This window comes from Mesoplodon densirostris, chromosome X (assembly GCF_025265405.1).
Source record: "Mesoplodon densirostris isolate mMesDen1 chromosome X, mMesDen1 primary haplotype, whole genome shotgun sequence".
Lineage (NCBI taxonomy): Eukaryota > Metazoa > Chordata > Mammalia > Artiodactyla > Ziphiidae > Mesoplodon > Mesoplodon densirostris.
This window is the reverse complement of record NC_082681.1, coordinates 15,356,302-15,594,417: the sequence shown is the minus strand read 5'-3', so window position 1 is coordinate 15,594,417 and position 238,116 is coordinate 15,356,302. Positions and strand designations below refer to the sequence as shown.

The 238,116-nt window shown below is 40.0% G+C and overlaps 2 protein-coding genes and 2 pseudogenes across 4 annotated transcripts; 2 read left to right on the top strand and 2 right to left on the bottom strand.

Annotated features, from left to right (window-relative positions):
- Nucleotides 1–22,002: 22,002 nt before the first annotated feature.
- Nucleotides 22,003–196,190, bottom strand: ATP11C (ATPase phospholipid transporting 11C). Of its 3 annotated transcripts, none has more exons than XM_060086703.1 (29): nt 196,019–196,190; nt 115,676–115,795; nt 108,143–108,232; nt 107,294–107,374; nt 105,380–105,487; nt 95,862–95,990; nt 93,965–94,068; nt 91,777–91,827; nt 90,722–90,786; nt 90,306–90,387; nt 89,255–89,405; nt 88,497–88,694; nt 83,342–83,503; nt 82,199–82,350; nt 80,916–80,987; nt 78,956–79,029; nt 77,158–77,261; nt 76,510–76,691; nt 74,900–75,163; nt 70,158–70,332; nt 64,800–64,902; nt 63,173–63,318; nt 58,389–58,448; nt 46,283–46,410; nt 41,925–42,060; nt 39,671–39,736; nt 36,982–37,085; nt 33,462–33,615; nt 22,003–24,529 (listed from the first exon to the last, which is right to left on the bottom strand). In XM_060086703.1, exons 1-29 carry the CDS (start codon nt 196,043–196,045, stop codon nt 24,467–24,469), a joined length of 3,351 nt encoding a protein of 1,116 aa, XP_059942686.1. In that variant the 5' UTR covers nt 196,046–196,190; the 3' UTR covers nt 22,003–24,466. The 3 variants fall into 3 exon arrangements, with proteins under 3 accessions (XP_059942686.1, XP_059942685.1, XP_059942687.1); XM_060086702.1 differs by lacking the exon at nt 196,019–196,190 and adding an exon at nt 122,439–122,508; XM_060086704.1 differs by lacking the exon at nt 115,676–115,795.
- Nucleotides 152,823–152,935, top strand: LOC132482814 (U6atac minor spliceosomal RNA; annotated as a pseudogene).
- On the top strand, nt 170,514–171,666 carry LOC132482239 (26S proteasome non-ATPase regulatory subunit 4-like; annotated as a pseudogene).
- Nucleotides 196,191–196,641: 451 nt separating the features above from the next.
- Nucleotides 196,642–233,477, bottom strand: CXHXorf66 (chromosome X CXorf66 homolog). The gene is given in 8 exon segments (XM_060086386.1): nt 196,642–196,892; nt 197,182–197,379; nt 197,493–197,585; nt 230,341–230,566; nt 230,824–231,179; nt 231,182–231,444; nt 232,495–232,648; nt 233,351–233,477. Coding segments are annotated over 8 exon segments (1,629 nt in total). The 5' UTR covers nt 233,439–233,477.
- Nucleotides 233,478–238,116: the final 4,639 nt, after the last annotated feature.

Genomic DNA, 238,116 nt, shown 5'->3' with positions numbered 1-238,116 from the left:
TGTTGATGGACACTTAGGCTGCTTCCATATCTTGTATAAGCCTTTGAATTGTATAGTTTAAATGGGCAAATGGTAGGTATTTTAATTTTATCTCAATAAAGCTGTTAAAAGTAATATCCTTAACATGTAAAGAGTATTTATAAATTAATAAGAAAATGCAATGGAAATGGTCAAAAGATAGGAAGAGATAACTCTAAAAAAATTTTAAACCTAATATATACATATGCATGTATATGTATATATAAATATTTTCCTTCAGTTTTTTTTTTTTTTTTTTTTTTGCAGTACGGGGGCCTCTCACTGTTGTGGCCTCTCCCGTTGCGGAGCACAGGCTCCGGATGCACAGGCTCAGCGGCCATGGCTCATGGACCCAGCCGCTCTGCAGCATGCGGGATCTTCCCAGACCAGGCCACGAACCCGTGTCCCATGCATCAGCAGGCGGACTCTCAACCACTGCACCACCAGGGAAGCCCCTTTCCTTCAATATTTATAAAAATAAATCAAAAGAATCTCAAAATATCATTTTTCACTTATAAAATTGGCAAAGACTTTTTAAATACTCAATATCAGTTAATGTGATGAGCCAAGCAGTTTCATGCACTGCTGGAGTGTAAGTTGGTACAGTCTTTCTGGAAAGCAGTTTGGCAGTCAATACTGAGAACCTAAAAATGCACATATCCTTTGACTCAGCAAATCTCCTAGGAGTTTCCCCTACAGAAATAGAGATTTTGGCAAAGATTTATGTACAAGGATGTTTTCTACAGCATTATTTATTATAGTCCCAAATTGTAAGCAACCTACATTTCAAATAATAGCAGGATTAATAAATGATGATACATTCCAAAATAGATTATTAAGCATTTATCAAAAATGACATTCCCTTGTGATGGAACTGTTGTGTATCTTGATTGTATCAATGTCAATATCCTGGTTGTGATATTGTGCAATACTTTTACAAGATGTTGTCATTGGGGGAAACTGGGTGAAGAGTATATGAGATCCCTCTGTATCATTTCTTACAACTGCTTATAGATCTATAATCATCTTCAAATAAAAAGGCTAATTTTTTCAAAGTGACATTCTTGAAGAATTTTTAAGACCATGAGAAAACGTTCATGATCATATGGTGATTGGGTTATCTGTATGCAAGATGAATATGCAGTATAATCTCAACTACATGCCATCTATAAGAATTGAAAAAATGTTGGAAGAAACAGAGTGGATAGGTGATAGATAGGTAGAGAGATAGACAGATAGATAGATGATAGATAGATTGATAGATAGATAGATAGATGATAGATAGATAGATCGATAGAGATAAATGATAGGAAGATAGACAGCCAGCCAGGCAAACTGATAAGAGAGAGAAGACTGGGCTTACATGAGCTCCTTCTATGTCATCCATAGGGTGGTGGATTCCACAGCCATTAGAAATGTTACCTCCTCTGTGAAGCTTGGCCACAGTCCCTGAGCCAGACCCCTTCTCTCATGTTCCTTTGTCCTATCCCCCTCATACTGATTCTCATCATATGTTGTAATTGCTTGCAGCTCTGTCATCTAGATAGGTTCTGAGGTCTTCGAGGACAGGGAAATGTCTTATTAAGCACTGTCTTCCAGTGCCTGGAATATAGTTGGCACTTGAAATATGGGTTAATTGAAGGGGGGAATAAAGTAATAATTGATGAACAGTAGTCTTTTAATTTTACTGTGGACCCTTATTTGAAAGAACAGTAACCTCAGGGTTTCTTAGGGCTGAAGAAGAAAATACAACAAACTACTATATATAAAATAGATAAGCAACAAAAATATACTGTATAGCACTGAGAATTATGCCCATTATCTTGTAATAACCTATAATGGAGTATAATCTGCAAAAATACTGAATCACTATGCTGTACACTTGGAACTAACACAGTATTATAAATCAACTATAAAAAACAATAAAAAAGAAGAAATGCAGAGCTCTCAGTCTTCCCCAATTTGAAGAGCACATTCAGATTCACCTACATGGAAATGCTCTATGTGCAATCTTTGGGGGCCTTGCCACAGGTCATACAATGTAACATCTTTGGAAATAAGGTCCTTGGTGTTTCATTAATGTCCTTGAATGAAGTCCAAGCCTTATAACAAATTCCTTTCTCTAGTAACAGTGATGTGATAAGGTTTCATCCCATTTTCCTGAATCCATAAATCTCATCTATCCTAGGCAGAACAGAGGGGATTTGAGTAACAGGAATATTATTTGATCATAGTAAATTAAGCATAGGTTTTTTGTTTTTGCTTTTGTTTTGTCTGCGTCGGGTCTCTTACTTGTGGCATGCGGGATCTTCGTTGAGGCATTGGAGATCTTTTGTTGCGATGTGCAGGCTTCTCTCTAGTTGTGGCATGCGGGTTCCAGAGTGCGTGGGCTCTGTAGTTTGTGGCACGCAGGCTCTCTAGTTGAAGCACACGAGCTCCATAGTTGTGGCGTGCGGGCTTAGTTGTCTGTGGCATGTGGGATCTTAGTTCCCTGACCAGGGATGGAACCAGCGTCCCCTGCATTGTAAGGCAGACTCTTTACCACTGGGCCACCAGAGAAGTCCCTAGGCATAGGTTTTGAGAAACCAGAATCTCTGAAATGTTGGAAGTGGAAGAGGACAATACAATTAAAAGGTATCTTTATTTGCTCCTTATTACCTTTGATTTTGAGAGGTTCTGAATAATTCAGGAAGTCTATTGACGTGTGAGGATTACCAAATGAAAACTCATTTGTAGATTAGGAATAATAGCCACCATGCAATTTGTATAGATTAGATATGATTATATTATATAAAGGACTGTATCAAGTTTCACAGTGTGCCAGGTTCTTTGCCATGTTTGTAGCGGGTATCTGCCATTTTGGCCTGCTTAGCACCTGTGTACTTCAGTATTCCTCTGCAGAATCGTCCTTGCCCCCCACTTTAAATCCATGTGGCGCACGCAAAACTGCCAGTAACTGCACCCTCACCACCCCCATTCCAGGGTGGGAAGGTGACCCAGGCCTAGCAAATCAGTGTATTCTGTCCCTGCTTGGCCACGGTGATAGGATTAAACCAATGAGACACTATCCCAGGGCTTTCTGGAACCAGTGAAAGGGAGAGTAACTCTTTGCTGGGATTGTTAGTTATAAGGGTGAGGTAAGCCTGGGGCTGCAGAGAGAGCCTGCACTCACACAGATCAATACATTTTCTTTTGTGCTTGAACCTGTTTGCAGTTGGATTTCTATCATTTGCAACCAAAGAACCCCAATAAATACATCATGATTAATGTAACATTTAATCTCATTTAATTCTGGGTTAGCATTATGGAACATTCTGTATGTATGTATAAACGCAGAAAAGCATGATAAATACAGAAGCGTCCCTTTGACACCCAGAGCTCAAAGATATTAATAAACTAATTGATCTGAGCCCAGGCCCTACCAGGCATTGACTTAAAGTTTATCCCTTCTCAGGAAATTCCACAGAAATCTTTTCATTTTTTATCATTTAAAAACATTTTCATTGGGACTTCCCTGGTGGTGCAGTGGTTAAGAATCCGCCTGCAAGGGCTTCCCTGGTGGCGCAGTGGTTGAGAGTCCACCTGCCGATGCAGGGGACATGGGTTTGTGCCCCGGTCCGGGAGGATCCCACATGCCGCTGAGCAGCTGGGCCCGTGAGCCATGGCCGCTGAGCCTGTGCATCCGGAGCCTGTGCTCCACAATGGGAGAGGTCACAACAGTGAGAGGCCCATGTACCACAACAACAACAAAAAAAGCTAATTGTTTATACACTGTAAGATTCAAGTCATTATTATAATCTATAAACGATAACAGTATACTATGAAAAAGGAATAATCAGAGTAGATAAAAGCTCTTAGAGTGGAAAATGACTGGCAAAATTTTGAAAATTCCATAAAAGGGCCAATTTCAGACTACTAACTCGATGTCACTGAGTGCCAAGTTGGGAAGAGAGGTGCAGAGTCGGTTTTCACAGGCTGGTCTGAGCCGGTTCCTGGGCACCAGATGGGTGCAAGGGGGCTGATGCGTTAGCAGCTGTGATGTGCCACTCAGATCCTCCTTCAGGAGGGAAGGATTTATTCTCCCATCTGTTGAAAATGGTGCCGGCTAAATGTCTTCCACTGTCAGCACCCTGCAGCAATTGCCCCAGCTGAAAAGAGCCACCTAAGCCAAGGTCATGGCCCCTGACAATGGCAACCCCCATCCAATGACTGAATAGCATGGGGTATCAAGATCCAGCTCTCTTGCTCCAAATAGGAACCACTCTGACAAATGATCCCATCTCCAAAACTTACCGGAGTGCTGGATGAGGCTTCTGTTCAGGATACTTTACCAGTTGACTTCTGCCCAATCTATCTTCCTTCTCTTCCCTACTCTTCCACAGGAGTTAATCTCAGTAACACATCTTAACGAGCCTCCTGTATCTATTTTCTTTCTGAAGTCATCAGATGACAGTAAAGAGGAGAAGTGGGGGTAGGAATTCCTCCTCCTCCTCACTATTTTTAGAGTGGAAAACTGGGTTTCTAGGAAAGTACAGTGTGGGATTGCCTGGAAGTGTTGAGTGAAAGAAAAGAGACATAGAGAATGAATTCAGGAGACCCAACATCCCACAGAAGCCCAAGAAAGAAAGAGGAGAGAAAATGCAGAGGGGCTATTTCAAAGAAATCATAAAAGCAATAGAAGAAAAATTTCCTAGAACCGAAAAACACAAGTATTTATATTAAAAGGGCCCATTGAATGCAAACCAAGATGATTTTTTAAAAAAGAAGTACACTGACACACACCCTTATGAATTTTTAAGGACAACAGGGATATGAAAAAGAACCTAAATATTTCCAGAGTGGAAAAACATAAATCCCTTACAAAGGAATAAAAGTCAAAATGGCATAGAACTTCTCAGTAGCAATACTGGACTCTAGAAACTACTGGAAAAATACATTCAAAATTATGAGGGGAGTGACTTCCCTGGTGGTCCAGTGGGTAAGAATCCATGCTCGCAATGCAGGGGGCCCAGGTTCGATCCCTGGTCGGGGAACTAGATCCTGTATGCATGCTGCAACTAAGAATCCGCATGCAGCAACTAAGACCTGACGCAGCCTAAATAAATAAATATTTAAACCAAAATTTTTTTTAATTATGAGAGAAAATATTTTTCAACTTAGAATTCTTTACTGAGCCAAAATCTCAGACAAATACAAAGATAGACTAAAGATATTTTTCAGACATGCAAAGAATAATATTTTAAAAGCTTGTTACCCATAAACGTTTCTTAGGAAGTTACTAGAGAATGTATTCCCCCCAAATGAAGAAGTAAATCAATAAAGAGGAAGACAAGGAATCTAGGAGATATTGATCCAATCCAGGAGCACAAACAAAAGAAATTCTAGAAAGAGAGATGTGCAGGGAGCCTGGAGAACAACCAGCTCAGGCGGGATAAGAACAGAGGGCTCTGAGAGGGCGCTGCTCCATCTCTTTCTACCTCTGTCTAACCAACTTCAGTAAGCCTTTATCAGGGCCTTTTTGATCCACCGAAAGAGGCTTTAAGAACTCTGTACCTCAAAGAAAGAATTCTCGTCTCCAATGCTTCACTCTTAGAAGGCTCCCAGGCTCCTTACACAAATAGATCCACTCCTTCTCCAGAAACTTCCTCCCTCCACAAATCAATACTATAGAACAAGAATTAAAAGGTCGGGTTTCCCTGGTGGCGCAGTGGTTGAGAGTCCACCTGCTGATGCAGGGGACACGGGTTCGTGCCCCGGTCCGGGAGGGTCCCACATGCCGTGGAGCGGCTGGGCCAGTGAGCCATGGCCACTGGGCCTGTGTGTCTGGAGCCTGTGCTCCACAATGGGAGAGGCCACAACAGTGAGAGGCCTGCATATCGCAAAACAAACAAACAAACAAAAGAATTAAAAGGTCAAGTTTTGCCTCAATAGACACCACTGCAAAAAAATGTGAGAAAGGTCGTCATATTCTTTTAGAAAATTCTTAAGACCTTCTGTTTTTCTTTACTTCCCAAGTCTATGCTTGCCAGCCACCTTCTGGGGACCAAAGTGGTTTCCAGGCATTTTGGTCCTGGGAAAACGTTGTGCTTAAAATGAACTAGACACAAATAGTGGAAAGGTCTTTTCCCCACTGAAAATGAATAATTTAGTGTTCAAATTTACAAGCCAATCTTGCATAAGTCCAGGTAGCATGAGGCACTTTCTCATGTCCTAATCACTATAGGGCTCAGAGTCTGAGACCCTTGGATTCCATAGGGACTCCCCCCCACCAAAATACAGCTATCCCAAGAAGGCCAACCACAAAGAGCCAGCAGACAAGATCTGGTGCACTAGTAATCCCAGCTTTACTACTGGTGAAGTCCCAATCCAGAACTGGGAAATTCTTTTTTTTTTTTTTTTTTACATCTTTATTGGAGTATAATTGCTTTACAATGGTGTGTTAGTTTCTGCTTTATAACAAAGTGAATCAGTTATACATATACATATGTTCCCATATATCTTCCCTCTTGCATCTCCCTCCCTCCCACCCTCCCTAGCCCACCCCTCTAGGTGGTCACAAAGCACCGAGCTGATCTCCCTGTTCTATGCGGCTGCTTCCCACTAGCTATTTATTTTACGTTTGGTAGTGTATATATGTCCATGCCACTCTGGGAAAACTGGACAGGTACATGTAAAAGTATGAGATTAGGTCACTCCCTAACACCATCCACAAAAATAAGCTTAAAATGGATTAAAAACCTAAATGTAAGGCCAGAAACTATCAAACTCTTAGAGGAAAACATAGGCAGAACACTATGACATAAATCACAGCAAGATCCTTTTGGACCCACCTCCTAGAGAAATGGAAATAAAAGCAAAAATAAACAAATGGGACCTAATGAAACTTCAAAGCTTTTGCACAGCAAAGGAAACCATAAACAAGACCAAAAGACAACCCTCAGAATGGGAGAAAATATTTGCAAACGAAGCAACTGACAAAGGATTAATCTCCAAAATTTAAAATCAGCTCATGCAGCTCAATAAGAAAAAAACAAACCACCCAATGCAGAACTGGGAAATTCTTGCCTGCCTTTCCTTGAGGTCCCAAATTATTTTAGGAGACCCCTGAAGAGTAGACAAAGAACTGGCAGAGAACTCTGAAGCAGGTTATCTCAGTCTGCATGTATGAATACACCTTAACAAGAGCTGCAGTCACTCAAGAGCTGTGTCCTGCAATCACTGGCTCTAGAACTGAGGGATTCTGGAGAAAGGAGTGGGAATGACTGGCTACGGTGGATACTCTCTTAATAGGAATATTCCAGGATGGACCCACTCATGCCTAAAACCATTTCTTGTATTTGTCTAAGGCAAAGAAATCCTTATCACAAATGTTGGTCCTTAAGACAGTCGCTGCTCATTCTCTGCTTCCTCAGCCAAAAGGAACCACAGGACATCACAGCCTGTCCCTCCGCCTAGATCTTAACTTCAGATTAAACATGAATAGTTGGAAAAATGTTTCAAAACCAACCTGCTGACAGCAACTACAAATGTAGAATAGCCTTGAATTGGAGCAGTAGAACTCAGAAAACTATTTTATAAACTATACACTGTATCACAGTAAAGGCAGGGGACCTACAATTATTTTATCTACAAGGACAATGCTGGGGAAATGGAGCTTCTACTAGAATTAGCCTGCCAGGTTCAAAGCCAAATATTTGTGTGTGTGTGTGTTGATTAGATTTTTTCTTTTTCTTTTTTTAAAATTGAAGTATAATTGATTTACAATGTGTTAGTTTCTGGTGTACAGCAAAGTGATTCAGTTTTATTTATGTATATATATATACACACATATATATTTTTTTCATATTCTTTTGCATTATAGTTTATTACAACATATGAAATATAGTTCCCTGTGTTATATAGTAAGTCTTTGCTGCTTACCTATATTATATATAGTAGTGTGTATCTGCCAATCCCAAATTCCTAATTTATCCCTCCCTGCCCTTCCCCTTTGTTAACCATAAGTTCGTTTTCTATGTCTGTGGATCTATTTCTGTTTTGTAAATAAGTTCATTTGTACTATTTTTTTAAGATTCCACATATAAGTGATATCATATTATATCTGTCTTTCTCTTTCTGACTTACTTCACTTAGTGTGATAATCTCTAGGCCCATCCATGTTGGTGCAGATGGCATTATTTCCTTCTTTTCTATGGCTGAGTAATATTCCATTGTGTATATATACCACATATTCTTTATACATTCATCTGTCAATTGGACATTTAGGTTGTTTCCATGTCTTGGCTATTGTAAAGTGCTGCTGTGAACACTGGGGTGCATGTATCTTTTCGAATTAGAGTTTTCATCTTTTCCAGATATATGCCCAGGAGTGCGATCACTGGATCATACAGCAACTCTATTTTTAGTTTTTAAGGAACATCCATACTGTTCTCCATAGTGGCTGCACCAATTTACATTCCTACCAACAATGCAGGAGGGTTCCCTTTCTCCACACCCTCTCCAGCATTTATGATTTGTGGATTTTTTTTTTTTTTCTTTTTGCGGTATGTGGGCCTCTCACTGTTGTGGCCTCTCCCGTTGCGGAGCACAGGCTCCGGATGCGCAGGCCCAGCGGCCATGGCTCACGGGCCCAGCCGCTCCGCGGCATATGGGATCCTCCCAGACCGGGGCACGAACCCGTATCCCCTGCATCGGCAGGCAGACTCTTAACCACTGCGCCACCAGGGAGGCCCTGATTTGTGGATTTTTTGATGATGGCCATTCTGACGGGTGTGAGGTGATACCTCATTGTAGTTTTCATTTGCATTTCTCTAGCAATATTGAGCATCTTTTCATGTGCCTATTGGCCATCTATATATCTTCTTTGGACAAATGTCTATTTAGGTCTTCTGCCTTTTTTTTTTTTTTTTTTTTTTTTTTTTTGCGGTAAGCCGGCCTCTCACTGCCGCAGCCTCTCCCGCTGCGGAGCACAGGCTCCGGACGCGCAGGCCCAGCGCCCACGGCCCACAGGCCCAGCCACTCCACGGCACGTGGAATCCTCCCGGACTGGGCCAGGAACCTGTGTCCCCTGCATCGGCAGGCGGACTCTCAACCACTGCACCACCAGGGAAGCCCTCTGCCCATTTTTTGATTGGGTTGGTGGTTTGTTTGTTGTGGAGCTGTATGAATTGTCTAATTTGGAAATTAAGCCCTTGTCAGTTGCATCATTTGCAAATATTTTCTCCCAGTCCTTATGTTGTCTTTCCATTTTGTTTATGGTTTCCTTTGCTGTGCAAAAGCTTGTAAGTTTGATTAGGTCCCATTTGTTTATTTTTGCTTTTATTTCCATTGCCTTGGGAGACTGACCTAAGAAAACATTGGTACAATTTATGTCAGAGAATGTTTTGCCTATGTTCTCTTCTAGGATTTTTATGGTGTCATGTCTTATATTTAAGCCATTTTGAGTTTATTTTTGTGTAGGGTGTGAAGGTGTGTTCTACCTTAATTGATTTACATGCGGCTGTCCAGCGTTCCCAACACCACTTGCTGAAGAGACTGTCTTTTCTCCATTGTATATTCTTGCCTCCTTTGTCGAAGATTAATTGACCATAGGTGTGTGAGTTTATTTCTGGGCCCTCTATTCTGTTCCATTGATCATATGTCTGTTTTTGTGCCAGTAACACACTGCTTTGATTACTGTAGCTTTGTAGTATTGTCTGAAGTCTGGGAGGGTTATGCCTCCAACTTTGTTCTTTTTCTTCAGGATTGCTTTGGCAATTCTAGGTCTTTTGTGATTCCATATAAATTTTAGGATTATTTGTTCTAGTTCTGTGAAAAATGTCATGGGTAATTTGATAGGGATTGCATTAAATCTGTAGATTGCTTTGGGTAGGATGGCCACTTTAACAATTTAATTCTTCCAATCCAGGAGCATGAGATATCTTTCCATTTCTTTAAATCATCTTCAGTTTCCTTTATCAATGTTTTATAGTTCTCAGCGTTTAAGTCTTCCACCTCCTTGCTTGGGTTTATTCCTAAGAATTTTATTTCTTGATGTGATTTTAAAAGGGATTTTTTTTAACGTTCCCTTTCTGATATTTCATTGTTAGTGTAAAGAAATCAAAGCAAAATATTTTTGTTCAAAATATACAGGGGGCTGGAGCAGCAGATCTTTAAGGTACTTCCCAATCTTAAGATTATACATATCCCTAAAGGCTTATTAAAATAGTACTACCCTTACTTGGTTCTTTATTCTTTTCTATATTATCTATGTATTTGAAGATGGACATATATTTAATTTATAATAAGAAATATAAAAAATATTTTTAAATAGACAACAAAATTAGACTCAAGTGATCCTTTTAAAACTTAAGCCAGATCATCTCACTCTGGTCATAGTGCTCCAAACTTCCATGTCAATTAGAATAAAATCCAATGTCCTTACCATGGCTACAAGGTTCTACATCATCTTCTCCCTCCCTACATCTCTAATTTCAACTCTTACCACTCTCCCTCCATTTTGGTCACACCAATCTCCTGGCAGTACCTCCAGTATGCCATGTAAGCTGCTATCTCAGCGTCTGTGCATTTGCTGTTCCCAGTGCCAGGATAACCCTCATAAGTTCATCCATACATCTCTCTCTTGCTTATTTCAATTCTCTGCTCAAATGTCACCATGTCAGAGAGAACCTCTTTCACTACCATATCTAAAGTAGCATGCTGTCATTCTCTGAACACTTGCATTGATTACATGCTCATTAAAACTTCCTTTGTAATGTAAAAAAATGCCTGACATAATGGTAAGTGGACACAGAGAAAAAAAATACTTGCAAAATATGTGACAAAATGTACGTTTTCCTAATATGCAAAGAGTTCTTACAAGTAAGGAAAAAAAAGATGAGCAACTGAATAGGAAAATGGGCAAAGGAAATGTAATTGCCAAAAGAAGAAATACAAACACCTACGTGTTTAAAATACTTAAACTCACACAAAAGCAAAGAAAAGCAAATACTACCAAGAATAAAGCACTATTTTCCCTCTAAACCAATGGTTGACAAACTCCTTCTGTAAAGATCTAGATAGTAGAAGTTTCCATGTTGTGGGCCACATACAGCATACAGTATCTGTCACATAGTCTTCAACGTCTTTTTTGTTTTTGGCCGTGCCACGGGGCATGCACGATCTTAGTTCCCAGACCAGGGATCAAACCTGTGCCCTCTGCAGTGGGAGCAAGGAGTCCTAAGCACTGAACCACCAGGGAATTCCCCACATCAGGATTTTAAATGTGCACATCCTTTGCCCCAGGAATTCCCCATCTTTGATTTTATACCAGAAGTTAATGCGGTAAGTGTGCAAATATTTTGGTTGAGAGTGCATTGACACGTCATTCACAGTAGCAGGCAGGAGGAGGAAAAGGAGAGAGCTAAATAGCCATTAAGCAGGCAATGGTAAAATAATCCATGTACATGAAATCAATAAAATAATGTGAAAAGGTCTTCATGGCTTTTTTTGTTTAAAAAAATATATATATATACATACACACACATAAAATAGTGTGTATATCATGGTTCAATTTATACAAAATTATACAAACATATGTGTGTGTGTGTGTGTTTGCATAGAGAGATAGTCTGAAGAATATGGTTAACAGGAGTGTGGTGGGATATTACATGACATACTATTAGGTATTGCTTAATTTTAACAATGTATCATCATTTTAATCAGAAAAAATAAAACTCTTATTAAATTAGGAAAACATCAGGTCAACCCAAATGGATTTTTGCCTGAAATGAGATAATCTTCTAAAATTATCTTTCCAAAATTATTCTTACAATACAATCATGGTAGATATTTTTCTCCATTTGAACAAAGAGTTTTATTGGCTTCTTGGTTTGTTTCTTGTGCTGAAAGTACAAAGTCACTCATTAATTTGTCATCTTATAAATATTCTTTTAGGATATCTAGGATCATGCATTTAAATTTTTGTCACCTCTTTTTCTCAGACTCACAATGAACATTCACTGGCATTGTAGTATCGTATTCTCAAACCAGGCCACAGAGAATGGAACTAGAACAGCACCACACTGCCTGCTGCCGTATGGAAGCTGGGGAAGGGTAGAGAGAAGATGGACGGTGAGAGGCACTCAAAGTGCATCACTCACATCACTCTGTAATTTGCAGGCAAGCTGTCCTCAGTTACTGTATCATGTAAGCTTGCTGTGTTTGAAAATAAACGTGTAAATGAACAGAAATATCACAGCTCTGGTGTTCTGCATAGCACTTCAGTTGCACCATGTTTTGCACAAATGAGCAGCTTTTATGGATCCACATGTGTATTTCAGTATTCAAATAGAAAGGCTTCACTGACAGAGTTAAAATAGGACTTCAGATTAAAGCTCTAACCTCAGAAATGGGACACTTTTATTCTTGGAGAATAACTGTTTGATTTATTTGTTATTTTTTTGTGTTTGCTTTTTTTAATTATTATGAGAGTATACATGCTCATTGTGGAAGATTTGCAAACTATGGAAAAGCATAAAAAAAACAGGAAAGCAAAACACAGCCTTAATGACATCATCTGGGGGCCACCATGGTTAATTTTATGACATTCCCCCAGTCATTTTGAGATCATACTGTTTTTTAATTAATTAATTAATTTATTTATTAACATGTTCATTGGAGTATAATTGCTTTACAATGGTGTGTTAGTTTCTGCTCTATAACAAAGTGAATCAGCTATATGTATACATGTATCCCCATATCCCCTCCCTCTTGCGTCTCCCTCCCTCCCACCCTCTAGGTGGTCACAAAGCACTGAGCTGATCTCCCCGTGCTATGCGGCTGCTTCCCACTAGCTATCTATTTTACGTCTGGCAGTGTATATATGTCCATGCCACTCTCTCACTTTGTCACAGCTTACCCTTCCCCCTCCCATATCCTCAAGTCCATTCTCTAGTAGGTCTGTGTTTTTATTCTGGTCTTGCCCCTAGGTTCTTTAGGGCCATTTTGTTTTTTAGATTCCATATGTATGTGTTAGCACACGGTATTTGTTTTTCGCTTTCTGACTTACTTCACTCTGTATGACAGACGCTAGGTCCATCCACCTCACTACAAAATAACTCAGTTTCATTCCTTTTTATGGCTGAGTAGCATTCCATTTTATATATATATGCCACATCTTCTTTATCCATTCATCTGTTGATGGACACTTAGGTTGCTTCCATGTCCTGGCTATTGTAAATAGAGTTGCAATGAACATTTTGGTACATGACACTTTTTGAATTATGGTTTTCTCAGGGTATATGCCCAGTAGTGGGATTGCTGGGTCATATGGTAGTTCTATTTTTAGTTTTTTAAGGAACCTCCATACTGTTCTCCATAGTGGCTGTATCAATTTACATTCCTACCAACAGTGCAAGAGGGTTCCCTGTTCTCCACACCCTCTCCAGCATTTATTGTTTGTAGATTTTTAAATGATGGCCGTTCTGACTGCTGGGAGTTGAAACCTCATTGTAGTTTTGATTTGCACTTCTCTAATGATTAGTGATGTTGAGCGTCCTTTCATGTGTTTGTTGGCAATATGTATGTCTTCTTTGGAGAAATGTCTACTTAGGTCTTCTGCCCATTTTTGGATTGGGTTGTTTGTTTTTTTGATATTGAGCTGCATGAGCTACTTGTAAATTTTGGAGATTAATCCTTTGTCAGTTGCTTCGTTTGCACATATTTTCTCCCATTCTGAGGGCTGTCTTTTTGTCTTGTTTATGGTTTCCTTTACTGTGCAAAAGCTTTTAAGTTTCATTAGGTCCCATTTGTTTATTTTTGTTTTTATTTCCATTTCTCCAGGAGGTGGGTCAAAAAGGATCTTGCTGTGATTTATGTCAAAGAGTGTTCTTCCTGTGTTTTTCTCTAAGAGTTTTATAGTGTCTGGGCTTACATTTAGGTCTTTAATCCATTTTGAGTTTATTTTTGTCTCTGGTGTTAGGAAGTGTTCTAATTTCATTCTTTTACATGTAGCTGTCCAGTTTTCCCAGCACCATTTATTGAAGAGGCAGTCTTCTCTCAAGTCCATTCTCTACGTCCATTCTCTACGTCTGTATCTTTATTCCTGTCCTGCCCCTAGGTTCTTCAGAACCATGATCATACTGTTTATAATTTTGAATATTTTTTTTACTAAGCTTTAAAGCATACTCATTTCCCACTGGCAACAGTTTTTTAAGTGTGAAAAAATATGTCTTGGCTTTCAATATCAAACTAGTCATGAAATAAGGTTAACAAGTTACATTTGCACAACATGTTCTTTCATACCTCTATCATGAAAAATTCCAAATAGATAAAATTGCATTTTAAATATCACGAGGATAATCAAAGTGAAAAAGAAACCCCACTGAGATCTAAACATTGGATTAGACACTGTTTTCAGTCACATGGTCAGAAGATTTCTGATAATCAAAAGGAGGGTCATTGTTACTCACAGCCCTTGATGACACTTCAGTGATTGACAAAAAAGTTAAAATTGCTATTTAAATTTTATATACAGGCCAACTTTAAGGCATGAAAAGAAAACAAGATAAAAATCTGTCATCCCTTTCTGGTTCCAAAATTATTCAATAGAACAGATAATTTAAATGTCAGAAAAAGGCTTTTCAAAGGCTTCCAGAAATATTGACAAATTACATAAAGAATTTTCGCCTAATATTTTTGTCATTTAAGAGGTATTCTTACTTTATTAAAAAACACTTTCTGGGGCTTCCCTGGTGGCACAGTGGTTGAGAATCTGCCTGCCAGTGCAAGGGGCACGGGTTCAAGCCCTGGTCTGGGAAGATCCCACATGCCATGGAGCAACTAGACCCGTGAGCCACAACTACTGAGCCTGCGCGTCTGGAGCCTGTGCTCCGCAACAAGAGAGGCCGCAACAGTGAGAGGCCCACGCACCGCGATGAAGAGTGGTCCCTGCTCACCGCAACTAGAGAAAGCCCTCACACAGAAACGAGGACCCAACGCAGCCAAAAATAATAAATAAACAAACAAAACAAACAAACAAAAAAACACTTTCTGAAGTCTTCACATCAATTTTACCTGTTAAACAATAGTACTATTCAATTAAAATTCAAAGCAAATTTATATTTAGATTTCAATAGTACATGTTCATCCTTAAAGGTTATAATTTGTTTTAAATAGCACAACCATCTGTCCTGTGATGGCTCACATGAGTTTAATTATTGGAGAAGTCTGAGTGGAAGTTCTCCCACGAATACACATCCTGCTGAACTGTACTAAAAACATGAGATCTGACTCTGACATTAAAAAAAATTATTTATTTTACTTATTTTTTATTTTTGGTTGTGTTGGGTCTTCGTTGCTGCACGTGGACATTCTCTAGTTGCGGCAAGCAGGGGCTACTGTTCGTTGCGGTGCGTGGGCTTCTCATTGCGGTGCCTTCTCTTGTTGTGGAGCACGGGCTCTAGGCACGTGGGCTTCAGTAGTTGTGGAACGTGGGATCCGTAGTTGTGGCTCGCGGGCTCTAGAGAGCAGGCTCAGTAGTTGTGGCGCACTGGCTTAGTTGCTCCGCGGCATGTGGGATCTTCCAGGACCAGGGCTCAAACCCGTGTCCCCTGCATTGGCAGGTGGATTCTTAACCACTGCGCCACCAGGGAAGCCCTACATGTTATAATTTAAAAAGAAACCAGTGCGGGAAGTTAAGAGGTAGAGAGTAGATGTGGACCTATACACATAGCAAAACTAATAGCTGGCCTTCCCTGGTGGTGCAGTGGTTAAGAGTCTGCCTGCCGATGCAGAGGACACGGGTTCGTGCCCCGGTGTGGGAAGATCCCACATGCCGCGGAGTGGCTGGGCCCGTGAGCCATGGCCACTGAGCATGCACGTCCGGAGCCTGTGCTCTGCAACGGGAGAGGCCACAACAGTGAGAGGCCCGCGTACCACAAAAACAAAACAAAACAAAACAAAAGATACTAATAGCTGATGGTGAGAGCTTCAAGGGAGGTGCCAGGACTATAGAAAGAAATCCGATATCCTCTTAAAGCCATGCAATGCGGAGGCGCACAAACGTGGGAACCATGGCACTTCTTGCCCAGCACTGTGCTGGAACTCCAGAAATGACCCAGTGTCATCAGGAGAAGGTGATATGGTATCCGGTGCCTCTGCATATGGAGGCAGAGAAGAGTGCAGCACATTGTAAAAAGATTTCCACTAAGGAAAAAGTTTTGATGCTTAAATGAGTGACTTGCTGTTATCTGGAAAATCTAATTATGTAGAAACTGACAGTGCAGGATGAAAGAGCTAATGCTTAAAAACAATGTGAAAGGCAGCTGTTAAGGAAATGTAGCAAATGCAGGGGGAGGCGTTGAACAAATACATTTGAAAACTAAATTCAATTTCTAACCCTGTCTAGTCCCCCTCCTGCCAGGATGCCTAAATAAATGAATGAGTGAGCAAATGAATGAATGAATGCAAATTGTCCTTCCATGGGTCCCCCTCCTCAGGGCTGTTCTATGGTTCTTGGAGCTAATGCTGTGTCAAGGTGTTGGAGATGGACAAGGGCACCTTTCTGGTCCTCAGTCATCATCCACACTTATACCCGAGAGGTCCATCATCCCAATCTACATAGTGTCTCCTACAGCCAGAAGCTCTCCTGGCTCTTGCCATGTGGAGGCTTGGAAGTCTCTGCCAAGGCTGGCTGGCTAGGATCCTGCCTGCCTAGAGGCACCCGGCTGTTGTCCTCTCTGTTCCTGCTGTAGGTGCTGTTCTGCAGAAGAACATAGGTTCTGCCTGCTCTTTGCACTCAAAGGCCCCTTCGTCATTTGTCCTCCCCAAGACACTCTCTGCCCATGACTCCCCTTTGCCCTCTTCTCTGCAAACCTTCTACATTCTTCTTAATGATCTGCCTTTGCAACACAGCCAAAAGCTGTGCAGGCAGTTTTACGTTTTTCTGGTACTATATACTTCTTAAGGTAATGAGCTGGCTATCTGTTTGAATATAGAGAAGTTAAAGGGGAAAATGCAAAGAACACTCCTCCCCCATCTTGTCATCTCTCTCTCTCTCTCTCTCTCTCTCTCTCTCTCTCTCTCTCTCTCTCTCTCTCTCTCTCTCTCTCTCTCCTTGGGAGTTCAAGCCAGTTGAGAAATAGGCTCAGGCATCAATCAGACAGATAAAATGCACTTGCTCATTTATGATGTGTTTGTTAAATAGCATCTATGGTTCCAGAATTGCTCTAGGCATTAAGAACACAAAAGTGCCTGAAGCAGACGAAATAGCCATCTATTATTTGCAAAGTTGCATTTTAAAACTTGGCTTAGCTTGCAGCGGAAATGACATCCCTGAATTGAATTTATCCACTGTAGTCAAACACTTCAGTGGCTGAAAAACTGAAACCATCCCTCCACCCTTCCAGTATGGTTCCCTGTCCCCAGTGAGCTCACTGCACAGAAGATCCAGGGATGGAGAAAAGAACACCAGCAGACTCGAAGCTGGCAGCTCTAAAAGAGAAGGGGCAGAGCAGGCTGAAACACACACACGTGTGTGCATGCACACACATGGAATAAACCCTTCTCCAGGCTCACCCATTAGTACTTCAGTGGGTGGAGAGAGGGGCAGAAACCTCGTTCCACATGCTGCAGGGTGAGAGTTCCTATCTTATGGGTGGAGGCAGGAACATGAAGAGGGAAAATTATTCCCTTTGCGATTAATATTGCAGATTTTATCCAGACCCTTGTGAATTTTAAATTTTGAATATGATGTAGGTGAATTTATCTAGATATGCTTACTCCTTCATTTTGCTCTAGTGTTTAAGCTTGTGCCTATTATTACTAATTGAGAAGACTGTATTATACAAGGGCCTTCTACTTCCATTAAGCTATGCATCCATAAAAGTTATCATCTGTATGTATCACACTAAATATATTACAGAAGTGAGTTCAGATTAGATGCATTGCTCGCATTTCCCAGCTCTGCTCTATTCTGTGATGATGGGGAGTGACTCCCTTCAAGCTGTTTCCCAAGATGGCTGGCTTCCACCTGGGTCCAGCCAGTGACAGGTACTGGCTGGAGGCTTGGGGGCAGGCGGGAGAAGCCAGGGTGTTTGTACCTCAGGTTGCATCTTTAACAGTGGCTGAGTCTGCTGTTGTTCCAGCCACAGGTAGGTCCACCATGATTCCTGTTTCTGCCAAGTGACCAGGCCATAGCATCCAAGATCACCACCTTCTCTTTGTCCCCTCAGCCTGAGTGGTTCTGGCCTCCTACTCTTTCTAATCTCTGGGCTGCTTTACAAAGAGCCCCAGTTGGGTTTGCCCCTCTGCCATCACATGTGTAATCAATTCCCTGTTTTAAGTTCCCTCCATTTTAAATACACGGAATGGTCTCTGTTGTCTACTTTGGAGTTTAAGGCTTTTGCCTTGAAAACTGTCTTCATTTACATCCTTCTCAGATCATGAAAATGAACTCCATCAACTGAGTGGGGAGGAAAGAGTGTTCCATGGAAAACTGGTGTCCGACGATTTGTTATTAGGTGGTCTATGCAAAAAGGTTTCCTTGGTCCAGTGTTTGGAACATAGTGGGTTAAAAGAAGTCAAATGGGTTTAATATTAGATCTCTCATAGAGTTTAATGTTTGCCTTGTAACTTAGGGCAATCATACACAGGACTTCCCAAAGTTAGTTAACCAGGGAACCCCCTTTTTCAAGGACTTTCTAATAACATTTCCCAGGACTCTTAATGCTTCATACAACCCAGTTTGGGAAATACTAAATGACAATCATCTCAGCCAGACTTTTGCTAGGAGTGGGGTAAAATAATTTGAGATGGAGATTGCCGGCAACATTCCCACATTCCTACTTTAAGCGATGCACATATTTTATTAGATACCAGGTGGCTAGCCTGATGCCTCATTATTAAATTGAAGGAGCTTATTTGTATTCTCACTCAGATGGGGGGAAGCTGGGTTAGGAGGATAAAACTTGCCTCGGGAACCACCTGAAAAACGTGAGGGAAACCTAGTTCAACATCAAATTAGATGGAAGGGAAAACCTGGGCCTAGGGCATTCTGAGGGCACCCACCTCAACCTTAAAGGCATTGGCATGAGTCTCATTCATGGTTTGATCTGGGGTAGACCGACGCATCCAGATGAACCTATAGGAAAAATGACTGCAGAAAGATTGTCTTTTAAATGATTGTAGACTCCAGCAGGACATGCTTTAGGAATCCTAGACAAACTGCAGTGCGGTGTAGGGGGAAACACGTGGATCAGACCTAGGTTCAGTCCTGAGGGACCAGGGACAAGATAATTAACTTATCTAAGCCCCAGTTTCTTTTTCTTTTTTTGTTCGTTTACTTTTTTTTTTGGCCACATGGCATGTGGGATCTTAGTTCTCTGACTAGGGATCGAACCCGTGCCCCCTGCAGTGGAAGCACAGAGTCTGAACCACTGGACTGCCAGGGAAGTCCTGAGCCCCAGTTTCTTTAAGAATCTGGAATTTAATGATCTCTACATAGAGCTGTTGTGAAGACTAAATGAGGTATGCGAAAGCATTCTGTAAAGTGCTATGCAGATATTTGTTAATAAATTATACTTTAGTCTTCTATAGTCAGCTCAATTTAATGCCCTCTCCCATTAATATCTGTATGCTTCATTATGTTTTAGCTTTATTTTTCAAATTATAATTTTGAAATAATTTCAGACTTAAGCTGCAAAAATAGTACAAAGAATTCCCACATACTCTCCACTCAGATCCCCCCCAAATATAATCACAGCACAATTTCAAAAATCAGGAAATTAACACTGATATAACCTATATACCACAGTCAAACTTCATCAATTACCCCACTAATGTCCAATTTCTGGTCCAGGATCCAACTGAGGGCCATAGGCTGCACTTGTTATGTCGTCTTCATTTCCTTGATCTGGGAATTTCTGGGTCTTTGTCTTTAATCATGTTAATAATTTTGAAGATTACAAGCCAGTTAAAGTGTAGAATATCCCTCAGCTTGGATCTGTCTGATGCTGTCTCATAGCTGACATTAACATTTTGCATTAATGTTGTGATTATTTATTCAGGCCATCAAAGGTGATATAATGATGGAAATGCAGTGTCCTGGTTAAGTGCCTGGACCCTAGTCAGAAGAACTGGGTTTAAATTCTGGTTCTACCAGACTGCGTGACCTTGGCTGGTGACTCAGTTTCCTTATCTGTCAGATGGAGAAATGTTAATACCTATTCCATAGGGTTGTCGGGATTATTAAAGGAGTGAATATACGTAAAGTTATTGGAACAGTGCCTGGCACATAGTAAATGCTATCTAAGTGTTAGCTTATATGAGGAGTTGGGATTTTAGTGGCTTTACTGGTAGGAAATATGTCCTAACAAATTGATGAAGAGATCAAAGAAGCAGCAGGCATTTTAGCTATGAACATCCATTGCCCCTCTCCACCCAAAGAGCCAGGGCCAAAGACCTTTGGCTAGCAGGCATTCTGCTCCACCAAGAGGTGTGCTGTTCTTTCAGCCAGAGGCCTGCTCATAGCACTTGCTCCTAAGCCCATGAGATGAGGACTTGCTTGGTCCACAATAGGTCCACGTACTAGGAACTGAGGCCACATTTCCTTACCCGTCAGTTGCTGGGAAATACGTGTCAAATTAATTAAAAAATGTTGTGAAATAATTAAGCCCCGCATTTTCCTGACAACTATTCCCAGAACTCGGGCTTTCAGGCTTCATTAGTATGCATCCAGCACTTCAGCTGCGGACACATTCACTGAATAACCATAGTGATAACCTCAGCCCCTAACCTTTGCATGTGCTTCTTGTTGAAGGGGCCAAACCACTCAGCCCCTCACAATACTTACTTTATTGGCCAATCCTGGGCAGACTCCACAGTGAGGCAGCATCTTAATAGGCTGGATGGGGGAAGGGAAGAAACCTGAACAGACTAATTCCAAGAAGGTAGAAAGAATCTAAGACATATCTATGAAAATTTGGTAAATGACAACTATTCATTAAAAATGTCAAAGCAACAGCAAAACCCCTTAACAGAAAAATAGCAATGCATTCAGCTGACTAGCAAATGACATTTCACAAAGCAATTATGATCTTTTACCTCATTTGATCACCCTTCACCCCCAAGACACCATTTTATAGGCGAGAAGAAAGAGGACTGAGAGGGAAATGGCTCCAAGTGGCAAAGCTGAAACTTAACTCAGGTCTTACCTCCAAATATAGCACATTTCCCACTTTACAACAAAAAAAAGAGGAAATGCTCTAAATGTAGGTCAAAGACTAACAGGATTAAAAGACTACAAAAATATAGAGACTGAAGTGTAAAAACATAATGAAACCAGCTACAGTGGAGACTTTAGTTTCTTAGAAGTCAAGGAGGGCAGGGTTTTTCAAGGAAAAGGACTTTCACAAGGCCTTAGATGCAGGCTGAGCAACGACACAGGGAAGGAAGGGTGATGGGGAGGGGGAAGAGAGGTGTAGGGGAAGGGGGGCGAGGGACAGAAAGGTGTACACACACACCTTTGGTGTAAACACACACACCTTTGGTGTAAACACACACTATTGTAAAATCCCTGTATCTTTGGGTACTTAAGAATCAAATGATTTCAATGGGATGCAGACACGTACCATATATCGTACAACCTCCAATGAGTGAGCACTGCCAAGCACACAGCAGACTTTGAACACATATTTGCTGATTTGGCTGGACTTTTACGTATGCAGCAACCAGTTACAGCCTTATTCAAAACTCCCACAAATATCGGAAACTCCCCAAATTAGGTATTGCCCTCAAGTGCTAGTTGAATGTATGCAGAAATGGCCAGTCTTTTGTGAGTTGTACAGGCAAAGAGGAAATTAGAAACTTATTGCCCATCACCAAATTGCTTCCATATTACTTTTACGTCAGACAGACCTTCCCAAAAAAGAGGCTAAAAATATCAATCATATCATACCAAAGTTTATTGATTACATCAAACAAAATTTCTGTAATGAAAAAGGCAAGTTGCATTCATAAAAGATGGCATTCACATTCATTATAGAAAGCAAAAACGATGTAAAAAATTGCTGAAGTGAAAAATGTAATATTGCAGTCCCATTTTGCAAGCTGAAAAATGATTTCGTCAACACTTGCATAAAATCTGCATTTATATACTGCACGTTATTAAAAAATTCCATCACTAAATTATTATGGATTTTGCAAATTTAGGCTTGTATTTTATACTGTTGCTGGTGTAAATGTGGTAGATATGGAATTTATGTTTTCAGTTTCGTAGGTAACATCCTCAAACAGTGGAGAACAGCTGTGAAAACTACTAGGACATTTTGTAGTTCGAAATTATTCAAATGATGGGTATATGATCCTATTATTACATTTTACCCCTTTCTCTGACACAAAATAAGGTGGTTAGATTGTAGTGGTAGGAATACTGGATGGCTTACTTCAAGTTATTCCATCTGCTAACCCCACGCTAACCAATTTTTTTGCTCACTAATAAAATATCTTTCAAAAAATAAAGTCAGGTCCCTCTCAAGGATCTTGGCCATGATATTACACATCATTGCCATCGCGAATTTGAGCTGCAGTGTAATGTGTAGCTTATTAGACACAACTCTAAATCCCCCTCGTCTTTCTTCCAGGATGCAAGGAATTTTACATGTCACCAGTTATATTTCCACTACCCTAGATATTCTGATTATGTCAAATCTCCATGGTCTGCATTAAACAAGCCTCTCTAATTAAGGTCGGCTCTTCGTATTCACAGTCCTTATAATTCTTATGTAAAACAACAATAACAATACAGCAACAACTATAAAAACAAGAACAACAACAAAACATCGAAAACTCTCCTGGGTCTGATTTTTTAGCTCTTTGGAATAGGTAAAGAATATATTGACTTGGTTTTCAGCAGACTGCCACAAATACTAGGCTACTAGAACACAGCACATTTAGGAAGGTGTGATGGCACCTAACAAAATACTCAAAAATAATACTGATAGATGAGAACAAATGAAATAATGAAAAAGGGTCAGTAATGATGGAATGGTTTCTGACAACTGAAATTATGTCCTTTCTAAAATTTAAGAAAAATTACACCTTAACATTAACACAAAATATAAATGGAAGAATCAAATGTGCCATATGGACTTTATAAATACACTGGTATAGATTAAATCTAATACTTCCTTCTCCAAATCAAGGTACAATATAAACACTAATAATAGTACAGGCATGCCAGGAAGACAACCAAGAATGGAAACTGGTAAGAAAATACCTTTTAAAAGACCATTTCAATTTAGTAGTCACTTATATCCAAAAAAAGCGTGTGTTTAATTTTAACATTTAATAAAGACACACCACATTTATATGTCTTAGGTGAACTCCTTAGGAGGTTAAAACCTCCCTCTAGTCCAGTAAGTCAAGGACTTTACCAAGGTGAATCTCGTGGTTTAGAGTTAGACCATTACTCTAGCCAAGTTTACTAAGAGAGACAACATTCATGTTCAGAGTCATGCTATGGACCCTTCCTCCTCCCAAATCGGCAAGTTAAAAAAAAAAAAAAAGTGCTGCATATATGCACAGATGCAACCTCTTTCAAATAAAAACCGTTAACAGTTTGAAATTAAGCTATTCTTCCTTCCTCTCCACAAAAAAAATGATAAAAGACTGATGTTCAGAATGGCCTTTATTTTTATGTAACTGTGGTTTTGCCCATCTTGCCTCAGATCCCAGTAAAACTAATATTGGAAAAATCTATTATATCTTAACTATTTTGAGGAGCTACTGATTGGAAATGCTTTCTTTTCAAATCTAGTAGCCTTACACTCATTAAGTGTAATCCAGAAGAACAAAAATAAATAATTTCTTTTGATTTTTGCAAAAATACCCAGGGTTAACATTCTTTCCACCTTTCAAGTTATTTTTTGGCAAGGATATTCTATCAAGACAAAATTAGCATGTGGGTGAACAGAAAGGATTAACTACTATCTGATGGACTGATTTAGTCCTCTTATATTTTCAAGTATTCCTTTCATATGTTGAAAAAAAATAATTTAACATTATCATTCAGCAGGAACAAGAAATGTGACCCAAATTGCCTATTTCTTCTGCCAGGCAAAAAAAGTAATATTAGCAAAATCTATTCATTCCCATTGCATGACTTCTACTTTATACTATTGTATTTAAATCCAGTCAGAGTTCATGGGTTAAAAGAGCACCCATTGGTAGTTATTTTATTCTATCTAAAGCCAGAAATTCTAAATATTCTTGCTTTCAACCTTCATATAATTCATAACTTAGAGCTTTGGCCATAACGGCTACTTACAATAACTGTAAATGCTTAAGAGAGTCATTTGGTATCTTAGTGGACATTTACTCTGAACCTTAGACATAAGATAGTGGTTTAGTTTGTTGCATATCAAGTATCCTGAGATGATAACTTTTTGTAGTTGCTTCTTCATGCTTTCTTTTAGCTGTAACCACTGTCAATATGCTTGTAGGACAATAACATAGGCAGTTCAAGATTCGGATTCTGAAAGATTTAAAATACACAGAGTTAAAAGTTTTATCTTAATAATAATGTAAAACCATCTGTTCAGCATTTTCAAAAATAAATCAAGTAGTAAATTTTGTTATGAGAATAAAACAATTGTTTTAACAAAGCTGCCAAGTTTTATTCACATGCAGGGGAAAAAAAGTGACACAATAACCAATTTTGAATCCTTTATTCATTTGTCAGCTGAATAGATTCAGACTTGTTTTTTGCTTTTGGATTGCTCCAGGGTTCTTTTAAGAACTTTTACCACTAGGACAGCAGAGGCGTAGCTCACTAAGATCCCTTCTAGTCTGTGAGGGACAGAAGGGACATGAAAACAGGGACATTTTATTTAACTTTCTATCTCTAGCACCTAGCCCAGTGTCTGGCGCACAGCAGATGCTCAGGACATGTTGAATGAATGCATCAACTGTTTTTTGGTTGTGTTAATTATGACAAAGTCTGAAGACACACTCTTTTGAAAGACTGTTATGAAAGTACTTTTCCTTTACTTAAAGAAACATGTTTCCTCTCTATAATATTGAAGTTAGTTTTCTTTTTGGTAGATCATGTATCCATGAGTCAACTGACTCCTGTTTTTCTTATTCATCATCTTTTTAGAAAAGAAACCACAGAAATCTCCCTAAGAAATCTGTAGATTCTTCTTTGTCCTCTAAACACTATCACATGCTGTGATCAGGATGGGGCATGATAGGGCAACTGATCAGTGAGTATAAATCAGGTATGTGGAGAAGTGGAAGTCCTATGTCAAGGGAGTCAACCTAACCCTTGATTCTCCACTCAAAAATCCAACTTTTTAAAACCTGAGTAGTGGAGGGCCTTAAGGGGTGTACTATTTTCTCCCCCTTTAGGTGCACCTTCCTTGTCATACTTGGACTAGAAGTTCTTTAGAATACCTTCCATTCCTTTTGATGTTCCATTTTCTCATATTAGTTCTTCAGGTAGCAGGGTCAGGGTGACCCTAACCAAAATAAGGTTGCCATTCACATCGAGAACTTATAAAAGGAGTCAGGCAGTTCCCTTATCAACCACGGGACAAACTCGGTGGCTAAACTAATTGCCAAATATTTTCCTTGGAGAAGAAATAATGTCACATGAAAATATATTCCTAGAAGAAATAACTACATTAAAAATAAAACAATTGTCTTTTGAAAAAAACTTCCTCAGTTGTGTTAGGCATTGTAGGAGTTAAGGCCCTGGAGAGACCAAAAGCAGTAGCGGTGTCTGCTACCCAGCCTAGTCTCCCAAACCACAGACCAAGCTAAGGCAAGCAATCCTGGGGGATACAAAATTCACTGGAAACAGTATAGCTAAAATGTATCACACAGCTTAGGGCAAGGCTATCTGGAACAAAATAGTCAAAGACTTTGAAGGCCACTGGGAAGCAGATTCATTACTGAGGGACAACAAAAGCAGGTGAGTCACTCCAAATGCGTAAAAGGATGTATGTAGACCGAGACAAAATGAATTGGCTTCCAAAATAACACTGCAGATGCAGACTGTGATGAACAGTAGGAGATAGAAGAACCAATGGATTCAATCCATTAGCTCAATTTTTATTCTTTGCTGGAGGGTAGGGAAGTCGATAGATGATGAAAAAATGGGCCTATGAGGTGGACTCACAATTGTTAGCATCACAGTGAACTGACCTGCAATTGTCATTCATGATGATCATTAATTTTTATGTGGGCATGAAAGACAGCCCTGCCCTAAGCCATATAGAGTTGTTTCCAAGCTGACAAGCTTGTAAACCTCATTCATGAATTATTCTACATTCCCATGGATCGATAAAAGACCTTTAAAGGTCTAGGGTGACAGAGGCCCCTGAAGTGGGAAACAGAGTACACGCAGAGGAGTCATTCTGAGTTCAAGGATTCCTCCCATGGAATATCAATTCCTTCCAAATCTTTTTTTGGGGGGGTAAATGAAACAATGTTATAAAATTAATTTACTCACTTTTGGAAAAATTAATTATGAAGCATTCTATATGATTAGGCTAGCATCCCCCTGAATGGCTAGGAAAGGTTTTACCTCTGAAAGTTGAAACATTTAGCTTGAATAAAACTTGACACTACAAAAAGTGATTAGAGTAGATTGGTTCATTAACATATACTTGGGGATCAGACATTTACAAGGACATTAAATATATACCTGGAAGCACAGACACAGCACATGGAAGTACAAACACATTGAATTATTTTCACATAATTCCCAAAAGAACATGCAGTGCTGAAACTGACTTGATATTATACAGATGCAATTTTGGAATATTTATTTTCAATTTTTCCAAATCATCTTTTAAAATCAAAATTATATTTCCTAATCAGTATTAACAAGCATTTTCACGTGATGCCATGACAACATGCCCCTTATAAATTAAATATACTGTATTGCCCTTCAGTTCTGGAAAATGCCTAAATTTTTATTTGGGGGCTTAGCAAATTTAAAATATGTATTCCTCCATATTCCAAGTAGTGCATCTTTATATTTTTTCAAAGAATAGTATAAAGTTCACCACACCAACAGCAGAGAAAATTTAGAGAGTGATATTTTCATTTTTTCTTTATAATGCTGTTAATCTGTTTCTTTAAAGCCAGCCTGCTTGTTTAGCACTAGGTACCTGTTACAATATATTAGATTCGTCTGAGAATGTTCGTAAAAGAAGAGGTCTGACTGAAGGTCTGGTGGATAATGAGTCAGATGCCTTTTTACAGCTCAGATTTCTCTGTAATAGCGAGGTAAAGATACTTAAAGCATTTGAAGATTGGTTAACCTACCTGGCGATAAAAATGTAGGAAGAAAAAAATAATTTCCTACAGACTACTCCTCTGGCCAAAAGTACAAATGATTACACTACAGCAAATGCATAACATTTAAATGAATACATTTAAAGACCTAAGTCTCCAACTCGAGTTGAATTGTTTTCATGGTAGAAGAATACAGACATTAGTAGTACGTGGCAAACTTGGGTTTTTGAAATGACGCTGGTTAAGTTATGCGGTTGATGAAGTCAATATGGTTCGATTAGTAAACCTTACCATCCTTTTGGTGAACACCTCTGAGAGTTGTGCCGGTACTGTGAGTGTACTGAACAAAGAGAAATTTGTGCAAAACATTCCTGTCTTAGTGAATAGACTAGCTGTAACACACTGTGGCTTCTACTGCGACCAGGAACCAATGGGACTACAGACCTACAGTCCAAGTTTTTGAAAATCACTTTCTCTCCAGTGTGACAATTTGAGAAGGTGAACAAATGATTAAAGGAAAATGACAAAATATTCTTAGGTATCAATAGAAGATGTAAAGATGAGTCATGAGAATTTTTCATAAAGAATCAGAAAATGATGTCAAGCAAATGAGAATGCAAGCAAGTTGGTACATTAAGAAAGGAAATCACCTTATTCACTCCAAGAGAAACTGTGATTGCTGGAAGTTTGAGAAAGCATGAAGATAGTAGATGTTCCTGAGGAAGGGAGGCGTTTCGTTACCTTGTTCACAATTGCACAAAAGGTGGAAAATTGCAGTAGAAAAAAGAGAAATGCAGAAACCAAAAAGAAAAAAAAAGTAAATATTCTCTGAAATGTAAGACATTTAAAAAGAAACGTTGAGAATTCGAAGTTGAAATGACGTTAGTTTTGAAGACGTTACTTTCTGAAGTAAAAGTAGAGTTAGAGTTAGGAATAGTCTATTATATGAGCAAACTACTATTTCTCTGTATAGCAATTAAATTTTTTTTTCTTAATGGAAAATTGACTATTTTGAATAAAGTAATTTAAAAATATGTTTCTCATTGAAATAAAGCTCATCTCTAATCATTAACTTAGTAGCTTACACTGTTCAAAATCCACTGGTCAGAGAGCTAGGCTGAGGGTCCATCACCAGTCTATACTGAAGTAACTGTCTCCCCTATCCAATTGCATAGATGGAATATGAAGGGACTGACTGCCCTTGGGCAGTTCCAGGTTAAAAACCTAATCAAAACTAACATAATGGAAAAACTGTTGGTGAAACCACACTTCAGTGCCGTTTACCTTTGAACCAATCTTTAACTTCCTTTATTCTAACATAATTTGATCAGTTTCCTCCTTTTCTCCTATAGAGACTCTTTAAAAGCGTTGGCTGAAGAGCTATGAATTTTTCCTTTAAAACACTTAGAAAAAGTAAAAATCGATAACTTACAAGTTTAATCAGAAAACCTAAGAGGTTAGTTTTGTTTTCTCTTATTCTGTGCCTGAAGCTATAGGCTAATTTATAGACTTGGTTTTGGTATTGCTCAAGCAAAACAGAAGATGAGTGGTCAACTATGCGGACGAGCTTAATGATTCTGCTAATCAAGATTACCCATATTATCTCCTTAGCAGCTAATGGAAATACGCTTACAAAAAGAAACCAGCTAAAGTAACACATATATCTAACAGAGTCTAATAAACATTTATACTTCTAAAGGCAAATATTTTTATTTATTCATATATATTTTAACATAACTACATTTTTTCCTGTTCACATTTTACCTTAAATACAGTTGGTGACATGTTGGTAACATGCAAATTACCAATTGATAAAGCTAGAGAAATAAATATTTCGTTTTTGAGAAAAAAATTTTAAATTGCTCGGTCTTCTATTTTGTGGGCAAAAACCTTGCAACAAGATTAACATGATACCAAATCACCCACCCTGTGTTTAAAATACAAGCCCATCTATTTAAGACTGTAACTGAAACACATTTTGGTGTGCTCAAAACCTTGTTCCCAATGGTCAGAGATAAAAGTATTTCTAAGAAGTAGAAATTTTAGGGGTTAATAGGTTACTTTATAAAGGAAAACAAAAGAAATATGAAAGTACAGAAGGCAGCAGAGAGCATGGAAAGAGTAAAGCAATAAAAAAAATTGATACAGCTAGCAATTGGTTGGGGGAGGGTGAGAAGGATGGGAGATAACTACAACAGTATGAAATTTCCACATTCCTTTGCAGTCATCTAGAGAGCTTTGACTCTGGCTCAATTAGCAGTTTGTCAAAGAGGCCAATGCATAAAGGTCCACCTCAACCGCCACGATGTTAGGATTCAACTTTATATTTGTCTAATTTAGATGACAGGACTGTTACCCTTAGAACTCTTGGTTCTATGTGACACTGTCAGGATTGCAATAGTAATCATCACTGTCACCGTTGTTATTATAAGGATAAATTGTATTCTCCAAAGTGCTTTCTCTGGGAATTTTGCTCAGACACCTGACATTCTTCCTTTTCCTGTCTTCCACTCTGAAAGAGCTCCCTGCATAATGGAATGTTTCCTCTTGTTTGTGCAGACCTCACATGCAAGGTATGGACATGTTGCTGGGTCCATTCTCATTAGATTATAGTGTTTCCATGTCTACTAGGCAAAGTCAAGCCTCCTTTAGATCATGGTGGTTTACACGGGAAAACTTTACATAAAGATATGTGGAAAATTCCTCCGCTGGAAATGGGAACTGGTATTTACCAGTTGGCCAGAAGGTCCAGGTGTATTTCATTGATTAATAGACAGCCCAAGAAATGTGCTTAAGAGGGGACACAGCTTTTTGAAATACCAAAATCCTACACTTTAAATTTCCTTTAAAGTGTTATCTGCTGTACCACTGTTCAGTGCTCCATGACAGTTTCATCATATGCTTGTCAGCACCATGGCAATGAGGCTTTGTCAGTTTATAAGCTAAAGAAAAGTCCTATGATCCTTAATGATGGGACTTTAGCTCAAGAATTAACTACATTGCTGAAAAAAAGGGTGTGGAAATATTTACCCCTGAGTTAAATGAGTGGGGGAACCTATTTTCAAAGAAAGAATTCTTTCTAATGCTAATTCATGACAGAACTCAGCTGTGGTGGAGGCTTCTGGAGGTAGTGACTTGGACCTTGAAATAGCTCAGCTGTTACAAGCCATAGTATTGAATCTACTGTTCTGTTTATACCTGCTTACAGAAGTGTTCCAAATAAGTCCCCTTTATAACTCAACTAGAGTGAGAGCTCCTTGTGAGAGGGAGCTATATCTGATTCTTCTCTGAATGATCAACACCTAGCACAGCAGCTAGCTTACAGTGGACACTCGGGCAATGTGTGCTGAATTGAATAGAATTCAACAGAAGGCTGCTTCTATAATTGTTAAATGTAAATGGTTTAGCTTCTTTCTCAAATGCCATAGACATTTTCTCTATCCACTGCTGAGTTCCCTTCTTAAAGCAGCTGCCAAGACTCACAGGAGGATAGCACTGGCAGTCTACTTACCACAGGCATTTCTGGCTCTACATGCAAAGGATCCCTAGCTTACTGGTTGAAGTCAGGGTGATCTTCTACCTCTAGCTCGGGACACACATTTTGTCCCATTAGTGATCCTGTCAGGTATGAGGCTGACCCAGTGTAAAAGAGTCCTTTGCGTTTCTTTACAATGAGGCCAATGTCTTAGCAAGGGATATTGAACAAAGTAGGAAGTCACCCAGGATGCCAGACTGTTGGTCATTAAAATACTCTTTTCTCCTTTATCTTAGAAGAGGCCTCTGCCTCTTTGATGTGGCCAACTAGAGCCTTGTGTAAATAGATGTGACTTACCAGAGTAGTCATGGCTGCCATGTTTCAGTTGGCCTTTATGCATTCATATGCACTACTTTGCTCTTGCATTTTCTCACAAGGGGAAAAAAAGAAAAAAGAAAAAAGAAAAAAAAAAAGGCAGTGCTGCTGAGTGCCCACAATGTTTTGTCTCATCTGCAAGTCTCACAATCCCATAGAGTCTGAAAAACCATTTAGCCTTTCAGACTCCGGATATAAAGAGAGATGTTCATCAGCAGGTGGCTCAACACATGTTCACTGGTTCAATGATGATAGGAATAAATGAATGAATGAGTGAACGAATGAAGGTGATTATGGAAATTCTCCTGGTTGTTCTAGCATATCAGCATGCCAAGCTACAGTACAGACACTGGAATTCCTCCTATCATGGACATAATCCATGGTAAAACAAATCTCATGCTGAACCCTGGAAACATTCTACACTGCTAAGTAAAAAGGGCTGCAGTCCCAGAACTCCATGCTTTCGTTCAACAGAAGTTTGGAATCCGTTGTTTGCGTGGAAAGAAAATGTTCTAAGTCTTTATCTGTGACTACCTTGTAGCATCCCTTCATTTAATGGCCATTTAACTTATATAAAAACATTTAAAATATTTAGTAGCCATTTAATTGATATAAAAGTCACCTCCAGCCAGTGTCTAATTTTTTTTAAAGGGCTTAAGGAAGAGGATAAGATGATATGTTTGAAGGTTTTGATTTCTGAGATTTTTGTCTCATCTTTACAGCATGAAGCTGGGTGTGAGCCATTATTTAGCATGAGCTCCATTACCCCAAATAAGGAAAACATCGAGGAACTCCTCAAAGTGTACTCCCAAATAAGGAGTCCTAACTAGACAAATCTCTATTACAACAAGGCACCAAAAGATTTCTTACTGTGACACTTTCTGTTTGGCTTCATGCAAATTGCCACTTGAGCCATTCTGGGAGGAACCTATTTTATCCCTGTTCAACTGGTATTAAAGGTATAATCAGACAAGTAAATGCCACTTTTCCATTCTAAGACTAAACACCAGGCTGGAGGGAGTTAGTGGGGGGTCTACGGGAATGATTAGAGAGAGATTAAGGCGGTCTTAGGTTAACGTTACTGTGTGCAGTTCCAGCCATAAGGCATGCAGAAGCAGGGAGTTAAGGCCAGTTCTGACCACCTAACTATACAGTGATTGGGCCGTGTATACCAAGAATCAATATGGCTTATGCCACTGATAATCTACTGCTTTTGAGTGGGGCTGATACTGACTTGTATCATGAAGCTCCTCTCTTATACATCTAATCACTGAAGATTTTCCCACTATAATCATTTTAGTTCCCTATTCTGCATGATGCCAACCACTGGAATCAATCAATAGGAAAAAAAATCAAGGCAAACCAGTTTTGTGGCTAAAATGGTTGGCAAATTTAATGAAATAGATCAGGTAGATATAGCTTAGTCTACTTCTTGAAAATATTGCCTTGGAGGGGCTACAAGATCTAATTGGTGTCAATATGATCGAAACAGGGTTTTGTTTGGCAAAATGAGCTAGTGTTGGTAGGAATATGACATATTTAATTAACCTGTTGGTCAAAATTTGCCAGAAGATTTATTTTCAAGGCTAATCTATCCCTTTCAGTTTAAAGGCTTTTTCAGAAAGGCTCAAAAGATATCAGACAATGCAGGGCCAAGCGATTAGGCTGACAGAGGGTAATAACTTCTCATTCCTGCAAAAAATTTACCATATAAGCAGCAAAAATAAAAACACACTCATAAAACAATCTTGAATTTTTACAAGTGTGTTCAAGAGGGGAAGGATGTAGAAACCACATCCAGGGAATTCTCTTTTGGTTCAAATATACTGCTGGACAGACAGGGCTAGAAGCAACACAGAGATTAAGCAGCACTATAATTAAAGAAGGGGAAAGGTTTGAAAGAGGCAAATTGGGATTATCAACTGAAAAAAAAAATCTGCAAACAACCCATGGGGAAATTTCTAAGGTTAAAGCTGGAATGTTGGTGTGGAAATTCCCAGTGTGAAAATTCTAGGTTAAATTAAAAAAAATCATTTTTTCTGTTTAAAATTCCATATGGAGCATATGAGATACTCCATATGGATTGCTAAAGGTCACATAGAACACTATTAAGGAATCTACTTACCACCTGCATTGGATAACGAAGTTTTTTACTATACTTTTTATGCAGAAGATGAAATTAAGTGATGAACCTGTAAGGAGGGGTTTAACATGCTGTAACTAATGCAATTCTCTAAATAAAGTTTTTAGTTCACGGCAGATATTGAAGCCCCTTCCAAAAATCAGGTGGTAATATAAACTTAGTTCTTACCCTGGCACTTCTTCTTCTTACATTCTTTAATACTATCAGGAGAATCTCAGGGAAAAGGCTGATAAATATTAGAAGAACTATGGCCAACCATGTGGATACAGAAGACAGCATTTGAGCAAATACAAAATACATTCTCTGTTGTTTGAGAAAAGGCCTAGAGTGGAAAGAAAATACATAATGGAAAAACAAATCAGTTCCTGTTATATGAAACAGTAGTATAACTGAAACTTTTGTAATTAAAAGGAATCTTCATTATGTACATTAATAAAAATAATTTTCTTTAGGACGACCCAGAAGTAGTAAACTGATTTCATTTACTAAATGTTTGGAAAGAAAAGGAATGATAATCAAAGGGGAAAAAAGATGCTAAAATGCATTTGACTTGAAAACAACTAAGCGATCAATTTTAAAGCTGCCAACTGGAGAATACTTATTTGCGTTAGAAAATGCTGGAGGGCTTCCCTGGTGGTGCAGTGGTTAAGAATCCGCCTGCCAATGCATGGGACACGGGTTTGAGCCCTGGTCCGGGAAGATCCCACATGCTGCAGAGCAACTAAGCCTGTGCGCCACAACTACTGAGCCTGTGCTATAGAGCCCGTGAGCCACAACTACTGAGCCCATGCGCCACAACTACTGAAACCCACGCGCCACAACTACTGAAGCCCACGCGCCTAGAGCCCATGCTCCGTAACAAGAGAAGCCACTGCAATGGGAAGTCCACGTGCCGCAATGAAGAGTAGCCCCCGCTCGCCACAACTAGAGAAAGCCCGCGCAGCAGCAACAAAGACCCAATGAAACCTAAAATAAATAAAATAAAATAAAATAAAATAATAATAAAAAGAAAATGCTGGAGCTTCAGAGATATTCACGAGAAATGATGATTAATTTTTATGCTAACAAACATTTTACTTCCTTGGCTGTTTTTTTTAATATAAGAAAGGATTTCTGGTCTACATTTGGAAATTTAAAAGACATTTTTATTATCACACCCCACCCCACCCCCCACCCACAAAACCCCTATGTAAACATAACAAGGACTGTAGAGATTTTCTCTCTCAAATGGGAGGAATCTACCATTCTCATCCACAAATATATATTGAGTACGAGTGTGTGCCAAGTAGGTTGACAGAAGAATATTGCTAATCACACATTAAGCCTCGTGGTCGAGAAATCCAGGAGAACGCCTCATTCTGCAGGGTTCAGTCATCCACTGAACTGTTAGGCAACCACTGAGAAATCCAGCCAGTTTCCCTTCCCTGCTGGGGCTGAACCACAGAGAGCCTCACTAGGCTAGGATGAATGTTGTCTGAAGCTGACGGGGAGGAAGTGCAAAGCAGCTGCTCAAGGTTGGGGTATACATCAGACTGTCCTTGGATGAGGAGCCTTAGGTAGATAAGTGGTTGGTGCCATTTAGTAGATCACAAATAGTGCTCACTGAAGATAAACTGGTTTCTCATTTAAACATTCATGTTTGTGCACTCTCATGTAACATGATAAAATCAAGCTCGTGGCTCTACACAGATGAGGACTAGACTGTGGAATATATGTGGAATAGACTGTGAGCACAATAGTGAGGTGGAGAAACTTATGAGGTCCAGGCTGAACAAGTTTTCTAGGGTTCCTACCATAAAGAAAATATTTCTACAGAGCTCTATTCCCACTCTAATTCAGAAGGGCACCCTGACTAATCTCCTAGGCCGTTAACTGAGGCACAATAAGGGTCCAGCAGACAACTGACAGCTAGTCGTCACAGGGTATTCTTTTGCACAGTACCCTCTCTGTGATTAAAAGCTCCACATTTTTCTTTTTGATTTTGATGGCATCTATGGAGTTTTGCAGAGGAGCAGTAAAAAACAAAAATTATTATTCCTGGATTGGGTTTGGGGATCAGAAATCATCATTCTCACTGCCCATCCCCAAAGAGGGGTGAGTCACAATGCCTCAGGGTTGAGCATGTCTGGATATTAGCTGCAATCAGCATTCAGCTGAAGTATTACAGTTTCTAGTCACATTTTCTTGGTCGCTTTATAATATAAATTTTATATTCTTGTAGTAGCTCAACTCAGACAGGTCTACTTAAGGATAGCACTATAGGCAACAAAATAAAACGGATTTATTAACATTTCATTTTTAGTAACCATCTCTAATGAATAGAAACAGGTGTGACAATATCTTAAATCATTTAAAGGATTTATTTTAATCAATAAGGAATAGTCTGGAAAGAATGAGAAATTTTAGTTTCCTAGAAACATTTCATTCTTGTGGAAATTCTGCATAATTAGTTCAGATACTGATTACATAGGTTCCTAGACAGAATTATGACCTTACAATTGTGTACTACATTTGGTTAATCAACTTTGATTCATTTGTATATTATTAAAGAAAACAGACTTCCTTCAGCTTCATTGCTTCAATAATTACTTATATAGGTGTCAAATAAATGCTGTAATTATACTTTCTGGAGCTGCTGCTTCCATAAGTGATTAGGTTGTCCATATTTTTATTTCTTGAGGCCTTTATTTTAAAAAGCTTTCCAAAACGGTAAGAGTTTCTTGTAATTAAGTCTCAAGGGACATAAACATGGTCCCCACATCTCTGTGATAATATGGACTGTTTTGTACGTATGATTTTGCTCAAACCAGTGAAAATATGTATTCCTAGAATCTTACCCTATGGCTAACTCTAGTTCTGGTCTCTGCTGCTGGCATCCTTGTCAGGGGAAGTCACCAATTAATGAAAACAACTGTGATATTAAAAAACAAAATATAGGCCTCTGGGAGTAAGGAAAGGAGATGAAAATCTAACTTATTTTAATTCCTTATAACTCTCCCAATCACAGCTTATGTGCCCCTCACTGGACTCTAGTCTCCTTGAGGCAGGGGTACAGTCTATTCATTTCTGTATCCCATAGAGTGCCTCACACAAAACGGATTCTGAATAAACATCTACTGAACCAAGATGAACAGAATGAACTTTAAATGCAAGCTGTAAAGTCTACCTTTACCTCCCCCAAAACAATGGGATGGTGATTTCAAATATAACCCTCTGAGTATTAAGTGATATATATTCTATCTCTTGAGCACATCTGTAGTGACAAGAAGGAGAGTAATATCCCATAAAGAGAGAACAGGGTCCAAATGGATAATACTGTATCTACTGGCCACTATATTGTGTAGAAACTTCACAAGATGAGTATTTCTACTGGAAATCACATGGGAGGTCATGCTAGAAATTAGTTTCATTTCACAGAGAGATGTTTACACACCTTCAGGTCAGAAGGTTTGGACAGGGGCTACCAGAAGGGAGGTCTTTTGAGTAACTCATGCAGTCTATATACTTGCATTTGAAATCTTACCTGAAATAGCAGCATTACTGGCTAGAAGTAACTTCCAGTCCATTAATATTGAAGACTTGCCATCTTATATAATCAAAACTTTAAAAGTATAATTAATGTTTGCATATACAATGTACCTATATATGTATTTTGTTATTTACATATTAAACACGTACAGTAGCTTACCATATAATTCCTCCCCAGAAGAATGAGAAAAATACATAAAACGCTAAAGAACCCCAAATCACAAAGTGGTTTATCCATGTCCAGAAACGAGTATCCAAGGCGAGCTGAAAGGATACAACACAAGAGATTTCATGATGAGTACAAACTGTACCAGGCCGTATCTGATGGTATTTGACAACTTATACACAATATGATACCTGTGGGAGGATCTAGCTTGGTCCAGGCAACCAGAAGAGAATGGCACTAGAAGAACAGAACCCAGACTTTTCAAAGAGCTCTGCCCTCAGGCATTTAGACTCTAGGAGAACAGGCATGGAGGTGTGGTCAAGCAAGTACAGCTGCAGATGCCTCACTACTGAAGGAAGGGCAAGGAATGAGGTAATGGTAACATCCCAGAGACTGGAGCCCCGTGTCCTTGAGTGGTGGTGGTCAGGGAGCTGACGGCAAAAGGAGAAGGCCTGGCTGGTGAGGCAGGTATACTGAAAAGCAGGAGGTGAGGGAGAGAGTAGCTAGGAAGAGAAGACAAACTACACAAAGGAGTCGTGAGAGCTCAAACACAACAGATGAGGGTTACTAAATGCAAAGGCAACTAGCTCTACACATCAGGCATCATGGAGCCATGGATTGTGGGTCTATGTAGTGTGCAATTTTTCAATTGCAAAATCCGTATCTACTCCATTAAATTAATAACATTTTCAGTTGCCTTAGATTTTAATCCTCTCATGTTTCTTCCAGGGCTGCTTGTTTCTTCAGATTGTGGCACCTGGGATTTTCAAATGCAATCTAAAAATAAAAAGTATGGTCCACTCTGCTTGCTTAGAATTTCTGGGTCACATGGCCTAATATCCAGGGCATTTAATTTTTGAAGAGGAGGTGGTGTTTGTTTTGTTACTTGCTGTGACACCCTGCTCCTCAGCAATCTGTTAACATTTGCTCACTTATAAACAAGTTATTGATAACATTGTCTTGAATTCCCATCCTCCGGCTGCTAGGGAACATGCCACAGTAATACCCATGCAAAGAAGAGGGAGTGGATGGATTTTTTTTTTAATTGGAGTATAATTGTTTCACAATGGTGTGTTAGTTTCTGCTTTATAACAAAGTGAATCAGTTATACATATACATATGTTCCCATATCTCTTCCCTCTTGCATCTCCCTCCCTCCCACCCTCCCTAGCCCACCCCTCTAGATGGTCACAGAGCACCAAGCTGATCTCCCTGTGCTATGCGGCTGCTTCCCACTAGCTATCTACCTTACGTTTGGTAGTGTATATATGTCCATGCCTCTCTCTCGCTTTGTCACAGCTTACCCTTCCCCCTCCCCATATCCTCAAGTCCATTCTCAAGTAGGTCTGTGTCTTTATTCCTGTTATACCCCTAGGTTCTTCATGACATTTTTTTTTTGAGGGACAGGTGAAAGTTGCTGCAACAAGGCCAACTTTAGCTATGAAGGGTGCTTGGAAGCCCTGGGGCCATATGCAAGGCCAGGGGTAAAAAAGGGTGGGGAGGATTCCCTTTCAAATTATGATCCTATGAGACAAAATAGTAAATAACAACTAGCATCTATTATACTGAGCACATTCTATGTGCCAGACCCCATTCTAACTGCTTTATATATATTCACTAATTGACTTCTCACAAAAAAAATCCTAAGGGATGTGGGTGGTACTTTTATCTCCATTTTATAGAAGAGGAAATGTAAGTACTGAGAAACGAGGTCACTTGCCCAAGGACATCCAGATAGTAAGTGGCTAAACTGAGATGAATTGTAACATTTTCTTTTGCAGTCCTAAAATATTACTGAAATAGCAGATGAATAATGCAAACATGTTAGTTGTATTCGGTACAAGAAATGAAGCAGGTATAAAAATTCAGAGGGGAAATGATTAGAGGTCCTTTGTCAATTATACTTCTGAATTCTAATTCTGGCCACTGGGCATACTGGAATTCATTTAAAGGTACTCATTCTTTTTTTTTTTTAAAGGTACTCATTCTTGAACCCCATGTGAGGTGTTTATTACTGGAATGATCAAAATAATTTTGATTATACCTTCAACTATAAGGGAGTCCCAACTCATGAACATCAAGGGTAGTATTCAGCACACAGCATTATTACACGGCTGCACGTTAATGCCAATGATTTTGCCAAAACTGCCTTTGTTGTATGTTACCTGCTGTATATTCTTATGCATTTCATCACAAATATGCATAAATTTCAATGATGAATACATTATAAAAAACGTCATCACTACCAAGCTCTTTTGCACACATATCTTGCTCATGGACACCTATATTCAACTGTCTTAAGTACCCAAATTCCTTTAAGGACTGGCATTCTTAAACAGATATATAGCTTTAAAAAATATTCAAGTACTTAACATGGAAACACACACATACACACAGCCCATTTATATACCACTTAACATCTCAAAAATAGCAGGAAAGAAGGAACAGATTTCCACTATAAGTATGGTATATTAAAAAAAAAGAGGATAGGCAATATACTGGAAAAAATGGATCACAAATAGTATATAAATGTCCAAATCTCTAATATCACACATAACTTTAGTAAGCATTCAGACTTGAATAACAACTCGCAGTAAAAATAAAGATTAGAAGACAAAAAAGATATGACCAGAAAGTATTACAAAAATGGTGTTAAACATATTTGAATAAATAAAAATCTAACCTTCAGAGTTACGGTGAATACTAAGACTGTAAAAACAATGGTTCCAAAAGTCCAGTTTCCATATACCTGAAAAACATTCAACAATTACATGTACCATGAATACACAATTGCTTAAAATAATAAACAGCCAAGTTTAATCTTGAGTATAACTGCCAAAGATTTTTGTATAAATTGTTTAGGGAATTATCTGCTCAAAAGATCAGGCCAAAATGCTGGCTTTTACTGTGAGCCTAAATTTTCTTGGAGAGGTACACCACATGCGTGGTTGGTAGTGTTTATTTCGTGATTCCATGAAGCATAAAACAGGGAACACACTGGTGTGATACAGGCAGGAAAAACCCTATTCCACTAACAGTAACGTTCATAAAAACAACTCATTTGGATGGCTCCTATATCTAAAGAGTTTGATTTGGGCTTTTCCTATAATATAGATCTAAAGATCTCTATGTATAAATAAAGACTAATTTGCAGACAAATGAACTCACATTTTAAAAATAGAGTATATGATGACAGAGGGTAACTAGACTTACTGTGGTGACCATTCAGTACATAAAAATATCGAATCCTTATGTTATATACCTGAAACTAATATAATGCTATATGTCAATTATATCTCAATAAAAAAACAAATAAAATAGAGTCTAATTTTGTGGCTGTAAATATTAGAGCTGTCAGCATGTGCACATCAAAGAAAAGCAGATACCATGTATATAAACCCAAACGATGGCAATGAATGGCACGTATGCTTACCAAACGCTGTCAAGATCTGAATGCATAACATTAAAACAGAAAATGAAATGTAAAAGGTTTTAAAAAAATAAAAAACAAAAATTAAGGTTAAGAGCAAAAAAAGGATTTGATCAAATTGTACATGGTGTTATATTTAATTGCTGATAGTGGTCCATATACTTATTGTAATTTTAGCAAACAATATACAATAAAATCTAATTCATTTGGACTTCATGAACTCAAAATGAGTGATGACTTGGATACAGGGTTTGTTGAGGCTCCCCATGTACCACCAGTAGACTTTGCTGAGCAAATGAACCATGTCAATAGAGTTGCAGGAGGGTACAGTCAGTTCTATATAATTTATGTGGCAAATAAATACAAAATAAAAAGTTGGAGTTACAGAATCAGTCATAAAGCTGAAGGGACCTGAGAAATCATAAAATCGAATTTCTTCTTCTTACTGTTGGGCAAAGGTGACTTGGAAAACTGAAGGGACTGGCCCGAGGATGCACCGAGAGATTTAGTAGGGCCGTCTCCCTGGCAAATGCTACATGTGCCTACTCTGAAGTACTAGGTCTGTATTTCCTCAACAGTTACTCAGTGATTAATAATTTTAATGGATTCATACTAAACTGATTTCTGTTAGTCCAAATTAGAGAGGTTCTAACTGTAGTACCAAATTTCAAAGTATCATTCAAATTCACTGAGCCTATCACTTCTGTAACAGATGTTGACTGTCTCAGTTCTAGACATAGTCAGTGTACTCAGTAAAGTCTTTTTGAACCTTTGCTTTGCTTCATATGATTATAACCAATGAATGACCATAAAAGAGGAAGCCCAGAAATAGCAAAGAACATAGTGAACGCAGCATGCAAGGTGGTGGGTTTGATTTTCCACTGTGTGGCTGCCAGAAGACCTCACCCCATTGGCAATTCTCTCCTAGAGCACAGCCAGGGCAAAATCACCCCAATGCAGGTGCTGACCTATGTAGTCGCTGGCTGGGAAGACACTGGCAGGATCTGTGTAGCCTTTCTGGAAAACACTATGCTCCCATGTGGAAAGGAAGGAGGAAGAGAAGGGAATTCCCTAATTATTGGGCAAATACTGCAAACATACGGCAGCTACCCCCTTCCACTCTAAGCACGGAAGGCCACTATGAGTAAGAACTGAGTAGGGACAGATATTGCTTTTAAAACAGGAAAAGACTTGCTCACGTCAAAGTGTACGGGTCCAAAGTCTGAAATCCCAAGAACTCTGTTCATCTAGTAAAATTACAGCCAAGTTAAGCTTCCAGAGGTTTGCACATAAGCTGTTTAGTTAGCCATGCATGCAGGAAGTGATTTCTCACTTCAACACTTCTATTGTTCTAAGGACATTGTGAGAACTAAATACCCATACCTTTAGAAAAATAATTTGCAAAATGATTACAGCTAGAGTATGTGTATGATAGATCCAATGCCTATGGAAAAAAACTTAAGCCATGCTTGTAATACCGAAAGATGTAATGATGTTTTTTTTTTACCTTTGCATTTTCTTCTAAGGATGAAGTCTGAAAAAGAAAATAAGTCCCAAAGAAGAACACTGTTCCTTCAAATGCAGCCAGAAATGTCCAATATAAGAAGGGGCCCAACTGCAGCATGGCATTTCCAGAAATTTTCCTATTGAGAAATAGGAAAAAACACAAGTTAATGAATCTCTGTAGGCTGTTTATTTAAAGATACAGTGAAACGCCAAAGGTGCGCATGGGGTTTGACCCTTTTAGAATGAAGGGAGCTGTCCCTAAGGGGACTGGTAAGCTTTTGATAAAAGCCCAGACCGAGCTGCAGGTTTGTCTTTGTGCAATCACCTCCTGTCTGAGGTGTTGCAGTAAACTGTCAAAGTGCTTCTAAGTTAAAATTCTGGCCGCTGACAATAATAATATCATCAATAATAATTAGCTCTCATTTACTGAGTACTTATTATATGCTTATAAAAGTGGGTTAAGAGTTTTACATTGTCCATTTTTGTATACACAAAACCCACATGAAATAGATATTCTTATCACTACCATTTACAAATAATGAGCCTCACAAAGGTGTATCATAATGGTTTCCAAACTTTGATGCACATTAGAATCACCAGGGGATCTTTAAAAACATTGATGCCTGGCTCCCACCCTCATTCTGATTTAACTGGCATGAGGTGTAACCTGGGCAACCAGGATAATTTAAAAACTCCCCAGGTAATTCTAATGTGCAGTAAAGTTTGGGAACCACTAGTACAGCAGTATGCCAGAGTTCACTCAGTTAGTAAGGGACAGAGCTAGTATACAATCCTAGACTGATTTGACTTTAAATCACATGCTCTCAACCAAGCTACCATGGCTTTGCAACTATTTTAAAATATTTAGTTTAATCAAGATTTCTGCCTGGGAATTTAACCTTTCTTAGGTCTTGGGGTATCCTTTATATTTTTAAAATTGAGTCAAATAACATGTTCGAAGCTGTACAGTCATGCTTTGATAAATGGCAGGTGGCCAGATCAAAAGTTTAACATCTGGCAAAAATAGCACAGTCTTCTGGGTACAAGTCAGAATGTTGAAGAAGGCTAACAACTCTAATGGGGCAAAAGGAAGATGGGTCTGTGCATGGAATTCTTTTAGCTTCTATTTCAAATCCCTCTTAACATTTATCAAAAGGTATGTAATCACTCAAATAGCACACCTGTTGCCAATACTACCAAGAATGTCACTGGGCTGTAATGAATAAGAAAGACCTTTGTGATGTAAATACAACTGATCCTTGTTCAGTTGGTATGGAGTGCTGTAGGGTTTCCTGAAAAAATAGCAATTATGCAACTTTTACCTACTAGGATTTCCAGGTGCACACAGAAATCAGCAATGTAGGGGGATGCATAAAGCAATACGCTGCTGTATGCCTTGGATAAATTGCAGGGGGAAAGAGGTAGCTGCTTCCCAGAAACAAGCTCTCCCCACAGCCAGTAAGTCATGTTCCCAAGGCAACTGGGAGCCACAGGGAAGGCACCTCCCTTAAAGATCCTTGCAAGGAGGGCCCAGCAACTGCCAGCCAATGAGTCTTTTGAGAGTCACTGACTTGGGCTGAGGCAGGAAGTGGTTCCTGTCTTTCAAGCCAGTCACTGGATTTACATTACATGCCGTGGGAAGAAAGGAAGGGGAGTCATGGTGTGTTGGGTTATAGTTGAGGTTTTCTAGCTGCGCTCAGGTGAATGATGAACCTGTTGTTAACTCAGAATATGACAGCCAACGTGAGGGGCAACACGAGGGAGTGAAGATTGTGGGGGGAGCAGTTGACCAGCAGCACAGGCCTGAGCACCTCCATACAATGGGAGGCAGTAGATGTACCAGGACCTTTCTTTTGCCTTTTAAAGTTGTAGAAGAAACAGACTATGCCTCTACCCTCTAGAAAAGAACTACAGTTTACTTTTCAAATTTCTCTCAAAAAATATGAAAAGATCCAATTATGTCACATTTCACCTCAAAACTTTTGGTAAACGCCTGTGTCACTAAGTCCCCGAAGGTGATATCTATAATATGCTACACAAGGCCACAAGTAACATTAAGTGGTACAAATGCAGAGAGAGACACATATGAAGGCTAGAGCTTCACGTTTACAAAGGAATGCTCAGAGTAACAGAGCAATCTCCAATACAGTGACAGGCTGAGAGCACAGTCTCATCAGAGTGGGCAGGCAGGCAGCTGCATTGTGGGCTGGGTGATAGGTATGCCATGGCTTTCATTTCTCCATCGTATGTGGCAAGTATGCCCTCTATGCAAAATTGCTTAAAAATTCATGACCTACACCTGCATGCGGTAACTAAAACTTCATGGAAACCCTTAAGAATTTGTACTCAACAGCTTGCTTCAAGTTTTCAACATTCTTAATGTATGAAAGTGCTCAGCATAGCCCTGAAGTTATGTGGAGAAGGGTGTTAGAATAATAAGATTAATAGCTACCATCTATTGAAAACTTACTAGGTGCCAGGCACCACTGTAAGTTTTTACATGTAGTCACTCATTTAATCCTCCCCCAAAACATTGTGATTGGATCTATTGTTACTGAAGAGGAAACTGAGGCCCATCTCAGTCAAGTAACCTGAGCAAGGCTACAGAGTCAGTGGCAGAGCTGGGATCAGAGTGCAGGCGATTAGCTAGAGCTCTCGGTGGGACTGAACGGGAGGCATTCTGCTCACTGCCACCCAAACCCCCCTTCAACCAGAGTAACTGCACTACTGGTCTTCACTTTAGTTGTTGTCTGAAAACAGAATACTGCTACTCAATCTTTGAAAACCACCAGCCTGTGGAAAAGAGCACAGGGCCGGTCATCAGGAGGATAGAAATCTGATCTTGCTCTGGCCTCTTGTTACACACTGTGTCCTTAGGCAAGTCATTTCCAGGCCCTGGGTCCTCATTTTTTAAAAAAAAAGGTGTGAGAGCTGATGCTCTGGAAGATTTCTACCAAGATTTCTACGATTCCCCTTTAGATCTAACAATACCCTTTGCAAGAAATACAGGGAAAAGCAGAGTATGTTACTGCCATGATGAGGCAATCAGCAAACTCTAGATTGGGGGAAATGCTACAAGATAAATTATCTGGTTCATTAACAAATAAGTTGCCAATTTAACCTACAGATTAAGAGAGTCTCAAGAAGCATATTAACCAACTGCAGTATATGGGCCTTATATACTCTTTCAAAAACAAGCATGCTATAAAAAGAAATTGAGTCAACTGGAAAAATTTGAGCATTGACTGGATATTTGATGATATCATGGACTTGTTAAATTTTTAGGTATGATAGTGTACTGTTATAACAGTACATGTAAAAGATACATGTTGAAATAACTATTTTATATAGTTTGATATTTGCTTCAAAATAAGTCCCTGATAGAGAAGACAAGGTTATTAATGAAGCAGGATTGGCCCTGAATTGATAATTGTTGAAGTTGAGTGGTAAGGACAGGGAAGTTTACTATATAAATAGTATTTTTGCTACACTCTTTGCATGTTTCAAATTTTTTATAATAAATACCTTTAAAATGACAACTAATTTTATAAACCTGGTTAAGTCTAACAATTCCTAGATGTGAGTTTCATGAGTCATACTGGTTAAAGACATCCCTTAAATTTGTGCACCTTCACTTCGCACCAATGAATCACACCCAAGTCTCTCTATTGCACTTGCTACCCACTATTTAGCAACGCTTACAACCTGCTGTAAATTAATATCTTTATCTTTAGCTGTAAGCTTCACTTATAAAAATCCAATTTAATCAAAGGTTAAGAAACTGGGGCTACTGCCAAGTCCCCCACCCATAGAGAAGAGCATATATTTCCAACTAACACAAAATGAATATAATGGCTTGATGACTTAATTGTTTTCTTCAACAATGCCATTTTAGAATGCGGCTAACAAAGCACTCGGGAGGCTATATTTCAGGGGCAGTTTACATGAGAAAGCCTAACATAACATCATCAGTTCAACCCATTACAGGGAGGGATCAATATTCTAAAGCACGAGAGATCCTTGTGTGGCCCTTCTTGGGAGAGGTGGGGGGCGGTGGGTAGTTAAACTATTGTGTCTCCATCTAAGACTAGAACTCTATGACAATGTAGGCAAAGTTTTAGGAATTACTGATTTTGAACTAAATAATTCATACCCATTCAACTACAGGACATATATCAATACCTAGGAAATACATCATTTTCCAGCTGGATGGTTTGGTTTAAGTAGCTAAAAATTCAGAACAGAACCATGTAATCAAACTAGGAGGGCAGTTCTGTGTCCTTCCTACCTGTAGATAAAATGAAATCCACAATTTTGAAAGTCTGGGGCGGGGGGTTAACTTACATATGTTCAACTTACATATATAATCGGGGATCTGAGGTCAGAGTGTCAATGTTGATGTGCTGTTCCAGTAGACTGTAGGCCAGGATGGGCAAGGATGTGAAGCAGATATTGTACATTGTAAGGTAAGCGGCATCATACAGTGGCTGTAATGACAAACCACAGAAGAGAAAGGTAATGTAACAATCATCTGCAAGAGGATATTTAAGTGTTTAGAAAAAATCACAAGCTAAAACAAGACAGTTTCCTTTCACACCTTTTGTGGCAGCAAAGGAGGTTTTGTAAATAAGGTCACTCTAACTGACCACTATAGAAAAGAAACTAACATACTGTAAGGCATATTAAAATACCCTCCCTTTTAAAATATGATCTTATTCAGAATGTTTACAAGCTATAAGCTCTATTTCTCTTTTTTTAATATATATGCTTTTCTTTTTATTAATTAGTACAAGTAAATTTATATATAAGTATGTGTAAAGGAGAAACTCTTTTTTAACATCTTTATTGGAGTATAATTGCTTTACAATGGTGTGTTAGTTGCTGCTGTATAACAAAGTGAATCAGCTATACGTATACATATATCCCCATATCTCCTCCCTCTTGCGTCTCCCTCCCACCCTCCCTATCCCACCCTCCCTTATCCCACCCCTGTAGGTGGTCGCAAAGCACTGAGCTGATCTCCCTGTTCTATGTGGCTGATAAGCTCCATTTCTAATGGATATTAACTAAGAACTTTTCAAAAGATTTTCAGCGAATGAAGACCAATTAAGTATAAGACAGAAACCCCTTAGGGAAACTAAATATAAGCAGTGGCCAGCCTGTGTCAGTTTTTTGGGTTAATATTTTACATGGTTTTAAATATCACTATCACCTCCTCCAGAGTATATTTATGATATTGAATGTGGCCATTTACTAAGGATTAAATAAATATTCACAAAAATAAAAGCTAAATATATTCACATGGTCATGACTCTTTCTGGTCCTGAATTCCCTAGGCTCCAGACCAAAATTTCCAACTTCCTGCTGGTTGTCCCACAGGACAACCTGCAATTCAAAACGTCTAAAACCAAACTCATTAACTTTCCCTTTAAATCTACTTCCTCCCATGTCCCCTACCTCAGTGAGTGGCCCCACAATGTTTTCAACCCCAGTATCTACCCTGGTGCCTGGTACCCCTTAGGTGCTCAAGAAATCTTTTGAAATGAGTGATTCTCTTCCTACCTCACTAGCCCTTCCTTCTCAGGCGCCTCTTCTCCCTGAGCCCTCTGTGTTGGAGTGTTCCAGCACTCGGTGTTTGGAACTTTATTTATGCTCGCTCTCTAGGTGATCTCATTTAGTCCTGTGGTTTTAATATAACCCATTCACTGAAAATTCCCATATCTAGCCTAAACCTGTCCCATATATCCAACTGCCCACTTGATATCTCCTCTTGGGTGTCTAGCATATTTCAAACTTACATCCAAGACTGAATTCCTGACCTGCCCTCACCTCAAACCTGCTCCTCCTGAAGTCTTCCACATCTCAGGAAAGGGCAACAAAATCTTTTTGATCAACCAGAACCGAAATCTTGGATTCATCCTTGACTCTTCTCTTTTTCACAAGCCACATCCAATCTATTAAGCACCATTTACTAGCTCCACTTTCAAATACATTCAGAACCACATCACTTCTTAGCCCCTCCACTGTGACCACTCTGCAAGCCTTTAATTGGTCTCCCGGCTTCTCCCCTTGACCTGCAGTCTATTCTCAACACAATGGCCCAAGTAGCTCTACTGGAAAATAAGTCAAATCAAATCATTGTTTTGTTCAAACTCTCCAGTGGATTCCTTTATCTCTGAAAGTAAAGAAGCTCCTACAATGGTGGGGATATAAAGTCCTACTCCTCGATCCAGCTTCTTACCTGTCTGTTACCTTCTTAGTGAGACCAACCTTGATTTACCTTGCCACTTCCTCTCTCTTGAACACATTCCCCCCAATCCTGTGCCCCCCCCATAGTACTAATCACCTTTTAACTTACATGATAAATTTATTATGTTTACTGCCTCTCTCTTCACACTAGAATTTAAGCTCTATTTATTGATTGATAGCTGTAGCTTGAGAAAAAGCAAAGCAGCCCCTGACATTCAAGAGCTGGCCCGGCACTCACAGCTAGGCACTGGAGCTCTGTGGAACATGAACAATTTCGCAGAACAGCAACATCAAACAAGGCCACTGTGTGACCTCGATGTATTGAGACAAAAACACTCTGCAATCACGTTTGAACACAGACAGAATATAAATATTGTCCAAATCACAACAATGACCAACATCTACATTCTGGCTGATTTGGGTGACTATTGCCTCTTGACCAATGACATGTTGGCTTCCTGGATAAGATTTACTAACATGCTTAGTCATAAAATTACCCCCATCTGCTAACGGCACCCAGCAAGGCCCTACTCCTTAAACCCTTCCACAAATCACCTAACTCAAGCCCAAATCTTACAAGACTTTTCTAACACTCGCTTCCTAAGAGGCCCTACTGTTCCTCATGGTGTACACTCTTGTTGCATTGAGTAATGAACCTAATGTGATCAGCTACAAGTGTTTTACTGGCTTTGACAATCTGGAACTCCTAGAACAGAGCTTGGCATGCAGAAAGCATTCAGTAAATATTGGATGAATGAATGACTAGAGACTGGAAGCTAAAACATATTTGTAAAGGACTGATCTGATATTGTAAATATTCCTTTATTGAAAAAAATATTAAGGTTTTTATAATGAACCTTGTTTTGAAGCTAATACTTATTGAGTTTAGTATTTTCTACACAGTGCTAGATGTTGTCATGCAACCACCATCTGTGACCTGAATAAATAATATTGCATAGTCACATGTATTTTTCACATATATAAAGTGTTTTTTGATTAATAAAATGCATTTAAATGTGACACAAATTGGACTTCCCTGGTGGCCCAGTGGTTAAGAATCTGTCTGCCAATGCAGGGGACACGGGTTCGAGCCCTGGTCTGGGAAGATCCCATGTGCTACGGAGCAACTAAGCCCGTGCACCACAACTACTGAGCCTGCGCTCTAGAGCCCGTGCGCCACAACTACTGAGCCTACAAGCCACAACTACTGAAGCCCGCACGCCTAGAGCCTGTGCTCCACAACAAGAGAAGCCACTGCAATGAGAAGCCCGCGCACCACAATAAAGAGTAGCCCCCGCTTGTGGCAACTAGAGAAAGCCCACACACAGCAATGAAGACCCAATGCAGCCAAAAATAAAATAAATAAAATAAACTTATAAAAACAAAACAAAACAGGTTTAGTTGATAATACTGTTTCTTGTTATACCTGTTATAAAGGGTATCTTTTCATGCAGAAGAAAGTCCAGTACTAACCTAGGCTTTGCTAAACAAAGAGTTGCTTTTTGCTTAAATAATCTGCATCCTGGTCCCATTTCTACATTCTCCATAGCTCACTCTCCAAGTACCAGAGTTGCAGAGAACACCTGAAGTAGACCTGAAGTGAAAAAGGCTGACTACCTATATGTATTCCACAAATATTTGCAATAAAGTTCTCTACATTCAGCACAAGGCCAAAGTGAAAACTAAAGGTATGTACAATACATCACTACCTCAGAGAGACCTTCCTTTTACGTGGTATACTTTTTCTAAGATGTTTGCCTAGCTCCTTCCCTCACCTCCTCTAAATCTCTGCCCAAATGTCACCTCATCAGAGAGAGCTTTCCAGGTCAGTTTGTCTAAAACAGCAGCTCTCTTCCCCAGTCACATTCTATCCATTTATTATGCTTTTTGTTCTCCTTCAGAGCATATATCAGTACCCAACATAATATGTTTGTCTGTCTGATTGCTGTCTGTCTCTCCCCCTATCACTCACCGTACCCACAAGCTCTATGCGGTAAAGAGTTTTGATCACTGTTATATCCCCGGCACTTAGCCTGGCACACAGTAGGCACTCAAGAAGTATTTGTTAAATGAATGAATGTACCAGTTGAGCAACTGAAGAAGGCAAACATCAAGTCCTGTGGGAACCTAAGCAGACCCCCAGACCCCCAACAGCCCAGGGTTTTATAGGGAATAAGTACTTTCTTTCCTCATACAACTTGTGCTTGGTAAACATGGTTTAAAAAGCTAACTTCCCTTCATCACTTTGCTACAAAATTTGAAAATGTCCCTTTAAACTTGCATTCATCATCCAAGGAAGTGAGGAATTACAAACATTTTGATCAATAGTAATCTGAATGTTCAAGAAAAGTAGATTCATCAGAGTTTATAAAACTCTCTGTTACCAATACTGTTAGCTTTGCATACAAGAAGGCTGATAGTACTTTCTACAGTCGGTAGATGATTAATTCATAAAGGGATCGGCTTAACTGGCATCATGGGGCTTATGACATGGCACTGATGTAAGAGACAGCATACCAAATGGCAAAGAGGCAAGTTCAAGAGAAAGAAAGCAGGGACTTCCCTGGTGGTCCAGTGGCTAAGACTCTACGCTCCCAATACAGGGGGCCCGGGTTTGATCCCTGGTCAGGGAACTAGATTCCACATGCTGCAACTAAGAGTTCAGATGCTGCAACTAAAGATCCTGCATGCCACAACTAAGACCCGGTGCTGCCAAACAAACAAACAAATAAATAAATAGAGTCACTTCCCATTGAGAAGAATACATTATCTTAAAAATACTGCCAAGAGGGCTTTCCTGGTGGCACAGTGGTTGAGAGTCCGCCTGCCAATGCAGGGGACACGGGTTTGTGCCCCGAACCGGGAAGATCCCACATGTCGTGGAGCGGCTAGGCCCGTGAGCCATGGCTGCTGAGCCTGCGCATCCAGAGCCTGTGCTCCGCAAGGGGAGAGGCCAGAACAGTGAGAGGCCCGCCTACAGCAAAAACAAACAAACAAACAAACAAACAAACAAAACTGCCAAGAAATTAGGAAAAAATCACTTCCTATCATGAGGAATGGAACGTGCCTTGAAATTGAGAAAATCAGTCTCTAATAGCTGTGATGATGTTACCAGCAGCTCATTTGGTAAAAATCACTGAATTGCTCATAGATTAAGTACAAAATTTCTGAGTCATTGAGCATTATAGCTCCTTTACGTAGCTATACTTCCACTAGAAGCAATGCAAAATACAGTTCAGCTGTTAAAACAAACCTACAAACATGCCTGCCCATCCCCCACTTATGTATCAAGTTAACATATAGCATATTCTATATGTGAAAAATGTTCAGAAAACTACAGAGGGCTAAAAGTGTAGAATTGCTTAACTAATCCAAGGCTTTATCCAGGAATCACAGCTTCTTTGCTAGCTTAAACATCAATGTTTTTCTAGAGAATCAACCTGAGAAAATGCAAAGGTATGAGATTTTATTTGATGAAATAATAAACTATAACATTTTTGGATTATTGGAAGACATTGTGTACACTAACAAAAATAAAAAAAATACTTTTTAATGGATCTCAATTCCAACAGGACATACCAAATAACTTTCAAAAATAAAATAATAATAAGACCATTACTAAAGCACAGATATAAAATTTTGCTATTGTCAAAAACCAGGCCTAGAAGATCAACTGTTGAACTAAGAAAAAAAAAACCCTTTTACGTTGGGCATACCTCTCTAATCTCTACAATCCAATACATAAAAGGTAATTAATAGCAAATATAAACTACATTACAGAGATTGGTTCAAGATGGTGAACTGGAAGGATGTGCTCTCACTCCCTCTTGCAAGAGCACCGGAATCACAACTAACTGCTGAACAATCGTCAACAGGAAGACACTGGAACTCACCAAAAAACGATACCCCACATCCAAAGACAAAGGAGAAGCCGCAATGAGACGGCAGGAGGGGGTGCAATCACAATAAAATCAAATCCCATAACCGCTTGGTGGGTGACACAAACTGGAGAACAATTATACCAAAGAAGTCCACCCACTGGAGTGAAGGTTCTGAGCCCCACGTCAGGCTTCCCAACTTGGGGGTCCGGTAATGGGAGGAGGAATTCCTAGAGAATCAGACTTTGAAGGCTAGCAGGATTTGATTGCAGGACTTTGACAGGACTGGGGGAAACAGAGACTCCACTCTTGGCGGGCACACACAAAGTAGTGTGCACATCAGGACCCAGGGGAAGGAGCAGTGACCCCTAGGAGACTGAACTAGACCTAACTGCTAGTGTTGGAGGGTTTCCTGCAGAGGTGGGGGGTGGCTGTGTTTCACCGTGAGGACAAGGACACTGGCAGCAGAAGTTCTGGGAAGTACTCCTTGGCATGAGCCCTCCCAGAGGCCACCATTAGCCCCACCAAAGAGCAAAGAGCCTGGTAGGCTCCAGTGCTGGGTCGCCCCAGGCTAAACAACCAAACAGGGAGGGAACCCAGCCCCACCCATCAGCAGACAAGCAGATTAAAGTTTTACTGAGCTCTGCCCACCAGAGCAACACCCAGCTCTACCCACCACCAGTCCCTCCCATCAGGAAGCTTGCACAAGCCTCTTAGATAACCTCATCCACCAGAGGGCAGACAGCAGAAGCAAGAACTACAATCCTGCAGCCTGTGGAACAAAAACCGCATTCACAGAAAGAGAGGCAAGATGAAAACGCAGAGGGCTATGTACCAGATGAAGGACCAAGATAAAACCCCAGAAAAACAACTAAATGAAGTGGAGATAGGCAACCTTCCAGAAAAAGAATTCAGAATAATTATAGTGAAGATGATCCAGGGCCTCAGAAAAAGAATGGAGGCAAAGATCAGGAAGATGCAATAAATATTTAACAAAGACATAGAAGAATTAAAGAACAAACAAACAGAGATGAACAATACAATAAATGAAATGAAAACTCACTAGAAGGAATCAATAGCAGAATAACTGAGGCAGAAGAACGGATAAGTGACCTGGAAGACAGAATGGTGGAATTCACTGCTGTGGAACAGAATAAAGAAAAAAGAATGAAAATAAATGAAGACAGCCTAAGAGACCTCTGGGACAACATTAAACGCAACAACATTTGCATTATAGGGGTCCCAGAAGGAGAAGAGAGAGAGAAAGGACCCAAGAAAATATTTGAAGAGATTATAGCCAAAAACTTCCCTAATATGGGAAAGGAAATAGCCACCCAAGTCCAGGAAGTGCAGAGACTCCAATATAGGATAAACCCAAGGAGAAACATGCCAAAACACAGAGTAATCAAATTGGCAAAAATTAAAGAGAAAGAAAAATTATTCAAAGCAGCAAGGGAAAAATGACAAATAACATACAAGGGAACTCCCATGAGGTGAACAGCTGATTTCTCAGCAGAAACTCTACAAGCCAGAAGGGAGTGGCATGATATACTTAAAGCGATGAAAGGGAAGAACCTACAACCAAGATTACTCTACCCTGCAAGGATCTCATTCAGATTCTATAGAGAAATCAAAAGCTTTACAGACAAGCAAAAGCTGAGAGAATTCAGCACCACCAAACCAGCTCTACAAAAAATGGTAAAGGAACTTCTCTAAGTGGGAAACAGAAGAGAAGAAAAGGACCTACAAAAACAAACCCAAAACAATTAAGAAAATGGTCATAGGAACATACAAATTGATAATTACCTTAAACGTGAATGGATTAAATGCTCCAACCAAAAGACAGAGGCTTGATGAATGGATACAAAAACAAGACTCATATATATGCTGTCTACAAGAGACCCACTTCAGACCTAGGGACACATACAGACTGAAAGTGAGGGGATGGAAAAAGATATGCCATGCAAATGGAAATCAAAAGAAATCTGGAGTAGCAATACTCATAGCAGATAAAATAGACTTTAAAATAAAGAATGTTACAAGAGACAAGGAAGGGCACTACATAATGATCAAGGGATCAATCCAACAAGAAGATATAACAATTATAAATATATATGCACCCAACAAAGGAGCACCTCAGTACATAAGGCAACTGCTAACAGCTATAAAAGAGGAAATTGACAGTAACACAATAATAGTGGGGGACTTTAACACCTCACTTACACCAATGGACAGATCATCCAAACAGAAAATTAATAAGGAAACACAAGCTTTAAATGACACAATAGACCAGATAGGTTTAATTGATATTTATAGGACATTCCATCCAAAAACAGCAGATTACACTTTCTTCTCAAGTGCACATGGAACATTCACCAGGATAGATCACATCTTGGGTCAAAAATCAAGCCTCAGTAAATTTAAGAAAATTGAAATCATTTCAAGCATCTTTTCTGACCACAATGCTATGAGATTAGAAATGAAGTACAGGGAAAAAAACGTAAAAAACACAAACACATGGAGGCTAAACAATACGTTACTAAATAACCAAGAGATCACTGAAGAAATCAAAGAGGAAATTAAAAACTACCTAGAGACAAATGACAATGAAAACACGACAGTCCAAAGCCTATGGGATGCAGCAAAAGCAGTTCTAAGAGGGAATTTTATAGCTATACAAGCCTACCTCAAGAAACAAGAAAAACCTCAAGTAAACAATCTAACCTTACGCTTAACGGAACTAGAGAAAGAAGAACAAACAAAACCCAAAGTTAGCAGAAGGAAAGAAATCATAAAGATCAGAGCAGAAATACATGAAATAGAAACAAAGGAAACAATAGCAAAGAGCAATAAAACCGAAGGTGGGTTCTTTGAGAAGATAAACAAAATTGATAAACCTTTAGCTAGACTCATCAAGAAAAAGAGGGAGAGGACTCAAATCAATAAAATTAGAAATGAAAAAGGAGAAGTTACAACAGTCACCGCAGAAATAAAGCATCCTAAGAGACTACTACAGGCAACTCTATGCCAATAAAATGGACAATCTGGAAGAAATGGACAAATTCTTAGAAAGGTATAACCTTCCAAGGCTGAACCAGGAAGAAATAGAAAATATGAACAGACCAATCACAAGTAATGAAACTCTGATTAAAAATGTGCCAACAAACAAAAGCCCAGGACCAGATGGCTTCACGGGCGAATTCTATCAAATATTTAGAGAAGAGCTAACACCCATCCTTCTCACACTCTTCCAAAAAATTGAAGAGGAGGGAACACTCCCAAACTCATTCTATGAGGCCACCATCACCCTGATACCAAAACCAGACAAAGATACTACAAAACAAGAAAATTACAGACCAATATCACTGATGAATATAGATGCAGAAATCCTCAACAAAATACTAGCAAACAGAATCCAACAACACATTAAAAGGATCATATACCGTGATCAAGTGGGATTTATCACAGGGTTGCAAGGATTCTTCAGTACATGCAAATCAATCAATGTGATACACCATATTAACAAATTGAAGAATAAAAACCATATGATCATCTCAACAGATGCAGAAAAAGCTTTTGACAAAATGCAACACCCATTTATGATAAAAACTCTCCAAAAAGTGGGCACAGAGGGAACCTACCTCAACATAATAAAGGCCATATACAACAAACACACAGCAAACCTCATTCTCAATGGTGAAAAGCCAAATGCATTTCCTCTAAGATCAGGAACAAGACAAGGATGTCCACTCTTGCCACTATTATTCAACATAGTTTTGGAAGTCCTAGCCACGGCAATCAGAGAAGAAAAAGAAATAAAAGGAATACAAATTGGAAAAGAAGTAAAACTGTCACTGCTTGCAGGTGACATGATACTATACATAGAGAATCCTAATGATGCTACCAGAAAACTACTGGAGCTAATCAATGAATTTCATAAAGTTGCAGGATACAAAATTGATGCACAGAAATCTCTTGCATTCCTATACACTAACAATGAAAGATCACAAAGAGAAATTAAGGAAACAATCAAATTCACCATTGCAACAAAAAGAATAAAATACTGAGGAGGAAACCTACCTAAGGAGGTAAAAGACCTGTACTCAGAAAACTATAAGACACTCATGAAAGAAATCAAAGATGACACAAACAGATGGAGAGACATATCATGTTCTTGGATTGGAAGGATCAACATTGTGAAAATGACTATAGTACTCAAAGCAATCTACAGATCCAATGCAATACCTATCAAATTACCAGTGGCATTTTCTACAGAACTGGAAGAAAAAAATCTTAAAATTTGTATGGAGACAAAAAAGACCCTGAACAGCCAAAGCAGTCTTGACGGAAAAAAGCAGAGCTGGAGGAATCAGACTCCCTGACTTCAGACTATACTACAAAGCTACAGTAATCAGGGCCTTCCCTGGTGGTGCAGTGGTTACGAATCTGCCTGTCAATGCAGGGGACATGGGTTCGAGCCCTGGTCCGGGAAGATCCCACATGCCGCGGAGCAACTAAGCCCATCCACCACAACTACTAGGCCTGCGCTCTAGAGCCCGCGAGCCACAACTACTGAAGCCTGTGCACCTAGAGCCCATGCTCCACAATAAGAGAAGCCACCACAGTGAGAAGCCTGCGCACCTCAATGAAGAGTAGCCCCTGTTCACCACAACTAGAGAAAGCCCGCACGCAGCAACGAAGACCCAACACAGCCAAAAATAAATTAAAAAATAAAATAAAATAAATTAAATTCATTAAAAAAAGCTACAGTAATCAAGACAATATGGCACTGGCACAAAAACAGAAATAGATCAATGGAACAGGATAGAAAGCCCAGAGATAAACCCATGCACCTATGGTCAACTAATCTATGATAAAGGAGGCAAGGATATACAATGGAGAAAAGACAGTGTCTTCAATAAGTGGTGCTGGGAAAACTGGACAGTTACATGTAAAAGAATGAAACTGGAACACTCCCTAACACCATACACAAAAATAAACTCAAAATGAATTAAAGACCTAAATGTAAGATCGGACATTGTAAAACTCTTAGAGGAAAACACAGGAAGAACACTCTTTGACATAAATCACAGCAAGATCTTTTTTGATCCACCTCCTAGAGTAATGGAAATAATAACAAAAATAAACAAATGGGGCCTAATGAAACTTAAAACCTTTTGCACAGCAAAGGAAACTACAAACAAGATGAAAAGAACTCTCAGAATGGGAGAAATTATTTCCAAACGAATCAACTGACAAAGGATTAATCTCCAAAATACATAAACAGCTCAGGCAGCTCAATATTAAAAAAAGAAACAACCCAACCAAAAAATAGGCAGAAGACCTAAATAGACATTTCTCCAAAGAAGACATACAGATGACCATGAAGCACTTGAAAAGCTGCTCAACATCACTAATTATTAGAGAAATGCAAATCAAAACGATAATCAGGTACCACCTCATACCGGTTAGAATGGGCATCATCAGAAAACCTACAAACAACAAATGTTAGAGAGGGTGTGGAGAAAAGGGAACCCTCTTGCACTGTTGGTGGGAATGTAAATTGATACAGCCACTATGGAGAACAGTATGGAGGTTCCTTAAAATACTAAAAATAGAAATACCATACAACCCAGCAATCCCAGTACTGGGCATATACCCAGAGAAAACCATAATTCAAAAAAAAAAGGACCCCAATGTTCATTGCAGCACTATTTACAGTAACCAGTTCATGGAAGCAACGTAAATGCCCAATGACAGACAAATGGATAAAGAAGATGTGGTACGTATATACAATGGAATATTACTCAGCCATAAAAAGGAACGAAATGAGTCATTTGTAGAGATGTGGATGGACCTAGAGGCTGTCATACAGAGTGAAGTAAGTCAGAAAGAGAAAAACAAATATCATACATTAATGCATATATGTGGAATCTAGAGAAATGGTATGGATGGACTGGTTTGCAAGGCAGAAATAGAGACATAGATGCAGAGAACTAACATATGGACACCAAGGGCGGAAAGTCGCGGGGGGGGTGGTCGTGGTGGTGGGATGAATTGGGAGAGTGGGATTGACATATATGCACTAATATGTATAAAATAGATAACTAATAAGAACCTGATGTATAAAAAATAAAAAATAATTTTAAAAAACCCCTAACATTTCTGTGGAAACTATTATATGTATGTATTGCTGAATTACCTTGCTCTACACCAGAAACTAACACAACCTTGTAAATCAACTATACTTCAATAAAATAAATTTAAACAAAACAACAACAACAACAACAAAAACAAACAGAAAAACTACATTACAGGAAATACCTAGGGAAACAAACCTGTTGTGAGAATCCACAGAAGAACTGGTACAAAAATTGTGGCAAAATGAAACAAAGGTTCTGGAAAAAAAAATGAAGAAAAGGGTTAATGCTTTTCACTTGATCAACTTTCTAAAGTAAAACAGGAAACTCTACTCCAGATAGTCTACAGGCAGTCCTAAGTCCTTCTAATGTCACAATGCAATAAACTTCTACTCCAGAGTTGTAAGGAAACAATTCAAAACAAACCATTACATTCATATTAATACCAACTTTTGCCCTACCAAGGCAGAAGAGGACCTCAGTTACTTTATGAGACCCTCTTGCTATTCTTCTAGGGAAGAAATGAGCTCATATAATATGAACACCTAATGCTACTGCACCTTAAATGCCAAGTGGGTTTGCAAAATCATCACAAAGTAGACTGACATAAAGCCGTAAGTCTATATTTAAAAGTCAATTAATGCCAGGGGCTTCCCTGGTGGCGCAGTGGTTGAGAGTCCGCCTGCCGATGCAGGGTATACGGGTTCGTGCCCCGGTCTGGGAAGATCCCACATGCCGCGGAGAGGCTGGGCCCGTGAGCCATGGCCGCTGGGCCTGTGCGTCCGGAGCCTGTGCTCCGCAACGGGAGAGGCCACAACAGTGAGAGTCCCGCGTACAGCAAAAAAAAAAAAAAAAAAAAAGTCAATTAATGCCAATAAGTAGTCAGGAAATTATAGTGTACGTTGACACGAACAAGTATCAACTAATGCTTTACTGCCTCATCAAACAATTAACTGCTATTATTGATCACCTACTATATGTAAAGATGACGCTGTGGGTGATACAAAAAACAAGACTTCTTACTTCTAAGGGATTTATCATTTAACTGGGAGAACACTAAAAACAAACATATTAAAAAAATACAAGCTGAGAATTCATAAGGCAGTAAAAGCCACTAGGTAAGATGATAAATACTAAAATTAACGTCTTCAGGCAAAACCACCAGAACTAATATTTTCAAATGAGTGCTGTCCTTCAATACAGGCTGTGACTGTATTTCAGCGCTGCTGTCACTTGTTCATGGTGTCTCTGGATTTCTCTTAGGGCAGCACCTTCAATAGCTCTATTTTTTTTTTAATAAATACATTTATTTATTTTTGGCTGCGTTGGGTCTTCATTGCTGCGCACGGGCTTTCTCTAGTTATGGCGAGCGGGGGCTACTCTTTGTTGCGGTCCATGGCCTTCTCATTGCAGCGGCTTCTCTTGTTGTGGAGCACAGGCTCTAGGGCATGCAGGCTTCAGTAGCTGTGGCACGTGGGCTCAGTAGTTGTGGCTTGTGGGCTCCGGAGCGCAGGCTCAGTAGTTGTGGCGCATGGGCTTAGCTGTTCCACGACATGTGGGATCTTCCTGGACCAGGGCTTGAACCCGTGTCCCCTTCATTGGTAGGCAGATTCTTAACCACTGCACCACCAGGGAAGTCCCCAATAGCCCATTTTTGAATCATGTCAAAAAACCAGTCTCTTTCCTCCTCTCACACATTCTCACTTAGCTAATTTACAAGGCTGGGAGACTTGAGGCTGTTTTAAAAATCCAATGGATCATTAAAGCATGAACAACTGCAGCAGCTGAGGATATTTAGGTAAATATACACTGCAGGCTCTGGAGGACATTTCTACAGAAAACTGCTACATGTATTTTGAATAAGGCCTACAGCACCAGAGTGTTGGAGCTCCCAAGGTTATCACCTGGAAGGGCAACACTCATTCGAATGTATCAGTTCTGGCAGAATACAAAATACTGTCTGTAGCCTTTCTAGAGTCATACTTTATGTATATAAAAGAAGTGTTCTGAGGTTGGAAGAGGCAGTGCTTGGTGTGGATTATGGGGCTGCTTTGGGGGAAGGGGAGGTCTGACCCTCCCATTAGAATAACAGTTCCATGAAAACAGGGACTTCGCCTGTCTTATTCCATTATGAATTCTCAAGTGCCTGAAACAATTCTTGGCACATGGTAACACATTCAAACATATTTGTTGATCGAATGAATAAAGAAGTTAGACTTTGAACTAGGTGTTACAGATGAATAGGATATGGTGATAGCAGGAACCAAGGTAAGGCCATATGTATTTTAAACATATAAGGTAGGGCACGGTCAGACTGTGGGGTGCCTTAAAAGCCAGACTAACTCTTAAGACAATGGAGAGTGGAGTTTCTGGAGGACAAGTTGAAAAGTGGTATTTTCTAAACATTAACCTGGCTCAATTATGCAAGGAGGAGCGAATGGAGAAATAGAAAGCAGGAAGACCTGTCAGGGCAGTACTCCAGGGGTGGGCAACAACTTGAAGATGCAATGGCAAGATAAGAGTAAGGCAGCCAAAGAGGGTCAAAGGTATTAGAAATCATCTTGGGACAAAAGGCAGCACTAAAACAGGAATATTGCTAAGTCAGTAACTAAGATGATAATGGGCATAGAAATCCTAATGAGGACAGAATCCCCTAAACTGGGAACCAGGATATGTAAATTACTGACCACTGGTAAATATTAGCCATTTTAATGCTTGTTTTGTTTTTCTTAACAGAGCATTCCTTCCATCTGGTGGCAGTTGCTTGAATTGCAGGCCAAAATCTTAAAGAGGGAAACCAAGCTTCTGGAATAGGATCAGATTGCTAGGCAGATCTGTATGGCAAATCTTCACAGGCTCTTCTACTAAGGGGAGGTAAGAGAGAATAACCATCCATCCCCTCATGGGGCTGTTAAGTTACTGAGTCCAAGGCCCCACAAACCTTAACTATATAAATAACATAACCACACTGAAATGGTGGAAAAGGAGAAAAAAAAAGTAATTTTGGAAACAGTGTTTTGACTACATTCTCTAAGACTAAAGACAAAAACTAAAGACAAAAAGTGCTCACAAATATATTTCTCAAGTTAGATCTGTTTCTCACAGGAGTATGAGTAGCAATTCTGGAACTACTTGAAGTGTACTTGAGGAGTTAGCAAATAAATAAACACAATGAGGATGAGAACCAGGTTTCTCACCACTGAAGAAAGGAGTTACTAAATGGAAAAGGGAAAGGTTACAATGAACCTTGTGCTGCTGGATTTAATCAAAGGTATCTGTATAAACTGAGTTCAAGTATTGAGTTTATATAGATACCTTTAATTTCAGCCCAACAACTTCAGCTCAGTAGCGATGAGCACAACTAGCACCCAGATCTTGATTTCTAAATACCATTTGCGAATAATGGAAAGGAATAAGTGATCCTTGCAGAAAACTCTGAATCCAGGACTGGGGCAGGAAAAATACAAGAGGAGCCTAGAACATCATGTGGTACCAGAAAATAAACAAGACTTCAAAAAAGGTTAGGGCCGGGGGAGGGGGAAGGGGTGGGGAGGGAGGAATGGGGAGTTGCTACTCAATGGGTATACAGTTTTAGTTATGCAAGACAAGTAAGTACTAGAGATCTGTTGTACTTAACAATACTGTACCATACACTTAATAATCTGTTAAGTGCATAGAGCTCATGTTAAGTGTTATCACAATAAAATAAAAATTTAAAAATGATGGGGACATGGTGAAAGGAAACAGGCGCCAAATCTGTGACAATTTGAGTAACAGAATGAACAATGATAGTAATGAATTTCAACATAGAATAAAATATCTAGTTTAGCAGGAGAATGCTCTTTTCAAATGAAACTACACAGAGCAAAACTGAGGGGTCTTGAGACCCTCAGAACACCATCTGAACCAGCTTATCAAAGCTGACATTATCATGAGACATATTGACAACATGTGCCTTGGGATATGATGCATTCAGCAGGTTGCAATAGTGCTTCTGTGGTAATTGTGCCCAAATGCAAAACCTGAGTCTAATAACAGGCAAACATTAGACAAACCCAAATTGAGGGACATTCTACAAACTAACTGGCCAGCATTCTTCAAACATGTTAAGATCATTAGGACAAAAAAGACAGGAACTATCCTTGGTTAAAGAAGACTAAGGAGATCATGATCCTTAAATGCAACCATGAGCCTGAAATGGACCACAAAAAGAAAACCTGTGGGACCATTAGCAAAATTCCAGTACAGTATATAGACTAGTTAATAATGGGCCAATTAATATCAATTTACTGATCTTGGTAACTATGTTGTGGGTTATCTGAGGTGTTAACAGTTGGCAAAGCTGGGCAAAGAGTATATGAGGTTTCACTAATTTTGAAACTTTTAAAAAGTATGAAATTATCTCAAAACAAAAAGTGAAAAAAACTTTAAAAAACTGTATACAATAAAACATAGGACAGGAGATCAAGTTCTGGTACACGTCTAAAACAGGCAAACCTAATGCGTATGTTGCATAAATTATATCTAAATTTATATGCTATATGCCATATATGTTACTATATATCACAGAGTAATGTAAATCAGATTAGTTGTTTGGTGCAGGGGTGGAGAAGACTGGAAAGGAGCACAAGTAAACTTTCTGGGGTGATAGAAATGGTCTATATCTGGTTTGGGTGGTAGCCACATGGATGCATACATTTGTCAAAATTGAACTGTAAACATTTAATGGGTACATTGTACTGTATTTAAACTATACTTTAAGAAAGTTGACTTAAACATTTTCATCTCAAATCTCTTGCATTAAAAGGAATTTCTGGTTTCTGATTCGTTAAATAGACTGCCTCTGTTTTGCTGACCACAAATTTCAGTACTAAGACAGTAAAAGAAACATGAAAAAAGAAGGAAAAAAAACCCTACAACCAAGCTGAGCCAATGCTGGGTTAAATAGTCATAAGTTAAATCACAAGTATTTCATCACATACCTTATAGAAGAAATACTGTACAAGGTGTGCTATTCTTACATAATATAGGTGTCCGTGAGCCAACAGCAGTTTCTTTAAATGTTTAAACTTTGGGACAGAATAATCACTATTCCTGGCTGCTTGGCGACCTTCTTTGCCTTTGATACCTAAAAAAAGAAAAATCTCTATAGGGTGAGTATTTTTATAGAATAAGTAACCACCTGACTTGTTACTTTCGTATTTTTTACTTGCTTACATGTATAGTTCAGTTGAATAGTTTAGATTTGTTTTCTTAAGCAAAAAGTGCTTTCAACAGTGACAGTGAGACTTACCAATAAAAAGTAAAATTATGTTTAATTGACAATTACCTATTTATAACAAAACATAAAATAATTAATAGAATCATTATTTTAATCATTATAAGGCAAAAATTATCCTGAGGAAAAAGTTAAATCTGAAAATTATTTTAAAGGTACTTAGTAAGTGATTAATTATGCATGACACCAGACTAGGTGCCATATTAAAGCAACTCAGAGACCTGGGGATTATGGTCTAAGAGCTCAAACCTGAAGAGTTATAATGAGATGGTTAAGTCCTTATACTGAATGATACTGAGTAGTGGTTGGCAAACACTTAGTCCTGTCCAAAATGTTCATAAGACAGTTGGTTCACACCAAAGATCTTTGAAATTTGGTCCTGTCCAAAATGTCAAGACATTTGGACTATAAGACAGTTGGTCCATGCCAAAAGGTCTTTGAAATCTGGTCCTGTCCAAAATGTCCACGAGCGTATTTGGTCCATGCCAAATGGTTTTGGACAGGACCAAATTTCAAGGACCTTTTGCATGGACCAAATGTGTTATGGACGTTTTAGACAAGACCAAATGTCCTGCAAGGCTGAGTAGCAGCCCAAGTATTCCATAAGCTCAAGCAGCTTTAGGCCATTTCCACAGTCAATAACCAATGAGTTGAACTACAGTTCCACACTAAGTAGGGTTACTTGCAAATGGAAAGAATTTGGGAATCCAAACTGTGGTACAATAATCCCCAAGATACTATTTCCATTATTTCTCACCCACCAAAAAACCACTTGCTGGGGTGGTGTTAGGATTGCCTCCCAGCAGCCTGACAGGGGAGGAAAGGGTGCAGGTTTTAGAGAAGCTGTTGTTGCATGCCGACATGTAAATTCACAACTACAGCCCAAACCGCCATGCAGAGATATTGCCATGTGGAAAATCAGCCAGCCAATTATCGTTTCTTAGTCCCAAACAGTTAAGGATCTCAAAAGATATAGTGCAGCAACATAAGCAGGCGATCTGGCCAGGGGCGAAAAATCAATAAAATTTCATGCATGCTGCCAAAGTGACAGCTAAATGATCAACTGCATGGCTAGTAGGTTTGGGAAATTCACTTTACTTGGCTAATATAATAATATCCTCCAACTCTGTATTGCTACATTCCCACCATGGGTAGGACTCTAGCATGGACATATTCTATGATCCGATGAGGACCTTCTTTTGATTAACAATGATCATTCCCAAATTCGGATTCAAGATGAGCAACCAAAACAATCTCTAGAATAATAAGACCACTCTACCTAAAAGCAATACTGATACCTTACAGCTGCCATCTCATTAGATGTTTCTTACCTATGCCCACATGGGATTCCAAGATCATACTAACATCATTGGCACCATCACCTATCGACAGTGTTATTGGGCTGCCTTTTAAATTCTTCACCATTCTCACAATCTAAACATTAAATACAAAAGAGGTATAGAAAAGGTCAAAGCAGAATGTGAGATTGTACTACATTGTGGGTATTTGCCTCATTCACACTTGTAAATGGAGGCCTTCAAACAGAAAGGTAGCTTGTGCATATAAGTACAACCAGTCTTGAATTCTCAGGGGCAGAAGAACGCAGCTTTTCAAAATGTAATACTGGCGCCCACTTGTTTCTGGTTTTGCGAATGTATGAACTGTCAAAAACCATGCCTCATACCTACATTAGAGGTCAGCACGCTTCCCTCTTTTGTCATTGCTTCCTGTGTCCTTTCAGATCACGTACTGAATGAGAGAAAGTGGAGACCAGAGAGCCGATTTGGGGAAACATGCAAAAAGTAGGCAGTGAGAGAACCATGTTTTTGGTTACCGCTCCCTCTCTCCTCCCTGCTGACACTCCCACCTCCCCTCGGTGCATGCCAACCCTTATTTCCATCTAGCTGTCGACTAAACTTTACTAAATCACCCAGTGCCCAATATGATATGATATGATCTCGCATACAGGTAGCTGCATTTCAAAAGGGGGCACCTTAAAGGTGATGAGCTTTGCAGAAAGATGCCTGAGATATGTGTATAAATCCTGTCATTATTCCCTGAGTGTCTCTTAAAGATGTGTCGATGGCACAGTGCAGCTCAATGCTGTGTTCATGGTAAGTATTGAATAAAAGAAATGTTCTCCTGGCAGAGTTACTTGTGGGAAGAGTATTGGGTAAGCAGCTGTCCTCCCACCGTATGTTTTAGATAATGACTGCTTTATGTGTCAACCCTCAAAACCCCTTGGAATCTAGCAGCTTTTAAAAAGCTTATGTAATTCAGTAGTTAAATAATGCCTTGCAAAAATTTTGTACCCACAATGGCTTTCACCAGGTAACATAAATAAAATCCATTTTCACATAACTGATTAAAAATAATTTATACGAGGCAAAACCACCCTGCAGTCTTTTCTTTAAACAAAATTCAGTCAGGTTTTAGTTGTATAAAACAACATACCAAAAAAAACCCACGTCTAATCCATTTGACACAAAAATGATGTTACTGTGAAATGCCAGCTTTCTCCCAATCCTTCACCTCAACTTGGTTCTTTTTAAAAACTTTATAAGAGTGTCAGAAATAATCTGTGAGTCATCCACAAAAGTAAACTTGTGTTTAATAGGCTACAATACTGGTTAAACTAATTGCACTTGTTATACTGTATGCAGTAATGATTTAAACCACAAGGAAGAAAAATCCAGCCAGGAAAGGTCTAGGGAAGGCAATAAAATTATCAAGGGTGACAGTTTCTGCATGAAAATATAGATTTAAAAGGATGAAAGCTTGTCCTTGTGGAAAGATAAAAGGATATATTGTCATGGACCATAAAACCATGAAAGATCTAGGTAGATAAACATGGGAGTTTTTTTTTTACTGAGTCCCAGGTCACCTGGATTAAGAACTTCTCTTCAATCTCTAGATAGCTTCACAAAAAAGAAATCAATTTACCAAAAACTATTTATTGATCAACTATAACTACATGCAATACAATGTTCAAAAGCAAAGTGCAAATATCCAGAAAGGATATACTGCTTGGTCTCACACCTCAAGAAGCATATAATGGGGAATGGATACAATAATATCAGATAATCAGATTAACAATACAAGATAACGATACACAATACCTATGCAAGGGAATATATAACACTGTCATCTAAGTTGTCCACATAAGAAGGCCCGTGATGTCAGAGAAGGGAGAGGACACTACATGCCAGAATGATCAGAAATGATTTTATAGAACAAAGGGTGGTTTGATCTAAACCATAAAAGACTGGTAAATGTGCATGGATGGGGAAAAGGGGGTTGGAGCAGTATCCCACGGAAAGGGAAGAGCACAGAATGTTCTAAGGCACACAGCCAGTTAAGTACAGTATATGCTTAGAAAACAGATCTGGTTTGACCAGACCAATGAGTTTTTATACAGGTGACATGGATAGGTATATATGGGGCCACATCAACAGGGAGCGATATTATGAAAGTGGCAACAGGGTGCAGGAGAAATGGGAAGAAAAGGCCAGACTGCAGGCAAAGAGAGAAGTTAGTCCACATGGAGTTCAATGAGCTGTTTAAGTCCTGTACCTGGAAGGTAATGGAAAGAAAGACATGGGAAAGACAGTGTACTAGAAAATGGACAGAATTTGGTGACTGAGACCACACGGAAGGGTAAAGCATGGGGGACGTCAAGGTTTTGAATCTAAAGGCCTAGAAGTGTAGTGAGCTCAGTAATAGATGTAAAGGGACTTCCCTGGTGGCACAGTGGTCAAGAATCCGCCTGCCAATGCAGGGTACACGGGTTCGAGCCCTGGTCTGGGAAGACCCCACATGCTGTGGAGCAGCTAAGCCTGTGCTCCACAGCTACTGAGCCTGTGCTCTGGAGCCCGCAAGCCACAAGTACTGAGCCCGCAGACCTAGAGCCCATGCTCCGCAACAAGAGAAGCCACCGCAATGAGAAGCCTGTGTGCAGCAATGGAGACCCAACGCAGCCAAAAAAAAAAAAAGGCAAGGAAAATGACAATTTGGGCTCTAGAGAAGGCTGAATTGAGGTGACAATGACACACCCAAGAACATGTGCCCAGTAAGCAACTGGAGAAGTAAAGTAGAACTCCAAAGATTGGGATTGGAGAACTGACTTGAAAATCACCTATGTGGGGACTGCCCTGGTGGTCCAGTGGTAAAGAATCCGCCTTCCAATGCAGGGGATGCGGGTTCGATCCCTAGTCAGGGAACTAAGATCCTATATGCGGGCTTCCCTGGTGGTGCAGTGGTTGAGAGTCCGCCTGCCGATGCAGGGGACGCGGGTTCGTGCCCCGATCCGGGAAGATCCCGCGTGCCACGGAGAGGCTGGGCCCGTGAGCCATGGCCGCTGAGCCTGCGCATCCGGAGCCTGTGCTCCGCAAGGGGAGGGGCCACAACAGTGAGAGGCCCGCATACCGGGAAAAAAAAAAAAAAGATCCTATATGCCGCGGGACAATTAAGCCCACACGCCACAATTACTGAGCTCGCACACCTCAACGAGAGAGAGAAAACCCACAAGCCACAAGGAAAGGTCCTGCATGCCTCAACAAAGATCCCGTGTGTGGCAACTAAGACCCAATGCAGCCCCCCAAAAAATCAATCAATCAATCAAATAAATATTAAAAAAAGAAAATCCCCTATGTGGCCATGACAGATGAGTAGGTGATATCCTGGAAGAGGTGATGATAGCGAGGGAAATAAAACAGACTAAGGACTGAACCACAGGGGGCTCCATAGTCTGGGTGGGAGAAGCAGCACAGTGTTAGGAGTTCAGATACTGTCCTGGGCAGTGGAGAAGTCAGAACCCAGGTGAGCAATTTGAGCAGCAGACAATGAATACAGGAGGAAAAGAAAGGGAAAGAGGTATTGCCTTTGACTAAAGGGACAGATTTCTATGGATACTGTTCTGATAGGATCTGCTTCCCCAGCTGGGGCTAACCAAGGCTCTTAAGGTTGAAGAAAAGAAGAGCACCTGATTGTGGTGGAAATTGAAAGTGAGAAGAAGGTAGACAATGCCTTAAATTAGGATGAGCTGTGTGCTCGTGCATGCGTGCATGCATGTGCGAGGTAGGGGGCAGGGTGTGTGAAGGAGAAGGCAAAGACACAGCGCCATCCGCTAGGTCTAGAGCAAGCAGCTGAGGGACGGGAAGAAGCAAGACCAACACATAGAAAAGAATACAGTGTCTGCAGAAGTGAAAAGGTGTGTACCTGAGATTCTAAGGTTCCCGAGACTCAGTGAGTACAAGGAAGCAAGGTGAAGGTTGCCCCTGCATTGGGTTTTATTAGGAGTAAAAGTTTTGTTAGGCCAAGAGGAATTCAGAGGGAATTCCAGATGAGGAAATTATATGAGGGAAGCTTTAGAAGTTGGTGTGAGCATGGCACGTGGAAGGGACACAAAGGGGGAACAACCAACAGGAGTGGATGATTCTCGCTGGACGTGAGAGTGATGGTGGACACAAAATGTGTACAGACACATTGAAAGGGTCGACAGGGGTGGCCCTGAGTACCATATTGAGTCATCTGCCCTTCATCCTAAGGGACTAGGAAACTACTGAAAGGTTCTGAGCGAGAATATATGATGGGAGAAGTACTGTTTTAACAAGATCAATTTGGGAGTATGGGGAAAGAGATGGAATGGGGAAGGGCGAAAGCAAGGAGACTAATGAGAAGATTAAATCAAATAGCCTGTGTGTAAAGTCCTAAGGGCTTGCTTGCACTAAGATGGAGATAAAAAGTTTAACAAGGTGGCACCACAATGAGAGCTATGACAAAAGGTAGGATCAGTAGGACATGTGACTATATATGGAGTGAGTGAGAAGAAGAGGATCAAAGGCAGTTTGGAGACTTAGGGAGGCAAAGAAAAATGTCACTGGTAACAGGAATAATAAAGACAAGGGATAAAACAAACTGGCCTGAAGGAGAAAATTATAATATCTGTCTTGGATACTAGAATTTAATGTTACAATGGGGAATCCATATAGAGCCGTCTAGCAGGCAGCTAGAAATATGAGACTTAACAAAGAGGAAAAGTCAGGACGAGATATATCATCAATGGAAGTCATAGAAATGGATGTGCTTATCCAGAGAGATAGGATGTAAGTGAAGAGCAGAGGGAAGACATAGCCCCCCCAAAAAAACTGACAGTTAGGGAGAAGACACAGGATGAAACAAAATAAAAAGACACTAGGTTGCCAAGAAGGGAATAAAAAGGACCGTGGAGCATCACAGAAACCAAGGGAGGAGAGTTTAAAGGAGGACATAATTGGCAGTGTCAACTGCAGCCGAGATATGAGGGAAAAACGAAAGACAACACAACGGGTTCAGCAAGGAGGTCACTGCTCTCCTCCAGGAGATGCAGCAGAGTAAGGTGAGAAGATAGAATGCGTGGGGCTAATGGAATAGTGGAGCCAGGAGCCGGGGGATGAAGGCAGCAGGCACCAAGCACTCATTAGAGAAGTTTGCAAGGTGAGGAATTAGACAGCCAGCTTGAGGAGACAAAAAGGTGAAGCACAGGTTTAATTCAAATCGGTGGGAAGACTTCTGAGTTGGACCACATAGAGGAAGAATCCAGGGAAAATATAATAAGGTACTCAGGGCTCTTTGAAGAAAATTAAAAGTGAACATTTGCACATATGTGTACAGAAGTACCCAGAATGGAACATTAACTAACATCCAGTTACCTGGGCTTTCTGTAACGGTGCCATCCGACAGCAGAGCACTGCAGTGCACTTCATACAGATTTGTAGGAAAATGCTTTTGTAATTATTAGAACCAGAGTCTTGACTAGAATTTAATATGAGAGACAACGTGGAGCCATCAATGATTAATCCATATTCCTGATGTTCTGTCCATGCTCTGAAAAAGAAAAACAATGCTATATTTGACTCTACTATACATTGCTATTTAGGAACTTTAAAAAACCACTCAGAGGAGCGTTATCATCAATCTGGTTCCTGGACGTGTAAATTCTAAAGAAGCAACCGACTCTGTTAATGGCACAACAGACACTTTCTATCACATCTTTGAGACTCAAGCTGCCCATATCGATGGCACTAAGTTGTAAATATAAAAATAATGGACTTCCAGCAGCCAGTCTCCATATAAGAAACTCAAGGTGAATTTTGGAAATTACAGTTCCATCAAACTCTGATATGAAGACAAATCATCAGTCAATCTGAAAACTACTTAACAATGCAGGGAAAAGACAAAATGGCTTTGGGGTATACAAATCACAGAAGATATTCTTAATATCTCTGCCCGAATGACAAAACCTATCAATAGACCTGGCTTCTCAAATATGATGGACTACTAAAAAGACATAGTGTTCATTAAAGAATAGCATACAATAATGATATATGTTCCTTAAATAAGTATCATTTTATACGAGACTAGTGGTTTTCAACCATAGCCTTCCCATGAGAGTCACCTGGGCAGCTTGAAAAAAAGCCCATGTCTTAGGTTTATCCACAGACAAATTAAATCAGGGTATCTTGGCAGGGCTTGGTTACATATAGGCATGTTTTAAAAGGCTCCATAGGTAATTCTCATGTATAGCCAGGATGAAGTAGTATTAGTTGCCAGGAAAGACAAATATAACAGGTGCTGGACTTCCCTGGTGGCGCAGTGGTTAGGAATCCGCCTGCCAATGCAGGGGACATGGGTTCAAGCCCTGGTCTGGGAAGATCCCACATGCCGTGGAGCAACTAAGCCCGTGCACCACAACTACTGAGCCCGCACGCCTAGAGCCCTGTTCTGCAACAAGAGAAGCCACCGCGATGAGAAGCCTGCACAACGCAACCAAGAGTAGCCCCGCTCACCACAACTAGAGAAAGCCTGCGTGCAGCAACGAAGACCCAACGTAGTCAAAAATAAAATATAAATAAATAAATAAATAAATATATATATATATATATATATATATATATATATATATATAAATATATAACAGGTGCCAAGTATTTAAGAAAAACATATGAGGGAAAACTCACAACTGAAAAAATTCTACCAATTAACATTTTAATTTTCTTTTGCAATTAACCAAAAAAACACAGATTAATCAATTTCTGCTCAGGAAATCTTGGGTGCCATTTGAGAACCGCTGCAGTAGACGTATTAAACATAGCAGGATCTCATCATTACACAATAGATTCATTTGTCTAATTTTATGCTCCTCAAAGCTTAATGTTTAAAGGAATCTTGTTAAAATTCCTGGGAATCTTGTTAAAGTACACATTCTGATTCAGTAGTTTTTGGGTGGGACATGAGATTTTGCATTTCTAACAAGCTTCTGGTGATAATGGAGCTGCTGTTCTATGGACTATGAGTAGTGAGAGCCCAATATGCCTCTTCCTTCCTTCCTTTCATATTCTGCTTCATGATATTATGAGCATGTTTTATTCACCAATTAAAAAGATATCGGGCTTCCCTGGTGGTGCAGTGGTTAAGAATCTGCCTGCCAATGCAGGGGACACGGGTTCGAGCCCTGGTCCGGGAAGATCCCACATGCGGGGAAGCAACTAAGCCCGTGAGCCACAACTACTGAGCCTGCACTCTAGAGCCCACACACCACATCTACTGAAGCCCGTGTGCTCTAGAGCCTGTGCTCCGCAACGAGAGAAGCCACCGCAATGAGAAGCCCACACTCACTGAAACTAGAGAAAGCCGTGCACAGCAGTGAAGATCCAACACAGCCAAAAATAATAATAAATAAATAAAAATAAATTAATTTTAAAAAAAGTTTATATATGCGAAAAAAAAGATATCAATCATGCATTCTCCTTTGCTCCCCTATTCACAGAGCTGACAATCAGCAGAAAACAGTGGCTCAATCATCAATCAAGCAATATTTGGTCTCTAACTAGGCCATGTAGAAGAATGGAAAGAATTATTAACTAATCTTTCTTTGGAGAATAGAAAATCTCCTTGGGGTAACAGAGGCACACATGAGAGAATATACCCAACCAAACATGATATTAAATGGTTAATATCTGAAAAGAATGGATACATGTATATGTATAACTGAATCACTTTGTTGTACACCTGAAACTAACACAACGTTGTTAATCAACTATACTCCAATATAAAGTAAAAATTTTTTAAAAAAGGTTAATATCCAGTGATTGGGACAATAAATACACACCAGGAAAGAACAATGGTTTCTTTGTGAGGTATGATATCTGAAATGGAACTTAAAAGACAGGACAGAAAGAGGTGAAGAAAAGAGGGAATGTATGTGTGGTGCACTAGGAAAATAAGCTGAAAAGGTCACCTGGGGCCTTTGGTACGACCTGATCCTGTGGGTAACAGAGATCCACTAAAGGTTTCTGAGCAGGGCTGTGACATGGGCAGTACTTTATACCTAAGGACCACTCATCTGGCAGGGGAGCTTACGTGCTTTGAGGCACGAGTTACTAGGAATCTGATGTGGAGCACCAGTGGAGAGAGTGGGGACATGGGTAAGGCTTGGTGGCTGATTTGAAGTGGAAGGGACAAAGGAGCAGAAGCTGGCAAAAGGGATTCTGTGTCTGATGCTTGTGTAACTTGGGGAAAGATGAGTCAGGAAGAGGGAATGTTGAGTCAGGAAGAGGGAATGTTGAGATGGTGAGTTCAGTTTTCCATAAGCCCTGGCTTTTACAAAAGTGCCCAAGGGCTCCTGAATGGTGCTATGGACTGAACTGTGTCCCCCCTTAAGTCCCATGTTGAAGCCCTAACCCTCAATGTGATGATATTTGGAAATGGGGCCTCTGGGAGATAAGTTTAGATGAAGTCATGAGAGTGGGGCCCTTATGATGGGATGATGGGATTAATGTCCTTATAAAAAGAGGAAGAGACACCAGAGCTTCCTCTCTCTCTGCCAAGTAAGGACACAGCAAGAGGGCAGCTTTCTGCAAGCCAGGATGGGGGACCTCACCAGAACTCGGCCATGTTGGCACCCTGATCCCAGACTTCTGGTCTCCAGAAATGTGAGAAATAAGTTCCTACTGTTTAAGCCACCTGGTCTCTTGTATTTCGTTATGGTAGCCTGAGCAGACTAAGATAAATGCAAGTAAAACACATGTAATCTGGACTGCCTTTATAAGTACCATTTGGTTAAAGGAAGGAAACATTTATCATAGGCAATTAATAAAAACCTGTTTACTCTCACTGATGTCCAAGTAACAGAAGAACAACAGCTGTTTTAAAATTGGCCATAGCCTCATGAATGTGGGCTATTCATTTTTAAAGTCAGTTTAAACACTAGTGATGAGGACACAGATAGAGCATAGTTGTTAAAAGCATGGGCTCTGGAATTGGGTAGACTTGTTCTACACCTTATTAACTGTGTTATCTCGAATAAGTCACTTCATCTCTCTGAGCCTTAGTTTCCCTATTTCTAACATGAAGAAAATGAGACTGTGTTACTGGGTTGCTGTGAAGATTAAATGAGAATAATTTAAAGTGCTTAATGTTGTTCCTGGAAAAAAGAGGGCACTTAAGAATTGTGAAATAATATTATCTACGGGTCTTTGGATTTATTGCAGACACATCCTGTGGCATTCCAGAAGAGGAAATTGATTTGCTTATGGCCAAGGTAAATTCCAGTAATTGGTTTAGACAAAGCTAGGCCTTGGTCAATGTCAAGTGTAGGAAAATGTAACTCTGGGTATTGAATTATTGTGGATCAGTGGCTTTCCTTGAGAACCTTAGAGTCTACAGGTGCTTCCTAAGCAGCTTGTTGAAAGCAGTCAAGTGGCCATGCTATCAAGTATTTGGTCTCCTTTGGAGCACTGGGGCATGAAAATTCACACAGAAAATGGCTCCAGGACCTCGACCTGCATGGAAACTGTTTTAGAGACTGATTTTATTACATTCAATTTAAGAGACCATGAAAAGGAATATTTTTTCTTAACATGGACCAGGACAGAGTATCAGTGATAAGTACCCAGACCCTAAGTATTTAGAAAATGAACCACTTTTCTAAAGCTTGAGAAGGGCAGGGTTTTCTTTTAAATGAAAGAAGAGGTGGAAAGTGCCAAATAATCTCAAATGGGCCATTAGCCAAGTCCTCAGGAAAGGTTCTAACTTACAAGGATAAAGCACCTGCAAACAAAGACTGATAGGGCCTCCCTGGTGGCGCAGTGGTTGAGAGTCCGCCTGCCGATGCAGGGGATACGGGTTCGTGCCCCGGTCTGGGAGGATCCCATATGCCGCGGAGCGGCTGGGCCCGTGAGCCATGGCCGCTGGGCCTGCGCATCCGGAGCCTGTGCCCCGCAACGGGAGAGGCCACGGCAGTGAGAGGCCCGCATACCGGAAAAACAAACAAACAAACAAACAAAAAAAAACAAAGACTGATAAATTACAGAAAACGGAGCCTTCTGCATAAGCAGCTGTGATTTACATCTGTACCAATGCCTAAATATAACAAATTGATGTACTTTCTTACTTTTTAAGGCTTCTAGTACTTTTAGGAAATTCATGCAGCAACTTTTTACGATATTCAATCAACAACTCATGTAATCGATCTTCTTTCCGTTCGCTTTCTTGGATGGTTTTGGTGGTCAGTTCCAAGAGCTCGGTGCTGGTTTGGAAAAGGCGGCAAGCATAGCAGGTAGATTTGGCTGTCTCCATCTTGTCCCCAGTAAGCACCCAGACTTTCAGACCTGCTGCGTGCAGGGCTTCAATGGTCTCAGCGGCTTGATCTTGCAGCCTGGAAACACAAAGGAAACCTTTTTATCTTTGAAAATTCCTGACACAGATTCTAAAAGAAAGCTTGTTAAAGAGAATATCCTTGGTAGATAGATAGTGGGAAGCAGCCGCAGAGCACAGGGAGATCAGCTCGGTGCTTTGTGACTGCCTGGAGGGGTGGGATGGGGAGGGTGGGAGGGAGGGAGATGCATGAGGGAAGGGATGTGGGAACAGATGTATATGTATGACTGATTCACTTTGTTATAAAGCAGAAACTAATAAAAAAAAAGAAAAATAGGGGGAAAATTCAGAAAAAGGTGAATTAAATGATAGGGTTTTTTTTCCCCTAAAAAAAAAAAAAGAGAATATCCTTATAATTCATAGCAATTCTGGAGTCCTGACATATTTTAACAGTTGTTTTTCTTATATATCCTCTACCATTTCTGAGCATACTCTTTCTGGCATAGTTTTACTTATTAAAGTGCATTTCAAACAATGAGGTTTGGAAAGTTTATGTTTTCTCACTATACAAATACTTAACATGGTTCAAAACAGAAAGGGCCAGACACAGTCTAATGAAATACTGAAGGAAGTTAGCAAATCCCCATCCCTGAGGAGCTGGAAGTTTAGGAAAGCCAACCATTCTGAAGGAGATTTTAAGCATTATTCTGAAAGGCAAGGGTAGAAGAAGAGTGATACTTTGCATTCCTTTTGGTCAGAGAATAACAATGAAATTAGACTAAATGAATTATATTAGAACTTTAATACCTTCCAATGAATATATGTTTATAACTTCATGTTTGGGTTAAGCCTCACAATTTGCATTCATAGCTTCTAGAAAACTCCTAAAATAGAATCTAAAACTTATTTTTTCAAGATCAATTCTGGAGCCCTATAATCATGCCCGGCAGAGCTCAGCCTGTATGGTTAGAGCAAATTATTTTAAAGTATGCAAAAATATGCTCTAGTCTGTTAAACCAGGTTACAATGAGCTCTCATGTTGTTTGCTCAACCTTGAATTTCCCTTCTGCTCATCTGTCTTTCAAAATTGTACCCATTCTACCAAGCACCAACTCAAATGGTGTCTCTAGCACAAAGCTTCCTATGCACAGTAAGACTACTTCATAAATACCTGCATAAATGAAGGGATGGCTTAGTAAGTACTCAAAAGACCTTAGAGATGACAGATTCATTCTTCTAAGTCACAAATATTTAACTTAAAAATTATTCCCACAAACAGTTCAAAATCTGATGTACAGACAAAGCTGAATCAAAGATTTCAAAACTTGAGAATGAATTACCAATCTGGACAGATACCACCCTAAATGACTGGTCATTAAAATAACAAGAATATCATTTTCTAATTACTTGTCTTCCACTGCAGTGGCTCCAATTAAATTCATGTTTGTCTCAATCTCATCAAAAACCTTTTCCATTTTTTCTTCTCTGTCTTGTAAGGCCATTTTTGCCTCTATGAGCTGTCTGTTAATTCTTTCATAATCATCTGGAGCAATTTCTTTGAAGGCTACACAAAGTGTCCGATACCCATCCTAGAAGCAAGGTAGGAGATCTCTAGTTATCCAAATAATGAATAAAAACAAACAAAACACACTCTTTAAATACTCTTGCTTTACCACACAGAAGAGAAATTCTGACTAATTTCCTTTTTAGTTAAAAAAGGGGGAAAAAAGAGAAAGAACAGATTGCATTGGGTTAACATTCAATTAGGTTCGGAATAACAAATTAATAGCTCTTGGGGTTAAAAAAACAAACAAAAAGCAGAACATAAAGCAAAGATTCTTGAAAAGTCTTCAAAGGGTGCAAATTCTGAACAGAAACTTACTCCAGGATTTTTTATATTAAAATAAGGAAAATAATATTACAAAATCCCCAAATATAAAAATAGGCCATAAAAATAAGCTAAAATTCATTTAAACAGTCCTTTAAATAGCAATCCATAGACGTAGTCATCTCTAGCATTTCTCTATCTACTGGGGGGAGGGAGTGTAGGCTCACCATTGCATTACGTTCCACATGGACTTTAGTTAGCTCAATTTCATGATTTTGCACCCTGGGGAAAACTGCTGAGTCGGCTCCTTTACAAAAGAGAAGTATGTCTCCTAAAATAAAGAATCAGAGTACTTGACTTACTTACAATAGGGATTTTAATAGTACATAACTATTAAGGTGGCCTCTCCCACCCAGCAGCTGTGTATCCTGAGCCTGCCTTGGAATGTTCATCCAAATGGAAGCAGACATCTTGACCTTTACTCTGTCAGGACAACGTTCACCACCTCTTGGGACCAATATGGACATAACTAATATCTCAGCGTTTACAACATGCACCTCTGTTAAAAGAAACTTCCATCAAGTGAATCACAGAAGACGGTGCTTGTGTCAAGGAGCTGCATCTGAATTCTCTTTGAAGATGTTGTCAACCATGGTCTAAAGTTCACATGTGGCATCTACAGATGTCAAGGATCAAACTCAAGCTCAAACAAGATAAAATCATTTTGAAAGACTATACACATTAGCTTTTAAAACAGTAGCTTGAAGGTTTTCACCAGAAACTGGAGAGTAGCTCTGTAGAATGCTAGTACAACTACAGCTTTATACCAGTCCATGCACCCAGGAAAGTAGACAGTACCATTAAGAAGGACACTCTGACCTTATAAGGCAAAGTGCTAAGTTCAAAAAGTTAAAAAAGGGTAGCTCTGAGGTCAAGGCCCTTGATAGACCACTTCCTCAGACATCTTACCATCTGCACTAGAACATGGACGTGCATGTGTACAGGTAAGAACAGCAAGTATTCCAAATGTTAGGTGTTTTTTAAAAAAATTTCTCTCACATAGCCATAATGTGTTTAAAAGTCATAAAACAAATTCCACATTCACATATAATGAAATCAGCATCGTGACTTTGCAGTCACACCACAAAGTATGAATAAGGTAGGATATATTCCCTGAAGGGTCCGTCTAAATCTTCCCCTTCTCATATTAAGACATTTTCAACAGATTTAATACTAAAAAGTAAATTACCAGGAAATAAATCAAGGATATTTTGGAAAACCACCTGGAGACAGACAGACAGACAGAGAGACAGACACACACACACACACACACACACAGAGGAATATGAGAGCCCACAAACGAAGCAGGAATGCTACCCATGGGTCTTGCTGAATCTGAGCAGAAGGCATCCCAGTCACCATGGCTCCTCCCAAGAACATTGGGGAACCCTGAAATGATGGTACTGTTTCCCCTGCAAAGGGCAAGCTTCTTTACTGTGTTAAACAAACAGCCCAGGGTGCTAGAGTAAAATCACATGCCCTTTCCCAGCAGTCAGGCCCTTAGTCATCTCTAGTTTACCTGCTTCCAGGAAGTGTAAAGCAGTGGGGAATTAGGAAGGTCAGAGAGGGATAACCAGCAACTCTTTACACTCATAGATTCTACTGCTAGTAGTCTCATACCATCTAGTTGTAGTGGGCTGCTGCAGGTAGACATTGGTGGTGATTGGTTAGTACCCTGAACTGTGAAAAAGTCACCCTTTCAGTTCCTCTTTGGACATCCAAGACTGAGGGGTAGAGTTCACTTTCCAAGAAAATGCATATATTGTCATACCGGGGGTTCTGCCACTGACAATTTGACAAACTGAACATGTGCTTATATAAATACATTAAGGCATATACAAAAGCTTTGCACGACTTTCGGTAATCATACACTACTACGTGAAATGCTTTTCTCTCTTGAAGTAGTTGATCAACATACAAATCTACAAATGGAAAAAGAAAAAGTCAAGTTTTAAAAATGCATACCTGATTGAGTCTTCACAACTACACTCATACGACGGCGGACAGAATCGAAGTTTAAGGTGTGAAGAAGTTCATACCTTTAATAGAAAAAAAAAAGAGAAAAGTGAAATATGTAGACCAAGATAAAACACAACAGAAACATCTTAAGTTAACAGAGCTCTCCTCTTTGGATAAGGGTTGCTAGTTGTGGGCACAACGGGTGCTTTCCATTGTGTCTTTGGAATTTCTCTGCACTTAGAACATGCTGTCAGAGGATACCAGTGTTGGTTAAGGGTTATCTATATCTTCTCATTATATAACTTAAAATAGTAAGGAGAGACTGACTGCATAGAAATGAGGAACAAAGAGCTGTCCTGCGAAGCTGTATATGGGGAGGGTCTAGAAATAGTCTCACCCTGCCAAGTATTTTAATCATCTATGGAGTGCCTACTATGTGTCAGGCACAGTGACTGACGCTGAAGAAGAGACACACATCTTCCCTTAAGGCGCTTACCAAATGATAAGGGAGACAGAGGGTAATGAGATGACTACCCCCTAGTCTTCCAAATACTGAAACAAAGGAACACACAGGGGAGATGTGGGAGCACAGACAGAAGGCATCTGAAGGAAGGCTTCCTGGAAGAGGTGGTGCCTGAGCTGTGTTTTGCAGGAGTGACACGATGAAGAAAGGATATCATGGCATCTGAGTATAGAGAAGAGCATGTGCAAAGGCACAGCAACATGAGAGCACGTGGCCCATGGGGGGACTTACAGTAGTTCACTTAAGGCTTGAGATCTAGTTGATAGGGGAGTAGCAAGAGAGGTAGGCAGGGGCTGGGACCTGAGAACATTGTGGGTCATTTCAGAGATTTGGGATTTCATCCTAAGGGCAATAGGAATCCACTGAAGGGTATGAACAGTGGATTGACATGATCATATTTGTGTGTAAATGGCTAAGCTATTCACCAGATGAAAGGATGAAGAAGAAGAAAGTTTCTAAGACTTATTAGAAAAAAATGTGAGGAAATAATTTCTTGAAAATAAATAACTTGTATACAAGTATTTACTACAAAGCTTCTCTTTGATGGGAATGAGTGGGTCATTGGCTTTGGGATGTGTACATATAAGACATCTACGTGTAGCACAGTATCTCATTTGTTGTTGGCCAGATGGGGGCACTGTTGTGAACCGGCTAGAATCTGGACTTTGACAATGACTTGGGGCTCCTGGCAGTCAGGCCTAAGAGCCTTCTTCTGGTTCCTCTGGCTCTTGAACATTCCTTCCCAAAGGGGCATATTCCCTAAGCACATCTACATATGTTACATGTTTCTGAGATGGGTCTTACGAGATGCTAGGGGTCAGAATGGAAGTCAGACAATTACATTTCAAGTTCATATAAAGAATTCAAATTAATCCCAGGGGCTAATTAAAATCCGTTATTAAGCCAAGGTGGTTTTGTTTGTTGGGGTCTCTGTAGTGAAGAAAAACAAACAAAAAAAAAGAAATGTGGAGCTACGGCTGCATCAGTGTACTTGCCCTGAGGCTCACACCCAAGCATCTAAAACAAGAGAAAGCTTCTGACTCCAAAGCTGCCATGTCTGGCAGGGCTTGCAATCCCAGAATGATTGGTTGGGTTCTGGACAGCAGAAGGTTTCATGCCTGTTCACTGATTTTTCTTGGAGCATGTGTTGGAGACCTGAAATGGCATCTAAAATTCAGAAAAGTCCAGGCAGACGCTCATTCAGGCTACTGGACCCATATGTGAACAGAATTGGAATCATTTACACCTCAAATGCTAGTTTCTGCCATTCTATGAAAAATGTCTTCTCCTACTCCAAATACATTTACATAAAGCTCTGAACTGGGAGAGCAGAGTCCTACATTTATAGATGCAATCAGTTCCCTTTGCTGCCCTTCCTAAATCCATCTAAGGTGGACTGTGGGGTTAAGAAGCGACAATCATCAAACATACAGTGCTACTTACTCTTCTATTTCTTTTCTTTGGTTCTCTACTCTCATATGACCATTCCGCATTCCTACAAACGTGAACCCATACCTGCGAAACACAATAAAAAAGACCTTTGTGTATCTTTAAAGAATAATTAATTTCCTCTTGCACTGGCATTATTCATACTTGTTTATTGTTTTCTTCTTTTTCATAAGATCTCAATCTATAACTTTACTTCCTTTTACTCACTGAGATGTTAACACAGAGCAAGTCAATGCCCAGTCACAAATTGTAACCAAGAAAGAGGCAATCTGTGATTCCAGTTCTGTAGCTAACACATGGGGTGACTTTTATCCACTTAATTAGCTTGGGCTTCATGGATAAAACAGGACTTTCAGTTACCAAATGATATCAAAATTGCTGGAAGCACTTCAGCAAGAACATGTGTTGTGCAAAAAGTGGCCATTATTATCGGATTTCCAAACTATAATATGAATATTTGGACTTCTGGCTGGAATGCATAAATAGTAATGCAAGTTACATCTATGCATTGCTATTTTTTTTTTGGTCTTAACTGGTTAGGTTTGGGAATTTTTTTCAAACTTTCAGATAAAGTAGCTTGGCTCCTTATTAAAGAATGAGGATACTTATAAGATAAGGTAATTGAAGCAAATAAGAGAAGGAACAAAATAACTCCTGTTCTCCTGTGATTTCACTTTCTCAGGAGAAGTACAAGAACTGTTTAATTTTTTTTTTTTTTTTTTTCGGTACGCGGGCCTCTCACTGTTGTGGCCTCTCCCGTTGCAGAGCACAGGCTCCGGACGCGCAGGCTCAGCGGCCATGGCTCACAGGCCCAGCCGCTCTGCGGCATGTGGGATCCTCCCGGATTGGGGCACGAACCCATGTCCCCTGCATCGGCAGGCGGACTCTCAACCACTGTGCCACCAGGGGAGCCCTGTTTAATTTTTTTTTACTCTTCAAAAATGTTAATGTATTTTTCTACAACTTATTTCTGGGTTTTAAAACAGCATTACTGAGGTATAACTGATAGAGAACTGCGAATACCTAATGTGTGCACTTTGATGAGTTTGGACACATGAATACATCTGTGATACCATCACCACAATCAAGGTAGAGACATATCCCAACATTTCTCAGGCTCTTTGTGTCCCCTTTGCTTTTTTGTTGTTTGTGGTAAGAACATTTAACATATGAGATCTACTCTCTTAACAAATTTTGAAGTAAAAATACCATATTGTTAACTATAGGCAGAACTGTACCTCTCGAAATTATTCATCTAGCATAACGTACATGCTTACCTTTTAGCTCCTTTGACCAAAGCTATTTCATCTGGTGAAGAGGACATATAGGTTAATTCAGCTGATTCTGTAACTCCATCAACAGCATCGTTTGTTCTAATTTCTACAGTATGACATAAACACAAGGCACGCAGGAAGAGCTCTTCTCGATTCTATTGAACAGTAACAGAAAAATGATTATATTAGTTTCACTGTGAACACTTGGTAACTAGTCAATGAACAGAGAAAGCTTATTAATGTGAGAAAATGTTATAACCTCCAGCAAACTGAGTAGCAAAAATTTATAAATTCATAACACTCAAATGAACTACATGTTCTCCTGGTCCCTACCAACATGGTTGGTTCTCAGCTAACACACCCTAGGGGCTATGCTAACTCATTCAGGTTACTGTAGTGCCACCTAATACCAAAGCAGTGACATCTCCATGGCCTAAAAGAGTTCATTCAGGGCTTCCCTGGTGGCACAGTGGTTGAGAATCTGCCTGCCAATGCAGGGGACACGGGTTCGAGCCCTGGTCTGGGAAGATCCCACATGCCGCGGAGCAACTAGGCCCATGTGCCACAACTACTGAGCCTGTGTGTCTGGAGCCTGTGCTCTGCAACAAGAGAGGCCATGACAGTGAGAGGCCTGCGCACCACGATGAAGAGTAACCCCGCTCACCGCAGCTAGAGAAGGCCCACGCACAGAAACGAAGACCCAACACAGACAAAATAAATAAATAAATAAATTGATTAATTAAAAAAAAAGAGTTCATTCAATTCTAATTCACAATCTGGCAATAGCTCAGGTTCAGGGAGACTCTGGTTCATTTCATGCCTAGACACTGCTGGGACTTGAATGATTTCAATAGACATCATTCTTGGAGCAGCTCATATTTTTAAAGATAAAGCACCAAAAATTATGATCACACAGTCAAGTGAAAGTTTTACCCAAATGCCATGTTTCATAATGCTCTCTTATAAATTCTACTTGTTTACAAATTCTGGAGTTGTCCATAAAATAAGAAAGGTGAAGTTGAAAGAACAAACAGATGGTTATTCAAAAGTCTATGTCATGTGCCCAAATCCTTAATTTCTACTATGCTAACACATGCCTATATAAATTGATTTCTCAAGGTAAAATGGTAACGCAGAAAATGCCACCTTATCTGCTTTGTCAAAATATGGTAAGGGTCCATCAGTTTGAGAGAGTCCATCAGCCTCCTGAGTTACACCTTTATACTTATGCCCATCTATGCAGCATTCAATGAATTCCATGCTATTTTCAGTGAGTGTTCCAGTCTTATCAGTAAATACATAATCCACCTAAAAACAAGAACACAAACATATGCATTCTTTCTTCAATGTGATTAATTTTCTATAAGGAATAACTAAAAGGATATTCTCATATCCATAGAAATCACCTTTTCTAAAAACTTGTCAAATGTCAGGTAATTACAGAAGCAATATTATCAAATGAATGATAAATGAGGAAGTATTTTTAAAGATACTGAAATAGTATCACATGTCTAAGGTAGACTTACTTAAATGTAGGAGATTAATAGGCAGGAAAAATGCGGCTATTTTATCAAACTAAGACCCCTTCAACTTAACACCGACCTGTTTTGATATAAAGAAGTTAACATAAGAAAAGTCAATTTTCCAAGTGGGAAACAATTTACTGACCATTATTTCTCTCCCTCTCTCTCTCTGACACACTGACACATGCGTGCGTGCACGCGCGCGCACGCACACACACACACACACACACACACACAGAGAAAACATATTGGATAGGAACTTAAACTAACTGGGATGTAACAAAACCTTTCTTTGAAAAGTAAAATTTTCTATAAATATACTGGATTGAAGTAAAATGCATTATGTCATAGAATGTATATAGGAGTTACAGAATATAGACAGATGGGGAAATAATGTTACTTAATTAGACACAGTAAGTCAACGATGATCAAAAATATAAATGAAATTTCTTCCACATACTATGTATATTTTCAGATACTCCTCCAAAAAATTTCCAAATTAAAAAAAGGAGCAGAGTTTATAATGATAGGTTAAAGTATAATATAAGCATACTTTCATAAATAATGGAAAAAATAGGCTATGAAATAAATTTCCCATGTAAAATAAGCCATTTTGAGCATTTTCATTTTATTTCAGTTTTTATCTCTTCTATTTATAACATCTGGCTTTTGGAAACCCACAATTTTATCCTCCTTTTTGGCAATTTATACTTAAATAGTTAAAATTATGGGCTGACAGGAACAAACGTAAGTACAAGATTAAGGTTTTTATTATGTAAGGGAGAAAGAGATGAACTGCAGCAGTAGTTGCTTTCTAATTATTTTTCAAAGCATTTCACGGTAGCAGCACTGGCACAAATATAGCATTCCAATCTTCTCTTTATTTTCCTGTTAGCCAGCCAAGTTTGAATTCTCTCTTTAAATTAATCCAAGTGGTATTATTCCTGTATCATTTAGATTTTTCCAGTTAAAATGAAATTCTTTGGGGCTTTTTTTCTGATCAAAATTATTAACCTTCATTTTCCCCCGAAGGTTGTCCTATGTTGTTGCAGCTCCTGCACTTGGATGAGCTTTAATCCATTTTGAAATCTTTTATAGATGACAAAGGTAATAGCTTTAAAAAATAAAGTGCAGGGACTTCCCTGGTGGCACAGTGGTTGAGAATCTGCCTGCCAATGCAGGGAATACGGGTTCGATCCCTGGTCCGGGAAGATCCCACATGCCGCGGAGCAACTAAGCCCGTGTGTCTCAACTACTGAGCCTGCGCACCTAGAGCCTGAGAGCCACAACTATTGAGCCCACGTGCCACAACTACTGAAGCCTGTGCGCCTAGAGCCCATGCTCCGCAACAAGAGAAGCCACCACAATGAGAAGCCCGTGCACCGCAACGAAGAGTAGCCCCTGCTCGCCACAACTAGAGAAAGCCTGCGCGCAGCAATGAAGACCCGACGCGGCCATAAATAAATAAATGAATGAATGAATGTGTATTTAAATAAAGTGTTTGCCTATATATAACAGTTTGTGCACTATGGATCTGTGTACAATTAATCTCACAGGTATAGGCCAACAAACTATACCCTGATAGAGTAATTATCAAACTGTAGTCTGCCTCACACTCACTAGGAGGGTGCTTGTTAAAATTCAGATCACTGGGCTTTATCCCCAGAGTTTCTCATTCAGTAGCTCTGGGGTGGGGTTAGATAATGTGCACTTCTAATAAGTTCCCAGGTGATGCTGGTCCTGAGATCATGCTTTGAGAACCACTGATCTAATATATGCCCTATACTCAGAACAAGGGGAGGAGAGGATTGGCTATTATTAAAAAGTATTCTCATATTTAAAGGAGAGTGAGGGCCGATGAGTCAGAGGCTACTGCTTGCCTCTGACTCTCAACAGCCTCTTCCTCTTTAGTGGTAGGTTTGAGCCAGTTGCAGGAAAGGCTCTTCTCTATCAGCAAGCTCAAAGCCATCAATTTATGGATAGAAAGCCTAAAGTAAGATAGCTGTTCAGAATAGAAAGAGCCCTAAAATAAAGGTTGATCACATGAAATCACCTAGTTTACAGGTCAAAATTGGTCAAAAAATTTCATATTGTTTAACCTAGTGAAGAACTTGGACTGGAGTTGTGGCTCCACCACCTACTAAATTTATGACCTTGGAAAAATCTCCTCATCTCTCTGAACATTAAATATTAGCCTTAAATAATCAAACTGTTGCACAAGGCTATAAAGATTACTAAACATGTTTGTAAGTGTTATACAGATGTAGATTGTCATTGCTGTTGACTTGACCAAAATCACACAGTACTAGACTCTTTCCATCATTCCACATTCCCTGATTTTTCTGATTATCATCACATTGCTATAGTTAGGGTATGATGTGTATGTTTCCCTAACTACACGTTGAACAACTCAAGGGTTTCTTGCTTACTTCATAATAGTAACCCCAATACCAAGAACATATCTTAGATAACACAGAAGTTTAATACATAACCACTGGATTGAATTACTGGAATCACACTATATACTCTGACACACCACTGGGCATAGCTGCGAGACTGGGAGGGGATATGAAGGAGGAGGCTATCCCCACCATTTTTTCAAAGTTGAAACCATTTGGCTGTCAAAAGGACTGATGTCTGATCATAAAAGACCCCATTCTTTTCCAATTGAACTGAGCAGTCTACTTCTTTTTGTTTCTCAAGTCAAAGACCAACACTGTCCTAAACATATCTTCCTATTTTTTTTTAATACCAATGTGGGTCACTTTGGAAGAGGTTAAGCAAGTGTTTGCAATGGTATTGATCGAAACTAACTGACACTGCTTTTAAGTAACATAAAAGCCCTATAGATTTTAAACTATGACTCATCAAGGAGGAAACTGGTTACACTTAATTTCGTGTATACTGGTCCATGAATGCTAAATGTCCTAAGAAACCATTTCAAGACTTCTTTGCATTTTCATTTAGGTAGTTTCTACACATGTAAGCTGATCATGATGGCAAATTGTTTTTACACTGTACAAACTGAAGTGGTGGTCTGGTTATTACCTTATAACTGACTAAATGACAGTCACATCCAGAAAAGCAGGTTTTGGCGGGGGAAAGAAGTGGTGGCTGAAATGAAAACTGTAGTTTCTTTTCACTGATCAAACTGACTACATCATTACCCAAAGCTCTACTTTACGTTCTGCAGTGTAAGTAAGTCTAGATGATAGGAACAAGACTATGTTCCCATAGGTAAGATGGAATCTGCTGAGGTGGAGATCTGGCCTGGATATCCTGCCTGTCTCTGGTGAGAATTAGGTGCCACATGTAGAATAATGGCTGTTCTATTTGCAGTAGCCTGGGACTAGCCATGTTCACCCTTGGGTACCTTAATCCATATAGCCAGGCACTGGATTTAGAATAGGCAGATCTAGTCAACTAAATCAGCTGTCAGGGATAAGTTCACCAGAGGTGGCTTATAACTCATTTTTTTTTTCCCATGCAAAAAAGCTGCAGATTGATACCTTTTGTTGGGACTAGAGTAGTTCTACTCAGCTTTCCCTGGATGAAAACTTCTGATTTAAAAAGGCTAAGGTCAGCTGTGGCAGCTGAAGTGACCTACAAAAGAAACTTCTGGGAACAATATGTAAGGGAAAAGCATTCGTTCATTCATTGCTTATTCTATCCTTAGTGACTCAGTATCTCTGTGGAATGCAGATGCCACAGTCTGGGATCCTGGAGTCCTAGAGTCAGGTTTCAACATAATGATATCTGGAGAGTCCTTTCACCCTTGTGACTGTAGTTGTCAAGAGGGTACTCTGGTTTAGTCAAAGGCTGTGTAAAGAACAGAAATACAGAGTGGGGGTGGAGGGGGACTGAATTCAGGAGGAGAGTCTTCAGGCACAGGCGCAAATCGTCACCATTCAAAACGAGTGTGAGGCCCTATTCCAGCCATACAGTTCCATTAACTGAATTTGCATCTCCCAGTTACAGAAATGATATTTCCACAGTCTTGACATTCTAAATATCAAGAGAATTAAATGCAAGCCAAAAAAATCCCCTCAGCTTGTAAAGATCATTACATGACACACAGTAAATTCAGACAAAGGGAAAAACTTTTCTCAATACTGATAAGAAAAGCACCAAAGAAGTCATCACTTGAAGAATTACAGCTAGACTGCACTGCATTTGAAAGCAACCTGGGTTAGCAGCGAGGTCAAAGCCTGGACTACCTTGGTATATGAAGCAAAAAGCATTTAGAGGAGTGCATGCCCTCACATTTCCCCTTCATTTAAATTCTTGCACTGGAATAAACAACTCTGCTTTCTAGGTCTATATTCCATCTGATCAGAAATGTACAAAGAAAATGTCCATAGGACAACTCTGGTCAATTTTGTTTATGGAACAAAATGCATTTATAAAATAGCTTTATTTCCACTGCCCCATAGTCTATCCCTAAATGATTATAGATGGTGATGAAGACTACATGTTTCCTGTTCCAAAGCAACAGCCCATAATCTAACAACACCACCAGGTGAGTTTTAAAGAGAATTTCCGTAACATTCAAATTTAATACATAAATTGGTGTACTTTCAACACACTGATTTCAAAATGCCAGCAAAATAATTGACGTTATAGTTATGAAAACATCACTTGCCTTCGTTACATGCCTGCATAAAGGAATTTTTGTTGAATCACATTTCCAAATGTGAAATGGTCACATACATTGGTAATCCAGACTACAAGAAATAAGTTACTATGTTAACTTATTTTAAGTAAAAATAAGTTCTAACCTGACCAAGTTCTTCATTAAGGTCTGATGTGTTAACCAGGGCTCCTTCATTGATTTCTTCATCATAAAAGTCCTTATCCCATGAAATGAAGAAGGAGCCCAAGAATTTTTGCATTTCTACTGTGACATACATGGAGACAGGAATGATAAAGTTGAACAGAACCATAAATGACAGGAAGTCGGTAAACATTTTCAAAACCTAAACAAAAGAAATAGTTCATGCTGATTATATGCACAGTTCCATCAAGCAAGTGTAATATAAACTTTCTATCTTTTAATTTCAACGCTGAAAGCACTGCTCTTTCCAACGACACTATATCATTGGTAAACATTTTCACAGTACATGAAAACAACGTTTACAACACCCTGAATTTTGTCACTATTCTTCAGTGAATGTACCTTGACTTAACACTTTTCACTTCCTTAAGTTCTCTGCTTCTCTCACCCCCAAGTATGAATGTAGGCACCCATTATGTTCCTATCATGATATATCACAAACAAGCTCATAATATATTAACATGCCAGACCTTCTTGCCCAATTGCTTAAAACTCTTAACCAAAGAGTTAAAAACAAGGATAGATGCCTAGGGTTAAAACAAAAAAATTCTAACATTTCTTAAACAGTTAATGGCTTGGGGCTACCATACAACCAAGAGAAAACCCAAATACCAAAGGTATCATTATCTGAGCAACATTTCAATAAAGGGTGTCTCTGTTACAGTGTGCTAGGGTTAACATTTTCAGCATAAAACAAATTACCTTCAAAGTCTCCCGCTCTTTCTGGGTCTTTTGGTTATACCAAGGTTCATCGTTATATGGGGTACTTTGCCAAACATACTTTAGGGTAGTGCATACTGCAGCTTTGGTCAGTAAGATAAATAAATACACAATCAGGAAGGCATTAATGGATCTGAAAAATAAGACATTATGGATTTAAAAACCATTTAATTACTTAAGATATCAACCAGGTATAAACTAAACTGTTCAGTTTTCTAAAGCTTCTCCTGTGTACAATGTGTAACCATAGCACAGACCTGTATGGATGAACCCGTTATCACTGCTAACGCATTATTCTTGAGTGGTAAAATGGAAAAGCCATCCCTAGCCCCAACCCAAAGTGCAATGGCTCAACACACCTTTAGTAAGGATCCTATAAAGTGACAGAACACACACACACACACAATTACCTACTCCATCCTTATAGAAGGAGTAGATTGTTTCCATTTCCCTGAATCCTAAAGGTTTGGAATAGAGGGTAGAGGAGCAAATATGAAATTTGCAAACTTAGTGTGGATACTTTTAGTCTGAAAGTAGAGCTATGGAGAGGGTGTCACTGATATACTGGATATCCACGCCAACAGGAGAGTGAGGTCTGTGCCAGCGGCGACTGGCTTGAAGGTGTGTGTCATGTACCACTTAAGTATCTGCCAGGAGACTATTATCTGTGTTGTACAACCTCCTTACATATAGCAACAAGGGGACCCCAAACCATTATCCAGCAGCAAAAGAGAATAAATTTCAACTAAACCCTGCCCTTGAATAGCTAAGTGAGCTTAGGTAAATCACTTATCATCTCTACGACTATTTCTCTATAAAGTGAACAGGCTAACAGGAATTACTCTGAGTTGCTCAGAGGATTAAACCAAATCAGACATACAAATCACTGAGCAGTTTCTGGAACACAAAAAGTACTCAAAATGGTAGCACCATTACAATTTATGTTGTTTTTGCTTATGGTTGTTATTTACAGTTACTGAGAAGTAACAATTTCAGTTCAATAACAACTAAAGAAATTGTGGTGTACACTAACTTTTCAACAGCAGAACGTTTCTGAGATTTCCCTTGGTAGTTCAATGCCATTTTGGTTTCCATTCCAGTGTAAACAGCAACTCCTAAGGAATAAGAATATGATGAAAATTAGGTTTCAAATGAGATTGCCAACCCAACTCCCCACCCAGTTGGATCTACCAATTTTTTCACTCTATAAAAGTAGGAATTCTAAACTCTCTTCTATTCACCAGTTGCTATATCATTTATAGTATAATTTTAATTCTACATAGTTTGTCATAGTTTTCAAGTTAGTTTACCATCTTATAAATTCCAAACACCTAAAAATAGGCTTAGATTAAATAGAATTAAATGCCATGTTCAATTTTTAACTGCACTCTTTAGGCACAGGCTTTAAAAGACATATTTCTAGTAAGTATATCTTAAAAAAACACTCACCATATATCTTCCTGGTATTTTTTAGTGTAGCTCCTTTCAACAAGAGATTTTCAGGTCCCAAAGACCTAAACAAAAAATGAACACAACTTATCCAAACAGCCCAACAAATAGCACCATCAACTTTGGTGACATATTTTGCCTAACATACATCTATCTCCAAAAGGTTCAGAATGTATCTGTTTACTTATATCATATGCTTACTAACACAGGACCAGCTGAAAGATATTTCCCTCTGAAGTTACTTGAGGGTACAGCACAGATGGAAGCACACACAGTACAGGAGTAGCCAGCGACACACAGAGGTAAAGAGATGCATAGAGATAAAAGGATTATGAGTCACAGACAGCAAGACAAGAACGGGACAGAACAGCAGACATCAAGAAACAGAAAGGAAAGGTGACAGTAAAAGGCTGGGAAAGCAAATGTCAAGGTGGGAAAGACACACTGCCATATTTATAGAGAGTAAACACGCCTTTTGGGGGATCATTGGACACCCGGTGTTTCTTTAACCTCCTTTTGAGTACTGGCTATAAAGGCCAAGTGGAAAAGTTGAGATAATTAACTGGATGATAGAAGAGGGAAGAAAACACCCCTTCTTCCGTGAACTGTTACATTATAAATGATTAAACTTTTCATTTTACTTAAGTCCAGCTAATTCTCCCAGCATTTTATCTCCTGCCTAGTCCCTAAATTACTGTCCCTTAACACACTGTTCTCCAAATATACTTCCAATATTGTCAGGCACTGCACAGCCAAGGACAATAAATACAGTGCTTAGAACATATTTGGGATTATTGGTCAAAGTGTCTGGAGCTCTACAATTTTAGAAACCCTCAGCATCACTTCCAACACCACCCCCCTACCAGGACACACACACTCTGAGCTGCTACCAATCACAAGGTCAGCTACTTAAGACCCATTAGTGGCTAGTTACTCCAGGGTTATTCACCTTTACATCCCTTTCTATAGAGGAAAGTATTCAACTATTTTAATGGGCTTAAAAGAGAAACATTGCTCCCCCCCAAAAGGACAGATTAAAGGAATTATAAACTAACCTGGCAACAGCTTCAAGATTATTACTATAGATACTGATTCGGCCAACAAACCTGCAAAAAGAACATAATAGCACACGTGTCTTCTATATCTAGATAAAATCTATTTACCCCCAATATGGGAATGAATCAAAATACAAAAAATGCAAGAAGAGATAAGACAATGAACTACGAAAGCCTATTGTCTTTCTTTTTAAAAAAAGTTAAGTTGAACCAATATGGTATGTAACATTTTCAACTAATTTTAAAAATATTATGGATAATAAGAATGTAAACAAAGATTCTAAATTGATTTTCAAGATGTACTTGGCACCGTGCATGCACACATTACCCCTCTCATCTATACTCCATATAAATAATTGGTTTCTATTTCACATTCATGTGAAGAAAGGTTTCTGGTGCTAAAACAACTTTTAAAACCATTAGTTCAGTAGTTCTTTCACTTGAGCATGCATCAGAATTACTGGTGGGCTTCTTAAACCACAGATTTCTGGGCCCCATCCCCAAGCTTATGGTTCAGTTAAGAATGTGAATCTGTATTTCCAACAAGTTCCCAGGCGATGCTGATGCTGCTGGCCTGGGATCACCGTTTGGGAACCACCGGCATTAGGGAACACTTGGTCACCATCTTGGAAATTTCCAAACTGTCTTGCAGCTGATCTGAATACTGAGCTTGATCTGACCAAGTGAGCAGATATATGGCTATGCATATGGTAATCTACATTTCTGAAAAATAGGGTAAAAAGCTCTAAATCCTCCTTAACAAGAATGTTATGAGTATTTTATAACTTACATTAGAATTTTTTCAGAAAAATTGATTATTACTAAATACACAAAATATGAGGGTCTGCTCATTTCATTCATCATGTATTAATTGCACCATTACTATGCTTGCTAATAAGCAAGAAAAATGTGTTCCTTGCCCTAAAACAGACAATCAGGCAATTACAATGTGAGTGATGACCACTAGGGTGGTGGAAGTACAAGGTATTCTGAAGTCACATACCAAGGGTACTCAATCTAGTCTAAAGAAATTAGGAATAACCTTCCCTCACTAAAAATCTCCTTCATATTTAAGGTAACTGAAATTTAGGAGTTACCCTATAAATATGCAAGGATGTATATTATTGTCTAACTCAGGCAAAATCAGTCATTCCCTTTTCTGTGATTCTATGGGCCTTTTACATCTCACTGTACTGTAAGCCTAGCTTTACTGTTTTATCCCCTTTGCAAACTGTGAGTTCCCTAAAGGCAGGGAACAGCTATTTTGCTTTGTGATTCTAAGTTCCTACTATCAAGGTGGATACAGAAGAAGAAGGGAAAAAGGAAAGAAGGAATGATGGGAAGGAGGGAGGGTATTATTCATGTAGTAGGATGAATACTTTGTTTTTCCACTACTGGGCACTGTTGTAAGCCACATCCTGCCATTTGGTCCCCTATTATGACCAACAGCATTCATTAACCAGATGGCTGGCATGAGTGATGGATGCCATCTGTAAAGGTGGAATAGAATATAATTAATTGGCCCACTTGGGGATAAAACCTATTATTCTATCCTCATTAACACCATGCTCTAATCAACCAAAGTAACCAGTCTTAAAAATCAAATGCCAAATTTTTTGACAACCCACAATGACTGTGAATGAGTAAGTCTACTCCAGAAAGCCTAACTATAGCAAAATAGAGGAAATCACACCATTTCACTGCTCCCTCAACTTAACTGTTTACTTTGGACAAGAAACAGCCTATATACAATACTCAGTTCAACATGATCCTCATAAAAAAGGACAAAGTGCCTACTAATTGCATGGCTCCATATCTCCTTCTCTCTTTAATGTTGGATGACACATAAAGTGGTTTATTTTTGTTTTAATTAACTCTGGCTAATGCATGAGTTTGATAGATCAGCCTTACGGGATTACATAATCTTAAAATGTGATGGACGGCCATGTCTACAAATAACAATAATAAAAGAAAAACCACAAGTAAGATGCCTGGGCCCACAATGATTTGTCTTAGGCTGGTAGTGAACAAGGCTGATTTGATTCATTTGCCTGCCAGAAGGAAGGAACAGCTCATAAAAACACAAATGCAAGGAGGCTGGTAAATGGTGGGTGTTTCTTTGCAATACTGGTGGCAAAGAGAAGCAAAGCAATCAGACAGCAGTAAAATGAAACCAGGTAATTCTTACTTGTAGAGGTCAGGTTGAGGCTGTTCACATTCAATTGCTGCTCTGAGGGTATCAATGGATTCGGCTGTACACAGTTCAATGGTGTCACGTACCGCATAATGTGTCTAGATGAAAGCAGAAGAAAAAGCAAAAACAGCCCCCCCAAAAAAAGTGTAATCGTATACCCACCTGATTTCATGAACACTCTATGTTTTTAGTAAGAGGCTTTGGCAGAATGATACAAATATTGATGCACATTTCCAACTAAATAAACTTGATGGTATTACTCTTAAAATATATTACAAATAATTAGAAAGATAACTCTGCTACAAGGGGATTTCCAAGATAATGAGAAAACTAAAAGCTTTTCTTGATACTGACAGCAGAGAGAATTCCATTTGCAGCATGCATATAATTAACTGAAAACCCCATGAAAAATTTAATGCATTTTTTCCTCCTATTTATAGAACTGAGACCTATTATTTTGCTCACCACAGTGTATGGTGATGTTAACATACACCTAAGAATTGAACATAATAACCCTTTTGGTCATAAGAATGCTAACATTTTTGCTAACAGAAAGAAAAAATTCATCAATAGTTTCCATTATACAAACAGCAAAATTAATGATCTTGAAAATGCTTCGAGTGGCTACAATTTATGTAAGGAGCTGGGAGATGATGTGTCTTGCCTTAGTCAGACAGTTAGAATATTCTACTAATGTATATTATGTACTTACTTGATTGACCCAGAACTCAAGGCAAGCTCCAATGAACCCATTTATAAATCATCAAAGAAGGGCTGATGCAGATTCAAAGACTGCACCACTTATGCTGAAGGGAAAGCTGTTGCACAGTCTTCGGAGAATATTATGGATCTGCCTCAGCTACATTTAAAACTATCTCCTGACTTGGAAAACCTATGTACTTTTAGCTGATTTATCAGATCAACTTAATTGGAAAATGAAACCACTTGCAAGTTTTCTGCCTCTAAACAACTTTTTCCCTATTAGGAAATCTTTAGGTAGATTTCTCGATTTTTATCTTGACATTCCCTCAAATACAACTTTGTTTTTCAATAGTTTAAATGGGACTAGTTCATCACCATGCCCCTGAAGAAAAAAATTAGTTATCTAACAGGCATTTAAGTTCCTTTCCCACATACTGAGTCCTGGTCCTCAACCCCAGATGGAATAAACAAGCAGAGAAAAGCCCTCAAGGATACACACAGAGGTGAGCACATTAGTATTCTTCCTTAAAGGCAGCATACAGAGGATACATGTTCATGCCCTGTGGCGCTCTGGATGATAGCCAAGAACTGACAGTGCCGGAAAGTACCAGGGACGTAACTTATCCTCCAGTTTGAACAAATTTACTCTAACACATTTATAATTCTTCCTAGTTGAAATAAAGCAAATATTTGCCAAACTACACCCTAAGGTATTTTTTAAAAGTAATCAAACCATTCCAGGTTAGATTTTCTATATGCCAGGAATAATCATTTTTTTCAAGAAGATAGTCATCACTTTAAAAATAAAAACAGATCAAACTGTAAGGTTAGAGTACCTTAGGGTGAAGTTATTTTCATAGTTATATAGTTTCAGCCTAAGACTACTTTCATTTTTAAAAGCCTAAATAAAATATTGAATGGGTTAGTGACAATATGAAATGCAAACAGTGCTATCAAAAATGTGGTGGCTTTTATTTGGGGTGTGGATTTCCTCACCCAACACCACCCTTTCCCTCAAAGTTGAGTATTTGCTAGAAGTTCAAAGACAGTTATATAAAAGCTGTCTTCAAATACAAAACTTACACAAACAGGAAAAAATAAGATAAAAGATTAGGGGGCAGTGGGATGGAGTATTGTATGATTAACTATCCTGAGCTCAAATGTTTAGGCAAGGTTTAATCTCCATTACCTTGCAATTGGATTCCCCGTCAAGACTTGCAGTAGTAACATAACAGGTTCCATCAATTGTGCAGGATGATAGAAGAATAAGATCACAGGGAAAGGTTTCATCTGCCTGTACTTCTACTACATCACCGACCTAGCATAGAGAGAAAAATAAATATAAATATTCTTAATTCCAAACAAAGCGTTCATTATACCTCAAACTAAAGTCAAAACAGTAGCAAAAGACCTCTCCTCCTCTATGGCTTAGACTGCCTCAGCATCCTATACCATGTGAAAGGTGATGAAGGAATATCACTCAACATTCAGAATCCTCTTTAAGGTTACAATGACTTAGGATGCTTTTAGATTACCTTAGTATTGAACTTTAATCTCTAACAAATGATTTCAGCACCCAGGGACCCTTTTGTTCTCTGTTGTTTCTGGCATTGGTGTTTGATAAGAGAATGGCCATTATCATGTCATGAATGAATCAAGAAAATCTACACATCTTAACTTGAGCACTTCAGGAACACTGGTCAGCCACACTCCCACTCTGCATCATAGATAACTATTTCAAAATGCTTTGCCTTCCAAGTGATAACAGCTATTATTTTGGGGTCACAGTGCTCAGAAAATCTCGCTTAATTAGAGAGGTGTTTATGTTACCCATAACATTTGGAAAAAACTTTTTTCAAATAGGTCATTTTCCAACAATTCATCTGCTATGAGCAAGTACCCAAAGCTCAAGTAGAGGAAAAACATGAGAGAAGAAACCACGAACCATGTCTAGCGCATAATTTAATAATGTAGGAAATAAATCATGATGATTAAAACGCAGATCTTCACTACTTGACTTTATGTCCCAGCTCTGCCACTTAACTATATGACCTTAGGTTAAGTGTCTTTGATGACTGCAACTACCTCATAGGATTGGCTGGAGTATGAAATGAGGATACAGGTAAAGTGTTTCGTAAAGTGCCTAGCATATATTCACCCTCTGGTAGTTGCTAATTATAATTATTACTAATACCCTACAACTGCTTTACTTCCAACTTATGAATAGTCATAAATTTTTTTTAGAAGGAGGTAGGAAATTATCCAGCCTAGTGCATTCCAACGTTTTCCATGTCGTGGCACACACAGAAAATGTGTGTACAGCACTTCCAGATAAAGGGAGGAGGCTGCTGGTGACAGAAGACAACCCACTTTAGGAGATAGTCACAATATCTGGCTCACCAACTCTGGCACACTGGTTGTGAAATGCTGAACTAACAAATGACACACCTGCCTTCCAATTGCTACACACAATTTGGCAGATGAAGATGAGGATTTCAAGATCTATTCAGGAACAATTTTATTTTCTTTGCCAGTCTTAATCAGTAGCCAAGAGCAACAGCATAAATAATGGAACTAATTTGTAAGTAATATTTTATTTTCTTGGATCTTTCCTTCCTCACATACACAAACACTTCTGTTGCTTATACAAAGCCACAACCTATGCTTAAATACACAGAAGAAAAATAACAAACAAAATCTTAAAGCATCTTAGAAGAAGGAAACACTCATTAAAGAACGGAACATGATTGTCAGGCACTGATAAATAAAAACCACAAACAGAATTTCTTCTACAACATTGATAATGATTCGCTCAGATATGAAAAGATCCCTGCACCTGGAGTGCAAGTTAAGGCTGGTAAGATGGACAGGGGCCAGATCACAAAAGTCTTGACAGATCAGGGTCAGGGGTTTAGGCCTCACCCTGAAGGCAAGGGGAGACTGGGAAAGGACTTTTAAAGAAAGGGAACAACATGGTCCACTTAGACAACCAACTCTAGAGTTGTTTCCACTTAGCATGTACAAAGCCACAAGAGAACATCACTATCCCTTGTCATAAATATTAGAAATAGCCAGATAATCAACAGAATCATATTTTTTGGAGTTCATCAGAGAGCTGAGGTTGCAGGGCAACCAAATGAACTGAATTTCAAGGGTGAAAAGTCCCTCTGAGGAGAGAGAGGAGAAATAAACTGTTTCACAATTGATGAAGCACAGGAGGAAGAGACGACTGCCATAAATGTGCCTAGGATGAAAATAACTAGATTTTGAACCAACTGTAAAAGGCTTGGTAGGGGCCAACGTGACAGTTTCAAATCTCTGCAAGCCTGAGAGAAAAGAGGAGACCATAAGCACATATCAGTTCTTCTCTATAGGCATCCACTGAGTGCTCATGAGAAAGCATGAGGACAGGAGGCCTAAAAGAGCCTTCCTCACTGGTACAGGCATACAGGTTGTGAATGACCGCTGTGGAGGAACAGACATAAAATATGCTACAACTGTGGACCCTTCTCTCATATGAGGTAAAAGCCATCTGTGCCTAAGAGAAAGGCAAGAAACCCTCCCGGGCACAGTCTCAGGGTAACGTAACTACTGCTAGTGGGGAGATAGAATCAAAGCCATCTGCTGCTGGGGATGGGACAGGAAACCCCCTCATATTGAGGACCTAGCACTGACAAAAAGGAGAGTACTGAGAAAGTTCCACCCTGAAGGCAAGGGTGCCTAAAACCTGCCTAATACTGAGATGGAGTAGGAGAACCAAGAAACCAGTCTGTTCCCACCAGGAACCCCAAGAAAGAGGAATCTACCACTGGGGGAGGAGAAAGGGCGTAGAGAGAGGCATTCACTGTGTCTCAGGAATGCAGGACCTGCTGAAAGCAGAGAATGGAACAGGAACACTGAGAAAACCCCTGTGGCAGCCCAGCACTGCAGGCATTTAAAGTCCAGTGGTGTACTGAAAGCATCAACAGCTACAGCAAAATCCAAAGCCAGCCAACTCCTTACCAGACTGACTCAACCCCCAACACTGATGGGCTGGCTGACAGAATAGGTGTGCCCACTACAGACCACAAATACAGGTTACCTGCCTCGGTCTCCAGCATTCTTTCACATGCACTGCCCAAAACTCAATTAAAAAAAAAAAACGAGATGCACAAAACCAAGACAAAAATGAACCATCATCAAAAGATAAAGGTGTCAATAGGACCAGCCTCAGAAATACTCAGATTTTGGGGCTTCCCTGGTGGCGCAGTGGTTAAGAATCCGCCTGCTGATGCAGGGGACACGGGTTCGAGCCCTGGTCTGAGAAGATCCCACATGCCGCGGAGCAACTAAGCCTGTGTGCCACAACTACTGAGCCTGCACTCTAGAGCCCGTGAGCCACAACTATTGAGTCCACGTGCCACAACTACTGAAGCCTGCATGCCTAGAGCCCGTGCTCCACAACAAGAGAAGCCACCGCAATGAGAAGCCCGCACACCGCAACAAAGAGTAGACCCCGCTTGCCGCAACTAGACAAAGCCTGCGTGCAGCAACAAAGACCCAACACAGCCAAAAATCAATAAATAAAATAAATTAAAAAAAAGAAATACTCAGATTTTGGAATTATGAAACAGGGATAGAAAAATAGCTATGATTAAGATATTAAACTATTTACTGGAAAAGGTAGACAACATACACATGCAGATGAGGAATTTGGGCATAAATACGGAAACTCCCAAAAAAAGGCAATTGGAAAAGTTAGAAATGAAAAACATGATATCAGAGGTAAGAATTTCCTTCAATGGGCTTATAAGCATACTGGATACAAAGGAAATAATCAGTAAACCTGAAGAAACTCTTCCAATATTTCTAATGCCAAAACCCATACTCTTTCCCTTACAAATATCTGTGTTTGTCCATTGGAACTCCTCAAGGCCTGTTTCTCTTCTTTATGTTTTATGTGATTCCATCCAAATTTCTATATCCACCTAAAACATCTCTGAGCTCCAGCCTTGACAATTCCATCGGGCTAATAGGAATCTCAAAATTAACATGGCCTGGGACTTCCCTGGTGGTCCAGTGGTTAAGACTCTGTGCTCGCAATGCAGGGGGGCCAGGATAGATCCATGGTCAGGGAACTAGATCCCGCATGCCACAACGAAGATCCTGCACGTGGCAATGAAGATCCCGCATGCCGCAATTAAGACCCAGCGCAGACAAACCAACAAACAAATAAATATTAAAAAAAAATTAACATGGCCCAAGCTGAATTCCTGATTTCCCTTCATCCCCACCTTTTCCCCCAAACCTATTCTTCTCCAGCTTATTTAATAGCAACAGCATTTTTAAAAAATTAATTAATTAATTATTTGGGCTGTGTTGGGTCTTCGTTGCTGCACGCGGGCTTTCTTTAGTTGCGTCGAGTGCGGGCTGCTTTTTCTTGTGGCGCACAGGCTTCTCACTGCGGTGGCTTTGCTTGTTGCGGAGCACGGGCTCTAGGAGCACAGGCTTCAGTAGTTGTGGCATGCGGGCTCTGTAGCTCAGGCTCAGTAGTTGTGGCATGCGGGCTCTATAGCTCAGGCTCGGTAGTTGTGGCACACGGGCTTTGTAGCTCTGCGGCATGTGGGATCTTCCCGGACCAGGGCTCGAACCCATGTCCCCTGCATTGGCAGGCGGATTTCTTAACCACCGCGCCACCAGGGAAGCCCCTAGCACCAGCATTTTGTTTAATAGCACTATTTAATGCACCTAGTTGCTCAGCCCAAAATCAAGGAGGCTATCTTTATTCTATTTTGCTCTTTTTCTCTCTCCTTACATGGAATGCACCAGTAAATCCACACTTTACCTCCGAAAACCATCCTGAATACATACATTTATTTTGATCACAAGACAGGAGGGACAAAGTTGTGCTTACGAGCATGGATGCCATACCCAGACTTGCTTCAATTCAAATCCCAGCTTTCCCACTTACTAGTTGTGGACAAGTTTCTTAACCACCTTATGCCTCAGTTTCATCATTTGTAAAGAGGGGATAACAAAAGTACCTATTTCATAGGACTGCTGTAAAGTAAGGATTAAATGAGTTAATAGAATGTAAAACGGAGTGCCTGGCATATTTATGTAACATATAAATGTTAACAACTATTTTTACTGTTATTATCTCTTCTACTATCATTCTAATATAAGCTCTTATCATCATTTGCTTATACTACGGCAGTAGCCACCTAACAGGTTTCCCTCATTCTACTTTTGCTCATGCCTCTACTGTGCTCACTCTCCAGAGTTGTCTTTTCTTAAAAAGTAAGATCAGGGCTTCCCTGGTGGCGCAGTGGTTGAGAGTCCGCCTGCCGATGCAGGGGACACAGGTTCGTGCCCCGGTCCGGGAAGATCCCACATGCCGCGGAGCGGCTGGGCCCGTGAGCCATGGCCGCTGAGCCTGTGCGTCCGGAGCCTGTGCTCCACAACAGGAGAGGCCACAGCAGTGAGAGGCCCGCGTACCGCAAAAAAAAAAAAAAAAAAAAAAAGTAAGATCAAGTCACCCCCTAGCTTTGAAAAACCCTTCAAAAAATTCCCAATGCACTGAGGATACAGAATAAGTCACTCTCCTGCTTAACAAGAGTCCCCACACTCCCCAGCCAAGCAATCAAACACTTGGACACTTTTAGTTCATAGGCATCTCTTTCCACACACAAATACTCCAGAAAGGGCTCAATCAAACAGCATTTCACACAACAGCACCAACTGATGTAATTCAGATTATACCTGGTTGAGGTCAGCCTCAAGGAAAAGTAGCCTGGTGAGGAAAGGTGGAAGATGGGGGTCCTTCTAAGGCAGTGAGGGTGACAGCAAAAACAGAAAGAGGAAAGGAGAGAAAAGGAGAGTTGTGGGAGACTTTTACTTGCTTTGCAATTTTACTTCGTGCCCTGGGAGCAACAGGTTTAATGCTATGAATCATTTATGCTGCCTTTGGTTCTTATGTGAACAAAAAGCTGAGTTTCTACGACTGGTCTTGAAACTTCAGATCCTAACCACTCTAATTCATCACAAGGTCCTCCCCTCTGGGATGCAGAGAACAGAGAAAAGAAAAAAAGAGTGGAAGAAAGACATTTTATGGCAAACTTGGGTAACCCTCCCACTCTGTAGCCTTCCTCCCATCATTCCTATAAGAAGATGCAAGACAATTTACTTATTGCTGGGGATATGGACAACTTGTGCCTGGAATTCCGGATATTTAATAAATAATTCAGCAATGATAATACTTGATAAAAGTATAGGGAGGAGAGTATCATTTTGTATGAATTCATACCACAGCCCTGAATCATTCTGGAATGGTATTTTCACCTACCTTCTTCTCTTTCTGTTCCATATATCTTGCTCCCTTGTTCTGGAGGATTTGATTTCCATTAGGTTCTATAATTTAATCCATATTCATATAGAAACATTCTTTTAAAAAAATACAAAATTGACAAACAATTTTGGAAGACTAACAAATTAGAAGATTAACAAAACTGACAAACCCTTAGCTAGACTAAGAAAAAAAGAGAGACGCAAACAGCTAATGAAAGAGAAGACATCACAACTGATGGCAGAGAAATAAAAAGGATTATAAGAGACTACTACAATTATACGCCAACAGATATATACCTAGAAACATACAACCTACTAAAACTGAATCACGAAGAAATAAAAAATCTGAGTAGATCCAAAACTAATGAGAAGATTGAAGCAGGAATCAAAAACAGAAGAAAAGCCCAGGCAAAAACAGAAGGAAAGCCCAGGATCAGATGACTTCACTGGAGAATTCTACCAAGCATTTAAAGAAGAAATAACAATCCTTTCCAATTCTTCTAAAGAATCAAAGAGGGGGGAACAACCCCAAACTTATTCTATGAGGCCAGCATTTCCCTGATACCATCACCAGAAAAAGACACTACAAGAAAACTACAGACCAATTTCCTCAACGAATACTGATACAAAAAATCTTAAAATACTACCAAATCAAAATCAACAGCACATTAAAATGATCATACACCATGACCAAATGGGATTTATCATTGGGATCCAAGGATATATATATGAATATCAATCAATGTAATGCTACACATAAACAGCGCGTTGCATGATCCTCTCAGTCAATGCAGGAAAGGCATTTGGCGTAATTCAACACCCTTTCATGGGCTTTCCTGGTGGCACAGTGGTTAAGGATCCGCCTGCCAATGCAGGGGACACGGTTCGAGCCCTGGTCCAGGAAGATCCCACATGCCATGGAGCAACTAAGCCCGTGCACCACAACTACTGAGCTTGCGCTCTAGAGCCCACGTGCCACAACTACTTAAGCCAGTGAGTCACAACTACTGAAGCCCGTGCGCCTAGAGCCCGTGCTCCACAGCAAGAGAAGCTACCACAATGAGAAGCCCGTGCGCAGCAACAAAGACCCAATGCAGCCAAAAATAAATAAATAAGTAAATAAATATTTTTTAATTGGTTAAGATGGTAAGTATTATGTGTTTTTTATCCCAATAACACAATAAGATAAAAATAAATAAATAATACCTTAAGACTAGGATAAAATATTTGGAAAAGACCCATCTGATAAAGGACTGTTATCCAAAATATACCAAAAAACCCCAAAAAAACTATTAAAACTCAACAATATGAAAATGAACAATCTGATAAAAAAATGGGCAAAAGACCTAATAGATACCTCATTAAAGAAGATATTCAAATGGCAAGTAAGCATATGAAAATATGTTCAACACCATGTGTCATTAGGGAATTGCAAATTAAGACAAAAATGAGATACCACTATACACCCATCAGAATGGCCAACGTCCAGAACACTGACAACGAATGCTTGCCAGGATATGGAGTAACAGAACTCTCATTCACTGTTTATGGGAATGCAAAATGGGTAGCTATGTTGGAGACAGCCTGGAAGCTTCTTATGAACTAAACATACTCTTGCCATATGATCCAGTAATCACACTACTTGGTGTTAACCAAAATGAACTGAAATCTTACGTCCACACAAAAACCTGCATGTGGATGTTTACAGCAGTTTTATTTGTAATTGCCAAAACATGGAAGTACCCAAGATGTCCTTCAGTAAGTGAATGGATAAATAAACTGGTACATCTAGACAATTAAATATTATTTAGTACAAAAAGAAATGAGCTATCAGCTACTAGGAAGCAGCCGCATAGCACAGGGAGACCAGCTCGGTGCTTTGTGACCACCTAGAGGGGTGGGAGGGAGGGAGACGCAAGAGGGAAGAGATATGGGAACATATGTATATGTATAACTGATTCACTTTGTTATAAAGCAGAAACTAACACACCATTGTAAAGCAATTATACTCCAATAAAGATGTTAAAAAAATAAATAAATAAAAATAATAATTTGGACAAAAAAAAAAGAAATGAGCTATCAAGCCATGAAAAGATGGAGGAAACTTAAATGCATATTACTAAGTGAAAGAAGCCAATTTGAAAAAGCTACATACTGTATGATTTTCACTACATGACACTATGAAAAAAGGCAAAACTATGGAGACAGTAGAAAGAAGAGTGGTGACCCGGGTTAGGAAGGAGGGATAAATAGGCAGAGCACAAAGGATGGTTAGGGCAGTGAAATGATTCTGTGTGATACTATAGTGTTTAGGTCATTATACATTTGTTCAGACTCACTGAATATGTAACACCAAGAGTGAACCCTAATCTAAACTATGGACTTTGGGTTATAATGATGAGCCACTAGAGATTCATTGATTATAACAAATATGCCACTCTGGTGGGGGATAATGATTATGAGGAAGGTTGCACCTGTGTGGAGAAAGGGGTGTATGTCAACTCCATAATTTCTGTTCAATTTTGCTGTGAACTTAAAACTGCTCTAAAAAGTAAAGCTTACTATTAATTAAAATAAAATCTGTTGGGAACAAAAAATATTATTTGATGTGGGCAAGTCTAAAATTTTATCGACAGGACTCATTGGATAATACGAAACAATGATTAATTTGGATAAAAATTAAACTGCCTGAGATATTAAAAAATAACAATACCTTAGAACTATCATACGTTGCTGGTGGAATATAAAATGGTATATAGCTGCTGTGGAAAACAGTTTGGTGGTTCATGAAAAAGTTAACCATAGAGTCACCACATGACCTAGCAATTCTACTCCTACGTATATACCCAAAAGTATGGAAAACAGGTGTTCAAACAAAAACCTGTACATGAATATTCATACTACCAATATTCCTAATAGGCAAAAGGTAGAAAAAACCTAAAATGTCCATCAACTGATGAATGGATAAACAAAATATGGTATAGCTATATGATGGAGTATTATTCAATCATCAAAAGGAATGAAGTACGGCTACATGCCACAACATGAATGAACCTCAAGAACATAACAGTAAGTGACAGAAGCCAGACATAAAGGCCACATAGTGTATGATTCCATTTATATGAAATATCTAGAATAGGTAAACCCACAGAGACAGAAAGGAGATTAGTGGTTGCCAGAGCCTGGGTGAGGGAGGAATGCAGCATGACTACTTAATGGCTATGGGGGTTTCCCTTTCCAGGTGGTGAAAATGTTCTGGAACTAGACAGTATTGATGGTTGCACAGCACTGTGAATGTACGAAATGCCACTGAATTATACATTTTAAAATGATGTGTTCTTACTGTAATTTTAAAAAAGAATGAACTACAAAACTTAATACCTTGATTTTTTCACTCTCTTTTCTCACTCGCTTTGCATTTTCAATAATGTAAACAGTGCTCTTGTTGACTTCATTGTCAGCTCTGTGCCTCAGCCAATCTTCATATCCCTAGAAGGATAAAAATAAGGACATAGTCAAGCTCACATAATGAAGTAAAATTGTTAATAAATTTCTATAACCCCCTCTATGAGTCACCAGCAGGTATTTATACTTACAGTATTAATTTCAACTCAGAATGCTAAAGAGACAACACTGTAAATTTTTGCAGCAAAAACTAAGATATGCTTTCAAAATACCCCCTATAGCTTTATTGCTTTAAAAGGTTCCTGCACTCTATAGATAAGTATTAAAAAAAACACAGGCATTCTTCAATTGTGAAGGACTATGATTTATTTTTCTAATTCTGCTCTTATTCAACTTAATGTTCATTTTTTCCACTCTTTAATTTGAAAAAAGTGTTATTTTCTTATAGACCGAGTCACTTAAATATGTTCATGTATAGTAGACCATTGGAGTGATCATCTCTGAGGAAATATAATTCCTCCCCAGGGACAGAAAATAGAAAAGGCAAGGAGGATTATTTTGGAACAGTATCTATCTAAAACTGTTGTTTTAGAGAACGATGGTTAAACTTCTCCACTGACTTGATGACAAAAGAAAATACAAATTGTTGTTCATTTTTTAGAGTTAGAAGTGATCAGAGTTCATTTTCCTTTGGGTTTCCTTTGGTCTAGAGTAAATTTAAGCCAAAAGAACTAAGGATGGAGGACGTTCATTTGTTTTAGCATGATCTCCTTTTTTTTACATCACTTTGCTTTCTTTCTTTATAATAATGAGTTTACCTTTTCAAATCTAACTGTGTGAAAAATCTCTTGATCGCCTTCCCCTTTTTTTCTCAGCTGCTATATATCCATTCCTCTTCTGTCCTTCTTTATGGCAATGCTAGGCTATCACTTCATATGTGATGTCAGTGAGGAAAGAAAGGCCCCAACATGAACTAGTACTGGGAGTAAACTGAATCAGTAAGAGCTTTTGAAAACCATACAGGCTATTCTTGGAACCAGCAATTCTATGATGTTAAAGAAAATAATCCTAACAGCCTAAGGAAATAACATTCCAAAAGTCTTTATTTAGCAACCAAACACTTGATAAAATATTCTTGCAGTTCCTGGTAAGCAAGATAGAAGACCAGATAAACCCAAGAGGAAAGATAACCATGTTCCCAATATTGTTAAGCAAACAGTTTGGAAGTTTTGGGGGAGACTTTTTAAAGTACTTTTGATAAGTACTGTCTAAAAGTATCCTTGTAATCTGTCAGGTCCTATGGACTCTCCGATTACATGATAAACATTGCTAATCCACCCCTTCACCTCCAGTTTCCTGTTTCCATTTTCTATTTCATCTGGAATTTTTCAAAGGCACTATCATAAACTGTGACAGGTATGAACTTTGACAAGAACAAAAGCCTCTTCTACCCACGACCCCCTTTGGCAGCATCAGGAAAGACAACAAATTAAAGTAAGAAACTCAAGTATGCTCTTGAGTTCTTTGCTATAGGCAGCAATTTAAAAAGTCCACAAGAATGGGAATTTTTCAGACAGATATAGCACAATGAAAAATGTAATGCACATTAAAAATTCACCTCACACTTCCCCACTGAGCTGCACCTTCTACTTACTCTCCTTTTAGGGTTATATTCCCGCCCCCCGCCAACCACACACAAATAGGAAGAAAGGAGCAAATAAATTAAAGATGCACCTTACAATAATTTTCATGTGTTTTCAATAAGACCAAAATATAAACTAAATTCATCAAGGATACCCACTCGATATAAATGTGAAAAAGAACCTTTGACAATGAAATTCAAATCAGACAGGACTGAAATGCAAGTATAATTGTAAATTAGAAATTTACCTGTTTGATGGCTGTAACAGTTATAACAAAGAAAAGTGGAAGTCCACTGGTAACTGGGCTAGTTGGTGTGTCTACTGTGACCTAGGTAAAGAAATTAAATTGAAAGTAAAATGAAAATAAGCCATTAACATATGTAGCACTTACATGCTACAAACATTTCAGACAGAAATGCAGACGAAACATATTCCGGTAGCAGGGTGAATGTTAACTTTCATTAAAACAAAAGCAATCCACATAGCTGTAAGTTTAAGAAAATAGTTCTAAATTTAGGCTTAGTTTTCATCCCGGCTTGAACTAACCCCTTGATTGAAATACATCCATTCATTTACCATCTATTTGTTGAGCACCATTCTGTCACCCTCATGCTATTATCAGCCAGGATCTAGAGATGCTGCTTTATTTTAAACAAGATGGAGAAAAGTCCCTGCCCTCGTAGAGCTGGCAGCTTACAGTGAAAACCAGATATTAAAACAAGTGAGACACTGAGGTTTGAAGAGTAAATAGAAGTTAACTAGATGGAAGGGAGGGCCTTCCAGGTGCAGTGAAGGGTGTATGGAAAGTCTCTATGGTAGGAGGGCATGTGACACCTGTAAGAAAATAAAGGAAGCCAGTGGCAAAAGAGCATGTGGTATGAGATGCAGACTAGCCTAGATGTTTTACTAGAGTTATCTAGTAAAAGAGCTATTTTAGAAATATGTAAAATCATATATATCTTAAAATATAATATTAGTATTTTAACAAGTCTTATTATAATAAGCCCTGAAACAACTTTTTAATCACAGGACATTTTAAGGTTAGAAATGGATTGAAACTTGGTTAAGGAAATTAAGTTTCTAATGGAGCTCTTACCTGTACAAGGAAAATGATGAGAAAATAAAAATTTGCAATTCTTCTAAACTGTTCAAACAGATTCTTTGGGAGGAAATTCCAAAGTGTATACTGTAAGGGGAGAAGAAAAAAAAAGATTATTAGAAAGGAAACTTGAAAAATATTAATAATAATGACTCATGATTCCAAATTATCACAACACTTTGAAAGCATGTTAAAACCCAAACCTCATACATATAAATAAGCGTGTACTTAGAGGTAGAGTATATAAACATTCTTTTCAGGAGTGAAGTTTTCACTTGGATCATTCCAATTGGGCCATCTAGTCCCACAGCTTTGCTTTCCCCAACCCGATCTAAATTATGTTACCTTTTATCTGCTCTCATATCATCCTATACTTCCCTGATAACACTCGTTTCAGTGAATAATTATATGTGGGCGTAATTTAATTAAAGTTCCTCCCTCAATAGGCAATGAGATCTATAAGGGCAAATCTCATCTGTCTTTTTATTACTTTTTCTCCAACACCTAGCACAATGCCTGACATAAAGTAGACAATAAATTAGTTGGATGAGTGAATGTACTAATTTAATTAATTCCTTTGGCTGAGCTAACCTCTGGAATCTTGATCATCATCACAAGTATAATTCTGTCCCTATCACCGCTTCCCACCTCTGTGACAGCAGAGGTGTACACATAACCTTGGGTCATAGAGGGCTTTCATTTTAATCAACAACACACCAACCTGTGCTTTGGTAACTGGTAATAGGAAAAGGTTTCAATGCTAAATTGTACATGGGCAGGTGGAGAAAACTCTTGGGCCAACTGTCAAATCACAAAGACCTTCTTTCTCACTGATACCTTAAGCTCAAGGACTAGGTAATTTTAAAATCACCAGAAGCTGGATTTTCTAGATGTCTTAATAAAGAAGACCAGAAACCAGAAAGAAAGGTTTCTTAGCCTAGATCTAAATTTATACTTGAATGGTCTCCATATGTGAGAAAATGTCCATTATATTAGGTAGGGTGACTGAAAAAGCCAAAGTTGTAGAGCATGATACGACAGATGGGGATTTACTACTGACCTCTCTTTAAAAGGTGTATGGGCTCAAGGTTCCGCTAACCTAGAAGGTTCTTCCCCCAGGGTTCACAGAAGTACCTCAGGGAAGCCCATTCACAATGAAGTGCATAGGGCTTCCCTGGTGGTGCAGTGGTTGGGAGTCCGCCTGCCGATGCAGGAGACGTGGGTTCGTGCCCCGGTCTGGGAGGATCCCACGTGCCGCAGAGCGGCTGGGCCCCTGAGCCATGGCCGCTGAGCCTGCGCGTCCGGAGCCTGTGCTCCGCGACGGGAGGGGCCGCGACAGTGAGAGGCCCGCGTACCACAAAAAAACAAAACAAAACAAAAAAAACAAAATGAAATGCATAATTGTGTGTGGATGTGTATCACTTGGGAGAAGAGAGCCCACAGTTTTCAGGTTCCCAAGGCAGCTTGTGACCAAAAATAAAAGGGATCAAAACCACAGATCCAGTCACTCTGAAGCTGCAGTAGTTCAGATCAGCACTTAACTGTCCTGATAACTGAAGGTCTATTTTCTAAAACAACAAACTAAACTCCAAAAGGCTAACAGCTGAGCTTCTAGTTTGCTGACCTTCTGTTCCTTAAGTAAAGGGTTTTTAATTAAACAAACAAACATTAGGGACTGTTAAGAGTCCTCTGTGGGGTGTTAACACATTGAAAGGGAACATTTTTTGTTGCTGTTTCCAGGTCTCCACTGTTTGTTTACCTGTGTTTCACTAAATGAACTGCTTCCTTGAGGAACTCTGGTTATTCTCTTTATAGGAAACTATTGCAACATGCCCTCTTCTTTCCTATATCAGGTCATGAACTGCTAAGAGGTCAGAGAGCATATCATACATATCATAAGATCACTTCCCTTCTGTGCCTACAACAGTGTGCAGCATGTAGAAGGCATACAAGAAATTTTGATTAAAACCTGTGTTTTGGCATTTCCTCCACTGCTCTAACTAAAAAGCAAATTCAACTTCTCTTTATTATAATACAAATGCAATATAGCATACATTATTTCAATGCAGTTTTCTAGTAAAACTAGAACTAGATTATGCTCACAAGAGTCATCCCACTTGGTGTGCAGTGCATTTCAGTTCAATTCAGCAAGCACCTACTGTGTGCCAGGCAGTGGTCCAGATAACAAAGATTTTAGCAGGTACAATAAAGGTCAAGATATGGCTTTTCTACCCAGAAGGAATTTATGTTATAGCCAAAAAGACAATCATGTATTCACTCAATTTAATGTGGTAAATGTCATAAAACTAGCATGAGCAAAATGCTATGGGGATACAGTAGAAGCTATGATTTTTTTCCTACCCAAGAGAAGCCTGAGAAGGCTTCAAAGAGCAGGTGACTTCTGAACTGAGCCTTGAAAGATTAGAGGGAGTTTACGTGGTAAATAACCCAGTGCAAGAAGGCACAGAGCCATGTAAAAGGAGACTGAATCCATGATCCTTTCTCTGTCCCTCAAATCTAGTTCTCTTTCAGGATGACCTATTTCAGTGAATGACAAGGACATCTACTCAGCCATGTTATTCAGATAGTTGGAAGATACCTTTAACCATCGGTTACAAGAAATTCCTTACCAGTCCTGCCATTTTTGCTTCCTATATATCTCTGGGACATCTTTCCGTATTTGCTACCACCGCTGTCCAAGCCATCATCGCTTACCTGGATTACTGCACTGGCCTCCTAAATGGACTCCTTGCCTCCACTTTTGTTCCCTTCCATTCCATTTTCCACAAAGCAATGAGAATGACCTTTTCAAAATGTGGTTCTGTTCACATGACCTCTCCCTGCCTAAAAGCTTCATTTATTTCCCACTGTTTGTGAGATAAAGAATGAACTTTAGTCTAGATGCAGACTAAGAAAAGAGTTTTCTAATTAGAACTGAAATTGAATTAAAGCCACATTAATACCAAGTTATTCAAATTGCCTTGTTTACCTAAAAAGTGGACTCTCAGACTTAGTCAGTTGCTACAAACCAAAAACAATGTTAACTCAGGAATAAGATGTTTACAGCATTTGTTTCATATACAATGATGAAAATGGAGATTTTTTTGGTCATAAGTCAGTTCTTGCTCAGAGAAGTAAGTGGATTTCTATACTATCTTAATGTGCAACCATAAACTTAAAAAGCAACCGTGACATTTAGAACATGTTTTAAAAGTTTCTACAGAAAAATGCCAGCTTTCCAAGTATATGCAATGCATTTTTCATCTTCTGTATAGTGAATTAAATAATTGGTACACAAATGTGGCCTCTGATGTGACAAAACTGTGGGTCACCCCTCACATATCTATCACCTAATTTAATTTGAAATCAAAACCATATAACTTTGATAAATAACTTTCCTAATTTAAAGGAGGGAGTAGGAAATGAACCTCAGTTTTGAAAGTCTATTAAATTGAAAAATTTAAACAAAAGGAGGCTTTAGAACATTACTTGTTTGTACCCAAAGTCCAAACATTTTCCAATTTAGCCTTAAAAATGCTGATGGGGAAGCTAATGCTCCAAATAACTTGTTCTAATATTTCTGTGTATCACGAGAAAACAGGGGAGCAGCTAAAAAATGAAGTAGTAACTATTGAAAATAACAGAGTTAACAACCAGTTGCGAAGGGGCTAGCAGAAGGAGCACTGACTTTTCTAACTACTGGGATTTGGATGTGATGGAACAAAATCACTAAACTTGAAGATTAGTTGTAAATAAGCAGCCGGTTGTAAATAAGCAGAGCTGTAGCTTGAATAACTGTTCACTTTGCTAAATGACTGTATCCACTTTATTATCAACTCTCCTTGATGTAGGCATTACATCCAATTTTGAGCATCACAGCAGTCTACTTCCATTTTCATTACCAATGTCAAGCAGAACTTTCTCATTTTTAAAGTATCACTCTTTCTACCATAAATTTAGAACAGCAAAAGGAGTTACCAAGAGTACTTACTGCATTAGGATTTTAGCTAAAAAGGCACCTTCAGGGAGTTCGATAAGATGCAAAGACATATCTAATAAATTCTACTGAAGGTTCTGACTTTTAAAATGAGGGAAAATGCTAGTGTAATTTTAGGCTTGAAACTTTAAGACATTCTTTCACATAGGAGTAAGTTTAACCTTGGGCATAGCTTCAAACAGTTGGGTGGAGCTCCCTGATTCTTATCTCACTGAAGGGGCTTCAAGATGAGGCTCAGGATTTTTAAAGGAAAAAAAAAATGTAGAACAGAGAAATATGATGGAAGCTAAAGATCTTAAAGATCTAGCTCCTTTTGCTACAGAAGGGGATTTCCAAGTTTTGTACCAGCCATAAAATTCTGATGATTCCCAAAGTCCCTGAAGGGTGTTCTAAAGTAGGAAGGCCAAAGAGAGCAAGTTTTTCTAAAGAAAGTGTTTGTGTTCCCAAAAGAAGAAAAGGACACTCATTTAATAAGTAAATAAAAACAAATTTTTATCAAAGTGTTTTTATCTTCAGTGTTCCTTGTATTAACAGGACTTATTCCCAATGATATTACATTACTGTTGTCATTTGTAGACAAACAAAGAAAAAGCACCCAATTAAGAGAAAGTTATTTTTATTACTGAATGGTTTAGAAAGGAAATCAGCACTTGCTACATAGTTGGAAGGCAGCTAACATATTCTATAAATTACACATTTCCTCGATTAAAAGATTCTGGTGCAAATACAATCAGCCAAAGGGCAATGTGAGGAAGAGAAAGTCAAATTATGAAACTCTTTTTCTCTCCAGACTGGACCTGAAGGCCTCTTTTCAAGAGACATCACTCCACACATTTGAACACAGGAGACTGAGGAAATCAATAGTACTGCTCAGGACAGCAGTAATAATAATAATAATCACAGAAACATAAATAACAATAGCACCTACCATCTACTGAGTTGTTACTACATGCCAAGCACAGTGCTTAAATGCTTTCTGTGGATTACTTTACTTCAGTCTTATCACAATCCTATGAGCTAAGTAGTTAATACCCCCATTTTCCAGATAAGAAAATTGGGACACAGGAAGGTTATATGACTCAGTTTAACTTCAAACCCAGGTCTTCTGTCTGTAAGGGTGAAGCTCTTTACCACTACACTATAGGCTGTTTTCTTATAACTATTCATTGTACTAAAATTTCATTCTTTTTGTGAAGTTAGTATACTGTCAATTCCTCTTTTTCTGCTCTAGAGCTGTTATGAAAAATAGATCAGTTAATAAGCAGTTAACTAGACAAACTGTAAATATAAAATATTTACAGAGAAAAAAAGAGATGTGTTAGTCGATCAATGTAGAAACGTTCACTTCTTTATTCTGGTTTCTAAAACTCATACATATATACTGTATATGCAGATCTGTTTAGAAATAATTTATATTTGCCCATGAATTCCTGACTATTGAAAAAAATATGCTATTGCATTGTTTTGCATATTGGCAAAACTGAAGTTAAATAAAATATGAAAAATATTCTATTCTATTAAATATTCTACTAAACAAAAAGAGTTGAGAATTAACTGCGTCTTCTATGTTCTTTTAATATGTAAAAATTCATGGTATATTACAACAAATAAATTATCACTAGGTTCAGTGAAAAGTCACTTTACTATCAGTGTGTCACTTTACCATCTTCCCCATAAAACACTATAGGAAACAATAATCCCCTAGAAAGTATTTTATATTTCACTTGATACAAAAGGAGAGAGAAAACCGAGGGAGGAGCTCAAATTGCAAAACGACGTGAAAACAGCTCTTTATTCAGAGCCACTAGACCTTATAAAGCAGTTCTGCCCCTGGCTTTATCACTAACTCTGCTTCGTGACCACGTCACTAACTTAATTTCTGTGGGTTTGCTTTCTCCATCTGTAAAATCAGCGAGTTGAACAAGAGGATCTCTTATGTTGTTTCAGTTCTATAAGTCTATGATTCTGAGCCAAAGGATTACTATTGATTGTTTTCTTGAATACTACAGGGTGAGTCACAATTTTCAGTAAAAGAACTATTCACTATCTTGGGCACAGGTATGGAAACTTCTAGCTGAGGAAAAATTTCTGCCATAAGGTTAAAGATTAACAGGAAACAGACATTTTATCCAAATACACTCAGAGTGTTCTATAGCCCAATAGATCTGCTCATTAGGCAATATAGTTTTCATTCATTCTGTCCGCATTTTACATGTTACTCTCCCAGCTAAGCATAAAGTGTCTGTATTTTTTTTTAACATCTTTATTGGAGTATAACTGCTTTACAATGGTGTGTTCGTTTCTGCTGTATAACAAAGTGAATCAGCTATACATATACATGTATCCCCATATCTCCTCCCTCTTGAGCCTCCCTCCCACCCTCCCTATCCCACCCCTCTAGGTGGTCACAAAGCACCAAGCTGATCTCCCTGTGCTATGCAGATGCTTCCTACTAGCTATCTATTTTACATTTGGTAGTGTATATATGCCCATGCCACTCTCTCACTTCGTCCCAGTTTACCCTTCCCCCTCCCCATGTCTGTATTATATCACTACCCAAAGAGAAATCGCATGTACGTTTGAAAACCAAAATGTTAACTTTGCAAAGGAAGGGCATAATTTTGTGTTTCAGGTCCTCGGTGTTTGCCAACATGCAGTGAACCAACTGTCACCAACATGTGAGATCTACCTTACCAAGCTGCATTAGGAAGTGAGGAAAATTATCAAGATCTGTGCCATGCTATAAGAGATAGCAGTGGGCCAGCAATCTAGCACCTAGCACCTAACCTAGTCAGTCAAAGGTAAAGATAAGCAAACTAATACTTGTAGAATGATGACTACTGGATACTAGGATCTATAAAGAACGCTGTCACATAAGCTCTATTTCACTAATGAGGACATTCAGACTGAGAGATTAATTTGGCCAAAGTCGCACAGCTAGTAATGATCAGGCCAGGATTTAAACAGGTCTTCAGACTTTCAGGCCACTCCTTTTAGTATTACACAGTGCTAAAGTAAGATGATTATTCAAATGGTAACACAGCTACAGTGACTGAACCCTTAACTGTTTAAGCAGTGTACAGAACAGAATGTACCCGTTGGGACCCAGGAGTGTACTTGAGAAGCTCTGCAATGGAATAGAAAGAGACACAAATGTCATTCTAAGATAACACCCTCCAGAAGAATGTAAGTTATTTACAACCCAGTCCGTCCACTTAAGGGCAATTCAGAAAGCTCTGGGCAAGTAAATAATTCCACTTTTAGCACACTTTAAGACTTAAAGTCATACATATAATCAACAGGCAATGTGAATCATAGTGGAGGGCAAGTAAATGATCTTTCAGCTGTAACAAGACATAGTGATGCTTTTAAAAAAACTGCCTTTTGGTGGAATAATTACCACAGTTCGTCTATGATTGGTATAAGTGCACATCCAGGTATGCACATATAAATGTATCAGCTTCCAGCAAATATAAAAATAAGTTTTATCCGGCTCACGATATGAACACCTATTGAGTTAAAAAACAACTTACCTTAGATGAGACTATTCTATTATCACAAAATTTTTGTGCAATGTATGCTTCTGTTTCTGAAACTGGATGATTGCCAACAAATACTGTGCGTGTACCAACTCGTTTCTCTTCTCCAGCACACTGACCAAGAGAAAGAGGAAAAGTCAGTTTTTCATCACATTTCTCCATGCTTCTACCAAGCTCAGAATTCTTGTCTTAACATGTTTGGCTATTGTCTACAGAGAGAGAGTAGTAGGGGGAGAGGAGAAAACCTTGTTAGGAAATTCAAACTCCACTAAGCTCTTAGTTACTGACTTAGTGAAGATTATTAGTAAAAGTTTTGTTTGAGCCAACTGCTCTGAGGCCAGCATTGCAATTCTAAATGTTTAAATTGAAGTAAGTGTCCTAGAGAAACAGTATTTTTACTGCCAATCATTTTTCTTTCATCCACAGAGTCTCAACCATCACTATCACAGCAACATACTAACTTAGGAAAGGTCAGATTGGGAATATTTATTTTATTATACAACAACTATTGAGGACAACATTTGTCAATTTCCTTACTAGACAGCAGAATGCTCTAAACACAAAATAAAGGCTTACAAATACACAGGAATATACTGAATAGAATGGCTGCCTCTATTAATGGAATGATCAACTATTTCTACAAAGAAAAGTTGTAATTCTTTGGCTTTACAAGGAAAGACATTCTTCTGTGATCTCTCAGAGCCTACTATCAAAAAGTCCCATTTCACACAATGCAGCTCTAATGCCCCTTTTATATTTTTAAAAAAGAGGTTCACTGAATCTAGAAGTCGCAGGGTTGAGCTCCATTTTTACCTCACCCTTTTATTTCACTGAGGCTTCACTGTTTCCTTATCTTAAATCAGGATAATATACCTTCTTATATAAATCTGGGATAATCTCTTTTGATGGTACTATTTTATCATGTTTGAGACAACCATTTTTTTAAGTAAAAGGAAGTATGATAAAAACCAATATTCACTTACATATTTCCATTATTTTAAAAAAATAGATAATTATAATTTCCAACCTAAAATGTTTTAAAGTATGTAGCCACAAAGATTTCCCTTCAATGATATATTTAAAGGTCAAAGATATAACTCTCTACTCCCAAAATAATCATTTTAAGCAAGACTACTTAGAGGTTGCAAAGTTCTCCAAATGTCTATGCTTGGATGTATTCCAGTCTGAATTTTTGTACCTCACATAGATATAGGGAAAATAATTTTTCAGATTAAAAGAACAAGAATTACCCTAAAATAAAGATAAGACCTCTTGCCTCACCATTTTCATTTTAAGCTTATTAAATAATTATTTAGTGGGGTATTGCCTCCAAAATCCATAGGGAATCAATGGAAAATTAAATGAGATAAATTGAAGTAGGAGAGATTTAGCCTGTATATAAAGGATAACTTCTGGAAATCCACCCTGGCATGCGCTAAGGGAGCACTGAATCTATGGCAACCTGGAAAAAGTCAGTAAGTTATCAATGCTGGACAACTTAGCTATTTACCTGCCTGCCCCAAGACAGGGCATTAGAACAACTGATTGTACCAGGTCCTTCGCATGCTAAGGGTCAGTGATTAACAGGTAAATTTTCAAACAGTTCCTGGAAACCAGTAAACAATACCTTTACCAGAATGGTAACTGTATACATTTTGATTCAGGGACTGACTTTGTTTGCAATTGTAATATACATGGTCTGACTCAGCTTACTGATAAGAGCACTAAATTTTCCATAATATCCTTTTTGCAAATAGTAAACTGAAAGTGAATACACCTGCTTAAAAGTATACTTTATTCTGCTTCCCCTACCCTAGCTTTCTGTTTCAAGTTACGGTCCCAATGTAGTCTCTACAACAGACCTGAACCTATTATGCACCAATTTGAAGTACAGAAATTGTCAAGTCCATATACACACTTACAATTTAAATCCTTTAATTTAATATTCACATGGTTTAGTTTTCCACACATGCAAGAAGTGGCTATAGAGTAAATAAGGAAGTGCTACCTTTCATGCCAGTTCTCAGATCATTCAACAAATGAAAACAGGGAAGAGGAAAAGAGGTAGAAGATCAGTGAAGCAGGATGTTTCCTGCACTGCCAATATAGATTGTTCTCCTCAGTTAACAGTGGCCACTTAAAACCAAACTGAACTAGCACTTCCCCAATTCTGAATTGTCTTCAACGTTCTTCTGTGGCAGATAACAACATTCCAAAGAACAAAAGGAAGGAACAAGCATAAAGCAACTTTTCAGGCACATGATATTTTTATGAATTCCGTGCATTTGCATAGCATTTACAGTTTTACTAAGACCTTCCCCCATATATTACCTCTGATCTCTTTCAAGTAAGGCTTAAGTGACCTCTATCTCCATTAAATTGGAGAAAATGGACTGAAATTGCTGTGCAGGTTTGGGGAGGGGGGAGAGGGGGATGGGAGATCTCAGCAGTGATCATTGCTGGATGTGGAAATAGGAACCCAAGAGAAGTTGTAAAATGTCCACTCCTGAGGATTTTTCAAAAAAGGGCAAAGTCTCCTCAGCTCAGGTGGGTTTGGGTTTGGAGCTGCCTGAGGACTGGGGGTGGGGTGGGGTGAAATAGATGACTTTTCAATGCCTGTTTTGGCCTAAAAATCTGATGAACCCGCAATTTCTGGTAGAATTTGCTGCAACCGTATAACGTTGTTTGGTTCACATAAAAATGGCAAAGCTGAACACATGTGTAAATTCACTGTAATTTTTCACTTGCTGCCAATGTAGTGTTAAAACAGTGGTTTTAGTTCCTGTGATTTTGAATAATGTAGGTGCCTTAGCCAAGGGAGAAGAACTCCAAGTTCAAATTATTAAAAAAAAAATTCCTACTTGGATGGCACACAGTGTAGTCTGGAGTCGGAGTGTATGATTCCTGCCACCTCATAATGAATTTTAATTCATTAGGAGTCCATCCTGTGTTGAAGTGCTTCCCATGCAAATGTTCTTAGGAACAGCATTTATTAAAACTGAAATGTGCTAGCAACAATTCTATTTTAATGATACAGCATACACTACAATTAAAAGGGTGGAAAAATAAAACTGTATTTATAGTATATGAATTAACAGAGAAATCAATTTAATTTTCTTCTTCATGATAAAAATCACCCTTTTGTACTCCTGAATTATACCTCCATACTATAAACTGAATATTGTTTTTTAAAAAAAGTAATTTATACCAAAACATAGTCTCTCAATAAAAAGGGTAAAATGGTACTGTTATTCAACTAGTACCATCTTTTTTAAAATTTATTTTATTGAAGTATAGTTGATTTACAATGTTGTGTTAATTTCTGCTGTACAGCAAAGTGATTCAGTTATGCACATATATACATGCTTTTTCATATTCTTTTCCATTATGGCTTATCAGAGGATATTGAGTATAGTTCCCTATACTATACAGTAGGACCTTGTTGTTTATCCATCCTATATATAATAGTTTGCATCTGCTAATCTGAGGCAATATATTTTTCTAAGAACTAGTTTATTTACACAAGATCATAGCATAGATTTTATAACTCATTAAGTTATTTAGGAACCATTTATGGATAGTTTGCTAGGTCCAATGGGAAATAAAATCATCGATAATGTCAGCTAACATTTACTGAGAACCGATTTTGTGTTGAGTGGTTAATACGCAGTATCTCAAGACATCCTTACAGCTACCCTATGAGGTAGATACTCTTATTATACCCATGCCCCAGATAACAGCAAAGAAAAAAATAAACAGCAGCCAAAGTGGAAGCACAGAGTTTTTGCAGCTTGCTCAGCATCACATTTCATAAGTGGTACGGTAGTCAGGACAATAAGGATTTTACAGTATTATAAGGAAAATGTATTACACATAAAAACATTTTAATAGAAAGTAAAAGCTTCTATGCATCACAAGAATTAAACAGAATGGTCAACTAGTACCATCTTAAAATCCTGTGCCTTCGCTAGTCATAAACAAAGAAAGCTGCTGGAATTATAATTCATTTCTTGATTGCCTCTAGACCAGTGACTCAAAAAGAACTGAGGGAAAATTGAGACCTTAATACAAGACTGTCATTATGAAAGCTGGCACAGGTTCTGAAACAGAGCTCACCTCTCCATCCATTCCAGGTGTTGGCAGACTTAAATCTATCACTTAGTCATAGATCAGTGGTTCTTAAGTCTGGTCACACGCTGTCTTTAAACATAATTCCAATGGCTGGGTCTTTTATTTAATATTTAATTTAATTTTTCTCAAAGCTCCCCAGGTGACAATTCTAATTTGTAGCCAGGGCTGAGAACGACTGCTACAGAACCTCTCTCTTTGAATTAATGATTGACCTTAACTAACAAGTTTTTAGTACACCAGCCACAATCCTACACTTTTTAATTAAAATAATTTAAATAACTGGCTTTTCAAAGGATAAAAAAATACAAATAACCATCAAATAGCAACCCCTCTGACCATTTTAAGCTGCTCACAAATGAGATTCTCCTTCAATACTCATTTGGCATGTGGCTAATACCCATCAATTATTCAGATCAATGATAATGAAAATTACAGGCCCTGAAAACACGCAAAGCTACTCGGGTTATCAGCAAATAATCATCGATGTCATCTCCAACGATCACAGCATTAATTTTAATTAATTAACTTATTTATTATTTTTGGCTGTGTTGGGTCTTCGTTTCTGTGCGAGGGCTTTCTCTAGTTGCGGCGAGCAGGGGCCACTCTCCATCGCGGTGCACGGGCCTCTCACTATCGCAGCCTCTCTTGTTGCGGAGCACAGGCTCCAGACGCGCAGGCTCAGTAGTTGTGGCTCATGGGCCCAGTTGCTCCGCGGCATGTGGGATCTTCCCAGACCAGGGCTCGAACCCGTGTCCTCTGCATTGGCAGGCAGATTCTCAACCACTGTGCCACCAGCGAAGCCCACACAGCATTACTTTTATTAATCATCAGACTGCTCTTTGTGAGTTACTAAGGAAGTAAGAGGACAGCTCTCCCTTATCGGTGGAGAGCTCTTCCACATCTGTGGATTCAAGCAACTTCAGCTCGAAAATATTTTGGGGGTGGGGGGAGATCCAGAAATTCCAAAAAGCAAAACTTGAATTTGTCGTGCACCTAAAAACTACTTACATAGCATTTACATTATACTAGGTATTATAAGTAATCTGGAGATGATTTAAAGTATATGGAGGATGTGCATAGGTTATATGCAAATACTATGTCATTTTATAGGACTCAAACATCTGCAGAGGGTCCTGAAATCAATCCCCTGCAGATACTGAGGGACGACTATATTTGCTCAAAAATGAACAAAAAAATCCTTATTAATAATCTGAACACTTGGCAATGATTTAAAACTGTCCTCCACATCCCAGCCCGAAAGCTATTTTCTTCTCTGAAGCACTAGTATTTCTGAACATTATAATCAGTCTTTAAAAGGCCAAAAGAACTCAAAATTGAAAGAAACAGCATTTCATCAAAATTTCAGCATTTCTGTACTAGGGTTGGAAGGCGGGGTGCAGAGAGGAGAGCACTACAGTGCCAGGCAACATTTCCGGTGTATTAAGTTTCCTGGTTAAAATTGCCATAATGTATTCAGTGGTCAAATTGCTGAGGTTTCTAAGCCCATCCCATTATAACAAGCCAAGAAGAATCATCTTCATGTGTAATTTACAGTCATAACTCTAAAACGAGCCTTAAAAACTGTACTTTTCTGATTTTGCTTTTCCTGCATCTTCTTTAGTGATTAAGCTGTCTCTCCTTTACTAGAGGTAGTGAAGCAAGACCGGGCCAGGGCATTTTGTCTTCTTGCCTTTAAAGCTTAATTATGGTTATATTAACCGAACTCTCAAACACCTGATCAAAACACAACTGAATATCCAAAGTACATCCCTAGACACGAAGATAGGCTCTAGGCAGGCATTACCCGATGGCAGCACATTTAATTGATTAGAAACTCCTATAGGAAATGGATATTAAGCACCACAAAAAACACCTAAATCAGCCAGCACAATGCTGAGGAAAAAGCAGTGACCGTGAGGACTTGGATAAGAACAATGCCATGTTTGGAAGCTCAGAGTGAAGCTATCATTATCTAAGTGTGATCCACTGAGCAGTTTAATTTCACCAGGAACAACCAATTCTAAGTGTTCCCACTGTGATCCCCCTCCCCACCATGCCATCACCCACAAGGACCTCAGGGCTACAGAAATGTGGCTCTAAGGAAGAAATGCAGCTTTCTCACAGGATGGCTAATAGAAAGTAGACAGATCAAAAATGCTGTAAGCATTTAGTGATTCAAGAGTCTAACAGGAATTATTTTTTTAAATGATTCAGAGATTCTTCCATTTATAGAAAGTAATCTCAGACTCTCAAAATTCAGGCTGGGGCTCAGGAACTCCACTTTACTTGGTAAAAGTATCTCTCCTAAGGCAAACTTAACTGGAGATGAACTGAACACGTCTACAAGGCCTCAGAAGTTACTTTTCACTTTCACTACCCATATCTACACACCACCTTGCATTCCCAACACTTACCAGACTTTGAAAATCTAAATAGGGAGATACATAACTTCTAAGGATAGGAGGAAGAGTGAGGCTGACTGACATGCCAGCCACGCATTCACCACAGCCCTCAGGAAATGGATAAAAATACACATGCAAATAGAAAGCAAGTATAAAGAAGGCCCCAGGACCTCAAAGCCCAACCTGGCTGAAAAAAAGAACAGAATAAAATACAGATCACAAACCTCAGAGGCAGGAGGGAAAGATGGGACCCTCTCCATACTGACACATGAAAATTTGCTCACACAATGGCAGCAAAATCACAGAGAGAATGCTTCAGATTCTCACGCTACTTGTACCAACCCCTGTGATTCTTGTAAAGTTTCCCAGAATTTGGGAAGACAGCCAGTTGGGGCTGGCAAGTTTGTGTACGTCCAAGGGAAGTGCTAGAAGACTTGATCTGCTCTTTTAAGACTTTGAAGCAGCACTCTGGTGGCCTGGTCACTATTATTAAGCAATTTGACATCTTTTTTGTTACTCTTCTCCAAAGGCCTGATTTGCCTCTGTAACTTTTGATTTTGAAGTATCATCATTTTAAAACATTAGTATCTTACACCACACAGCATTTTCTCCTCATCTTGTAAATTCTTTTCTGACCCATGCCTATAATAAATGGACCAATGTAAGACGTGAGGCTAAAAATCAAACTTCTAAGGAAAGTTCAATTGAACTTTCACTTCTAAGCAGGTAAACAGTATAACAGGAAGAGGTATAATCGAGGTGTTCACTGTGATACACTAACCCCCTCTCCCCCGCCCCGTAAGACAGTATCGGTCATAACATACCCTGAAGCTTCAAAAATGTGTACCGAAATATATATAAGACCTAAGCAGATGGTTTTTGTGGCAAAATCCCTTAGGGCTGGAAGATTTTCCTACTTTTTAGAGATCTCATAGGTAAATGAAAATTTTATCTCACCAGCAAACAGTAATACCTAACAATGGCAAGGGAAAGAACCACTGGCTATTAGGGTGAAAAATGTCTTTTTCAATATAAGAGACAAATTCTCAGCCAAAAATCTTTCTAGGTCATCAGAGAATTTTTATTACAGTGTAAGAAGAGATAAACTCTGGCTAGAACAAAAAATATATTGTAAAAGAGGTGTCTGATGTCCTGAACAGAGTTTTATCTCCCATTTTAGTGATAGCACCGTTATTACAAAAGTGACAGTAAGGGGCTTCCCTGGTGGCGCAGTGGTTGAGAGTCCGCCTGCCGATGCAGGGGACACGGGTTCGTGCCCCGGTCCAGGAAGATCCCACGTGCCACGTAGCGGCTGGGCCCGTGAGCCATGGCCGCTGAGCCTGCGCGTCTGGAGCCTGTGCTCCGCAACGGGAGAAGCCACAACAGTGGGAGGCCCACGTACCACAAAAAAAAAAAAAAAAAAAAGTGACAGTAACTTTCCTAGAAAGGTCTAGCAGTTCAAATATATGCTGGAGCATGTCCACTGAAGCCAATGAATCCAATTTTTTCCCCCTGGAATTGTTAAACATCACACAGAAAGCAAACTAGCTAGAAAAAAATGTCCAAGTTATGATTAGTTTAAGTAGCACATCCAGGCTATGCCTGTTTTTTTTAAAATATCCCCAACAAAAGAGGTAGGTAAAAAACAAGTTTCCATTGGGGAACATGGCTGAGTTGAATAAGCAAAGAAAACAAGGGGGAGGGGCCTCACAAAAGGTAGCCACTTCTTCAGTGAAACATTTCTACCCTTCCATTCTACCACATGATGGCCAACTTCTTGGCTCAAGTTACTATGTCCTAAAGAAAATTATGTCCTTGAAAAAGGCATCCTCCCTATAGGTGAAGGCTTTAGGGCAAGGTTTGGAGGGAACAGGAGAAGCAATAAAGACATGACCCTGGGAAATACTATTGATACCTATATTTTCTTCAGTGTGAGACCTGGGGAACCTCAATTTCCTTAACAGTTAAAAAAAAAAAAAAAAGAAAAAAAAGTCAAGTAACTTAAAAGACTGCTTATAGTAGGATTAAAAAAACGCCCAGAGATCACTTTAAAGGACTTGAAAGACTATTCATTCAGGTGAAAAAAGGATGGCGCTTGCTGACAGTAACCAACTACGTAAATATTAAAACTCCAGGAATTGGGCTAGCACAGAACCAGGCAATGGCCTCACATAATTCAAGTGTACATATTTTATTTAAAGCAAGAAAGTTTCTGGCTCTACAGAAGAGGCATACCCAATTCTGATGCTACTCTTATCCAAGGGGGCAGGATGAATTATGGTCCGTTGACAGAGAGCACTTGGTGTTGAAATCACTGCTCATGAATAGGACCAGAGTTGGCCAGGAAGGCTGACGGGTGGTGTGTCTGGAAGCAAGTGAGGGCCACTCAGAGTCCCCTGAAGGCTGCTGTCTATAGCATATGCCATTAGTCCTTTGGAACTGATGATCTGACACCATGTGAGTAAAATTAGGAAGTCATTTCTCCCTTTGTGGCAGAGCACATGGTCATTTGGGAACTGTACTGGAATTATTTACATTGTTTCTAAATCACCCTTCGTTGCCCCCAAGGCTTTGGATTCTAAGCTGGTTTACACTATAAACACTGGGTGCTGCTATAAACTTAACAGGTGATCTGATTGTATTATCCCTAAAACATGCTTAAAAGAAACATTAAAAATTAGCAATATGTTTGAAGTATAATGTATAACCTTCAGAACACTGAGCACATGAAATAGATATTAAATAATGGCTTGTATGTAAATAAAATTGGTTTGGTTTGCAAAATTTTAATATTTGGCCTTTGAGTACTGCCAACTAGGAATGCCACACAAAGATGGACTAACAAGGACTTCCCTGGTGGTCCAGTAGTTAAGACTCTGCACTTCCACTGCAGGGGCACGGGCTCCATCCCCGGTGGGGAAACTAAGATCCCATGTAAAAAGATGGACTAAAAAGAATATCAGAATACTCCATTCACTGTTTCACACACTGCATTACATGGAACAAGTTAACAATGAGGTTCCTTAGAGAAGTGGGGAAGGCTGTTCCTTACCCCTCCTGCTGGCTGTTCACAACAAATATTCATATAACAAACGCTCTAAGAAGTCTTGCAGTGGGCTTCCCTGCTGGCGCAGTGTTTGAGAGTCCGCCTGCCGATGCAGGGGACACGGGTTCGTGCCCAGGTCCGGGAAGATCCCACATGTCATGGAGCGGCTGGGCCCCGTGAGCCATGGCCACTGAGCCTGTGCGTCCGGAGCCTGTCCTCCGCAACGGGAGAGGCCACAACAGTGAGAGAGAAAAAAAGTCTTGTAGTAAAGAAACCTCTTTATCTTTGTGTAAGTCAGCATCTCCCATAGAACTCTTTTTTTCAACCCAAGGAAGATCCAGTGACATCAGATTCTGTAAAACATGGTTGGGCAATGATACTCTGATATATTTCTTACCTCACCACAATCAGCTATAGTGGCAAAAAATTTAAGGGTATAAGGTGAGATAATTGTTAAATTTGTGACAATTTCTCTCCCTGTACGCCAAAAATAGATAAGGAAAATTAAGTGTTTGGCCATGATCCCAGGTTGTGCTTTTGCTTCTAAGGCTTAATTATGAGAAGCAAGAAACTAGGAGATCTTGGTTCTAACTGCCTTCTACTACAGATCGGTCTGTGTGTGTATTGGGGGAAGCCCCAGAATTGGTTTCTTCATAGGTAACTTGAGGAGAGCTTGACTAAATTATCTGATCTGAGAGGCTGCAGGGGAATTGGGGGCCAGATCTTCTAGCAATAAAATTTGAAATGTGGTTTTTGTTGCTGTATCATTTCGCCACCTGTTTCAGCCTGGACCAAAAAACAAAAAACAAACAAAAAAAGAACCCTCGCCCCAAAAAACCCAAACCAAACAAACCAGACCAAACAAACAACAACAAAAAAACCCCCAAAATCAAACAACTGTTCAAGGGTCAGGGAGAGATTACCTGTTTGAGGATAAAGAATAATTTATAAATCAATACACATGAGAAGATAATATATTCAGGATGAAACTTATTTATAGGCTTCAAAGTAGACAAGAAGGGAGAAATAAAAGAAACATTATGAAAAATTACAAAGACCAGGGAAAGGCTTCAGGGTGCTAATTTTGGTACACTAGAAGGTACATTGGCTCTTTGGGGCTTTAAGGATGCCCATTTAAAGCACCACAGTGTCAATTTATTTAATGGTAATGTTTAGATGTGAAAAAATGAATGCCTTCTCAAATGTGCCTGTTATCCAAGGGAAACAGTTTATTCCTCTGATAAAATAGAATGAAATTTATGTCCCGGCACCCAAGGTACAAACAACTTCAAGTTAAAACAGGTTAGGATTAACTGCCACAAGTGTAATTAAAAAAAATAATGAACCACTTAGAATTACAAATTTTAGTTGTACAAAAGGTTTTTGATATAAAATGAAACACATGCAGTGATTTAAAACCACTTGAAAGAATTTTTATTAAAGCAGACACATTCAAAATGTATGACTTCTCAAAAACAAACTCTACTCACGCTAAGGTCATACCACCCCCAAACCAAACAATTTTTTTTTGTTTTGTTTTTTACCAAATAGGACAAACAATAGTTTGAGATTCTATTCAAGTATATGATTGAAAATAGCAATGGGATATTTCCAAAACACACATAGGGGGTATCTAGAACAATTATAAGAATTTACAGCCAACATTAAAATTACCTGGCAAGCTCTGAACAGGAAAAATGCTTTCAGCTAAATCATGAAACAGCATAGCAGTTGTAGCATTAAGCGACTGACTCAGTGGAACACAAGCTGATTAGTCATGACCAGTACTGGATAATTAAATGTTCGCAAAGACTCAATTCTCCTGATTGCAATGCATTTCACTCTACTTCTTGTTATTATTAAAGGCATGTATGTATGCAAATGTGTTAATGTGTTTCTGAGTCCATTCTTACTCTACTTTGTGAACTCAGATATGATATAAAACTTTCTAAATGTTGACAATCAGAAAATAATCACAGCATTAGTTAAGGGTAGAAAAATGGCAGAAACTGAAAGAATGGAGATGGCCCTCAAAGGCTGGAAATTAAAGTGCACTTGCGTTTTTAAACATTATTAATGAGGGCCAATTATGGTGGACTGATGACTATGGATGGGCGGGAATAATCTGAGTATTCCAAGATATTCTGCTTACACTCCTGTTTGGTTCTGAGCCATTTGCTATAGTCTCTGCCAAGGCCAAAAGCAAGCAGGTACATCTACTCCCTGGGAGGAGGCGCTAAACTTTAAAGAAAAAAAAAAAGGAAAATGAAAAGGCAAAGGAGAAAAGTACAAATGTGTCAAACTGAAAGAAAATTAGCTGTGATGAGAACATTCTGCCATAAGACTGTATGTGGCTTCCTCATCATTCTCAATACAACTCTCAAAAGACACCTCCAAAGAAGAACTTTTAAGCAACACATATATTCTAGAAGGAAGAAATTTCTTTAAATGTCAGATTAGTCCTTTAGACCTCATCTTTGATCCTAAAGAATGATGGCAAGGGGAAAAGGTGGGATTCTCCTAACAGTTGCAAGCCTTTCTTAGAAGGCAATGTACCAGAATGATGCTGGACACAGATTTTATGGATTTAGAATCCAATTCAGTCCAGTGTGCCTTTGAGCTTCACTACAATTTTTCATAATGTTGAGCATCAATGTGATGAGGTATCAAAGAACGAGATGTTCACTGCAAATAAGGGGTGGTTCATTCATGCATTTTAAAGATGAACTCCTTCTCAGATGGCTAGGCTTTAAAACAGATATGGAAAATAAAAAGTATTGATGAGGATGTAAAGAAAATGAAATCCTTGTACTGGTAGGAATGCAAAATAGCTCAGCCTTGGCAGAAAACATTTTGGTGGTTTACAAGAAAACTAAGCAAATAATTACTATATGAGCCAGCAATTTTATTCCTACTTATAAACCCAAAAGAACTGGAAACCAGTGTTGAAACAAAAACTTGTGCATTAATGTTCATAGCAGCATTATTTGCATAGCCAAAATGAGGAAACAACCCAAATGTCCAACAACTGATAAATGGGTAAACAAAATGGAATACTGCAGAATATTACTCAGCCATAAAAAGGAATGAAGTACTGATACATGCTACAACATAGGTGAACCTCAAAACATTACGTTAAATGAGAAGCTAGACACAAAAGGTCACATATTGTAGGATTTCATTTATATGAAATATTCAGAATAGGTAAATCTATTAAAATAAAAAGGAGATTGGTGGTTGCCAGGAGCTGGGGAGAGGGTGGAGATGGGGAGTAACTACTTAACAGGTATGGAGCTTCCTTTTGGAGTGATGAAAATGTTATGGACCACGAAAGAGTTTATGGTTTCACACCATGTGAATGCACTGAATGCCACTGAATCATTCACTTTAACATGGTTAATTCTGTTATGCAAACTTCACCTCAAAAATAAAAAAGTTAACACGCTTGCTTTGTAGCAGGTCACAAGGCTTAATATGATATTTATTAAGTCGCTACTATGTGCAAGACACTGGAGATAGAGTGATGAATAAATAGAAACAGTCCTTGCCTTCATGGAGCGTACAGTGTAGCGAGAGAGACAAGACATTAATCAAGTACTTATACAAATCAGCTAAGTGCCAAGAATGAGGGCTGTGTAGTATTCTGAGAGCTGACCCAGCCATGACGACACAACAACCACATACAGCACAAGACTGATGATATTGCTCCTCTAGTCCCTGCTTTAATAAGTTTCCCCCTGACATTAAAACTGAAAACTAAAACCCTTCTTCTGACCTGCAAGGTCTTGCACAGTCAGGTCTTTTCCTCCCACTTCTCCAACCTCTCCTGAAGACTCTCCTCCTTGCTTATTCTGTTACAGCCCATTGGTCCTCTTTCCATCCCAGGTGAGCTCCAGGTGCCTTCCTGCCCCTGGGCTTCTACTCCATTGCTTCCCTCCACTAGAATACTCTTCCCTCTTCTCTTTACCTTCTGGTAACCACCCTTCAGATCTCTCAACTGTCACTTCCTCACTAAAGGCTTCCCGATGGCAACTCAAATCAAGAGAGACCAAAAACCCGTTATCCGAAGTCTGTGTCTGCTACAGGGAACTTACAATGAGCAAAGCAAAGCAAAGCAAGAAATCTCAATTCAACTTTTCGAAAAGCCATTAACTCCAAGTCTCCCGAAAATTCTCCTCAAACATTCCTGTCAACATTTAACCAAAGAAATCCTTTATGAGTTCCCTGACTTTGCATAAAGTGAATTTTTTAACCTTCTGATTAGTTGCAGTAAAAACAAGGCAGTTATTGTGACAATAAGAACCTTGTATAGTCTACTGACACTAACTCATTAAACATAATTTAATGCGACTGGTTATTGTGATGCCTTGTTAATTGATTTATATACACTTCAGACCATTTTATCCTGAGCAGTATTCAGATTAATTATTTCCCGTTGATTAAATAGTTGAGTAAAAATGGTGGTTATGGTCATTTCTATTAAATAAAAAAAAAAAACTCAGGCATCAGTCCAGGAATATAATCCTCAACGTAATATTGTTTCTGTGAAGAAAATCAGGTGAGATTTATATTACTTTGACTTCCATGAATATAACCTGCTATAGCATACAAGGACAAGTTGAAAAGGTTTTCAACTTTTTGGAAGTTGATGGAAGGCCCATCACCCATCTAGTGTGCACTATGGAAAGAGGCTAGGAACACGGCAAACACAATTCAAATCAGCCAGCCACGCGCTGTTCTCTTCTCAAGTCTATCTCATTTAATAATCATAAAGTGGGGCAAGGCATTTTGTACAGCACTGATTTCTCTGCAAGCAGAGCAGAGGAATATCACAGACCTATAGAAAGTTCCACACAAAAAAAGACTCTGCTAGGGAATTCCCTGGCTGTCCAGTGGTTAGAACTTAGTGCTGTCACTGCTGTGGGCCTGGGTTCAATCCCTGGTCGGGGAACTAAGATCCCGCAAGCTGTACAGTGCGGCCAAAAAAAAAAAAAGGCTCTGCTAAAGCTGTCAAAGGACATTTAAACAATATAACATTACCCCCGTGCTTTCTGGAGGTGAAAACAAATGGCATTTTAAAAATAACATCTCAATGATTAACAGATACTATTTATTTGTACACACATTTGGCATAAGAGTAACGACACTTGCACAAGGTGTTTACTAACAAATGAGTAAAACGATAGCATGTAATCAGCACCACTATTTCTTGGATCATAGCTTCCAGTCTTAAAGAGCACTATGGGGTAATCAACACAAAACTGAGATACCCCACTCCAAGTGGAAAATGAGACTCATTTTTTCTTCCCTGGTAGTTTTCACGCACACCACTAAATGTTTATAAATTCGAAATTCCAGTTCATGACTTAAGTCTAATCCCTACTAAGATCAAGTTGGTCACAGCAAACACCTCCTGCTCCGAGAGACCCTCCCAAAGGGTGGGGTGTGTTAGGGAAGGAGGGCTGTAGGTTGAAATGGCTGCTGGTACAATGGGTTGGGGAAGAAAGTGATTTGTTCAAACGCAACTCCAAATTAGAAGAATTAAACTCAATGTTCAAGAGCAGCACAGCTGTAAGGAAAATCTCTCCTTTCATCAATATTCAAAAAACATGCAAGAGAATTTTCTCCCTTCAGTTTTAGTTATTCCTATGCTGAGACTACAGTAAAGCTTTTGTAGAAAAACAACTCAAATACATAACAAGTGGTATATTTCAATCACAAAAATTGCCACTTACCAATGTTTTTAGCTTCCCTGATAGTAGAAAAGGCAAAAAAAATTTTAATGAGGTTTAAAAATATTTTATACACAGACCATTTTGCAATGGAGCTGACAAATAATGGAACCTAGTAAGAAGATTTTTTTTATAAGTACTGATTTCCCTAGGGAACATCCTGTTTTCCTCCTAGTTCCCCTAGCTAACTATGTTCCTGGGACTGGGAAATCTCAGGTTATAACTCAAAGAAGAGGAGCCCATGGCTCACCAGGCCCCCACATATCTTGCCTTGTCCAGGGTGCATGAGCAGGTTTTAAGCTCCATACCCTCTACCTGCCCTCCAAGGTTACCAATCTTGCCCTTGCCACCCTGCCAGCCAACAACTCTCCCCACCTTCTTTCACTCTTTCACCTTTTGCCATTGTGGGAGACCATCAGTTGGCAAGCAGGGGCAGACTGGAGTAAAGCTCAATCACTTAGCTCCTTTTTCCTGTGCTCCACCTCTCATTGACCTCTGAGCTAGGGCTGCACCTCAGTTCCTGAGATACAATCTTATGGATTGACAGAAAGAACAGAGGTAGGACATAAGTGAAGGAAGCACAGAAATACATTTGCAGCACACTGCTAAGTAAACAGAAGGAGGAAGGAAGAATAGCGGTTGCTGAAATGCAGAGTCTGACTAGGGCCAGGTAGAGTTAATTAGTCTAAGAGTTCCAGGTTAACACATGTCCAAGCCTTGGGTAATTTTGGCCTCTTCTAATCCAGAATATGATCCAAATCATTAAAAAACCTACTGTGTATGTCACATGTGCCATGCTCCAAAACTAGAATTTGGATACAATGACAAAAGAGAATTTTATTTTCAGTTATACACTGTGTTTGGTTTCAGGGCTTCTCTAACGCAGCCTGACCTTGTCTACACATTCTAACTGCATTTTCTACTACTAGTCCCCCCCCCCCCGCAAGAAGGCTCTGCTCTCAGCAAACTGGTATCCCTCCTCATTTTCTCTCTAAGTATCCCAGTTTATCGCCAACTGCTGCTCTCCTGGACTGGAATTATCTGCATCAATCTCCCTGAGAAGTAAACTGAAGGTTCAACTATACCACATTCAGCAACCTAATCTAAAAGATACTGTAACATATGAAGGGCTGTAGATACATAAAACTGACAAACCTTTACAAATTGACTTTCCCCTCAAGGCGATTAGCCAGTGATTCTTGGAGCTCTGTGTCTCATTCACTTAGTATACATTTGGGACTTGCTTCCTCAATAAAGATAAGCAACACCTCAGTGTATGTTATAAGCAGATGAAGAATTCTATAGCTGGATAGATGGAAGGATGGATGGATGGAGTGACGGAAGGATTACGGACAAACAGCTATGGGACACTCATCTGATTAAACCAGCATGGCTCCAAAATCAGAGTATCATTTACAGCCATTTGAGATTACCAAGGATCACTAAGTGATGACCTGAGATGAGAATAAAGTTTGATCAAGGCTAGTGTCTCAAAAGTTTAACTGTATTATAAATATCTTCTAACGGGTATACTTTTGATGCTCAAAAATCAGAGGCACTCTGACATTTGCCATTCTAATGGCCTTCTTTCAGAGACCCTGGCAATTACCAGGTTGTTTCAAAGTGGTCATACAAGAGATGGTGAGGAAGAGGAGCATACTGGCTCAGTGCGTGGGTTCTGGAGCCAGATGTCTGGGTTCAAACCCTGGTTCTGCCACTTACTACACCTAAGTGACCTTGGCCAATTTCCTTAACCACATTATGTCTCAGTTTCCCTATCTGTATAAATAAGGATGACGCTGATGATGACTTACAAGGCAGTTGTGAGGCAGTGCCTTCGTACAGTAAATACTCAAAAAATGTTAGTTGCTTTCATATAGCACAGTGAAATAGCAAATTCCTTTGCTGCCACTAACTAGTTGCTTCCAACACAGATTTTTAAAAAATCTCTGTAAAAAACTGTAATCCTAATACAAATAATTGAAATACATCTGTAGGGTTATTACACTTGAAACGCTGTGGCACAAATGAAATCAACACATTTTCTTAACTAGAATAAAAACAGAAAGATACAATCTTCGTAAAACTGAAAAAGAGAGAAAGGAGGCACACTTGCAAAATCCAAATGATCATGAGTATTTCCTTAAATGAACCATGCCACATTGACCAGGTACTATTTACTTAGCACATTATGACAGAACAGTTATTTGTGACTTTACTCAGGACTTCAATATAGTTCATTCGAAATACTTGCAAAAAAGGATCTAAAGTCAACTTCAGATGGCTTCTCAAAGGTTATGGCACACTCATTTGATTAAACCGGACTGACTCAGCTTGAGGGTTGGAATTTGGGGAGTATCAGCAAGTGGAGGGCTCTGGGTTAGGCACTAGGTCGGAGGCAGAAATAACCAGCATGTGAAATTACATGTACAGAACTATGAGAAGGCACAGGCCCAAGCCCTGCAACACCTGCAATGTCGGGGAGGCTGGGCACCCAGAGGGAGGGGTAAGTGTGCACACAGGCAGGCAGCACCCTGACTAAAGGGGACAAGGTGGTGGTCAGAGCAGCGAGAGGCTCTGGACAAAGAGAGGGTCATAGGTTTAGATCTGGAAACAGCTGGCCTCTACCTTCTACCGTTGTTTCCAAATCAAATAGTATGTGCATTGGGGCTTCGGTATTTGTCAAATCCTCTAACGCAAGGACCATCCCTTCTTTTTATTGAAACAAGTATTTAAAGAGCCTCGAATGGGCCAGGCCCAGTGATAAGCATCATTCCTGTGCTAAACTCAGTGGCTTATTCCCCCAGAAAGCCAACTCTGAGGCTCAGTTCCCCCTCTCCACGTCTCCGTTTTCCCATTCATGAAACGTGGCTCCCAGCTGGTGTCCCAGCAGCAGTGGACCCTTGTTTGATTTTAGTGACCAGGGGGCAATGTGGGACAGAATGCAATTAGGAACCCCTCTAGAGCTTCTGCTTTTAAGAGGTTTAGAAAAATCGCCATAAATGTTTCTGCTTTTTCATGAATGTTTTTCTTAATGTTAAATATTTAAAGTAATTTCTTTGTAATATCAGGACAGGTCGGGGATTTCTGAGAGAAAAGTGTGAGTGTGTGAATGTAGGGGGAGGGGAGCTGTGGAGGGGGTCTGAATATAGTCAGACCCTTGATGGGCCTAAGACTAAGTGCAAACTGTATCAGCTAGAGTTTCTAAACAAGGGAGTGCTCAATCAAGTTGACAGATAAAATACTCTAAAAGACATTTCAATATTGTAGCCACCTTTCAGGAACTACTGCCTCTATCCATAATTCCCTCTATTAAAGGCCCAAGGCAATCTTTTCCAACTAACTGTTCTTAGCAAGAGAACACTGATTAATTCTCCGCTTTTCTAAGTTTTCATCATTATTACAACTAAAATCTTTAAAAACTTTTGGAATCACTGTTAAAACATGCTTATGCTTGCCAAATACTGTCCCATTCGTGTTTTTTTTTTTTTTTTTTTTTGCGGTACGCGGGCCTCTCACTGTTGTGGCCTCTCCCGTTGCGGAGCACAGGCTCCAGACGCGCAGGCTCAGTGGCCCTGGCTCACGGGCCCAGCCACTCCGCGGCATGTGGGATCTTCCCGGACCGGGGCACGAACCCGTGTCCCCTGCATCAGCAGGGGGACTCTCAACCACTGCGCCACCTGCGCCCCTGTCCCATTCGTTTTTGATATGGTTGAATGGATTTGCTTTGGGAATAATTAAAGCTTAAGAAAGAAACTCCCTCAGCAAAAGGAAAGTTGTAGACCACTCTACAGATTGCTCAGACTGTTGTGTGAGAATCTCCATCATGTAAACTTCATTATAAATCTTCTGATTTTAATGTGATCCTCCAAAAGAAAGTTTGATTATACATTTATATTTAATGTTTGCTTATACATTTATATTTACATTTCTTGACCCTAAGAAATAGTGACTCTTGCAAGAACACAGATAACCTCTAGCTATTAACTGGTATATAACAAACTGGAGTAAGATTTGTTAAGGGTTTCGATTTTACTAATGTCTATTTGTTTCCAACATAGTGAACACTTGATTTACTTCTTAAATAATCCACACACACACCCCAAATTCCAAACAGCTAAATTGTAAGATTTTGTGGTGTCAGTGGCTATAAATCTCAGTAATAATCACCTCTGGACTTGGTTTAGTAGATTGGAGTCTATCTGATAATCAGGATTAAACAGCTAATCAAAACTGGCTTTGTAAATGTTTAAGCAAGGTTGGGTTGAGCAACTGTCTGTGGCATAATGCAATCCACCATGTCATTCCTATGGTTTACTTTTGCCATCTTTTTTCTTTTCATTATAAATAAATAAGTAGATATATTTATTTAGATGAATAAACACCCAGCCACCCAGTTACTATAGTGAAAGCAGGATTTGGGCTCTGATGGTGACCATAAAATATTAGGAAGAAATTCCTTTATTCACTCCTGGGAATAAACATTTAAAAATTTTAAAACAGTAACTATGTGAGGTGATGGATATGTTAACTAACTTTAATGTGACAATCATTTCTCAATGTATACATATGTCAAATCATTATGTTGTACACCTTAAACTTACACAATGTTGTATGGTAATTATATCTTAATATAGCTGAAAAAAACACAAAATAGAAAAAATCAAATAAGTATATTATAACTAAGGATTTTGGCTACACTTCTAATACAGCACATTCATGTTACAGTTTCTATTTTGCAGGAAGTAGACTCACATTAGTTAAAATAAACTTTGGGGTTTGGGGTAAGAAGCACATAACCTAGAACTCTAGTCAGGCTCAGATCCAAATAGCATCTGCAGAGGGAAAGAATTGGTGGGAGCAATTTCCAATTATACCTGTGACACACTAAACTATTCACATGGCATTTCTGGCAGATTTTTACAAAAAGAAAAGGGGGGGGTGGGACCCCAAATCTAATTACTTCAACCCATGACTCTCATCCAACTTCCCACCCTCATCCTTATTCTCATACTGCTCTGTGCTTCTTTCTTCCACCCCATATTCATGATGCCACTGTTCCCATTCCCTCCCTCACTCCGAACTCAGTGATTAAACTGTGCCCTGTACAATCTGCCATCCTTGTTTACCAAACTCCCTGCATCCTTAACATCAGAAAGCCTTCCCTACAAACACCTGCCTTCCCTAAGACTTAACTCTCTTCTGAAGACTCTTCCCCAGACAGTTAGGGGTCAGTCTCCTCTTGCCCCCACATCGCTTGTGCACTCCATTAATCCAACTTCACAAAAAGCCCCTCCTCCTTTCAGGCTCATATGATCTGGAGACAGAAGAGTTTACCCCTCCTCATCATGGACATCATGTCTCCTGGACATTTCCCCTTATTTATTTGGGTCACTGGAGGCCTTTCCATCTCATCCCCTGCCATCATCCTGTGAAATTTTAAAGTCTATGTGGACAACCAACTCTATACTCCGGTTTCATAGTTCTTGGACATTGTTTTCTCAAGTGACCTTTACTAGCCTTCATCATCTCTACCAAACAGCTCTCTGGTCACTTACTGACATCAACAAAAGACTTTGAAGTTCAGCTTTCAGTTCTGTTCCCTATGTTACCTCTTGCCACTGCAATTGGAAATACCATCATCCTCATGGACAACTGATCCAGAAACCTAGATTGTCAAGTCCCAGAACTCTTTTGCTCTAAGGATCTTCACCTACTCTATGGTGACAAACTAGGATTTATCAACTACTGCTTCATCTCTGACAGCTCAAAGAACAAAAGCACTCTCTCTCTTAGTCTTTCAGCTCTTTCACTCCCACTACAATAGCTCTTTAAAACCTCTAGTCTCTTGATCCCACCCTCAGTTTCTCAAATGCCTTACCTTCACTTTTCCTATAAAGTGTTCACTCGTGAAAACTATTCTCTCACCAGCTCTCAATTTCTTCCCAACCAGGCTTTCTGCCACAATTGACCTACAAAGCCCTAATTCCAGGACCAGTCTCAGAAATCGCTGTCTTCCTTCCTGCTTGAACAAAGCTAAGAACGGTTTTGCTAAAATCACACTAATGTGAAGTTTACGCCATTACAAATTCCTCAGTGCCACTCCACAAACCTCCCACTTGTCCTCGTTTGTTGCACTCTCCACTTACCCTAAGTGCCTATTTCAAAGCCTCATGACTCTCCTCAAGTTCCCTACCACACTCGTTTCTCTATGTGGGTCACCTTGCTCCTACATCCCTTAGAAAATCAGGGTCCTCTGCTGGACCTGTTGTGTGTGAGCATCGGGTCTCGCCCTCCAGTTTCAGAAGAGTGGATTTCTTCTCCTGTTTCAGACTGATAAAGAGCCTCCGCCTATGTTCCTGAGCTCTATCTTCTCATCTTTTTGCACCAATATTTTCCATCTCCCTTATACTATGAACTGCTTCATCTCCACTCCTTCCACTCTCCATCTCCCCATGGTTTCTTAGCTTTAATCTTTTAAGTCCTTATTTTCTTAAACACACTTTTCTTGACAATGGATCCTCTTCCAGCCTTATCTCTCTCCTTCCCTAGATAGGCCCTGTATAAAGCAAAGCTCTTTTAGGGCAGGGATTTGGGTGTTTTTTGTTTGGTTGGTTTTGTTCCCTGGTATACCACTAACCTAGAGCAGGGACTGGCACATAGTAAGAGCTCCACAATCAGTGGCTGAAAAATGAGTAGCCTCCTCTCAAAAGAATACACTCACTATGTCTACTTCTTCACCTCCCTCTTTACTCTTCCAGCCTTCTCTGTAAGCTGGTTCCTGCCCTACTCCCACAGCTCTAACCTGCCACATCAAATGGACAGTTTCTTACTTAACCTCTCACTAGTACTAACACTAGTAACCGTCTTCTCCCCCGTGAAGACTGTTTGCTCCTCTGCTTCCATGACATCACACCTCCTCTTGCCTCTCTGGATACTCTTTTTGAGTTTCCTTTGCCAAATTTGCTTGTCCTGGCCCCATATTATATGACTAGATGCTGGTATCTCTCTAGATTCAGCCCTCAGCTCTCTGGCCTTCACCACTCGGCATGCTCTCCCTGGGTAACCTAATCCATACGTATGGCTTTAATTACCATCTATATGAGGACTCCAAAAAGGAGTTATCTCCTTTTATCTCTAGCCCCAGACTTTTCTTCTGAGCTCTACACACAATAGGAAAGAAATAACATTGAGGTCTTGTGGTCCAAAGCACAATTTTAAGACCTTTACACGTATTTACTCATTTTGTGCTCACAACCAGCCCATTAGGAAGGTACTATTATTCCCACCATGTATAGATGAGGAAGCCGAGGCACAGAAAGGAGAACAACTTACTCAAGGCCACACAGCCAGCTAGTAAGTGGCAGAGATTCTTAATAGTGATATGAGTACCTTTCTTTTTTTTAAATAACAGCTTTATTTCTATACAATCCACATACTATAGATTTCACTCATTTAACAATACGATAATTTTTATTATGTTCATGGTGTTGTGCAAACACCACCACAATCTAGTTTTAGAACATTTTCATCACCCCAAAAAGAAATGTGGTACCCACTAGCAGTCATTGATATGAGCACTTTTAAACTTTGATTTTAGGAACTGAAACTTTAAGATAATTACACTTTTAAAAGAAGCAATTATAATATGTAAAGCCTGTTAAGACAAAATGGTTTCTTTTTTTAAGTGTACGTCTATTATTTTTTACAATACAAAAGATTCTTTTTTATGTGTTTAAAAAAGGAGTTTTCTACCAGGATTGGATTTACCCACGTGCTACAAGAAATTCAAACATGAGAGAGCTAAATATTCCTATAACCAGACAAATATTGTAGCCTTACTGTGTTACCAGAAGGAAGACACAGTAAATCCTCTCAGGAAGAACAGTAAAAAGAAGAATATCTTTAAGAGACTTAATAAAGAATGACCTCTTTTTACCTACACAACTTTACATATAATACCTATGTGTCTAATAACATGAAAAATGAAACCAATTGTATACAGCCAGAAGAATATATAAACGGCAATTATCAACAGCATATATGGCACAACTGAAAAGAAACTGCTTAACAGAAGAACATGTAAAAGGCTTTTTTAAAACAGAAGAGTTCATTAGACTTTTAATGACTATAATTAGAGAAGGTATTTCCACGCTGCTCCAGGTGGAGTGACGCAGCGAGAGTAAAATTGCACCACTGATGCCAGCTTTCCTTGTCCAATAACTGCAAAGCTCTAATGAGTTATTTCTAATCTAATTTACTATTTGAGGACTTGGGACAGACCAGGAAAGAAAAAGAAATATAATAGATTTATAGGTTTAAAGTGATACGAGAAAAGAACCACCACTGAAGAAAAGCATCAGTATCCAATTTTACAAAACAGAAGTCTTTCAAATGTCTTGTTTCAAGCTCTTCTCTTTCATATATACTGTGCCTAATTTGAGGTTCGAAATGTGTTACTTCAAAATATATCTGATGCAGATCCCACAGCTCCTAATAACCTTGAAACCGTCACTGGTGTGAAAGGACAGCTCTTTATTTCCATCTGGGATAAAGGTATGAAGTGAGTGAACTCATCTCTTGGAGCCACGTAGGCTCTTTGTTCAATTCATACATCATTTATCGAGCACCTGCTATACCCCAGACTCTATTTTGGGTGCTGGCGAGCAGAGAGGAAAAAAGATGTAATCCCTTGCTTCACAGTTAAGTAGTGGGGGAGGCATCATCTAATGAGGCAGAATATGAGACTATGATAAGTAGTACAGCCTGGATCTAACAAGATTGTTCTGTTTTTAGACCAAGTATTTCCAAACTTTTATTCTAGAAAACGTGGTGAGTTCAGCTGCAAAAACCATGTGATTCATGGGAGGGAGAAAGAGAATAGTTCCAAAGGAAGTGGAGAGGGGGGAAAGGGTAGATCTGAGAAGCGTGAAGGTATTCTTTCACTCACTAATTCATTCATTCCACAAATATTTTAAATTTAGTACCTACTATGTCGGGCTCAGAAGATATAAAGAGGAATAAGATTCTGCCCAATCTCCCAAAGAGGTCTCAGTTTAGTGGGCACAGTAAATGAACACTGATACTGCATGCTGACAAACGGAGATGAGAATAATTATAATGGTTAATATCCACTCAAGATTTACCATGTGCCCGGTATCTTTCAAAGCATTTCACATGGATTAACTCATTTACTCCTGATTACAACCCAATGAAGTAAGTAGCTACTAGTTTTCCCATTTTATAGATGAGGAAACTGAACCACAAAGAGATTATATGACTTATTCTAGGTCAGGTGGCTAGAAAGGAACAGAGCCAAGATTTGCATGTTGACAGACTGACTTTCAAGCCTGCATCTTCAACCCCAATACTACACTATCTTAAATAAATGTATAAATCAAGATTATGTAATCCTGGATAATAATCCTCACAGCAAAGCTATGAGGTAGGTTTTATCATCCCCACTTTAGAGATGAGGAACTTGAAGGACAGAGAGGATAACTAAATCACTCAGTCTTCCAGCTAAGTAGCAGAGCCAGAATACAAATGCACATTGGCCATAAATCTCTTAATATATTAGAAATGTTAGCTCTAACTCCATTGTAAAAGTAAACCACTATGTATATAGTTCTTCCAGAGTAGCAGTATCACACTGAAAAATACTCAAGTTTTTAAAATGCCTTAGGCACATGGTACCCTGGGGAGTAACTTCTGTAGCATCTGTGTCTGAATTAAACAGTTACCACAGAAAATAATAATTCTTGAGGACTAGCAATATACACAGCACTCTGATTTGTTTTGATAAGAACAGAAACCCTCCGGAGGAGAAGACAAACAGGACATAGGACTGACATTACGGTGTTGTTGGTAGTAGAGTCGGGTCTGCTGTAATTACACTGTGTGCTGCACAGAGAACTGTTCAGGGAGAAAAATTCTATGTTACTTGTGGACTTTAATTTCAAAATGATTTTATCTATGAAGTCTACCACTTAGGAAAACACATTTGTTAGCATCATTCCTGAGAAGCATATAAAATAGCACTCATCAGGGCCACACAGCAGCCTGAGTCATATGCTGAGTTAGAGGAGAAATTAGAAAACTTTTATTAGTGGAAAATGCAACATTTCCAAAAATTCTGAAGCCTTAAGAAAAAAACAAATTCCCCTAAGTGTTTTCTAAGAAAAAATATTAGAAAAAAGAATTTTAGAATAACTGAAGTATATGTAATCGTGTTAAGGATTCTTTACATATCTAAAATAATTTTCTAGTTTATATTACATAAAATGAATCACAGTGTATGTGTAAGATAAATATTAAAGTATAGTTTTACAGCTATTAATTTTAATTTGCTCTTTGAATATACTTTCCAGTATACTTTTAGGACTTAACTTCTTACCAATGAAGCTACAAGTTTCTTAACTTTAAGAAATCCAAGGTTGTTTTAACTGTATGCCAACTTTTGAAAAGTAGCCAAAACTTGCCAAAAGAACAAATTATCAACATTTGACATGAACAATAATGGTATGATCTCTTATCCAAGTGTGTGACTGATACAGACAGTGGGCGTCAAGAAGACCTCGGATCAAAACGCTGGCCCTGCCACTTACTAGCAAGGTATGTCATATTTGGCAAATTACTTAACCACTATATGCCTCAGTATCCCTATATGTAAATTGGAACCATACTATATTCCTATAAGGATTAAACAAAATAACATATATAGAGTGCCTGACCCATAGTTGGCACTCAGTAAGTGTTAATTTCCATCACCACCACCCACACCTCCATTTTCTGAAAAGAGTAAGGAACAAATATTAAATACTACTTTTGCCAGATGGAGCTTAGTACACATACAGTTTCACTTTCCAAGATACGAAAATGAGTAGTTTTCTGCCTTTCTGCATCAGATTTCGGGAAACTGACTAAGATGCCTACCTACCCTGACTAGATGTCAGTCTTTACAAGCCTGGACCAATTTCCTTCCTGGCTGCAAAAGATGGAGGGCTCTGAAGCTGATGAAAACGAAGCAAGGAGGTAAAAAGGGTCTCAACTGAGACAGATCTACTAGCCCAAGCCTAGCCTGGAATTCGATAACAGTAACAATATTCCTCAAAAATTGAAGTCTGAATAGGCTTACTGCTCTAATAAAGGTCAAAGTTCAAAAGTTCCCATTTCTGTCTAAAATGTTTACGTTTTTCCTTTAGATATTCACATATCTAATTTAAACGAGCTGCTATAATAATTATTTAAAAATCCAAAACACTAATATAAAGACAAAATAATAGTGTTGAAAAATCTGTTTTAATTCCATTCAAACATTTATTTCACAAAGAATGATTTGATACTTTCAAGCAATAACAGACTATGCTCTGGAAATGCAGAAATAAACATGTAGCTATACTAGGTATCTCTAAGGCCAACTTCCCAAGAGAGAAATAATAATAACTAATCCTTACTGAACATTTACTAATTACCAGGCACTCTTGTAATACGTTATACAGACCTACTTTTTTAATCTACATGACAACTCCGTGCAGTAAACGACTTTTAGCCCGATTTTACAGAAAAGGAGACTCAGGCAGAGGGACTTATGTAAGCTGCCCTTGGTCACAAAGATAAAACGTCACGGGTAGGATCTGAAGTCAGGCATTGTGGCTCCAGACAGTACACTCATAACATACTCTCTGAGGCAGCTGACTGAGGCAAACATTCTTTCAATCATTCAACAAATATTCTCTGGGTGCCTACCACGTACCTAGTACTGGTTTAGGAAGTGAGAATACAAGTTAGCCAGCAGACAAAAATTCCTTCCTTCGTGGAGCTTATATTCTAGTGGGAGAAGACAGACAGACAATAAACAAGGTAAGTAAAATATACAATATGATAGATAGTCATAAGTGCTAAGGACAGCAGTATCAAGGGAGGAAGATAAGAAGTGTTTGGGGAGATTGCAATTTTAGATAGAATAGTGAACAAAGGGCTCCCTGAGAAGGAGGCTTCATGAATAAAGGACGGACTCCCCTCACCCTGCTCACACACAGACATGGAGAAAGTACATAAAGATTTCCCCCATGGCTGTAGTCTCTAAAAATTCACAATCTGGTAGAGAAGACAGGCACTCAAATAGATCATTATAATCCAGTGTGGTGAGTGTAACATCAGAAGAGCTATAGGCAAGAGGGGGCAAGGAGGGTGTCTAACTCAAACCCAGTTAGGGGTTAACCAAGACTTCTTAGATTTAATGCCTGAAGCTAGTCTGACAAAAATGAGGCATTAGACAGACTAAGAAACAAGAGGGAAGATCTAGCAGAGGAGCCAGCAAGTGCAAAGGCAGGAGATGGCAAGGAGTGACTGAGTGATCTCCAAGGAGCTCCCCTATTGCTGAAGGAAAATGTTTAAGGAGAACGATGGCCAGAAGGAGAGGCAAGGTTGGATAGGCACCAAGCACCCTGGGGTACATGTGACCACATTCACCTAGGCAGAAACTTTTGAGGGCCTGGGCCATAGATAGCTTCTGCCATGAGAATGGAAAAGAGTAGATGGAATTGTTAGAGGAAAAAACAAATAGGACTGGGAGGTTTATTTCATGGATGACAGTAAGTGGGAACAGCACCCACTCAGAGAGGGCACACAGAAGGATCAGATTTGTGACTGGAATGAGCTGTTTGGGACACACTAGTACTTCTGAGGTGTCTGTGGGAAAGGCAAGTGGCCCACTTCAGTAGGCAGGCCCAAATATAGGTCAGGGGAGAGGACTGGTCTGGACAAGAGATTTGTTCTTCATCTGCCTAAATTCAACATAGAGGGCATGACAATGGATGGGACCACCCCACAAAAAGAGAGTCAAGGACAGACCTTTAAGGAGCAACAATATTTTAAGGGCTCTCTGATTTTACAGTGCTGGACAATATATATCAATCCACATATTTAAAGTGTACATGTCAATAGTTTATAATATGTTCATGGAGTTGGGCAACTATCGCCATGATTCAGTTTCAGAACATTTTCATCCCCTAAATTGAAACTCTGAAACTGTTAGCAGTCACCCTCCATCTGCCCATTTCCTCTCCTCCACAGCCCTTGGTAATCACTAACTTACTTTCTGCATATTCTGAGCCTTTTCTAAAAAAATGATACAAATGAACTTATTCACAAAACATAAACCAACTCATAGACAAAGAAAAATTTATGATTACCAAAGGGGAAAGGGTTGGGGGAATAAATTAGGAGCCTGGGATTAACAGATACATACTAGTTTATGTAAAATAGATAAACAACAAGGTCTTACTGTATAGCACAGGGAACTATGTTCAATATCTTGTAATAACCTATAATGGAAAAAGAATCTTAAAAAGGAATATATATGTATAATATATATATATATATATATATATATATATATATATATATATATATATGACTGAATCACTTTGCTGTACACCAGAAACTAACATAACATTTTAAATCAACTATACTTCAATTAGGAACAAAACGATCCTTTGACCATTTTTCAGTTGGGCTATTTGTCTTTTTATTGTTGAGTACACACTGTTTTATTAGAGTCCCCACTCTGATGCTTACTACCTGTGGGACCCCAGATAAGTCATTTAACTTTTCTCTAATCAGTTACTTCATCTATATATTGGGAACAACAGTACCAAGTACCCCATAGTGCTGTGAGGATTAAATAAGATAGTGTCGTTGATCATTAAATGGTAGCTATTATTGTTCAAAATAATATTTACACACATTAATATTTACACACACTTTTAGATATGTGTGTTCAAATGTGTGATGATGGTTTTCATTCTTATTGTTTCAAAAGGTTTTTTTACACTGGCTTTATTTTTAAACTATGAACTATCAAAATAGAAAAACTTTCAATAATAATATCATTACTCTGATTTTTATTTTAAAAATAGCTTGTGTGATTCTACAAACAAGAGTAAATAAAACTACAGAAGGATGTTTGTTAACAGCATTGTTTAAAACAGTAAACAAAACAAAACAAAACAGAATAATCCAAATATCCATCAGGAGGGGACTGTTTAAATTAACGGTGAAATATCCAAACAATGGACTATTGTGCAAATGTTAAAATATAAGAATAGCTCAAGATGTACCAATATGAAATTATCTCTAACACACATCAAGTAAAAAAGCAAACTAAAGAATATTATATATTGTATGATTCCAACTGTGTATATAAAAAAGATATATATTCATGAGCATAAATGTATGAGCATGTGTGTATGCACAAATGTGTATATGATTCAATAGACATAAAAACAATTTGAACACCCAGACAAGAAATTTAACAGTGGTTACCTCTGGGGAATAGGGCTGCAAATGAAGCGGGGATGTAAACTTTTTTATATCTTCTATAGTTTAAAAAAAGTTTTAACCACATATAATACTTTTCAATTAAAAAAAAATCCTGATAACTGTCAATCAAAATTTTCTCAGTCTATCCTAGTTACATAAAATGTAAATGAAAGAGAGAACCTGAATTAAAATAAATCACTCCTATTGATTTATTTTAATAAATAAATAAATATGTAGAAACTGATCTGAATCTTAAGTTATAATAAAGCATACTTCAGTCCCTGTTTGGGTGACACAACTTGAGCATTTTAAGACAACTCAAGGAATTAAAATACAGGAGTGCTAGCTTTATACAGCGAAAAAACTTATTTCAACCGTAGTAATGTCCGTAGTAATGTTCAGAACAACAGCATCTAAAAGAGTCCACATCAACCTTGATCATATGATCAAATATATGATTTGTGTCAATTCTGAAGAAAATGTGACACCCTGAAAAAGCTTTAAAGAATGATTGCACAGATTCATACTTTCAACAAACATTTATTGAGCACCAACTATGCATTAAGCAATCTGTTAGGTACCAGAGACTATGACAAATACTAATAATGGAAGCATGTATAAAATGCTCTAGGGAATTCCCTGGCGGCCCAGTGGTTAGGACTTCGCACCCCACCCCCCACCAACCCCAAGAAAAAAAGCTCTAATGGGCACAGAGCACAGGCATGGGAGAGATTCATTCTGACCCAGGGAAGAGAGATCTAGGACAGCTTCAATGAAGAATCCACATTTGAGCAGGGTCTAGGACTGCATCAGAGAATGGGAATGGAGGGAACTCCAGAAAGAGGGAAAAGCAGGAGCAAATGCCTGGAGGTATCTGGCAAACACCTAGAGGCATCTGAGCCTGTGAATAATCCAGTATGGCCAGAAACCAGGGTATTGGGGAGAAGAGAAGTAGTCATAGAAAGGAGGCTATAAAGGTAGGTCTGAGAAAACCTGTGAGGGAATTTAGAGCTAACTGGATATGGCAAGACTGATATTTTTAAAAAGAACCCTCTTGATTAAAAAATGTAAGAAGATAATTACTTTAAAAGTCAGGATAGGGACTTCCCTGGTGGTCCAGTGGTTAAGAATCCGCCTTCCAATCCAGGGGATCCCTGGTTGGGGAACTAAGATCCCACATGCCACAGGGCAACTAAGCATGCACAGCAACTACTGAGCCCGTGTGCCACAACTACAGAGCCCACATGTCGCAACTACTGAGCCTGTGTGCTCTGGAGCCCACAAGCCACAACTAGAAGGAAGCCAACGTGCTGCAACTACGACCCAACACAGCCAAATAAATAAATAAACATTTTTTTAAAAAGTAAAAAAATGAAACTCAGGATAACAATTACTTTGGAAGGAGGGAAGGTTTATGATTGGGATAGGGCACCTAGGGGGACTTTCGGCATGGCTGACAATGTTCCATCTCTTGATCTGGATGGAGATTTTAAGTATGTTTGCCTTGTAATACTGTATTAAGCTACTCATTTGATTGCTTGGTGTTTTGAATCCTTGTCTCATTTTACAATACAAAAGGCTAAAAAAGAAAGTACACCCTTTTGTGACACTGTGTAGTTAGACTAGGGAAGAGAGGGAACCAGCAAGATAAGGAAAGAAGTTATATTGTCTAGATGTAAGATGAAGAGGGTGAGGCCCAGGGCAAGGACAATGGGAGTCAGGAGGAAATAAACCCATTTGAGAAACATCTTGAGAGTTAACTGCCAGAGGCTTAGAGAAGACACAGAGAGTAAGTTCAGATTTGGACATATTGAGTATGAGATACCTTTGGGACTTCAAATACTATTTTTCCTATTTAAACTTACGGCTTTCCTTTACTTTGGTACACATCCATCAATCATAATATTCTATTCCCTATCAGTCATAATTCAATTCTTGTTTTCGGCTTTCAAATAGGATAAAGAAGTGAGACGGGAGTAATTCTTGATGTAACAGCAGACTTGGAAAAAAGGAGGAATATGGTAAAGAGAGATGTGTATAAACATACATAAAGGAGAAGCTCTTTGGTGAAATCAGTGACTCAGTAGTGAAAGACAGAAATAAATGCATAATATCCCAAGTGAACTATTCCACTAAAATGGAAGAAAGGATCTGTAAAGCAAGGGCTGTTGGGTCAAAGAGTTTCCCATCCTGATCAACAAAAATCAAAGGAGGGGACTGTATCATGCAGCCAGGTTCATTTCTTCCTAGGTTTTTCCATGTAACCTAGGAAGAAATATAATAGAAATGTGAAGGTGAGAGAGATGGGCCAATGAGAAAGAGAAGAAAGCACAGTGGAGGAGTAGGTGATTTTACTTATGTACGAGCCAAAATGAACTGTCCTCACTTGAGAGGAGAATTAGTTATCAGCAACTGTGTGTGTGAGATTAATTACAGAATGGGCCACAGCACCCCATGTGCCTAGAGTCCCATGGTGCTTTATCACAGAACAGGCACTCACCAAAGGCATGAACAACCAACTTTTATAATATGCACCTAGAAATATTAAGATTTTTACCCTCACACCCTTGCTTTTTCTACTTCATATTAATAATAAAACCTAGCTACTATTTATTGAAAAAATACTCTATGCCAGGCACAGTCTAAGCTCTCAGCATGAAGTACTTGGTTGAATCCTCACAGCAAGCCCATGACGTAGGTGCCAATATTCATCCTCCTATTACAAATAAACTTGGGCCCCTTCAAGTGGCACCTCTGGAGAAACAACACATGAGGGAGAATGCATAAGACAGAACTGGGCCTGGGCCTGGGCCTGGCTCATACATAGTCCAACCCAGGTCACCAGGGTAAAACATTACATAGGGATTAGGAGTTAAATCTCCAGTTGCTGATCATGAGTGATTTTGTGGGACCTTATCCTCGCATGTCTATCTCCTCTGACAACATGTGGCAGTGGTAGGCAGTTGGTAGTGATACTGAGATTTGGGATCCTGGCCAGCTCCCTGTTTCTTTCCATCAAAAATATGGCCAACATCTGGCAGCGTCAGCAAATGTCAAGATGAGTCTTCACTAATTCATACGTTACAAACTGGATTGTCAAAACTGGTCAAATTCCATTACAGAATTATAGTTCAGCTGCACTGAACACTAAATACATATGAGCCATTAGGTGGGCCTTTAAATCTCTGCTGTATGGAAATTTCTATTCTGGTAGTAGTTGTAAGAGATTTGATCTTTATCATACTTTTCCTGGCAGCAGTAAAATTCCATTTCCATCAACTCTGTTTCCTCTCAGGAAAGAAGTCTCTCAGGAAATACTCAAACCATTGTTTTTAACAAAGTTCTCAAATATGAATCATTTTCAACTGCCAGGAAAAAACTTCTGCCCCCACTGTTTTGCATCATAATATACTTTCCCTAAAATGACAGTTTTGGGGCAAGACATACTTACTTGACTTTGCTCAAGCAGTTCACTCTGCCTCAACTATCTTCTCCCTTAGATCTGCTTGTCCAAGTCCTACCAACTCATTCATTCATTCAACGGTTATTTCCTGAGCACCCAGTAGTTTTTCAGATGCTAGAGGTTCAATTAAGTGCATTAGAAATTAACTAGGCAGGGCTTCCCTGGTGGCACAGTGGTTGAGAGTCCGCCTGCTGATGCAGGGGACACGGGTTCGTGCCCTGGTCCGGGAAGATCTCACATGCCGTGGAGTGGCTGGGCCCGTGAGCCACGGCCGCTGAGCCTGTGCGTCCGGAGCCTGTGCTCCGCAATGGGAGAGGCCACAACAGTGTGAGGCCTGCGTACTGCAAAAACAAAAAGAAATTAACTAGGCAGAGATTTAGGGATGATCATTGTAGGCAGTGGGACCATCATCTGACATGCTGAGAATTTCCCTCAAGGAAAAGTTTCCCAGAAGAGGAAACATTTAAAGCTGGCCCTTTAAGTACAAGCAGGAGGAGTTCAATGGAAGAGGAAAGGCATTTACGAAGGCTAAGAGGAAGGCCTCCAACGACAGGGAGCACAATTGAGCTGCTGCCTCAGAAATTCATCCTAATGTTTGTGCTGAAGGCTCGCTTCCAATGGGTTGCACCTGACCAATGACAGTACATCAGGGACAGGACTGTACTGATCACTGACTTTTGGACTCCCCAAAGGCTTTTCTGAAACTTTCTTCAGCTGCATAGCAGTCTAGAGAGCTTCCACCTAAGCTACTCTCTCTCCTCTTCACTAGGGGTCAGGCGTGCATCATGGGCACTCCCACCCTTCCCATCTCCCCCTCCCTCACCCCCCTTGTCTCTCACATAGGTGGTTGGTTATAAAATCCTTGCCGTTTAATCCTAAATTTCTCCTTCTCAGAGGACCCAGACTAACACAGCATTCTAGACAGAGGGCCCACCATGAGTTAACACCCAGAGGCATGAAAAATCATGACGTGCTCTGAGCACCTAGAAATATTGATTTTACCCTCACACCCTTGATTCTTCTACTGCATAATAATAATAAAACCTAGCTACCGTTTATTGAACAAATATTCTATGCCAGGCACAGCCTAAGCCCTCACCATGCGTTACTTGGTTGAATCCTCACAGTAAGCCCATGATGTAGGTGCCGATATTCATCCCCCTATTACACTGTCCTTTTTTTTTTTTTTTTTTTTTTTGGCTGCGGCATGTGGGATCTTAGTTCCCTGACCATGGATCGAACCTGCGTCCCCTGCATTGGAAGCACAGAGTCTTAACCACTGGACCACCAAGGAAGTCCCATCATCCCCCTATTACAAATGAAGGAACGTGCATCCCTTCAAGTGTCACCTCTGGAGAAACTAGACATGAAAAAGAATGCATAGGACAGAACTGGGTCTGGGCACAAAGGAGCACCTACCTCATACACAGCCCAAACCAGGTCACCAGGGTATTGAGATTTGGGATCCTGGCCAGAGGGGTGGGTACAGAGGGAGAAGCTGGGCAAAATCAGAGAAGGCCTTTTATGTCCTGATAAGAAGCTTGGACTTGGTCCTCTGAGAAACAGGGAACCACCAGAAAGTTTTAAGCAGGGAAAGGGCATGTGTTTTCAAAAGACTGTTCTGTGGGCAGAATGAAGGATGGACTGGAGTAAGCAGAAATGGAAGCATCTCTGTCTATGCTTCCATCTTGTCTGCTGGCTTGTGAGGTCCTAAAGAGTAGAATCATATTTTTTGTTTGTTTTGCTTTAATCTCTATGCCCCTGTAATGATTAGGAAAGTGTTTAACACAAAGTAACTACTCAAGAGGCCACACCAAATTTACCAGGCTAGGCCTCACCTCACTGCCCAACATTTTAATTAAAACCAGCCCAAAAGTTTAATGACCAACTTTTGAACATTCCTGCTTGGACACTGGAAGTCTCCGTCTAGGCAATCTAGAAAGGGAAAGTTATACATATGAAGGGTAGAAGTTCCTCTCAAAACTATCTCCCACCAACTACTTGTTTCATGAACTCTCTTTGAAGCTGACATCAATCACATTTGTTGATCCTAACTGTGGGGACAAAGGTGGTCATTAAACATTTGGTTTTTGAAGGTTTACCAGGTCAATGAGCCAGATCAGGCTTAAGACCCAGAGGTCTTATGCAAAGAACACTGGACAAAAACCAAAATTGGGTTCTGGATACTGGCGCAATATCCAAAGGTGATCTTTGGGAAAACATATCCCACAGGTCTATTTTTTCATCATAAAGTAGAAATAAGACCTACCCTACTTAAGGTGTCAATTATATTAGAAGATGTTATCAAGGTGCTTTGAAAACAGTAGTATGTAAAATACTGTATTTGTTCACTTAAAAATTTCTTAAGAGGGTAGATTTCAAGAGTTCTTACACACACACACACACACACACACACACACACAAATAAACATAAGGGCAGGAGGAGACTTTCTTGGAGGTGATGGATATGTATATTATCCTGATTGTGTTGATGGTTTCAAGGGTGTATGGATATGTTTAAATCCATCAAATTGTTTACATTAAATATGGGCAGTATTCTGTATAACAATCATACCTCAATAAAGTTGTTTAAAAAAAAGACTAGTGACCACCAATTCTGATTTGCAGCAACACCAAGGGATGGTGTGATATTATCCAAAAATTCTCAAAATACAATTGATTTTCCTTTCCTTTCATCTGTCAAACAGCATTTTTAGTTGGAAGTGTACTGCTAGGAAATCAAATAATGAAAATCAATTCCCAAAAGGCTATGCATTGCTTCAGCTGGAGCCAAAAACCCTCCTTAGGTCCTGGACAGTAGAAAGGTCATCTGATGGTGGCCTGATGTCCTTTCTCAGAGTCAGCCTTTTTTCTCATTGCTACCTCCTGACTTGACTGATGCAACACCGAAGTTGTTGGGCCCTACTTGTGATAACCAAAATAACCTTACCAAAAAAAGGAATCATTACCTCCAAACAGCCTGAAGTGGTTTGTGTCAGACAAGAGAGTTTCAGTGACTCAGAAACTATCAGAGCTGCATGAGCAAAGGGACTGAAGCTGGCTATCAATGGTTGGTTGCTCCTGTAAAATGAAAGTGGCATCTCTAGTCCTCTGGGCTGAGACAACCACTTCCAGATCACACACACAGACACACATGCACACTATCATTTCCAGAGCCCAAAGCATTCAGCAGGAGATTTTAAATCAAATTTCAAACTGATTTAGTAAACTGGTATTGTTTTGACTTAGGAGGCGGGTAAAAAATAGAGGAAACTAAGTCCATTCTTAGAAAAAGGAACTTGCTCTAGGCTATTTTGGCAAAAGAATTAAACAAATTACAGAAATCATTTTCCAAACCCAAATTAATTATTTCCAGTTATACAGTATGTTTAATGGTAGGAAATTAATAATGATGACAGTAATGGACCCCATTATATTGAACACATTCTATGCACATGGCACTTTACCTGTATTATCTTTATTCCTCATAACAACCAAAGTTAACAGTCTGTCTACATTTCAAATTAAAAACAAAATAAAAAAATGAGTCTCAGAGAGACAAATGTGCCATAAATCAAGTAAATGGCAGAGATAAGATGAAAACCAAGATATCTAAAAAGCTCAGGTTTTTAGATGGCAATGAAAGGTGGTAGAACGTTTCTCCCTTTCCTAATCTCAGTCAATCTTTCCTCCACCCTCCCTGCAGTACTGCCCCCCGCCCCCCATACCCAACCCGGTTCCCTGCTCCGCCCCTCCCCTGCCACATTCAGACACTCATTTCCAGAGAGGGGCATTAAAATGTAATGGGCTGATCATGGGTTTTTACCAAACAAACCTGCAGTTAAGTTCTGACCGTGCCATTTACTAGCTCCAAAGACTTCAGTGGTACAAATAACTTGTTGGATCTCAATTTTCAATTAAGATTAAATTAAATAAACATACACATTGCCTGGTACGTAGACACTCACTATATTTGTTGCCTTTCCCCTCACTCTTTTGATAGCCTAAAGATCAAATAAAGATGAAGAACAGCACCCTACCTGTATTGTATCAAAGGTAAGGATAGCAAGGATGGAAGTGGTTCTAGTGACCTATAAAACACTCATATGGTTAAGGAATTGCCAACAACTTTGCGGCATCTAACCAGGATTTTTATCCAAAAAATATAAGAGAATAATACACAATGGTCATTTGGGATTTAGCCTATGAATGCGAGGTTGGTTCACCATTCTTAATTCAAACAATGCCATTTACAATATCAACAGTCTAAGGAAGAAAATCCATATGATTATTTAAACAGATGCAGAAAAAACTGGTATTCATTCAACAACCATTCACAATTTTAAAAAATACTCAGTTAACTAGAAATAGAAGGGAACTTCCTCATCCTGAAGAAGATCATCTATGAAAAAAACCTACAGATAACTCATACTTAATGGTGAAAGACTGAATGATTTCCCCCTAAGATCAGGGGAACCCACTCTTACCATTTCTATTCAACATCATACTAGATGAAAGTCCTAGCTAATGCAGTTAAGGTACAGAAAATAAAGATACATAAAACTGGAGAGGAGAAATAAAACTATCTTTATTCACAGAGAACATAATTATCTAAGTAGAAAATTCAAAAGAATCTATAAAAAACTACTAGATCTAGTATGTGACTTTAGCAAGGATGGAAAGTATAAGACCACCTTACAAAAATGAACTGTATTTTTATATACATCAGTGAACAACTGGAGGCTGAAAGTTTTATAGGCACCATTTGCAACAGAACCAATAAATATGCAATACTCAGGAATCAATCTAACAAAGTATTATAAGATTTATATGCTGAAAATTACCAGAAACAAACAAAAAACACCAATGAGAGAAATCAAAGACATAAGTAATTGGAGAGGTATAGTGTTCATGGATCAGAGGACTCAGTATCATCAATATTGCAATTCTCTCCCAAATTAATTTATAGATTCAATTCATCCCCAATTCAGCATTCAAGTCAATGCTCAATAAAATCTAAGCTGGCTTCTTTCTTAGAAATTTATAAGATGGTTCTAAAATTTATATGGAAAAACAATCTAGGATAACCAAGACAATTTCAAAAAAGAAAAAGCTGAAGGACTCAAACCAACCGATCTAGAGGCTTACTATAAAGGTACACTATTCAAGACAGTGTGATACTGGTAAAAAGATAAACACATAGATCAATGGAACAGAATCTGATCCATATATATACAGGCATACCCCAGAGAATATTGTGGGTTTGGTTCCAGACTAGCACAATAAAGTGAATATTGCAATAAAGTGAGTCACACAAATTTCTTGGTTTCCCAGTGCATATATGAAAGTCAAATATACACTATACTGTAGTCTATTAAGTGTACAATAGCATTATGTCTAAAAAAAACACCAATGTACATACCCTGATTAAAAGCTACTTTATTTTTATTGCGAAAAAACACCAACCATCATCTGAGCCTTCAGCAAGTGGTAATCTTTTTGCTAGTGGAGGGTTTGAAATATTATGAAAATTACGAAAATGTGACACAGAGACATGGAGTGAGCAAATGCTGTTGGAAAAATGGAGCCGATAGACTTACCTGACACAGGGTTGCCACAAAACTTCAATTTGTAAAAATCGCAGTATCTGCAAAGTGCAGTAAAGCAATGTACAAAAAATGAGGTATGCTTGTATATGGTCAACTGATTTTTGATGAAGATGCCAACTTAATTCAATAGACAAAGGATAGTCTTTTTGTCTTTCAACAAATGATGCTGGAACAAAGGGACATATCTATATTTTAAAAAAAGAACCTCAACCCAAACCTCACTGTATACATCTAACTTGAAATGGATCTTAGACTGAAACATAAAACCTAATGCTACAAAACGTCTAGAATAAAACAGAAGTAAATCTTCATGATCTTAAGCCTGGTAATTATTTCTTATATAGGACAGAAGAAGCATGAACCATAAAAGAAAAAGTGATCAATTGAATTTCATCAAAACTTAAAACTTTTGCTCTTTAAAAGACATTAAGAAAATTTTAAAAATAAAAAGACAAGCCACAGACTGGAATTAAAAAAAAAAAAAGTTACAGTCACTTTGAAATACAGTTTGACAATTTCTTATGAAGTTAAACACACATCATAAAATCCAGCCATCCCACTCCTTGGTATTTACTTAAGAGAAATAAAAATATATGTCTACCCAAAACCTGAACTGTAAACGATTACAACTTTATTCATAATCACTGCAAAATTTTAAACTATCCAAATGTCCATCAATTGGTGTGAATGGATAAACAGATTGTTGTACATTCATATAATGTAATTCTACTCAGCAATAGAATGCAGCAAACTATTGATAAATTCAATGACATGGATGACCTCAAAAGCATTACGCTAAGCAAAATAAGCCAGATTTGAAAGGCTACATATTATTTTTTTAGTATTTAATTAATTAATTAATTAATTTGGCTGCACCGGGTCTTAGTTGCGGCATGCGGGATCTAGTTCCCTGACCAGGGATCGAGCCCGGCCCCCCTGCATTTGGAGCGCGGAGTTTTAACCACTGGACCACCAGGGCAGTACCAAAGGCTACATATTTTGATTTCACTTATACGAGGTTCTGGAAATGAGAAAACTATAGAGACAGAAATCAGAGCAGTGGTTGCCAGGGGTTGGCAACATAGGGAGGACACTGACTACAAAGGATCATGAGGGAACACTCTGGGTGACAGAAAATTCTATTATCTTGATTTCAGTGGTGGCCACAAGCTATATTAAGTTTGTCAAAATTCACAGACTGGTACATACCTAAAAAGTGTGAATTTTACTTTATGTAAAGTGTATCTCAATAAACCTAAAGAAAAGCATACTATCTCAGAAATGGCCGGCTATTTTAGGCAGAAATCTACATCCAATAGAACTAAAACTGCTGAGTTCTGACTGAAATTTCAAGATTCATGATTAAAGAACAGGCAGACAAGGAGGACAAAGTTCATGACAGTGTTGTGTGTCTTTCACTGCTCATTGATATAACTATGCAAAAAAAAAAGGGCTCTCTCATAAGAAGGGGATAAATTTAGGACCAAAATACCCCATTTGCTATTTATTTGAAACAGATCAACTTAAAATGATAAATGGCCACTAACTGTTCTCACCAATTGCTTGAGTTTGTAGATGACTCATTCAAAGTATTGCTTAATAAGACAGGAACTTGTTCAAGTACTAATTCTCCTCACTTTACAACTGTTCTGATTTACCAGAACAGGAAAGAAGCATTTTCATTCTGTGCAATTTCTTTCTCTTGATTAGAGTTTTGAAGAGACAGGAGAGAAGCTTATCTTGGCAGCAGAGGCTGCCAGGTAGAAGGTGAAGAGTTGTCCAACCCCATGTAAAAGTATGAGATTAGATCATTCCCTAACACCATACACAAAAATAAGCTCAAAATGGATTAAAGACCTAAATGTAAGGCCAGAAACTATCAAACTCTTAGAGGAAAACATAGGCAGGACACTCTATGACATAAATCACAGCAAGATCCTTTTGGACCCACCTCCTAGAGAAATGGAAATAAAAACAAAGATAAACAAATGGGACCTAATGAAACTTCAAAGCTTTTGCACAGCAAAGGAAACCATAAAGAAGACCAAAAGACAACCCTCAGAATGGGAGAAAATATTTGCAAATGAAGCAACTGACAAAGGATTAATCTCCAAAATTTATAAACAGCTCATGCAGCTCAGTAGCAAAAAAACAAAGAACCCAATCCAAAAATAGGCAGAAGACTTAAATAGGCATTTCTCCAAAGAAGATATACAGACTGCCAACAAACACATGAAAGAATGCTCAACATCATTAATCATTAGAGAAATGCAAATCAAAACTACAATGAGATATCATCTCACACCAGTCAGAATGGCCATCATCAAGAAATCCAGAAACAATAAATGCTGGAGAGGGTGTGGAGAAAAGGGAACACTCTTGCACTGCTGGTGGGAATGTGAATTGGTACAGCCACTATGGAGAACAGTATGGAGGTTCCTTAAAAAACTAAAAATAGAACTACCATATGATCCAGCAATCCCACTACTAGGCATATACCCTGAGAAAACCATAATTCAAAAAGAGGCATGTACCAAAATGTTCATTGCAGCTCTATTCACAATAGCCCGGAGCTGGAAACAACCTAAGTGTCCATCATCGGATGAATGGATAAAGAAGATGTGGCACATATATACAATGGAATATTACTCAGCCATAAAAAGAAACGAAACTGAGCTATTTGTAATGAGGTGGATAGACCTAGAGTCTGTCATACAGAGTGAAGTAAGTCAGAAAGAGAAAGACAAATACTGTATGCTAACACATATATATGGAATTAAAAAAAAAATGTCATGAAGAACCTAGGGGTAAAACGAGAATAAAGACACAGACCTACTTGAGAATGGACTTGAGGATATGGGGAGGGGGAAGGGTAAGCTGTGACAAAGCGAAAGAGAGGCATGGACATATATACAATACCAAACGTAAGGTAGATAGATAGTGGGAAGCAGCCGCAGAGCACAGGGAGATCAGCTCGGTGCTTTGTGACTGCCTGGAGGGGTGGGATGGGGAGGGTGGGAGGGAGGGAGATGCATGAGGGAAGGGATGTGGGAACAGATGTATATGTATGACTGATTCACTTTGTTATAAAGCAGAAACTAATAAAAAAAAAGAGTTGTCCAACCTTCCCCCCACCCCCAAAGGGCCTTTCTCCCTGTATGGCAGGTAGGCTGTTCAGTGATAGTTGCAGGCAGGTGTCTAGCCATGGATAAGCCAGTAAGCGTGGTCCTAGGTTGGCAGGGAGCTACAGTCAAAACAATGGTAGGAGTCTTCTCAGTAGCATTCTCAATGCTCCAAGGGAGACCTAAAGTGAAAAATAGACTATAGAAGACTTGTCTTCATTTCTTTACTCATCCATTCATCCAACACATATCTATTGACTGCCCATTCTGGGCCAGTCTCTGTGTTAAGGCTGAAGACACAGAGATAACTGCCTGGTGTAGAGTAGTTTACAATCTTCGGGTGGCAGGCATGGGGGTGTATAAGGGGCAACAGCAGCCAACAAACAGGTCAAAGTACACCTTAATGGAAAAGGAAGGTCAGAGTTGTGATTTATTCCTCCCTGTGTACCATTTTCCATCAGGCATTCAGTGTCCCGGGAGTTCACCATGGAGATGAGACCGGCAGTCATTCCAGGTAGCGGGAACAACATATGCAAGAGAAGTGTGAGTAAGCACGATGTAGCCAGGAAACTGCACGAAATTTGGGGGCACTGAGAGCCTGATGAAAAATGGTGTGTATGGGACTGGAGAGGCAAGCATGAACCAGAAGGCTGAGGGCTTCATAAGTTGTGTCAAAGAGCTAGATGTCTGTTTGTGGGGTAGACAGTGGGGAGCCTATTAGCAGGGGAGTAACAAACGAAGACTTGCATTTAGAAAGATGATTCCAAGGGCAAGTCAAGGATAGACAGAGGCAGAAAGGAGACTCTCCTCTCTCTTTATTGAGTAGCTGAAAAGCTGGTGGTGGACCAGAAAGTTGGTGTTAATTGAAGCGGCAGAAAGAGCCCCTCCATGAACCAACCTTCAGTCATGCAGAAGAAATGACCCATTCCCCTACCCACTGCATGCCTCTAGCTAGCAATCGTGATTGTTTATTTCTCTATCCCCCCGGAGTAGCAGCTCTCTAAGGACAGGAATGGTGACAAACACACACACACAAACACACACATATGAATGCCTGGCTAAAAGTAGACGTTAAATGTTGACTGAATGAATAAGTGAATAAATATATGAATGAATTGATAGTTTGGGGCCCAAGAAACCAGTTGAGAGCTGTCGAAAATGTTATTGATGGGTTATTTTGGGAGTTGGTAAATTACCCATCACATGGAAAGTTGAACTAGATGTCTTTGAAAGTCTCTTCCAACGTGAAGATTTATGATTTGAGGCCACTCCCTGTGAAAGTAACAAGTGGCTGAAAAGGGGATACATGAGATTTGTTCTAAGGAAAGACAAAAAAATGGTCAAATAAAAAACGTCAAGGAGTGAGTTTATAATATCAGGGAATAACAAACTAAGGCAGCTAAAAGGTGACAGATTTTTATAAAGGGAATGGAAAACAGTGACTGTCACAATTAAGCTTCTGAAGGCAGGCAGCACGGTAGATCAGGCCCTGTCATCTATACAGACACCTCCATAATGGAGGGAAGGAATTGGAGGGAAGGTGCTTGGAGGTGGACTCAGAAGCAAGCTCTAGGAGGAAATCCAGGTAGGCAAGAGAGCATAATTGGCAAAGGAGAGTGGGCAGCAACAGGCAGAGGTCCAGATAGGTGGTCAATGAGCAAACATCAGGATACTCAGCAAGGAGAAAGCAGACAGAATACTATAACAGGTAAATCTGGTAAAAAGCAATTGGTCAGTGAGCATCAACAAAATCAACAATGGGTAGCAGAGTCCCAAACACAGGCATGAGTCCAGGCAGAGTTCAAGTTCTGGAGAGGCCTGGCTAAAAGAAAGCATATTTCTACCCTTGGAGCAACTGCAGCACCAACCACTATACCCACACAAGGACTTCACAGAGGGGCCCGGGTTCTGGCATGGAAGTACAAGGCCAGTCTTAATTACAAGGAACTAAGCAAGAGCAGCCTTAAAAAATGTAAGCACACAAAGTCAGAATGAGACTAGCAGACATGCCGATCTGCTGAGCTGGCAGCCAGAGGTTCCCAAATTCTCTCCAGCTCAGGACAGGCTGGGGCCCAAAGCCTCGTTCAGGGCTGACCTGACCCAACTCTGTCCACTGGAGAGCAGTGAAGACACGGAAGTCAGCAGGCCCTCACAGCCCTCCCAACATCAGACAGCATGAGGCAAGGCCATGGTTAGAGAAGATTGGCAATGAAAGAGAAAGAGCGAGCCTGTCACATGGGAAGGACCAAGGAAGAGGAATATGGAATTCAGTGTATAGAGATCTCTGTTCACCCACCTCCACTTTCTCTACCTACCACCACTTCCCTAACCCAGAATACATATCTTAAAAGCACTATGCCTCATAGCTATTACCCAGAAATCTTTTCCCTAATGTACTGTATCATATCATACCATGAAATTGGGTAGACAGCCCATATTGCTGCTACTCTTTTTTTTTTTCAAGTACAATTTTTTTTTTTATTTTACAAATTTAATCAGTTATACATATACATATGTTCCCATATCCCCTCCCTTTTGCGTCTCCCTCCCACCCTCCCTATCCCACCCCTCCAGGCGGTCACAAAGAACCGAGCTGATCTCCCTGTGCTATGCGGCTGCTTCCCACTAGCTATCTACCTTACGTTTGGTAGTGTATATATGTCCATGCCGCTCTTTAACTTTGTCACAGCTTACCCTTCCCCCTCCCCATATCCTCAAGTCCATGCTCTAGTAGGTCTGTGTCTTTATTCCTGTCTTACCCCTATGTTCTTGATGACATTTTTTTCTTAAATTCCATATATATGTGTCAGCATACAGTATTTGTCTTTCTCTTTCTGACTTACTTCACTCTGTATGACAGACTCTAGGTCCATCCACCTCATTACAAATAGCTCAATTTCATTTCTTTTTATGGCTGAGTAATATTCCATTGTATATATGTGCCACATCTTCTTTATCCATTCATCCGATGATGGACACTTAGGTTGTTTCCATCTCCGGGCTATTGTAAATAGGGCTGCTATGAACATTTTAGTACATGTCTCTTTTTGAATTATGGTTTTCTCAGGGTATATGCCCAGCAGTGGGATTGCTGGGTCATATGGTAGTTCTATTTGTAGTTTTTTAAGGAACCTCCATACCGTTCTCCATAGTGGCTGTACCAATTCACATTCCCACCAGCAGTGCAAAAGTGTTCCTTTTTTTTCCACACCCTCTCCAGCATTTATTGTTTCTAGATTTTTTGATGATGGCCATTCTGACTGGTGTGAGATGATATCTCATTGTAGTTTTGATTTGCATTTCTCTAATGAGTAAAGATGTTGAGCATCCTTTCATGTGTTTGTTGGCTGTCTGTATATCTTCTGTGGAGAAATGTCTATTTAGGTCTTCTGCCCATTTTTGGATTGGGTTGTTTGTTTTTTTGCTATTGAGCTGCATGAGTTGCTTATAAATTTTGGAGATTAATCCTTTGTCAGTTGCTTCATTTGCAAATATTTTCTCCCATTCTGAGGGTTGTCTTTTCGTCTTGTTTATGGTTTCCTTTGCTGTGCAAAAGCTTTTAAGTTTCATTAGGTCCCATGTGTTTATTTTTGTCTTTATTTCCATTTCTCTAGGAGGTGGGTCAAAAAGGATCTTGCTGTGATTTATGTCATAGAGTGTTCTGCCTATGTTTTCCTCTAAGAGTTTGATAGTGTCTGGCCTTACATTTAGGTCTTTAATCCATTTTGAGCTAATTTTTGTGTATGGTGTTAGGGAGTGATCTAATCTCATACTTTTACATGTCCCTGTCCAGTTTTCCCAGCACCACTTATTGAAGAGACTGTCCTTTCTCCACTGTACATTCCTGCCTCCTTTATCAAAGATAAGGTGACCATATGTCCGTGGGTTTATCTCTGGGCTTTCTATCCTGTTCCATTGATCTATCTTTCTGTTTTTGTGCCAGTACCATACTGTCTTGATTACTGTAGCTTTGTAGTATAGTCTGAAGTCAGGGAGCCTGATTCCTCCAGCTCCATTTTTCGTTCTCAAGATTGCTTTGGCTATTCGGGGTCTTTTGTGTTTCCATACAAATTGTGAAATTTTTTGTTCTAGTTCTGTGAAAAATGCCATTGGTAGTTTGATAGGGATTGCATTGAATCTGTAGATTGCTTTGGGTAGTAGAGTCATTTTCACAATGTTGATTCTTCCAATCCAAGAACATGGTACATCTCTCCATCTATTTGTATCATCTTTAATTTCTTTCATCAGTGTCTTATAATTTTCTGCATACAGGTCTTTTGTCTCCTTAGGTAGGTTTATTCCTAGATATTTTATTCTTTTTGTTGCAATGGTAAATGGGAGTGTTTCCTTGATTTCACTTTCAGATTTTTCATCATTAGTATATAGGAATGCCAGAGATTTCTGTGCATTAATTTTGTATCCTGCAACTTTACCAAATTCATTGATTAGCTCTAGTAGTTTTCTGGTAGCATCTTTAGGATTCTCTATGTATAGTATCATGTCATCTGCAAACAGTGACAGCTTTACTTCTTCTTTTCCCATTTGGATTCCTTTTATTTCCTTTTCTTCTCTGATTGCTGTGGCTAAACCTTCCAAAACTATGTTGAATAAGAGTGGTGAGAGTGGGCAACCTTGTCTTGTTCCTGATCTTAGTGGAAATGGTTTCAGTTTTTCACCATTGAGGACGATGCTGGCTGTGGGTTTGTCATATATGGCCTTTATTATGTTGAGGAAAGTTCCCTCTATGCCTACTTTCTGCAGGGTTTTTATCATAAATGGGTGTTGAATTTTCTCAAAAGCTTTCTCTGCATCTATTGAGATGATCATATGGTTTTTCTCCTTCAGTTTGTTAATATGGTGTATCACGTTGATTGATTTGCGTATATTGAAGAATCCTTGCATTCCTGGAATAAACCCCACTTGATCATGGTGTATGATCCTTTTAATGTGCTGTTGGATTCTGTTTGCTAGTATTTTGTTGAGGATTTTTGCATCTATGTTCATCAGTGATATTGGCCTGTAGTTTTCTTTCTTTGTGACATCCTTGTCTGGTTTTGGTATCAAGGTGATGGTGGCCTCGTAGAATGAGTTTGGGAGTGTTCCTCCCTCTGCTATATTTTGGAAGAGTTTGAGAAGGATAGGTGTTAGCTCTTCTCTAAATGCTTGATAGAATTCGCCTGTGAAGCCATCTGGTCCTGGGCTTTTGTTTGTTGGAAGATTTTTGATCACAGTTTCAATTTCAGTGCTTGTGATTGGTCTGTTCATATTTTCTATTTCTTCCTGATTCAGTCTTGGCAGGTTGTGCATTTCTAAGAATTTGTCCATTTCTTCCAGGTTGTCCATTTTATTGGCATAGAGTTGCTTATAGTAATCTCTCATGATCTTTTGTATTTCTGCAGTGTCAGTTGTTACTTCTCCTTTTTCATTTCTAATTCTATTGATTTGAGTCTTCTCCCTTTTTTTCTTGATGAGTCTGGCTAATGGTTTATCAATTTTGTTTATCTTCTCAAAGAACCAGCTTTTAGTTTTATTGATCTTTGCTATCGTTTCCTTCATTTCTTTTTCATTTATTTCTGATCTGATTTTTATGATTTCTTTCCTTCTGCTAACTTTGGGATGTTTTTGTTCTTCTTTCTCTAATTGCTTTAGGTGCAAGGTTAGGTTGTTTATTCGAGATATTTCCTGTTTCTTAAGGTGGGATGGATTGCTATAAACTTCCCTCTTAGAACTGCTTTTGCTGCATCCCATAGGTTTTGGGTCGTCGTGTCTCCATTGTCATTTGTTTCTAGGTATTTTTTAATTTCCTCTTTGATTTCTTCAGTGATCACTTCGTTATTAAGTAGTGTATTGTTTAGCCTCCATGTGTTTGTATGTTTTACAGCTCTTTTCCTGTAATTGATATCTAGTCTCATAGCATTGTGGTCGGAAAAGATACTTGATACAATTTCAATTTTCTTAAATTTACCAAGGCTTGATTTGTGACCCAAGATATGATCTATCCTGGAGAATGTTCCATGAGCACTTGAGAAAAATGTGTATTCTGTTGTTTTTGGATGGAATGTCCTATAAATATCAATTAAGTCCATCTTGTTTAATGTATCATTTAAAGCTTGTGTTTCCTTATTTATTTTCATTTTGGATGACCTGTCCATTGGTGAAAGTGGGGTGTTAAAGTCCCCTACTATGATTGTGTTACTGTCGATTTCTCCTTTTATGGCTGTTAATATTTCCCTTATGTATTGAGGTGCTCCTATGTTTGGTGCATAAATATTTACAATTGTTATATCTTCTTCTTGGATTGATCCCTTGATCATTATGTAGTGTCCTTCTTTGTCTCTTCTAGTAGTCTTTATTTTAAAGTCTATTTTGTCTGATATGAGAATTGCTACTCCAGCTTTCTTTTGGTTTCCATTTGCATGGAATATCTTTTTCCATCCCCTTACTTTCAGTCTGTATGTGTCTCTAGGTCTGAAGTGGGTCTCTTGTAGACAGCATATATATGGGTCTTGTTTTTGTATCCATTCAGCCAGTCTGTGTCTTTTGGTGGGAGCATTTAGTCCATTTACATTTAAGGTAATTATTGATATGTATGTTCCTATTCCCATTTTCTTAATTGTTTTGGGTTCGTTATTGTAGGTCTTTTCCTTCTGTTGTGTTTCTTGCCTAGAGAAGTTCCTTTAGCATTTGTTGTAAAGCTGGTTTGGTGGTGCTGAACTCTCTCAGCTTTTGCTTGTCTGTAAACGTTTTAATTTCTCCATCAAATCTGAATGAGATCCTTGCTGGGTAGAGTAATCTTGGTTGCAGGTTTTTCTCCTTCATCACTTTAATTATGTCCTGCCACTCCCTTCTGGCTTGTAGAGTTTCTGCTGAGAGATCAGCTGTTATCCTGATGGGGATTCCCTTGTGTGTTATTTGTTGTTTTTGCCTTGCTGCTTTTAATATGATTTCTTTGTGTTTAATTTTTGACAGTTTGATTAATATGTGTCTTGGTGTATTTCTCCTTGGATTTATTCTGTATGGGACTCTCTGTGCCTCCTGGACTTGATTCACTATTTCCTTTCCCATATTAGGGAAGTTTTCAACTATAATCTCTTCAAATATTTTCTCAGTCCCTTTCTTTTTCTCTTCTTCTTCTGGAACCCCTATAATTCGAATGTTGGTGCCTTTAATGTTGTCCCAGAGGTCTCTGAGACTGTCCTCTGTTCTTTTCATTCTTTTTTCTTTATTTTGCTGTGCAGCAGTTATTTCCACTATTTTATCTTCCACCTCACTTATCCGTTCTTCTGCCTCAGTTATTCTGCTATTGATCCCATCTAGAGTATTTTTTATTTCATTTATTGTGTTTTTAATCGATGCTTGATTCATCTTTAGTTCTTCTAGGTCCTTGTTAACTGTTTCTTGCATTTTGTCTATTCTATTTCCAAGATTTTGGATCATCTTTACCATCATTATTCTGAATTCTTTTTCAGATAGACTGCCTATTACCTCTTCATTTGTTAGGTCTGGTGGGTTTTTATCTTGCTCCTTCTCCTGCTGTGTTTTTCTGTCTTCTCATTTTGCTTATGTTACTGTGTTTGGGGTCTCCTTTTTGCAGGCTGCAGGTTCGTAGTTCCTGTTGTTTTTGCTGTCTGTCCCCAGTGGCTAAGGTTGGTTTAGTGGGTTGTGTAGGCTTCTTGGTGGAGGGGACTACTGCCTGTGTTCTGGTGGATGAGGCTGGATCTTGTCTTTCTGGTGGGCAGGTCCACGTCTGGTGGTGTGTTTTGGGGTGTCTGCGGACTTTTTATGATTTGAGGCAGCCTCTCTGCTAATGGGTGGCATTGTGCTCCTGTCTTGCTAGTTGTTTGGCATAGGGTGTCCAGCACTGTAGCTTGCTGGTCGTTGAGTGAAGCTGGGTGCTAGTGTTGAGATGGAGATCTCTGGAAGATTTTCGCCGTTTGATATTATGTGGAGCTGGGAGGTCTCTTGTGGACCAGTGTCCTGAAGTTGGCTCTCCCACCTCAGAGGCACAGCACTGACTCCTGGCTACTCAATTTGGGATGATTTGTTGTCTATTCATGTATTCCACAGATGCAGGGTACATGAAGTTGATTGTGGAGCTTTAATCCGCTGCTTCTGAGGCTGCTGGGAGAGGTTTCCCTTTCTCTGTTCTCACAGCTCCTGGGTCTCAGCTTTGGATTTGGCCCTGCCTCTGCGTGTAGGTCGCCGGAGGGCGTCTGTTCTTCGCTCAGACAGGACAGGGTTAAAGGAGCAGCCTCTTCGGGGACTCTGGCTCACTCAGGCCGGGCGGGAGGGAGGGGCACGGAGTGCGGGGCGAGCCTGCAGCGGCAGAGGTCGGCGTGACGTTGCACCAGTCCGAGGCGCGCCGTGCGTTCTCCCAGGGATGCCGCCCCTGGATCCCGGGACCCCGGCAGTGGCAGGCTGCACAGGCTCCCGGAAGGGCGGTGTGGACAGTGACCTGCGTTCGCACACAGGCTTCTTGATGGCGGCAGCAGCAGCCCCAGCGTCCCACGCCCCTCTCTCGGCTCCGCGCTTTCAGCCGCGATTCACGCCCGTCTCTGGAGCTCCTTTACGCGGCGCTCTTAATCCCCTCTCCTCGCGCACCAGGAAACCAAGAGGGAAGAAAAAGTCTCCTGCCTCTTCGGCAGCTCCAGAGTTTTCCCGGACTCCCTCCCGGCTAGCTGTGGCACATTAGCCCCCTTCAGGCTGAGTTCTCGCCGCCAGCCCCAGTCCTCTCCCTGCGCTCTGACCGAAGCCCGAGCCTCAGCTCCAGCGCCGCCCTCCATGGCGGGGGAGCAGACAAGCCTCTCGGGCTGGTGAGTGCCGCTCGGCACCGCTCCTCTGTGCGGGAATCTCTCTGCTTTGCTCTACCCAGGTATGTGGGGAGTTTCTTGCCTTTTGGGAGGTCTGGGGTCTTCTGCCAGCGTTCAGTAGGTGTTCTGTAGGAGTTGTTCCACGTGTAGCTGTATTTCTGGTGTATCTGTGGGGAGGAAGGTGATCTCCGCGTCTTACTCTTCCGCCATCTTACCCGGAAGTCACTGCTACTCTTATTTCCCATTCTGAACCACAAACTTACATGGTCTTGAGGGGTATAAGCAATGCTCTGACCTATCCACTCTTACTATATGGATGAAAATCTGAGGACCACCAAGGGAAGTCACATAATAAAACTACCCCCGGGCTTCCCTGGTGGCGCAGTGGTTAAGAATCTGCCTGTCAATGCAAGGGACACGGGTTCGAGCCCTGGCCCAGTTAGATCCCACATGCCGTGGAGCAACTAAGCCCGTGCACCACAACTACTGAGCCTGCACTCAAGAGCCCGTGAACCACAACTACTGAGCCCGTGTGCCACAACTACTGAAGCCTGTGTGCCTAGAGCCCGTGCTCCAAAACAAGAGAAGCCACCACAATGAAAAGCCCCCACACCGCAACGAAGAGTAGCCCACGTTCACCGCAGCTAGAGAAAGCCCGCGTGCAGCAACGGAGACCCAACGCAGCCAAAAATAAAAACAAACAAATAAATTAATTAATTTATTAAGAAAAAAAAACCTACCCCCAAAACTACACAAGTAGTGGCAGAGCCTATGATAACACCCAGATGTCTCTGCTCCTTTCATGTTTGCAGTGTCATCAAATCTGGTAGAGATGTCTGTTATTTGGAAGAAAAATTGAGTTAAAAGCATTCATTTCTAATTTTTAACCCTTCCCACTGAGCTCACACACAGCCCAACAGAAAACCTCTTTCCACCTGCACAGACGTTCCTTGATACATGACAGAATGAAAATCCACTAGAGGCTACACAATTTAGATTATCCAACTCCAAAGCAAGAGAAAGCCTCAAGCAACACCATCTGATTATGTGACTTTGCTGCTGTGGAGAATTAGTCAAATTCATCCTAGAGGTTCATCTGCTGCATGACACATTCTTCGAGAGCAAAACTCTTCTTTTCCTAGTACTTTCTTTTTTTAAATTTATTTATTTTAATTTATTTATTTTTGGCTCGCTGGGTCTTTGTTGCCGTGTGTGGGCTTTCTCTAGTTGCAGCGAGCGGGGGCTACTCTTCGCTGCGGTGCGCAGGCTTCTCATTGCAGTGGCTCCTCTTGTTGCAGAGCATGTGCTCTAGGAACGTGGGCTTCAGTAGTTGTGGCACGTGGGCTCAGTAGTAGTGGCTCGCGAGCTCTAGAATGCAGGTTCAGTAGTTGTGGTGCATGGGCTTAGCTGCTCTGTGGCATGTGGGATCTTCCCGGACCAGGGCTCGAACCTGTGTCCCCTGCATTGGCAGGCAGATTCTTAACACTGCTCCACCAGGGAAGCCTTTCCTAGTGCTTTCTGATCTTCATCTGTTACTGTGACTAGCATTTGAAAGAATGTAAATAAGCAGGAGATTGCTTGATCCATAATATCTATATAATCCTTTGTACTTATACAAAAGCTGGGAAGATAGAAAGGGTCTCATTTCCAGTATTACTTCTGAATATAAAATGAGTGAAAAGAGAAGGTAAGAAAGTCTAATAACTGGTAAATCATGAATAACTGAGATGCCGTAACATTTGAAGAATGTGATTTAAATTATTTAACAATATTCATCACTGGTCAAACAGAATTTTGTTGAAAAACTCAGTATATTCAGAAAAGCTCAACAAATATACACTGTACACCAACAACTTGACCTTGACCAACTTTTGTTACCTACAAAGTATTGACTATTCCTTAAATATGGTTTATTTCTGCAATTAGTAAGAGTGGGCCTTGGGGGGAATAAAACCCTAAAATTTACCTAAAACCATGTTTTCTTTAACTTAAAGTAACATCTGTTGAATAAATAAATGAAATGGACCATATTCCTCTCCAGAATCATAGAGGTAGAAAAATCAGTAAAAATCTGTTTTAAAAAAGACTAACTTCACAGTGAAGAAAGCTGACAAATGCTACCCCAGCCAAGTGATCAAGTTAACATCACCGTAGAAAGTCATGTTGATACTACGCATGGTGGATAAGATGTGATGAGGACAGCCCTTCACTTCTCCAGTCTTCCTCCTAAAAAGCCATAATCCACATCTTATCTTGAGAAAAACATCAAACGAATCCTAACTGAGGGATCTGCTACAAAATCCCTAACCGGCACTCCTCAAAACTGTCAATGTCATCAAAACCACGGAAAGTTTGAGAAACTGTCACAGCCAAGAGGAGCCTAAGGAGACAGGATGACTAATTATGGTATGGTATTCTCGATGGGATCCTGGAACAGAAAAAAGGACATTAGGGACAAGCTGAAGAAATGTGAATGAAGTATGGACTTCAGTTAGTAATAACATAACAATATTGGTTCATTAATTGTGACAAATGTACCATTACTAATATAAGATGATAATAAGGGAAACTGTGTAGGGCATATGTGAACTCTCTGTACCATCTTTGCAAAGTTCCTATAAATCTGAAATTATCCTAAAATGAAAAGTTTACTAAAAAAGTTTAAGACAAATTCTAAAAATAAGTACTGAATTCTTCCAGGTGCTGAACAGATACAAATATATAAGAGATATTAGATAGTAACATTAACAAATTAAGAGTATAAACCTAAATATTCTTTGACTGTTTTTTGGGGGGGTGCATATCTCTCAAATTGAGGGAGTCCTCTTAGACCTTTTTAGCCAGAACTTGGATTAATAAATGTACGCAGCTAAGGGACTTCCCTGGTAGCACAGTGGTTAAGGATCTGCCTGCCAATGCAGGGGACACGGGTCCGAGCCCTAGTCTGGGAAGATCCCACATGCTGTGGAGCAGCTAAGCCCGTGCACCACAACTACTAAGCCTGTGCTCTAGAGCCCGCGAGCCACAACTACTGAGCCCGTGTGCCACAACTACTGAGCCCGTGCGCCTAGAGCCCGTGCTCCACAACAAGAGAAGCCACAGCAATGAGAAGCTCATGCACCTCAACGAAGAGCAGCCCCAGCTCGCTGCAACTAGAGAAAGCCCATGTGCAGCAACAAAGACCCAACATAGCCAAGAATAAATAAATAAATAAACGTGCACAGCTAAAACATCCCCCATTTTTTTCTATTTGCCTTATGATAGATGTATTATCTTAAGTTATTTATATATCTAATTATAATGAGGCATGTTGCTTGCTATTTTCCCTACTGAGGAGTCAACCTAGAATCCAAAACTACTAATAATATACTAAAGGTTAACTTCACCAAAAAGTTTACTGTTTACATTCTGTGTGCCTTTCAATCTTTCTGAGAAGTGCTTTAAGTGTATTTTAGGAGCCAAGAACATGAATTAGGGATGCAGTGAGAAAGAGTAAGTGGGGTTGCTGGAGACAATGTTCCCGTGGAGCTGACCCTGGTCATCAGTCTCTGAGCAAGTACTGTCACTTGTTTTAATTCCTTCTCCCTCATCCTTTGCTCCCTTTAAATCTGGTGATTTCTAGGAATGAACCTTCTTTATGACATATGCTGTATATTATTTGGTTTGAAGAAGCCTTGAGTTTGTGAAGTAAAGCGATGTTCTTTTTCAAAGCTCTCAGTTCTTAAAATATCAGAACTTGCAAAAAGCACATGCAGGGTTGTTATTATCCCTTCAGATCAATAGCTCAGTCACTGCTATGAGATATTAAAAAAGGAGTTAGGAAGACAAGCAAATCTTTTGGGCTGCATCTATTCTGGCAAAAGAAGCACAGTAGAGAGGCACCAACATATTAAAAAACATTTTAGCAAGTGAGTTCTTGCCAAGCAAAAGAAAATCCTGGGCCACTCTATCTACCCAAATGTTTTCATAGAGGTTTTAGCTAGCAGGCAATTAAATTCTAGGAGCAGCTACAGGCAAACAGAGGCTTGGAGGCTAAGGAACGAGAGTATATGTGGGCAAGAGCTAGACACAGGAGCATTTGCAAAACCACGTTAGGTTCCCCTAAATTCCCCAGAACAAATATTCACTTTAATTTCAAATCCATTCATCAGCTGAAATATACTTCACAATTTAAATAAGCATTTGAGGTCGGGGAGGGAGGAAGGCGGCAAGATGGTGTTGGAAAGCACTATGGTTTGCGTGGACAACAGTGAGTATATGCGGAATGGGGACTTCTTACCCACCCGGCTACATGCCCAACAAGACGCCATCAACATAGTCTGTCACTCCGAGACCCTCGGCAACCCTGAGAACAACGTGGGCCTCATCACACTGGCCAATGACTGTGAAGTGCGGACCACACTCACCCGACTCTGGCCGCATCCTGTCTAAGCTCCACACTGTCCAACCGAAGGGCAAGATCACCTTCTGCACTGGCATCTGCGTGGTCCATCTGGCTCTGAAGCACCAACAGGGCAAGAATCACAAGACGCGAATCATTGCCTTTCTGGGAAGCCCCATGGAGGACAATGAGAAGAATCTGGTAAAACTGGCTAAACGCCTCAAGAAGGAGAAAGTAAATGCTGACATTATCAATTTGGGGGAAGAGGGGGTGAACACAGAAAAGCTGACAGCCTTTGTAAACACACTGAATGGTAAAGATGGAACCGGTTCTCATCTGGTGGCAGTGCCTCCTGGGCCCAGCTTGGCTGATGCCCTCATCAGTTCTCGGATTCTGGCTGGGGAAGGCAGTGCCATGCTGGGTCTTGGTGCCAGTGACTTTGAATTTGGAGTGGATCCCAGTGATGATCCTGAGCTGGCCCTGGCCCTCTGTGTTTCTGTGGAAGAGCAGAGGCAGCCGCAGGAGGAGGAGGCGCGGTGGGCAGCTGCTGCCTCTGCCGCTGAGGTGGGAATCGCCACGACTGGGACTGAAGACTCGGACGATGCCCTGCTGAAAATGACCATCAGCCAGCAGGAGTCTGCCTGCACTGGGCTCCCTGACCTAAGCAGTTATGACTGGGGAAGAACAGAATGCTTATGCCATGCAGATGTGCCTCCAGGGCGCAGAATTTGGCCAGGCAGAATCAGCTGACATTGATGCCAGTTCAGCCATGGACACATCTGAGCCCGCCAAGGAGGAGGATGATTATGACGTGATGCAGGACCCCGAGTTCCTTCAGAGTGTCCTGGAGAACCTTCCAGGTGTGGATCCCAACAATGAGGCCATTGGAAATGCCATGGGCTCCCTGGCCTCCCAGGCCACCAATGATGGCAAGATGGACAAGGAGGAGGAGGACAAGAAGTGAGACTGGAGGGAAAAGGGAGCTGAGTCTGTTCAGGGGGCCAAGTAGGGTGGGGTGGGATATAGGGTTAGATGTGTTGTCTATAACCACTGCAACCTAAATAAAGCTTGGCAACTTTTTTTCTTAAATAAATAAATAAATAAGCATTTGAAACATGTCAACTGCATATGCCTGTCTCCTGATTAAAGTAAAATTTAAAAAAGGAGACACCAAAAAATAATGGAGAAGGCCCCACTCAGCGAGAAAGATGTCATCTGGAATCTCATATTTAAAAAACAAACTCTTGGGACCTCCCTGGCGGTCCAGTTGTTAAGACTCTGTGCTCCCAATGCAGGGGGCATGGGTTCGATCCCTGGTCAGGGAACTAAGATCCCGCATGCCGCATGGTAGCAAAAAAACCAAAAAAACAATAACCCCACAACTCTTGGGCTACACTTAGTAACTTGTTTCCAAAGAGTACAGTATGGAAAAGAGGAAAAACAGCAGCTTTAAAGTGGAGGAATCAGGTAAACACTACTTCAGACAGGTGATCAAGGTCAATGCCAACCATGATAAGTCATGTTAATAATTTGTACTCTTTACACCTGAAACTAACACAACATTGTAAATCGACTATAGTTCAATAAAAAAATTGTTTTTAAATATACTCTTGATATGGTGTAATGAAAATGGCATTTCACCTCACCAGTCTTCCTCTCAAAACTCAATAAGCGCCAGTCTAATCATAAGAAAAATGGACAAATCCCAATTGAGGGACATTCTACAAAATATGCGACTAGTATTCCTCAAAACTGTCAATGTCATCTAAACCAAAGAAAGTCTGAGAAACTGTCACAGCCAAGAGGAATCTAATGAGATATAACTAAATGTGATGTGGTATCCTGGCTAGGATCGTATAACAGGAAAATGACATTAATGGAAAACTGAGGAAATCTGAATAATTAAGTATGGATTTTAGTTAATAATAATGTATCAATATTGGTTCATCAATTGTGACAAATGTACATTACTAGCATAAGATGTTAATAATATAGGAAACTGCAAGTGGGGTGTGAAAACTCTGTACCATGTACATAACTTTTCTGTAGATCTAAAACTATTCTAAAATTTAAAGTTTTTAAAAACATTGAAAAAAAATCTTTTGTTGGTTATCTCCCTTCTCCATTCAAATCCTGTGCTTCTAACCAAATATTACAAAGAGAATCAATGAGCCTTGGGCATCTGTTATATGAGAAAGAAACCTGCAATTAACTTCCTATGCATCACTTAATAGTCACCAGGTGGGAATGGTTTGTCAACGGTGTCCTTGAGTCAAACATGGAGCAAATTTAAAGTCAATGGCAAAATCGGGGATGAGTGACCTTTAACAATGCAGTCAATCCATCAGCAAAAGTTTGATGACGTAGCACAGCCCTGAAATCTAAACACAGCCAAGAATATGCATATCTAAACCTTGCTAATGCTTCAAAATGCATTAGATATAAATCTAGAAACTATGACAACCTAAGCTTCAGCAAAAATCATTTTGACCCTGTATAATAAACATTTAAAAATTAATGGGACTTCCCTGGCAGTCCAGTGGTTAAGACTCCTCGCTTCCACTGCAGGGGGCATGGGTTTGATCCCTGGTTGGGGAACTAAGATCCCACATGCCACACAGTGCGGCCAAAAAAAATTAAAAGCAAAGCACTCCAACACTAGAATCATGGGCATTATCAGTTTTACAAGCATTTCCTGGAATCGGATGGTACTAGATAAAAGTTCGATTCAGAGGGGTGAAGGCTGAAAAATACCATGGAATTTCTAAAGTCCAGGTTTGGGTTGATTGATCAAGCAGACCTTGTTTACATTTCAGTTGATATCTGAAGACAATAGATAAAATTTCGATTCAGAGGGGTGAAGGCTGAAAAATACCATGGAATTTCTAAAGTCCAGGTTTGGGTTGATTGATCAAGCAGACCTTGTTTACATTTCAGTTGATATCTGAAGACAATTGATAAAATGGGGGGTGGGGGAGGGTGGCAGCTGAAAAGTAGTTTATTACCACCACTGTTGATTAGAAACAACGTACCTAATTGCAAAAGTAGGTTTAAGTTGCACTTCATATTTTACTTAGTCAGAGTCAACCTTCAGTCAGTATTTTTATAGAACCCTGGTTCTCAAACATTATTCTGCATCAGCCATCACCTGGAGGGTGTGTTACACCAGATTGTGAGACCCCACCCGCAGTTTCTGATACAGTAGGTCTGAATCAGAAGCCTGGGCATTGCATTTCTAACAGCTCCCAGGTGATGCTGATACTTGTCTTTTATAAACTTTCCAACAACTTTAAAAAACCTATGATCAAATGTAAGCACCTCAATAAAATATAAAACCAAATTTAAATAATTTGGGAATTTTCTGCCCTTTTTCTTTAGCAACAAATATTTCTTAAGAATTTATTCCAGTACTCGGCACTATACCAGACACTGGCCCTGGGCACAGAGCACTAAGTAAAAGCACACATGCCCTTTTAAATTTTGTTCTAGGGGGAAGGCAGCTAATAACTAGCTCCAAGATTCATTATTAATTACAGTTGCAGAAAGAAGTAAGAGAAGTACAAGGTGCTATGAGACCCCATTGAGATTGGGTGGTCTGACCGCAGCGAAGGTCGGAAGGTTTCCTTAAGGATGCTTGAGCTCAGTACTGAAGGAATAGAAACGGGGCCCTTGGGGGAGGATTCCACACAGTGGGAGCAGTGTGCGGGAGGAGGGCGAGCCCTGAGGGAAGGCCAGTGTGACTGCAGTGTACAAGGCGAGGGGCAAAGGTCAGAGATGTTATTGCACAGGCAGGCAGAGCCTGGTGTGCACAGTAAGGAGTTGAAATCTTACTCTGTGAAGGGAACCACTTGGGGTTCTTAGCATGAAACTGACTTAAACTAATGCGATGTTTTAAAAAAATCAGTCTAGCTGCTTCGCAGAGATGGATTAAGCTTGGCAAGACTGGATCCCAAAAATATTCAGGAGGCATAACCTTTGGAATTTCGTGAGGGACTGGGGAAGCTGGAGGGAGAGGAAAAAAGATTCAAGGGTAACTTCCAAGACTATAAAATGCTATGAAGTGATTAGCAGTGCTTTTCCAGTCTGACTTGAGTTTTTCTCTGTGGTGTAGTATGACAGGCAAAAAACGTATTTTATCTGTGCATAGAAAAGGACTGGACTCACTAAAACACTTAAAATAGTAGGATAACAGATCAAATGCTTCCCTTTTCCAAGAAGAGAAAATTCCTTTTGAGAGCATTATATATTAAGCTCAAAGTTAACCTTACTGTCTCCTTTCATGATTGTGGAAGCAAAGACTGACAGGGTTACTCATTCTGTAGTCTGTGAACTACAAGAGCATTTTATTTTTACCTTTCTCATGGCATTTATCACTTCCTGCCTTGTACTTTCATTATGTATCTGTGTATCTTATCTCCTTTCCTAAACTGTTAAGTTCTCTAATGAAAGATAATGATTACTAACATAGAAATAAACCCGAGACAATCTATCTACCCACATCTAGGGGTGTTGTAGGTGGGAAGGGCATTAGAGTAAAAACAGGCAGAAAATGTTTTTCTTTTGTCTCATTAACCAAACGGGTTGTCATTAAAAAAAAAAAAAGTGATGCAGAAGTAGGAAAAGGTGCTTATTATGTATTTTACATTGACATATAACTTAAAGCAGTACTCGAATATAATTAAAGAAAATAATGAAGTGTTGGAAACTACTGCTTTCTCTAACTGGAAGGGCAACTAAGCAAGATTTTGGATGACCAAGCGTGAACATGAAAATACTTCCATTATTTTTATGTCACCACATCCTTAAAACTGCACTGACAATGGCTGACTGAAATTAACCAGAGTTCTACAGCAGACTCAAATCATCAATAATTCCTACACTTAGGAAAAAAATCACCCTACCACCCCCCAAACCCTAGAAAACAAGTATGTGCAACACACTCTGAACTGAGTGTTGCAGAGGGATCTTAGTCCCTCCTTTCTTAGGGAGCTAAGTTTACCGTCTATCTAAGAGCCAAGAAAAAAATCTCTCAGACAGATGCCTCAGTCCAGGTCCTAGCATGGTAATTCACCAATTCATTGTTTAAGGCTTTCTTGTATTGCTTGCTCTAAATGAAACTGTAGTATAGTGGTGTCTTTTCCACTAACCTGAATACTTTCAGATAAGGTCTAAGATTTAGGCATGTAAAAGCTTACCCTGGGTTATGGTAACCTCAGAACAACTCAGAATGGTATTTCTTGCTCACACACTTCATTCAGAGCTTTATTGAAATGGCACCTTGCCAATGAGGCCTTCCTTTGTTGCTCCATTGAAAAACTGCAACCGCTACCACCTGATACTTCCTATCTTCCTTCCCTGCTTTCTTTTCCCTTTACCACTCATCACTAGCATACAAGATACTACAATTATTTATCTTGTTTATTGTCTGTCTCCCTGTCTACTGGTTGTCCCCCCAAATCTGTTCTTCCTTTCTTCCTGAGCACCTGGATTTCCAGCTAGAAACTGCATTTTTCTATCTCCCTTATGACTAGGGAGGACCACGTGACTAAGATCTCGCCAAAGGTATATGTGTAATAGTGATGTGTGAAACTTCCTGGTCATTTTCCTAAAGAAGCTTGCCCTGGACCCCTCTTTCCCTCTAGCTGGCTGGAACTTGAAAACCAAATGCTGAGGAAGGCAGAACTGCCCCACTAGCCTGGGACACTAGGTGATCTCATGGAATAGAAGCTGCCTCCTTGCCCTGGGCTATTACAGGCCAGAAAGACAAAGATCTACCTTTTTCTGGCCATTGTACTTTGGAGCTCTCAGCTTATCCTTTACCCTAACAATACCCTCCCCCATTAAAATGTAAGGTCCATGGGGGCAGAGATATTAGTCTGTTTTGCTCACCAGTGCATCCCTAGCAAGTAGAAGTGCCTGACACAGGGTACGGTACCTAATATTTGTGAATTGATGAAATAGACAACTTCATTATTATCACTTCCACATCTTCAAACCACCTTCATGGCTTCAAGAAGTGCAGATTACAAGATCCAAATTGCTCCTAAGACAGCGCCCCAGAAGTTCCTATACTCCATTCGTTGCCATCTTCCCCCTCCTCCATTGAGTGTGCCCTTCAGCCCCACTAGCCTCCTTTTCAGTTTCCCAACGTGCCTGGCTCTTGCCCAACTCAGGGCCTTTGAACAAGCTGATTCCACTATCTACTCCCAAAACCCTCTGCAGAAGCAGCCCCTCCTTCCTTCAGTTATCTGCTTATATGCCATCTCCTCTGACAGAGCTTGCTGGCTACCCTATCAAAAACAGACCTTATTTCTGCTATCTCTGTTTCTAATTCATTTTATTCAAAACTTATGAAAGTGAGTAATTATAATATTTGTTGCCTTATTTTCTTTTTAAATTTTTATTTATTTATTTTTTGGGCTGCTTTGGGTCTTCGTTGCTGTGCGTGGGCTTTCTCTAGTTGCAGGTAGAGGAGGCTTCTCTTGTTGAAGAGCATGGGCTCTAGGCACGTGGGCTTCAGTAGTTGTGGCTCATGGACTCTAGAGCACAGGATCAGTAGTTGTGGCGCATGGGCTTAGTTGCTCCACAGCATGTGGGATCTTCCCAGACCAGGGATCAAACCCATGTCCCCTGCATTGGCAGGTGGATTCTTAACCACTGCGCCACCAGGTAAGTCCCTGTTGCCTTATTTTTAAACTGTAAATTAGATTATAAGTTCCATAAGGACATGAACCACTTCTGTTTTTATTTACTACACTATCCTCTTTGCTTAGCATAGTGCCTGGCCAGTCATAAGAGGTCAAAGGTGCTGAGTGTTTATTTTTAAATATTTTGAAGTAGACATGAGTTAAATCATACGTAGCTCTCCCATAAATGTAGTCTGCATATGTCTTTGACTACCAGCCTGACAATAATGTAAGCTTCTACTTATGGGGATATAAACCAATGCATATTTCGGCATGCTTTTAATTGTTTTCCTAGAAGGATTACCATTCCTCCTTTCCACTGAGTTTTTAGTTGCTAACGACCTGGTGGAATTTGAATGACTCCTATTTGTATGATGGACCAAGGGCAACTTTTACAAGGATGTCTCAAATGCAGGTTCATATGGGCATATACAATTCAAAATAAATGATGATTATGTTTTGGGGGCATGCCAACTGGCCTCCCAGGACCTCAAACCCAAAGATCAAAGATTCTTTCATCCCTAAGGTCAAGGTTTCAGTTCATCAATTTGCTTCTGGATTATGTAACCTGAGGTGGCCCTCTAGAACTGTGAGGGCACCAGCCAAACTGGGTACTCCAGAACACTCTGGAGGTATTCAGTAATTCAGACTTTTAAAAATGCTGTTTATAAAAAATGCTGTTTCCTTCAGTATTTATCTGTGGTGGTGGATATACAAACATACACATGGGATAAAACTGCATAGAAATAAATACACACACACACACACACACACACACAAATGAGTACAAGTATACCTGGAGAAATCTAAATAAGATCAGTGGATGTTATCAATGTCAGTACCCTGGTTGTGACATTATACTACAGTGTTGCAAGATGTTACCATGAACTGGGTAAAGGGTACACAGGATCTCTATTATTTCTTACAACTGCATTATCTCAATAAATTTCAATTAAAAAGTGCTGCTTCAACACAGAAACTAGGATGTTGCAGGATTCAACTGGTTATTTTCTGAAGAAAACAGGAAGGAAGAGGCTGGGGAAATGAGAGAAAGAGAAGTAAAGTAGGAGAGAATATAAAACCTCACAGTAGGAGAGATTACTAAAAGAACACTGCAATCTCTGAAAATATACGCACATATCCTGTCTTCTTCAGGTCACAGCGTCAAAGAATAAAAGGTTGTTACAGAACACCCAGTTCAACTGCATTTTAAAGTTCTGAAAAATGAGGCTGAAAAAATAATTTGCCAAATTTTAAAACTTTTAGAAAAAATAATGAGACTACTTTTCCAACTTTGGCATAGGGAAGGATTGCTTAATCAAGACACATAAAGCAGTAACCATAAAGAAAGAAACCAAAAACTTTGACTACATTAAAGTTAAGAACTTCTTTATCAAAAGACATATATAAATATATGTGAAGCCACAAATTAAGTTATTTGCAAAAAATATAACCAACAAAGGATTAATCTCCTGAATATGAAAAGGACTCATAATTATAAATCAGTATGAGATAGATAAACCAACAGAAAACAGTTAAAATACATGAACAAGTATTTCAGAGGGGAAACATAAATGGCCCATAAACGTATGCAAAGATGTTTAACCTCATTAGTAATCAGAGAACCAACAAAATGTAAGAAGTCAATATCAAGGGCAAGTATATGAAGCAACGGGAACTCATACATTGCTAGTGGGAGTGCATATTGGTAAAACCACTTTGGAGAACAATTTAATCTCTTCTTGTAAAGTTGCACATTTCAAGAGTTATTATGTGTATTTGTTTTCCTATACATATGCCTGAGTGTGTGTTTGTATATGTATATGTGTATCCTACACGCACTGGGGGGGAACCCCTTTTATAAATATACACTAAAAGACACATTTTCTGGTCATACAGAAAAAAAAAACCCTGCAAATAACCTATAGGTCCATTGACAGAAGAATGGGTAAATTCTAGTATATTCCCAAAGTAAAATATTATTCAGCAGTGACAATGAATCAACTATAGCTACATAAAACCTTATGAAGAATCATAGCAATTTAATGTTGAGTAAGAAAAAAAACAGTATACTATTTCTATAAGCTCAAGAAAACTAATATATTATATAAATTTGCATATATATGTGCTAAAATTATTTTTTAAAGCAACAGAATGAGTCACAGAAATAAGGTTAACAGTTACAGGGTTGGGGGGAGGCAGGGGGATGAGATAAGACAGGAGCACCCAGGTAGAATTATATTGGTAATGGTCTAATTCTGAAGTTGGGGTGCAGGTACGTGAGTGGTCATTTTATTATTACGCATATATTTAACATGTTCTTCTATATGCACTGAATATTACATTTGTAAAAGACAATGTATTTAAAAACGAAGTGATTTTCCTAAGGCTACAGTGCTGGTTAGCGGAGGCACCATAACAGAGAAGTTTCCAGTCCCATACCTCAAAAAACTTCCACAATGCTAGGTATATATTAGGAACAAAAGAGACATTTGTTGATGCAACATGAATTTCATGACTATGTAAAATATTAATTCCAAACATGGATTCTATAAATCCATTAGTATGTCTTTTGGTTTGATTTCATTTTGATTAAACTGCCTTCATTAGTATGTTTGATTAGTATGTCTAAATTTGCACAATATTTTAATTACACTGCTTCACATTTCAAAACACGGATATATATTCTACTGACACTTTTCATCAAACTGGTTCTCAAATATGTACATATGAATTGTCTTCTTATTGCCCCTACTGTGGCCTAGCAGCTGTAACTCAGCCAATCCAAGTGCTGCCTCTCTATCTACCATTGTGCAGCTAACGGTGTTCAGGAGTAGAGATGAGTAAGAGTGTCTTTGGGAATTAACGTCAGGTGGCCACTGGCAAAGACAGTGGTGCTGCTCCCCAGGAAGCCTGCCCATCATATTTCAGTACCACCAAAAATGCTCTCCTCCATTAGAGCTGTTAGCTAAGAGGTTAATATAATCAGAGTTAAGTTCATTTCTAGAACATAGTACTAACAAAGGCATGCATCTGCATTTGATCCCCCAATCACTCACGTCAGTGTAAAACGAAAAGTACAACCACTTTTAAAAGCCCATGAAAGTCTGTCGTTATTTCCATCCAAAGTACAGACAATTTAGTTCACACTCATTACTGTTAAAGAAGAAATGAAATTTGGGGCAGAATATAGTCAAATGAGCAACCAAGAGATGGAGACCTCCTTCCCTTCCTCCCTCCTTACAAAAAAAAAAAAAAAGAGAGAGAGAGATGAATACCCAACGAGTAACAGAGATAAACAACCCAATAGAAAATAGTCAAATATCAACTATACTCCAATAAGAATTAATTAAAAAAAGAAAAGAAAATAGTCAAAAAATTCCACTGCTAGACTATGAAGCCTAAACACTTATATGAAATTATAAAGCTGGGAGAGAACTTAAATATTGATGACCCAGGAGCCCTTGCAGTTCAAAGAGGAAACTGAGGACATAACATTACAGAGCTGAGCCTGGAATTCCTATTTCTGAACTCCCATTCACTGAATAATCTTGGACAAGCCATTTGCCCTCTTTCTGTACATTTCTTCATCTGTAAAATGAAGAGGCTGGACAACTAAAAGGTCTCTAAGATCTTTTACCAGTTCTAGGACTTCAATGAGCCTTACAGACCATGTAGCAGTCAAAACCCTTCATTTTACAGATGGTAAGGCTAGTAGACTACAGTTATTTATGGTAAAATCTTCCATTCCTGGTCTATACACAGTTTAGACTTGTTCATTCATCTTCACATGATCCTAGGACATAAGTGTGATGGTTAATTTTATGTGTCATCTTGACTGTGCCACATACTGCCCAGATATTTGGTCAGATATTCTGGGTTTGTCTGTGAGGGTATTCCTGGATGAGATTAACATCTGAATTGGTAAACAGAGTAAAGCAAATTGCCCTCCATAATGTGAGTGGACCTCATTCAACCATTTGAAGGCCTAAATAAAACAAAAAGACCGAGACTTCCCTGGTGGTGAGGTGGTTAAGACTCTGCCTGCCAACGCATGGGACACAGGTTCGATCCCTGCTCTGGGAAGATCCCACATGCCGTGAAGCAACTAAGCCCGTGTGCCACAACTACTGAGCCTATGCTCTAGAGCTCACGTGCCTAGAACCCGTGCTCTGCAACAAGAGAAGCCACTGCAATGAGAAGCCTGTGCACCGCAACAAAGAGTAGCCCCTGCTCGACGCAACTAGAGAAAGCCCGCGCGCAGCAACGAGGACCCAACGCAGCCAAAAACGGAAGGAAGGAAGAAAGAAAGGAAGGAAGAAAGAAAGGCTGACCTTCCTCGGAGTAAGAGGCAACTCCTCCTGCCTAATGGCCTTTAAGCTGGGACACTGGTTTAACTGGCCTTGGGACTTGAACTGAAGCACTGGCTCCTCCTGGGTATCAAGCCTAACGCTAGCCTTTGGACTGGAACTTACACCATCAGCTCTCCAGGTTCTCTGGCCTTCCCACTCAGACTGGAACTTCACCACTGGTCTCCTGGTCTCCAGCTTGCTGACTCCAGGTCTTGGGACTTCTCAGCCTCCATAATCACGTGAGCCAACTCCCTGTAAACCTTGTAAGCCAATTCCTTGTAAGTTTCTTTATATGTGTATGTATGTGTGTGTGTGTGTGTAAATATGTGTATACATACATATATATGAAGAAATTTATTTTAACATTTACATGTAAATAATATTAACCGGGCTTCCCTGGTGGTACAGTGGTTGAGAACACGGGTTCAAGCCCTGGTCTGGGAAGATCCCACATGCCGTGGAGCAACTAAGCCCGTGCACCACAACTACTGAGCCTGAGCTCTAGAGCCCGCGAGCCACCACTACTGAAGCCTGCGTGCCTAGAGCCCTGCTCCGCAACAAGAGAAGCCACCACAACGAGAAGCCTGCGCACCGCTATGAAGAGTAGCCCAAGCTCGCTGCAACTAGAGAAAGCCCGCGTGCAGCAACAAAGACCCAATACAGCCAAAAATAAATAAATTAAATAAATTTAAAAATACATAAATAAAAATAAATAAATAATATTAACCATTAGTAGTTGTGGCGCACGGGCTTAGTTGCTCCCGGCATGTGGGATCTTCCTGGACCAGGGCTCGAACCCGTGTACCCTGCACTGGCAGGCGGATTCTTAACCACTGCACCACCAGGGAAATCCCTACATGTAAATAATATTAAAATAATAAATATATAGGTATTTACACACACACAAAGACCCTGTTGGTTGTTTCTCTGGAGAACCCTGACTAATACAATAAGCAAATGTGTATAATGAATTAATGCTTATAAAGCACTTAAAACAGTGTCAGGAATTTACTACTCTGGTTTTAGCTGTTATTATAATGGTAAGAAGGCAAAGACAATTTACAACTAAAACAATTCCATAAACCTACAGAATATCAATGGAGTCACAGATCAGTAATTCAAGGCACTGAATGGAATAGTTATTTTTGTACACAGCCTAACAGAACACAAATGCTTACACTGAAGGTAAAATGAAAAAAAAAGATAAAAAAGAAAACCCATTTTGAATTTTGATCCATATAAAATAAAAAGATTATTTCCATCTTCATGTATTAAGGGCTTAAATGAGACCCTTACCACTATCATTTCTGACTATCTGGTACCCAGCAAAACTGCAGTAAACTCACAAAAAGAGTAACATTAAAAGTACTTACACCTCTATATAACCATTTTTTAAATTTAAAAAACAAGTATTTGTAAAATAGCTAGACCAAAAAGTTATCAAGACTTACAAAATGAAACACTTTAATCAGTAAATATGTCATTTCTTATTTATAGTGAAGTATTTTTATTGTATTCATTATTATTATTATTGTTTTGGCCACGGCGCAGGGCTTGCGGGATCTTAGTTCCCTGACTAGGGATTGAACCTGGGCCCTGGCAGTGAAAGCGTTGAGTCCTAACCATTGGACCACCAGGGAATTCCCGAAGTGAGTACTTTTAAAGTATAATAGCAAACTTCAAGAAAGTCAATGTTGTAAATGTGTGTACAACAGTGATGCTCATAAATATAAAGTTATTCATTAAGTACATCAGAGACCATTAAATACTTAAAATATAATGAAAAATATATTGTATATATTCAAAACACAGCATGCTAGAGGAAATGACTTCATTTCTAAAATATGAGTAGAGATTTGTTTTTAACTGAACACAACAGTTATGTCTAAAGACTGGACAATTTGATCTCTCAGTCAAGCTCTCAAACTCTATGATTATAAATCGGAAATAAGATTAAAAATACAGATAGGAATCAAATTTCATTCATTCAGCAAATAATTATTGAGCATATACTACATGTCAGGCACTGAAGCATTAGCGATAAGCAATAAGCAAAAATGGTTCTTACCTTCATGGAATTTACTACATAGGGGAAAGCTTGATACTATGTAAGTAGCAAAAAAATATAATATGCCAATGTAAAGTCAACTGTGATAAAGAATATAAAAGAAAGGTTCACAGTGCTATGAGAACCTGGGAACCTGCCATTGTCTGAGGGAAGGATACAGGATAGCTTCCTTGGGGAAGTGATAATTAAGCCAAGCCCTGAGAGATGAGTAAGATTTCAGGCAACTGACTAAAACAGAGAAGTTTACCAGACAAGGGAAATAGTATATACAAAGGTCCTTTGGCAGATGTAAGGTAAAAAGTGAGGAAGACTTTTTGTAGTAACAGAAAAATCCATCCTAAAATCCACAAAGAATCTCAAGGGATCCTGGATAGCCAAAACAATCTTGAAAAAGAACAAAGTTGGAGGCCTCATACTTTCTGACTTCAACTTATTACAAAACTATGGTAATCAAAACAGCGCAGTACTGGCATAAATGGCATAAAGACATATAGACTTTTACTGAGTCATAAAAAGGAATGAAGTACTAACACATGCTATGACATGGATAAACCCTGAAAACATGCTAAATGAAAATAAGTCAATCACAAAAGAGCACATATTGCATATAGAGTCGATTTACATGAAAGGCCCAGAATAGGCAAATCCATAGATCTGCAGATTGGTGGCTGCCAGGGGCTGAGGAGAGGGATTGGGACTAACAGCTAATAGGTACAGGGTTTCTTTTTGGGGTGATGCAAATATCCTGGAATTAGACTGTGGTGATGGTTGCACAACATAATGAATATACTAAAAATCACTTACCTGTAAACTTTAAAATGGCAAATTTTTTGTCATGTGAATTATATCTCAATCTTAAAAAGTGAAAGAAAAAAAAGTGAGGAAGAGTGCAAGCTGATACTGGTCAGGTCTTTATCCAGAGTGTACTGGAAAGTCACTGAAGGCTTTCAGATATGAATCTGTAAAAGATCCCTCTGATGTTGTGTGGAGGATGGACTGGAGCATGCAGGAGTAGATGAGATCATCTATTGCAATGGTCCGGATAAGTGATAGTGGTAGCTTGGACTTGGATGGTGGTAGGGAAAGCAGAGAAGTGGATGGATTTGAGAGCTCTTTCAGAAACAGAACCTATTGGATTTGTTGAGATTAGATGTAGGAGATAAAGGGAAAGGGGCTATTAAGGATGACTGCTAGGTTTCTAGCTTGAGCTACTGGGTAGAGGACGGTGCCATTTATTCAAAGACGGAAGACTGGAGGAGGAACAAATATGAAAGAGAAGGGGTGCTGATGACTTGCACTAGAGTGGCAGTCATGATGATAAAGCAAAGTGGCATCAACAGCTTGTGGTGATGAATTGGTTATGTGGGAATAAGACGCAATTCATGTTCTGGTAAGTCACAATGAAGGTCAAGTCTGAATGTCTATTAAGAGCCATGTTGTTTAGTGACAGTGAAACAGTAGTGTTACTATACAGAATGTGCTCCTGGACAAAGGCCTGATCCCTGGCTTTTTACAATGACCACCAGTATTCAAGATAATAAACTACCGCATTGTCCCCATTTGGTAAAAGTTTCTGAAAGTGTGCACTTATTATGTAAGCAGGACAACTAAATAAACAGTCATATGATATTACATGAAACAGGGTCATGAAATATTACCCCAAATGTTTATTCCATCCCAGTTCCTGTATCGAAATCAGAAGACTGAGGACCACCACCACTGGAATTATGGATTTCAGAAAAGAGTGTAGACTGGGAGATTCCTATAGCTATTACTGTGGAAATGAAAGCCACCTTACGTCTGCTTTCATTGCTCCCTTTCTATAAGTCTAAATTTCACCACGGCAAACATAAGCCATTGAAGATTAAGGTTTCTGTCTCTCTGCTACATTTAGAGTTGGAACCTAAGTCCTCTAAATTGACGGTTCCCCTGCTCTAAGTGCCATAAGCAATAACTCGGCTGGATTGCTCAGGTAAATGCCTCCTCCTGTAATGAGGTTGCCATCCCTAGAATCCCATGAACTTCAATTCCTTGGGTTCCCTACCACCTTATTCACATGCTACCTCCTCTACAAATCCCTCCTCCTCCACCCACTGCTTCCAGAGATTTGGTGCCCTCGTCTGAATGCCTGCGGCACTTACTGTGTGTGCCTTCAAGAAGATAGCAGTGATGACCTACTGCCTTGTGAGGAGGTTGTTCCTGTGTGTGGTCTTCTGTCTCTAATAGACTGAAAGCCACTGGAGAGCAAGGCTGTGCCTTACATACCTCTATAGCAACCAAGCAGGGCAGGAGTGTTCAAAAGAAGCTTTTGATTCATATGGATGTTTTCAGAAAAGAAGCCAAAGTAAATTGTGCACTATATTATAGATCCCTTAATCCATATTACTGCAAACGACATTAATTGTGAAGCTTAAAGAACATCCCCAACTGCTTACACAACAGGTGTAACTTACATAATCTGCTCTACCCAGCTGTTACTTATTTGTGACAGTTCCCTCCTGGCTTCTGCTCCCCGTTGATCTGCAGGATTACTGCATCTTCCAGTATGATTTCCTGATTTATTCTTTGTCCAAAAACATAAAAGAATTATTAATTTTCCTTTCTGATAAGAGTTTTCAAAAAAAGGCTGAAACTTAAGAATAACCAGAGAGATATCTCTGGGGTTTTCCATGACCATAGAACTCAAAGAACAATCCTGCAGTAAAACAGTATTTATAAATATTTCCATAAAATTCATTCATTAGCCCAAGAACTTTGTTTTCCTTTTGGCAACTTTTCCTATATAATCATCCTTAACTAAATACTCTTCAGTATGCCCGCTCTTTGGAATTATGTTACCCAAAAGGATTTTTAAAATCAGCTGCCTATGAGCTAACAACTAGCCATGTATAGAATGGGATGAATTAATGATGTAAGTGAGTGTTGGGACTATGGGTAATTGGATGGAACAAGGAGGAGTGGGGGCAGTGAAGAAAGCACCAAAGTCAGAAAAAATGAAAATCCACGAACTCTGTGATGCTCCAGAGAGGAAACCAGCAAGTGTTGACGCTAAACTGGCAGAAACATCAATACTTCCTGGCTCCCCCACTGGGTGCATCAATTTACCACCAGCAGGCTGCTCTTCTGCTGCAAGTGACAAATAGTGGATGCATTCAACAATATGAAAAGGAATGACCCATAATCCAGAAGCATGGTATGTGCAGCAATGAAAAAAAGGTGGTGATTGCTGGGAGTCTCAGACTCAGTTCTTCTGCTTGATTAGCTTAATGACCGAGGGCAAGTCACTTCCATTCACTGAAAACTACCAGGATTTCCTAACAGCATGTAGGAAAAAGTTAACAGAGCAGGTCTGGGACTGACTGCTATTCTTTTTTAAAAATAAATAAACAAACAAATAAATTTATTTGTTTGTTTATTTGTGGCTGTGTTGGGTCTTCGTTGCTGTACACGGGGTTCAGTAGTTGTGGCACACGGGCTCAGTAGCTGTGGCTTGCGGGCTCTAGAGCACAGGCTGAGTAGTTGTGGCACTCGGGCTTAGTAGCTCCACAGCATGTGGGATCTTCCCAGACCAGGGCTCGAACCCGTGTCTCCTGCACTGGCAGGTGGATTCTTAACCACTGTGCCACCAGGTAAGTCTGTGACTGCTATTCTTAAAAAGGTCGGCTTACAAGGTTGGTACCCTTGACACAGACACAGTTGTTATCTGGGGAATTGGGTTTGTGCTAAAGGCATAATCGTTATCAAGAAAACTGCTCTGGGGGGGACCTTCCTAGTGGTCCAGTGGTAAAGAATCTGCCTTCCAATGCAGGGGACACAGGTTCGATCGCTGGACATTGGGGAACTAAGATCCCACATGCCGAGGGGCAAATAAGCCCGCGAGCCACAACTACTGAGCTTGCACGTCTCAACGAGAGAGTCCTCGTGCCGCAAACTACAGAGCCTATGCCCTCTGGAACCCACGCGCCACAACTAGAGAGAAAAAACCCGCACACCACAACTAGAGAGAAGCCCACGCACCACAAGGAAGAGCCCGCGGTGCAACAAAAGATACCGCATGCCGCAACAAAGCTCCCCCGCCCCACCGTGTATTGCAACTAACACCCGATGCAGCCCAAAAACAAACAAACAAACAAAAAACCTGCTGATTTTTTCAATACCGACGTGAAAAAGAGACTAGGAAAATACAGCCACCGTAATGCTTTAAGACAGCATATAATGGAGGAGTCTAAAAAAATACACGGTATCTGCTTGAACAAGGTAGTCTTCACCAATCCTCCCATATTCTATTAAATAAGTATGGGGCAAAAAACTGATGACAATCTGTATTTCACAAATACATATTAACCTCCCAAATCTGGATATCCACGGTCCAACATTATCTATAAACCTCAGATAATCAAGAAGTCAGCCGAACCAGCAATCCCTCCATACACCACAGTGATTGAGGGGTTGTCTGCCAGTGTGCTGGCACAGGGCACCCTGCGCCCATATCTGCAGTGCTGATTACTCATTCATCATTAAACTGCGGTAGTGTTAACATATGCTGCAGTTGTGCTAATGTTTGTTTAACAATCACCACTGATCTACCGTTAAGCGAATGGAAATAAACTTGAAAACAGCACCTACTTCACTTGTGGAAGCCTCGAACCTCACTCCTCCCAACCAGAAAATTCCTCCCAATCTCAAGAATTCCAGATGCAAAAGATTATTCCATATAAAGCACTAAATGTAGAGGAAACCCCACCACCCTGAGGGGGGAAAAATGTGTTTTTATTCTGTGTTCCATGCTTTCACCTCTTTGGGAGAACTGATCAACCAGGTTAGACAAGCGGTCAGCCTTAATGATTTTTTTCCATCACTCAACAAACCAGTATTTGAATTCACTCATGGGCTAGTTCTTTGCACATCATCCAGACACAGGGATGTTAGTTATGGTTCTCCCAGGGGCCACTGGCCATCCTTTACCTCCCAGAACCCACTGCCCAGCTGCTCATTTGGACAGTTCCATCAATATGAAAATGGCCTGCTTTACCTGCTCAAATCTCACCTCTGCTAAAAGCTCACTAAGAGCACTGGAAACTACCTGATCTGCACGCACTCAATATTACCCACTAAAGGTTTGAATTACGAACAATAATCATGAACAGAAGGAGCAAACGGTAAACCCTTATAGAAGGTATTTAGACGACATTCAGAGTTTTATGTTGCTTAATCAGTAAAAGCCAGATCAGGAAAAAAAAAAAGAAAAAAACTTGTGTTCAGGTTATTTAATATTTATTTCAAGTAATAGTGATTCATTTCTAAATAGGTTTCCCACTTTACACAGGATCAGACTAACATCTATTTGCAAAAAAGCAGTTTGCCATGTTCAGGTCATATTGAAGGTGTCAAATGCAACAAATTCCTTTTCATCTGAAATCCAAACAACCAGAAAACGTCTGAGATTGTTCACTTTATTTCTGGTAGAAAGGCAAATGACAAGTTAAGTACACAATAGCAACTAATTCACAAAAACTCAAGTTGCGTGGAGCAGTCACCGTGTCCTCTGAGCCGTGTATGTAATGACAATATGTAATGACAATTAATCTCATGAAGAGAGGGCGTTTGTCTGGCTCACCAATGTGTCCCAGGGCCCACCACAGTGCCCAGTACATAACAGATGCTCAGTGAATATTTGTTGAATGAAATAATGTTCTCCAAGATCATAAGATGGTGTAATCATCTAAGAGATTATACTATGGTCAGTATAGTTTTGTCGTTAGATAGACTTATTCTAATACTTTAAAAATTGGTAATCAGTATATAGTAGACCCCAATGTTTAGGTTCTGATCACAGTTCCTATGTGGGGGGTGGTCTCTACACCAAAAAGCAATTCTCAGACACCAAGTGGGTGTCCCATAATTCACCTCAATTCTGACACTATCTAGGTTAAGCACTCAATCCTACAAGACTCCCCCCTCAACCATCCCCTCCCCGCCACTTCAGATACCAGTAGCAAGGCCAGGTGATCACTTGTGTTTCTCACCAACTGACTACAAACTGGGGGTTCCAACAACCCCGGCCTGGAGTTTCAGACACCAGCCTCAAGTCCAGGTTGTTACCTGGAATTCTGACCGACTGGCTATAGATCAGGTTCCCAAAACCTCCTCCTTTGGTTTGATTATTTTGCTAGAGAGGCTCACAAAACTCAGAGAAACATTTTACTTACTAGATTAACGGTTTATTATAAAAGGAACTGCCAAGCAGAGAAGATGCACAGGGCAAGGAATGGGAAAAGGGCGCAGTTTCCATGCCCTCTCCAGGCGCGCCACTGTCCCCAAAAATCTCCAAGAGTTCACCAACCTGGAAGCTCTCCAAACCCTGTCTTTTTGGGGTTTTATGGAGGCTTCATTACATAGGCATGATTGACAAACCCATTGGCCACTGATGACTGAACTCAATCGCCAAGCCCTCTCCCTTCCCCAGAAATCAGGGGAGTGGGACTGAAAGTTCCAACCCTCTAATCAAAGGGTTGGTTCCTCTGGCAACCAGCCCCCAACTTGAGGTGCTTTTCCAATTCACCTAATTAACATAATAAAAGACACCTTTATTGCTCTCAGTGTTGGAAATTCAGAGGGTTTTAGGAGCTCTGGGCCAGAAACAAAGACCACATATACATATATTTGTTATTATCAATCACAATATCACACCCCATTAACTAGAACTCCTCATTCTTTTTTTTTTTTGTTTTTTTGCGGTACACGGGCCTCTCACTGTTGTGGCCTCTCCCGTTGTGGAGCACAGGCTCCGGACGCGCAGGCTCAGCGGCCATGGCTCACGGGCCCAGCCGCTCCGCGGCACATGGGATCCCCCCAGACTGGGGCACGAACCCGTGTCCCCTGCATCAGCAGGTGGACCCTCAACCACTGCGCCACCAGGGAAGCCCCAAATCCTCATTCTTTAATCGTTCTTCATAAGGAAGAATTTACTATAAATATCACTGTCTATAACTAGAAGCTATTATTTTGGTGAAACATATAAAAATTGTTCATTCAAATATTTATCAAACACCTACTATGCACCAGACACTGTGCCAACTGTCCTTGCCCCCAGCATCGTTCACAGTCTAGGGCAGTCTTTCTCAACTGTAATTCCTCATCTCAAGATGCACGCAGAGGAGATGAGTATTACAAACAATGGATTCCCTAGGGCATTAGGGGTTGATTCTCTCCCAGTGGAGAAAGACTAATGTAAGGTACCACATAAGTTAAAAGGAAATTACAATATAATATGATAATAAAAGGTTGCTTTTAGTAGGGACAAATTCACCTGTTAAACCCAGCCACGTATGAACTACCTGGTAGGAGCCAAGATGCACACAGGCCATTTGTAATGCTTGTGTAAATGCAAAAATATCGCAATACATACATTTAGATAAATTTCTAAACACAATAAAATAAACTCATCAATATTTTCCATGCTCAGCAATGTCAGGCCAAGGATTTCAGTAAGGTGAAACAGAGAAAAAAAGTCTAATTACCCTGATAATGATAATTCAAGGAGAAAACAAAAAACCGTGCTCCTAAAAAAAAAAGTTACACGAATTTTATTAATTGCCTTCATATATTGCTTCACTAGACTGGCCTTGCCTTGGACTTGAGGCAAGAGATAGATGGGCCCCAGGCTGAGCAGCTGGAGTCTGTCCCCTGTGGACAGATACTCCCAAAGAAAATAGCGGGAACAGAGAGGGGCTGAGCCCTGCCCAGAGAAAAGATAAAGAGACCACATATTCCTCATTCTCGGGGTTAAGAAGACCTTCCTGACTACACAGAAAGGCTCTTCGGTGGTCAAAAGGGAGGGGGCGCCACCCCACACTAGGTGATGTCAACCTACCCATAGGCCTCTGTGCTGGGATCCATCTTGGCTAAGAGATGCACGCACACATGGGCAGACCCTGAGATAAACCAAATACAGACTCAGAACCAGGCAAAGTCATGGGACTTCCCTGGCGGTCAAGTGGTTTAGACTCCCGCTTCCACTGCAGGGGGGACAGGTTTGATCCCTGGTTGGGGAACTAAGATCCCACACGCCGTGCAGTGTGGCTAAATAAATAAATAAATAAAATTCATTAAAAAAAAACGAATCAGGCAAAGCAAGATGATTGGCCAAAAGAAACCTGGAAGAAATTTCGCCCCATATAAAGTGATTCAAACTACCACGAGGGCACGACTCTCTCTGAGCCCTTTTTCCTCCTAATAAACACTTGTTTCACTACCTTCCGTCTCTTTTTGGGAATTCATTTCTGCAAAGCCGACAGGCCAGGTCCTTGTCACTGGCCACTGGCCCTGGTGGTCTAGTGGCTAGGATTCAGCGCTCTCACTGCCGTGACCTGACTTCAATCTCTGGCAGGGGAACCAAAATCCTGCTTCAAGCCGCTGTAGGCCGAGGCCACCTGAGATCAGACTCAAAGTAATAAACTGGCTACCTATTTTGAATATTTTTGGTCTTATATTGAATTTTCATTACACCTTATGCAGTCTAATTTCTTTCCAGTCCTGGGCCTCTTTGACAGATATAAAATTTTCTATGTGATATCATTACTATATGCTTCATGATTTATGGAACCAAAGCAGTTTAAGAGCTTCTAGAATCTGAGATATAATTTTTTTCCCAGTATTTCAACTCAAAACTTAAGCTTTTGTATGTCAATGATCTAGAAATTCATACCTGTTTAATATCACTCTCTGACAAGCTAATTAGACCGCATACACTTGGCCAAGCCCCCGATCTACTTTATCAAGGAATGTCTTATTTTGAATCATTAGCATGAAATAATTTACTAAGTCAAATGGGGGGAATTCTCATTGTTTAGACTCTCATTAAACCTTTAAACCCATGTGAAAATGCTATTGTAATCACTAGGAATGTTATGAAGGGTAAAAGACAAAATAACATAAAAGTCCCTGACCCTTAAGTCTCAACTAGCCCAGACTTCCAATTAATCATGCTTTTAGGGACTTCCCTGGTGGCACAGTGGTCAAGAATCTGCCTGCCAATGCAGGGGACACGGGTTTGAGCCCTGGTCCGGGAAGATCCCACATGCCACGGAGCAACTAAGCCCAGCCCCTTCGCCACAACTACTGATTCTGCGCTCTAGAGCCCGCAAGCCACAACTACTGAAGCCGGTGCGCCCAGAGCCCGTGCTCCGCAACAAGAGAAGCCACCGCAATGAGAAGCCCGCACATCGCAACAAAGACTAGCCCCTGCTCGCCGCAACTAGAGAAAGCCCACGTGCAGCAATGAAAACCCAATGTAGCCAAAAAAAAAAAAAACCTTCTAAAAAATGCTTTTAAAGGAAATAAATTGTATAGACAAAACAACTATTATTTATTTATTGTATTTATGGAGAATGGAGATGTTGACTGGGACCAGGCGGTGCTTTTATTGTACTTGTAGACATCCAACTCTTAAATCTTTTAAGACACCCCCTACATACCTAAATCCGAAAATCCTACACCAAATCCACCAATTTCTTTCTACCTCAAAACTGTCAAAAGGAAAGTCCTAATTCATCAGAAAGGAAAGAAGACAATTTTTAATGGCAAAGACGTCAAGGCCATGTCTTTAAAAAATACAATGAATCACTACTTCTTTTAGCTTGAAACTGGAGAACCTGGGGAAATAAATGGCATTTTTTAAACGATTCAGCAAATACTACTGAGCCATAGAAGTTGATACTACTTCCCATGTCAGGCTTAAAATGTAAAGCCCTGTCCTAACACTTAGTATCTAGTTTTCAGTGACCAAGAACTATAAGCAACACCACTGTAATTTACGTCACATTCAAAGTCAATTTCACATACATACAGGTACACACACACACAAACACACAATTCTGAAAGGAATTCACAGCCCCATCTCTGAAATATAAAAGCACACAACTTAGACTACATGTACATTGCTGTGCAAGGCCAAGTCCAACCTAAATCTTTAACTGTATCCTTCTAGTGATGTAAATGGGAGTGCCCCTCAATCTCTACCAGGCTAAAGACGAGGACAGTGTTTGGCTCACTGATTAGAGGAGCTACAATTGGCCGCCCCCCACCACCAAAAATTTTTTTTGAAGTCATTCTTTAGCAATGAGTATATGATAGCATGTTTCACATTCAGTCCAAGGGTTTGCAGATTAATTCCTTGCCCTAGGGCCTAGGGCTCAGATACAACTCCTGAGAAGCTTTCAATTTACTGCACTGGTACAAATGCTGGAGACTTAACCATAGTCCTGGCTGCGCAGGAAAATGTGAGCAGCTGGGCATTCCAGCTGAAACAATGAGGTCAAAGCTCTTCAGTGTGAGCGTAAGTGATTCTCTGCAGATATCTTGGACGGGGATGCAAAGTACTAGCCTCAAACCTGCAGGCTGGCACCTCAACAACTGCTGCAAATTCTGCTGCATGCCCTAGCTTCCTGGGCCAGCACTGCTTCATTACTAGACTCATACAATGCAGATCACGCTAAGCAAAAGAAAAGCAAAGGGGGCTTTTAGACTGCTACTTGGGTTGTTTGGTTTCAAATGATCTCAATTTTGAGCTAATGAATTTATTACGAACCAGAGGGCAGTTGTTTTCCAGTATAAGAGAGCCACTGAAAAGATTACCCTTTTCCCAAATATTACAATTAGTCCTCTTTGTCACTTTTCCCTTTTTGTCACCCCCAAACAACACTCCAGGATCACAAGAATCTATGTGAAATAGAACTATGAAGTACAATGCTCTTTTACCTTCTCAGGCTAAATGTGAGAAACCAATTTTAGTCACTTGCTTTAGCAAAGCATCCAGTACAATCCAATTCCTAAGGATTTCAAAATCCTGATATGCACAACCTCTACTGCTCTGTGCCACAGGTAAACCTGCTCCAATTTCATAAGACACGGCTTCTGGGTGAGGTAAACATTTAGAAAAACATTAACATAGCACTATTGTGATAATAACATTCTAAAATGGGATGTACAATTATTTCATTTAGCCAGGGTACATTTGGGAAAGTTTCAAGCGCAGAAAAACATGAGAGTAAATTCATCCGACGCTTGAAAAATGCTAGCAACGCTTCGATTAGGAATAATCGCAGGAAAAGAGCCAAACCGACAAGTTCTCAAACAGACATTGGAAGGGGGGTGGTGGGCGCTCACAGCGCTCAACCATTTTTCCTAAGGACAGAAAAATGAAAATTTACAGACGAACCCTTTCTTTCACATCATTGGCAGAAATAAAATCCTATTCCCGCCACCTCATCTTGCAATTAAGGAAGTTGCTACAAATAGCAGCATAGAAGTAAATGGTCCCGGTTTTACTCTATTCTTAAGGTACCCTCCAGGAGTAAACAGATTACTCAAAAAAGTCAGTAGCCAGAAATCGCTTGTCCCGGTGCCAAACTCCCTCGGCAATGAAATTCCCTTTTCTGGGGATGTGGGAGGGGGTCAACGTGGATGGAGGAGCCCAGCCGCAGCTCCCTTCTCCCCTGGGTCAATGTCTGGGGTGTTCGGGGCTCGGCGAGGCTTCCGACCCGGCGCTCGGCAGCGGCGGCGCAGCCTCCTCGCGTCTCCACCTCCACCCAGCCCACCCTGACGATCACCCTCGCTTTCATTATAGCCTCAAGGTGAGAGGCTTAGGCTGGGTCTCCAAAGTTTGCCCGGCCTCGGGTCAGCAGCCGGCCGAGCCCCGAGCAAGGCTGAGGCCGGCCCCAGCCTCCCACCCTTCAGCCCCCAGGTCTTTTTTGGGCCACGGTGACAGGTCTAGGTTTACCTCCATGTGCTCGTGGCAGAGGAAACAAAAGAAAGCAACCTCCCTGATAATAAAACGCCATCTTCGACTAATTGGCAAACCGAGGGGCCCCTGGGTCGGTCCCTCCACGGGTCCCTCCCCATCCAGCCCGAGGGTGGCCCCCCGTTCGAGGTAGGGTCTGTAACAGCCCCGGGAAGCTCCGGATAAATTGTTCGGGGGCGGGGTGGGGGGCTGCTCCGAGAGTCCTACCTGCCTTCCCACCCTGGCCGCCTGGGCAGCGTGTTTCAGTTAAAATGTAAAAACGGGTGCTTTCAGTTAAAATGTAAAAACGGGTGGTGGTGGTGTCTCCCAGAGATGGAGTCATCCCCTCAGAAAATTGTTCTGAGGGACCGGGCGAAGGGGCCGGCGAGCAAGCAAACCGGCACGCGTGGAGCCGCAGGGAGTGTACTTACAAAACGGTTAAAGCTCTGGCGGAACATCGCGTCGAAGGCTGCCGGGCGCCGAGCTGGGCTCTACTGGGCTGTCTGAGAAGGTGCCGTCCACAACACACACTGCGGCGTGGGCCGGCGGCGCGAAACGGACGGCGAGGCTGGCTGCCCCGCCAACCGCCCGCCCTCCGCGGCTCTCCGCACTCCCCCCGCCCCCCGGCGCCCTCGCCCCCGCCGCCCCCGCCCGCCTCACTCACCGCCCGCCCCCGCCCCGCCCGTCCCGGGGACGGCGGCCCCGCCGCTCCCGCAGCAGCCCGCGGAGAAAGCGAGCCGAACGAGCAGGGGAGGGATGGCGGAGGAGCGCTAGGCTCCTCCTGCAGGGAGGGGGGGCGCCCCGATCTCTCCACCAGCGCCAGGTTCGGCACCCCGCCGTCTGCACTCTTCCCCAGCGCGGAGCCACAGCCCGCCCTCCCTGCGGCCAGCCCGCGTGCTTCCGCCCCGCTCGCGGCCACCGGGGACCCTCCCGAGGCGCCCCGCGCCTCACCTCGCCTCAGCCCGAAACTACTCCCCTGGCTCGGGCGGGAGCGACAGCCTGCCCTGCCCCGGCCCTAACTCGTCTGCCGCGCGGCTTCGCTCGCAGCCCCTCCTCAGTCCGCGGCAGCCGCGTCGCCCGCCCGGCGCTTTCGTCTCGCACCCGAGCTGGGGAGCCACGGTGCAGCCTGCCGGCCCGCCCTGAACCCGCCAGACAGCCGGGCTCCCCGCTTCCCGGCGGGGCGGAGCCGGGGTCTGCGCGAGGAGCCGGGACCAGCAGGGCGCTGTAGAGACCCCAGCGCGGGCGGGGCGGAGCGGGGCGGGGCGCGGGCGGGGGGATTAGTTATGAAAGCCGCCCCCTCCTCATCTGGAAAGGCGCGGGTCTCCCCACTACCCTCGCTTCGCTCCGCTCCCACCTACGCGGCTTTCCCTCCTTTGGTTCTTTCTCTCGTCCTGTCTCCCCACCTAAACCGTCTCACTTCCACTTTCTCTATTAGGTTGTAAAGTCAGGCTTTGTGTCGTTGCTGCTGTGCAGCGGGGCGGGATTTCCCTGACAACCCCCCTTCCCCAAACCCCTCCCTCTCGCCCCTCCCCCACGCTTCTCCCAGAGCGGCCTGGGAGTTGTAGTCCCGCCGCGCCCGTATTCCGCCTAGTACTGCGGGCTGGGAGCTCCCCCACACGCCCGCACGGGATTTGCCCAGAGGGTTGAAGGAGGAAGCGGCTGAAACCGCTGGGCCGAACCGCGGTTCTCAGCTCGGGCTGGAAGTGGAGGCCAGGAGCGCTCGGTAGATTCCCCGCGGTGGGAAATGTGAAAAGGATACGTGAGGCAAAGCCCTGAATGCCCGGAGCCTTCCCTAGGACGCGAAAAATTGTGCACCGGGAAACGCTCTACACCCTCGGCTCCTAGTTTAGAACTGGAATTTGCGAAACTTTAAACATTACATATGAAAACCGAGGCTAGAATTGCCACGAGACTGGCCGTCCCAACCCCACGTCGTCCGGTTTGCACCGCCCTTTACGGCGTGCCCTGAGGCTGTTGGAGCAGAACGTTCAGGTTCCTCTGAAAAAGTAAAGAAGAAATAAGTAAAGGAAGTTCAGGGGCATCTCCACGAGCCTCTACCGTGCCACCTTCTCCTGCCAGTGTGCCGCTGGGGACAGGGGCCAGCTACACCGCGGGCCTACCCTTGGGTCGTGAAGGGCCTTTACTGCTGGGCGCAAGCGCTTCTCCTTTTCCCCTCTGGGGTTTAGATTCATTTCAACAGACCTTTCCTGGGCATTTTCTTTGCACCAGGCTGTGTTAAGGGCTGGACACGGCGACTTCTTAAAAGGCCTCCCCAGAGTGGGGGGAGGTGTCGCGCTGTGGTCAGGCTACCCACGTGCCAAAACAACAGGTTAGAAAGTAATGGCTGCTAGACTAGAGGTGCCAAGTGCTGAGAGCGCAAGTAAATCTGAAAAGGGGGTCTGGGAAGCTTTCTCGAAAGCGCTGGAGGTTAAACTGGACCCCACAATATGAGAAGGCTTTAGAAGGAGCGCAGTGGGCAAAATCCAGGGTGGAGGGAGAGGTCGGTGAGGAAGTGCCGGACAATCTAAGAAAAAGAACACACCGTCTTGGCAGACGCCCAGCATGTGTGGACGGGCACAGCCTGGAGGAACTCTAAAACCCAAAAGGATCTTCAGAAACACCCTAGAAGTTTGCACTTGATAGTGTGAGCCACGAGTACCCATCCTCATTGAAGTGCAAACGCAGGAGACTTAAGGTATGTTCCCAAACTGTCCTGATTGCCAAGAAGTAAAACCGTGCGTTTCCAGTTCTTTCCCTATGATGGTTCCTTGTGTTTACTCACACTTAAGGCTGTATCTAGTGATTTTTAAGATTTATGTTAGGTGTCTGTTAGTCAGATATTAGGATATTTTATTTTATTGGCAAAATGGATCTAAGGTTTTGCTCTCTACTCTTTCAAAGATTTATTTTCAAATAGAAAAAGTGTATTTTCTGGCTTTACTTTTATTGAGCAGAACAACTAACGTAATTTAATTTACTAATTGTTGAACACCTACTATGTGGCAGACACTATTCTAGACACTGACTGGAATTTGGGGGTGGAAGAGTGTATTGCCATTTGTTCTAGGCATAAGTCTAGAATCCTTATCAATAAAATACATCCTTATCAATAAAATTGGTAATAGAAAATGAATTTAGACATTTGGGGATGCAAGTGCTTACTAATAAATAATAAGTAATATCTTTCCATATTCAATTTTGTTAAATAAATGGAAAAAATGTACTTAGCTTATAGATTCAAAGAGATCAACTTAAAAAAATTTAGAGAACTGGAAACTGGTTCTCAGTATTCTCTCACACACCATTGTGTATTTTCTCACATGCCATTGCCATGTTGCCCAGCTTAAAAGCAAGGCTTTTAGGATCTCCCAAGATATAGCAGTATTGTTGATCATATTTTCATTTGTTATTGTAATTTCACCATCTCTTTGTCCTCCTAATTTATTTCATCACAACACCTATACTCTTGGGTCCAGATTAATTTGCTTGACTATAAAAATGCAATTCCACATAAATATGCTCAGCAAAACATGAAATTTGTGCAGGGTAATTTCTTTCCATATCCAAATTCAACCCGAATTAGAGTTACTCTCACACACCCATCCTTTAGAATTTCTTTCCTTTGTGAGGTGTTTTTTTTTAGACAAGAAGAAATTATTTTTGTTCTTTTCAGTGCCTCTTCACAGCTTCCAAAGGAAACCCAGGTATTGTAGAAAGCTGTTGTCAATGGCTATGAAAAGTGGACCATCACCCAGCATTTTCATTTGGCCAGTTCCATAAACAGAACTGCAAAACCTAACTTCCTCCTGTCTAAACTGTCAGACCTCTTGGTATATAGCACCAGCTCCTGTGGTGCATCAGCTGACTGCAGTAGAAGCCCCAGGCTCCTGCAGGCAGGAGTTCAGAGGAAGCAGTCTTCTGTCCTTATTACCATCTTGACTAGATATAATTTGTACTGTCTCAGAAAGGGAAGGGAAAGTGTTCCTTGACCATTTCAGTCCTGCTGCCCTATTTCTGTGCAAGCCCCTCGGAAGCCCTTCTTCTCTATCACCCCCCTTGCTCTTTCCCACCTTCTACCTCAGCCCCTCAGAAATCTCAACATGGGAAATGGGCAGAACACCCACTAGGGCACCGGATTCATCAGTCCATGCTTGGGAAGGAGAGGAGCAAATTGCTTCTGGGATCAATGGGTTGATCAGCAATTCAGGGATCTAGCAGGAGGGGAATGATGAGAAGGAAGAGTCACTTCCTCCGTCTAATACTAAGAAAAGAAAGAAAGAAAGAAAGAAATTTGAAGCTGTTATACCAGCATCTCTATCACGGCCATCAGCAAGTGGAAGAAATTCAAAGGTCTCCGCTGAGCTTTCAAAATACCTCATAAGGGATATGGGGAGGGGGAAGGGTAAGCTGTGACAAAGTGAAAGAGTGGCATGGACATACATACACTACCAAACGTAAGGTAGATAGCTAGTGGGAAGCAGCCATATAGCACAGGGAGATCAGCCCGGTGCTTTGTGACCACCTAGAGGGGTGGGATAGGGAGGGTGGGAGGGAGACACAAGAGGGAGGAGATATGGGAACATATGTATATGTATAACTGATTCACTTTGTTCTAAAGCAGAAACTAACACCCCGTTGTAGAGCAATTATACTCCAATAAAGATGTTTAGAAAAAGTAAATAAATTACAAGGAAAACTAAAACTTGAGCAAGGAAAAAAAACCAAAAACCAAAACAAAACTCATAAGAACTTCCCTGGTGGCACAGTGGTTAAGAATCCTCCTGCCAATACAGGGGACATGGGTTCAAGCCCTGGTCCGGGATGATCCCACATGCCGCGGAGCAACTAAGCCCGTGTGCCACAACTACTGAGCCTGTGCTCTAGAATCTGTGAGCCACAACTACTGAGCCCACGTGCCACAACTACTGAAGCCCATGCCTAGAGTCTGTGCTCTGCAACAAGAGAAGCCACCACACTGAGAAGCCTGCGCACCGCAACAAAGAGTAGCCCCTGCTCGCCACAACGGAAGACCCAACGCAGCCATAAATAAATAAATAAATAAATAAGCAAACCAAAAAAACCCCAAATACCTCGTAAGACTACCTTTTGCCCATTTGAAATTTCTTTCTCCCTTACAAAGCTGGCCTTAACGTTGATGTAAAACCAATTTTACCCATATCTTCCTAACTATTGGCCCTCTCCAATTCGTTCCCCACCCTGCAACCACAGAAGTCTTTGGAAGACAAATCAGATCAAATCACTCCCCTGCTTATGACTTTTCAGTAGCTGCTCATTGCTTTTAGGATAAGTCCCAAATCTTGCCTTAACCTCAACTACAAGGTTCTGAATTCTCTGACCGCTGCCTTCCTCTCTAGCCTCCGGTGAGCCTTCTCTCCCCCTTACTCACCAAGCTACACTCCACTGGCCACCTTTTATCCCTGGAGTCCTCAAAGTTCTTTTTCCCCTGACAGATTTTGTACTTGGAGCCATCTCTGCGGGAATGCTTTCACAGCCTTTGCTATTCATCTTTCAGATCTCAGCTTAAATGTCACTTCATCAGGTGAGATCAGGGTTCCCTGTTATAGTGCTCCAAATAGCCCATATTAATTACACCGAGGGTACTGTACTGACAAATGAGGTTAGTAATCATGGAGAACAGAAGTCCAAGGGGACTGTGGATGATCTAATATCGTTTTGCTTTTCAAAAAGGGGAAGTAGTTATATTCTAGTAATCATATCGAAGGCATGCACGGTTCTAGAACTGATTGTTCGAAGGATGGGGTATTTTATTTCAGGGGAAGGGAAAAGGCAATCACTACGAACTACAATGAACTCACTGGGATATATTTTGGCCTCAAGATTCAGAGAAGATGATTTCTGATTCAGAATTCTACATCCTGCTAAACTATATCGGGAATATAGAGAACAGGTTGGAGAGGATGTGGCATAAGAAGACTAAACCTTTATCTTCCCAAATAGGAAGTCATTAAGTCAAATATGTCACTGTAGTTATTTTATTTAGAAATAATGTGGTAAATACCAGAAGAAACAGCTAAAGTAATGAATAGTGTTTACCTCTAGGAGTACGAATTGAAAATGGAGAAGAACGGGATAATGGACTTCTATTTTTTCTCTTTACAAGTCTTATAATTAACTTATTTTTTCCTTTTTCATACCAACTGCTTTTTTTTAAACATCTTTATTGGAGTATAATTGCTTTACAGTGGTGTGTTAGTTTCTGCTGTATAACAAAGTGAATCAGCTGTACATATACATACATCTCCATATCTCCTCCCTCTTGCGTCTCCCTCCCACCCGCTCTACCCCACCCCTCTAGGCGGTCACAAAGCACTGAGCTGATCTCCCTGTGCTATGTGGCTGCTTCCCACTAGCTATCTATTTTACATTTGGTAGTGTATGTATGTCCATGCCACTCTCTCACTTTGTCCCAGCTTTCCCTTCCCCTTCCCCGTGTCCTCAGGTCCATTCTCTACGTCTTTGTCTTTATTCCTGTCCTGCCCCTAGGTTCCTCAGAACCACTTGTTTTTTTTTTAGATTCCATATATATGTGTTAGCATACAGTATTTGTTTTTTTTCCTTCTGACTTACTTCACTCTGTATGACAGACTCTAGGTCCATCCACCTCACTACCCCACATCTTCCTTATCAATTCATCTGTCAATGGACACTTAGGTAGTTTCCATGTCCTGGCTATTGTAAACAGAGCTGCAATGAACATTGTGGTACATGACTCTTTTTGAATTATGGTTTTCTCAGGGTATATGCGCAGTAGTGGGATTGTGGTTCATATGGTAGTTCTATTTTTGTTTTGTTTTCTTGTATTTTATTTTTTATTTATTTTTAATTTTTTTTGCGATACATGGGCTTCTCACTGTTCTGGCCTCTCCCGTTGTGGAGCACAGGCTCCGGATGCACAGGCTCAGCGGCCATGGCTCAAGGGCCCAGCTGCTTTGCGGCACGTGGGATCTTCCCGGACCGGGGCACAAACCCGTGTCCCCTGCATTGGCAGGCGGACTCTCAACCACTGCGCCACCAGGGAAGCCCTATTTTTGGTTTCTTAAGGAACCTCCATACCGTTCTCCATAGTAGCTGTATCAATTTACATTCCCACCAACCGTGCAAGAGGGTTCCCTTTTCTCCACACCCTCTCCAGCATTTATTGTTTGTAGATTTTTTGATGATGGCCATTCTGACTGCTCTGAGGTGATACCTCATTGTAGTTTTGATTTGCATTTCTCTAACCATTAGTGAATTTCAGCATTCTATCATGTGTTTGTTGGCAATCTTTATGTCTTCTTTGGAGAAATGTCTATTTAGGTCTTCTGCCCATCTTTGGATTGGGTTGTTTGTTTTTTTGATATTGAGAGGCATGAGCTGCTTGTAAATTTTGGAAATTAATCCTTTGTCAGTTGCTTCATTTGCAAATATTTTCTCCCTTTTTTTTCATCTTGTCTTTTCCTCTTGTTTATGGTTTCCTTTGCTGTGCAAAAGCTTTGAAGTTTCATTAGGTCCCATTTGTTTATTTTTGTTTTTATTTCCATTTCTCTAGGAGGTGGGTCAAAAAGGGTCTTGCTGTGATTTATGTCATAGAGTGTTCTGCCTATGTTTTCCTCTAAGAGTTTTAGAGTGTCTGGCCTTAGGTCTTTAATCCATTTTGAGTTTATTTTTGTGTATGGTGTTAGGGAGTGTTCTAATTTCATTCTTTTACATGTAGCTGTCCAGTTATCCCAGCAACACTTATTGAAGAGGCTGTCTTTTCTCCACTGTATATTCTTGCCTCCTTTATCAAAAATAAGGTGACCATATGTGCATGGGTTTATCTCTGGACTTTCTATCCTGTTCCATTGATCTATCTTTCTGTTTTTGTGCCAGTACCATACTGTCCTGATTACTGTAGCTTTGTAGTACTGTCTGAAGTCAGGGAGCCTGATTCCTCCAGCTCCGTTTTTGTTTCTCAAGATTGATTTGGCTATTTGGGGTCTTTTGTGTTCCATACAAATTGTGAAATTTTTTGTTCTACTTCTGTGAAAAATGCCAGTGGTAGTTTGATAGGGATTGCATTGAATCTGTGAATTGCTTTGGGGAGTACAGTCATTTTCACAATGTTGATTCTTCCAATCCAAGAACATGGTGTATCTCTCCATCTATTTGTATCATCTTTAATTTCTTTCATCAGTGTCTTATACTTTTCTGCATACAGGTCTTTTGTCTCCTTAGGTAGGTTTATTCTTAGGTATTTTATTCTTTTTGTTGCAGTGGTAAATGGGAGTGTTTCCTTAATTTATCTTTCAGATTTTTCATCATTAGTGTATAGGAATGCAAGAGATTTCTTTTTTTTTTTTGCTTTATAACAAATTTCATCAGTTATACATATACATATGTTCCCATATCCCCTCCCTTTTGCGTCTCCCTCCCACCCACCCTATCCCACCCCTCCAGGCGGTCACAAAGAACCGAGCTGATCTCCCTCTGCTATGCGGCTGCTTCCCACCAGCTATCTACCTTACGTTTGGTAGTGTATATATGTCCATGCCGCTCTCTCACTTTGTCACAGCTTACCCTTCCCCCTCCCCATATCCCCAAGTCCATTCTCTAGTAGGTCTGTGTCTTTATTCCTGTCTTACCCCTATGTTCTTGATGACATTTTTTCTTAAATTCCATATATATGTGTCAGCATACAATATTTGTCTTTCTCTTTCTGACCTACTTCACTCTGTATGACAGACTCTAGGTCCATCCACCTCATTACAAACAGCTCAATTTCATTTCTTTTTATGGCTGAGTAATATTCCATTGTATATATGTGCCACATCTTCTTTATCCATTCATCCGATGATGGACACTTAGGTTGTTTCCATCTCCGGGCTATTGTAAATAGGGCTGCTATGAACATTTTGGTATATGTCTCTTTTTGAATTATGGTTTTCTCAGGGTATATGCCCAGCAGTGGGATTGCTGGGTCATATGGTAGTTCTATTTGTAGCTTTTTAAGGAACCTCCATACCATTCTCCATAGTGGCTGTACCAATTCACATTCCCACCAGCAGTGCAAGAGAGTTCCCCTTTTTCCACACCCTCTCCAGCATTTATTGTTTCTAGATTTTTTGATGATGGCCATTCTGACTGGTGTGAGATGATATCTCATTGTAGTTTTGATTTGCATTTCTCTAATGAGTAAAGATGTTGAGCATCCTTTCATGTGTTTGTTGGCAGCCTGTATATCTTCTGTGGAGAAATGTGTATTTAGGTCTTCTGCCCATTTTTGGATTGGGTTGTTTCTTTTTTTGTTATTGAGCTGCATGAGCTCCTTATAAATTTTGGAGATTAATCCTTTGTCAGTTGCTTCATTTGCAAATATTTTCTCCCATTCTTTTTTTTTTTTTATTTTACAAATTTAATCAGTTATACATATACATATGTTCCCATATCCCCTCCCTTTTGCGTCTCCCTCCCACCCTCCCTATCCCACCCCTCCAGGCAGTCACAAAGAACCGAGCTGATCTCCGTGTGCTATGCGGCTGCTTCCCACTAGCTATCTACCTTATGTTTGGTAGTGTATATATGTCCATGCCGCTCTTTCACTTTGTCACAGCTTACCCTTCCCCCTCCCCATATCCTCAAGTCCATGCTCTAGTAGGTCTGTGTCTTTATTCCTGTCTTACTCCTAGGTTCTTGATGACATTTTTTTTTCTTAAATTCCATATATATGTGTCAGCATACAGTATTTGTCTTTCTCTTTCTGACTTACTTCACTCTGTATGACAGACTCTAGGTCCATCCACCTCATTACAAATAGCTCAATTTCATTTCTTTTTATGGCTGAGTAATATTCCATTGTATGTATGTGCCACATCTTCTTTACCCATTCATCCGATGATGGACACTTAGGTTGTTTCCATCTCCGGGCTATTGTAAATAGGGCTGCTATGAACATTTTGGTACATGTCTCTTTTTGAATTATGGTTTTCTCAGGGTATATGCCCAGTAGTGGGATTGCTGGGTCGTATGGTAGTTCTATTTGTAGTTTTTTAAGGAACCTCCATACTGTGCCATAGTAGCTGTATCAATTTACATTCCCACCAACAGTGCAAGAGGGTTCCCTTTTCTCCACACCCTCTCCAGCATTTATTGTTTCTAGATTTTTTGATGATGGCCATTCTGACTGGTGTGAGATGATATCTCATTGTAGTTTTGATTTGCATTTCTCTAATGAGTAAAGATGTTGAGCATCTTTTCATGTGTTTGTTGGCTGTCTGTATATCTTCTGTGGAGAAATGTCTATTTAGGTCTTCTGCCCATTTTTGGATTGGGTTGTTTGTTTTTTGCTATTGAGCTGCATGAGCTGCTTATAAATTTTGGAGATTAATCCTTTGTCAGTTGCTTCATTTGCAAATATTTTCTCCCATTCTGAGGGTTGTCTTTTCGTCTTGTTTATGGTTTCCTTTGCTGTGCAAAAGCTTTGAAGTTTCATTAGGTCCCATGTGTTTATTTTTGTCTTTATTTCCATTTCTCTAGGAGGTGGGTCAAAAACGATCTTGCTGTGATTTATGTCATAGAGTGTTTTGCCTATGTTTTCCTCTAGGAGTTTGATAGTGTCTGGCCTTACATTTAGGTCTTTAATCCATTTTGAGCTTATTTTTGTGTATGGTGTTAGGGAGTGATCTAATCTCATACTTTTACATGTCCCTGTCCAGTTTTCCCAGCACCACTTATTGAAGAGACTGTCCTTTCTCCACTGTACATTCCTGCCTCCTTTATCAAAGATAAGGTGACCATATGTGCGTCGGTTTATCTCTGGGCTTTCTATCCTGTTCCATTGATCTATCTTTCTGTTTTTGTGCCAGTACCATACTGTCTTGATTACTGTAGCTTTGTAGTATAGTCTGAAGTCAGGGAGCCTGATTCCTCCAGCTCCATTTCTCGTTCTCAAGATTGCTTTGGCTATTCGGGGTATTTTGTGTTTCCATACAAATTGTGAAATTTTTTGTTCTAGTTCTGTGAAAAATGCCAGTGGTAGTTTGATAGGGATTGCATTGAATCTGTAGATTGCTTTGGGTAGTAGAGTCATTTTCACAATGTTGATTCTTCCAATCCAAGAACATGGTACATCTCTCCATCTATTTGTATCATCTTTAATTTCTTTCATCAGTGTCTTATAATTTTCTGCATACAGGTCTTTTGTCTCGTTATGTAGGTTTATTCCTAGATATTTTATTCTTTTTGTTGCAATGGTAAATGAGAGTGTTTCCTTGATTTCACTTTCAGATTTTTCATCACTAGTATATAGGAATGCCAGAGATTTCTGTGCATTAATTTTATATCCTGCTACTTTACCAAATACATTGATTAGCTCTAGTAGTTTTCTGGTAGCATCTTTAGGATTCTCTATGTATAGTATCATGTCATCTGCAAACAGTGACAGCTTTACTTCTTCTTTTCCCATTTGGATTCCTTTTATTTCCTTTTCTTCTCTGATTGCTGTGGCTAAAACTTCCAAAACTATGTTGAATAAGAGTAGTGAGAGTGGGCAACCTTGTCTTGTTCCTGATCTTAGTGGAAATGGTTTCAGTTTTTCACCATTGAGGACGATGCTGGCTGTGGGTTTGTCATATATGGCCTTTATTATGTTGAGGAAAGTTCCCTCTATGCCTACTTTCTGCAGGGTTTTTATCATAAATGGGTGTTGAATTTTGTCGAAAACTTTCTCTGCATCTATTGAGATGATCATATGGTTTTTCTCCTTCAATTTGTTAATATGGTGTATAATGTTGATTGATTTGCATATACTGAAGAATCCTTGCATTCCTGGAATAAACCCCACTTGATCATGGTGTATGATCCTTTTAATGTGCTGTTGGATTCTGTTTGCTAGTATTTTGTTGAGGATTTTTGCATCTATGTTCATCAGTGATATTGGCCTGTAGTTTTCTTTCTTTGTGACATGTTTGTCTGGTTTTGGTATCAGGGTAATGGTGGCCTCATAGAATGTGTTTGGGAGTGTTCCTCCCTCTGCTATATTTTGGAAGAGTTTGAGAAGGATAGGTGTTAGCTCTTCTCTAAATGTTTGATAGAATTTGCCTGTGAAGCCATCTGGTCCTGGGCTTTTGTTTGTTGGAAGATTTTTAATCACAGTTTCAATTTCAGTGCTTGTGATTGGTCTGTTCATATTTTCTATTTCTTCCTGATTCAGTCTCAGCAGGTTGTGCATTTCTAAGAATTTGTCCATTTCTTCCAGGTTGTCCATTTTATTGGCATAGAGTTGCTTGTAGTAATCTCTCATGATCCTTTGTGTTTCTGCAGTGTCAGTTGTTACTTCTCCTTTTTCATTTCTAATTCTATTGATTTGAGTCTTGTCCCTTGTTTTCTTGATGAGTCTGGCTAATGGTTTATCAATTTTGTTTATCTTCTCAAAGAACTAGCTTTTAGTTTTATTGATCTTTGCTATCGTTTCCTTCATTTCTTTTTCGTTTATTTCTGATCTGATTTTTATGATTTCTTTCCTTCTGCTAACTTTGGGATGTTTTTGTTCTTCTTTCTCTAATTGCTTTAGGTGCAAGGTTAGGTTGTTTATTCGAGATGTTTCCTGTTTCTTAAGGTAGGATTGTATTGCTATAAACTTCCCTCTTAGAACTGCTTTTGCTGCATCCCATAGGTTTTGGGTCGTTGTGTCTCCATTGTCATTTGTTTCTAGGTATTTTTTAATTTCCTTTTTGATTTCTTCAGTGATCACTTTGTTATTAAGTACTGTATTGTGTAGCCTCCATATGTTTGTATTTTTTACAGCTCTTTTCCTGTAATTGATATGTAGTCTCATAGCATTGTGGTCAGAAAAGATACTTGATACAATTTGAATTTTCTTAAATTTACCAAGGCTTGATTTGTGACCCAAGATATGATCTATCCTGGAGAGTGTTCCATGAGCACTTGAGAAAAATGTGTATTCTGTTGTTTTGGGATGGAATGTCCTATAAATATCAATCAAGTCCATCTTGTTTAATATATCATTTAAAGCTTGTGTTTCCTTATTTATTTTCATTTTGGATGATCTGTCCATTGGTGAAAGTGGGGTGTTCAAGTTCCCTACTATGATTGTGTTACTGTCGATTTCTCCTTTTATGGCTGTTAGTATTTGCCTTATGTATTGAGGTGCTCCTATGTTGGGTGCATAAATATTTACAATTGTTATATCTTCTTCTTGGATCGATCCCTTGATCATTATGTAGTGTCCTTCTTTGTCTCTTCTAGTAGTCTTTATTTTAAAGTCTATTTTGTCTGATATGAGAATTGCTACTCCAGCTTTCTTTTGGTTTCCATTTGCATGGAATATCTTTTTCCATCCCCTTACTTTCAGTCTGTATGTGTCTCTAGGTCTGAAGTTGGTCTCTTGGAGACTGCATATATATGGGTCTTGTTTTTGTATCCATTCAGCCAATCTGTGTCTTTTGGTGGGAGCATTTAGTCCATTTACATTTAAGGTAATTATCGATATGTATGTTCCTATTCCCATTTTCTTAATTGTTTTGGGTTTGTTATTGTAGGTCTTTTCCTTCTGTTGTGTTTCTTGCCTAGAGAAGTTCCTTTAGCATTTGTTGTAAAGCTGGTTTGGTGGTGCTGAACTCTCTCAGCTTTTGCTTGTCTGTAAACGTTTTAATTTCTCCATCAAATCTGAATGAGATCCTTGCTGGGTAGTGTAATCTTGGTTGCAGGTTTTTCTCCTTCATCACTTATAATTATGTCCTGCCACTCCCCTCTGGCTTGTAGAGTTTCTGCTGAGAGATCAGCTGTTATCCTGATGGGGATTCCCTTGTGTGTTATTTGTTGTTTTTGCCTTGCTGCTTTTAATATGATTTTTTTGTGTTTAATTTTTGACAGTTTGATTAATATGTGTCTTGGCATATTCCTCCTTGGATTTATTCTGTATGGGACTCTCTGTGCCTCCTGGACTTGATTAACTATTTCCTTTCCCATATTAGGGAAGTTTTCAACTATAATCTCTTCAATTATTTTCTCAGTCCCTTTCTTTTTGTTTTCTTCTTCTGGAACCCCTATAATTCGAATGTTGGTGCGTTTAATGTTGTCCCAGAGGTCTCTGAGACTGTCCTCTGTTCTTATCATTCTTTTTTCTTTATTTTGCTCTGCATCAGTTATTTCCACTATTTTATCTTCCACCTCACTTATCCGTTCTTCTGCCTCAGTTATTCTGCTATTGATCCCATCTAGAGTATTTTTCATTTCATTTATTGTGTTTTTAATCGATGCTTGATTCATCATTAGTTCTTCTAGGTCCTTGTTAACTGTTTCTTGCATTTTGTCTATTCTATTTCCAAGATTTTGGATCTTGGAAATAGAATCTTGGATCATCTTTACCATCATTATTCTGAATTCTTTTTCAGGTTGACTGCCTAGTACCTCTTCATTTGTTAGGTCTGGTGGGTTTTTATCTTGCTCCTTCTCCTGCTGTGTGTTTTTCTGTCTTCTCATTTTGCTTATGTTACTGTGTTTGGGGTCTCCTTTTTGCAGGCTGCAGGTTCGTAGTTCCCGTTGTTTTTGGTGTCTGTCCCCAGTGGCTAAGGTTGGTTTAGTGGGCTGTGTAGGCTTCCTGGTGGAGGGGACTAGTGCCTCTGTTCTGGTGGATGAGGCTGGATCTTGTCTTTCTGGTGGGCAGGTCCACGTCTGGTGGTGTGTTTTGGGGTGTCTGCGGACTTTTTATGATTTGAGGCAGCCTCTCTGCTAATGGGTGGGGTTGTGTTCCTGTCTTGCTAGTTGTTTGGCATAGGGTGTCCAGCACTGTAGCTTGCTGGTGGTTGAGTGAAACTGGGTGCTGGTGTTGAGATGGAGATCTCTGGAAGATTTTCGCCGTTTGATATTATGTGGAGCTGGGAGGTCTCTTGTGGACCAGTGTCCTGAAGTTGGCTCTCCCACCTCAGAGGCACAGCACTGACTCCTGGCTCCTCAATTTGGGATCATTTGTTGTCTATTCATGTATTCCACAGATGCAGGGTACGTCAAGTTGATTGTGGAGCTTTAATCCGCTGCTTCTGAGGCTGCTGGGAGAGATTTCCCTTTCTCTTCTTTGTTCTCACAGCTCCCGGGTCTCAGCTTTGGATTTGGCCCCGTCTCTCCGTGTAGGTCGCCGGAGGGCATCTGTTCTTCACTCAGACAGGACAGGGTTAAAGGAGCAGCCGCTTCAGGTAATCTGGCTCACTCAGGCCGGGGAGGAGGGAGGGGCACGGAGTGTGGGGCAAGCCTGCAGCGGCAGAGGCCGGCGTGACATTGCACCAGCCCGAGGTGCGCCGTGCGTTCTCCCAGGGAAGCAGTCCCTGGATCCCGGGACCCCGGCAGTGACGGGCTGCACAGGCTCCTGGAAGGGCGGCCTGGACAGTGACCTGCGCTCGCACACAGGCTTCTTGGCGGCGGCAGCAGTAGCCCCAGCGTCCCACGCCCGTCTCTGGGCTCCGCGCTTTCAGCCGCGCCTCGCGGCCGTCTGTGGAGCTCCTTTAAGCAGCGCTCTTAATCCCCTCTCCTCGCGCACCAGGAAACCAAGAAGGAAGAAAAAGTCTCTTGCCTCTTCGGCAGCTCCAGAGTTTTCCCGGACTCCCTCCTGGCTAGCTGTGGCGCAGTAGCCCCCTTCAGGCTGAGTTCTTGCCACCAGCCCCAGTCCTCTCCCTGCGCTCTGACCGAAGCCCAAGCCTCAGCTTCCAGTGCCGCCTGCCCCGCCGGGCGAGCAGACAAGCCTCTCGGGCTGGTGAGTGCCGGTCGGCACCGATCCTCTGTGCGGGAATCTCTCTGCTTTGCCCTACCCAGGTACGTGGGGGAGTTTCTTGCCTTTTGGGAGGTCTGGGGTCTTCTGCCAGCATTCAGTAGGTGTTCTGTAGGAGTTGTTCCACGTGTGTGCAAGAGATTTCTGTGCATTAGTTTTGTATCCTGCTACTTTACCAAATTCGTTGATTAGCTCTAGTAGTTTTCTGGTCGCATCTTTAGGATTCTCTGTGTATAGTATCATGTCACCTGCAAACAGTGACAGCTTTGCTTTTTCTTTTCGGATTTGGATTCCTTTTATTTCTTTTTCTTTTCTGATTGCTGTGGTTAAAACTTCCAAAACTATGTTGAATAATAGTGGTGAGAGTGGGCAACCTTGTCTTTTTCCTTATAATTAACTTTTAAGCTATGTATGTGCATTATTTTTGTAAAAATAAGAATCAGTTTGAAAATACAAATAGCATTTGGAGACACAGACTGGAAGTAGGAGAGCATTCTAAGGAGGAGAATGGCAAAGATGTGGATGCAAAAATATTCCAGTAAATGGTAAGTGCACCTGCCTACAGGAGCAATGGGTCCACATGCAGGAGTAGTAAATGATCTAAAATTTGAACCTCCCTTCTCGGAAGCCACTGGAATATTCATTCCGTCATATGAAAGAGTAAACCAAGAAAGAGGAAGACATCCAGAAACAGGGGATTAACATAAAAGAGGAGTGAAGGGAATTCCCCAGATGATAATGAAAGAAAGTTTGCGGTATATAGCTGTGTGGCATACCTAAAGATCAGCCAGGCCAGAGGAGAGTAGGAAGATGGAGGGATACAGGAGGGATGTATGTAGAGAAAAGAATTTTTTCAATTAGCTAATAGATTACCTGATGTGTTTGATGATATGAAGAGTGGTATTCAGAAATGTTTTACAGGTATGAGAAAATTAGTGAAGAATTAGTAATTGATACATATAAAACAAAGCAAACAAACTAACAAAAACCAAGGCAGTTTTTAACTCCAGGAAAAAGTGAAAGTTGCTCAAGAAGTAAATGAGTCATGATAAAATACTGTTTGGCTCCAAACTGAAAGACATTTACATAGTCATAATAATGAACACTGCCTTACTATTTTACCAAATTAAAAAACTCTTTTGTAGTATGAAGGGAAAGCAAGTTGGAAAGGATGGTGTTTTAAGAGGTCTAAATCTTTATCTTCCATGATAAGAAGGCAATAAGTACTATCTAAAAATGGAAAGATCAAGAACATCAGTATATGGGCTTCCCTGGTGGCGCAGTGGTTGGGAATCTGCCTGCCAATGCAGGGGACACGGGTTCGAGCCCTGGTCTGGGAAGATCCCACATGCCGTGGAGCAATTAAGCCCGTGAGCCACAACTACTGAGCCTGCGTGTCTGGAGCCTGTGCTCTGCAACAGGAGAGGCCGCGACAGTGAGAGGCCCGCACACAGCGATAAAGAGTGGCCCCCGCTTGCCACAACTGAAGAAAGCCCTCGCACAGAAACGAAGACCCAACACAGCCAAAAAATAAATAAATAAATAAATTTAAAGAGAACATCAGTATAAGTACATTATTTAGAAATATGGAAGTAGATATTAGAGGAAACAGCTAAGATTATTGAAAGTAGTTGCTTTACTAGTACAGATCAGAAGTTGGGAGAGATGGAGTAGAGGTCTGCTCTTTTGCTTTAAAAAGTCTTATTAATCTATTTAACGTTTAAACCATGAATATGCATTACTTAAAAAAAACTTAAAAAAAAGAGTAAATAGCATTTTGAATGCGCAGAAAGGAAGGCAAGCATTCCAGCCGAGAGAAACAGCAAAGACATGAAGTAGTAAATAGACCTCCCTATGGGAGCCTGAGTTCACACTGGGGAGCAGTGAAAGATAATTTTATAGCTATCATTTATTGAACATTTGCAATGTTCCAGACACTGTGCTAAGCACTTTATACACATTACCTCATTTATTCTCATTAACCGCATAAGATACCATTACTATCCTCATTTTACAGATGAAGAAACTGAGAGGTTAGGGAACTTGCCCAATGTCACAGCTTGACAATAGCAGAGCAAAGAGTCAAACAGGCCCACCTGATTCCAAATCCATACCCTTAACCACCACATTTTGAAGTCATAATTGGCAAGATTTCATCACTGATTTAATTTATGGAACAAAGGAGAGAGGTGAATCCAAAATGACTCTAAGGAATTAAGGCTCAGAGCATGGAAGAAAAGGTTTATTCATTTATTCATTTCAACAAATGTTTATTGAATGCTGATTACATCCAGGCAGTGTGCTGGAGCTATAGTAATGTGCGTGAGAGATGTGATCCCTGCTCTCATAGGGCTCACCATCAGTCGTACATAGGAAAATCATTCAGAGGCAACATGAATGGAGAAAATTGGGAGTTCAGTTTTAACTATGTTGAAGTAACAATAGAATGCTCTAATGAAAAGGTATAGTATGCATGGAAAATGTGGTTTAAGACCTTGATATAAGATGCTCTAAATCTCAAAAGTATACCCCTGGGACTGCCCTGGTGGCGCAGTGGTTAAGAATCCGCCTGCCAATGCAGGGAACACGGGTTCGAGTCTTGGTCCGGGAAGATCCCACATGCTGTGGAGCAACTAGCCTGCGCTTTAGAGCCCATGAACCACAGCTACTGAGCCCACGTGCCACAACTACTGAAGCCCACGCACCACAGCTACTGAAGCTCGCGTGCCTAGAGCCCGTACTCCACAACAAGAGAATCCACTGCAATGAGAAGCCTGCGCACTGCAAGGAAGAGTATAGCCCCTGCTCAACTAGAGAAAGCCCGCGCACAGCAACAAAGACCCAATGCAGAAAAAAAAAAAAAAAGTTTACCCTGGTCAAGGGAAATCAGAACTGAGGAGAGCTATTTCATTTAATGCTTCAGAAATCCTGCATGAGCTTTAAGAATGCAGTTTCAATGGTGGTTGGGCTGGAAGCCAGATTGCAGGAGGTTATAGATGTAACCCATTCATTTGCAAAGCTTGATGGTGGACGAAGGAAAAAGGATTGTACAATTGCTAGGAGGGCCGTCGGGATTAAGCGTCTTTTTTTTCCCCCCAAACAAAAGGAGACCTATACATGTTTAAAAGCAGAGAGGGAAAGAGTCTGTAGAAAGGAGAAGCTGAAGATTTCAGAAAGAAATGATGATTGAGGAAGGTGGGTGTGAAATGAGGTAAGAGGGGAAGGACTGGAGAACAGGAGGCTCAGGTCGAGAGGGGAGGAGGGACCCTTCCTCTTCTAAGACAGGGAAGAAGGCTGAGAGGGGAGGGAGTGAGTCGAACAGTCTTAGATAAAGAGGATGCACAGGAGTGAACCATCTCTGTCTTTTTTAGTTTTTGTGAGAAAGGTCAATTGGGAAGGGAATGGAGCTTCCTAAGGAATCAAAGAATAGAATTTGAAGCTCAGATCTGAAAATTAACAAGCCCTTTGGGTACTCAACCACCCTATTTCAATCACTTTCTACTGTTTAAAATAATGGCAGATTGTACCATCCTTCAGTCTTCCTGATCAAGTAATTCAACTTTTATCTCACCCAGGCCAACATTTAGGTACTAAGACTCAGGCAGGATGCCATCAAAATCCATTAAAAATGGCTCTCTTCCCAGCAGTGATAGTGATGCAAACTCCCCTTAACAATCAAATCCAAACTTGAATTAATTAATATCCCTGTTGGTGTCTGTTTTAAGTCATATAGTTCTTATTGGCTCACTTTCTAGCATTTGTAATTCCATTTGGCACTCTTCGGCAAGTATTCAGTCTGCCCTACTTGAAAAGTATTTGCCATTTTGGTTTCACTTATTTCTTGTCACAGGATATAAGCATAATGCACCAATATGCACAAAACACAGAACAAACACAAGAGCTTCTTGAGGGCAGGGATCATGCCTTATTGATCTTTATGCCTATTTTCCAGGGAAGAGCGTAACGCTTTGTTGAAGCTAAAGGAATGTTGACAAAGGAATGAGTGATTATGGGTGTGCTGTTATGGAGAGAGACCTAAACTGAGATCCAGGAGATGTCAATTCTCGCTGTTATTTAGGGATCCCTTTGGACCAATCACATACATTCTCTGGACCTTATTTTCCCCATGGGAAAATGAGGGGATTGGATGGTTTATTAAATTACTTCTTAGTTTTATATGCTATTTTTAAGCAGATAAAATTTCAGGTTTCCAAGTGGCAATATTTAGATTGCTGTTAGGAACTTGTTCTAAGTCCCTGGCCAACCCATTGGTCACTGCCTGTGAGTCAGAGTAGATCCGTACCTCAGGCCATCTCTCCTGGGTACAATAGACAACCAGATGTGTTGCTCAAAGTTCTGTCCACTGGGAAGATTTGCCTTCCCTAGTGTCTCTTCAGGGCACCCCATGGTGGGGTTGTAGTGTTGCAGTCATCCACTTTCAGATGGTGCCAGCTTATCTATGCAGAGTTTTGTGTAAACCCAGCTCATGTATTTATTTTTGACCTTAAATCATTTGGTCATAGGTAACTTACCATGAGGCCACAGGTATGGATTGAGGAGGGGCAGCAATATGGCGGGAGGAGGTGCCAAGGGAGTCTGGGCCACCTGCTTAGGAAACTAACTTATGCCTTCAGATCCTGCTCAGACTGCATCCCACATAGACACCTTCCACAAGATGATGGAATACTTCTGGGCACCCCAGACTTTATGGCCAGGCAGATGAGATAACACTGTTTGTGATGGGCAGCCTGTGTCTTTATCCTCACTTGGCTAGGCATTCTGTCTCCACCAGAAACCATCAGCAAACCAGGAGACTCTTCTCAAAAGGGAGCTCCCAACAAAACAGGAAATCAATTGAGGTGAGCAAAGCAGATATCCCAACGTTTACTAGGCCTTCTCAAACTCCCCGGCCTCCTTTTGGCACTGCCTTTTCCTAGCCTCTGTGTCAAGAGCCCAGTGCTCTTCTGCAGTTCTCCCTTATGATAGAGGAATGAGATCTGATCAGCCTCTTCAATTTAAGAATTTGAGGACTTTAAAAAAATGTTTAAGTGTTTAAAAAGAATCGCAGGGAATGCGGAACACTGAGCCCAAGTAATGAGTCTATGGTGGTGGGATTTAAGTGTAAACGATGTGGGTGTGTAGGGAGGGTTCACTCACCTTCTGTCTTTCAAATCACACCTTGCGACTGCCAACTTCTCTGCCTCATACCTTCTGCTTTACAATTGTGGGGAAGGCCAAGTTTCCTTTCTGCTCCAATTGGCCTGCCTTTCAGTATTCAACACCTCCTCCTTACTCCACCCTCCCTATGACATACTACCATACCTGTGCTTTATGAGAATCTTCCTAACCAATCCTGGGTAACAGAGAACACCCAACCGTGACAAAAAGACTAAACCCATCACATAAATTAAGTACTTATGCTACATTTCATTAACACTCAGAGTAAAGCTGCTTCCTTCTCTGTGTGTATCTGTGCATATAGATTGTCCAGAATCACCCAGGCAACCAGGTATAATATGGACTTCAAAGAAACAATGGTCTTGTCATTCTTCACAAGAAGTTAATTAGCTCCTCTCCTGAAGACCAGTACTAAGACTATGACTGGTAATGTCTCAACTCCTGCTCAGCTCTAATAATCAGGCTATTTCTGTGTCATTCCGTGACTGCTGGGTGATCTCCCATCATTAAAGACTGTTTTATGTTACCAAAGGGCAGGCAAGTTTCCAGTGACCCTCAGGCTTCTGCAGGAAGTTTTAGCCAGGTCTAATCACTGTGGGTCTCCAGCAGACCCACTCCCCTCCCCATCCCGACACTGCTGTCCAAATGAAATTAGGTTAAAGGAATAGAAAGGTCACAAAAGGGTAGAGTGGAGTTTATGGACCAATTGTGTACAGTTTGTCAGGGAACAGTTTTTTCAAGTACTTACAAGGTCATTACCTTCCTTATCTCCTTTGGGTTGCCTCCCTCAGTTATTCATCGGTCTACCAGAAATCTGGTGTTCCCTAAAGCACAGGACTCTTGATAGTTGCCCTGATTCACTCCACTTTAGGCTTGGCACTTCCTGGATTGTGTACATATTTGTAATACGTGCAGAGTTCCTAGGATTGGCTATTTTGTATTTAATAAAGGGATGTGAGACTACTTCACTTTTTGACAGTCTGTAAAGTGCCATATTAATATAAGTTGTTAATATTATTTAGTGGGAAAAGTCAATATCTTCTGTGGTTTAAATCACAGCTGCCTCGGCAATATATGCTAATTTTCCTAATCGGCTTTTGTTCTTGGCCCAGATCATAAACAATATTCATGATCTCAAGTGTACAGAGAATTTATTTATAGCCTTGACATATTTTTCCATGAACTGTTTAAATACCAACATAGTCCAAACGCAGCCTTCCAGGAAAATAGTTGATTCATATTTATTTCTATTGGTGACCTTCCATAGAAAGAAATTAAGGATCACATAAGTATGAAGAAGAGATAGGAAAAGGCAAAAGTTCAGCAAACTGCTGTGATGATAGGTAATGAAATTTTGTATATTTTGTGTACCTCATATTTCCATAATGTAGTTCCACAATGATCTTTGGCATCTTTTAGAAGAAGACCTACACTTATTTCAATTTCTTCTTCGACTGCTGGGATGGCAAATATATGACATATCTGTTGCCACTTCCTGCTCCCACTTCTCAGCAGACAGTGCTAGTCTATCTTGGCATCTTTGTCAGTGAATTTGGAGTAATCCCATAACCTTTTGCAGTCCAGCCCTGTACACAGCTATGTAAATAGATCAGACTAGTCACCTGAGATGAAAGCCATTTGTCGTTCTTGTTCTATCCTTGAGAGGTCATACCGTTCCTTACCCAAGGATCAGTGATGTCAGCGAGTAGAAACTCATTCAAGCTAGCTTAAGAAGGGGAAATTTATTATAAGAGTATGACAGACAGTATTATAGGTATCTGGTCTATGAAGTACAGCCAGGCCACAGAATGATTGAAACTGGAATTGGCTAGCAGGAACTGAGGTTGCTTGCTCTTTCTCTCACCACGTAGTATCTCTCTTCTATGCTTCTATCTCCTCTTTCTTTTTTTGTTTGTTTTGTTTATTTTTGGCATGTGGGATCTTAGTTTCCCAGCCAGGGATCAAACCCATGCCCCCTGCAGTGCAAGTGTGGAGTTGTAACCACTGGACCGCCAGGGAGGTCCCCCTCTTTCTTTTGACTAGCATCTCTACTTTCTACCTAACTGCCTTCCCAGCCTGACTCTACCTGTTATTTAATTCAAGCATCCACATAGTCCTCTCACCAGAGTCTCTGTGTCTCTTATTGAAAATTCTCAAGAGACCAAATCCGACAGCCAACTAATTTATGTGCTTTTAGGATGTCAGTTGTCTACTTTTGGTTCAATCAGGGTTAAGACAGTGGACTCTGATTGTGTGAAGGGCTGTCCCTCCCAGAGCTATGAACATGCCAGATGAAACCTGAAGAAGTTGGGTCTCGGTGGGCAAATTGACTATCTAATCTGTTCACATATATTCTTTTTGTCCTCGCTGAGTGCAGTTGCCAGATAAAATACAGGAGGCCCCATTAAATTTGAATTTCAGATCAACTATGAATATTCTTTGACATATGCATGCCCCCCAAATTATTCATTGTTTATGAGAAATTCAAACGTAAATGGATATCCTGTGTTTTATATGCTAAATCTAGCAACCTGTCCGCAAGTCCTCTCTTACACTCATCCCTTGAGCTGCTACAGTGAAATGTTTTCTAGTAAGTCAGTAGCTGTTACCCTTAGAGGGTGGGTAAAAATCCTAAACTAAAATATCTCTAACTAGCAGAGATTCAGTGTGGCCATAGCAGTAGTCCATGTTTAGAATATTGCATGTTTTACTCTTATTGGCTCTATTTTTGAAGACTTGGTTTTTCCTTCCAGACTGATTTTAGGACAGATTTTTTTGGGGAGTGGGTGGATTTTCTCTTCCACAGAATAGAAGCTGTTTAGGGGCAGAGTCTGACTCATGTTAATTTTATGCACATCACTCAGTAGAGTGTTTGGAGCACCATGAGTGAGTATATGACAAATGCCACAATTTCAAAAAATGACTTTCCTGGAAGAGTCTCTTCAAAAGAAGTTGAATTGGTGTCTCCTCTTTCTTTTGACTGTCATCTCTACTTTCCTGGGTAGAATTTGTTTAGGGCTTTGGGGACCACTCATTCCTCTTCAGTAACCAAATCAGAAACAAAGTACTGATTACAAATGACTGATTTATTCATTAATGGCTGGCCAAGACTGAATAACCCAACACAGAGTTCTGTTAAGAGGTAGATTGTTGATGTAGCTTAAACTTGTGACTTAAGAAGGGGGCCTCTGACTTTCCAGTGGAATTGTCATCTTGACACCAACCTGCATAATCGTGTGCAGAGAGAGAAGGAAGAGAGAGAGAGAGAGAGAGAGAGAGAGAGAGAGAAGACAGAAGAGAGGGAAAGAGAGAGAGAGAGATGACTAGAGTTTTAAATCAGACTCCAGTCCACTTACCCAACCAGCAAAATGGATGAGAACCCCAGAGCTGCATCACGTATCAAGTCACAGGTTGTACAGAGAGCATAGCAAACATGAATCACCTTTCAAGGTAGTGACCTTACCTACTAGAGGTGTGTGACCTAATGCAGTTTAACTTTGTACAATCAGATTAGTCACTCCTTTTCCTGTGGGGAGGAGGCGGTGCAAGGGATGGGGTGTGAAAGGACACTTCCTCCCTAGTACTCCTCTCTTATTTTTCCATTATTTGGTCTAAGCCATTTTTAAGGCAATAGCAAACTTCACCAAGTGTATTAGTTTCCTACGGCTGCCATAACAAAGTACCAAAAACTGGATGGCTGTAACAACAGAGATTTATTCTCTCACAGTTCTAGAGGCTACACATCTGAGATGGAGTTGTCAGTAGGGCCATGCCCTCCTCTGAAGGCACCAGGGAAGGATCTTTTCCATGCTTCTCTCCTCGGTTCTGGTAGTTCCTTGGCTTGTGGCAGCATAACTCTCATCTTCATGTGGCATTCTCTCTGTTTGCTTGTCTGGGTCCAACTTTCCCCTTTATATAACAACACCAGTAATATTGAATGAGGAGCCCACCCTAGTACGATATGCCCTCATCTTTACTAATTACATCTGCAGTGACCCTGTTTCCAAATAGTCACTTTCTGAAGTACTGGGGGTTAGGACTTCAACATAGGAATTTGGGGGAGGGGCACAATTCAACACATAATGCCAAGGTATTCCGTCACTTGTAATAAACCTCATATCCCTTGCAGCATCTCCTGGATTTGTTTCTCCTCTTATCTGAGTACTTCTTACAAAAGTGTTTCAATGTGGAGGTTTGTGTGGGAGACCTTCTGAGGCCTTGTATGCCTGAATAAAACTTGATCCATATTACCTGTGGTAGAACAGAAGTGTACCACAGAATGTGAGCTTTAGACAAAGAAAATAAACCACAAAATTTGGCATATATATATAGGACCCACGGGATGTTATGGTCACGAAAAAGTATTTTTTCCCTCCAGTCCAGCATCCAGTACCTAGTTAATGAACAGGGGAGGTGTTCTTTGGGAGACTGGCTACAACATAGAAGTGGTTTAAAGCTCTAGAGCACCATAAATCTCTATTTTAGACTTACATGGTTTAGTGCATTTAATAGTAATGAACAAAAAGTGGCTTAAATTAGTGTATGGTAGTCCAGACTGGTTTCCTCACAATCCATGAGTCTAGCAATTGGCATACGGATCCTGAAATACCTTACCCCACACTGCTTTAATTTTTTCAGTGACTTTGTAATATGTTCTTATTTTTTCCTGTAAGTAACCTCAAGAGATCAGCATAGAAAACTTTATTTTTGACAATTTCACTTTGCCATCACTGTTCTTTCAGTGAAACTAAGGTTTATAAAAGAGACTTCTTTACACAACAGTGATATATTCCTTTTTTGAACAAATATCGAGCTGACTGCCTTTATTGTTAATAACTTAGAATATCTGCCATTTGTCCTGTAGTACCTTAGAATTTTATTTCATTCTGCTGTGAATACCTTTATATTTATTTATATAAACATGTAGAAATTAAAGGTAGGTAGCTTAGTAACGTTCTATTTTTAAAAAATTGAAGTATAATTGATTTACAATATTGTGTTAGTTTCAGGTGTACAGCAAATTCAGTCGTATATATATTTTTTTCAAATTCTTTTCCATTATAGGTTATTACAAGATATTGGGTATAATTCCATGTGCTATACAGTAAATCCTTGTTGCTTATCTATTTTATGTATATGTAGTAGTTTGTATCTGTTAATCACAAATTCCTAATTTATCCCCCCTCTTCCTTTCACATTTGGTAACCATATGTTTGTTAAAATTAAAAAAAAAATTAATTGAATTATAGTTGATTTACTATGTTGTGTTGATTACTGCTGTACAGCAAAGTGATTCAGTTATGCATATATATATATGTGTATGTATATATATTATTTTCCATTATGATTTATCACAGGTACTGAATATAGTTCCCTGTGCTATGCAGTAGGACCTTGTTGTTTATCCATTCTATATATAATAGCTTCCATCTGCTAACCCCAAACTCCCACTCCGTCCCTCACCCACCTCCCTCCCCCTTGGCAACCACAAGTCTGTTCTCTCTGACTGTGAGTTTGTTTCCGTTTTGTAGATAAGTTCATTTATGTCATATTTTAGATTCCACATATAAGTGATATCATATGGTATTTGTCTTTCTCTGTCTGACTTACTTCGCTCAGTATGACAGTCTCTAGGCCCATCCATGTTGCTGCAAATGACATTATTTCATTCTTTTTACGGCTGAGTAATATTCCATTGTATATATGTACCACATCTTCTTTATCCATTCATCTGTCGATGGACATTTAGTTTGTTTCCATGTCTTGGCTATTGTGAATAGTGCTGCTATGAACATAGGGGTGCATGTATCTTTTTGAATTATAGTTTTGTCTGGATATATGCCCAGGAGTGGGATTGCTGGATCATACGGTAATTCTATTTTTAGTTTTCTGAGGACACTCCATACTGTTTTCCACAGTGGCTGCACCAACTTACATTCCCAGCCTTTTGGTAATTTTAATATGACATTAAAAAATAGTCCACTTTGCTAGGAAAATTGGTGACTAAGGGAAGAGTTTGATGAAAGAGGATATATATGAATTTTTTATTATCAGCAAATTTCTACTATTCAGAGAAAAATGACTGTATAGTTCCTATATTTTATTTTTTAAAGTAAAATACTTATATATGACAGATTTATGGCAATTTATTTCTTCATCTCCTTTAGCAGTCTTTTCAATGTGTTATTTGGATTCAGGCACATAAGGGAATAATTCTAAGTAGAATTATTCTCAAGCAGCACTACCTGGAAGTTCTTAGATGTAAGCTATAATTAGCCCTTGCTTATTTCAAAGAGGCCCTTTCTATGCATTATATAAATAATTGCAACACTAATTAATCATGATTAGCCCTTGTTTTCTAAGGTTGCAACAGCAGAGGAATAATTGTGGGTTGTATATAGATTACCGTTAAGGAGATATTTGACTGAAGCTCCCACAAAGCTTTTTTCCTACTTCTAGTTCCCTTCCTTTGCTGCTTCTAATTCTTAGGAATTGCACAGTGGCAGGGTCAGCAGGATTTTGAGAACCGATAAAGCTGAAGACTTTTAGTAAGTCCATGCTTGACACTACCATAAACATCCCACATCGGGTATATCACTTCTCTGTGGCCACTTAAAAATCTGTGATCCCGGCACATGCCTCCTCAACCCTGGTAAAAAATGGTCTTCTTGCTGAATGAGCATTCCTTCAGCTCTTCACAGCTGCCCCTCTCCACAGGAGCTAGAAGAGAGGATCTCTAAGCATCCTTTCAGCTCCATGCTTACATAATTTCTTTTTATACATTTTTTTTCATTTGTAAAATTTTTAAGTTTTATTGAAGTATAGTTGATTTACAATGTTGAGTTAATTTCCATGCTTATATAATTTCATGTAGAAAGTATTATATGTGAGAAATGTTTGAAATCTGACCTTTTAGCACTTTTTTTAACATCTTTATTGGAGTATAATTGCTTTACAATGGTGTGTTAGTTTCTGCTTTATAACAAAGTGAATCAGTTATACATATACATATGCTCCCATATCTCTACCCTCCCGCGTCTCCCTCCCTTCCACCCTCCCCATCCCACCCCTCCAGGCGGTCACAAAGCACCGAGCTGATCTCCCTGTGCTATGCGGCCGCCTCCCACCAGCTATCTACCTTACGTTTGGTAGTGTATATATGTCCATGCCTCTCTCACGCTTTGTCACAGCGTACCCTTCCCCCTCCCCATATCCTCAAGTCCATTCTCTAGTAGGTCTGTGTCTTTATTCCCGTCTTACCCCTAGGTTCTTCATGACCTTTTCTTTTTTTTTTTTCTTACATTCCATATATATGTGTTAGCATCCGGTATTTGTTTTCGCTTTCTGACTTACTTCACTCTGTGACAGACTCTAGGTCCATCCACCTCACTACAAATAACTCAATTTCGTTTCTTTTTATGGCTGAGTAATATTCCATTGTATATATGTGCCACATCTTCTTTATCCATTCATCTGTTGATGGACACTTAGGTTGCTTCCATGTCCTGGCTATTGTAAAAAGAGCTGCAATGAACATTTTGGTACATGTCTCTTTTTGAATTATGGTTTGCTCAGGGTATATGCGCAGTAGTGGGATTGCTGGGTCGTATGGTAGTTCTATTTGTAGTTTTTTAAGGAACCTCCATACTGTGCCATAGTAGCTGTATCAATTTACATTCCCACCAACAGTGCAAGAGGGTTCCCTTTTCTCCACACCCTCTCCAGCATTTATTGTTTCTAGAGTTTTTGATGATGGCCATTCTGACTGCTGCGAGGTGATACCTCATTGTAGTTTTGATTTGCATTTCTCTAATGATTAATTATGTTGAGCATTCTTTCATGTGTTTGTTGGCAATCTGTATATCTTCTGTGGAGAAGTGTCTGTTTAGGTCTTCTGCCCATTTTTGGATTGGGTTTTTTGTTCTTTGTTATTGAGATGCATGAGCTGCTTGTAAATTTTGGAGATTAATCCTTTGTCAGTTGCTTCATTTGCAAATATTTTATCCCGTTCTGAGGGTTGTCTCTTGGTCTTGTTTATGGTTTCCTTTGCTGTGCAAAAGCTTTGAAGTTTCATTAGGTCCCATTTGTTTATTTTTGTTTTTAGTTCCATTTCTCTAGGAGGTGGGTCAAAAAGGGTCTTGCTGTGATTTATGTCATAGAGTGTTCTGCCTATGTTTTCCTCTAAGAGTTTGATAATGTCTGGCCTTACATTTAGGTCTTTAATCCATTTTGAGTTTATTTTTGTGTATGGTGTCAGGGAGTGTTCTAGTTTCATTATTGTACACGTAGCTGTCCAGTTTTCCCAGCACCACTTATTGAAGGGGGTGTCTTTTCTCCATTGTATATTCTTGCCTCCTTTATCAAAAATAAGGTGACCATATGTGCGTGGGTATATATCTGGGCTTTCTATCCTGTTCCATTGATCTATCTTTCTGTTTTTGTGCCAGTACCATACTGTCTTGATTACTGTAGCTTTGTAGTACAGTCTGAAGTCAGGGAGCCTGATTCCTCCAGCTCCATTTTTCGTTCTCAAGATTGCTTTGGCTATTTGGGGTCTTTTGTGTTTCCATACGAATTGTGAAATTTTTTGTTCTAGTTCTGTGAAAAATGCCAGTGGTAGTTTGATAGGGATTGCATTGAATCTGTAGATTGCTTTGGGTAGTAGAGTCATTTTCACAATGTTTATTCTTCCAATCTAAGAACATGGTATATCTCTCCATCTATTTGTATCATCTTTAATTTCTTTCATCAGGGTCTTATAATTTTCTGCATACAGGTATTTTGTCTCCTTAGGTAGGTTTATTCCTAGATATTTTATTCTTTTTGTTGCAATGGTAAATGGGAGTGTTTTCTTAATTTCACTTTCAGATTTTTCATCATTAGTGTATAGGAATGCCAGAGATTTCTGTGCATTAATTTTGTATCCTGCTACTTTACCAAATTCATCGATTAGCTCTAGTAGTTTTCCGCTAGCATCTTTAGGATTCTCTATGTATAGTATCATGTCATCTGCAAACAGTGACAGCTTTACTTCTTCTTTTCCCATTTGGATTCCTTTTATTTCTTTTTCTTCTCTGGTTGATGTGGCTAAAACTTCCGAAACTATGTTGAATAAGAGTGGTGAGAGTGGGCAACCTTGTCTTGTTCCTGATCTTAGTGGAAATGGTTTCAGTTTTTCACCATTGAGGACGATGCTGGCTGTGGGTTTGTCATATATGGCCTTTATTATGTTGAGGAAAGTTCCCTCTATGCCTACTTTCTGCAGGGTTTTTATCATAAATGGGTGTTGAATTTTGTCAAAAGCTTTCTCTGCATCTATTGAGATGATCATATGGTTTTTCTCCTTCAATTTGTTAATATGGTGTATCACGTTGATTGATTTGCGTATATTGAAGAATCCTTGCATTCCTGGAATAAACCCCACTTGATCATGGTGTATGATCCTTTTAATGTGCTGTTGGATTCTGTTTGCTAGTATTTTGTTGAGGATTTTTGAATCTGTGTTCATCAGTGATATTGGCCTGTAGTTTTCTTTCTTTGTGTCATGTTTGTCTGGTTTTGGTATCAGGGTGACGGTGGCCTCATAGAATGTGTTTGGGAGTGTTCCTCCCTCTGCTATATTTTGGAAGAGTTTGAGAAGGATAGGTGTTAGCTCTTCTCTAAATGTTTGATAGAATTTGCCTGTGAAGCCATCTGGTCCTGGGCTTTTGTTTGTTGGAAGATTTTTAATCACAGTTTCAATTTCAGTCCTTGTGATTGGTCTGTTCATATTTTCTATTTCTCCCTGCTTCAGTCTCAGCAGGTTGTGCATTTCTAAGAATTTGTCCATTTCTTCCAGGTTGTCCATTTTATTGGCATAGAGTTGCTTGTAGTAATCTCTCATGATCCTTTGTGTTTCTGCAGTGTCAGTTGTTACTTCTCCTTTTTCATTTCTAATTCTATTGATTTGAGTCTTGTCCCTTTTTTTCTTGATGAGTCTGGCTAATGGTTTATCAATTTTGTTTATCTTCTCAAAGAACCAGCTTTTAGTTTTATTGATCTTTGCTATTGTTTCCTTCATTTTTTTTCATTTATTTCTGATCTGATCTTTATGTTTTCTTTCCTTCTGCTAACTTTGGGGTTTCTTTGTTCTTTCTCTGATTAGCACTTTTATTTTAAGTGATGGGTTCTTAGAAAGAGCTGTACTGAATAAGGAACTTTCATACACTAATGATGAAAAATCTGAAAGTGAAAATATAATTAATTTCAGTTCCATAGCCAGGAAGAAGGAATGAGTTTTGGAGGTGAGTGTCAGGAATGTGGATTGAAGGGAAAGGGAGTGGAGATAGTCTGAGAGGGAAGGGCCACCCGTGAAACTGGCTTCACAGTGCTCCCTGGAGAAGGGAAATGTAAGGAAGCCACGGACTGACTGAGATATGGCCCTGACTCTTGCTGAACTGGGAAGTAAACAGAGAGCAAGACAGAAGGAAGGAGAAAGGTACCATGAGAGATAATACATGTTGGAAGAAGGCTAGGAAATAGAAATTCGGAGCCCTCTTACTTAAATGAGGACATTTCCAAAAAGTGCCAAAGACTATCCTTTGGAGTGATAGGACTTAATTATTTTAATTATTAGCCTGCACAAACTTTCACTGGTTAATTTTTTTTTTTTTTTGCTAACATTCTTCTCTGACTCATGGTATATTTTTGTGTGTGTTTGTGTGTGGTACGCGGGCCTCTCACTGTTGTGACCTCTCCTGTTGCGTAGCACAAGATTCAGATGCACAGGCCCAGGGGCCATGGCTCACGAGCCTAGCCTCTCCGCGGCATGTGGGATCCTCCTGGACCGGGGCACGAGCCCGTGTCCCCTGCATTGGCAGGTGGACTCTCAACCACTGCGCCACCAGGGAAGCCCCCATGATACATATTTTTATTACGTATTTTATACAGGTTTTATGTGTGAAAGCCCCACTAATGCACCTAGAATGTTGCACATTGAATGAGCTTCAAATATTCTGTAGACTCCTACTCTATAATTAAGTGTGGTTTAAAAAGGAACATACATACTCATGCTGATAACTTGTTCTTAAGATGTCATTTTCATTGGTTGTCACTGGCAGTTAGTCATTTTTATTAGATATTAATATTCACAGCCTTTAAAGTATTATAAGTCTCTAGCTTAAAAATGGGAAAGAGAAGAGAGCTTAGATTATTTGGCTTTGCCTCCCAAGACAGGGGTTGAATGTAAGCTGAAAACCGTACAATTTCAACTTTTGCTGTTTTCCAGGCTACTGATAGCTCAGATTAACTCCAAAATCATCTTACAATATGAAGCCAGATTAGCCAATGAAATTGTAATTTTGATTTTAAAATACTTAGATGCTGTCAAACACTGATCAACATCATCTGAACCAAGCAACCATAAAAATAATGAGACGAATGAGGAAATTTGAATACTGACTGGATAATTTATATTAAGGAATTATTATTATTTTTTACATGAGATAATAGTATTGTGTTTATATATTTTTTAAAATTTATTATCTTTTAGAGATATAAATGGGAGGGAAATGGATAGGAGTGAAACAGAATTAGCCATGTAGTGATAACTGTTGAATCTGAGCAATGCTTATATGGGTGTTCATTATACTTCTTGTTCTACTTTTTTGTTTGAACTGTTTTTCATACCAAACTGTAAAAATCTGATCAGAACTTTTGCTTCTATTTGTGAATTTAAAAAGCCCAGCCTAACCCAGAACAATTCCAACTCTTTACAGTTTATCCTTTCAAAAAGGGTAATACCAGTAGGAAATCAAGTCTGTAGCTCTCACAATGCTTTTTAAATGCATATACCATCTCTTAAAACCTTTATACCTAAGCAGCTACTTTGTGCCATCTGTGAATTTTATGATGACCTTATGGGTACAGATCCCACCAGGGGACCACCAATAGAGGCAGAGGCTATGGGGAAGTCAGATCTGAATGAACATAAGACATCTTTATATGCTCCTGGTAGGTTAGGAAAATGGCCCAGATTGATTAAAGGTCAAGTAGGGATTTTGGTCACACCAATGAATTGGGTGATCTGTGGATAAACAGGCACCCTAGAAACTGGTAGTGAGAAGGCAGTACAGCATAATGAAAATGTGAACATAAGCCAATCATAGATTCATATCTTGATTCAACCAATTAATAGATGTGATCTTACTAAACGTTACAGAGTCTCGGTTAACTCATGTAATTCCCCATATAATAGGGGGCTGTTGGGGATTAAATAAAACATGTGAAATATGAGGAAAGTGTTAACACAGCAGGTCTGGATGTTTGGTCCTTGTATGTCAAGGGGACCGGGAACCGTGATTTGACCATTGGCCAACTCTGTGGGAATGTTCTTACGTTAATGGTTGATGATCATGTTTTGTACACCTGATTGCTTTGCACAAACATCAACATTGACGATGTGCATCTGGTTTCATTGTTGGGATCCTGAGTTTCACTTGCCATGACTGGTCATGTAGCATGATATACCTATGGGACCAGCTCTCAATAAAAGCCTCAGATGCGGAGGCTTCCCTGGGCGGAGACATTTTGCATATGTCCCTCTAGTTTGTTGATAGAGAGATAGCATGTCCTAGGTGGCCCCAGATGGGTTAGTACTCAAAAGCGTGTGTCCAACCTCTCTAGGTTCCTCCTGATAGAGGTCTTTTTCCTGTTGCTCTTGGTCTGTATATTTTTGCTCTAATAAACTTTAGCCATGGGTATAACCTGCTTTTGAGTCTTGTGAGTTCTTTTAGTAAATCAGAAAAATTGAGGGGAGGGTGGCCTTCAGACTCACAAGACATAAAGAGACCAGTACAATGGCTGGCAAATAGTACACATTCAATATATGCTAGCTATGGCATTTAACTTATCCTGCTATATGTTACAGGGAAGTAACCTCACTGTACTGGAATACAGGCTGGGACTCCAGGACTTTGTCCGCTTTTCTCAACCATGCCCTTGGAAGAAGGAAAGGATAACCTCTCATCAGTGGGGAAGTTAGAGAATATAACTCCAAGGTTCTTCCCTGGCCTCCCACCCATGCCGATTCAGAGTGGGAAGGTACCATGTGAAGAAAATGGGTAGATATCAGACCTCCAACTGGGACATTTTGAGAATGCACAATAGGGCAAACTCTTTTTTTTAATCATTTTGAAGGATAACAAAAAGAATGAAAAGCCTTGTTGAGAGATATGAAGACTAGAACACTTAAGGTGTGGGTGCTGGAGGCTGGACCCTTACTTTGGTAGCAGTCACAGGAGGCATGGTATTAGAAATGACCGTCAGGAGTTTTCCCAATGCAGCCAGAAGCAAGCACACAGAGCCATTTCCACCAAGCCCTGGGCACTACAGAAAGACAGTCTTAAACTGTGAGACCTGTATGTAAACATGAAAAAAATAAGTTAAGGTTAATTGGGTTGAGACTTCAATTGAGGGCTAATCCAAGGGAAAGAGGAGTCCAGGGTACCCATCTTGCAATTCATTTCTATATTTATGTGTGTGTGTTTATGGTTCCCATCCAAGTGACCAGATCTAAATAAGATACCTCAAAAAAGCTTTATGCCTCTAAAATGCAATAATAATTACAATAAAATCATTTGTTATGTCATGCATTTAACTACTATTTTTCAAGTAAATTGCCTCCAAGATGGATAAGTCTAACCTCAGTAGTGATCCCAAGTGGATTTTCCCTCTATCAGGGTCTTAAAAGATGGTGAGCATAAAACAGTTGGTGTAAGTTTGCTTCTTCATGGGTGGTTTTAATTTTTATTGAGCCCTTAATTATTTCATGGGTGGTTTTATAGATGACTTCCTTGCGTTTTATGTTGCAGATAATGGTTATCTCCTTGCCATTGTCACCATCACTGTAGTATGTCATCATATCACTGTCATTCACATTGCCACAGAGTGCATTGGGTCTGGAATCTATCTTATGAAAGGACTTGGAAAAAGGCTTCAGTTCACGTGGAAAAGGTGGGTTTTGAGTATTCTTCTTCTTCGCCTCTGAAGTATTATTTTATTTTTTTTATTTTTTTTATTTTTTTTTTTTAGGTATGCGGGCCTCTCACTGTTGTGGCCTCCCCCGTTGCGGAGCACAGGCTCCGGACGCGCAGGCTCCGGACGCGCAGGCTCAGCGGCCATGGCTCACGGGCCCAGCCGCTCCGCTGCATATGGGATCCTCCCAGACCGGGGCACGAACCCGTATCCCCTGCATCGGCAGGCGGACTCTCAACCACTTGCGCCACCAGGGAGGCCCACCTCTGAAGTATTATTGATGAAAAACTCAGAAGCAGCTCTGCAAACAAGGCATTTTTCCTTGTAGCATAGACAAGACTTGACTGGTTGAGGCCTAAATAATATGTCTGCCCTACCTGCACTAACTGACCTCTTTAGAATACGATGTCTGTGGCGTTTGGTGAGTTTCTGTAAACTGGATGGCTTGGGCAAGCTTTGATTTTGTGGATAGGGTGGACAAGGAGTTTTGGTTGGCCTGACCAGATATTGTAGACTGGCTAGCCAAGGTGTCCCATTGGCCTTATCAGGATAGGATGAACTGACTTGATTGACTAGCTTATGGGCATGAGCCTGTTTACGTGCCTTTTCTAGACTGCGTTTCTATGTGACTTTTCCTGGTGGGATTATCTGAATACTTTTTTGGGACTTGATGGCTTACATGACTTTTCTTGACTCAAAGGCCTGATTAACTTTTCTGCACTGGATGGTATGGATGCCTTTCCTGGACTTGAGAGCCCAGATAGCTTGTCTATACCGGATAGCATGGATTGTTTTTCTGGACTGCACAGACTAACTGTCTTGGAGTCACTGAATGATATTTTGGATGACCTAGATGACTTGGCCATTACACCTTCTTTCTTGACCCTGAAAATATAGAAAATTTGGAGTATGACAATTTAAACCAAAAGAATACTATTGCTATCACCAGAAAACACAGGCTATTGTGTCATTTTAGACTTCTGGTCTTTTTTTGGCACAGGAAAATTGAACACAGTAAGAATTGGAGTGTGGTGAAAGCCATGACTCAGGTTACAGATATGAACATATGTTGAATGCTTTTCCTTTTTCTTAATTTTACTGTTTCAACCACAGTTCATAACCATATAGTCCACGTACGGAATGACACAAAATTGTTTCAAATCTACTGTTGAGAGGGAGAGAGAGAATTTTATTTATTCCAGAAATTAAACTTTTTATAAAAACTCACAAGTTGATATGCAACTGAGGCACAAATGTCACACTTGTCATGTATAAAAAAAAACACTCTTTAGACCAAATTCATTGTTTTCCTATCATATTTACACCATCAAATTTTCTCTCCATGCATATTTATATTCACAATCTTCCTCTAAAACCAAAGGAATGGAGCACTGGTATATTTCAGTCATCAGTCCTTGCATTGGGAAATTTTTAGGGAACTAGTATATCAGGGCCAGCCTGATCCTCCTATATGAAAGCCAGGGACTGAGATCACTGAACACAGTTAATAATTTTTCATGTTATTATATCTTTAAATGGTAGATTATCCAAAATGTTTTATTGTCTTTGGAATGCAGAGACCCAGTGCCTTCTCTCTCCCCTTTTTCATTCTGTCTTATTCAGATAGTCATTCCCTCTTTTCCTAGACTCAATTTATAATGAAATTAGCAGCCTGGGGCTCAGCTGAACCCTGAATAAGGGACAGCTTTGGCTAAACTTGATAATGTACTTGAAATAATTTGAGCTGATATCATTTAAGTGAAGGTATCCACCCACAAGATGTTGGTAGCTCTTTTGAAGTCTAAAGTTAACATTAACTAACCATAACAACAACGAAAACTCCTACATGTATACACGCACACACACACACACACACACACACACACACACACACACACATACCTTGCGTTCTTAATTCAAAGGTGTAAAACTTACATTCCTGCTTTGGGGGCATCATCGCTCATACAGTAATAATGGAGAAAGCAAAAACAGGTATAAACAAAAGCTATGATCATAACACCAATTATGATAATGAGTAGATGTCTCCTAAAATTGTCCATTTTGGTCTCCATTGATTCACGGTGCTTGGCTCCCATCAAAGAGATTGTATCACCAGAAAATGTGTCAGGTAACCAAGTTTCCTTCCATTTTGATGGTGGTTTGTCACTGTAGGTCAAAGTCAAATCTCTTCATCAATTATTTTTTTAAACATGATAAGTGTCCCACTGTTATTTTCTTCCCTCTATCAGGTCCCCAGCCACAGTCTAGAAGCCAAATCTGGGAGGTATCTCTGGCTAATGAGTATAATTACCTGGGTTACCCCTGCATCATGGCTTGCTCGACCCATTACTTAGGTTTTTGAGTGTGTGTATGTCTTGCCTGTGTGAATGCACTTGAGTGTTAATGTATATGTGAATGTGTACGGTGGGAAAGGGGATAGGACAATAAAAAGCCCTTCTTGAAACCTACTGTGTCTTAGGTACCATGCCACATTCATTCACATAGCATTTTCTCTTTTGGCTGGTGGGGGGTGTGGTGGGGGTGGTGGATTGGGTGGGGAAGGGGAGTGAAAGAGGGCAACATGTCTGTACTCTTTATGCTTCTATGTTGCTTGGAATTTTTACACAGAAGTAAAGCTCTTAGGTGTTGTCCTAGAAATTCTTGAAGACCTACTAATAGTAACATCCAAGAAACAGCAGATTTCTTAAACACAGCTAGCTTGCCTAATTAAGTGCTTGAATGCATAATATAATAGATCATAATTTCTAAGTTTTAAGGTTAAGCATATAACCTGTAGTAGACGGTTCATCACTTTGGTTTGTATTTAAACAAGTATTTGTCCGAATGGGTAAAAGTAGGACATAAATAAAAAGATTCATGTCCAAGGCCTTGTTCAAATGTTTCTTCTACCAAGGAAACTACTGGATTTGATATGGTTTGGCTTGTTCTAGGGGTTTATGACATTATCATTCTGTGTCATATTCTGACAGCATAATCTCACCATGGGGAGGCATGAGCTTCTGTTTACAAATATTATCAAATGACTTTTAATCATTTATTTCTCCTTTACATCAAATATTCTATCAAATTTGAATCAAGAAGACTGGGACATTATTAAGCACAGAGGGAAGTATTTAGAGAAGGTAGAGAAGCTGGGATAGCTCTAGATATTGAAGAACTATTTTTCCTTATTAAATGTTAAGGAGGCACCTTGCAGCCTTTTAGTAGTAATCTTCTGTGTTATAGAGGTTAAATCATCTTGGGGTATAAGTTTTTAGGATTTTTTTCTTAGTAAAATTAAGATTTTGAGTAGTCCCTCAACCTTTTTATTGAGCTGCTATTAACCATCAGGCTGAAGCTCAGTCCAGTCATTCATTTATTCAACAAACATAGAGTATTCCTATATGCCAGACACCACACTTAATGCTGCAGATCCTAAAATAAGCAAGATAAAAATCCTTGCACTCCTGGAATTTATATTCAAGTAATTACAAGATAGTGTGAAGTGGGCTGTATTAAGACTAAGCACAGTGTTTGGGGAGAGAAAGATCATTTTAACAATGATTGGAGAGAATGGATTAGAGGGGAGCTCCATCTGTTTGTGGGGAGACCACTTACGGAGAAGAGAAAACATGGTTACCGAAATTGAGGTATTGAGGATGAGATAAATGGGTGATTTTTTAGAAATAATAAAGCAGTTGAATAGACATGATTTGGTTCTTGATTGATTGTTAGAGTGAAGGAAAGGGAAGAGTCGAGGACAGATCAGAAGTCTGGCTTGGACAACTGAGTGGCTCTTGGTCCTGTTCATTGAGGCAGAGGACACAGGAGAAGCTGCAGCTTTGAGGAGAATGGGAGTAGTAGAAGTTGATGAGTTCAGTCTGGGTCATGTTGAACTTAAGGTTCTCATGAGATATTCAAGTACACATATCCAGAAACCAGTTAGAGTTCAGAAGATGATTTAGGCTGGAAGTCATCAGCATCTAGAACAGGGCTTCTTTATGCTTTTTGTGCCATTGGCAGTCTGGGGAAGCCTGTGGAGCCCATCTCAGAATGATATTTTTAAATGTACAAAATGAAATGTATAGGGTTACAAAGGAAATGGATTATACTGAAATAGAGTTATCAAATACAAAAATTGTGATGTAGTAATATATGTAATTATTGACTCATTAAATAAAGAGATCTGGCAGTGGATCTAATAACTACTATACACTGAAATGATAAGCATAAACAATATTTTGCAGTATCTGCAACAACTGTAATATATGAAAATAGATATGATTTCTAATACTAACAAAGTCACAGGCACAGGTTATATACTACTGTGGTTTGTTGCTTACATTCATAATTGGGAGAAATACTAAATTTTCATTAGAGATTGATGAAAATAAAAATGTTTTTTATCCATTCAAGTTTACAAATTGCCTGAATTCAATTCCTGTATCTAAGTCAGAAACCCAATCTAGAAGCTAACTGAAACCCATAGAAATGGATGTGATCAACCCAAGGAGAGAAGGTAGAGCGGGAAAAGTGCCCAGGACCAAACTCAGAGGAATCCCAACATTTAGAAATTTAGTAAAGGAGCCTGATCTAGCAAAGAAAATCCAGAAGTGCCAGAGAGGTAGGGAGGAAAACCAGGAAATTGTGAGGTCCTAGAAACCATGGTCTGTGCAGCCAGGTTGAGTTTTTCAAGGCACTGGGAGTAGTGACAATGACAAATACTGCTAAATATCTGAGACAGATAAGGACTGAAGAGAAGTTAAAATGGATTTAATAACAGAAAGGTCACTAGTGATTTAGGCAAGAGCACTGTTTCAGTGGAAAGGTAGAGACGGAGGCCAGATTTCAATGGGTTGAAGAGTAACTGAAGCTGAGGAAGTGGAGTCAGCTAGTGTAGATAATTCTTTCAAGTATGACTGCAAAGGGGAGAAATAGGGTGCTTTCTAGAGGGGGATGGTGGACCTGGGGAGGACATTTTGTGAGAAGGAAAAGAACTTCTCAATTAAAAGCTGATGGGAAAGAACTAGTATGGGGGAAGATATTGAAACCACAGAAAAGAGTGAGGATAAATGATAGAGCCAGGCTCTTTGGGAGCAATAAAGAATGCCATAGTTATCCTCCCATTGGGTACAAGTGCAGATCAAAAAGTCGGAATTGGATACAGAGCCATGCAGGATGGGCATGGGGATGGGAATAAAAGGCTTAGGGGGAGGGATTTGAAGAATTTCTATCTGAATGCTTCTCTTTTCCTGGTGAATGAAGAGGGGAAGTCATCCTTTGTCGAGGGTTAGAGGTTTGAGGACAGTGGGGAAGGTTTTGGAATAGATGCTGTGGAGAATGGAAAGACTGAAGAAACTATCTGATGTGATGTGATTGGGCATTTTGCCCTTTTTCTGGCTTAAGAGAAAAATGTTTCCCTTTAATGATAAAGCTGTTTCTATGGCAGTTGATGTGTTTATTAAGTTAAGAAATTAATCATCATGATGCATACTACTTGGGAAGTAAATGTTAATCAGGGATGCTACATAACAGCATTCAGTTTTTGGAAGAATTTTCCCTAACAGTCATATTAAGTGGCTCTATAATTAATGGACCAGTACATACTGTTCAAGCAGCTGACTCATCTCAGAGCTCTGAAGCCTAGGCCCCTAAAGCAAGGGAACGACGAAACCTTTGCTTAGTAGATGCTCCGGTCTCCCTTTGTTCAGCCTGTCCTCTGCCTGCCCTAGTTTCAGCATCACATATGAACAAGGGCAGCCTATTTTCAGGAAATTTCCCTGGAGAGACCTGCGTGGTTACGGGGTTCTGTGGCCATGGCGAAAACACAGTGCATTTCCCCAAATGGACTGGCTCTTTCAGTTTTGTGTTGCATCACCAGTAAGTCATTCTGAAATATTTATTGAGGGCTTCTTATGTGCCACTGGGGTTTCAGTGGGAGAGACTAATGGGGTGGGGGAAAGACATTAAATGAAAATAAGCAGTGATAGATATTATAAAGGTGCTAGGAGAGCCACAAATAACAGGTTTGATTTCATCAGGAGGGTCAGAGGAAGCTTTCCTGAGGAAGCAATACTGGGGCTGAGTTCTGAAAGGTGAATGGCAGTGAATTATGAGAAGAAGAAAGAGAAGAATGTCCTGAGTGGAGGAGACACATGTGCAAACGCCCTGTGGTGAAAGGGAGAGCAGCAAGTTAGAGATAGCAAAAAAGGTAAGATTTGAGACTAAAGAAGTTTGGGCCTTGTAGGTCAAACTAAGTGCATAAAGTTGGACTTTATTCTACGAATAATCTGGTACCACTGAAGACTTTCTGGCTAGAGAATAACCTGGTAAGATCTGCATTTTAGAAAAACCACTCTGGCTGTTGTATGGGGAAAAGATGGGCGGGGCATGAGTGGAAGAAAGTAGTTAAGACAATTAGAAGGCTGTTACATAGGTCCAGGTGATAGAGCATGGTGGCTTGAAGCAGGGTAGTAGTGATAAAGATGGAGAAAAATCGACGAATTTGAGGAATATTTTGATGGTGTGTAGGACTTGATGAAGGGTAGGCCATGGGGCATGAAGGGGAGAGAGGTAGCAAGGATGATTAATTCCTTCAACGAAAATGTGTTGGTTGTCTGTGTGACTTTCCCTTTCCCCTATGTGCTTTGCATTAAGCACGAGCATTCAAATAGACACAGTCCCTGCCTTCAAGGAGTTTGAAGTCTAATGGGAGAGAGAGACACGTAAATAACCAATCACTAAGCTGTGTAATGTCTCACAGGCTGTGATGTCGCAGGGTACAGTGCCACAAGAGCACACAAAAGAAGTATCTATTCAAAGTGGGGACTCCTGGAGATGACCCTTGAGCTGAGGTGGGGTTTTTAATTCATTTGTTTTTAAATGTGGGTAGGAATTCCTTGAACCCAAATGGGAAGGGAAAGAATATTGCATTGCACGGGCTTCAATATGTGTGAAGCGTGGTTGAGGGAATTTCATTTCCATGTGGCCAAAATGAAGACTCTGGGGAGGGGCTAGCTGGAAACAAAACTGGAGTGGGTAAGCGGGGTAACCCTTATAAAAGGGTTGTGTGCTAAGGGGCTTTCTTTAAGTCTGTTTTCTCATCTTTAAAATGAATAGAAAAAAGGTGAAAGGGTAAGCCTGTAAGGGTAGCAGCCTTCAAAATCATCCTTTTGGGACCATTGGAATAGAACAAAACTAAATATTCTTTGGAAAATAAAATTCACTTTTACCCTGAAACTCTAAATAATCCTGCTCTTCAAATACCTTTTAACTGTATAAGATGAGAAAATGCCATTTTAAACAATGTTATATATCAATTGTATCTCAATAAAGCTAGGGAAAAAAACTAAAAAAGTTACTTTATTGCTTTTTGAATCAAATAATCTTAATTTGGTGCTTATAAAGTAAAAGTATATCAGTCAACCCTTTAAAAAAAACTAATTAATTAATTTTTGGCTATGTTGGGTCTTTGTTGCTGCGCACAGGCTTTCTCTAGTTCCGGCAAGCAGGGGCTGCTCTTCGTTGCAGTGCGAGGGCTTCTCATTGCGGTGGCTT

What these genes read in the sequence shown, in the direction of transcription:
- ATP11C (XM_060086702.1), bottom strand. Translation starts at nt 122,474, where the DNA reads ATGGAGAGGGTCCCATCTTTCCCTCCTGCCTCTGAG. An exon ending in ATTTTGACAAAGCAGATAAG is followed by an intron (nt 82,351 to 83,341) that starts GTGGCATTTTCT and finishes ACTGTTCAATAG; the next exon opens with AATCGAGAAGAGCTCTTCCT. An exon ending in AGTTGTGAAGACTCAATCAG is followed by an intron (nt 77,262 to 78,955) that starts GTATGCATTTTT and finishes TCTTTATTTTAG; the next exon opens with GAGACATACTTCTCTTTTGT.